The sequence below is a fragment of the Pleuronectes platessa genome, chromosome 3 (genome assembly GCF_947347685.1).
Source record: "Pleuronectes platessa chromosome 3, fPlePla1.1, whole genome shotgun sequence".
NCBI lineage: Eukaryota > Metazoa > Chordata > Actinopteri > Pleuronectiformes > Pleuronectidae > Pleuronectes > Pleuronectes platessa.
The window spans coordinates 27,991,594-28,279,951 of NC_070628.1; the positions used below are offsets into that span (position 1 = coordinate 27,991,594).

Below are 288,358 nucleotides of genomic sequence, written 5' to 3' on the forward strand. Positions count from 1 at the left end.
TAGCCTGAATTGCTAAGAGATGCTGTTTTTTCTAAAATGTTGGCTGTGGGGTAAAGTGAGACAAATGCTGTGGGGTAAAGTGAGACATTTAGCACAAGTTAAGTTTAGTCTTAAACATATTTTAGTGTAATATTACATTACATATGTTTTATTTTAATGTCATAAACATTGTAGAAAAGCCATGCCAAGAAACAACACCAGGAAGACAACCTGGGGCCAAACACCCCTCGCAGAGATGGAGAGTGCAGCCGCTGAGGTCATGCAAGGAAAGAAGTCCTTAAGAAAAGCTGGAAGGGATAGAAATATTGATAAGACAACCCTCAAAAGATTCATAAAGAAAAGGAGAAAGGGGAAGTAAAATCAGTAGCCTGGGGTGCAGTAGCTGAGGTATATCCCTGTCCCTGCCAATTGGACAGAGAAACAATGTGCAGGTAAGCTAGGGTGTGCAAGAGATCACATGAATCATAATAATCATAAATGTGCTTAATTGACCAATCCCCATGATTCTGTTACTAGTCCGATATTAGTTTTGGAATGTGTTGGATTTTAACTATTACAACATGTGTTGTTATGGTAGTTTTAAAGTGGAAAAAGTAAGTGGATCACTTTACCCCTGATTTCTCTGGTCTGTCTCACTTAACCCCTAAGCTGGGGTAAAGTGAGACACAGGACCACTTTTTTAAAAACAATCATATTTTCACTGCCCCTTTGTCCTGTGAGGCTCTCAAATGAAACTATATCTACCCACGACTCTTCACTTTTTGCATTTGTACACCACGTGTGACCAGTTAAACCAATGTAACCATGGCTAATGTTACTGCTCAACACTATATATCAATGACTGCATATATAGATGGAAGACACATCTCAGCTTCCTTTCACTCTGCAAAAATGAAGCCAAAGTATCCTGGATACAGGTGCTGCCATCCTGCACTGGTGATGTCATGTGTAGCCATTAGGAGGCCGTGCAGTAGAGACAGTTTTATGCTGCTACTGATACACCCTCACAACCAATGGTGAGCCGTCAATCACAATGTTTAAGCCTGTTTTAAAGCATCAAAAGACTAATTAAAACCAAAAAGAAACACAAGCACATGTATCAGTTATAATGACAGAAATCCCCATTGAAGTGTCATCCATGTCCCATTCACTAACATGGAGGATGCATGGTTTATAATAACTCATCAATTAATTTGTCATTGCTACAACCTCCATCTGTCAGACTTTTTTTTTATGTATAAATACTTTAGTCATTGACTTCCTTTTCCATTGTTTTACAAACTCTTTCTTCTAATCAATTGTTATTTTATTGATGTTCGGAGTCGACAACATATGTAGATTCTGGGGATGGAATTTTTTTCCCCGTATTTTTCCTTTTACGGTTCTCAATGATCAGACTCACTTAAACATTACTCTGTACATGTAGCCTGAAGCACATATATGATGCATTGCACACAGACTCACACACACACAGAGGCTGGTCTTAAGAACCTTCATGAACCAAATGGTTTGCAGCCATCCTAAAATGGGGGATGGGGATGACTTTTACATTAAGTGGCCTGTGAAAAGTATTTGGTGATAATAAACTGAAAAATGGAAATTCCCGCTCTGTGCCTCATCAGCCCAGCTTTGATTGTGGCTTTAATCTCCCTCTTAGTCTCAGGCCTCCAGCTAGTCAAAACAGCTCCAAGCATTTAAACATGCTCTTCTCACATCGAGTCAAGAGCGGCTCGGGGAAATGAACAAACACCGTCGGAGCAACTCAGGCAGAAACAAAAGAAAGGAGAAGTTCTAGTTGTCTTTGTTTTTCTGCTCTCCGAGCCACAACTCTTGTCGAACTTGCAGAAAAATACTACCCAACACATCAATGGCAATGCTGGTCACAGGGTTGGTAGTGGATGGGGGTCTGTTTCCTCTTATTTCGGTACCTTTATCTTTTGTCTTCCCCTCCCGACAAGAGAAGGAGGCCTGGAAAGGGGCATCATGTCGCCGTTGTTCGCTGAAGCAGCCACTACCAGGTGCTTTCCACTTCACAACAGCATTACACATCAATTATTCAGAGGCCCTGAAATAAAGCAGTTTGCTTCTTGTGTCTCCTAAGGAGGAAAGAGAGAATTGCAAATGAAAAGGCACAGAAGCGGTGACGATTCCAGCACTTGTGCAATTAAAAAGATCACTTTTAAAAGATTCAAATGAGGTGGGAAAAGTCAGAGACTCAGTGAGTATAGTCTCCTTGATTTTTTAGAAGTTGAGATGTAAGAAGTGGATTTGTCCTATTCAATGTTTTACTTATAATGTGCTCACGTGTCTCTAAATTAATAATGTCCTTCTTATCAATGCATCAGCTGGTGTTAAAGACACTATATTGAGCACTATCAGTACAATAGCCAATCTTTAATGATAATACAGAAATGCTGATAGAGTTTGAAACAGTGTGAGATAGAATGCTCTCTTGCTCTGTTCATCCAACTTGTGGGGATTGTGTTTGGGGTTCTGGTTGTTTGTTGTGTCTCCTCCTTCCCTTCTTGTTTCTCCATGTGCAGGTTGTCGGTGGCAGGGGGCGTGGCTGGTTCCTGTCTGCAGCGGACGAGGCATACCTGCTCCCAATTCATCTCATCATCCCCTCCATAAAAGCCTGGTCGTCTCACCACTTTGACGCCAGATTATTCCGTCTACTCCGGTAGCTGTTTCGCTGCAGTACTCTCGACCCTTGTGTCTTGTGGATGTTTACTTACCCTTGTGCTTTCCTTCAACCCAGAACCTTTGTGTGCCTTACCGCTCGGCTCCTCTTCCTCGTCTCATCCAGGATCTCCAAGCCAGCCAGCACCCTGCCGCTCCAGCCTGCATCTACCTCTCCTACAAATAAACTCTGTTCATTTACCTACGACAACTAGTTTGTGTCTCCTTTGGGGTCCAAACCTTAACTCAACCTTAACACAGCTATTGATGTTCCGTGCTCTGTTGGATTAAGATCTGCTGACCGTGGAGATCATTGGATGACGAGGATCACATAGTCATGTTCGTGGAACCAGTTTGAGATGCGTTTTCCTGCTGGAAGTATAGCCATCAGAAAATATGTGGTCTATGGCTATATTGGGATGCACATGGTCAGCAACAACATGCAGGTGGGCTGTGTCAGCCTAGAGTGGCTGACACAAGAGGGAGATGGATCCATGAATTCACACTGTTTTGCTAACAGACCAGTCAAACATCTGTATCTGTCCTTGCAGCTCAAATCACTGTGACCTTTGACCACTGTGACCATTCTCCTCTGACCCAGAACTGCCGCTCACTAAATGTTTGCTGTTTTTCGTGTCATTCTGTCTAGAGAATGTTGTGAGTGAAAATCCCAGGAGAACAACATTTCTGAGATTCTCAAAGCTGTCTGGCACAGCTTGTTTTCAGCAACAACTGACAGTATATCCAAGCTTACATGCCATGAGCTGCCACCACATCACTGTGTGATGAGATATTTGTATAAGCAAGCATGTATGGACCCTTTGTGTATTTTCCAACCTCAAAACCCTTTACTTACTGTAGTAAGCTAAATATTATGTTAATGAGTTATTTTTAGTGGGTTATCGGTTTACTTAAAGAAGCATTAAGGACCAAGTTAGAAACATAGCATTGGCATGTCACCTTATTGGCCATTTATAACATCTAACACCATTGCAAACAACACTATTTATCAAACCACGGGAGAAAAAATCTAAGGTGGACAATGGGTTTGTCACTCTCCTTTTAGCTCTGTCTTGGTCTCCGTCAGCTTCTATGGGGAATATATGGCTGTTTAGCTGCTGTTTAACAGCTTGTTGCTTACTCTTTATGTCAACTGTTTGGTGCAGAGAAAGAATTTATAACAGTGTGTTTAGCTGATCTGACCTTTTTTGCTGAAAACAGCTGCCTGCCGCCTTGTAATAATAATAATAGCTTTACTTTTATAGCTCGTATCCAAACAAGGGTACAAAGAGCTTTACAAAATCCATGGCAAAAAAATGAATGAATACAAATAGAAGGTATTCAATTTGGTTCAATTTTAAGCACCAAATCATAACATATAACCTCTAGAACCAGAGACAGTGTGGGCGGAGGGAAGATAGAGGGGGGGAGAGAGACCAGGGACAGTTGTGTAACCATCATATGTAGACTCTGTTAGACTGGTTGTTACATTGAAAATAATAATCTTCAGTTGTACCTTGCCGTCATCAGGTGTTTCGGCCTTTAATCATATTTAATAACATTAAACGGTTCAGTTTGCGCGTATGAAAACTAAATCCAACCCTAAAGTCAACCATAGATTTGAGGGAAACTGCAAAGTTGGGTCATGATAATGCTCTCGGAATTCCCCACTATTGATAATATTAATGGATGTGTCAAATTTACAGTGTATGTGCCAATTATTAACCGTTTTAAAGCAGAGGCGGTGGCGACCCTCAGATAAAATTTTCCTGTAGAGCCCTGTGAAGGTTTGGGCCAATCCTGTTATAGATCACAACATAACAGAATGATTATTTTTATTTACTAGCTTAATGTGGGGGCAGAACAACAAATCTGCAGAACTAAACAGTTTCTGTGCTCTTTTTCTTGATCTGTCCACAATTAACTTAACTCCCAGGAATCAATATTATAGAACAGCTTTTCTCACTACAAACAACTGAGGATGTCAACACTTTTTTCCTCTCTCAAACAAACATTTGTGATGTTGCAGATTTGCCTTTGAGGGATTTACAAAATGCTGTATAAATCATCATGCATCTACGGTAAGTCAACTGATATAGTACTCAAAATCTGAATTAGCAAAGAAAAAAAAGGTTATCTTGTCATTTCATTTATCACAAGGAATCTCCTATTAAATCATGTGAAAACATCCTTAAGCAATTTAAATGTCCATTGTGTAGGATTTAGGGGGAATCTATTACTCTGATACAATAAGTCTATTGTCACCTGAAACTGTGAATTGTGTTTTTGTTATAAATATGGGAATGGATCCTTTTCACATGGTGTCTGCCATGTTCCTACAATACAAAAAAACTAACACTGATTCTATAGGGGGCCTCTCATGTTTTATCATAGCCTCTGTAGGTTCACCTTTTTCCTAGAGAAACTTCATAAACATTGTCACACTGCCAACAATGACAAGTGAAAGAGTTCATAATGCCAAGGAGCAAAATATTTTCATATTGTCTAGAAGTTTTGCAGTTGTGCCACTCATCACTATATTATTTTATTTTTTTTAGAAACAGTTTGAGATTCCTCCTGTAAGTGTTTCCCTTTATATTGTGCACCATGACTTGTAATTAGCTTTTCATGATGGGGCACCTGAGAAACACGAGAAACACGTTCAATAACTACCAGGTGCACAGCTTATAACAAATACGAAAATATCATTTATCATGTATGAAGTATAAAGAAATTCACACAACCCTGAGTGCAATGTCAAATCCCAGAACACGCGCACAGGCTCATGAGCAAGAAAAAAAAAACTGATAAAACTTTAAACAGAAAAATCATGTATACCTGGGGAATTCGCACATTCACTGTATATCTATATAGATATACAATATAGAGTAGTATAGATACAGCCATATATACTATGCAAGGTTTGTATCAAATAATGGTGGGAACTGAATGTTAAAACTACATGATAATTATCAGGTTGACATTCCCCTTTAGTTTTTTAAGTGTGGAGTATTATTATTATTTTGTATTCTAATGTGTTTTCTCACCTTTTGTCCTCACTTTATCTGCACCTTTTCTATAGAGGCCGGACTTGGTAATATATAATCAAAAGTACGCAGCCATAAAATGGAATCTGGACACTATGAATAAGTAAAATCCCAGACAGAAACGGTCTCTTCTACATCCATCTGATAAATATGTATTTGCTTAGCATTGCTTTGCAAGCAGCTCCAGGATCAGCTGGCCATGTTGCTGTGCACATCATGGTACCAGGTTGCCTGTGTTAGCATCCGCATAGTATCAGTATTTATAAGATATAAGAACAGACATATCTGAGTGGCTGTTGGATGTCATGTGATATAACACTTGGGTTGGTATCTTATCAGGAGCTGCAGACTTCATGCTATAAGTGCAGATGCTCTGTGTATGACACATTTTTAACTTTTGTCACTGTGGAAACGTCAAGCTCGTCTTCTTTTGTAACAGGGTTACTGTATTAAGCTGAGTGAGTTGTGGGATAGTAAACATTACAGGTGTATTTGCCACAAAGATTGTTATAATTTGAATATCTGTGGTGGAGATGTAGCGATGTGACTTAATATGACCCCCTTCAAAAATATAGCTTTGTGCGCCATACCTTTCCACAGCATGTTGTGTGAAAGTACCACGACTTTTCAAGTTAACCACAGCTGGCGATAGAGATTTAATAATATTTCAGAATGCACTGTGTGTTCTCAGTCTTGCATTTAATATTTTTTCAGTATGGGAAAACATTTTGAACTTGAAAATAAAAATTGGAGCTGCAGGCATTATGCCATGTGTACATGGAATTTGAGTGATCAACAGGTTTAAGTTTGGTAATTGTAAAATGACTGGTTGTGTTCAACTCATTTGATTTGACAAATTTGAACAGGAAGGAGTTGTCTCTCAGTTTTTTGACTGACCGGATAATAAAGGAAGCAGGGAAGTAAACCAAGAGGTGTGGCACAACAGGAATGATAAAGGAAGGAGTTGAGAGAATGATGAAAGTTGTCTCCCTCTTCAACAGTCGCTGAGGCCCATTAACATTATATTTTCCATCAATCCTCAAAGCTACTCTCCCTTCTTGTCCCAAATGATCTGAGGTCTGCTTCACCACATCAAGGCAAGCGATCTCATTCGCTCAAGGACACTTCAGTAACGATCAAGCAAGTATTGCTGACAAATAGGTGCAAATCTGACTTGTCTGATTTCCTGATAGCACGCCGCCAGCTCCTTCACGACATACTTTTTATTTCCTTCATGCAATGTTAAAGTGTTGAACACATCACAGGACATGATTCTGAAATGGTGGCTAACTCATAAAATGTATCACACACACAAAAAAGAGCTATGATAAAGTTCAAAGCTTTGCCCCCGAGTTCCCCGCTCAAGCAGTGAAAACGTCCCTGAAGTATGGCTAAATAATGCATTCACAGAGAGAGAGACTGGTTACCTGAAATGCCCCACTCCGATTCAGCAAAGTTGGCGGCTGAGGAGATCCGCTGCCTACTGAGGACCCTGAGGTGTGAAGATGGATATGCTTATCCACTGATAGGGGAACAAACCTGCCACTGGCAAGTGCAGCTGTGACAGCGACAAGGCACTGACTCAGCCATTGGAAGATCCAGCAGCTGCCCGGACTGTCAGTCTCTATTTAGAATTAAAGCAGTAATCGATACAGCAACCATTCACCCTACCCCGAATGCTGTCTGTGACTAAACCGAGGGCTCCAGATCTACAGAGGCTGAATTTATGGTGTTGGAACAGCCCGCTTAAAAACTTTTATGAAGTCCTCACATCCACAGTCATCAACAGATTCACTGCACCGAGGCTTTGGTGTTGCAACAGTTAGTCACATAACACAATGCTGTGCTGGGGTGCATTTATCACCTGTGCTTCTCCTTGTAGAAAAATAATACAAAAGCAGTGCGAGTAATTAGGCTGCCAGATGTGATAGTGCAAAGAAGTAATTAGTGCTTGTCTGATCAAGTGATAAGTGAGCAAGGGAGAGATACAATGTGAAGTATTTAAGTGATCCTGGATAAGAAAAGAAGCTCTGTGTTCGGGGTCTTTACTCCAATGTTCACTGATTAAAAGGGACACAGTGTTTATTTAAGAATGCTTATAAGTGCCTATAAATCCATATGTCCAGTGTTGAGTTGAGTTCAGTAAACACAGCCTGGAAAAGCTGGTGACAGCGGATGGACTGAAACACTCCTTACCTCATTTGGCTGTCTCGGTTCTTTCAAAACGCTCTTCACTACATCCAATTAGTTGACTTTATCAATCAGCTGGAGATGAAAGCAGCATTTGCATTCTGCGGAGCTGGTCTGAACAAGCATGCAGTGTGAAATGAAAGTCCTCTAAAGGATGTCGCCTCCGCTCGCACTCAGAGCAAACGTGTCCACATCCAAATCACAATCTACCTTGTCTTTCACAGCAGCCATTTTGATATTCAGCTGTAGGTAACCCCAGTATTGTTAAACACATTCATTCGGCCCGAGCACCCGGCCTAATGATATCTACACAGAAATAATGAATTAAAATCACAGCGCCCCCTGGTGGCAACAGGAAATGTCTTGTTTTTGGAACATCTTACACTTGGAAGTATTCCTCCTCATCACTGACTGAAACCATGTCAAACTGTGTCAAAAGCGTTTCAAGACATTGATAATGGCATACGATTACTGTGACTTTTCGTCAAAGGCCATATTACGGGCTTGGCGTCAGAGTTCATCAATTCACCGAGGTTAAATGCTGTAAGCTCAGTGTTCATGCTTCAGTCACCCTCAAAATACATTTGTGTAACAACAGCACCCCGTTATAGATATTTATATGGTTTTAAGGAATGGAAGTGACAAAATAATTGACTAGCGCCCCGTAAAGAGAAGCCTCGGCACTAAGATTGTCCGACATGTACAAAAATCGATAGGGACATTTGTCTTTTCATGACAAACAAATAAGTCTGATGAACTTGTCCTTTGGTTTTCATTAGATCAACTTCAACTTCTGTGAATGTCCTCTCAACAAGATAGAGATATAAACTACCTCGGTATATATGATTTCATCATACAGTGTGACCATGGCATGGAGTGACATTTTGATGATTTGCCAAAAAAGAGGGATTTATTATAACTCCTCTGTGCATTGTTCTTTCAGCCTCAAACCTCATTCACACATTCACAGTCCAGCCCTGATCAGATCCATATCAATATTGACTCATCATTACAGCGCCACCTGCTGGCTACAGGAAGTGACATGTTTTAAACTTTGAGAACTGCTTTTGGCTGCTTTACAATATACAGCTCAAATGAGCTGTATATATAAAAGAACACTTCAAAGGATTCATAAAGCAACTAATTCTTTGTTGTCAGTTTGCTTTAATGTCACAGTGTCATTGATGTTAGAATCCTTTGATGTCTTAGATGCAAAGATGACAGATTTAAAGGATCTGAAGAGAGAAAAGAGTGTTTTTGACCTGAACAGATCTATTAGTCTAGTATAGTGATACCAATAGCACCACCTACTGCCAAAAGGAGGTAAGCATCGTTTTAAAACTAAATTCGATTTAGATAAAGTTTTCACTACGGGGTCTAACTTGATGGGGTGGACCGTAATGCGTGAATAGTGAGCGTGGTCCAGCGGTGCATGAAAGACGCAGGAAGTGAAGGGTTTATCTTTGCCGCAGTGCGCAAAACGCAATGAAAATTAGATCAACTTCAACTTCTGTGAATGTCATCTCAAAAAGATGGAGATATAAACTACCTCGTTATATATATTTTCATCATACAGCGTGACCATGGCATGGCGTGACATTTTGATGATTCGCCAAAAAAGAGGGATTTATTATAACTCCTCTGTGCATTGTTCTTTCAGCCTCAAACCTCATTCGCACATTCACAGTCCCGCCCTGATCAAATCCATTTCAATATTGAGTCATCAATACAGCACCACCTGCTGGTTACAGGAAGTGACATTTTTAAACTTTGATAACTGCTCTTGGCTGCTTTACAATATACAGCTCAAATGAGCTGTATATAAAATAACATCTTCAAAGGATTCATAAAGCAAATAATTCTTTGTTGTCAGTTTTCTATAATGTCCCAGTGTCATTGATGTTAGAATCCTTTGATTTCTTAGATGCAAAGATGACAGATTTATAGGATCTGAAGAGAGAAAAGAATGTTTTTGACCTGAACAGATCTATTAGTCGCAGGAAGTGAAGCGTTTATCCTTGCCGCAGTGCGCAAAACGCATGCAATGCGGAGACTTGCGCTTGGTCATTGATCGCTCTCTCCACTAGCCTCACCAGGCTTAAAAATACGCGTGCTCCGGCCTGTCAGTACTACAACGTAGCCCTAGTTAAAATTGTTTCCACATACAACAAAACCCCCATTAATGTTAGTAGTAACAGTTGTATTTACCAACATTATAATTCAAAATGGCTGCCCGGAAAAGGTCAATTGCTTTATATGGAGCATGTGGGCTCATGATGGAAGTCATAAACACTGTAGCTGGGTTTCAGTTCAGGGGCCCCATACACAGCTGCATCCTTTCATATGCTGTGAATGTTAATTGAAAGGACAGCTATTTTCTAAAATGTGTACTGTTAGCTGTTCTGTTGAATATGCTACATTTAAAATCAATTCTTCTATTGGGTTTACCTTGCTTTTTGGCTGCTTTTGGCTGCCAACACAGTTTGTCACAGAAGCGCAATGAATCATGGAGTAGGTTGGGCCGGGAAAGATCCACCTGTGTGAGCCTCCGTCGCTCGGACGTGGAAGGACACATTTGTCAGCTGCATTTGGAGGGGCCTTCGAAATGGTACAGTCTAATCACATCACTATGTCTTCAAAAGCAGCCTCCGATAAGGAGACACAGCTTGTGTGCTTCGTGGCTTAATAACAAGTTGTAAAGCTAGCGGTCTGGTAAGGTAATGCAGGAAATGCTCAGGTGTAATGATAGAGGACAAAGATATCAATATTTTCCTCAGTCATGTTTTAAAATTGCAGAAAAAAAAAAAATCAGCAAACCCATTACTTCCTCTGAAGTCTGGGGTTTCAGAAAATTCCAAGCTCTGATGTTTTGAAGTCCACAAGAGGGGGCTGGTAATATGGAATCAGTGGGTTGGTGGACACTTGGACGACACCACACAAGCAGTTTGGAGGCATTTCCTGTAGTTTTTTCTGTTGTTTTTATATGTCTTAAGCATTTCCTTCAATTGGTTTGGATTCTGCTGCCACACTGTTTACCCCAGAAACTCCTAACGTCTTTGATGGACTCAAACACTTTATCCACCCCTCAATAGTGGTGAGTAGATAATGAGTGAATTTTTATTTCTGGGTGAACTATCCCTTTAAGTGCTCTAAAACCAATAGATGAAAGACAGTCAACTACTTTGAAGAGGTGGTCATGTTTATTTTTTGTGCCTTTCATTGTTAATAAGAAACACGTGATTAGTGCATCTTTGAAGTCAAAATACACCTCCTGACATAATAATGCAAGGGAAACATGTAGATGCAAGCTGATACATCTTTACTTCTAATGTAGCCTCTCAGTAATTCTAAGATTTGTTAGAATTCATTCAACGCTACAGGGCATCAAACATTCTCAAGTCTTTTTAATACAGATTTTTAGAAGAAGCTTTTTGGACATCAAAAAAGAAAGTTAGTGTCTCATATGCGAAGGGTAATTAGGTCCCTAAAAGTGCCCGGGAATTGGCTGCTCTATCTTTTCAATGCCTTGAAGGCAGCAGAAACCTTCTGTTTCTGACCAGTGTCCACTTACAGCCTTGATCTCTCCATCTCAACTTCAGTGTCACACAGGAAATTAAAGCTTTTTTGGTCTCTCAGCTGTGGCTGATGTACACACAGAGTAACTCTCATTCACACAAAACTCAGAAAGACATGACACATTACACCAGTAAACTTCATTAATCACCGTCTACAGCTAATTAGAGGCTCATTCAGATATCCAATGTTACCAGATGTAGCAAAGTTGCCATGATTTATTTCCACATATTAACCAGCTCCGTTGTCTTTCAATGTCAACAGCTAATGGAGACACTATTAACTTTTTATAAAGCTGATTTTAAAGCTGTAGAACATATGTATATATATATATGAATAATAGCAAACAAAAACAGAAAGTAAGAAAAAAGCAGATAAAATATGAGAATAAAACAGTACCCCAGTACTCAGATTTGACTTAATAGAATGTAGCGCCAAACAGAAAAGTTTGAAGACATGGGGATTGGAAGTTGAGGCAGAAGCAAATATTTTGTTTTCATTAATTTGGGTTAATATGCTTTGTAGCACAAAAATGCATATATTTATTTATAGATATTGACGTAGCACCTTTTAAATGTGATAGAGCAATGAGATAATTAAGAGCACAAAGAAAATGATTTGAGTAGTCCACCAAATGGCTTTTTCACTCTGTCAATGAGCTCATTATTTGGTCCTCTTCATCGAAGACCCTGGACAGTGAGTTGGGAGGAGTGAGGGATTTTAGACACAACTACCATTGTCATTATGCCCCTCGTGTGAACCTCACCTTATGTGTTTTAGTTTGAAATTTGAAATGATTCATATTTGCCAGTTACAATATTAACTTCCTGTTCTAGTTTGGTCTCACTAGTTAATTAGTCCTCAGAGTATTTGTAGACTTGTGTTTCCCCTCCTCAGTGATATTAGTTTACTGTGTCTGTCTTGTCTGTCTTCCAAGCATTTAGCATGCTTCCCTTTTTTATGTTTTTTTATAATATTTGGGATTTCTGCTCCTTCCCCTCTTGTTTTGTTTGCCTGTTTGGACTGCTCTCTCTGCTTTTTGACTCTTGTCTGTTCCAACACTCAGTAAGCCTTATCCTATTGTGTTTCACTTAAATCAGATTTATTCACTGTATGAGCTCTGACAGAACATCTACATTCGGATCCTGCCCCCTGTGTCTGCTCGCACCTGTTGTGACAAGTGTGCTATAATTCATGCCACAGTATAACAGAGGCTTTTTGCTGTTTAATTAAGGTAGGAGTTCATCTCACTGTAGTCTTAGCAGAAAGTATATAAAGGTCACTATGTAGAGGAAGCAAAAGTTGTGTTATTACAGACCATACAACACAACATGTTAAACCTATGAAATGACGATACCTCATTGTCCGATCTGGTCTGTGTGCAGTCTATCAACCTCAAAGCTGTGTACAAGGAAAGAAAAAGCTGTGATGATTATTTTCATCCACTACTGCTGAACTCTGTCCTCCACACTTAATCCTTCCTGTATCTAATGACTCCCAGAGCAACTTAACTAATTAGATTTGTACAGCAGTGAATGAAGCCGAGCCTGTATACAAGCATATGTCAATCTGTGACCTACTATCAAAGGAAAAGGGCAATTACAGTTGCGTGTCCAAGGACTCTCTATCATAGCCTGACCTTTTGGCTTGATGTACCAAGAAACCCACGAGAGACTCATCCAAATGTCACATGTTTCCTGACAGTGCTTGATTCCCCAGGCTTTGGTGTATTTCATGTGACCCCTGTCGGTATTGATTCACTATGTGTGAACTCCTGCAAGGGAAACCCTACAATTAGGGCACGCAGACTCTATGTGTTAGTGAGAAAGAGGAAACGTGTCTCTTCTATAGAACACCCTGGATTATTTAAGTGTATAAATTAATTTGACCACTCACCTCATAATTGTCACATCAAATCTTGAGTGGGTTTTGTTATCAGTTCATGAATATAAGTTGCCATTCCTGCTTTTTCAAGACAGTCGAATCTGGAAAACAACTATTTGTTCTCATAAATGGAGCACTGTTCAGTGAAGTGTTGGGTCAGAGGGTCCAGGTGGAGAAAAGCCCCTCAAGCCCCTCAGGTCCAGAACATCATAACATCATAACATCTTAATGTTTACTGCAATATGTATTGAAATACAACCAACTGTCAAATCCAAGAAAATATAGTGAAGTAAAATTTAACAAGATTTAACAGTACTTTGATAAAAAAAAAAAAAAAAATGCTCTTTTGTCATGTCAAGTAAAACAATTAAAAAAAACTCACTTTACAGTCTCAACCAATTCAATATATCTTAACAACTGAACAGCTCTCACACCTACTTTTCTCTTGCTTTGTTTTCATCTTTAATGTCACCCCCACTTATATTGTTCAGTACGAGTATTATTTCAAATATGGGCTTCAAGGGTATTTTCACACATCTGCTAACAATCGCCACAGTCTCGAAAAAAATCAGACATAGTGGTTGTGGTTGTGGTCGGTAGAATGAATATGTAAGAGTTCAATTTGGATTCAAAACTGTTTTCATGGCTACTTTTCTCTTTTTTCCTGAGCCACTACACCTGTGTCATAAAGGCTGGAAGAGCTCCAAAATAGACACGCTCCAATTTTTTAATTTTCCCAATGATTTAGAAGTTTGCGTTCAGATAAGACGGACAGAAGCCCCTGATCTAAAAAAATATCTGCTAAAACTTGTGATACCAACTGATCACAGATCAGTTGGTATCACAGACTTATTTGTTTGGGTCATTGGTTAATCTATATTGTAGATTGTGTCTTTAATGTTATTGGTGAATACAATTCCTACCCTATATTACTATTTTCTTCATCGTATCATTCATCATATGATATGATATGATGGAAACAAATTAATTAATGAATGAATATTGTCTAGGCCCTAATATAATTTGCCGGGGTTGTTTTTTTGTTGAGTTAGAGCTCAGTTTTGACAAATCAGGTCCTAAATCCCATCATCTGGGGATACTCTCCCACTCTCAAGCAGTTAAAGTCTTGTTTTGTTAAATTGTTCTACACTGTAGTGGTGTGGTAGTTCGAAAACTGTCATACAAATCTCTATGTTTAGCAATCCAATGTAATAGTTTTCTGACAAACTGTCCTATTCTCATACTGTCTTGTAGTTGATCAGGTACACAGACTTGTCCATGTTTGCAGTAGATATCACAGTCTGTGACCCCACCTCAATTTGCCTCAAATTTTCTGTTGCAGTACAGATAACATCGAGAAAATCTTAGATCCCTTAAACAGAATCATGCATAGCAATGCTTTGAACATACTGGCTGGAAGTCTACAGCTTGTGTACCTTACATCGTATGATGCAGACAAATTAATGTCTTTTTTTTTTTAACTCATGTTTTCCATTCAAAAGCAGAAAGGCTTATAAAGGAACGGGATATTCGGCGTACAGAAGTTGATTGTCAGAACATTTGGTCTCATCAAAAAGCTTTGAAAACACCTACATACGGCAGATGGATGTTCTTCTCTTACCTTCAGCGGTCCTAAGGGAGCCGAACAAATAAACCTTCATCTGAAATATACCCTCTGCACACGCATGTTGTCTTTATGAAATAATGCCCTGAAATAAATCAGCATTCTTCAAAGTTACTAAGCATAATTTACTCACCATATAGGAGACTTTGATCCGCACCTCTTTGAACCTCAACCTACTGAGTCATTGGTTTTCAAAGCACTTTGTTAACTGTGCCAGAAGCAGTATTGAAACATGGTTTGTAGCTCGGCTGAGAGACGTGTCTGTGGGTCGTCATGTGCATGTGGAGGCTTGAGCCCTTATGCAGCTGCTGCAGGTTTGATTCTGACCTAGGCCTTTGCTGCATGTCGTTCTCTGTCACGGCTCAGGCCGTTTCTGTTTTGTTTTTTCCTGTTCTCTATGTTCCCCTCCTTTTCTCCTCCTTCCCTGTGTGTGCATGTGAGAGAGTGTGTCTGTGTGTGTGTGTGTGTGTGTGTGTGTGTGTGTGTGTGTGTGTGTGTGTGTGTGTGTGTGTGTGGGCGCTGTCTCCACTCCTGGCACCTGGCCCGAGTACACCTGGTCTCAGTCACCTATCAGCAGCTCTCCAAGAACCTTTCACTCCACTCATCTGCAGATTGTTCAGTCCCCTCAGTGGTAAACTTTCTCTAAAAAGTTAAGTTGCCAGACCAGTGTGACTAAGCTGGCCCATTTCAAAGGTTCCTAAAACATGGAAGTAGTATATGAAGTAAACTCTGTTGTGACAGTCCAGCCTGTCCCAGTGGGATGCTTCGGGTGGTCCCTCCTTACTGAGCAGTGTCTGTTTTGGTCTCGGTCATGGTGAGATTTGTATTTTCCTCTTCTTGGTGGTCTGGAGACACCCTTTGCTCAGTGTCTTTACCAGATGTTGGTGGCAGCTTGAGGTTTTAAATCAGGCATTAGACCTTCGTGTTGAGAAACAAATTTACAGAAAAAGAGAAAAATATTCAACAACAACAACTTTTTAGGCTACAGTCCTGTCACAGTGTTTCTTTTTTATCATGATTGTCGTATACGGGTCTTTTGGTTAATTTGAATAGAAACAATGATTCATCCTTGGTTTTAGACTCATTATCACCTACAAACTCTTACATCACATGAAGTTATTGCCATAAAGTTATACAGACTATGCAATTCACAGCTGAGGTTCTTTAGTTTTTATGTCAGCGTGTGATATAATGTGAAAGTTTTTACATGCATAGAATCACATTATGAATCTCTCGGCTGCAGGAGGGAAGGAGGGCAGGGTCAGGTACAGATCAGCACCACTGGCTCCTGGCTGAATTAAATGTCCTGCTCACGGACACTTCCTGTTTAAGGGAGGTCTTCAAGCACCAGGCCACCCTCATTGTTAAATAAATCCATATTTCATCGAGAAATATGTGAGATTCTGTATGTCTCAAAACATAAAATGCGCTCAGATCCTTTTTTGTGCAAAATACATCTCACTTGGATGTGGACGGATTTGAAAAATCTAATGTGATTGATTGTTAGAAGTGATTAATAATTTCCACTCCATTAGTAAGCCATGGTAATTGATGAATGGCAGCATCACAAGAGATCAGAAGTTTCATTCAGTTTCATTAAAATCTCATTACATTTCTGACTCTGAAATAACTCAGTCCTGGAATACAGGCCCTGTCTCTGTGTTGATCTGGGTTGCTTAGAGTTTTTCTTGGGTGACTGTCTGCTTGGACATGTTCCTTTCAGTGTCCAGAGGGCAGAGGACATGGCTGAGTACAAGACAATGGTTCCCAACTGCTTTAGCTTGTGACCTCTACATTAAAAGAAGACTGTAACATTGTGGGAAAATATTAATTAACTTTCATGAAAGATGAGACTAATACAACTCTCATGTTTTTGAAAAGAAATGTAACACTATACTTCCAGAGCTTTGGATGTGGCTGTAATCATGTGTTAATTCATAAATAAGGCTAAGTGTAAAAATGGAGTGCTGAAGAGAAATAATGCCCAGTACCTGTAGCTATATGCTAACTGGTGTCTGGCTGTTGCTTCAAATTTAGCATGTAGGAGAACCTTCTCATCTCATTCCAAACCGAAGCACTCGTTTTTCCAAACATAAAATATTAATCCTTTTTGGATGAATCTTTCTCATGAACTCAAAAGTTCAACCAGAGTGTGATTATTAACCCTATCTAATCCTTAGATTGAATCAACTGACTACCATTCACAGGCCTAAAGAGCTAAAGTGATCAACAGAACACAAAAAAATGAAATTGTAAGAAATCTGCATACATTTTTTTTTTCCGGTTGTATATTTTGTTAATGACCCTTGAACATCATGTGACCTAACCTCTAGGATAGGACCAAACCAGCATGGCCTTGTGGCTCTCACATTTTGAAATGAGCTGTAATGACTCCTGAGTTCTGACAAACTGAGACTATTTGGGTTAAATGTACATGTCTGCTATATATAACACATATGTAACTATATGGAATCTGGTATATATGGCTGCTTTTATTCCCTCCCACTCATTTTCTTATTTTTTACATGAGTTTGTGTGTGCTTGCTCTGCTACTGCAGTTGGAAATCAACAAAACTGTCTTTTTTCACACATTGATATGATCTGAAAAGTGTTGAAATTCAGGCCCATTCCCCGGAGTATTCCCTGGTGGGTAATTTACAGCCAGTCAAGTTGATAGACAAGGACACAACATGTTAGATCGCTAATGAATAAGCCCCCTGCATTTAAGCACACAAGCACACACTCTCAAAACACCTACTCATACTTTCAAACACACGCACACTCTCTCTCTCTCTTTCTCTGTCTCTCTCTCCCCCTCCCTCTCTCTCTCTCTCTCTCCCCCTATCTCCCTGAGTCTCAGGAAAACACATGCTTCCTGCTTTTATATCACCATTCCTTCTGCGCTCTGGGTCCATGATGGGCAGAGCACAGTATTCCAGCGCTCCCTCCCTCCCTCCCTCCCTCCCTCCCTCTCATGTGCCTCTAGGCGATGCCTTATTTTGCCCCTCAGGAATGGTGCAACTCCCTGCCAATTCCTCCCAATCCATCAGTGAGTGTTCTGCCCCCCTTGTTTTTTCCCCCCCATATACCGTCACACTGACCCGTTCTCCTCCGCTAGGAAAGAGCTGCTTCTGCTTCATTCTTCACATTACACTGAGCTTGGAATGAGGGGGAGAGACTGGCAGCCTGGATGTAGAAACTTGCACCACAGCCACAGAAGCAACAAATATGATGCAAGTGACCACTGGAGGCTGCTGGGTTCTGTGTGGAGGAGCTGTTTATCTGTAAATACAAGATTATTAGGATTAGTTCGATATCTGATTCAACATATATGGTTGCACTGCTCTTTGGTATGCTTATAAGGCATGTGAGGTTTATAATACACAATATTATTGAATACATAATACAAATAAGTCATGAATACTAAAATCAATAATAATAAAGTATCATCATCATTTCAGTGTAATCTTGGTAAAACAGGTGGCCTAGAAGTAGGCCTATGTAAACCTCTGCGGACTCATCACCCTGAGGAGGGGCAACCATATCCAACTGAAAGCCAAGTGCTTTAAACCCGCATGAAAATACTGTGGGGTGTACTTTCAAGAATTAATTTCCAAGTTTTGGATTTATGTGCCGTACATAAAGATGAAAACTTCTAACAGTGACAACTAGAGAAGATCAGCACCACGGACAGCGTCTCTCGCAGGCTCGCTCGCTCTCTTTCTCTCTCTCTCTCTCTCTCTCTCTCTCTCTCTCTCTCCCTCTCTCTCTCTCCGTCTCTCTCTCTCCCTCTCTTCCGGGCACACAGTCGGCAGCTGGCTGTGATGCAGCTCCTCCCTCCTGTGTGGTGGCTTTCCCGACCAAAGATCCTTGGACGTGAACAGTTTCGCTGAGGAGCACTTTTTCTCCCCTCCAAAACAACCGGACGGACAATCGAGGCACCACTGATTCCAAATCCAACTGAGAGAAGGGAGTTTAGGTGTCGGATAAGGTCTCTAACGGTCCTTCACTCCCCAAAATCTCTGTCAGCGATGGAGACTTGGGCTGGCTTCTTCCCAGGATTGCACTTATCTGTAGGTATCTGGGTGATGATAGCCGCTCTTACCCTGCAAAATGCCAAGGCGGAGATAACGTGCTCATCTTGCCCGTCGCCAGTTCAACTTCACCTGGAGAAATTACAGATGGGAATGCGCACTGACCCGACAGAGGAGCCAAGCGACTTAGAGTTGAAGGAACTCGGGGTTTCCGGACAAAATACTGGAGTGGACGACGAGGATGTCCCCATGTTCCCTCAACATGTCAGTTTGGATGGAGTAAGAACAAAGGGAGAAACACCAGGGCAGAGTGGAGAAAGTCATGGCGGCAGGGTTAATGACAGGGAGCCCGAGTTGGGTGAGGATGCTGCGCTCCGGAGAACGAGGAGAAGCGGTCCTGAGTTTGCCGAGTTCAGCGAGAGCAGGCGGACCGGCCGGACTGGCGTGGACGCGGGCGCACCGGACGATCGAGGCTCGTTGTTTGACGGACAGAAGCAGGGCAGGTCCGACTTCGGCTGGAACAGGAACGATGGGAGAGGAAATACCCGGCAGGATGAGCCCAAGATCGCCAGCAGCACTTTCGCTCTGACGGGGGACTCTGCGCACAACCACGCGGTGGTTTACTGGTCAGGACAGAACAGCAGCGTAAGTAAACCGTCGCTTATCAGAATTGTTCCTCTGCGTGTTTGGTTGCTCTCCACGACTCCGCGTTCTTAACCAACTCTTCCGCGAGATTGGGTTGTTTCGAGCAGCTGAGGGAACAAACTCCGTGACGCACGGAGCAGGGACTCTGCGCCGTGGCGTGCCGCTGAGTTGTGGTTCACTGTTAACAGGTGCACTGGAAGCTACAGATGCGCACCGACGCGCTGCTCTGTGTAAATGTCAGACTTTGTGTGGCGTTTGTGAATCGTATTAGCGGGCGACCTTTGGCTCTCGTATTACGCACGACATCTTCCCTCCCTGTTGGAGCATCTTTTGTCTCTTTATCCAAACCCATGTCACTTTCCCGTTCCAGTGGACGCTCCGTGCATTTTGAGTTCAATATTTAGTTAACCATGATTTATGGACTTGGTGTGAATGATATTTACGATTTATTTGCAGCGATTTGGAGATGTGCTAATGCATGATTCATTCCTCCCTACTGATGTGAGGTTTTCCTCCAAATTAATTGACTGGGGAAGGAGGGAGTCATAAAATATTGCTCAGTCTCTGATAAGCCCTTGACTTCTGTAGATTATAAATTTCTCCTCTGTCTGACTCCTCGTGCTTCCCTGGAATGTTTTAGTTGGCTGAACCCAGCACCTTATTGACTTTTTAGGAGCTATTTAATCTTTAAACATCGTAGGTGGCCGCCACTGGTGTGTGATACTGTTGTATTATAAAAAAGATGCATTACCACAGCCTTTCCAACGTGTTTGGAGGTTCAGTCTTTCCCCATCGGCATTATCCTCAGAGAGGGGATGCCTCCCTGAAATAATCGTGCCTAATGACATGGGCTCAGGGAAATGCTAGCGTAAACTGCAGAGATTGTGACAGCACTGACATAAAATATAAACTGAGGCAAAATATTTCCTTGAATGCTCAATGCTCCATTTAAGACACGTTGAAAGTATACATAATTTAATAGGTTCTCTCTGTGGATAGAGTAGGGCAACATGCAGTTTTTTTGAGTATCACAGCATCACTGCACAGGTCGAAGACAAGGGGAAACCTGCTGCTAAAGCATCTGTAAATCTTTGGAACATCAGTAAATAGCTCTCAGACACAGACCACATTCAGGCCCATTCTGCACGTGAATAGGATGGAAACCGTGCTCCTCTTACACAAAAGGGCCCTCATAGGAAGAGAATAATGAGAGAAAATGAATCAAAGTCATTTACACAACCATGTAAGCTCACAGGGAGCCGCTGGGCTCTCTTTGTGGTTTCACAAGCTTAATTTGTTGTTGTGGCTGCTCCACTCGCTTTATTCCATTTGAAAAAAATCCCACATATTCAGTCTTGTCTGAGCAGATTATGACATGGTGCATGAACTTGTTTTTTAACCTGCAGTGAAGACTGAGGCGCTGCGAGTGGAACATGCTTGTGTGTGCGTGCATGTGTGTGTAACTGCGTGAGTGTGCACTGGATGGAGAGGGTGAGTGGGGTATTGTGTGCCGCTGCCCCTCAGCTTTAAATCTTTAATAATTATCTTGACAACTGAGCCCTATATTTCTAATTCTTTTCTTCTTCCTCTGCAAAAATGAAGGAAATCAGGCATGGCCTGGAGATCGTCCTCCAGAGAGGAGATCTTCGACTTAATCTTCAGCTGCCGTTGGTGCTTGTTGTTGTGATGAATGGGCTGGAAGGGCGAGAGGTATGAGGGTGAAGTCCGCTAATTTAACTGCAGCAGTAGTTAAGTAAGAGTTAGAGTAAGTGGCTGGCTAACAGAATAACTAGCTGAATGGATGGATGACCATCTTGGCTCAGCTACCCTAATCTTATCTGCCTATTGTACACTTGGTGGGCTCCTTCACTTTCATCCGGCTGTGCTGAGACTGTCCTCGCCAGATAAATAAATACATTGCTTGTTTGGTTAGTGACTTACAAAAGAACTCATGAGACATGACCTATGTTACATTTGACCCATGTAATATTTGACAGCACATTAGCTGCGTGTTGTAATTAATGACTGTTGCCTCTATGAGGAAAAAGAGCCAGATACATCCTAGGAAGAAAGGCAGGATGGTTGGGTAAGGAAAGCCTCTGACAAGGATTCTGGACACCTCTGTTTCCACCCACATGTCTTACTAACAGTCAGGGTTGGCTTAAACCTTGATCAGGGGTTAACGTAGGCTGTGATGATCAGAGACCACTTTAACAGAAGCTTTAATTAATAATGAGTCAAGAGAGTTCATTCTCCATGCACTGTAGCCAGATGTTCCTTCCATCTGATGTCGTCCAGATACTGTCACCTGATGTCTCCACCCGAAATTTCAAAATACCACATTTTCCTGTATTCACTCATTGTGGTCGTTTGGTTGCTGGCCGCCAGGAATCAAGAGTTGACCCTGTCAGTCTGTTGTCTAGCGCTCTCTGTGTGCATGTCATTCCTAGTGGAGATTAATAGGCTACATGACCCCTGGCATCATGTTTCCTGCCAACTGTTTTGAATCTTTACCACAAACATTTTACGACTTTAATCAAACAATTTTGAGACAATGACCACAATCATAATAATAATAATAATTGCTGTTTCTGGTCGGTCAAATTTGGACTCTGAAGTACCCTTTGTGGCTAAGGTTGGTGAACCTGGAAATGGCAAAAAATTCATTTATTTTTTTATTTTAATTTAAGCAAAGAGATGAGGTAAAACACTTGAGTTTAGACTGGAATTCACTGGATGGAGGTAGCCATGTTCAGTTAGGGCTGGTTAAGCTGTGGTATATGCATGCACTCAGCAGTAGACAGGCATGCATTTTATGGTCCACCCACTCAGCATCCCAGCAGATTTGTCACTATTCGGCAATCTCGAGAGCTCTGGAACTTGATCGGCATTCAGTTGGCACAATTGTTTTTACAAGATGTAACAAGACCTTCCTATTAATAATGATGTATTGCCCTGCCTTTATAAAAGCTTTGAAATTAGGATGTCATTTTGCAAATGCTATTGTTAGCAGCGAGAAACATGCAGCAGTTAAATTATTGTCATATTTTATCATTCTTGTAGTTTAACCCTCTGTTGTTGTTTTTTTACCATGACCACAATTTTACCTAAATCCTGAACATAAATCAGCTCCATAAACTTGATTCAGTTGTTATTTTAGCTGTAATCATTATCAGTTCTTAACCTCCTGACCTTGGCCTTAGCCTCTGGTATCAAAAAAGTTGTGGGTGTCATCCCGTCTTCTACACAAAGCCAACATTGCTTTCTCTTAACTTTAAGCACATTTCCCCAAACTTGACCATGTATTTCTTTTTTTAACAGCCACTGTGAGTATTTACTGACATTAATCCCTGTGTTTAGGCTATTGTTAACATCTCATTTCCTTCCAGCTGTCTTCAGTTCTTTCTTTTCACTATGACCACTTTCTTTCCTCAATTAGTCCTATCCTTAAATAAATCATTTTAATTGACTTAAACTAAATGATAATCGTACAGGTGGTAGATTAGAAAAAGCTCATATGAATCATTTGTATTTATGCGTTTCAAACAAAGCAATGATGCGCAATATTGTTCAAAGGGTTACCAAGGAAACACTACCGTGTGACCTGCTTTGTCCTTTCGGCTGGAGGATTTGGAACATGACATTTTATTTCGGTGTAGAATGACTTATCTGGAGGGTCTGTCACGCTGATTGGATGGATGCCCACGTGCCCTCTTTCACTGACCTTTCGCCAAGAAAATGAATTCCTATCTGCTGAACCATTTCAGTTCATGTGGACCACATGCCTAAAATATAAATGTAAATTAATCTTGGTTGGTTTTCTGGTGTGTTTGTTGGTTGGCTGCCCTCAACACCAACCATAAATTCCCAACCTCTTTGGTCTGGAGACTTTCTGTCTTATTTCAGCCAGATTGGTCGACTGTGTCTTGTACTGCTAGAACCTCCGGGAGGGCTTGCTGCTGTGGTGGGATCCCTGGGGGGGGGATGGTGTGTCCTTTGAGGCGTGTACACAGGGCTAATACACTCTCACTGTCTACCTGTACCTGTCCAACTTGCTGTCTCTGCACCTGAAGCTCTCTCTCTCTCTCTCTCTCTCTCTCTCTCTCTCTCTCTCTCTCTCTCTCTCTCTCTCTCTCTCTCTCTCACTCTCTCTCTCTCTCTCTCTCTCTCTCTCTCTCTCTCTCTCTCTCTCTCTCTCTCTCTCTCTCTCTCTCTCTCTCTCTCCTTGTTTCAGTCTTTGTATGGATCTCAATGTCCCTGCCCTAGGCTTATGCAGGTTATGTTGAAATCTCAACCTTCGATAGTAAATGGGAATGTAGAGTCGGCAATATGTGGACTAACTGTGATTTATTATATTCATGGGCATAATTCCAGTGAAGCATCCCTACAGCAAAGGGACTTGTTCTTCCCTGAAGTAGTTTTGAGGCTGTGGAACCCCTCCACCCTCACCAGTCATGAACTTAATGGCATTGTGACTGACAGCTTGAATACAAAATGAATAGCTTGAGCACTGCCTCTTTAAGTGTGATCTTGAAACATTCATCTGGTAAAGGGAACCTTGAGATATCCTCCCAACAGCATAATGGCAATGAATATGCTCCTATAAGAAGATTGTGACCATGAATATCAGCATATTTAGTCGATAGCACAGGGCAGCTTTCCGGCTGACCACCACATTTTCCTTCCCTTGATGTTCTCTTCATGTACCATGGCACATCGCACTGTCTTTGTAGTTCTCCATTCATTGGGTGGGGGCAAAATTAGCATAAGACTGTGGGCTCTAATGTCTTGAGAACTCACACAGAGGCAGGTCAGCTGTATCTGGGTAGTCATCAATAGAGCTAACTGGGTGTGTTCCCAAATCCCCTCTGAGAACCGGTGGAACACATGCAGACTCTCATGAGCTGGAAAGGTCATGCAGCAGAAAAAACAGACACAGGTTCAGGCAGGAACCGGACCAATACAATATTCCCCCAAAAATTCCACGATGTTCATCAGGATAATTTATTGACTCCTTTATGAAAATTATCTGTAGTCCTATACAAACTGTTTAGTTGAATACTTTGTCAACCTGACTGGCTGGTTGTAGTAGTCATTATATGCCCCATCTCTAGTATAGAAAGACCCCAGAGACCCAGAAACACAGATAGAGCCGTGTGCAGCATCCCAACCATGGTCTTTGCAGAGAGGGGACGTTATTTAGTAAATAGCGGCAGGTCGTCCTCTTGAGCTTTTTCCATCAACCCGTCTCACCATTCAGCCTTAATTACTGATGGTTATACATTGTAAAGTTGTTTCTTTTTGTCTCTCTCCCACTACCTTGGTGGCCCTCTGCTCTGGAGGAAGATAGATGGGGAAAAAAACTAAACTGGGATATCATAAATAATGTAAACCTTCCAGCGGGCCTTATCTCCCTTATCCCTCAATCTCTCCTCCCCCACTCCTCCTCTAATTAGTGTCTACAAAGTTGTTTCCCTTCCCTTGTTGTTTTGCAGTGAAAGTATGATGTCATGGCATTAAGCCATGTGCCACTAAACATGAATGGAAAATCCGTCTTGACTGGCCTCCAGAGCTAAACTCTTGGCTGCAGTTACTGGACAGTTGGGTTCGGGCTGTGGCTTGCTCTTGACCTTCCGATATCACGCAGCGTGTTTTTAGAAGCATGTTATATCACTTCATGCTTGCACTCTATGGCCAAGCGAAGTGTCCATGTTTATGATGAGTCACATTATGTAGGCTTTAGGTCACATTTCATTTCTGGATACTTCCAATGTCTGCCAAAGCACTTTAAAAAGCAAAACATTTTGACCAGATAGGTTTTATGGGGGGAGAGGAGTACAGCCTTTGCCCTATTTCCTGGTTGGATTTCAAAGCATAGAAAATCTGACTCACACATACAGCTGTCAAGATCATCTAACCCATATGACTGCATTCACAAAATCCAGCTCTTATCCTAACGTAACTAGGTCAGCACATTTATAGGTTGCATTTTATAACTTCACTTAAAGGTCACTGGATGCACTTAGAAGTGTCGCATAATGTTAAAACTCTCCCTTGTGCTCAGCACATCAACGCCACCACATCAAGGAAGCTATTCAGGAAGCCATCCAATCAGGGTGCATTGCACCTGCTGCTGCAGCATGCCGCAGATCTCGGATCACATCAAGTCGTTAAAAGCTTTGAAGTTATGAGCATGCATGTAGCAGGAACCCAGGCAGTCAGATGAGGGGCTTTAAGGCAGCGTTCCCCAAATCTAATGGCCTCATTATGTTTCCTGTGTGATTGCCACGGTGGCTGAGGCCCCGATGGAAGCCACCTCGCTTCGACTTCAGAGAGTATAATCATACGCTTGGCCACGGATCCGGTTTGGCACAAGTGTGTTGACATTATCTGTGTGAGGGAAAGAGTGTGAGGTAGAGAGAAGTCTGTGTGAAAGTATATGTGCGTTAATTAGATTGGTACAACCAAGTGTCAGATTTAATTTGGTTTCAAATGCCTTTTCCCCATCTGGGAGAAACCAGGCGGCATATTTTTGTTCTGCTCTCTTGCTGTGCACAGTTTGAACTTCTATGGATTGACTTTAGGAATATCAAGCTTTGAGGTTTGTGCCTGTGGGACTTCCACGTCCCGGAGGCACAGTGCATCGTGACCCAAGATGCGTTTTTGTCCCGATCCAAGTGTGATAGCTTGTAATGGTGATGTCCCTTGCCATTTCCAGAACACGGGAAAGCTGGGGAGAGCGGCCAGGCGATGAGCACGTAATAATGTCAGACCACATTGAAGTGGTCTCACGCTGTGTCTCTCTCTCACTCTTTCTGTCTTTCTCTCTCTGCCTCAGCCTCTTTTTGCTTCAACTCTCTTCCTGACTCTCCTCCCTCCCACACATTAATATATATTCACAAGGTCACAAATTCACAAAATGTCCGTCATTCAGAGACATATTGCATAGATACGCAGACACACACACACCCTCAGTGATCCTCAGTATCTTGTCTCACTCTCGGTCGGAGTGAATGGTGTCGTGTCTGGAGGAGGTTGTCGTTGATTGAGACTAATGTTGACACATCACACCCCAGGACCTGCAGTCAATTAACACATTGTCTAATTAAAGTGATCTACTGGTTTATCTATGAGAGATTGAAAGTGGCTGTAAAATGGGTCCACGCTGCATTAATTTTACAATCAGGTCTGCTTCTTAATTTCCATTTGTATTTTAATGGTAATAACCTGCTTGAACATCCCCCCATTACTAAACAGATTGTGCAAGCATCTTTCTTCGATGCCAGCCGGAGATAGACGCTCCTGATTTTGGATTCCTATTTTCTGTTGATCCTGTCTCAAACAGCGTAAAATACTCCAGCAGCCGCATGTACGTGACTTCTGAATGTCCGTAGCATCTGGCGACGAACTCTGCTTAAAAAGAGCCCTGTAAATTAATCATCCTGTCATTTTCCTCCCGTCATATCATCTTTTTTTATTTACAAGTAATTTTCCTCTCGCCAAGGTTTGCACTTTATTTCTTTGAATGGAAACCACATTATATTTTTCTATCAAGCGCTAGGCGTAATAGTCTCTTACCCAGCTCCCATGCAGAGATGCTTTTAAATTTTAAATAATGCCGCAAGAGTTGTTTGGACTGCTTGATGGGTACGCTACTAATAGATGTCTGCCTCATAACATGTGGTCATGGACGACATTAATAATCCTGATGCCATTTTTTTTAGATTTGGTTTGCTGTGAGGTTGAAGCAGAAAGTAGAATGGCTTCTCATAATCCTGCTGTGGGTAATACCGTAATCTACACGGAGTACGATTTGCAAATGGGAATGTTTAGTTATTATCAATCCATTTGGTTTTTCAGTTAGTGCTGACACTACAGCACAATTCATGCTTTTGTGTTGAATCTTTGCTGTAGCTCCAGAGTAGCCTAGGTGTAGAAATATACCCTACGCAGAACCCTAGGTCGTACCCTGACCTGCATTTTCCCAAGAATGTGAATACATGGGGAGGTGACGCAGACTACAAGAGCTGTGCTTGGTCCGCTTGGTAGCATTGTATTTCCAGCAGACAGTATTTCTGCTTTGCCTCACTCAGTTTAGTGGTCGTACAGACCATCTCCTCCGACTTCTTTCTTTTTAGTAATTGCTTTTTAAAATCTCTTAGCTCCAACTCAAACATGATCCACTTTGTAACAGTCGCCATTGTTCTGAGGTAAACAGAGACGCTGGAAAATGTGTAAATAAGTGGTGAGTAACCGATGGCGTAGATTTGATGCTGAACCACCAATCGGCCCCGAGACTGTTGCCTTCAATTCCTCCCAATAACCCATTATATCCTGCAGGGCGTTCAGAAGGCGGTAAGTATCTCTGCCTATCAAAGATAACAGTTTTCCTTTCATAAAACGAATACAATATTATTGAACTTCAAATTCAAACAACAAGCTGAGAAATGTAACAACACATCAATAGAAGATGTCTTGTCCCCACAATCAATAACCAGAGAGTAAATGAAAGATTCAGCTATTAAGACTCTAGACTAGACACCCCTGACCTTGACACCATGTCTGGAGAAGACAATGCATTTGGGAGAATTTGGAGCAACCACCCTTCATGGATGAGAAAAAGTCCCAGGTTTAGTCCGATACGCAGTCGATTCTTAGCACTTCTCTCACCCTGAGTTAAACATTTCACCCCATGGGAATTCTGCCTTGATTGCACATATCCCTGAAATGACCAGACACTGGTTACAAGTAGGGATGCACCGATATGGAAATTCTTGGCCGATACCTATACTGATGATCAAAACAACAATCTAGCCGATACTGATGTTTGTTTATTTAGCTTTTTTGTTATTCATTCACCCTTTTGTGCCAGGAAAATAATTAAATAATTATTTAAGAAGCACTATTTTAAATTATTTCAGCCCTTTATCACTCTTATGTTTTAATGAGCACAAATTCAATATCCCTAAAAACCTTGAGGCAGGCCACACACCGAGCCTCCGGCAGCTTGGAGAGGAGGGCGACGGGGTGACTGCTCCCCCAGCCGCGGCACGTGCCCGGCGGTTTACTACAAATACCAATGAACATTGGCCAATGACATCGGTGAAAGTCAAGTTTATTACCGATGCGCCGATGTCAGTAAATGAGGCGAATGTCGGCCGCTACCGCTGTACGTACGATGTATCGGTTCACCACTAATTATCAGCTATTGCACCATTAGTTAAACTGGTTTTGTCAAAAGGAAAATATTTCTCAGACAACATATGACGATTATTCAATTAAATTCATCAAAAAAGACTCAGTCCAAATGTCCTTCTCCAACAATTGGATTTTGATGCCTTCAGCATCTACCGTCACTGCAGATAATGAAACAAAAAATCTAGATCATTAAATATAAATAGAGGTACAGATGCCCATTATCACCCGTACATTGGCACTTTTCAGAGAACTGCTCTCCTCAGCCATAAGACAAGGATTACTGCAATTCAGACAACTCAAACTGTCATAAAATCAGTGTGTATGCCCATGACATCTTGTTATATCTAACAAATCCCTCAACCTGCCTCCCGTCAGACCGCAATATGATTAACAGCTTTGGCAAGGTTTCCAGCTATTCCATTAACTGGTCTAAGTCTGAGATTCTGCCTCAAAGCCATTTTGACTGGGATGCTGAGGTTGGGGACCCGTCCTATAATCACACTACTCAATCAATTTTAACACCTCAGGATCCATGTTTCAACAAACCAGGATGATCTATTCAAACACAATTTTGCCTCATTAATACATTACATCAAAAGAGACCTGGAGAGATGGAATAAAAGCTCCCTGGTCTTTAATTGGCCACATTTCCATTGTCAAAATAAATGATTAATTTGCTGTGACCTCGGTTAATCTACCCCTGGACTGCTCCTTCTTCCTAATTTCAGTAGTCAATACATTTTAAAGTAAGGGCAAAAAGGCCCAGGATCCAAATCGCTACACTCATAAAACCAAAACATTATGGCAGGCTCACATTTTCCTCTCCCGCAGGCTCAGAATTTCCAACACTGAACCAATACATATTGTAGTTAAATATAAATCAGTTAAGACCGGGGGTGAAGTAGATTGAAGTTCTTGCTGGCACTGCTACCTCAACTTTCAGTGAATCCCTGAACACACACATTCTAATGCCTCCATTGAAAGAAAGTGGAAACACTTGATATCAGGTAGATCAAATTATTTATTAAAAAAGTAAATCATTGTGCCATAGAATACATTGTGAATTTAAAAAAAACACTCTCATAATCAATTTTTTTATGAATTGAAGAAGATTTGACAAATTCATTGAAATCAGGTCAATAGTTAATTTGAATTTTCAAAACATTGTTTTCAAAGATTTAAATTTTTTGACTGAAATGAGGTATGAAGACCAATCACATATATGTTAGTTATTGTTATCATTCGTCCTTGCTTCGTACCAATGACATCATTAAAGTTCGCGATTTTCGCGAGTCCAAAGTACAGCTGCAGGAACAATAAGTGAAACGCTCCATTCAAAGTACTATTTGTTCAGGAAGTAAAGATGCGCAGGTTATCCTGCCAGAGTCATAGAACAATATGTGGCAGCTTTGCAGCTTGTTTACTGTCCATGTTGTTGAAATGAAACTGAGCATCAGGAAAGGTCAGAACTTATTTTAATGTTCACTATGACTATTCTTGCGAAAAACCAATGCCTGTGAAAAACCTGCAGCGCTTGATATGAGCCAGTGAGCTGCAGCAGCTTCCCTCAGCAAGGGTTGAAAATCCACAGCACAGGTATGAGCTGTCCTTACATTAGCAGTATGTGTGTGTATTTTGTTGTTGGAAATGCAATAGTAAGAAACTGAATTGTCGATGGAATAAACGTCCATAAGTGCTTTTAACTGGACGAAACAATCATAAGTTGATTATTTTTTACATTAAAATCAAGGTTTTGAATATTATGATACAGAGAATAGTATTTCTGCCATTGTCCCGGTTTCATGTCCAAAAGTGACTGTCTACCAGATATTGATTGAGCACTGATATGCTTTATATGCATCTAACAGTTTTATCATCTGTCATAACTGGGACTCCCACTTAACTTAAGTCCCTGGGAATCTTAGTATTTCTGAAATTCTAACGCTTCTTATAATCAAATGCTCACATATGTGGCCAAGTCATTTTTTCACTGAGGTTGAGTCACTTTCTGGTGGACAATCCCTTTTTGGCCCGACCCCGGCACTGGTATTGTGTGAAGAAGCATAAAGAACCTGCTTACATATACCCCTGGTCAAGACCCACAGCTGATTCAAAGTAAACACAGTATAGACAACTCCCAGTGCTTGGTGGAAAGCAAATGGCACACTTAACCTCGAACTGTCTCTTACTACTCTCACTCAAATCTGCTCTAGCGTGATTTTACGTTTAGAATCAGTAAGGAATCCATCGGCTTTCCTGGATAGAGCCAGTGAGGAGTATCCAGCCTGGGCAACCTGTTCAGAGGCAGCTCTCTCATGACCTTTATCCTTATCACACCAACAAAAAAACGTCCTCAGCACTGTTAATTACCAGAAATGAAAGAGACCATTAAAGACATCCATTATATGTAGAACTGCAGACCTCTGTTAAGTCTCTGATCCCAAAAATGTAATATCACGTTGGGGATCATCTTCCAACATGATAATAACCGCACGAGCTTCGGGGACGACTGCGTTACACATCCCAGATCAGCTAGACTCCTGACAACCAACGTGTCATGTGTGGAGAGACCTGATAATGGTTGATAAGGTGATGCAACCAAGAGCAAATGTTTTTCCGTTTAAATTGCATATTGTTCCTTTCTTAAATAGTGGTTTATTATCAGAATCAGCTTTATTAGCCAGTTTGTGTACACATACAAGGAACGATACCAGTGCCGATATATAGAATTCGGAAACGGTACCCAGGCACTTAGGCACACGCTGACTTTGCTACTCTCTCTCTCTCTCTCTCTCTCTCTCTCTCTCTCTCTCTCTCTCTCTCTGACTCGGTTGACGTGATTTGTTTGAAAGGACGCCACAATATCAACACTGATTGTCACATAATGATCGATACCTTTCCTCTATGAGTCAAATCTTCCTTCAAAGCTGCGCATTCAGTCATAATTTAGCTCATCTCTCGCACTTACATGCACTCACCCACACAAACAGTGTGATTGGACACAATGTGAAAAACTCAGATTGGGTAAAAACAACAGACTTTATAAACTAAGTCAATGTAAGGAGAGCAGGAGGAGATGGTGGGGAGCTGACTCGGTTGGCAGTGTGCAGTGCAAATGATAGACACTGAGAGTAGCAGTAAATTACTGACACAGCTGCTAAAAACTGTAAAATGTTTTACTACTTAATGGTCCAAACATGTTTGAAAGACTCACTCAGCCAATGTCACGGTCCCTGGGTGTTTGCGCCATTGACTCACCATTGGTCTAACTCTGTGCTCTGATCAGAAATTAGCTCGGCTTGATCACGTTCCAGGGGCGAGTCACATATTCTTGCTGTCTCTTTCTCTTTATCTAACATATTCTCTGTCTTTCACCCTCATTCAAGTATACATTCTTTCTTTTTCAAGTGTGTGACTTTTGATAAAAATGAATAACACAGTCTTCCCTCTGAAATAAGAAGCTGTGACAGTAAATACAAAGGCTGCAATCTTGCTCAGTCAAACACATCCAGTAGCTTTTGCAACCACAGCTTTAGGTGGTCTAGACTGAGGTTGCTGTGTAACTGGAATGACTGAGTCAGTTTGCTGGCTTGTGGGCTTTTCTCTAGTTTAGCTAATGTTACAGTATGATTCGGTAAGTAGCTTACTATTATCACAATGCAGTCAGAAATTGCTGCGTCGGCTCGCTTTAAGCCAACATGGACGAGGAGTCCTGAGAGTGGTTCACTTTTCTGCTGATGAAAACTGTATGATAAAATGACAAAAATGTAGCTTTAGTAGAGATTTTTCTACATCAAAAATGATGTTTAACAAAATTAGATATAGACCTGTCCAGGGTTTCAGCTGGGATTGGCTCCAGCTCCCCCGCAGCCCTCAAAGTGGTATAGATGATGGAGGGATGGAGAAATGGTTATAAATGTATTAATATTAGTGTTGCAGCCGATTGCATTACAGACACCTCTTTTTCCTGGCCACTCTGTTGAAGAACAGTCAGCATATATCTGCCAAATGGTGTGTGATTCAGTACAGTGCCTTGTTTCAGCTGATAATTGCTTTCAAGGATCTCTGAGAGTTGGCACCTGCATCCAACAGACGACAAACTGTTGCCACCTGTAATCAAGTTTGTTTACCCAGTGCACAAAGGAAACGAGGCTTTCGCTTTCTGCTGCTCGTCGGCGTCCATCCGGTTTCAGATGAGAGGGGGGGGGGGGGCTCCCAATTGCTGCCAGGTATCACTGCAGAGAGCCGGGGGAGAGAGTCGACTGCAGTTGCCTCACGCTGTCACATTTGTGGTGATAAATGGCTGAGATGTGCGAAGTGGGTGTTTGTGTGTGTTAGTGTAGGGGTGTGTGTGCACTTATCTATGCTTACTTTATGTGTGTGTGTGACTGTGCAGAAATGCTGCTTTATGTGTTAATGTGTGTTGCTGCTGACAGCTGCGAGCTGCCAGTAACACATAACAACCTAATGAAACAGGCTGATTAAGACCTGTCAGTTTTGGATTATTTCACTGACAAAACAAGCTTCAGAGCATAAGATCATAAAGTTTGTATTTATTCATTCTACCCTAGTGGGTGTTTTGGTTTCCATCACCTAAATGAAAGTGAAGAAAAACATCACTGTTGCAAAAACATGCTATAAATGGATATATAATCAAACATAGAATAGCCATAATGAAAAAGACAGCACTGATGTCTCTTCTACTTTACATTAATCTCAACAGTGAAAAATAATCTGTCTTTTCTTGCTGCTGTAATGGAGTCATCCTCAAGTGGCCCCAGTTCGACCCTCGTCTCTTGTTTTTCCAATTACTCTCTTCTTTCATGCACTTTATTCACGCCGCCGAGGTTGCACTGAACACAAGGAGTATCAGACTTTTTACATGCCACAGCTTGAAAGTCTGTTTTTGCCTGCATCAACAGCACAGTGATTTTCTGCAGTGTGGCACGTCGTGCTGAGAGCAGCACATAAAAGCTGGCATCAATGAGGGCTTTTGTTGTTGTTTTTATGTGTGTTTTTTCTTTTTTTGTAAAGCTTTATCACTTTTTCTCCTGTAGAACTTGTAAAGAAGAGAACCCCTTGAACAGTCACTCATCGTACTTTACCATTTATGGACGGAAGGTTAATTTAGTCCAGCTAAACCTGGCAAACTCTTAGAACCTTTCTTTTCCCAAAGTAGAGGCTTAAACCTCCTAAATCCCAATAATTCTCAGTGCGGTTAGCCACAGTGCTGCCCCAGTCCTGTCACAGAGACTGATAGTGGGCCTTTACAATCAATGGTGCTCAGTATCAGTCCTGGTGTGTCATATACCCTCAGGCTACAGTGAAAATAAGGCGAATAACTATTCAGCCACAGTGAGACTTTTGGCCGCTCCACATCTTTGTGGTTTCGAGACAGTATAAACCTACATTTATCAATATATCTGACATGAACAATGTATCAACTGATGGGAACGTGACAGGGGTCAGTTGTGGGGCCGAAATCCAAGTGAAGGAACTAACACTCAACTCTGTACAGAGTTTTTTTTATAGTTTCTTTTTGTTTTGGTTCACAGCCCATTTTTAGTGGATGGTCCAATGTCACTGCCAGCCACAGGGAAAGGAGGTCTCCATCACCATTGACAGATTTCTGTCAGCTAGATCCCAGACAGCCCATGTATGAGAGGACTGAAGTCAAAAATATGATGTTACCGTTAGAGGACAAAACCCGAACGGGCTTCTCAGCACGTTAATCCTCTCGTTCGTCTCATGTCATGTTAACCCTATGTTATATCAGTAGGTGGCGGTAATTATCCCTTTCATTTAAACCTGAAACAACAGAAACGCGGCACAAACAGTTGATTTGAGTTTGTCAAATGATAAAAGGAAAATAATAATGTGTTGTGTTGGCTATGTGTTGGCTATATGTTGTTTCTTTGTAAATTCAATGAGGCACAATCCGTTAAAAAAGCTTTAGTGACGGCTCATTAGGTCAGTTGTGTTTGATTTATAATTTGCATTAACCAAGTGCAGGGGATTTGAAAATTATCAACTTACCATCTTGTTACTTGTTACTTGTTCTGTTCTGTCCATTGTGTTTATCTTATAAAGTAGAGTAAGAACCCAGATATTTATGGCAAACACCTGGATTCACTACTTAACAAATGCAGTGGTAATCTGGTGATTTGGCACAATTGTCCACTGCTTGTCTCCTACAAAATAAATGGGAGGCCATTCACTTCCATCCATCACGTCTGGTCCCTCAGCACCACAATGCCTGTTTAGTCTGTGTTGACCATTGCTCTCCCGTTAACAATGAATATGTAACTGTGTAATAATCAAAAGTAAGTCGGTTACATAAAATGAAATGAATTATGAATAATGCCCCATTTTCACTGTGTGGCCTGCCGAGACTCCGGCTGTATCAATTATCCTGAACGCGATGGATCCCGTTCCAGTTCCTGTCTGATTTTGACCAAGTCAGTGTAAAGACGTAATGGAATTTAAATGAGACCACTCAAATGGCAGCAATGACTTAATGTATGGAGAGTGCTCTGTGGCAACTTTATTTAATGAAATCTATTCAGTCCTGTGCTCTGAATGTATGACTCACCTTTTCATTTGTTCTGTCCATGTCGCTCCGCAGCGAGCTACTATATTCATGTATCTTTGCAGTCAGCTGGATGCTTATTGGCCTAATCTTCTCTGTTCTGAACACATGGACACGGAATCTGATATAATAACTGATGGATTATTAAAGCAGCAGACCTGGTTGTTTTCTTGGTCACAGCGTTTATCATCTGAAGACGATATCCCACAGATAAGTGCTGGGAATGCAGATAGGACAGCGGAGGCTGTGTATGATTATTAACATTCACCGAGGTAGGGCCACGAGTGAAGGCATCGCTACATCATCCCGACCAGTGAGATGGATGAGGGGAGCTGGTGCTGAGGGGAAAACTAGGCCTTGTTGGGAGCCCGCAGAGTATCATGCAGCTCTGGAGAAAACACAGCCCAGGTGATTATCATGTTGTGCCACTTAAATACAAATTAACATGCTTTTTCACAGCGAAGAGCAGCTTAATCAAGTGCCTGGGTGTGTGTGTGTGTGTGTGTGTGTGTGTGTGCATGTGTGTTTTCTGTCTGCCTGGTCCCACATGCCTCTTGTTTTATTTTTGTGCCTTCAGCACTTAAGCGCACCACATTTCCTGAAAACAGAGCGATAACAATAAGGCTGGTCATTTTTAATGCGGAAGAGGCTGCTTTTGTGTGTTCTCGTCAAACAAGTGTTCCCGTCAGTCCACCGCTGTGTTTCCCACCGGCGGCCTGGCACAGCATCCAGCCCGCAGCGAAGGAGGCTGGCTCTTCCTGCCATTCCCCTGGTCCCACATTTGCCGCCTGTCTGCCTGCTGGCTGCTCCTTAGGCAGTGCCTTTGTCCATCACTAGAGGGAGTGGGTAGCCTAAAGAATAATGAAGTGTAATACGAGCTGCAGGACTGGGGGACAGAGGGAGACGTGTTTTGTGCCCATGCAGCTTCAGTGCACACAGATGCATCCTGCTTACAGTATGCTGTGTATGCGAGTGCGACTGGACGGATGCCTCTGGACAAATGTCATGCTGTTTGGCACATGAGAAGACTGTGATTGTGATTGAACGTAATAAATACAGTGTTTACTACGTGTCTGTCTGCCCGTGTTTGTGTGTGATGAGGGTGAGCAGGAGGGAGGCTCACGCAGTCAGACCGACACACTCTGAGTGATAAAGAGACAGCCTTGGACTCACAAAGCAGCTAGTTTGTCGAATGCTAAATATTGCAGCGCATCTCCTGCAGCATCTCAAATCTGTTCCCTCCTCCGTTCCTCTGAAGTAGATCAGGCCGTGCTCGTCTCTCCCGGCTGCAGCCTGAGCCTGTTTGCTGCCCTTTCACAGCTCACTTGCCACACACGAAAATGTTTATGTGGCCCTAATTGAATTTAGAGCTACATGGTTTACCAGATAGAAAAGCATTTGTTGAGCAGGCTGCTACAAGAGAGATAATCCTGTTCGTGGAGATTCTTCGCTTCTGCGGCCTATCTCTGCATTTAAGGAGCTTTGGTTTTAGTCGATGCTTGGAGAGGGAATTTCACAATAGTGTCTCTCGGGGTGCAGTGGTCACGACTGTCGTTTCATTTATTTCCCTGAAAGAGAGAGGTGTGTCAGCTAACATTTTATCCCTGCTCATCATGTCGTTGTTGGTTAGTCCGTCCATCTGTCTGTGAATGTGTTTGCACAAAGCCAGCCCAGCCCACAACATCCCCACAGATGGATGTACAACTGGTCCTGATCTAGAGCTGCAGCCAGTGATTATCTTCAATAGTTATTAGATTTTTGGAGGAAATAATTCATGGAATAAATTTAAATTGTTTTGGATATATACAATGTAAGGAAACAATATGAAAAAGTACTTGTTTCAAATGTTTACTTGTTTTGTTTAGTCCAAAAGACAAAAAAAGCAGCAAATCCTCACAGAGAGATCATGATTATAGTTTCTGATTGATGAATGACTTAAAATTTGTATTAGCAGATTAATTTTCTGTGTTCAATCAAGAGCTTTTGATTTTAGTTGATCTGAAATAATAATTATTTACCAATTAAATTAGTCAAGTGGCAACCATTTTTAACACTTTTGTAATTTATCCACTTAAAATGGCAAACATTGTTTTCTACTTCTCAAAAGTTAGGATTAAGGGCTTTGCAGTATTTTCATTATAAATTGACTTCTTTGATGTTAAATGAAGAAATAGAAGATGTCACTTTTGGGTTCAGGAAATTGTAACGGTATTTCCATAATTTACAGACATTCTATGCTTCAACTTAATGATTAATGAAGTGAGAAATACAGTTTTTTGGTTGATTAGTTGCAGCCCTTCTTCTCAGGGCCACTTAACAAACTTTTTGCTACATTGGCAGACAAAGCGGCCACACAGGAGAAAAACGTTGTTGTGTAATTCCGACCTTGATCAGCGGGGCCCCAGATGTGGAATTTACCACTTGACTATCTCTGGGCTGTTATATTTTGAAATGTATATTTTAAGATCTCTGTGCTTTGCTTGTTAGCGCATGGCAAAGATTGACAGGGAAGGAGAGACAGGGAGGGGACGATGAGACTGAGGTCTGATTTGACATTCAAACACAATCATCACTCACTTGTGTCCCTGCAGCAATGAGCTCATCACATACAGTAGATTGCAGATGTATTGCTGTGGAAAGGTTGGCGTATGCAGAATAGTTGATGTTATCCCAACATACAGAAGTGCTGAATTCTATATATACAGTGATAAATGAATGCTCAGTTCCATCCACATGGATCAAAGCGGAGCAATAGTCAGCTGTGTCATATGTCCCTGTAGATATAGTGTCAATGCAATATGGGGGGGGGGGGGGGGGGGGTCTTTTAGTGGATTCCAGTGAGATTACTCCTCATGTCATTGCCATGCAAACCAAGACACACATGAACCGCCTCCACAACTTGACTAAGCTGATTTGTCAACAGGAGTTCAAAGGTCAGGGAAAGTGTGTTCACCCCCACCTGTCCACCTGCACCTGCAGCACTAGGGTACTAATTGAAGGGGAGGGGTCAAACCGATCACTCACACACACGGAGGGGAGAGTCTAGACCTAGTAGAGGTAAAGCAGTTTAATAAATGATTCTGTAAATTTGTGCAAGCACTGCAACCTAGTTGCGAATGGAAATTTGGAAAGATCTAAATTAAAATCTTCTCTGTTGTTCTGCTTGGTAATAGAGCAGTTTAATTTCTCAGCACATTTAGCGTGTAATTTCATTCTTTCCAACGATGGTAATATCCTCCAATGATCTGAATTGACAACAGCACATCCATAAAAATGTTCTGAGCAGGGACTAAATGAGGTTCAAACGCTGCCAAAACAAATGCACATCCTGGCATTTTTTGTCAAATTAACATGCAGTTAGTTGCCTATGAAAAATTCAGCAGTCATGATAGTTAAGATACAAATTCATTGTCTCTTTTCACTCCTGTGCATATACATGACACGCTGTGTCACACAAATCTATTAAAAGATCCTCAACATAATTGATATTTTCTTATCAGTAGGAAATCAAAGAGCCTTGATCCATAGCAGTCTATATTCCTGACATTGCTCGGGTGTGCAGCCTGATGGGTGGGGGTGCGGGGTGGTTAGGTACGGAAGCCATTGGAAAGAATCTGAATACATGGGAGTCTGGGGAGCGTCATTTTTTGCTCTGCTGCATCGAGTCATCATGGAGTGGGTAATTCAGCCGAGTGGAAAGAGTTCTATCAGGAGGCAGACAGAGAGCGGGACAACATGCCAAGCTCCCACTCATACTCAAACCTTAGATGCAACATTGAGATGAGATTATAGATAATTACAGCCGGATTGAGAGTGGAGGCACTCTAGAATCACTGCGAAGGCAATATAGTAATTTCCAGTACCTTTTGTTGTCTGCAGCATATAATAAACTCCATCTTCTTTATATGAAGTTTTCCATTTCTCTGTATATGGATGAAACATAATTTCCCCTGCAAGACTGAGCGTGTGTGAGCGTGTATGTGTGGTCGGCGTAGATAGCATGCTCCGTTTCTGTGTGATAGAGAGTGACTAGCAGTGTGGGTGGATTCACAATTTGGACCATATCTGCTCCTCGGGCTCTGATGCTCATGGTGGTGGCTGGGACTGAAATTGCTGAAAGAGCCCACTCCACATTTTTCTTTGCTTTTCCCCTGGGGCTGCCACAGTGGGAAAAAAAACGTCTCTCTCTGCTGTGTGGTGTGTTGCAGTACGATACAATTAAGACTCGGAGCAAGTGTGGAGAGTGAACGGCGAGCTCCATGCTGCTGACGCTGATCGCCGCGGCGGCCGGGTGTGAATAATCAGCATTAAGATGATGCGGCTATTGAGGCTAGTTAGCAGAAGACAGTGCTCAGCTGCGCCAGAGCCGCTGGGAAATGTGTTTATGTTGTTCCGGGCCTGTATCCCGCCCCCAACTCCAACAAGCAACAAAAACAAAACACTAATGCCTTTATTATCTCCTTTCAGTTTGCTTAAAGGTGTGTTTTTGTGTGTTGTATTTGAGGCTTTCCATTTCATGCTCCTGTATAGAGGGGTTTTGTGGGGTCTTAGGAAGTCTAAACAAGTCTGAATTTTAGGCCATGAAGAGTCTGAAGTATATTTAATTATATCATATTAGGTATTTAATACATTCAGGTACGTCTAAATTATTTTAAAATTCATTAAACGCAACTTTTGACGCACTTTAAAATTATAATATAATTTGAATGTATTGTTTTTTTTGTATACTATACCTACAGTTAACTGTTCAGTAGCAATGAGGGGTTGGCACATACAAATAACATGCATGAACAACGCGAGGTGACATGGTTGAATTACATCCAATACTCTGATGAGCATGAAACTCCACAGGTTGAATAGTCTGTATAAAAGGTTCAGATAGAATAAAGGGATAAAATCACAAGATGCATTTTCTGGAAGAAGTGTTGTTTTCCAAGGATACAGATATCAGGCCAATATGGAACTAATAACCGATAACCTACAACACCCTGGTCAGAATATATCTCAGTGCAATCTGCTCAGCTGTGGGAAAAACTATGGATCTCTACTATCTCTGCCTTTAGTTTGAAAGATAACGTTTTTGTTATGAGGCTTTATTCTCTATTTTGTTACCTCACTTTATCTTCAATTATGTGGAAGTGTCCGTATTGCCAGGACTCTTATATTCCTTCATATCTGTGGTGCTTAACATCCCCTCTGAATTCTTAAACGTCTTAAATGTAACTTGTTGAAACCAAACCATATTCATGTTTCACTACATTACAGCAGGAAACATTCTGCCTTTTTCTCCCCGTTATTTATGTGACAGCTTTTAAAATATGATGCATTGTTATTGATCCAAATCTCTACCTCTAATGCATTAAATTATATCTTCTAGTATATGGATACAACACGTGTTTTTCCTCAGGCTTGAGTCTTCATTGATAGTTTTTCATTAAATATATGCTGTGGTTTTCAATAAAATCCTACACTACAGGAACATTTTGGTTATAAGGAGGTTAGATATCTAATTCATACACACTGTGGCCAGGCAATGACAGTAAACAGTTAGAGTATCTATCGTGATTCTTCATTTACAGCTGTTCTTTAATAAGAGCATTTTTGTCTAGAATCTGCAAAACCTGATGCTTCAGGCTTATTTCAGTTGTCGCTAAAGACACAAGAAAGTTAGATCCTGCATACATTAGCTGCGGCTGTTTTAACTTTTCTATTAACAATGGATCAGATGGAAACAGTTGTTACTTGCAGTGTTGATCCTAGGAAGAGTAGTCTGTTCCCTGAGCTCCTTGGAGCATTGCTGTGCATTTCACATCATTATTTACCTTTTCCACTCGCCAGCTTCCCTTTTTTTCTTTCACTTTCACCACTCTCAATTCAGTTCAACTCAGGTGTACTTGCATAGGGCCAAATCATAACGTACATTATCTCAAGCCACTTTACATATAAGGTTGAGATCTGACGATATTATAGAGAAACTCAATAGATCCCACAATGAGCAGCGACTGGAGGAAACATCTAACAGAACCAGACTCAATATGGGCTCATCTCATCGACCTTGTTTCCAACATTCTCATCAGTCTCCTTCCAGATAGCTGAGGACAATAGTAAAGTGTTTAGCAGTCACTGGAGGTTATTCTGCTTTTACATACGAACTACGAGATATGAGTGCTTCTATCCCCACTGCCTCCTGGTATAATAACCTCCCAAACAGATAAGGATTTGGCTCAGTAATGCTATATGACTTTAATTTGCTTTATCCCCAGACACAAAAACAAAGGGCACTTTCAGTCATGGATTATATTCACTCTGTTCGAGGGCTGAACTATAATATGCAAAATTCAATAGTTCTTAGTGTCTTGGGCAATAACAGAGAGTGTGAATAAATGACATGAGATTAAGAGAAGACAGAGCATGATCAGGAGAGTGTGGTGTGTAAATAAGATTATTTATGCCTAATCTAGTCAACCAGCTAATGTCCACCATAACAACCAATTTCTGCCATGTGGACAGATTCCAAAAGGCCTAAACGGTGGCATATGTTTCTCCAAATGAAAGGCCTGTTAGAGCGTGTGAATTGGCGGCGCTCTCAGTGACTCCCCAGATGGATGGAGATTTCCCCAAGGACAAGAACTCAAACCGTCTCCTCAGCTCCTCCACCTCCTTCTCTCCTCCAAGGGTCCTTCTGTCCTTCTCCCTCTGTGACCTTCAGAGGATATTTCTTCCTCCACACCATGTGAACGATATTCCATTCCATCCGACGTAGAAAGGTGCCAGATGCACCATGGGGAATTTGACATTTCAAAATCAGTCTGTAGAGGTACATTTAGCTTTAGATCGGATCATTTCCCACCAGAGTGAGAAATCACCTCTTCCCTCAACAAGGACTTAGAAGAAATTACCTTTTTTTCAGAACACTGACATCAAACATGCAGTTGAATTGAATCCGCAGCCTTACCTCTGGCCCTTTGGGACAATGACTTCTTACCATCAAGACTGAGAATATATATCTCGCCAGGAGACAGGTTACTCAGCGATTAAAAACAAGGCATTTGTTGCCTATACTGTGGTCTAATATTAAACCCTGGGAGGTAAAACCATGGTTTATATTTGTTTCAGCACTGTGGGAAGCTATTTGAGAACGACTCCTGGTTTGGATTCATGGTCATCCACGTGCACTCACAAGTGATTTATTGACATACACAAACTAACAATGTAAATCTTGATTAGTAAACAGCCTGTGTGACGATGGTGTCTGGAACCTCCCAGTGTGGATGGCTGATGGCAGAGCTCCTCCGGCCATTTCTCTTTAGGTCTGGCAGCCCCGTGGCAGCCGTGGGCTGAGTCTCCGTAAATCCAGTGTGGATGAGGGAAGAATTTTGATCAATTAGAGTACTGCATTAAAAGGGTCAGGCACAGAGAAGATGGCTGCCATGCCTCCCTGGCACAGCTATGAAGCCAAGATTGAATGAGAATGTGAGCTCTGCTGCCATTTGATTTCCCCCTAGGATAAAATCTCAGTTTCAGTTTTGAACCAAAAATAACAGTACAATGAGTTTGAATATACATATATGTATATATATATAAAGGGGAAAATGAGCTGGTGGTAGAGGTATTTTCCCCCGACAAAAATGTTATTAATTCATTCAATTTCATTTTGCCTGAATGATACTTTATGTTCCGGCTTCGACCATCACTTTTAAGTATGTCAAATTTTCCATTTTGGTATAGCAAACTACAATATCCATGACCATCATGCTGGGTTAAAAGTGAAGTAAATTCAACATTTTATAAATGTTTAAAAAGCTGGAGCAGAAAAATATTTTTTAAAAAGATGTTTACACTTCAGTTTTTCTACCAAACGGATACAATGTGTCAACTTGTGAACTCTATAGGGGCTGCAGTGTAGATTTTTAGTTTTTCCAGTCTTTCATATTAAGCATAACATGAAAATATTTGTCTCTGTTAACTCGGCTAGAAAGTAAGATACAATATTCAAGAGGTTTAGTTAAAAAAGTTGCTACTAAATGTTTAATCAGGATCTTTAGCTTGTGCTCGATGTGAGGAGTAGCCTGACAATTGACCTGTCATGCCATTTGATTTCAATTTAATCATATGCTGTTTCTTCATTCTAATGGCAGAAGAAAGCTGTGTGCAGTGATACAGGTCTGCATCAGGCTATGCAACACACACAACCTTAGTTCAATCTTGACAGCTGAATATTTCTCCTAAAAATGCTTCTGGGGATTTTTTTCCTTATTTCTATCTTAACCTTTCGTACAGATTATTCATCAGTTTATATTGACTTCAGCATATATTGTCACATAAATTTTTCTGTGCCAACCACTCATTGCTACTGAACAGTATGCCATATGTAAAGTATACTCAGAGGATTTCTGGAGTTGGTCCACTCTGTGTTTGAAAGTAGTTCTTTGTCATGTTTGACCTGAGCATGTCCCCTGATGGGACATGATTGAACGAGTGATGGCAGGGATGAGTGGGGTCAGCTGTAATCTCCTTCCTTTGTTTTGCTGAAGTTACCCCAGGGTAGAGGACAGGTAGGAGCCAATGGGCCTCTCTGCTCATACGCCTCCTTTTTTCTGCCTCACCACAGAAAAAAGGAAAATATATGTTTCCGGTTATTTTGTGGTTGAAAGACACAGTTTTTCCTCCAACACTCAAAGACTCAAACAAACGGTTACATCACGGTCCAGAATGACCAAAAGAACCAAGTAAACATGTACTACTTTGATAGTAAAGACAATTGTGTCTCAGTATTGTACACAGCAATCCTACAGGGACTGATAACGTATCTTACAAAGAGCACGTTTCCATCAGAGTATCAAGTTAATCACTATGTAACCTAACAGGATGCGACGCAGAAATGCAGCCCCCGAGCCTGATGAAGGGGCCGCCATGTGGCTGAAGGTTTTATGGGAGGGGAGGAACCCAGCGGGAGGGAGAGAGCAGTAATTAACAGCTCTCTCGCCAAATGAAGCCCCTCTCGGAGTTTGTCTAATCAAAGTCGCACCCTCCCCCTCCTCTCTCCCCCGTGTTGTCTCTCTCTTCTCACTCGTTCAGTCGTCTGCTCAAGGTCTTTATCTTTATTTGTTCACTTTCACTTTTTAAAGGGCCAGGGCCGAATGAGGGATATGAGGCATCAGCTTTAATTAATAGCATCAATTTAACTAGGTGATTTGACAAGCTCTTATAGTTAGTTCTAACACATACTGTATATCTTAACATCTCCCAAAGTCCCACAACACGATTGCATAACTTTACATTGTGTAAGATGTTATTATTTTATACATTTTGTGATTACCATATTGAGTTGAAACACAGATATGGGCTGGGAATGGGGTTTACTTCAGGTGTCCAAGGCTGTGGAATATATAAATAGAAATATATATATAGATATACATGTTAGTATATGTATCTATAGTTATGCAGCTTCAAATTCGGCTACACGTATAACTTTCAACAAACAAAGCTATTGATTAAGCTAAGATGTCTGATAAAACATTTTTAGGTTTATTGCACAGGTTCACCGAACAATCAGTTTACCGTCGGGGTTTGGTTAGATTTTAGATGTATTCAGCCAAGTTTTTTTTTTTCTCCCTTGTTACATTCACAATTGACAAAACATTTTCCACAGTCTCAGGCTGAGTGTCAATGCCTCACGCTGCTCGAACCAAAGTGCTTTTCGGCTTGGCTAACAACTTCTGAAACTCCCTTAATAACACCAGAATTTGGGGCTTGTGTCTGACAATTTGTGTAACTCAGACAATCCATCAATCACACCCACTTCATGCAGCGATTCGCCAGGTGAGCGGAGGTGTGGGAGGAGTGCAGAGTTTGGACTCGAGCTCTCGTTTTCATTTTTCACACGACTGTAATGAGTCCCAGCATAACAGGATATTGATCCTGCATGTGAGGTGAGACTCTTCCTCAGGGTATTCCCATGTGTCTGATTCACAACTTGTTGAAATATAATAACTGTGGATAAGGTAATTAGTGTGGATAATGTTAACACAAAGTGATGAACAGGGTCTTGACATAGTGTTTCCAGGGTTATCGATTTATTTTTCAACACCACTGATGTTGTAGCCAACTTCACTGCATACTTTTTCGATTTTCTGTGTCCCCCTGCAAACCCCTCTGATGTCTTCTGTGCTTCTCGCAGTGCTTATCTTTACAGTTTAAGTTTTGGTTACATGCTTTAAGTTTTTTTTAAATTGCCTGGATCTTTTTAATTTGTGTTTTCTTAAGTTAGACGCATTCCCCTAGCGTGCCAGGTAGTGGAATGTGTGATGGTCTGTATGTATCAGTCTTTAAGGGTCAATATACTGTATGTCTAGTGAGTTATTGTACATTTAAATCAAAATCAGCCACTACACTCATGGAACAACTTGTATAAAGCTCTATGTGCATCACCATTTAATCACATTATAGTCACTTTATCATCAGATTTGGACCACCGACATGGAGCACAGTGGAAGTGTGATGTAGCCAGATGGAGGCTGCAGGAGCACGTTCCTTGAACACCATGCACTGTGAAGCATTCTGAGACGTTCATTGGAGTGTTAGAACCACCTAAAACCACGTGTACAGGGATTGAGGATGTCTACATTAAAGGTTCATTGTGTAGAATTTAGTGACGTCTAGTGGTGAAGTGTCATGTTGCAGTTGATTACCCCTCAGCTCACCCTCACTTTCCAAACATGAGGGAGAACCTGTTGTATATAAAAAAGGCTGCACACCGTTTTTCCACTACACTTTTTTGATGCATTTTAGGCCCTACCTCTTATTTGTTTTTTGATTTCTACCAAATTAAAAAAGGGCTTTTGCTATTTCGTAAGTGTTGCAACGTGTGAGCCCTAAATGTCATAATATGATTCATGTAAAAGATAGTTGCCATGATGAATATTCACATCTTCATTCCCGTCTTTGATTTAACAGAAGTGAAGGGAAGTGAAAGTAGAAGAAAACAGATAAACAATTTAATATTCTTTAATCCTTCTTAAATCCATTATCAAAATTCTTGACTGATCCAGAATTATGTTCCCTTCACAATGGAAATGAAAGATCGTATGGAAAGTTTGTTGCAATAGTTGCAGAATGTTTACCTTTTACTTTTTCTCTTCCTTCCGATAGAAACATACAGTATTGCTGAATTGTACGAGATGGAGGGTTTTGTAAGTCATCGCCACTTCCATGGCTTCATGTACATTTATTGTTGCAGGAAAGCTTTATTTAGTAGCATCAATATCTTTGTTTAACCTTGGGCAGTTCGCAGCATGTCTTGATGGATTTTAAGGTTATTCACTGAAGGTAGACTTCTGAAATCTCAACAAAACAGGAAATATTTTCTAAAAACTTTGGACCAATAGTGTTCCTTTACAACTTCACGGGCTTCTCTGCTGACTGGACACTGCGGATAGTGAAAATCTTACCTTTAAAATATGGAAGATGCTTTTTATAGCCAGGTGTCAATAGCCAATATTTATTTTTCACCATGTCAGGTATAGCCAATGTGTTCATAAAACCCATAAAATATGACAATACAAGGTCTAAAAATATATCAACATTAATTTGAGGAGCTGAACCTGTGTTGGCCCATTCATCAACCATCACCTCTTCCCCAATGCACTATAGGACGCTCTCTTTCAACAACCTCACCTGACTTCATTAAACATGTTGTCATAAAGGGCCCCATGGCAGCAGGCATTCAGAATGGCACCTGCTGTATGGTGCATAATAAGTGGCACATTGCAAACATTTGCAAAAGAACAAACAATAGGTTGTTGCGATGCAAAAAGGCTTTGTGTTCAAAGCTGTTTCAGATCAAACATCGACAAATGGAAATTACCATTAAACGACACAATACACACAATGTTAAAATCCCAGGCTGCGGCCAGGCAGAACCAGCAGTCCCCACACTGGAAGCCTCTCTTCTGATCCCGACACAGGAGTTTTTAAAGAATCACAATCCACTGGACAGGTACACCTCATTGATGACTGATCGGTTAACCAGGGTGGAGCTAGTGGAGACACAAGAGAAAAAACAGGGACACAGAACAGGGACACTACAGCCATAACAACTGTGAACTCTTATGTCTCTCTCAGATCCATGAATAGTAATCCTGGCTTTCCAAATAGCTGCTGTGTGCTAGACATTATGTTAAATCTTCTATACAATGACTGTGTTTCATCATCATAGTCCAAATACATTTGTTTGAATTTTCTTCTCGGTTTCCTCTCATCATACTGTGTATGATTTATGCACTGCCTCGCTTTGGGAACAGCTGAAATAACCACAGCATAATGTGTAAACAAAGCCTCTGTGCTAATTCATTAATTCTACATTGTGCTTATGGTGTTTTTTGTTTTCTCTGCCCAGCATCAGCTTAACTGCTCATGGCTGACTTGATCCACTGGCAGACTTGGCAATTCAGATTATTTTCTGAGTGTGCTTAGTTCTTTCAAGCAAAACGTCAAGAGGGGGGTTCACAATGCCTCTCTGCCTGGGTAATGTTACCGGATGAAGATGCACTTGACAGAACTTTTTAATGGGTAGAAAGTACAGGGATGTGAAGCTCAGCTCTTGCCCAGTCATGGCTGTGACTGTTACACTAAGAAGAACTAGTTATCAAGTCCACAAACAGTATCAGTATACAAGACTATTGTATGACAATCTCTTCCCATTTATAGTGAGGAGCCCAATTTTTAACCACATGTCTAGTTATTCTACAAAAGGTAATGCAAATAAGTATGCATGTACATCCTCTGCTAGAGAGCTCTGTATCAATACAAACAGCTTGTGATGTCCAGTCAGGTGCCTTTGTTTTGGAGGTTTGATCCCTGGCTCCGTCAGTTCGCATGTTGAAGTGTCCTTGGGCAAGACATGAACCTCAAATTGCCCTTGACAGCTTTGTGGTGTGTGAATGGGATGTCAGAAAGAGAAGGGCTGTATGAATGGGTGATCATGACTCGTAAAACGCTTTGATCACTAAGATTGTGGTCTTTAAAATTAGAAAAATGTGATCTACTAATGGATGCAACAAGTTGATAAATGAGGGAAGCCAATCATGATTAAATAGCTTTTCTTTGTTTAAAGTTAAGCAAATGGATGTAGGAAACATATTGGAAATATGTGTGTTATTTGTTATTGTTTCACGTATTAATTTGATGATCGGTCTCCTCTGTCTTCCATAGATACTTTTATGTTTTGGGTTCCCCTTTTTTACATTTACATTTTCTTTATCAATACGCTAACTTTTCCTTCTCAGCCAAACAACAACTTTTTGGCATATTTCCTCTTCTTAGAATTATTAGATACATATGCATTTCTGACCTTCCCCCTCAGGAGCTCTATAGTAGAAGTAAGGGAATGAAAAATCGGTTTCAGGATCTCCAAGTTTTGTGTGAAATTTGTATAACAATATTTACACTTTATTATGTTTACATTTTCCTGGCAAACTAAAATTCACCCCCAACATTTCATCTCTGAGTCTTTCTGGGCTGTTGAGACACATCTGAAACTGCTCTTTACTTCTTTACTTTAACAGTTGGAAAAATACAGCTGGACATTACTTGTGATGCAACCTGTCTACCTGTGCAGTCATGCACCCGCTAGACAACACCTTCTCCCCATTAAATACAAATGCAACTTTTTGTTTCTGCACAACATGGATGCAAATGTCAATATTATACACTTTTGGAGTGGCCTCTCAACATACTCCATAAATTAGACAGTGCATCCATGTTTCCCGATCTTCTCTTGCTCTACTGCGGGGTCAGTGTGTCACTTTCAATTTGCCATCCTCTCTAACCATTGGCCTATTTCTGCCTTGTTTCCCCCACTCACTGCCATGGCCCCCAGCATCGAACTGACCCAGCAACCCCCTGCAACACCTGGCCTGTGGCCCTCTGGGAGCTGGACAAGGGGTGAGACCTCAAACAAATATTAGAAAATAGCGCAAAGAACACGTTAAGTTTGAGAGAAATGGGGAGTTTTAGGAAAAGTACATTTTGCCTAAGACAATATTGCAAATATGTGCGAGAAACTGTTCTCTAAATGTGTATTTCCAACAGAAAATATGCATAAAGCAGAGGGGATTTTGTTTTTAAGACCAGTAAGTTATTCTAGCTTAGATGCTTTTCATCATCAAATCATGATTCTGGTCTGTTCTCCAATCTGTTACAGGCTTCATGCTGCTTTATTCATCGTGTGCATGGCACGCTTCAAGTGGATTTGTTGAGACTGTGTTTTCTTCTCTCAAAGACAAACACAACCACAGCAATACAAATGTAGAAATGCATTGTAGCGGATGGCTAATTCTAAAATTTGTATCCTAGAGCATTTTGGTACAGAGAGGGTTTGGTATCCTGATGGGTAATTTGCCTACTTAGCTCAGTCAGGTGCTGGATTTGTTTTAAGAACGCTGCTCTAAATGAGCCACTTGCAAAAGTGCAGGGTATCACGCCCCGGCCAGAAAAAAGACCTATCGCTCTGTGACTAGTTCCCTACCTTGAATCCTAACCTTGTCACCCTGTAATCTCTTCATGCCGTGTTCCAATTTTGTCATGTCAACCCCTTCCTCTCTCTTCATGCTTGCTTTCCGAGGAAGTTCACATGCTCGCTGAGAACTAATTTACACCGTGTGAGAAAGGTCATGTTTTTTTTCCAAAGCGGTTCGTTGACGCAGACTTGTTGTATTCACAATCAGAGCGGTGGGGGGGGGGGGAGAAGGGAGCCATTATGCTGTGAGATGTGAGAAGCGTCAGTACTTGGACAAGCCCCTTCGTTTAGCACGACCTTCCGCACGGCAATATCAGCGCTCGGCAGCACTCTGGGATATAAATGGGCAAGGGCACGCCGGGAATGAGCTCTCAGTACAGTCAGAGGGCATGTTATGTCACCAGATTAATTGACGAGACTAATTGATGATATGATGTAATGATGGCTGTCTTCCACGCCGGTTCATCACCTCTGGGTTGTGAGATGAGCAGTTGGGATGGAGAGCGTGCGCACCTACATCTCAGAGAGAGAGGAGATGAGTCTGTCACCCACAGCGGGCCTAAACGTATACTCACCGTTCATCGTCCAACAGTTTCTCTCATGTTTGCAGAGAGATGTTCTTCTGTGTGGCCATTACCTAATAAACCCACTGAAATCATGACTAACCAGCACATTATGGAGACTTTAAAGCAAAATTAAACCTCAGACAAGGAATTCCAGCTGTTTGTTCATTCCAAACAATAACCAAAGCCGGCTTCTGTTAAACATAGCACTTTGCCTTTGGCCTTTTTTTTGTCACGTCTTGTAATTTAATTAAATCTATAAACATTCAGTCACAAAATTCCCTCTCCACGCTTAAAGCCTCTCAGTCAACAATGCAAACTTGAGGCTTTGTGTGCTTAAAGCTTGAGGGCTTCTGTGGCAGCTTTTAATTTTTCTCTTTGTTATGTAGACCAAACAAAATGAATGCTCCTTAGAGAGCCTTGGCAGAGACAGGATGTGACACCCCGGGCCCTGAATCCTAATGACTTGGAAATAAATATATAATGTCATCACTTCATTAATTGCACGCGGATCCCGCAGTGAGAGTGTTTCCTCTCACATCATGTCACCCTGTCTGTATCTGCGTGGGGCCTAATGTGAGACTGAAGGCGCGGATCTGGGTGTGTACTACTTCTGGAAGAAAAAGTAACCCATAAAGTTAGTAGTTTCCTCACTTAAAATCGATTGTATTAGACTGTTGTATGGCTTCCATCACTTTATCATCAGTATAAATAATTGCAATACTGTTTGGAACATCAGAGGAAAATAAACGTAATCTTGGTCCTTATCACTGGGGATAAAGTATTTGAGCCAAAAGTCTATGTGGAACGCACACTGCCTATGAATTAAAGGGGACATATTATGCCCATTTCACCACAGTTGATATGGTTCCTTGGGGTCTTAATGAAATGTCTGTACAAAATTTTGGTCAAAATACCACAAGGATCATTTAAAACAGCACCCTTTTTACCCTGTCTAAAACAGCCCTCCTCAGATTGACCTGTTGTGAGTGCCCCACCCCCCCCCCCCCCTCTCACCGCCCCGCCCCCCCTCTCACCAACAACCCACCCCCCCTCTCACCGCCCCGCCCCCGACACACACACACACACACACACACACACACACACACACACACACACACACACACACACACACACACACAAAGACACAGACACACAGACACACACACACACACACACACAAAGACACAGACACACAGACACACACATCTTAAATCTCCCCTTAGCATATTTAAGGTTGTTAAAATCATTTTAAGTCACTGTCCTACACATATATTTCTGTATCTGTTTGTTGTGTTTCTTCATTGAAGCCTCCGAGTGCATTGTTTTCTATTAATAGGTGCTGCGTCTACCGTGGCGAAACACACACACACACACACACACAAGCTACGACTCCGAGAGCATTGTTCCTCCACTCCGGACCCGAAAATGGGATCTCTCCCCCCACCTCCCAGTCCGATGCTTCCCGGCCGGGGTTCCACATGCAATACTGCTGTAAATACGTTCACAAGCAGCCCTTCCAGAAAGTGCTGCAACTTTAAACACAAACTAACGGTTTGCCATGTAGACCGACTGTGACGTCAATTCTGGTCGTATTCCCATTCGACGCAGTCTATCGTATAGTTTCTTACATAGAGGAACCACCACAAATCGCGGGAGTTATTTTTTTCCAGAGTTTTTGGGACGGTAGACATACCCAAATTAACGTGTAGAAGCACTACAAAAGTGGATTTTTCATAATATGTCCCCTTTAATACTTGTCTCACATACTATATGTGATAGTTGTACACATCACATATGGATACTAAATAGCTTGATTTGGACTGTTTCCATTTTTTTGCCAGGGATGGACAGCCTTAAAATAGCCCAATTAGCATTCTTGGCTTGAAGGCGAGACAATGCTGGCACGTCTGTCCCTCAGTCTGGAAAAGGGCTCCTCCACTCTGAGGATACAGCCTGGGCCTCATGCTTCAACAGCACAGCAGACTGTGCACACACACACACACTCAGATAAAAGTGGCGATGTGAAGAATTCCTTCACGGAGGATTTGATTCAGCCTGATGCAGGGGTATTACACTTGAGGAACTTTGCCATTGTCATTTAGCTCAACTTGGTTTTCAGGTATTAAACTGTCTTATGAGAGAATCTGCACAATGTTGCTGTGATCCTCTAGACATAAATGATTGCAACATTAGCATGGATGAATTTAGTTCCAGTAGAGCAGGTTTTCATTTAGGCAGATTCACTCTAGCAATCAGCTGTGATGCTCTCATATTCCAACTGTGGAAAGTGGAAATGCCCTTGGAAAGATTTTATAAATACTTAGGTCCTGCAGAACTCCTGAAAGAGATAAGTCTGCAATTTTGTTTATATTTATTTGAGTTTTTCTAGCATGAAAGTCTAAATGCTGTTTCAAAATATGGTGATTAAACTTAATTGCCTCCTGATGAATACCAGTAAAATATTTCGCCCACTTTTATCTCTGCTTTGTTATCCACCACCTCCTGAAGGAAATGACCAGAGAACAATAGTCTTGAGCCAGAAAACTAAAACAAGGAGCTGAAAGATTCAAAAACGTACCATCAATCCTGAGTGGTGCAGCTTTGAATATTTTAAAAACAGAAAATACCAGAATCAGCCACTTAAATACCAAGAATGTACATTTATTTTATAAACAGTATGATTAAAACTGACTGAAGATCAATTAGGTTGTGGAAGGTTAAGTTTACCTGCGAATGAACTTGGTATCTCGTTGGGAGCAGGTGGTGGTGATGGTCGCGTGTCAAGTGCTTCAGCCATTGTGTTTATATCTGTGCATTCAAGTGATACTCAGAATGTCCCAGTCCTCGAGTTGTTAAGCACTTTTTCCATCGTCATTGTGTTTCACGTGCTATGTCGTCAGAATGTGGAAAAAACATCCACCCTGAAAACGTGGTGAGTGCTTAATTAACCCCCTTACACCCCTTTCTAATTTATGCATACTAATGAAGAGCAAAGCAAAAGGATCAGATGTAGCAGGCATGTAAATGATTGAAAATATGCACATTAATCATAAAAACACATGTATTGGCTAAACACTATGGTGTAAGGGGTTTGTGAGAGATGGACATGCAGTTCGCAAATGACCAAACTGATTATTTGTCAAGAGGACATAAGAGATGTTTAGAGCTGATTATAAAATTATGTAAATTAGTTTATAAGAGCTAACATCAGCAGCCCTGCAGCTCCTCTACCAAAAGTAATGCTGATTTACCAAATTGTTCTTCCGACTTGAGTTGGCATTCATGTGAATTTTTCCACTTTGGAACACATTATTCAGATTAATCCCACACCACATGAATGCACAATAAAACAGGAGGTTGTACTTTCCCCTCTGAGTAGCACTACTTTTGGGGCAGACTGGATGCAACAGATTTGAGTGGATGTTGTCAGTTGGACAATTTCGCCATCACCAGGTTTCCGGCATGTTCACCATCAAGAGCCAAAGCAAGTAACTATGCTTACCTAAGAGTTAAAACTGGTTGAGTGACAGAATGAAGTTGGATGCTGACCTCATACTGTTTCTTCCAGATTAATAAATAAACAGCTGATGATTTTAATTGTGGCTTTGTAGCTATAGCAAAATGTTACATATAGCCCCCTTTTTTTTCTGCCTTTTCCTTGGTCACTGAGTTTAACACAGAAATGTACTCCTGTATCAAATTAGAAGCCTAGGAACTTAAAAAACAATAATACAAGGGGAGGAAGCTCTGAAACAATTCAGAACCATCTACGTGAAAATTCACGGTGGAGAAACAAGTTTTAGGTTGACTGTTTCACAGGTAACTCACTTTATTATCCATACATCATCAGCCCAGTCTGCTAAGATGAGATCATTTAGCTCCATTCTTCCGGTCCTTTAATCTTTTCTTCTTCTTTGTTCGGTTTATTGGCCGGTGGCAGCCAACATCAAGGTGCATTACCGCTACCTACTGCGCCGGTGCACCATTTCTGGAGGTACTGCTTTGCCAGGTCGATGCGTGGACCCTTTAATGATTTGAGCAGCTAGATTTGTTTTATTGAGCTGGTTTGTTTTCAGCCTTATTGAAAATCCTTCAAAAATCATAACATACCATGAGATTTGCAAACCAGTAAAAAACAAAGAGTTCAAGGAATCTTGATAAATACATTAACCCTCAGCTTGACAGTGTATGCATACATCATTATCTTGAAGGATGTTTATTTGAATTTAATCAGCTTGTCCTTCATTAAGCCATGCCTTTGTTCCAAATGTTTGCTGTAATTAGTTCTTCAGGTGAACACACATCTTCAGGGTCATGCTTAATAACCACGGCAACTCTTCACATAGATGAAAAGTTTTTGAATAACTTTATGACTACTGTATATTTACTCTGAAGCCACATCTTACTCCAACTGGTCATTAGCGTATGCAAAATGCTGCATGTCGGCTGGCTCAAGGTTGAACCGATGTTTCATTGAGTTTTAGCAATCCAGCCAGTTAGCCAGTTAGTCAACCAAATACAATAGAGGAAAAATATGAAGTGTTGCTTTACAGATTTTTCATACTGCTCAATACATAATGCTAACTGGAGGATGAACAGGCTGCTGAGGCTGCCATTGATATCCCGGTGCACGCAGAAGAGCTGTGCCGACCCTGTTTGACCCTCTGGTCACCTCATTGAATTTAGGTATTTTTTCTCATCATGCATGGCAGGGCAATTGCACACAGAGGACTAACTATGAGCGTGATGGCTCCCTGGGCTGAATTCTCTTAAATTGAATTCCAGTGAATAATCACCCAGCAATATAATGAGCCATTACCCATTTCCTAGAATTGTCTAATTTGTCTTCTAAAACGCCCCATTAATGTGTCCGTAATGTCTTATACCATCAAATTTAAAATCATGCATGTGTCCCTTTGCACGGTCACATGACGCAGGTTCTTTAAGAAATGAATTGCAATAGATGTCCTCATAGCTTCAAGCCTCCATAAGCTCAGTAATTTTTTAAATAACATTAACATGGAGAATTTTCTTGGCAAGTATTTATGTTCGGTCCCAATGTTCAATGCCAATGCAGAAAAGCATTTAGCATGGTCTCCTAACCCTGTAAGGAATTATAAACATTAATATAGTAATAGTCATAGCCTACACAAATGCACATCGTGGGTTAGATGAGAAGATAAATATCACTAATCTCTGTATGTACTCTCACAACCACAGACAGAGAGTTTACAGGAGACTGAGTGAATAGCATAGCTCTTCAGTTTCTCGGTACTAATATCCATTTACCAGCACGCGAAAAAGCTCAGTTATTGACACGCTTGTTTAATCGGCATAAGAATGTGTTAAATTGTCCCAATTCATTGTGGCTGCATACAGCTACTTCCTCTTATTATCTGGTTACTACTAAGAGCAAAGAAATTATATACTAAATTCTTGTTTCAGACCAAATTAGATGTAACTTGCTTATATTTATTTATTTATTTTTATCACAGACACTTGCTGCTGGCTGTAGCGTAATAGACAGTTATAATAATAATAATTATAACTTTATTTATAAGGCACTTATCTAAACAAGATTACAAAGCGCTTCACAAAAATCCATGGCAAAATGAAGAATGAATTATAATAAAAGGTATTCAATTCAGTTTAATTTAATGGCCAAATCATAATTTAAAAAAGGTTAAGACGTTAAAATGTATAGAGAAACTCAACAGTTACCTTTGGCAACTGTGGAGATAAAAAAACTCCCTCATTAACTGGAAGAAACCTTCAGCAAAACCAGTCTCAGTGTGGGCGCCCATCTTCCTCGACCGGTTAGGGGGAGCTGAGAAAATTGGGGAAGAGAGGAGAGGTGGGTGGCAAAGAGCGGAGAGAAGAGAGAGAGAGAGAGATACAATAATAATAATCTTCAGTTTTACTTTGCTATCATCAGGTATTTCAGCCTTTAACCGAAATACCGTTAAAAGCTGAACCTGAGGCAGAACGTGAGGGTAAGCTGAGGCTAAAGGTACATCTTATGACACTACAATCTTTTATCTTAACTCTTTACCAAACATTTAAAATAATGTTTGACTTTAGCTTCAATGTTGAGTTTGAATTTGCCGAACCTGAAACGTTACTTTATTCACCAGACTAAAAGATACAAAATGCTGCCACTAACATTGATGTTGGGTTTGTGGAAAAAACATTTTTTATCCATGGTGTTGGTTAAAGCCCAAACTTGGTCAGTTGTAATCAAATAGCACCAGGTGCTAGTCGCTATTTCTCAGCTGCCAGATTTTGTGTTCAATTAATTTCCCGTTGTAGGTTCAGGTGTATGTTACCTTCTTTCTGTAAAGTGGTCATATATTCTATAGTGCAAAATCTTAATTGGTCCAGAAACAAGCATTTATGTCGAAGTCCTCCTTCTTTGAGTTGCCACAAAGTAAGATGAGCCCAGTTGAGTTTGATTATTTTACCATGAAAACTCTGATGCCAGGAGGGCTTTTTTTTTTTTACAAGCAACACAAGTCAATTTGCAGATGATGGGTCAATTGTTAATTTACTACAATTTGTGATCAGTCAGCTTTGGAGGTTTTTTTCGCGGATAATTTGTCTCTTCTGCTCAGTAATAATGATCATCCAAATTATAATAATATGATAAACAGTATATTCCTTAATTAAAAAAAAAGTGGATTTAATAAATGGCTCATATGTTAAGAATCTAACCGGCTATCAATGACACTTTGTATCCTCCTGCTGAAGTAGATCAACTCATTTAAAGCCCAACATACTGTGGATCCATGTATTGGACTGTCAGTGCCACAGGGCCATGGGCACAAACTGCTGGCTTTCATGAGGAAGACATTTTTCCTCTCTCACCTGTGAAAGAAAGAAAGAGAATGGAGAATGAAAACATCAAAACAGAGACAAATGCTTACTGAGAAAGATGGGGGACAGACAGGCACACAGAAAATCAGTCAAGACGACTCGCAGAACTTAAACAGGTTCACAAGTTCATGGGATCAAATGCAGTTCTTTACCTCAGACAGACAGAATCTTACAAAACTTACATTATATACTAATATTATAGAGGCAGATTTAATAGGAGATATCAGCTCCTAGCTATAATGAATCCAATATAATTACTTTGGTTGAACGTATGTCATTTGAAAAATCTATTTAGTTTCATACTGTTTATTGTGTCATTTGAACAAGTATTACTTCAGTTCCATAAAGAAAGGAGGAGATGAGTTTGCTAGAAAATGTCATAAAATCATATAGAAATAGAAAGCCATTATTTTCAATGTATCAGCCGAACACAACAAAATCAAAAACACTGAACTGGAGAGCAAAGAGCTGCCGCACTCGTGCTAGCTGCCATCTTTCCACCTGCTGTCCCAGGAAATCAGTTTCCATGAACTCTGACATATGACATTATTCTGTAAATTAAAACACTCATACATTTTTAAAAGCTCAGACTAACGCTGTCACATCCTGTCCTGCTGTTTAAGGTCATTCCAAGTGTATGTCTGTTCCGAATGTTCCACTCTGTCTGTGGTTTATGGAAATGCTTTCTTTTTTTTATTTATTTTTTTTTTTTTTTCCTTTTCTCTTCATTGTTTTTATTGCAGTTTTTTGTTTCCATTCAACAAACAAGCAATGTCTACAGAACTAGACACAAAACAAAACAAACACAAAACAAACATGACAGCTCTTACATGAAGGATGAACATATGGCATGATACAAGAGGTGGTGAATCTCACAGTACACGAATGTCGTTCAAGTCCACAGCAGTCCTTTTAATAGGGTGGAGGAAAGGTCCGGACCGATATAGTCCAAAAATGGGCGCCACACTCTGTAGAACTGATCTACACTGTGATGTATGACGTTGGTAAGATATTCCAAAGGGATCAGTTCAAAAATTATTTTGCGCCAACCACAGACAGAAGGGACCTTGTCACTGATCCACTGCAAAAGAATATTTTTCCTAGCTGCAAACGTCAAAATATTATACAATCTTTTGTTGACTGCTGTTTTCAAACAGTCACTTGGAAGACCTAGAATCAGGGATATGGGGTCCATTCCTATATTAATATGAAAAATTCTCTCTATTTCACTAATAACTTCAACCCAATAACTTTGAAGTTTATGACAAGACCAGAAACAATGAGTTAAAGTACCCACATGAGTTTTACACTTGAGACACAGAGGGGAGAGAGAGCGGTTGAAGAAATGCCTGCGGTGAGGGGAAATATGTAATCTGTGTAAAATCTTAAATTGTATTTCTCTTGTCCGAGTGCAAATTGAAATATTTTTTGCAAGAGACCAAATGGTATCCCACTTGTCTTCATCTATGGTCACAGACAACTCCCTCTCCCACACACCTCTGACCCCCTGCGCACCAGTAGTAGAAAAACCATTAAGTACATGGTAAAATGAGCTCAGAGACACTTTCAATTGTTGATGAAACAGAATCCTCTCAACAGCAGATATTTCAGGGTGATCAATAAGGGTTGTGCTATGAGTGACATAATGCCGTATTTGCAAAAAGCGAAAGAAATCTTGTTTGGACAATTTGTATTTGTTAGTCAGCTGTTCAAATGACATAAGCGTATCAACTGACAATAGGTCACTGAGGGAATTAATATTCTTATTAGACCATTGTCGAAAACCAGGGTCCGAAGAACCTGGGGGAAAAGCAGGATTATTAATTACTGGGGTGAAAATGGATGTTATATTTGATCTTCCCTCAAGACGGCGGACAAGCCGCCATGCTTTTAGAGTGTTGATTGTTACAGGGTTTGCACAGAAAGCTTTGATTTCTTTAAAAGTATTAAAAAATAATAGATCACTTAGTTTGCACTGAGATAATGCTGTCTCAATATCCAACCAGATTGAAGTTTTACCCTTAGCCCAGTCGTTTACAAATCTTAAATGGGCACAAAGTTGGTAAATTTTAATATTAGGTAAGTCCAGGCCACCCATCGAGCTTGGTAGATGTAATACTGCCATCTTAAGTTTGGGTCTACGCTTGTTCCAGATAAAAGAGCTGAGCCATCCATTTATATCCTTCAACACCCTTTTAGAGAACAAAACAGGAATCATTTGGATAGGATATAATAACCTAGGCAGCACATTCATTTTGACCAGGGCAATGCGTCCTAGCCAGGAAACAGGAAGTGACATCCATCGCTCTAGGTCCTGCTTAATTTTACAAAATAAGGGTGCAAAGTTGGCTTTATATAATTGATCAAAGGATGGTGTAATGAAGATTCCTAAGTATACAAACCCATTGGGAGACCATTTGAAAGGAAATGAAGGTACAGTAGTTGGTATTGTTGAAAGGGTACCAAGGGGCATAGCCTCTGATTTAGCCAGGTTGATCTTATAACCAGAAAAACAACTGAATCTGTCAATCACATCAATAAGACCTGGTACAGATGTTTCAGGTTCGGTCAGAAGAATTAGAACATCATCAGCGTATAAAGTTATTTTATGACACAGCTGTCCAATCTCTAAACTGCGTATTATGGGTGTCACCCTTATGGCCTCAGCCAGTGGCTCTATGGCCAAAGCGAATAAGAGGGGCGATAGAGGGCAGCCCTGCATCACCCCTCTGTGAGTATTGAAGTATTCAGACCTGAGTCCATTAGTCAAGACTGCTGCCTGTGGTCTAGTATAGATAATCTTGACCCATTTAATAAAGTTCTCCCCCAAACCAAATTTACCCAGTGTATACAGTAAGAAAGACCATTCAATTCGGTCGAATGCCTTCTCTGCATCGAGAGAAAGCACCAGACCACTAATAGACTCCTGCTTAAAAGCTATGATAGCATTCAACAAACGTCTAACATTGCTAGCTGAATTCCGACCCCCTACAAAACCTGTCTGATCTTCCTTTACCAGTATAGGCAAAAGATTTTCTAAACGAGAGGCCAAGATTTTAGAGAGCAGCTTCCTATCCACATTTAGGAGGGCTATGGGCCTGTAGGACCCGCAAGAGTCAGAACACTTCCCCTTCTTTAAAATTAAGGATTTATTGGCCTCCTTCAGTGTCTGTGGAAATTCTCCTGTACTGAAGGAGTGATTGAACATATCAAGAAGAGGATCTACAAGAATATTTTGGAACTGTTTATAAAATTCAGAAGCGAAGCCGTCAGGTCCTGGTGACTTTCCATTTTGTAATTTATTAATAGCTCCAAGCACTTCAGTTTTAGTTATGGAACTATTAAGGGCAGTCTTATGCTCTTCTGATAAATTTGGCAACGTCAATTGAGCAAAGAAATTGTCCATTAGTTGCTCTCCCTCTGGAGCTTGTTCGGAAGAGTATAGGTTTTTGTAAAAATTCTTAAAACAGTTATTTATCAGTTTATTTTCATATACCTTATGGCCATCTTTATCAGATACAGCTGCAATAGTTTGGGACTCTGCACGCTTCTTAACATAATAGGCCAGACATTTGCCTGCTTTATCTCCGTGCTCATAAAACCTCTGTCTAGTATATTTCAATTTCTTCTCTGCATCCCTGGTAAGAAGGCAATTTAGAGCTGTTCTGATTGCCGTGATTTCTTGCCATAATGGTGGTGATGGAGAGGCAATATATGCTTTTTCCTTATCCGTCAATTCACTCTCTAAAGATTTTTGTTTCTCCTGTCTTTGGCGCTTTTTTGTTGCAGAGTACGAAATAATTAAACCTCTGGCATAAGCTTTGCATGTTTCCCACAAGACGGAGGCATTGCTGGCCGATGAAGTGTTGATTTCCAGAAATGCTTTAAGTTCAGTGGAGAAGTTGGAAGTAAATTCCTCATCTTTAAGGATAATGGTATTAAGTCTCCAGTGACGAGACCGATGTAATGCTGTTTTGAGATTAAAGTCTATAGTAACTCTTGCGTGGTCGGAAATAATTATACTGGTTATGTCGCATGATAAAACTGAATATAAGTCAGTTCTTGGCAGAAAAAAATAATCAATCCTGGTTTGACACTTATGTGGGGCGGAGAAAAATGTATATTGTTTATCAGAGGGGTGGGTGCATCTCCAAGCATCAATAAGCCCAAACTCCTCACATAGAGCATGGAGCGTGTTGGCCTGAGGAGAGGGGGGCGCGTTACTATGTGGAAATTTGTCAATAAGCGGATTTAATATTAAATTAAAATCACCGCCAACAATAACAGTGGAATTAGAAAGGAATGGAGCTAAGTCCAAAAACATTTTGGTAAGGAAGGTGACTGGGTGGGCAGGTGGAAAGTACACGTTCATCATTACAATATTCTGACCCTGCAAAATTCCTTTGATTATCACATAGCGACCATTAACATCCCTAACACAGTCAGATACTATAAAAGGTAGGTTTTTCCTAATCAACACTGCTACTCCCCTACTTCTTGTTGTAAAGGATGAGAAAAATACTTGTCCGAATGGCCCTTGTTGCAACTTTAAATGCTCTGTGTCATCAAGATGCGTCTCCTGTAACATAGCAACATCTATATCATCCTTCTTTAGACATGTAATTATTTTTCTCCGCTTAATAGGGCTGTGGACACCCCGTACATTCCAGGTACATATTCGCAGCTTATTCATTATTGGTATTATTCATGTATCATACAAAGCATATTGAGCCAAGAGACCCACCAAACACCGGGTAAGAGAAAAGTAAGCAAATAAAGAAAGAAAGAACAAAGAGCTGTACAACAAAACATTCAAAAATAGAAATTTGGCAACGACCCTACTAAACATGTAGGTAAAAACCGTCCTTCTCCTGCCTGCGGCTGAGAGCCGACAGGTACGACATGCGCTTGACACGCGCCTACTCATAGACATAAACACACTACTGTCCGCCAAGAACACGGCGAAGTAGAACATTTCACCTGGTTGATTATAAGCAGTAGGAAAGGAAAGGGGCAAAGTCACACACGCCTGAATTTGGCAGATACTCACATATGACACAGTCCAGACGCAATGTTAAAGAAAGGGATATTCCGGTGGTTACAGAGATTTACGGCAGCGTTTCCACGAAAATCGCAGCTGCCTCCGGCGTGCCAAATCTCCTCACCACACCGTTGACAGACAGCCTCAGCGTGGCGGGGTATAGAAGGGCATACTCCACGTTCTTCCTCCTTAGACAGCCCTTCACCTCGTCAAAAGCCTTGCGTTTCCTGGCCACCGCCGCCGAGTAATCATTGAAGAAGGAAACTCTGATCCGGTCCGCTGGCTGGTTCGGCTCCGCACCAAGGCGCCGGGCTGCAGCCATCACTCGTTGTTTATCAGCGAAGTTGTGAAGTTTCATGATGATGGGTCTGGAGCGCTGGTTAGTGCCCGGCCTCGGTGCTAGGGAGCGGTGCGCGCGGTCCAACTTGATCTTCCCGGATTTAGTTGTGAGATTGAGATATGAGGGGAGCCATGTCTCCATGAAAGTGACCGGATCCTTTCCTTCCGTGCCTTCGGGCAGCCCAACCAGACGGAGGTTGCATCTTCGGCTGCGGTTCTCCAAATCATCTATGTGATCTGCCATGTCGGTTATTTGTTTCTCGAGTTTTGTCACTTTAGCCTGCAACACGTCCGTTGTGTCTTCCACGCCGGAGATCCGTGTCTCGGCATCACCGACCCGCGTTGCCAAAGCCTGGATCTGAGATGTTTGTTCGCGTATAGCAGCGAGCACAGTGTTAACTTTAACATCCAGTGACTTTGTAATGTTGTCAGTTATCTTACTCAAAGCCAGAAGAACACTTGGGTTAACAGCGCTCCCAGGCTCCTCGACCTCGGCAACCACCTCGTTAGCATCTTCGGGTTCATCCGCAGCAGGCTCCATTGCGTCGCTAGCATGCTCCTCAGAAGCAGTATTTTTCTTGGGTTTGGACCGAGGCATTCTCAGAAAATATTCATCCAGGCTCATAATAGACCTACTCCTACGCTCGCTTATAACGTTTCACCAGGTGAACATGTATTTTAGACGGATATTTCAGTGAACCTCACCGGAGCTCAACAGGCAGGTGTTCACACTACGACGCCATCTTGCCAACCGGAAATGCTTTCTAACTCAAACACATCTCTCTCTCTTGCTTGAGGTTTGGATTGACTTTCTCTTTACCAAAACCAAAACCAAAACTTTTATTGTACACATGTACAATAAAATGGATTGTAAATTAAATGAACCAGAGAATATCAGGTATTGCACGTATGCCTTGTTTTGACAGTCAACTGCAAGCAATATCATATGGGCATATCTGAAGGAGATAATCAAGTAGCACCATATGGGTGAAGTCTACAATGGAGAGGCCTTGAGTGAATCCAAACCCTTATCACAGTGACAGGAACTGCATCCAATCAGATCCCTTCAAACAAATTAAAGGTCACCACAAAGTCGTGTGACCACATACCTAAAGAAACATTTTATAATTCAATTTCATAATAAAAAAAACAATCGAAATACATGAGATTTTAAATCTAAATTTTATTCTAATCTAATGTTAAATAATAAATAAAATGGCTCACGATATTCCTGATCTTTTATTACAATCGATCCTTCATTTTGACTATCTATCTGTGAAGCACTTTGTAACCTTGTTTAGATAAGTGCTATAAAGGCATCTTTAATCTATGAGATGAAAAATAGTTGAAATAGGATTTATTTTTACCCTTTCTCCTCTTCTTCCATCTCCTTACATCTTCCATGACTCCTTCGCCTCTCTTTTAAATTTTCCCTCCTTAACTCTCTGTTTCCTGTCTTCCACTTCTTATCTCTTTCCTTTGCTCCTCTTTCAGCAGATATGTATACATTTTAATATCTACCAATTTGCTGAACTTCCATTAATTTCCACTTTTATTCAGAGTAATTGCAATAGCAAATAGTGATTGGTTTAATTAAAGTGGCCTTTTTATATGAGGTTTTCTTTTTCCTAAAATAAATTTGTTAAAAATGATGGTTTAAAAATTAGAAAAAGGGAATAAGTCTTGGTTAAATGATTGTTTTAACAATCTCAATCATCCATTCATTTCAGTTTATTATGAGCTAATGGTAGTTTGTATTTATATTTTATATTATGGGATATTGGCTGCTCACCTACAATTGCCTCTTCCTTTAGTTTGTAGTGAGGAACTATGCTTTGGTGTTTTATCTCTTTCATGACTTTCCCCCTCCAGTGTAGGTGATAGTCATTCGGATATATAGCTATTTTGTCGTCCGTTGGTCACTTGCAATAGAAACAGATTTTAGTTTGTAAACTCAATGACACTGAATTCAATAAAATGAAACAATACAATAGCAACTATGATAAGACAATAGAAATCTCCCATTAATGGTTTGGAGAGGTGGATACACCTCATTAGAGGGGAGTGAATATCTAGGAGAAGCAGAGAAACAGTTTAGAGAGTAAACTGACAAGACTTCTAGAGGAAAATGATAAAGCGATCAGATATGCTTACTAAAATATATCAAATCAAAAAAAGGATATATCACCTAGATAAGGAACAGCTTAAACTATGAACCAAAAACACAGAAAGTATTAGTCTGGACGTAACAGAGGCAAAGTGAAGTAGACAGTATGGGTAACATATTAATAAAACCCAACAATATTGAAATCAAATTTGAAGAAATATCATCCTGCAAATCTACAAATTAAACTAGTACCTGAGGCAGATTTGTCTGCCACCTTAAAAAAAAGAGAAATACCCGTGAAGTGATGGATTTAGAAATTAGTTCTCTGTGATGTTTAATTCTTTGCTATCTCAACTCTGATATGCAAACACTTTAATTGGGCTCTGGAGAATAGATGCAGATATTTGAACTCTGTAATTATAAAAATATTAATCAAAAGTAAAATAATTAGCACACTGTGTCTCATATTGCCCAATATCTGTCATAAATGTAGATATTAGGTGACTTCATTTCTTGCAAATAGTGACTTCTCAGTTTCTCATTCGGGACTTATTCTTAGTAGTGTCTGTAGACTGTGGCAGTGACTAGTTAAACGAGGATTTGCTGTGGACAACACGTCCTCTTTGAGGGTTGTTGAATTCTAATGATCTAACAGTTCTCTTGACTAATGTTAAACTTTACTTTGACGTGTATAGACTGAGAGAATATTCTCAAATACACCTTGATTTGTGCTTAAATGAGATCTACAGCGGGGGGGGGGGAAAGGTTAAACCTTCAGGTTTTATAACATCCTTCGGCAGCAATATAAAATTATTGAATATATATATATATATATATATATATATATGTACTTGTTTTTGTGTTTCTCTCCTCATTGGTTGGTTATTGTTGTTGTAGTTTTAATTGCGGCTTGATTATTTTTTTAATGGGTTATTATTTATTGATGTAAAGCCCTCTGTGATTTTGTATGTTTGAAACGTGCTGTACAAATCAACTTTAATTACATAACTTACTATACCACACCTCTCTAACTTCTCTAATGCGGTGGCAGGAAAGGCTTCTCTTAAGAGTATGCTGTAAAATGGTAGTGATGATGACGATCCACAATAACCTGTTGGTTGGTGTTTATTATGTCTGTTAGAAAGACTTTCCAGTGGTTTTTAATACCTTCTGCCATATCTGAAATCTGCTGTGTGACAGTTCTTAGAGACAAACCGACGCCTTGGAAACTATATTACTTTGTTTGGTCCTTAAAGCTCTTCACACATTATCCCTCTGAATGAGGTGTCAGCTTCTCGGCTATCAGCTCGCTCAACACAAAAATTCCTTGCATAACATTATCTCTGTCAGCGTGGTCTCATGGAAGCTGCTTGTTGAGAACTAAATTGATGAAGAGCATTTATGATCAAATCTCCCATTGAATTTTCACAATTAAATAAAATAGATTTTCAAATCTTCAATCTTACTGATATAAAGCCTCATTTTTAAATGTGTTACTCATCCCTTCTCCTTGTCTTATTGGTTATTCACTCTCTCTTCTCAGGAGACTAACTATATCTCAGCACCTCTGTGGGTAAAAATAACATGCAGAGCATTTTAGCATCTCAGCCTTGATCGGGTTTACGAGTGCTTAAACTGTCATGCTGTGTCAAAAGTGGTGCACGTGCAAGTTCTCATGGTGAGCCCCATTAAAGCCTATGCCATTAATTGATTTCTGAGATAAGGAAGCCCTCCTTCACAACTTGGATGATTCAATCCCTTATCTTGTTAGGAAGCTTTTAGAGGATGGAGAGGGTTTCTGGTACTGGGCACAGTGGACACCAACTAGCGTGTAATGGCTCATACCCAATAATGATCGTGGGAGGGGTGGTATTTAGTATTCTGCCTCAGCGACGTGAGAGGAAGCTGGGCATAAAGTGAGACAGTTGACGTGGCCGATAATCGCAGCATGAAACGAACCAATGTCTTGTTGCATTGTGAGCACTCAAGCCCTCTTCCACTCCAGCATTTATATATATGGGTTGTTGGTGAGGCTGAAATCATTATTTCATTAGCCAGATGAAATACTTTCACTCTCCAGGTGAGGACAATTATCGACCGGCTTTTTAAAGGGTTTCTAACCTACAGAAATTTTTTCCTTTTTCCTTCATACACAAGACGGTGCTGGCTATTACAAGTCCCAGCTTGAAATAATGTCCACGGACATCCAGCACTACATGGCAACGGGAGCTCAGATCAGACGCTGATGACTCACAGGACACAAGAATAAAGCAGGGGGGGGGGGCTCCATCTGGGTCTGTACTATTTGGATGCTCTCTTTTAGCTATCTCAGCAATTACTCGGGTCATTTAACATACAGTATGATGCTGTGTTCTATATGCTTCATTGTTGTGTAAAGTCATGCCCTTGTCGTGAACTATTGTACAAATGTCTTTTCTAAAGCTGTTGTAGTTAAAGTAGGCAAGATGTGCTCTATAAGTAGAAACACAATTGAAAAGAAGAGCATCTAAACATTTATCATATTATATAGAGATTAAAATCAGCCATACTATGTTTTATAATGATTCTAAATGTATTAAATATTTGATTATAAAAGATGAACTCTGTAACTGACTTTAGCCGTGCATCTGAAGAGCTACGTACTGTATCTCTGCTCAGAGTGGCACTCAAAATAAATTCACTTTGTCTGCATTCTGGACCAAGTTATTCCTAACAAAGTGGGATACATGTGTTACACTATCTTATCATCTGCCTCATGATATGTCATTGAGGGGGGCAGTTTCTCATGGGGTGTCGTGCACTATACAGTTTGTATGGAGGAGGTTTTGTATTCTGGTCAGTGGTGAACTTGACGGAGTTGAGGGCAGGAGAAGAGGGCACAGAGAAAAATGGCCACCATGATAAGTCTTCAGATATTTGTTCATATATTATAGTTAGATGGAAAAGCAGGCATCCCACAACCCACTTTGGATTCACAACATCAGCTGACTGAAAATAATTAAATAAATAGCTTGAAGCTCCCGCTGGAAAAGATGTGAGTTCAAAAGATAGACACAAAGAGTTTGCCATTTTCATCTTCCTCCGTGTGTTTTTGTGCAATCATGGGCAACATAATAATTCAGAAAACTGCTTGAAAAGGTAAGGGAAGATCACCGTCCTTTTTTCTAATATCTGTGTCTGTGATTAGACTGCTTTAATGAGCCGTTGTCTTTCAGTTGAGTTAATTACACACTGTTCTGCAGGTGTCTATTAAGAAAGTGTTGAGAAAATCTATGAAGTGTAAATCAGGAAAATCTTAGATCTGCACAGTGGTTCATTGCCTCAGCACCCACGTGCTCTTTTGTGCAGTTTGACTTGTAATGCAAATACAATCAGTGAATCAGCGGACTAAGTTGACTTGGTTGGGTGGAAGCAGAAGACATTGGACATCTGTACTTTACGTTTAAATGAGCAGATGAGAGGCAAAGTAGCTGAGACTACCATGTAATGGATCTGTTGTTATCACGAGTTTTATCATGTTGCGTGAAGTGGACACAATAAATCAGATGAAGACATTCACATGAATGAATAATGCTAAAGGTTTTGTGCCTGGTAATACTACTGGAAGCCGTAAGCAGATCTTTTGTAACAGCCGCATTAACTGATTTCATATTCATTAACATCCAGTTTAGACATCCAGAAAAGCTACATTTTGTGCTACAAATAATTTTGAATAGATGATACAAAAAATATAAAAGCTTAGTTCTATGGAGTTTATATTATGCCTCTGTGCCGGCAGCAGCCAGTGGCCAGAGGCACTATGCTTTCCCGATGTCCATCCATCTGCCCGTGCGTCCTGAAAATGTCTTGTTCATGTGAACACAATAACTCAAAACTGCTTAGAGCCTGAAAACTGATCAATCAGATCATCATTCATTACAGTTTCAGTCTCCTCACAATGATATTAAAACATGTCATCTGAATTTCCTCTCATCATGTAATTTCTAGCAGCTATAATCGTATGAGTGGTGCAGATGCTTCCACATGTCCACTTACTTTGCTCTTGTAAAAAAAAAATGCACTGAGCATCTGGGAACAGGTGCAACTGTGTGAATGCTCTCAGCATGTTTCCCGACATTTAAACATACAATTTGGCATTAAGCTGCCATGTCAGAGCAGTAGAAATGACCGGTGTTGTTAATACCCACATCAGTATGGACATAGTTAGCTTTATCCTGCTGAGAACATGGCAATGGAATGCCACAATGACAAGCTGCTGCTGTCCTCAGTAAGGAAATTAACTAATTGCAATGACTTTCACAGTCTCACAGCCTCTTGTCCATATGTCCATTTTGAAGTCTCCCTGTGGAGCCACAATATGTAACAGCAAATTACTTTGACTATTACAACTTGACGTCATGCTGGCACATGGCTTACTGACTTAGAGCAAGTGTAACTGATGAGAACTACGGCATGGTTTTAAATTGAATCCTTGACTGACTCACAGAGGGAGAGACAGAGGGAGAGATAGCTCTGCACAGCTTGGACAAAGGTGACAAAGGTGCATTTTTCTCTTTTAGGGATGCTTGCACAAGAGGTCATGCCAGGATGTTCATGGCCCATTTAGTCCTGAACACATCAGTTCCAATGTGCCATCTGTGTTTTTCTCTAGGAAGAGATGAAATCCCAGAAAGCACAGTAATGTGACAGGGGGAGAAATGTCCTGGCAAACTTTTGTGAGTGCAGAGCGGAACATAATTACATTCCAGACGTCCACTGGGAGTGACCAAACACACAACTCTAATGTCATCATGACTGGGTCCCTGCTGGGGCCAGTAGCAGGGTCAAAAAGCAGTTTGCAAAAAGCTCCTATATCTGTACAATACTGACAATAGTGACCATGCACTTAGTGTCCTTTGATAGGCCAAATACACATACTCACAGCATCTATTGCACTTCTGTCTGTCCTGAGACAGGGATCACGTGGGCTCTCTCTAAGGTTTCAAGGTTTTACTGCCATGTTCATTTTTTTGGGGGTAGTTTTTCCTCACTCTAGGCAAGGATCATGGACAGAGAATGTCACACCGTGTTAAGTCCTATGAGACAAATTTTGATTAGTGAATGTGGGCTATACAAATCAAATTTAATTGAATTTGATTGATACATGCTACCCAAATCACCATGGATAACTATGCTAGTTGTTTGGTTGGTTTACTGCTATTAGAAGTATTGCCATAAGTTCCCTTCAGACACTTGTGAATCCTATTGAATTTCCTTGATTGGAGTGAGGAAGAACTCCCCCCCCCCCCCCCCCCCCAAAAAAAAAAACCCCTCAACATTTTTGCTGAGAAAAAGACTGTAAAAACCTCACAAAGAGCTGCGGGTGAGGGATCACTCTCCAGTGCAATACATGTTGGACAAATGGACAAAAGTGCAATACATGTTGCGTGTAGCAGAGCACATCAACAAAGTAACAATATTTAAAACATTCATGACAGTGTCAACATAAATGGAGAGATGTATCAATGTATACATTATTAGTACAATAGAAAATGTCTGAAAGAGATGAAGGGAGCATCAATGATAATTGTAATGATAGAGGTATTATACAATAATAGTATTATATGTGAGGAGGCATATTGTATATCTAGGCAATCTAGTTGTAATCATAATTCATGATTAGCTGCCACCATGATGATCCTCGATCCACTGGTGATATCCTACTTGAGCTGCACTTCAGACCTTGGCTGATGGGCACCAATGGTGGAACAGTTATGGGAAACTGTGACGAATCTTCGCTGACGAAAACAGCAATTGATTAAAAAAGATATTTAAATTAATGCAATGAGCGCTGAAGAACCTTGTTTGGGGTGTTTCTCCTTCCAACCTTTTTTCATTAGAATGCAGAGCGGCAGGCCCAGGAAGTAAGACAGGGGACAATAAAGGAAGCAATAAGAAGGGGAAGCAGGAGTTTATGTTGAGGATAAGGAAATGACAAAAGTGATGTGGTGTCGGCTGAATCAGAATTGGGAGCAAAAGAAGCGAAGACGGAGGGAGATAAAGGCAGTCAAGGAGAAAAGCGAAGTCAGAAAGAAAGAGAAAGTTGTCACGAGTTGATGATAAAATGTATATCGCTATATTAGCCCTAGAAATAACTCAGCATGGCAGGAGAATTAAACAATCATTTCACTGGGTCTTTACAAAATGTAAAACAGGTGACGGCAGATATACCTGGTGTGTTTTTCCTCCGTAGTACTGTCATGGGAATTTCTCAATAGTCAAGCACAAGTCATTACAACGTCTTTCTGGAAGTTTATTCTACATCTGCAGATGGGCATCAATGTACAAGACCATGGAATGGATTTCATACAATGAGCAATGACATACAGGAAAAAGCAGCACTTTATACATCTCCAAGCCCCTCCTAGAGAGGAGACAAATGTTATTGATTTGTTTGGTGACCTCGTCAGTGAGGATGTCACATAACAGGTTTGAGTGCACCCCCTGACTTCTCAGGCAACATCTGTTATCTTTCGAAAACATCAAAGTACTTCCTCATATCAATCATTGCCCTAATAGTAAAATTTCTATCACAGTACAAAGTTGGAAAACAATGTGTTGCACCGTATTTCACCTGAATGTATGACTGCTCACAGAGATTCTCTTAAAAGGCTAGAAGCAACCAAGGAGAACAAAGGTCTTCCCCAATGTTTTTTATTGTGCTACCTCTAGGGCAGGCTATTGAGACCAATTTCATCACATTTGAGTGAAGAACAAACACTTTAGTTCTGTGACATTCTGCAGCTACATAGGGTGTGATGAGTGGGGACACCAAAGCCTATTCTGCCGATGTTATGCATTCTTTACTCTGCTGACGTTCAAGCCCAAGGCGGTGTTTAGTTGTTTCATTAAAATGGAACACAAATGGATAGCTGTGTAGCTTTTGCTTCATTAGACCCCAACTCCGCCTCTGCATTGCTACTCTGTGCTAAATATGCATTCCCCCCAGAAAATTAATTAGAGCATGTGAGATTACTCTTGTAGCAAATATATGAAAAATATGAATAAAGGATGTCAAAATGCATGAGAATGAGATTAATTACTCCCTCCTTTGACCTTAGTTTTCTCTTCACCTTTCCTCCGTGGGTGCTGAGATCACTGGAATTTTACTGTTATTTTGCACAAGTTGTACAAAATAAGAAAAGAGAACTTTGTCAGTCCTTATTACCTTCAAAATTTGTTCCCATATCCTGTGGAGTGCAAGGTGAAACATGCAAAAACACTCACTTGCACTTATGTTAACTTTAAAGCTGCACATATTGAGAATAGAGTATTAACTGCATGCAACCTGGCAAGTATCCTGGATGGACAATGTTAGCAGTTAGGTGATAATGATGATTGAACATTCAGGTATTGAACATCATGTTCTATTTAATTATATTTGTATAGTGCCTAATGATAATATACATTAACCCTAGGCACTTTACATTTTAAGGTCGAGAACTTATAAGTTATAGAGAATTAAACAGACATTAGAACAGTTCCCACAATGAGCAATCACTTTGGCGACTTGAGAGAAACAACTTCCTTCATTAACTGAAAGAATGCTCAAGCAGGACCAGACTCATTGTGGGCGGCCATCTGCCTCGACCGGATGGGTTGAGGGAGAAAATGGGGAAGAGAGAAGAGATGGGTGGAAAAGAGAAGAGATAGAGGAGAGAGAAATCAGGAGGACATACACATTCGTTCATCATGGACAGAAACACATCGTGTTTTATCAGAATCATTTTGCACGGAGATGTGCACACTGAGCCTGGTCGTAGAAGATCGGCTCATTTTTCACTACAGATGTCTGAGGTGGATCTGATGTCTATCCTCTGTTACTAGATTGATGTTGAAAAGGTTTTCATTGTTGTCTGTACAAAACTGTCTGTTACCTTTCATGAGTTGTCTGCAAAACAACACCCCTGACTGGAAACCGTTTCCATTGAGCTAAATATCATATTTCGTTTCATGCTGAAGAAGTATGGTCCCACCTATTCCTTGGTGTTACCCTCAGTGGCTCAATGAAAGTCAGCTTTTGTCGGTTAGAAACTAGATGCATGACTTTGAGTTAGTTTGAGGAGTTGAGTTTGTAGCTGATACTGAAATGCTTACGTGTTTTTCTTTCCCCTGCATAGTTGTTTTTTGGTGACATTCAGCAAATTTCTGTGAGGTCCCCCCTTTGAAAGAGTGTCAAAGGAGGGCATATGGTAGAGGCTGCTCAATATATTTGATTTAATGTGCTAGGACAGTGCAGAGTTAGAGGATACCCTCTGGTGGTTTGCAGAGGAGAACAGGAGGACTCGGCAACCAGCATGATAGAAACCTTTTATCAGAGGACAGAGGAAGGCAGAAATGTGCAAAAGAAGTTCAGAAAGATTGATAGGAAGCATTTGGTCAAGCCGTGAAACGGCTTAGCACTCAGACCCTGAGTAACATAAAACGAGCAAATGCGCCCAAAAAACAGAGCCACAGGGTGAGCAGCACCATAAAGGTTAATGAGCAGAGAGATCCGCTGCAGGAGGCCTGATGAGAGAGGAGAGGGGAAAGATGGCTGCATACAGAATGTATCGCTGTAAAATGACTGGGGAATTCGGCCCATTGCACCATTCTCTATTGATTTTCAAAAATATCGTCGGCTAAAGGGACAGCCTTATCACATTCAGCCAAACAAGGTTAACACGGGCAAACATAATCTCTAAAGAGAGTGATTTGAAAAGCAATATCAGCTTGGTTCAACAAAAAAGGTGAAAAAAAAGATTCAAAAATGCTATCTAAGACCTCCATTGACAATTTGCTCACACCATGTTGTTCATGAAGCAGCTTCTCAGACACGAACACACACAGATTACATTTCCTTGACAATGCGACATTCAAGCTAAATTCAATTTTGCAGTGCTTGAACACAGCATCAGTCACAAAGAGAGTTGTTTCAGACGTGTCTGTGGCGCAACTTAAACAACCTCATTCTGTTTTTCTCCTCTGTGCATGAACACATGATTTGGAAAATACAAGAAAGAAAGGAAGGAAAGAAATTCCGCAAAAAAAACACATCATGCCACCTGCCAAGATACACAACCTTTCTCACCCTCGCGCGAAGGTTTCCCAACAGAAGTAGTTGCCAGATTGCTGGAGCATGAAGCACTAACAGCTTTGCCCAAGGCTAACTTCAACCTTTTCCAGTGGAATGGAATAGAAGATGTCTGGTGAATTTTTCATTGTTTATAGTCTCATTTCATGAAAAGATTAAGAGTGAGTCTCTGGCTTGGTGAAACAAGTGAAAACCAGGGAAGCGAGAAGATCGTTTACTTCTCTGACAAAATGAACTTTTCTCTTAAGTGAAGCCATGTGTGATCTAAGGCCTAGATTGATTCAGTAGTAATGTATGATCCAGAGTAATTGCTCTTTACGCATATTAGGTTTTTCCTTGTGTTATTGACAATAAGAGAAGCTGCAGATAAAGAACCACCAGAAGAAATATGGTAAACATACATTAGCTATTGATCTGAAAAAGCTATATTGTCCGTAGAAAATGTATATGTGCTCACCGCAGCAAATTTGCATTTGAAATTGTTGAAATTCTAAACCATTTGAAGTTGCCGTCATATTGGAAGCTGAAATACCAATGCTTCAAAAATTCAATGAAGCTTTGCGTTAGTTCATACAGGACACGTAGCCATGTGTTCAGCTGTCATAAGCTGTCAGCTACTGATAGGTTTATGGGTGCTTGTCAGTCACCCACCAGTCACAGCCCATTCTTTCACCAAAGCGGTCCCTTTAAATATGACCTCATCCTCACTGATCCCTGCTCAGCTACACTGCCACTCACGCCCTGCTATTATACAAATGAATCTTTCCTGCTACGCCCACCGGGGGGGGGGGGGGGGGGGGGGGGGGGGTTCTGCATGTTCCCACTATTGTCCCTGTTTTATCTGAGCATGCTGCTTGGCTAATCCAGGGAACATCCAAAGAATGGAGCCATCCGCGCCAAGCGTAACTGTATTCCCGTTGTGCAATAAATGGATAATGACAAAGTGTTCCTGACTGAAGTTGTGAAAGTTTTCATTGAACTGAAGTGAGGCCAAATTATTATTTCAAATTAAAATGATAATGATAAATTATACTTTGCTGTATTTTTTCAACACAGCAAAGTCTTTCCTGAAAAAGTCCCGCCATTGTTGAAATCTCTTCAATGGTTCAATGGCTACACTGCCCCCCATGATTTCCTGAGGTACTGTATATGTATCGGTAAGCTTTCAGAAGAAATGCGAAACTCCAGACGAAATGAACGCAGAATACAGACAGACCGGTCCATTTGTCAACGTATATAGCCATCGTTGAGCCAAATTCCTGCCCTGTTTATTATGATTCTCCATCCAAAACATTTAGTTTTTTCAGTGTGATAAAATCAGTCATTATTCAGAGCCCTATTACGCCAATGATATAATTAAATATGAATGTCCTATTAACTGAGTCACACCATGCGTGGAAAGGTCACCAGTTATCAGTGGACTAATTGCAGGATGGAATAGCTCTAAGTGTACATCTGTTGACAGCCTGGGAGCCTGTAGCCTGGGTGTCTTTAATCTCCAGTAGTCTGACGGGAAGATGATCAATAAGACCGGTCAGCAAGACCAAGTGTTTGGATATCCCTTGAAGCTCTCCTGGGAGAGGTATAAGCTTGATGGACAATTCATCTGTGCACCCTCTGGCGATGATCAAGTTGATGTATTCCGCACTGGGCCTGACCTTTACTGGGGTTAACGAGAGACAGGAAAAAACTGCGCTGAATCTGAATTTAGAGAGATTTGAGCCCCTGTTGAATAACAACACATCCTCACTCCAATTTAGCCTGTTACCATATGAAAATGGAGCATTCATCAGGCATTTGCATCTGTTTTTAAGGCGATGAAGCTGCTTTTGAATCTCCACAAAGGCTCTGAGCTGCTATCATATTGTTGTGCACTTGTGGAATGGGCTCTAGCCATAATGATGTGGCGTATTCCTCTTGATGTTGTTGTTTTGGATGTTCTAGAGTCGCACCAAATGTTTGCATTGTGAGGCTCCCTGTCTGCCTGTCTCCCAAACGTGGAAGGCAGGTGTTTGACAGCTGATGGGTCGTACTCTGCTGAGAGCACCCAGCTCATCTCTCCTCTAATGAGCTACATGAGACGGACGGTTTCTTTATCCTTCATTTGACTTTACAACAAAAGTGACTGTCTTAACAAAACCGTTTCTGTGCTGACAGGATATGTTTACCTCTTAGAGGCAGTGGAGAGACAAGTTGCCTCTACAAGGTCTTTGAAAGTATCTTAATGATTTTCCTAAATTAATGTTTTGGCAGTTCCACTGTCTGGCTGCCTGTGCGCTATTATTGCACCTTTTAGTTGCTGTGTATTCAGTTTGGAGAATCAGTGGCATTTAGGTAGTGTGTGGGATATTGAGTGTAGATGTTGTAGAAACGTCAAATATTGATCGTCGCTGCTGCAGTCTGTGTCACTTTTGATAATGCCAGAACCCGAGAAATGCTGAGGGGTTATCAAGGTTTTGTTAAAGTGCAATAAAAAACCTATGCAGAGAAGTGCGGCCCATCATTAGAGCATGGTGGGCTTATACAGCAAGCAACAGATGATCACATATTGTCAGTGACAGCAAATGAAGCCAGCTCTAATCTTTACATTAAAATCGGATAAAAACAACACACAACACTGACAAGTAGTGTGACTAATCCTCACACATCCGCAGGCCGGAAAAAATGATGAGCACGATACTCAACTATGCATATGTGCAATAACACCCAGGGAGGATCTTCACTAAGAAGGTTTTTCAAAAAAATTGGTCTTTTGAATGATAATGTGACACACGGTTAGGGACGACCTTCAGATCCAGCCTTAGCAAATGACAATTACAGTATGTGTACGCTGAATGCCAAAAGGTATTATTTGCTTTAATTTACTTATAAAATTATTTCATTTAACATTAAATGGTAATGGATACAATAATGCTTTTCGCTATTCAGCCTGAAACAAGGTTAGAAAGCATATGGTTGTTATTGCAAAACTCACTCTCTTAGCTCTGACTTTGGTTTCTACCAACTCCTGAGGGACACATCTGGCTCTTGTGCTACTAAATGCTCCTCCATGTAACTGTCTTTTGTTTGGTGTTGGAGTTCTATAAAGCCCAGTGGAACTGCTGATTGTCATAATTGAGGATGATCCCTACGCTTGACCCCTGTGCACATTGCCACATTTTTACAGGGGGCCATTTGCATTTTATACCATAACAATATCCCTCAGTCCCTTTTTTAAGTTAACATGACTGAGTTAAGTTAACATGACTAAGAACTGTATGACTGCTGAACCCACAATGATGACAACTGTGTCAACTTGGGAAGACAATTGTTTCTCAGAACAGTACTTGCTTTGTTAAATACATATTTTAATGGTGATTGTTAATTTATGACTCTTTTTATTTATTATGTACTGCAGATAAATGTACTCGGTATACTGTGATACGTTACTGTCCAATACTGCTCTGCATGTGAGGAGCCAGCCTATAGACTACTCTGTAGTGTTCAGTTACAAGTTATTAATCATGAGCACACTTGTATCTGTTTACTTTATTACTTTTACAGTTTATTTGTTTATCATTATTCATTTGTATAATTCTTATCAGAGCTTTAAAATAAACAAAAAAACATATACAGCTGTTATTGCCAAACCACCAGTATCAGAAGCATCTTATTGAAGTTAAGACCAGTGCTATTGTGTAAGGAACATATTTGTATTGGAAGACTGTAATATGAAGGTGCAACAAAAACTAAATGCAAACCCAGCAGGAGGCGAGGGCAGGAAGGATCCCATTATCTTCTGTTTGTTACATCTCTGCTGCGATCTGTCGCAGCAAATCCTGCTGCTGCCTAAGTAGTTTGCTCAGAATCTAGTCTATTAATAACAAGAGGTCAAAAGAACAGGGGCACGGAGAGTTGGATGCAGAGTTCAGAAAACCATATGGTGCACTAAGCAGCAATGGAACCTGAGGAGACTCAGCCACAGCAGAAGATGATGGATTGTATCAAGCTACGGGCAGGGAACGGTAGAAATAAGTAATAGAAAAGAAAGTGGGGGTAGGAGGTGTTTATGTGGAGGGGTCACTCACCATTTCAGTCTTTTATTCCAAGAGGTGATGGAGCCTGTTATGTTGTTGATGGCATGAGGATTTGTACAAACTCTATCGCCTCCTGGCTCCGGTAGGTGTTTTAGTGGGATAGAGTTGAATTATCCATTTACTACCAGAGGGGCAGTTCATGACCTCTACCTCTCCCACTCCTCCGCTCCTCCATCAGAAGCCCACAGTGGCAGCCACGGTCAAGGTTAGCTCTGTGGCTACTCTGCATTTTCTGCACTGATGTGTGGTGGGTGAACTGAGCCAGGGATGTCTGCCAGACAGGTTTTGCCTGAATAAACTCCAGCACAGAGCTGGATTCAGGGCAGGCTTTCATAATGCAAGCAAAGGATCAAGATTTTTTTTTTCGTTGCCATGGTGCCTGCACATCTCTATGTACCAGCATATATCAGAAAGAGATTTTAAATTGAAAAAACGGGAAAAGGGATTCAGCGGGAGGGCTGTGGGATTTCAACAGGAACTAACAAGGCTAGAAATAGAGGTATTTTATCCGGCCAATAAAGCAGATAATAACACAGGGAAAAGTTGTGTTTTATGAGAGAACTCACAAATTAGTACCGATAATACTCTGAAATGTAGAATCACATTTGGAAAACAGTTCCCCTGCTGAAAAAATATTTAAAAATAGAAAATAGAAAAAAGTTACAGTAGTGTATTTTTACTACTGGGGATATAGCTTGTGTTATCAGAGACTGGCATTCTCGTACTTACTAATACGCTGCCGGCAGCTCAACTAGGTGGAATGTTGGGGGGCAAGGAGTTATAGGTGTCACTGTGGTATCACAGCCCTCAGTGCTTCTGTGAATGGCTGAGCTTTCTTGTTGTTGAAGCCCTGCCCCCTCTCCAACAGTGTATCTGGGTCCATTTGTGTGAACTCCTCTGTCTCTGCAGCAGCAAGCCACACCATCCACAGAAAACAGGATTGAAGCTGAAAGTGTATATACTGCACAGGGGTTGCCTCACTGACCTGGGTTTCAGTTTCCTGCCTTGGTCATGCACTCTAAAAACGCTGACGGTTTGTACGTGGGGGGGCAGGGTGGTGGTTATGTTTTGTCTGGTATACGTTGTGGTAAACTGTTTGCCAGTTGAACCCCTTTTTTTTTAGATTGTACGGATGCTGATTAAAAAATATTCTATCATTGTAACACTAACCAGCTGACTACGAGTTAATGGTTTTGACAAATGGCCAATAAAGTAAATCTGGTAACTCTGTAATTATGTTGCACTTTTCAAGTCCTTATGCGCTCTTTATGGTACAGTTTTGCCATGCTCCCATTCCTGCACACATTCACACAGTGGACCTGTGTGCAGCATTTGACGATCCGCCATCTATTATACAATGCCAGCACAGCCGTCAGAGGCCATCAGAGATGGCTGTGGGGGTTTAGTATCTTGCCCAAGGACACTTCAGCCTGACATTAGCATCCGGAATGGGGAGAGAAAATGCCAATCTTCTGGTTAGTGGGTGACCTGCTCTCCTGAACCACAGCTGCCCCTTCAGGCCAGCTATAGAATATAGAATAGAATACAAATACTGTGTGTATAGTTTCATAAGTCTTTAATGATGTTATTTGAGGGACAAAAATAAATCTCTTTAATAAAGGCTGTATCATGCAAATATATTCTTTTACATGACATCTCAATATATTGAGATGTCATGTAAAGGGTGATACTATGTGCATGATTTAAGTTTCATACAATCACTCAGCATGAGGATTCCAATGGTCTGTGCAACTGTCTTTAGGAAATCATTAATGTTAATATAAATCAGATGCTTCTTCTAGAAAAAATTTAACTAACACGCAGATAGAGCAGCAGCATTCAATTTAAAGAAATGCTTTTGATTTTATCAAATCATCAAATAGGCTTTTAGCATAAATGCAGGCTAGGCTGAACAGTCTTAAGCGATCAAAAGTACTATCAACAAGAAACTCTGAGAAAGGCTTCATAGTGTTATCAGTAACTAATCAGATGAAGTTCTATCTGCAATTATGCGTAAAAAATCCCCAAAGGCTCAAAAACTATTCCGTTTCAGCTTGGGAGCAGGCGCTGCTGCAGAAGCCCACACAATGTTTTTTAATTTCCAGCCACACAAATATGCTTTGTTCTGTCATTCTTATTTAGCCTCCTGGAGTTGCTCAGCAGCAAAATTAAGAAAAACCTTGTTGTAGTCACACAGTTCTCTGTTCCTCATCACCCCCCCTCCTCCTCCCCATCACCCCACACAGAAGAGAAAAGGTGTGTAGGTCCATCACTGCTACTCTCATTTAATCTGCCCTTTCTGATCAGAGTGCAACAGCTTGGAGATAGGGGCTTTGAAAAGATGTTGCTTGCCTGCAAGCACAGATGATCTGCCATTAGCGAGCAGAATGATTGATTTCTTAAAGTGGCTGTGTGGCACTGGAAAAGAAACATTTACCCCTCAGGCAGAGAAGCAGCATTAATAAAACATTACAGGGAATGAATCGCTAGCTCCTAGAATCCAGAGTTGTTTAATGACTGTTTTCCTCTCTCTCTCTCTCTCTTTGATATGCGGTCTGCCTAAAAGCTGTTCATTGAGATTTTCAACTCTGAAACTACGTAATTAGCATGAACCTCTGGGAGGAAAGGAGGTTCACTTGGCTAACTTTAACATTTAACTACCGTGATAGTTACAATTGTCAGTCAATGTCAGTGTGTATGTTGCTCATTTTCCAGCACGATCTCCTTTCTATGAAAAATACTTTTAATTCTAGACATTGGCACTGCCTATATCAAATGTTTCCATTACATCTGTAATGGTAGGAAATTACTGTCAGTTTGACACATTCATTCACAGCAAGGGGCTGATCTTTCAAACTGCGGTACGGTTTACCCGACCATGATTTGGAGTTAATTAACTGCAGTAATATTCCAGTAGTAATCTCTATTCATTGTCCAAGTGGCATCTCATTTCACTATGAGAAATGTTGTGCACGTTGATGTTTTTCTGTGAAATGGTCTGTTTTTCCACACTTGATGCGACTCTCTCTTTACTCATGTTTAGATATTTTTTTAGTGAATGAAAGTGATTCAATTATTCTTTTAACACTATTATTGGCTTTCCTAATTTATGATATTTAATCTGGATAATTTCTTAAATAATTTGTTCAGAAATATAAGCATGGTAAAATAGGGGGGGGGGGACTGTTTCATTCATCTATTTTCCACTTTTTATCCTGTAGTGTCGCAGCTGTAGGCCAAGCAAAGAAGCCCAGATGTCCTTATTCCCATAACACCTTGCATCTCTTCTTCTGAGATCCCAAACAATCTCCAATCAGATACGACATGTAATTCCTCCAATAGATTCTGGGGTCATCTCCTGGTTGGATGCAGCTGGGAATTGTTCAACAGAGAGGCATCCTGAATAGATGCAAACGTTTCACGATCTACCCCCTATTCCGAAGACAAGCCTTAAAGGAAGTTCTTTCATGATCCCACAACACACACTCCCATGTCCCCTCTCATACTCTTGTCAGAGTAAAGAATTTTTTCACTTGTCAATAACCATGTCAGATTTCACATTGGGGAAATGTATGTTTACCAGACTGTTAGAGTCTGCTTTCAAATACTATGAAAGGCATATTAAGGGTTCTCTGGTCCCCTCTTACAAAACTGGGAACCACCAGTCAGTCCATAGTTACTGTCCCTGATCTCTACACAGCAGAGCTGGGCCCAGTTGCTCATGGCCGAGATGATAGCGTCCCATATTGTTTCTTTGATCAGAGCCTGTCAAGGCCAATGCGGAAAGAGCCTGTGAGCTACCCTGACTCCAGAATGGAGTCCTGGTTTACATACTGCAGGTGAGGCCACTCTTTCTCAGAGAACAAATCAGGAGCAATTGCCTCTGACAACACAGTAACAGGGTAAAGGGGCTATGCAAACAATTCAACCAAGATGAGGTATCTGTGAAAGTGGAGGACAGAATCCTTATTTTCCTTGTTTTAATCCATCATATAATATTCTTTTCATTTGCATTCATGGGATGCCTAAATTTGTGTTGAGGGGTCAAGCCACAGTGAAGAAGATCACTACAGGTTGATCACAACATAATCAGTAAGTGCATTAGTTGAGGCTGGCAGGCTTTGATAGAGGGGATTTGAGCGAAGCCTGCCATAATATAATTTGGGCAGCATATGGCTTGGTGCCACCTCCATGCATTAAATAAAGTGCACTTGTGTGCTCACTGAGTGGGTTAACAAGGCACTCTCAATTGAAGGATCAACATGCCCCAGAGAGAACAAAGGCTCATTCATATCCAAGCCTTTCCAAAAAGTCATAAAACTTCTCAAAGGGGAAAAAGTAGGAATAAAACTCAGTATAATAATCCTCTCACAGTGTTGCACTCAAACGTAAAGGTAATGAAATGGTTGTACCTCATATGCTTCTACAGCACTATCCTGTCTTTAAAGTATTATTGGTGAAAGTCTGTTTGGGACAGACAAAAGAAACGTTTTAGCTCTCATGAGTGTTCCACGTATTTGCTACAAGGCATCGTGTCATTTTGTCCTTTACCGTAAAATAGTGGCAAAATACATTTTAGAGATTGCATAGTAATTGCATATGAATAATCAAGCCACAGTGTGAGACATCTCTTCACTACATCCTACAGTGGAGTAGACGAATCAAGCTTTTATTCAATCACTCCTGCACCCTCACGTCGGATTTCCCTTAGACCTTGATTATATCCTCTAAAAACTTGAAGACTGTTGCAGTGACGTATTTGCTTTGAGCTATCGGCATTATTTTCTCATACACATACACATCAGAATTGTAGGAAATAGAATAACTGAAATTGTAGGAAATAGGCCATTGTCTTGGTTTATACCATGTTTTAAGCCTAAAAGTCCGCTGATATCTTCCGATGAGGTGCTTTTAGGGACCTTCGGACATGCTAACGCCTGCTAGCTTAGCCACTTCTGGTTGACCTTTAGGCTTAAAACACGATATAAATGACCTTGTTACGAGTTGAATATGAATGTTGGGGCTTGCAGTCACTTGAATGACATCACACGAGCAGTATGGAAAAAAGTGTATTTGAACTATACAACTGTGAAGATTTCCCTCGTGTCTGAGCCTAATTTTTATGTTTAATTAAAATGTATGAAAGTTAACTATTTTGTTTTGTTAAATAGATGTCTTGAATTTGTATTCACGCAACTATAGTGACTAAGATGGGGGGGACACTGGCCCTTTTACAGGACTGGCATATTGAATATATAGTGCCCATGTCATAAAATGACTTGGTGTTAAAAGGGTTAAGGTTGCGAGGGTTCACCGACACAGCTCTGACTCCTTGACACTTTTTGCCTCCCACCCCCTGCTTCGACTTGACTGAAGAATTACTGTATTTGGTGCAATTTGATGGACTGCTGAACTGTGAATATGCTCCAGCCCCAGACAGCTGTCTAGCTCAGAGTGAAATGTGATGGATGGGTAGGAGAGCAAGGGGACATATGGAAATGACCCGGCATGAAAGGAAAGGGAAAATCTGTGCGCCTTTGTTTCACCAAATCCCCCAACCACACACAGGCAATTGCTCCTTTTCCTTTCACTGTTTCTGCCAGTAAGTCGACAGTGTCGGCTGCTTTATTTCAAATTAATCAATATCTGTGTGGCGGAATTTCTGGCACCTAATCCGGATTAAAATTCCTCCAGCAAATGTTAACGTTTCCCTTTGGAGGTCGCTAATATTGATCAAAAGAACTGAAGCCTGAACTCATTGGGATGCATTTATCACTCCTGTAGTGACATCCGCTGTCTCTACAAGCGACGTCAGGTCACAGAGGAAAGCTGGGTGGTACTGTGGTGACAACAGCGAAGGATCAGGATTGACAAAGTGGATCACCATCTCAGATAGAGTGGCAGCTAAGCATAATTTCCCAATAACTCACCATATTTGGCAACGCCTTAGTCAGCAGAAGGCTTGTGGGCCATCAATCCAATCGGAGGAGATTGATCCTGCTGAGTGTGTTCGCATGTGACTGTGGGAAAAAAAGAGAGGGAGAGATAGAGTAACAGGGAGGAGGAGGGAAAAAATAAAGCTTGCATCAGAGAGAAATGTGACTTCATATATAAGGTTGGCAGCTTTGTGTGCTTTCATTGGTCGTGCATGGGAGCAAACCAGCGTGTGCTTTGTTTGTTATGTGCAAAGAGAGCTGTGCTGGAGCTGGTGTTTGTTGGGGAGCCTTCAGCGTCTTCACATGCCAAGGTAGAGTGGAGGAGGTGACTGGAGGCTGCCGTGTGCTGGCTGTCTGAAAGGTCACTGACTGCTCCAGTCACTGACAGACTCCTCTAGCCGAGCAGACAGACTACTCCGAGATATACACCAACTCATTTACTCCAACAAATACAAATACTTCAAAGAGGTGCAGAAATTACATGTGAATATATTATGGTGGATAATGACCTTCACAGTGAAGACTTGCTGGTTTACAGAATTCACATTTATCAAAAGAATATAAAAACACGTTGAACCGTTCATGCGTAAAGAAATAGACAACCAAATGAACTCAGAGCTCAACAAACAACACAGCTCTTATCCTCACGCTCATGTTGCACTGTACTGACTGATTTGTTGCTATCGGCTGAAACCTGCTCTGCTCTAAATCTGATTTATGGCAAGCATAAACCTGAAGTGGGTGATGAATTACATTTTTTTAAAGCATAATAATACATCTTATTTACTATTCAAACCCACACATGAAGGATGTTTAAACAGGTTCACTCTATTATAATAGATTGTTTTTATTTATTGTGTATATAACTTTCAGTATATTTCCTTCAATTCATACCCAGAGCCTGTCTAATATCCCTGTGATGCGTGATCATCAATAAATTAAAAGGCTGTGGAAAATTCCACTGAGGGTTTTTCAATGGGCACCCTGCCATTTTAATCCATCAAGTGTATTATGGATTGTGGGATGTCTGCCCACCTGAAGCTGGTGGGTTTGAGGGTTTTTAGGGAATTACTAAAGAGTGGGCTGCTCCTACCTGCAAAGGTTGAAGCAAATTGAACATGTGCAAGTCCAAAGCAAGTCTCATGTCCTAACCTTTAAATTTCAAGCAAGTATGTGTTAAGTCAGGCAATACAAGTCATGTGCTCAGGTCAAGCAAGTCTCACATCAAATAATTTTGATAGCTACCTGTCTCCACGTATAAGTGACATGAATGACAGGATGGGGCCTTGTTTTGTTTGGACCTCCGGACCTTACTGTTTCCTCCAAAGTCAAGCAAAAGGTGTGAAAAGTCCTTTGGACCAAGTCTTTGTCCAACCGAGGTGGTCTTGGTCTGGATCCAACTGAACCATGGTTTAGTTGGTTTGCAGAGTGAAATCACTTTATTAGATGGTTCAGACAATCAGACTAATGCAGGAATTGAGACGGTATTGAACAGTAAAAGACGAAAAAGAAGCAGAAAGCCTTGCTGGTCTCTAGAAACAGAGTTTACCAGGCATAGTTATTTACAGTCTTCACCTTGGACATTGTGTTTGTATAACAAGGATGTTCATCGAACAACATCAGGCTCACACTCGTCTACAGGCCAATGAATCCTCCCCCCCACCTCTGTCACCTACTGTGGAATATATAGCATGCAAAAATATGTGGACATCAACACACTGTTCATGACACTCTTGTGTCAGTTGGACAAACATGGAGGTGACCATATTAATAATGGCCCATTCTGATTTCCATACATTTCTAGAACTTAACTGCAGGGATTTGTCTTGTTCTCTGTCAATCCCAAAGTTGTTCTATTGGAATGAAGATTTATCTATAGCATTATTATGTTGTATAGTACACGATGTAAAGAGCCCTAAAATGACACAAGTGTGCATCCTTTGAAGGTTGATACAGCCAGGAGCAAATCCATTTAACACTTAACAAGTAAGAACTTGTAACAATTTTAAATTGACAACGAGTTGCCAGGTCTATTGTCTCAAAAGATCAAATGTCAATCCGTGCTGCACATCCTCTGTGAACCTCGGGGATGTAATTTAAGTTTCTTTGGTCCGGATATGAACCTATTCTCAGTCACACTGTGTTCAGATTCAATATCTGACGGTTTTCACTCTGGTGCTGGTAAATATAATCAGGAGGTTGTGGAATGTTTTGTTCAATTAACTGTTGCCATTGGACTGAAAAGGCAATATAGAGATGCTCATGTGCCATACCAGTAAACACCACCTTGATACATGATATGACACACTGGCTGAGTTACTGAAATATGTGATTCATTTATTCTACACAGAAATCACGAAGTGAATGAATAGAGAGAAAACAAATACCTACATTTTCTGGAATATATAAAAAGCTGGTGAGATGTGATTACAAATGCACTCAGCAGCATTGCAGAGTCAAGCTGTTCAAGCATAGTGGCAAGTAGCAAAAAATGAGAGCCCAAATGAATCATTGATTTTCGGGGGAATAGCACTTGTTTCAGTTCAATGACAGACATAACACTTTTCCAAAAATAATGTAAGTTTAAAAATGTGCATTTCTTAGCTGTCATGGTCCAGTAGCTTTGCTTGATTGATTTTCATAATGAACATAAATTCCTGCCTCCTGGGATTCACATGAAAACAAGCAGTGCTTCCCGTGTCCTCTATATGCAGACATGAGGATTCTGAGGGTTTCTTTCCTCCTCCTCTTTATTAAATGTTTTGTTTGTTTTCTCTTCAAGACAAAGCTCTCCCTTGTTTACCATAATCCATTAAAACCCCTTTGGACTGAAAACCAGTAACTGAGAACTTATTTTTTAGTAGTTGAACATAAAACAGACAAACGCATGGCAATATTTCTTTTTTCTCAAATATGAAATCGGTGTTTTGCGGCAGAGCTTGTCAAATGGCAAATCATCAAATATTAATGGTGTCTTTATATATAGAAGTCCTTTGTCCCAGTCACTGTTCATACATCTGTCAGCGTGTCTGTGTCTGTGGTCTGCAAGGAGCTGTGTCCACCCTCAAGCTGTACGAACAAACTTCAGGTCCCTTTCTAAACATCAATGACTTGCAACTTTGCAAAGTCACTGTTTGGTCAAAACAACTTGCAAAGTCCAAACCACATCGATTTAAAGGCCAGTTTGTGATTCTGTGAAACAAAAACCACTATGTTTTGAATGCTGCTTTTTGTTGCTGCCATGGTTTGTTATTGTGATGTGACCCAGCTGCGTGGACTCCCACATATCCTCCACACCCTCACCCACTTCCATTATCTAGCTCAAGGGAAGGCTGAGTGCTACATTTTAGCTCAGCTCTTTTTTCAAATTGGACTGAATCATGAACAAATCTCGCTGCTGTCACCTGTCAGGTGATGTTACCAAGCTTTGTGTTAATCCCAGAAAAGCCAAACCTTGTTCGTCCTTTTTCACAAAACTAAGAGCTATCAACAACACAAGAGACACACTAATGTTGTTTGCTTATGGACAATTTGGTTTCTTATTGATGAAATGAGCAGCTTTCATTTCAATGTATGAGCTTTGCTCGAATGCCCCAACATCAATGCATTCATGACGTCTACCTACACATCAAGCACCTGGGAAACCGAGTTTTTAAATCAATGTGGTTAGACTTCAGGTCTTTGCAAACCAAGTCTGTATTTTTCATATCTGTTTTTTAAATCCATCATCCAATAAAAACCGTCATGCAAGAAGCTGCTCAAAGAAATTGAAGGATGGTAAACATGTTTCAGAGTCAGCGTGTGACATGGGATTGTATTTATTATAACTACTATAATTACTCCCAATCAATATTGACATACATAGCAGTGCACTGTGGTATTTGTAGGGAGCCCATTTCAAATTAGTTCACCGTTCTCAAAAAACAAGTTAATAAAGCACAGATCACAACACTACCAAAACATTATTTCAAAAGCTGTCAGGATTGAAATTAGCCATTTCTTGTAAACAAAATTTGATTACAAATATATTTGAGGGGCACTTAAGGTCAACTTGTACCCAAGCAACAAGACTTTTGTCAGGGACTGTATAACATCACCTTGTGAAGCTAATATCTTTTAGCAGCTCTTTCGCTTTACATGGAGCGAGTTTAGCAGTCATTTGAAGTACTGTTTCAATCCTTTTCAATGCCTCATTGAACTTAGGGGAGCTGCAGAGAGTTTGTAAAGAAAGAATAATTGTGCTTTTCTTCTCGACAAGCAACTCCTCTCACATCTACATCACAATCACCTGCCTGACAATTTGTCCAAAGTAAATTACAGTAAGAACAAAGGAGAAAGTGAATTCCAAACGACATAGTACAAAAATTGTTGACATTTACACAATCTATGTCCATTCTATGATCATGTGAAGTACAATTTCTTTGAGTAATCTAATTACACTTGTTTGCATAGTAAACGTATCACAAACATCAAAGAAATCAACACATGATTGTACCTGTTGAAGAAGTAGTGCTCCTGCACTTAACAAGGAGAACATGTTTTTGTTTGAAAATAATATTCTTTACACCGGTTATCGGTTATTGGTAAATTGTCCCTATACTGTCACTTCTCACCAACTGCATCATCACTTTATCCATTTTAGTTCTGGCAGCTAAAAAGGGGCTTATGAATACATATTGCTCTGCTAGGAACTATATTCATTGAAATCCAAGCAAAGCACTGCCTGTTGTCTATATTCAAGTCTGTACCCTGTTAAACAGGACTGAATTCTATGTGTAATTGACCACCCATAACCCATCGCCATGTTCAGCTGAGGTGCCAGATTTAATTGAGAAGCGATGTCTGCTTTTGGATTGGTCAGCTCAACTCTAGCGCTCCTCAGAGTCTGGCGAGAGTCAAAGTCAATGAAAGCCCTGAACTTTCTAACAGCATGAAAGAAATGAAAGCAGGTTGATAGAGATATGGGCCAGGAAAATGGGCAAGAGGGGAAAGTCAAGGAAGAGTAAAGAGACGGCAAAGAGGACGGTGAGAGCGATGGAACACCGGGTAGACATGCCCCTATTCAACTGCCAGCCGGTCTCTATGTTGCTGAATTACACCGGCTCTAAGAGGCACGGAGAGTTCCTTCTCTGTGAGAGTTAGGGCCTATAATCCTCGGAGTTGATAATAAGAGCTCAACCTCAATGATACATCAGGCCAATGAAGAACCTTAACAGCAAAGGCATCATTCTTCATTGCAAAACCCTGACACTTTTATTACCTCGCTTTTCTGAGGGCCGCTATTTATAGCATAGTATAGATACAAAGGGAACAGCAGCCAAGTGAGGCAGCTGAAGAGTATAATACTATAGTTCCACTTTTAACATTCAGATTTGGCTCTGTGGAAAAGAGGAGCGTGCAAAGTGCGTGCTGGCTCTTTGTTTATAAAAGAAAAGCAATATCAAGCTAAGTTGGTGTTTTCACAGTCATGAATAAAAATTGATGCACATGCACAAGCCATACATCTTAGTTTGCATTCAAAGGACCCGCTGTGCTGCTGATCAAATAGATACTCTGCCTCTAAAATATTCATCTTGAGCTCCCTCCGTCTCTTTTCTTCCTGTACAACAACAACATGAGAAGTAGAACAAGGATGCTCTGCAAGGTGCTGTTTCTTGGACATTTTCCCCATCTCAGTGGCTTAAGAAATGAGAGATGCATTGTCAGCATCAACGGAGCAACTGACTGAAAGAATAAAAGTGCTTCTCTTTGTAACTATCATGACAACCCTCCACTATCTCCCTGGCACGAGGAACATAAGGGAAAACACAAAAGCAGGCCCCATTCGAGTCTGTTAATGAGACCTAATGGTCCTTATTCTCTTTGTCTATAGAAAATCCTTTACTTTCTTTCTGAATTCAAGGCAACAAAGTAGATTATGTACCGGTAGCAACCAGAGGAACGGAGTGATCTTTTAGTTTCCATGCCGAGAACAAAGAAGTGAGGTCAGACTGGAGGACTCTGCAGTCTGCTGATTGTGACCTGCTTAAAGAGGACGGACAATTTTAAGAAGTTACCAACCAAACAAAGGGAAAAATTAAAGGACTTGGGATTTTCTTTTACAGCAAGGATCAATAACGACCTGAGGAAAAAACTCTTATCCGATTGGTATGTTGCATAGTTGATCAAATGTTTTCCTAATATAATATTACAGAATAATTTGTACAGTTATTTGTCAGTTTCATGATTTGACACATTCCGTGTGAATATTTGACACAGAAATACATGTGTTCTTCTTCTTTGGTGCTCACCACAACCTTAAAGGGAAAAAAAACTGTATGGTGTCTGATTTAGACTATAATCCAATTTTTGTTAATACACTAATATACCCTCTTAAACATGACTTAGATATGCATATCAAAATTATCCTCATGTCTATGTGTTATCATTATAGACAGGAGTCAGTCACTTAGCATAGTTTAGCATTAACTGAGCACATGAAATCATTGTGCCCGCACGCTGGTTGCCTTGAATTTATCAGTGAAAATGGAGGTATATCTGTGCGAGCATGAAACGTGTGAATTGAAGTGAAACAAGTGTGAAGACTATACTGTAAATCAAGCACACTGCTATATTACAAGCATTTTACTTTCACTTGAAACACAGTGTATGCGTGTGTGTGTGTGTGTGTGTGTGCTGAACCAGTTTTATTGCTATAGCGCTGGATTTTCTTTGTGCGGCTGACGCCTCTCTCCCCTTGTTTTCACTGATAAGCAACTCATGTCTCATGTTGTTGTTATTCTCACAAAACTTCATTATAGATTGTGATCAATTTTCATCTTTTGGGCACACTCTGCATCACACGAACACAGAAATCTGGTTGCTTGCAATCCATTTTGATAAGTTTGCTCTTTTTTATCAGCAGCGGTGGGAGACAGAATGGAATGGTCACATGGGCTCATCTTGTCTCAGCTTCTATGTTCAGTTGAATAACTAAGTGAAAAGTGTAATGGTCAAAATTAGACCATGAACCAATCCAATCAGGCTTTTATCTCCTTTTCTCCAAGGCTACTGGATGACCTTTTCTTCCTGTAATTGGTTTATGGAAAGTCTCTCACAGCTGCACTGAAGCTTGGCTCGATAAGTAAAGGCTGTTTCAAATGTCTGTTTTAAATTTTTACTGTGAAAAAGAACTGGTATTGCAATGATAAAACACAACTTATTTTCTATAACCTGTAAAAAACATTGTCCATTCAAATTCATCGAGGCTAATTGATTGTTCAGCTGTACAATAATCCCTGTCAGAATTACTTGTCTTGGGGAGAAATTTCAGAAGTTGTTTTATCTTGAGCTCAATAGTAATGTATTTTTTTCATAAATCACCTTGAGGGGACAAATTGTTCTTTTTTGGCAAGTCCGGATTATTGATCAGGAAATCAACAATCTCCTTCACATCCACAGGCCAGGTATGACGACACAGCAGCTCGAGAGGGGTCCCTTTCCCGGGTGTTACAACAAATATCTGGGTTGAATAATGATGCCATGTAATTCCACAATGACCCACCGTTTCTACTGCTTTCGAACAGTTCTGCAATTCATTCAGGAAAGGGATTCACCAGAAGTTGGGTGGTTAAAGTTTCATTTTCTTAATACATGCAATTGTTAGTTAATTAATAGTTCAACTCTGCAAGTTAAGCACAGCACAATTTGCTCAGTGCAGAGCTGTGATTGTTACATGCTCTTATAATTTACTGTACTTATTATTGTCATCATTTATAAGAACAGTTTCTTTCAGCCGCTCATGCTGGAAGAGAAGCAAATAGAGAAAAGTTTAGAATCTGATGACCCTTACCATCTCCTTGTAACCCTTCATTGTATAACCATTATTTTTTTAAATTGCAAAGGTCTCATTATATAGGGCGGTGCATCCTGTGGCAACTCATTACTAGATCATTAAATCCTGAGCAAACCACTTACTTCTATAAGCAGGGTTTTGTTTGGGGTCCTGCACAACAGAGCCGACTCTCTGAAATGACTCACTTAAAATGCTTTGGCTGTGAAGACGCTGGACGCCAGGCATGTCAGAATGAATCAAGCCATGCAACAAATGGCACCAACGGTTTGGTTTCCCCTGTTATGTGGTTGGCACAAACTGATGTCCCCTGCCCGCGACCCGCGATGGCACCACATGATGAGTTGAGACGTGCAGACTTTCTGAAGACAGAGACGCAGCGCGGTCTCATAGGAACTTCTCCGCAGTAACAGTTTTTTGCTTTCTGTGGAACTATGCAGTTTGATGGGCCAATTTCACAAAAAATGGACTGAGCTCTTTCTTCCCCTTCATTGCTTCTCTAGAATACAATTTCGAAGTCCAGGAGTCAGTCTGCAAAACACAATCATAAAGCAGAACATTTTTGAATTTTCACATGCATCTGCAGAAGCTGGCAATTCTAATTTCCCTGCCTGAACTCAGAATTTAGTTATGACAGTGAATCCTATGGTGTCATACTACTAAAGTCATCTGCACTTTAATGGATTTTTTTTATTTTTGTTTTGCTTTAATAGTGGTATGGCTCTAGGTCCTGGGGAGTGAAATATATTTAGAACTGTTGTGAGGATTGCCATGACATACAGAAAATATATCAGTGCAGCCCAGAGAGGAAAGCTCATCGACTTTGGTGCTTTTGTAATTACCACATTTTCTGTGTCATTGTTGTTTTCAGTAAGATATCACTCAACAAAATTGGCTGCAATGCAATGAAATACTTGTCCACGAAAGGTTGACATGTAATTCTTTGCAAGCTCTTCCCTTTGTTTTCTTTTTGAACATCAACAATAAACGCTACCATCAGGCGGAACTCAACTTGTTTTTTACTGATTTATTATAAGATTGTAGAAATTAATTCCTTCTGAGCATCAATACTTGGGCATTGACATAATGACAAAGTTAGCATGCTGATGTTAGCATTATGGTCAACGCACAGCCTCCTAGAGCTGCTAACATGTCAGTCCTCTGAGGATGTTCATAATTAACCATTAACTGACGATAAGTGTGGCAATAGACGATGCCAGAGACAAAACCTTGCTTTTCAGCATCTTTCTTACTTACACGGAGCAAACATAAATTCAAAACTAAACTTAAAGGTTGAGTGTGTCGTTTGTGGTGACATTTAGTGGTGAAGTTGCATGTTACAGCAAAATACCGCTCAGCCCACCCCTACCCTAAATATAAGAGAGAACCTGTGGTAACCTTCAGTTTTCATAAAAACTCAATAGGTGTTTAGCTTGTCCAGTGTGGATACAAAATCGACATCATCTGTTGAGAACAAAATGACATAACAACGGTCAATTGGAACCAAAATCATCTGAAAATGAACTATTCTGAAAATGAATGAGAACAAATTGAAATCACAGGCTGATCAAACCTGTGTGAATTTCATTAAAGCAACTCATAATGTAACTCAGTAGTGTGCATGGCAGGTCAGGGGAACGAGAGGGCCTGTCAATGGAATCAATGCCTTATTAATCAAGGAACCGCCTACACACTCTGACCACATGAGGCTGGGCATTTACCTGCACCAGGAGGAACCCAGGGTCCACAGCACCAGCGTGAGGTTTGACCACCTCATGCTACCAGTAGTGACAAGAACACTAGCAGAACTCAAAACTAGAAAAGAATCCGCAATTGTCTGTCACTTTCTTTGCACCGAAGCAGGTGCAATTGATTCACTTGTGCCTCCTGGAAAGATTGATATCCCTAACTGACCTGGTATTATACTGTGATGATTAAGAGTTAATTTTTTTGGAGCAGTCTATACTGTATACATATATATAACTACATATATATATTTATCCTAATGTTATATCTGCTGGTAAATTAGCTCCGCAATATAATATTATTATATAATTACATATTATTTATGCTTTTTTCTTCTCTTCGTATCACCACAGCCATTGTTGGCTAACAGTTAATGGTTGGGTCAAGAATATTGGCTGACAGACAAGAGAATTGCAAATGGAACACCCTCACTATGCACTCTGAGTTATGTTTCTCCCCAAATTTGAAGTTTCAGTGACAGAACAAAGACAAGCTAAAAGTTTGCTTTTATCCATCTCATGTTTGCCAAGTTCCTTCACTGTTAATAAAGACTATCTGCGTGATTCCCCCAGTGCGGTCGATAGGGTGGACGGAATAACGGTAATGGATGGTACACCAAGGTTGCATCACTACCACTTTCTGGTGTCAGCTAACCCAGCATCGTCACAGCAGATGTCAGTGTAAGCAGCCACCAAGGCCATCAGCGGACTGGCCCTTGTCAAACCAAGCCAATGGTTCAAGCATTTGATGGATAACATAATGTCCCTGAAAGGACAACCCAGCGCACTTGTTATGCTTTTACTGTGTGTGCGGTTTCTATCCAGATACACCTGCATTAGCTCAGGATATATATTATAGACTGAGCAGTTCTTTAAAGTATAACCCCCCCTCCCCCCCAACCAATCAGCATGTGCCATCCAGAAGCAGGAGACCGTCAGAGCTAGGGAGAAACGCAATTAAGGTTTAAGACGGATCCTGGCGTTAATCAGCTGTCCTGCTGCCTCCGAGTCGTGTCACCTCTGAGAAGATTTGCAATGACATGCGAGTACGCCTGCAGTGAAGGTTCTCTGCCTCACTTCTCCTCGTCTCCAGCTGACACCAGGGTGGGAAACATTACCACAGCTCAGAGACAGAGTGAGAGAGAAAAAGAGATATAACATGAAGATGAAAATGACAGACTCCAACTAATTCCTGTCGCTAGTTCGTTGCTGAATAATGAGCAGTATGTCCCTCTAATCAGAAATGATGTGCCTGTAGTAATACAAGGAGGAGGGAAAAAAGCTTATTCAGACTTGCTGTGCTGGAAGATGACTCTGATTAGATTAATAGTAGCTCATGCTGGAGGATGCGTTTAGACCTTGAGCTGTCAGGCACATCAGTATTTTTGAGAGTCAAAGCCAACAGTCATCATTGTGACTACAGTACAGTGTCTCTTTCTGTCTTTAATAACAGGTAGACAGGTAGAAATGTTCTTATTTGCACATGAGCTGTGGCTTGTGACAACTCCCAACTTAAATCTGACTCCATCTCTCACACTCTCTCCCATGTCTCCTTACACTTTATTCAATTACATTTTTACACCATTTTTTTACCAAAGGAAAAAAAGGCACAATATTTCCCACCTGTCAGGTGTCACCTGACCACCTGGTTTCTTTAGGCTAAAGTTGCATGATGTTACCATCAAGATACAACTTTTCAACTGAAACTTTAATATGAAAAATACCTCTTCATGTAAAATGTACAGTACAACAAGGTAATAGATAGCTACATAGCTTACTTTATTGATATTGAGTGGAATTAAATTGTCACAACAACAATAAACACAAGGTAAACAATACAGTTAAAATAAAATAATTGTTTGCCTTTTGAGAGAAAGCAGTAAAAGCCTTTATATTTGTTTTTTGGTAAAAAAAATGTTATATTCTTTTATATATATTGTATGTAATTACACAAGGTGCACTGAAAGTCCAAACACACACTTATATTGTGACATTATGATAAGGTTAAAAAGAAGTGGCATTACTGGTGGGCAAAGAATGGTGGTAATAATATATACTGATAAAATGATGATCATAATAATGATAATTACAATAATAATAATAACAATAATTGCAATAATAATAATAATAAGTATATTATAGTAACAATAATAAACATGTCATAAACATAAAGTAATAGAAAATTAATAATAACAATTATAATGATGATAAGCACAGCAGCAATATAACAAGGGGAATAGCAGTAAAAATAAAGTAGGAATAGTGTAGTATGACCAGCATGTAAGATGAATAGACATATAGGCTATACATAATTACATACATACATACATACATAGAAGTATAATATATAATATCAATATTGTGTACACTATCAGATCGTTGATATGATTTTTAGAAATGTATTATTCTTTATTTTACATTGTAAATTGTTGAAAATCTTGAAACTATGTTGTTTGCTAATTAACAAGTTTTACTGAAAAAAAAATTCTTAAATATTTTATGTTAAAAAACCCTATAATTTTAACAAGACCATACATATGGTGTTATTGCCAAACATATCCGTAAAATGGAACATATGACAAATTAGCACTGTTTCTGATAATGAAAAGGCCATTTTACTTTTATCACATATTTTACTTGTTAATACTTAATTATTGAACATATGTTTTGTACTTGTAACTGTATATATTTCCTCATTTATTCGTTATGTTATATTTAAATGGTGTATTTCTTATTGCACTTTTGTATCTGTGAAAGGTGCTGTACAAATGCAATTTTTTATTTACTCTTTCATTCTAACCTCTCGAATGTGATTGCTTTAAGGGATCTGATGTCAGATGGTAGTGATAATGATACTCACAGCTGGTTCTTGTTCTTTGTATGGCTTATTGGCATGTGGCAACCAATATCAAGGTGCATTACTGCCATCTACTGTGCTGGTGCATCGCCCCTGAAGGCACTGCAATACCAATATCAATAACAACTTGCTTAAACAAATCCTCACCTCCTCATACACTATATACAGACTCAAGGACAGACACACCCCTGACCTACAGCAAATTGCCTCGATTTTAAAGTTTGTTTTGTGCCAGAATTGTATATTAACCTTCATAATACAGCACATGTGCACTGTATGTGCTAAAATCTGATACAACATAAACTAATCTGAATGCAGAGAACAAGGTAACAAACGTTAGAAAAGGATAAATGAAACATGCAACTGATGTCACTTTTAGTATACTTCAAATTTAAAGGTTACACTATACAATATTTTATTTGTGACATTCTCCGCTTTTTCCGTGCCACAGTCCATTTTGCTACAGGAGGTATCATTTGCTTTCAGTAGCCACAGTCCTGTTTTTCTAATTAGTGAAGATGCAGGGCTGCATTCTTATAATAACAGCTCCCGCAGAGAAAATAAATCTCTTTGAAAATCTCAAAAATTGGCACTGTGGGCTCCCACTGAATTTACCCTACATGGAGAGAATTATAAGACATACAAAAACTGATATGTAGAACAAAGATACACAGAATGCTTTGTAACATATTTTATTTTTACAAAATGGTTTATGAGATTGTTGGATGTGTTTTAATTTATTTTGTGATGTGAAGCGAGTCTGTGTCTGTGTGTCAGTGAAGTTGCACAGCTTCCATTTCTTCCTATCTGCCTCCGTGTTACAATGTGTGTTGGAGGAAAGGCAGGGAGTCCACAAAGGCTTTGTCTTTATTGCTCTCTTGCTTGCACTTTGATAAGCTCTCACCCCCAGTGCAGGCTCCGCCGCTCGCCAGATAGTCTTTGCTTCGCTTGACTTCCTCTTGAGCCGGCCCGGGAGACAGATGCACCATGGGACAGAGAAATGAAGAGATGGGAGGTCACAGTGGCTGGTGTCCTGCTTGACATTGAAATGACAAAAATAGCCCCATGTAAATGACGGCTATTATTAACAATGTGAAATGTTTCCCCTCATTAACAAGCGATGGAATTTTTTCGCCGTGTTTATTGAAGACAATGTTGAATTCCTTTTCAGTCTGCACATATTTTTAGAGTTAGTTAAGCCCTAATTAGGTGTTGGAATGAGGCTGGCGTCTTACCTTACACTTGTGAAACAAACAACATCCTGACTGTGCTCCAAGAAAGATGAAATCATTGCCAAGAAATTTGAATCTGAAGGACTGACACTGCTGTTTCTTTATTCCTTTATGTTTTTATGTAGCATCAGGCAGGAAATGAACATCATTCAAATTGCTACAGTGTGTAACACCCATTTGCTCAGAATGCCTATTATGTTTTGAATATAGATAAAGACTTCATTGCAGAGCAGCAAAGAGTTGGGCAGCAAGCCAGAGTATGTTCTGTCTTTCAGCTTCACCTGTGCCAGAATATCCCTGCTTTTGACAAATTATGAATCCTCTCTGAAGATGTGCTCAGCGGGTTTACTCCACTCTTTCAGAAACTGCGGATCCAAAATGGCTCAAGCGTTTGAGAACATTCGCAGCAGCTTTACAGACAGTTGTCTTGGTAACGGTAGTGTTTCTATCTAAAGCTGAAAAAGTTGGGGTAGGATTTAGTCTCCTAATGTGAAATGGCTGCACCTAAAAACAGTTTTTGAGTTAAAGGGGCAGCACATAGCGTAATATGACAGGTTTATCTCGGCCTGCTGGAAAGGTTATTCTTCCCACTGTCTCCACATCCAACTGCTGTGATAAAGAAGACAGGCTCACAATCTCATTCCTGCCATACAGGCTTCTTGATTGGTTTATCAATTGACCTTCCCCTCACCTTGCAGCGTCATATTGATCCCCCAGCTCTTTTCTAAATTCCATGCCACTTCCTCAGGTAGAAACGTATGTTGTACCAGTCAAGGATAGAGCAATCAAATAAAGAGCTTCTGCTCCAAAAAGGTATAAGACACTCTAAAAGTTTGACTCAAAGACAAAAGGATTTAAGAACCTTTGGTAAACAAAACAGATTAAAGTAAGTCCCTTCTGCAAAAACAAATGTGTATTTGCTTATTGTTAATTCAGTTGGACGTTTGAGGTTCTCAGTGCAGGGTGATTTGTGCAGAGTTTGACCCAATAAGGCTGTTTTTTCACACTCATCGGCTGTGGAGGGAAACATTTCTCACTGCTCAATGTTGGTTTTACTGTACGTGTGTACGTTTGAGTTGCAACCGGTCGTGGTCCAAATGTATTAATTTGAATGTGATATGGAAAGACATCGAGGCTGTAGGGCACAAATCCTAGGAACGTTTGAAGGGTATTGTTTTCAGCCCTCTCTGTGTTTATTGATGACAACTCAACAACACATTGATGGTGGGGATATTATTTGGGAAGATATGCCCAATCTCCAGATGATTCACTCAAAATATTATATTTATCAGGAATGTACTCCTCAGTATATATCATACAATCATCAATGAAGTCAGAAATTTACATCAAATATAGATCACAATGCTTTTTTCTCGGATATCTCTGCATCCTGTAGGAAAATAAGACACAACCTTGTATAAATAAAAAAAATAAAAAGTGATTTAAATTAAAGTTACATTAACTGATTAATTATTTGGGGCAGCAGAAAGAAGAAATTGTAAACACAGCATGTATAAAATTCCATCAACTTTAAATGTGTTTGTTTGGATGTATGAGGAAATCATACATATGATCCACATTCAGTCACAAATGGGCCTCTCCAACTCACAATATCCTCACTGTAGTTCAACATCCACAACCATGAATTACTATCATTTAGCATCTGCGTGAGGATACTACTCAAAGTTTATGCTTGTTTAATTTAAAGGGTCAAAACTAAGTGGTGGGTGAAAAAGAGAGGAGGAAAACAAAACAAGGCCGACAAGTAGTAGTAAAAGAAGATGGGAGACAGGGAGAGAATATGAGAAACATCTGAACGAATAAAGACAAGAGGTAAGAAAAACCAAAGGAGAACAGTGTGAGACGAAGAAGAAGGCGACAAGCCCAGATGAAGAGAAATAAAAAGGGCTTTAGTTTGGAGGAATTCTCAGGGTGGTTAAGGTAATGGTGGGGTGAGATGTGGCTGGCAAGGGAAAAGGGGAACAAGGCATGACTGATGGAATAAATGAGGGAGAGGACTTCACTTCAAGGGGAGGATGGGAGCGAAATCGAAGAAGGGGGGAAGTAATTCACATAGGGGGAGATGGAGACAGAACGCGTGAGAGGGAGCATGAAGGAGCAGAGTGACAGGAAGAGAGTGACAGCGGAGGAGAAAGAGGGAGCTGAGAGGGAGCGCTGGGACTGATGTCCAGAAGGGGTTGAGTGCTGCAGTCTCCTCGCCTGTTTGGCCTTCATGGGACTCTAACACAAACAACCACAGCATACCCTGGTGGACACACATACGCAACTCTTTGAACATCTTAATTCTCTTCCTTCCAACCAGCGACGGCCTTCATCTGAAGGGTTGCATGTATTTAATTTGCATGTGATGCTGGTGAGTTAACATTCAGAGCGGTGACTTGTGAACACAATTTTGTTCTTGTATTTTCATTGTGGTTTGAGGCAGACATATCCATTCAAGGCTAAAGGGAATTATTTCCCCTTGGAGCCTGTGTTGACATGTACATAATGTCTGTGCACGGTACATGCACACATGGTGACGATGCTGGGCATGTTGCCCTTAAGTGCACAGCACGATGGAAACGGAAAAGCATTTAAACATTGTCTGTCACAGTCAGACACTTATGCGTTTCACCTAGCTCCAGTTCTCCGAGTGCAATCCTTTTCTTATTCTTAAAGTCATCACATCATTTAAAGCTAACATGGAGACTTGACATTATCATATCCGTGGAACACCATGTACCGATGGCTCAAGGCATAGAATGAGATGTGGAACATGGCGGTCACACAGACTCCATAAAAGTGCTAAAAAACTTTCTTTCTTTCTTTGGAAATCCAGTCCTTGATTCAATCATTACACATGATGCAATTCTAGCTTTACATTCTTAGCGCAACTATACTGTAGTATTTCCCTATAATAACCAAGACTTTGGCAGCCCAGCCTGAACACATTGACCCTTCTGTTAGAGCTGGATAGGCTAGTGGCATCACTAGGATTAATTCTGCCACACTGATGGGCTGGAGAGACGTCATTAAAGCTCTAACCTTCCTCTGCCGGTGAACAGAACTGCCTGCAACAATAGGCAGATAGTTCCTAAAAGCTGATGATAGAGCGATCGTCAGCTTGTGTTGTCAGTAACTGTACACTGGGGTACACCTTTGACAGATCACCAGCGAATCAAAGGGGCCAACATACAGAGACTAACAACCATTTACATTCACAGTCATACACAGATATCAATCTAGAGTCCCAAAACACACCTAACCCCAATCTACATGTCTTTGGACTGAGACTGGAGGAAACCAAGTATCTGGAGAAAATGAATGCAGACTCCTCACAGAAACACCCGGGCCTGAACTACTGTGCTGCCCCCTCCATCAACTCGTGAGACAAAACATCTGGCACTGTGGCTTGTATGATGTCACACTGTCCAGCAAGTGTCAGGGACCAAGCAGCCAAAAGACAAACAAGCACAGGATTACTTAAAAATAGGATGGGGGAGGAGGGGGGGGGGGGGGGGGGGGGTGAAAGAATAGACTGAAAAATGGCTTAAAAAGTAGAGCCATCCTTGATCTAGTGTATGTAATATTGAATGGTACAGCTTTATTTTTCTAAGATTAAAGGTCATCTGCCTCTGTTGTTCTATTACAGTGCCTTGCATAAGTATTCACCCCCTTTGGACTTTTCTACATTTTGTCATGGTATAACCACAGATTAAAATTTATTTCATCGTGAGTTTATGTAATGGACCAACACAAAATAGTGCATCATTTGGAAGTGGGGGGAAATATTACAATTATTTACAAATAAAAATCTGAAAAGTGTTGAGTGCATATGTATTCACCCCCTTTACTGTGAGACCCCTAACAAAGATCTGGTGCGACCAATTGCATTCACAAGTCACATTTGCAAGTCACATAATTAGTAAATAGGGTCCACCTGTCTGCAATTTAATCTCAGTATAAATACACCTGTTCTGTGACGGACTCAGAGTTTGTTGGAGATCATTACTGAACAAACAGCATCATGAAGACCAAGGAGCTCACCAAACAGGTCAGGGATAAAGTTGTGGAGAAATATGAAGCAGGGTTAGGTTATAAAAAAATATCCAGAGCTTTGAACATCTCTCTGAGCACCATAAAATCCATCATAAGAAAATGGAAAGAATATGGCACAACCGCAAACCTACCAAGAGGAGGCCGTCCACCCAAACTGAAGAGTCGGACAAGGAGAAAATTAATCAGAGAAGCAACCAGGAGGCCCATGGTTACTCTGGAGGAGTTGCAGAGATCCACAGCTGAGGTGGGAGAATCTGTCCACAGGACAACTATTAGTCGTCTACTCCACAAATCTGGCCTTTATGGAAGAGTGGCAAGAAGAAAGCCATTGTTGAAAGGGATCCATAAAAAATCCCGTTTGGAGTTTGCCAGAAGCCATGTGGGAGACACAGCAAACATGTGGAAGAAGGTGCTCTGGTCAGATGAGACCAAAATTGAACTTTTTGGCCTCAATGCAAAACGCTATGTGTGGCGAAAACCCAACACTGCCCATCACCCTGAGCACACCATCCCAACAGTGAAACATGGTGGTGGTAGCATCATGCTGTGGGGATGCTTCTCTTCAGCAGGTACAGGGAAACTGGTCAGAATAGAGGGAAAGATGGATGGAGCCAAATACAGGGAAATCCTTGAAGAAAATCTGATGCAGTCTGCAAAAGACTTGAGACTGGGGCGGAGGTTCATCTTCCAGCAGGACAATGACCCTAAACATACAGCCAGAGCTACAAAGGAATGGTTTGGATTAAAGAATGTTAATGTCTTAAAATGGCCCAGTCAAAGCCCAGACCTCAATCCAATAGAGAATCTATGGCAAGACTTGAAGATTGCGGTTCACAGACGGTCTCCATCCAATCTGACTGAGCTTCATCTTTTTTGCCAAGAAGAATGGACAAACCTTTCCATCTCTAGATGTGCAAAGCTGGTAGAGACATACCCCAAAAGACTTGCAGCTGTAATTGCAGCGAAAGGGGGTTCTACCAAGTATTGACACAGGGGGGTGAATACTTATGCACCCAACAGATGTCAACATTTTTGTTCTCATTATTGTTTGTGTCACAATAAAATTTATTTTGCACCTCCAAAGTACTATGCATGTTTTGTTGATCAAACGGGAAAAAGTTTATTTAAGTCTATTTGAATTCCAGTTAGTAACAGTACATAATGGGAAAAAGTCCAAGGGGGTGAATACTTATGCAAGGCACTGTACAGAGTGCTTTATTTGCTGTACAGCACCTTTGGACAAAAGTGGGTTTGCGAGGGGGCCGTGATCCCCCTCACCCCCTTGGGGGGTGTGAAGTAATGAAATGGGTAAGAGAAGTTCAGCATTAGATGGTGATAACTCACCCTGATGTTGGTTGACACCTGCCAATAAACCAAAGTAGAAGAAGAAAGGAAGAAGAAGCAGTGAACCAGGGACCCTATAGTTTAAGAGGAAGTTTGAAGAGGAAGAGGAGGTCACAGTAGATGGTCGTAATGCACCTTGATGTCGGTTGCCAACTGCCTATTAATCGAACAAAGAAGAAGAAGAAAGAAAACAAAGGCAGTAGACCACAGCCGAGCCCTGTACGTCAGATGCACATTATTGTTGTCACCCGCTTTATTACAGCCCTCCATTTGTTTCTATTTACGATCCATTCAATCATTGGAAATCATCACATAGTGTGTTTATCCACTTACCCTTAAGTGAACAGCTTAATTTTCCTGTGCAGTCATGCCTGTTTGTGTAAAAGGTTTCAGGTTTTTTTGGGCCTGCCTTTGCATCAACTGGTGGCACTTGTCATCCCAAGTTGACGTTTTATCCCATAAACAGCTCTTTCCAATTGACAAAGTAATTGCTCAGCTGTTGACATGCTACAGAGAGGCGGAGAAGCTTAATCACTTCTAGATAATGATCAGTTCCAGCTGCCATTTTGTTGTCGACTATCCTGACTCGTGTTTGCAGACTAATAAAAGCTTGTTTTTCGTTCTGTGTGCGAGACTGTCAATACTGGACTAGCAAGACATTTTGCAATCAAAGGTACAGAGAGCTCTTTCGTTCTGAATAGAGTGTAGAAAGTGGACAACTTTGAAACAGTCTGAGCTAAAATACAAAAGTATCTGAGGAGATGTATTGGAGAAGATTATTGTGCTTCTTGATTAGGATTCAACTTCAGAATCTTTTGTTTCACTTTGATCAGTCACTTTGATGCCGCCTTTGAATTGTGTCAAATGAATTATGAAGCAGGATTAATTGATTTAAATTCTACAAACAAGGCGCTTTTTAAAGCAGATTAATCTAGTCAGTCCTTGATTCACTGTGTTTCATTTTGTTCACTGCAATAGCTTTCTTTGAAAACTTTTCGGTTAAATCATTTTGGTGGAATGCAACATTTCAATCCTCAACACAATGTGTGTATATATATATATATACATGTCATACGCTAGTATTATGGCTTTGCTATACTGTGTAGTGCTTGATGTCAAAGGTGACGACTCTTTAAGGTCATGATCACAATGAAACTTTAGCAGGCTGTGTGCTGAACCGGTATTTAAAGTGTTGGCGGTTTGATTCCGTCTTAAGGACAGGTCGGACATTTAGTTATTCAATTAATGTTTTCACAAAAGTTGGGTAACTGCTGAGGCAACAAGGTTAATGCAAGCGCACTGTGACTGACATTTGTATTCAATAATTGCAAGTCAAACGGAGATTGAGAGGGGAGAGTTTACTTGAAATAGACAACCTGTCAAACTTTTTTCCCTTAAGCGTGCAGCAGTCTGTCAATTACCGCCACTGTCTGTTGCACAAAGATCACAGACAGCTGTGACCACACATTTAAATAAACAGTGAGAGTATCTGACAAAGGCTTTTCATTCAGTTTTCTGGCTTGATGAATCAAAAGTCAGTTTTAAGGTCAGTTGAAAAGGCACATTTCTAGATTTTCTTACAAAATTAGAAAGGACAAAAGTAGATTCTGTTTTTTGTATTGTTGAATTTGTGTCTCAGAATGTAAAGTGGGGATGAGATGACTTGTTTTTATGACACACACACACACACACACTCACACATTATTACTACAGCAACATGCAAAAGGGCTCTTGAAAAGAAATATGCATCTAAATACACACACGAGCCAGTTTTTATATGTGGTGTAGCCACAGGGCAAGAATCCACTTTCTTGTTATTCAACATTACTCTCCCCACTCGCTCTTTATTTCTCGCCTGCATGGCCTGACCCATACTGTACGCTAACAGTCTTAGTAGGAGAATACCATGGGTATGTGGCACATGTTCCCACAAGAGCCATCAGAGGGTCCCTGGTGTGCGGCTGGGCTTCACAGGGCTTGTGGGGATAGTGAGGCTCACTGAGGTTGAAAGGTCCTGAAAATCCCTGGGCCTTAGAGCTTCAGGAGGACATGAGAGGTTGAGCATGGCAGGACACTGGTTCCTTTCCAATATATGCAGGGACTTGGTTTCTCCTAATTCAGCCATAATCGCCGATGGGTATGTACAGTCAAGGCCAAACCTCCTGCATCCCTTTTTAGTGAAGTGACTGAAGGCAAGCTTGTCCTTATTTTTTTAAGCTGGTATAGGCTTTTCTGCAGAGAGGGACATGCTAAAGAGGGACATGGATGCTGATGAGGAAGAGCAGCAGTGATTTAGGCAGTGAAAGAGAACCGTACAGTTTACAACACACAAACTGATGAATGCAAATAGGAACTATTATGTAAAAGGAAGTTTTGTCTCTGTGAGCTCAGGTCAAAAATGTGTGATGAATGCTGAATAATGGCATAAGTGCCAAAGTCACTCTTTTTTTGTAGTTTCATATTGGCTTGACAATTATTTTTCACATTGCTAGGCCAGTCGTGGATCTTACTAGATCTCACTTGGATTGCCCCCCTCATCCCAGTGTGTCGGAATTGTGGTGGACTGGTGGTTCCTCTTTTTCTGCCAGGCACCTCAGTGAAACCCACTTCACTAAGTTGATCCTCAAGCTTTTCCCAGATTAGTCAACAGGTTCATTGGGATGAAGGTGCTAGGGCCAATTTAGTGAAGTAAAAGTAGAAACTGGCTTTAAAGTGTACTTGAGTAGAACTACAGTTTAAAAAAATGTATGCAAAGTAATTGTATGTTTACTTGTGTGTGTTACTTGTTTGGTTTTACTACCTACCCCTGGCAACAGAGTTGTGATCGTCCACTCTGGAATGGCGTATCACATCTGTTTTGCCGGACTTGGCCTTCATGTTTAGTTATTTGCTTGGAGGACTTTCACAGTTCTTATCAAAGTGCCCGCCTGCTGATTATCTCTCCAGAAGAGCAGAGACCAAAGCTTAGAACACGGAGACCGTTGGATCAAGCTGCTCCACTGGCAGCGTGCTCCGTCAAGAGAAACACTAAGTTACAAAGTGGCCTACGACTGGTTATAGTGCTAATTATAAAACAAGCTACCTCCCAGCATGCTATTGAAAAAGTACTTTTTCTTACTGTTGTCGGGGTATCTTATTATTTCTTCACCCAGAGCTCATGACCATAGGTGAAGGTGGAAAAGATGGGAGCTGGCTGAGTAAACGGTATTGAGTACCGTTCTGATGCAACACCAGTCCATATGCTGCTCAACTCAACCTCACTTATGAACAAAAACCCAAGATACTCAATCTCTTTAACTATTAAACATTACATTCTGGTGCTACGCATGGGTCATGAGGAGCAATTCATTAAATATATATTTTGATGTTTGATCTAAGCTCACTGTATCAGTATATCTCATGGAAATATATTTTGTAATGGTTTGATTCCCTCTCTTTTCAGGTGATCCTGATTCTAACGAAGCTGTACGACTTTCATATTGGCAGCGTCACTGAGAGCACTCTTTGGAGGTGAGTATAAAGGAAATGATATTCATTAAATATTTGCAACTAAGTGCCTTTGAGTGCGTTAGTAGTGGTCAGGATGACAAAGAGTATAATAAGCCTTGCACGATGATCCTCGGATTTGCTTGATGTTTCTGTTATTGATAGTTTAACATATTTTCGAGAGACTGACAACAGACCGACAGCCTCCGACAAAATGCTGCCTATTTTTTTCCCTACACATTCATTCGCTTGTAGCTTTAAGCCACCAGTGTCATTCCTCACCTGTCTGCAGATACTGTATCCTGCACTCACTCATTTCTCTGGTGCCGTGATCAATATGATCAGGTGTCATACATGGTCAGACAGGGCACGCATAATGGGGACAGCTATTCTCCATCCTCTTCTTCTGGTGTATTATCTGATGTTCCTCGCTTCCTTACCCCTCCTAGGAACAAAACACAAACACACACACCTCTTAAGCAACAAGCTTGTAGAGTATAAAAAAAAATGGAAAACACATCCATAATGAGTTGAAACTGCATGTAACCCATTTTAAAATCTGAATTGACTGTTTAACACAAATACACATATTCCTATGTAAGACTTTACAGCACTTTACTAAGCTATTTGACAAGGTTTCTCAGTGAGACCAAGGACATTATGGCAACAGGTTCCTTGAGGTAATTGACCATGCTCCAAAATATACCCCCAATACGATCATCCAGTCATAATTTAGCAACTGTAACTAAGGACAGTAGGTCTGTCAGGCTTTGCATTTGTCCAGATCTTGAAGTGTAATGCATGGGGCACTGTCCGTAACTCTGCATCTAAAGAGACCAAAAAAGGCAAAAGTGGGAGCAATTCATTATATGTGGATTTTATCTGCTTTAATCTCCTGCAATTGTTATCATGCCTAAGTCGTTTTCAACCTACCTTAGTTACCCTAACCCGGCATTGCTTCAAGGCTAAGCAAATCATTAACTAACCACAATAGTGTATAGAGTTACACGTTAAGTTGATACCAAGCCTTTAGAACTGGAACACTATTTTGGAGTCAGCCAGTTCAGTTCATGTCCGAAAGCAGTTTATAAGGTTATGTTAGAATGTGATAACACCCAGATGATTTGTATTAATACTAGAACTAAACTGATAGTGTTTCTTTCCACACTGATAAAATCAGCTGCTAAGGACACTTTATTTTTTTTCTTAACAGTCAGTTATGTGGGTTTGCAGCTGTATATATCCCTATGTGGTAATATTGTTAAAACATTGTATCTTAAGTGATAGTCTACAGAGTGTCCTCTCATGTTTAAATTAATAGGAAATGAAAGACAATAGAGAGTAGTCCTGCGGACAGGAGTAGTTGAGGAATGCAGTTGTTTACTTCCCAAGGACATCCGACCCCATTTGAGCAACAGTTACTGGTTCAATCCCTAACAGCTCTATTTGAAAGGGGGGAACAGTAGTGGAGACCGGGGCTTTAGGTTTGTACTCTGGCTATGTTTTCACCACCAGAGGATACGACTTTAAGGTCAGTTCTTGGTTTTATGCATCTCTTTGGTCTGACATTATATCCTGTCTGGGGAAAGCACTTTCTAAACCTCTCTTTTTTTAAATCTTGCCCTAGTCTCTTACTGATGCTAATGCTACTCTTGTCTTTGACTTTTGCCATTTTCTTGCTTTAGAATGTAGCACAGTATATTATAATGGCTATCTTGAGACCTGTACTGAAGTTGAATAGAAAGTCAGACACACCATCACGACTATGTGGGTCCAATCTAAATCTCCATGGCAGAGTTTTTGCGCAAACTTGGAGCTGCGGTTTCAGCAGTATATTATGAGATCAGCTAACACATTTGCCCTGGCCCGCAAGCTGTGGCATCCACCAGTCTTACTTGAAAAATAAAAGGTCAGCAGCAAGTGGTTTAATTTTCATATAAAAGTAGCCCACAAAATCTCAAAACACTAGAGGCAACTTGGACTTGCCAGAGCGAGTATATTTAACGAGGAGAATGTCAAGGCTTTCTTTGACAATCAGGAGGAGGTGTTAGGCAAACAGACCTTTGTGTCAGAAAGCTGGAATACGCTTGGAATATATGTAATCAGATGACCCCAGAACCACTGCAGCACTTTGAAATCCTTCCACCAACCCATTCTTACCAGGCCCCAGCAATAACACAGCCCTAAGAAAGCCTCTTAAGAGAGACTCAGGTCTCTAAATTCTGACAACAAGCCCAACAGACCTGAGACCTGTTTTGAGATTTGTTTGAGTGCATGACAAGTTTCATTTGAAACTTAGTTTGAAATGATTTGTCGAGTTGTTGTATAAATAATTTCATGGCCTTGATTCTTTTTTTTTTCTTTACTTGAATTTAATCTTGAATTTAAATCTGGAAAATAATCTAAATAATTTTAGAAAATAACCCAAAACCCAACAATGAATATGCTGTTGTTCTGTTTGCTGCAAAGTCCAGTATTACGTATACCACCAAGTGTGACAACTTACTTGCTGATGGGGTGAAGTGTGACAAGATTCATTGGTCTCCTATATTATATCTGTATGCCATTTTAACTTTGAGATTCTTGAGTCGACAGCCCTGTTAAAGCACAAAACATTTGCACTTTTCAACTTTGCTTACTCTGCCCAGCTTGAAGTGGTAGTTTGACAGTGATGAGAGGTGGCAAAGCTACTACTAACCATTTTTGACATTCAGACAGCCACTTTATAATTTGGACCCTGGGGTGAAAAAACCTAGCAGTGTTTTGGTGTTTGAATAAGTGCAAAGAAAATGGAGTCCCCTGATGTCCTGCAGTAAAACAGGGAAGAACTCCTTTGGCAGCAGACAATATGGATCATTAAATAAGCTGAATACACTTCTTTAATTATTGATTAACAGATAGCCTCTGCAATCTTTATCTCTAAACTGCATGCATGCAAGACAGGCACAAACAATCATTTCATACATCGTACCAACGTTTTAATCCTTAAAATTAAATTTACATTTATGAGCTGAGGTGGTTTGGGCATCTGGTAAGGATGCCCACTGGGCGCCTTCCTTGGGAGGTGTTTCAGGCACGTCCAGTGGGGAGGAGACCTCGGGAAGACCCAGGACTAGGTGGAGAGATTATATCTCAACACTGGCCTGGGAACGCCTCGGGATCCCCCCGTCAGAGTTGGTCAATGTGGCCCGGGAAAGGGAAGTCTGGGGCCCCCTGCTTGAGCTGCTCCCCCCGCGACCCGACCCCGGATAAGCGGACGAAAATGAGATGAGAATGAGATGAGATTTATGATCCAAGTTCATATAAATCAGTTCTTGAGTGCTTGGGTTTAAGTTTTGTTTGCTTTCTTTAGCCACACCAGTTCACAAAAACACTTATTATTTCAGTGTCTTTGTTTAACTCTTATCATTATTTATTTTATTCCAAGAACATGCCCATCTTGTTTTTCACAGTTACAAATCTTTTCCCCACATGTGTTTACTTAAACTTTTCATGATCAAAGTGCTGTACAATAAAGTACTTGACAATGAATGTACCATGAGCTCATAACAGGATCTTACAGTGTGTAAAAGTTGAAATCTGTAAACTTTCGTCATCCCTAAAGTCCCTGTTGCATAAATGCCCCCAGACATGCGTCCTCTTTCACAACCACCACAGATGGCAGCGAGATGACACACTGTAGCCTGGAGGTGAGGTGAAAGCATCATAATGCTAACTGAATGGAGCTGGAACAAACCTTTTCAAGGAGAAACTTGGGTTTTTCACAACACAATGTGTATTTATCAGGAGCCAAGTTGCATTCCCCTCTTAATACGTTATAACTTCTACATGTATAGGTTTGGTCTTGTTAAAAGATACATACAGCCTCCGAGGTTTAGGTTTTTGGTGCACATAATGGCGAGTAAAAACCAAGACAGGTAGATGCTGAGAATAATATTTAATGTGAATGAATAGGCTTACAGATGTGTCTGTCAGGGCACAAAACAGAAGCACATGGTTAGACTGAAGAGAATAGATGAACTGATCAACACTAAATACATGTAGGGGGCAGGGATAATCAGACTCAGGTGAAACACATCAGGGTGTGGGCCAAATCGGTGTAAACTACACAAAGACAGGAAGTGAAATAACAAATAAAAAGACACATTAGGTAAGAAACGTAAAAATAAAACAGAGCTCAAACTAAAGTTTGAAGGTCACTTACACCACATGTTTTGCCTAATAGAGACTATAGTAGTGAATTGTCTAGTCACATCAGCTGCTTATAGTACAAAAACATCTGCTCTTTGCAGGAGCTCAGAAAGTACTATATATAAGCCGTGATATGGGTACTATGTTTAAATAATAAAGGAGCTCAAACACTGAGATATTTCTGTTCATGATGGGGTTCAAATACTTGCAATAATACATGGTAAATGGTTTTGTATTTGTATAGTACTTTTCTAGTCTTGATGACCACTCAAAGCGCTTTACAGTACAGTTTTACATTCACCCATTCACACACACATTCATACAGTGCCTCAATTGCAGCACGTTGTTATTATATGGGGGGCCATTCAGGGTTCAGCATCTTGCCCAAGCCACTTTGGCATGCAGATGGGTCAGACTGGGGATCAAACCGCTGACCTTCAGGTTGGAGGACGACCACTCTACCCCTCAGCCACAGCCGCTACATGTCCCTCAAGTGGTAAAATTTATAGAATGCAGGTTATATGTGCGACTAATCAACTTGCTAATATTAAGGTTATCGTCTGCGTCACGAAGACACAGGCCACTTTTTTATCAATCTAACAGGCACATTTAAAAATTGCAATAAATCAACTCTCTGTTCAAAAGGGTTGAACTTCCATGACCTCCATAGCAAGCATGTCACATTTCTGCCGATGAATTAGCAAGTGAGTGAAGCATCTGAGGCCACTCCTCTAATGCAATCACCTAATTTGTCAATGCTCTGCCTGAGCTAACACTGTGCTCCAATAGTGGCAGACTGCACGGGATGGTGAGTCATTCTGGGTAACACTGCACTGTCACTGGTACTATCACTGTTTGACCACTGCTACAGAGATTTTACAGGACTGGCACCTAACTAACTCTGTTGTTTGAAATTGTAGATCCCCACATCAGAATGTGTAACTAGAAGAACAGAGAGAGAGAGAGAGAGAGAGAGAGAGAGAGAGAGAGAGAGAGAGAGAGAGAGAGAGAGAGAGAGAGAGAGAGAGAGAGAGAGAGAGAGAGAGAGAGAGAGAGAGAGAGAGAGAGAGAGAGAGAGAGAGAGAGAGAGAGAGATTTGTAATGGAGTGAGTCTGGAGGTGACCTCCAGTCAGATATTTATTAAAGGCAGTTCAAGCAGTAAGCTCCCTTTAGGAACAAAACAATGGTAAATGGTTTGTAGTCTCACTGACAACTTAAAGCACTTTACAGTACAGTTTGTCATTCACCCATTCACACAGGGCATCTATTAGCAGGTCTATTGTTTCTATGAGGTGCCATTAGGGGTTTAGCATCTTGCCCAAAGTTATTTCAGCATGCAGATTGGGAAGACTGGGATCGAACTGCCAACCTTCTGGTTGCAGGACAACAGCTCTACCCCTTAGCCACGTTATTACCACAAATTGTGTTTTCAGAAATATTAGTGCTGTAATTAGATGATTAGGCTTCGGCAAACACGATTCTGTAACCAGTTATTTAATGTACAAAAAAGCTAAAAGGATGCAGTTCAGATATTATTGAAAGCAGCAATTAGTGTAAAATACAGGGAGAGTGAGTATCTATGCAAAACAAAGACTGAATATAAAGATGACAACATGACAGTTCCCCAAAAGTGAAGCCAAAACTTCTTGAACCTCTGGTGACCCCCTGGTGGCTGGCTGCAGTATAGAACATGAACCCCACCCACTCCCTGTTAGCAGATGGGACATTGAGATTTAGAATATATTACAAGATGGTGAATATCCCTTGTGCTTCTGAAGGTATTCTGCACAATTTAAGTTACCAATTACCAGTAGATGTTATCAGGTGTTAGTGGCCACAAGCAGATGTCAGGGACATAACTTCAAGTGTTTGGGCTTTTGAATCAATGACACGGGCTGAACTTGAGGGTACGCTGAGACTAAAGGTAATTCTGATTGGCTACTGGCTGTATTGCAGTACCAGGAAAGTCATGTGGCTTGCTCAGTAGATCAGAAATCCTTACCTCTATGCCTTTTTAAACTGAACACCTACTGTCGTACTGCGTTTGATGTTTTGGATGGCAAGGCATTGGTAGCATTTATTTTTGTTTCTATTGTTGCTGCAAGGCATTTGAATAGGTGGTTGTGTCTTGATATAGACCTCGCTGAAAAAAAAAAATGTTTCTACCCCTCCCCCCAAAGATGTTTTCTGCCATTTTGATAGCTCGTATAAGACTGACGTCATGATTGCAGCTGAGATCGGCTGAATATATTTCAGGATGGTGTATCGTCAAGACTTTAATACAATTGGCTCCACACCACAATTGATACTGTTCCGTATCGGGCTCTAATTTATGTCAGTAGCGCAAGATGTTAGCTCCCTTGCACAGGATATTTTGGCTAGAGTTTTGTATAATGAGAGGATGTTAAGCCATGTTTACTGTCTTTATATACTGCCACAGACACAAAGTATTTAATTTAAGCTAAGCCAGCAATATCGAAAGCATGTCTGACCTGCTCAACAGTATTTTTTGTTTGCAAAATATTGATGATTTGAATCATATAAACCCTGACACTCATCAGATTTAAATACACCATGCAGTGAAACTCTGTAGGGGAGACATAATGAGGTGAAGCGACTTATCCATGGTGTGAGAACATAGACATCTCTATGGTGGGAGATCAGCAGTATTGGCAGCACTCCCAGCTCCGTCACTCACCCACAAAACCTTCACTGAGAGGAGCAGCTGTCCACCCTGGCCTGACTTTCCAATTTACAGGACGTTAAGGAGAATTTGAGATAGGAATGGTAGAAGTAGATGAAGTTGAAGGAAGGTGATTTGATAAAGGGGTCAAAATAGAGAGATAAAAGGCAAACTAGCATACTACCACACATCACTGAGCAGTCCTGAGCAGCCCGACTGTCTCACATCGGCTCGGGTCCATGATTTTGTCTCTCTGTTGCTGGCTAATTGAGATCACAGCTCTGATAGGGTTTGACGAAGAGCAGTGAGAGAAAATCTGCATCACTGGACGGGGGAAACGTCCCGACTAGCAGCTTGAACACCAGCTTTTTTTCCTCTCAAAGGTCAAACCGTTGGCAGCATGTCAAACTATTGCCTAGTCAGTCTGTCAATTTTAATGAACATCATGACCTTAAACAATGAAAGCTGATCAGTCAGTCTGTGCATAATTTCCAAAGGAGCCTTCATATGTGCTTGGCAGAGGGAAAAGAAATGAAGGCAAGCTATTCATTGTTGACGCTAAATCAACTCAGCACAGAAATTCGTCTTCAAAGTTGCTCAGCCTCTCTCATCTGGCCTCTGGAGTATTGTCCCTCTGTGGATGAAAATGTATCAAATTTGACAAGCCTTGTACTCATTTGCAGGTATTCAGACGTGGGTAAATTAAAGCCAACTGCACAGTCAGGTTGTTTATCCCTCACTGTACATTTCGACGTATTCTAAACAAAACAAGACCAGCTGCTGTTTTCTCTGCTTAATGTGGTGAGATATTGAAGTTGTGCTCACAGCATGTTACTGAATCACTTCGCTAGGAATGTTGGGAATAAGAAGATTTTGATTTATTTTTCGTTGCACTGCTATTTGAAGTGGCAAAAGTCCAGTCCATATCTTTTTATTTTATGTTTCAACAACTATTTAGTTATGAAATTGGTTCAGTGCTCGAAAAAACTCGGAATCCTCAAACTAAAGTGAATGCAATGAGCCCTCTAGTGTCACTCACAGAATATGTGGCGATTAGTACAGGATCTCCACTCACTGGCAGCCTATAGTCCACTAGGTTGTGACGAGCAGTGTTACTTCCGAATTAAAAGCCAGTTTCAAGACACGATGTTTAAAGGAGTAACAGGCTGAAATGAAGTCATTAAATGCTGATGTCGTGGGAAGTTTTAAATTAAGTCATGCAACTTAACTTCAATACAAATTAACATCTTTATTAAATATGCTTTAGCTGACATTTTATGTGAGTGTAGCATCTTCGGTACATTTAACATGCATGCTGTGACAACGGGTAATATGTGTAATTCAAAGCCTGCAACCCAGGGGCGGATCCAGGGGTGGGGCCAGGGGGCGCTAGCCCTTTGCTTAATGGCCCTGTCCTGTCAGTAGCCTTCAAAACATAGCAATTTACACACATAACTAACATTACATGTGACAATCCTTTTTAGCCTTCTTGAAAGGAGCCATTTTCAATTTTACTTACACTCAAAGAATGAGTTAAATAAGCACCTTACTGAATCATGGAGGTTGGATGTTATCCCATCTGTGTCAATTATGATTTATAGCCACCACTGCTGCAGCCACATCTATAGGACCCATTGTAGATAAACTCATCTGGTAATCCCATATTTGAGACCTTATAACAGCATAAACTAAATATGTTTTACCCTGCTAGTGGTGGGGCACTACCATGGGAGTATCAGTATGTTGATCCCTATCAGTATGTTGATCCCTGTGCTAACAAAATCACACTCCCCTCAATTGTACCTCAACTAATCATCAAAAAGCTTGGTATTAAACATTATACCTATTTATAATGTTAAATCATCATTTTAAACAAAGGGCACAGAGCAAACACATATTTATCTCCAAGCTCCATGCTATATGAACGGCAGCAGCACAAACAGCAGGGCTGTCATGTGAGCTGTCCAGGTGCAGCAGACCTCTATTAGTTGAAGTGCACCACTGCATAGAAAAGGGTGAATTTGCATTAAGAGGAGCTGGTTATGTGACCAATGTTGCCAGACTGAGGAGTTTTCAGCCCAGCTCATTCTCATCGGAAGGTTACGTAAAAAGGTTCAGGGCATTTTGTGACAGTCTGGGCTACTTTTTGTATCACGTGGTAGTTTTTTCCTCAGTGAAAAGTTTGGCTATAATTAAATGAATCACCCTCTTCTTGGATTAGTATTGTGAGATGGACAGGGAGAGTTCAACAAGCTCTGCATGCAGTGACTGATATAAAAGACAAAACCAAATGACATTTAAGTTGATCACAACTCGGTAATAGGGATTGAGGCTGTGACCGGGTCACTTTGTATCAGTCAAATCTGACAATGCTGCATGCTGGACAAGTAGTGGACTTGAATGTGTCTTGTAGGCGGCCTCACAGCTGCTTCATAAACAGTGTCACTGTCCAAATACTTAATACAACTGACAGTTTTAATTGCAGATTTGTAATAGATGTGAATTTAAGAACTTTATAGTCTATACTGCCTAACTGTCTCTGTCCGCACAGGAAATACTGTACCTCTCTGTTTAACTAATATTATCTTTTCTCTGGTGTCTGAGATAAATCAAAATGAATGCAAATGAACAACTTTGCCCCAGTGGACCTCTAAATGATAACACCATATCACCAATAAACACACGGTAAATGTCTGTCTTTTTCATTGTATCCTGCAGGGAACTTTGCTGTAGTCCAAGTCAGTTCTCTGCTCTGTCGCTTAGGCACATTTTAACACAAGAGGATCAGCATTTGAGTCTAATTATTTTGATTTAATTGGTCTCATTCACGCCTTCAGCAAATTACCACTGATCTGATAAAAAAAAAAAAAGCATTCTCCTCACTCTTTTTGTCCCTTATTAACATGCTGATTGCAGTTGTAATGATGTTTGGTAGGAAGAAATGTTCATAATGAGGATAACTGCCTGAAATTAGTGTCACAGAAAATGACAGTAATTATGAAGTATAAGGCAACAGTCAGACAAGTTCTGGGAAGACTTTTGTGCTGCACTAAATTTAGTTAAAGGTGATCTTCAACAATTTTACACCCAATAGTCAGTTTAGGCTACTAGGAGAGAACATCACATTCTGAGTAAAACTAAAAGTAACTCTTGAGGAGGCCATCAATTCTATAACACAAAATATGAAAAACAAATTGTTGATCTGGTTTCACATTTCTTCTTTTTTTCCTCTAAAAATTATAATAAAATCATTTTGAACATCTATAATAATATCTGTATGTTAAATTAATGAATGCTCGATAGTTTTTTGAGAAAAAAGGGGGAAAAAATAATATGTAATTTTTTTACAATCAAATCTGATCTGACTGACAAAATCCTGAGTGTAGATATAGTCAATAATGATCCATACCATTGGTAACATGGGAAAAAGGGATATATGTCCAGATAAATCAGAGGAAGAACTAACATATATTGAAATCAATGAATTCTAGAAGAACAATTACATACAACTCATTATCGTTTTTATTACCATATAACACATAAGTTTAGTTTTTGATAATAACTAATCTCTGTTAAAACACAATTTCTAAAGAAAAAGGGAAATAACGTCAGATCTGCAGCAGCAAAGCATTTTGAGAGGGCCATCTTAGTTTGAGAGGATTCCCTTGCCTACATACAGGGGACCATCACAAAGAGAGAGTGAGAGGAAGTGGAGATGGCTCACCTGGGGCTGACTCCATCCCGGAGTGACATCCTCTCAAATTGCATCATTTTGCTGAGCATGCTCACAGGCTGTGATATTTCACAGGTCAGTGCCTATAATAAGGGGCCGGCTCTCTCAGAGAGACCCACCTGATGTCTGTGACCTTTGCAATTGGACTTGGGTATATTCCTCAAAACGTCATCGACCTGGTCTCCCCCGAACTTTTTAAAAGCACGTCTGTGGCAGCACTGAGGGGAGGACAACATGACCGACACAGCCGCTGGCTCTCCTCAAACACTGCATATGGGAGAAAATATTGAAAAGGGAAATGAATATTAACTTTTTGTAAAAACAGTTATGTTTACCATATCTGTACGTATTTTTTTTTTTATTATTTTTTTATTTGAGATAAATCAACTAGACATTGTTGGCCAATTTGCCAAGTCATCTGATTTCAGCAATTACTTTGAATAAAATGTGAATTACAACTACAGAACGAGAAGCTAGAAGGAGGAAGATTTCCAGATGGATACACAAATTATTTAAGGTAACAACTTATCACTGATATTAATATTGTTATTAGACAATTAACACAGGGGTCACAGAAATTAAACTGGGATTTTTCTTCATGTAATTGGGCCCTTAAGCTATTGAATAAAACTGGGGTACTTTCAGTTTTAAATTCAGATAAGTGCCCCCTGTGACTGTTATACTATAATAAATGGTAAATGGTCTGTATTTATATTGCACTTTTCTAGTCTTGATGACCACTCAAAGCGCTTTACTGTACAGGTTATATTTATAAAAGGCTCCATTCCTCTTATATTTTTTAATTATTTCAAAGATTGGAGTGGATACATTCAAGTAAGGTTCAAGTAATATATTTTATTTATACAGTCTAGTGCACTCCGTAGTTTACATATATTACTTTATACACATTACTAATCAGAGTCATACCCACCTACTAAGACACCTCTGCACTGATTGAACCACATTTTTTCTCTTAATCAGCTGGACTGTGAGGGGACCTTAAGCTAAATGCACTTTTTCTAGTCGAATCCACCACTCAAAGTACTCAACACAACAGTACAAGTTACAGACACATCCAGTGTTTGTAATGGCCAGGCCTTTTCTATCCAACTCACATTCACACACTCCCATGGGCAATTTGGGGTTCAGAATTGTGGACACTTCAGGGACATGTCGGAAAACAGGCTGAGATCAGACCACCGACCTCCCTGTTAATGGAAGACCCGCTCTCCCTCAACATCAATTCCTGCCTTGACGCTGACACTGGGGCTCCAACGGTGTCAATTAACGTCGGCATTGGGGGTAAATCATGTGTTTCAAAAAATCGGCATGAACTTCACTTCCTGTATGTCTAGTTGTGTTATCATCCAATTACAGTGCTACTCTCAGTCAGTGCTTTGCATGTTAGCATCCAATACATGCACCTCACAAGGATCACAAACCATCCACAAAAAGCCATTAACACACAGAAATGGTCAGAAAAGAACTCGGTCGACTGGGTAAGTCATTAGCAGCCGTCAACCTGGATCAACACAAAGCCAGTGCATTTGCAGCTATGACTGTGCATATCATATATTTTGTGGTAATATAATATAAATGACAGCACTGAATTATAGGCAGCCCGAAATAACATCCCGTATATCACATGCAAACTAATTTCACGGGAATTACTGCCACCTTTTTGTTTTCCCTTCTTGCCTTACCTTCGAGTTAACACATAAATCAAGCTCACGGTTATTAAAGAGGTCATTTAGTCTGGTCCTTTCTCACGCTATTCAAATTCTTACCTTTTTAATTACACACTCTCAGGCTTTTTTCTCATATCCTGAATTACAGTTCATACTCATTTTCTCTCTGTCATAACAGCAATTGGTGGATTTCATCAGGAAGCTTTTAGTCTCGAGGCAAACAGGCATTTCATGAAAATGCAATTCAAGGGCTTCTCCCCTGCTTCACTAATCAACTATATGTCCCATCAGCCGTACAGCGATTAGCACAGACTGTTCTTAATGTTTAAGAATAAACTAAATGTGTCGCCCATCCACATCACTTTCATTACTCTTACTTTAAATCTAAACAAAAACCTGTCGTCTTAATGGATTCGGAAGCAAACAGAGGAGTATGAGAGCACCCAGTGGATGTAAGTCAAAATTTCCTATGTTTGTCGACAGCAGTGGGTAGCCTGAGAGCTCTGACTCCACGGCTTATCTGAGATGACACAAATATTTCCAAGGAGGACAGCATTCTGACATCAGTCCCCTGAAGCGTCGTGCTGGACCGTGGTGGCTGGTGATGTGGCTGGTGGCACGGGGGCGCCATAGCTAGGTGCACGTTTTGTTTTTTGCCCATTCCAGCTGCCCGCTGCCTGCACAAGTCAACGCTGAGGACACAGGCTCAGATCTGCAACGATTATGGATGGGCTGCTGCCAGCGCTGAGAGACGCTGCCAGGACTGTGGACGTGTGAACTGCAGCAAGAGTGGGTTGCAGCACAGGAAGAAAGTTTAGTAAAGGTTGGAAAGGAAAGTTTATTATTAATTTCCCCCCTCCTTCCCCTTACTTAGCCCAGTAAAACTTCACTTTCACATGTCTGAGTTATAGGTTCCACATGATTGACTCCGGAGCTGCTTATCAGAGAGAAGAAAGGTACCAGATATAGGCACCGCAGGGTCGTGAAGGATAGCTCCCACTCACCCTCCTCGAGAGCGGTGCCTCCTTCTCTTTGGAAATGGCAGCGAAAGGTGTATTTACCCTTGTGCTCAGCAACAGGAGGCGCACTGGCGAATGAGCACGCGATCAAACAAAAGACATTTAGAGTGTGCTCAGACTTCTTACACTCCTGCCTGGCTTTTATCACTCCTCCTTTACCAGGTCTCCACTAGGGACACAGCTGGTGTTCGACTAAACACTTGCATTTGTGAGGCGTTCATCCCCGGCAAGCAGGGCTGACAGTAAAGGGGAGAATGATTTAAAATGTGGATTCTGCAGGGTGCATGATGAGCATAAATCCAAAGGAGTTATGGCAGATATAAATCAAAAGTTTGTTTGTAACCTTCATATATTTTGAAACAGTCAAAACAAGTATTCAAAGAGGTCCCTGTAGTCACTGAGGAGCGGATTAAAAAGGGAACTTTTATATTTTTGAGTGTGTGCCTTAGCAGTTACAACTATTTTATAAAGAGAGCCTTTTTTTGGGGTGTAATTTAGTGAGTTAAGAGACATTAACCTATTTCCAAATACCATGGGATGAATACGTTCAAGGAAACGATGTGTGAAAGCACAGCTGACCCCCTGTCTGAGCTCCACACCTCTAGCAATCTCCCTGTAGATCTGTACTGACGGAAAGTGGGACAATGGTTGAGCTTCAGCTCAGGGGAAATGTGAACTTTACGGATGGTGGTGGTTGCATTGCAGTGATAATTGTTTTTCGATTCAAACTTACACAACAAAGTTAATTTTACATTCCTATTTATCTTTTCTGAGAACATTTTATTTTTCAGTCATTTTCATTTTCTTCCACAACATCCAGTAAATCTACATCCATTCCTTATTTTCCCAAATGAACATCAAAGCATGCACTGTTCCCCAGTGCCTACATAACAATGAGATAATTGTGTCCATTTGTCTTGATACACAGACACCAGGGCTGCGTCCACTTAGTCACAAATCTTCGTATAACCGAGACTCGATACTTTACCACTCTTTTCTGTAGAGAGCAGTAAAGTGAGATTTCACTGCTAATAGGGATCATTTCCCTTAAACACAGACGAGTCACACAGGAGTTTATCTATATTATCGTTTATAGTTGGCTTGCTGGCAAAAATTCTCGCTTAACAGTAAAAAGGTGAATACACTGAGTCTTTACAACATAGAGCAGATGGATTATTTACGGTATTTAAATGTTGATATTTTGATTAAATAAGTTAGGTCAAGCCATTCAGAGGGAAGTAAAAGCTCCTAATTAGTGCATTTACAAAACTAACGAGTCATCTCAATTTGTCCATTTATGTTCCATTTGACACAGACATTTAATTTATCTTATCCACTCATCTAAGGATGGTAGAGGAGACAAATCAATTTTATATTCAACTGGTTTTAAAAAAAAGTTTTTTAAAAACTGCAATTAAATTATTTGATTAACACTTTGATTTGTTTGTTTAATCAGTGAAATATTTCACTGGCTTTCTCGTTTGCAGATTTGAGAGTTTCATATATTAACAAGTAAGCCACTTTTTCAGGTATCAGTTTTGTACACACTCTAAGCAGCTAGTGAACCACTTAAACTGTTAAAATTATTGATGTGGTTTAGCTACTTTTTATTAAAAGAGTAAACATACTTTTAATCTACCACCTTTCCCAAGTGTCTTCAGAAGCGAAGACACCCCCCCGTTCCCTTGTTAAGCACGGGATTCCATCTCTTCTTGACCTCGGCATGTCACTTATTATCACTAACAACACTCTGGAGACCTTGGTGGAGCGCAGAGTCTAACCTACAGCCCCTGTGGTGGGCTGCCACTCTTCACAAAGACAGTCGGTTATAATCTAACCGTAGAATGTGCTGTTTTTCAGGCCTTGTCATGGCATTAATAATGAATGGAACTCATTTCTGGGTGTTCTCTGCCCGCCAGACTTGTGCAGTTAAAAGAAACACATGGGGCTTCTTCCCTCCGAAGCCAGCACTCTGGCTTAGATTTGAATCACACACTGTAGAGTAGCATCTGTGATGGTCTGAAAGGGAAGCTGCTAGTTGGATTACCTAAGACTGGACAGAGCAGAAGAGGGGAAAAAAAGGTTTGGTGAGATGACTAAATCATGAGATGATACAGGTCAGGTCAGCAGTCGACATTGTGGTGGATGTGAGAAGTGCATTCATCCTTTGTAACCTAAAATAGTCTTTCTAGACCTCATGAAAAAGTCATCATGTCTGGGAGGATTTTTTTTAAAGATTTATTCTTTATTTAAAGATTAATTCTGTAAGAGAAGCATTCAGGACTGTAGCGAGCAGGGACAGACAGGAAGCGAAGATATTTGCTGTCAAGGTTGAATGGAGAACGCGAGCTGTGAGTGGGATACACAGCACATGTTGTCACTGAGAGCGATCTTTGAATGTCAGCACTTCTGTCCCACTCCGGCTGTTCCTTTAAGGTATTTCCTCAACACTGCATTTGTCAGACACGGTGCTATGATGCGGTCAGGGCTATATTTGGTAAGGCCTGATGGCAACATGGGCTACTGTGAGGATTTTTTTTCACAATTTTTATATCACCTCCCGCTCTGCTCTTTCTGTTTTGCTTGTGGTTTTGCAAGGATCACACTCCAGCACGTGGTTGTTATGTGAAATCTACTGTTCTGCGCTGCAGGACCGTCTCCGACTCTCAGGGCTTTTTATCAGCGGCAGCGTGGATTCCACTGCAGTTGGCAAACACATTTCCTGCTCTCTGTTTCTTTCACACATGGGTTGCTTTTATATTTCCCGTACGCTGTGTGCCGCTAACACAGACACAAACATTAACACGCGCACACAGACAGATATGCACATGAACACATTTTTTCTAAATCGGCTGTAAGAAAGAAAGACTTTACAGTGCTCAGTCTTTCGAGGTTCCATTATTTTTGTCCATGCTTCAGCGTACTCTGCTCTTGTGTGTGTTGCAGCGGCAACAAATCACGCAGCCGCAGAAACACCTACACGGATACACTATCTTCCGATCGCAATGTGGCAATTCTCCAAAGTCATTTTCAATTATGCTTCAGTGAATTCTGCATTAGAGGAAAGATTTGCAGCAGTTGCCTTACGTGAAAACATGGAAAGATGCAAGTGTGTGTGTTTGTGTGTGTGTGCGCTTGTGTGTGTACTCGTGCCACCTTTCAGTATGTCGTTGGTCTGCAAGTTTTTACAAGAGTGCAGCTGAGGGTAGGGTGTATATTCCGCAGATACACTTCATGGCAGCTTGTGCATTATGACTCCCCTGGCTGAGATATATTGTACCTGCTGATGGTCGCTGTGATTATTAAATACTGCAGGAAGTCTGCTGCCTCTGCTCCCCACAATCAGATCGCATGTAATATCACCATTTTTGATTCACCAGGCACACAGCAAATATCAGAATGGGTTTTCATTGTCCTGAAGCTTTTCATTTCTGTCTCTTGACTCAAAACAATTCCATTAGCTGATGAAATCTGATATGCAGCTCTGTGTTTGGCACGTGAGACAGCGATATCAGAGACTCCTCTCTGCACTTTTGTGTTTTTAATGAATTCATTTTGAAGATCACATCAGCCGGCTGGACCATATATGTAAATAAATATTAGTTTATAAAACTCGAATGATTCAGCCACTAGTGGGAAGCCTTGTCCAAATTGAATAAATCTGGCCCATGACCTTTTGTCCACAATTGTAGTGGTAACCATTCACAAATAGATACTTGCTCCTTTTCAGTATTAGTTTGGATGTAATGAAACAGTTTCAGGCTTAAGGTGTGTCCCCTGTGTAATTTAACCTGTAGGTTTTGGCTGGGCTAACACACCAGGATAGGCAGCTGGTGTTGAGACAGCCGGGGCTCAACCGAATGTGAGAAGCATCATGGTCTCAAGCTGTTCCAACCGCTGTCACAGGGTGTGTATGTGTGGCACAGGAAAGGATGGGAGACTTCTCTGAATGCCGACAATGTGGTGGATAAGGAGTTTAGTTCCAGCATAGATTTAAAAATGTGTACGTCGTTCGAGATTTCCATATCTCTTTAACTGTGTGGTTTTTCATGAATGTGACTCTAATACATTTTATATGATGCCGCTTATTCCCTTTTAGGAAGTGTAACACATATAGAAACAGTATATATTCACCACTAATAATATTCCTATGCTACCATAGTGACAATTAAACAACTTAATAATAACTGAACACCCAAGACATCAATCACTCCCCGAGCTTAACCCACTGAGCCTTTTAAATGTTTCTGCTCCTGGTGATTTCATCTATCCGATAAAAGATACAAGAAACATCAGAGTCATTTGAAAAATCTTTAAATGAAGAAAATATATACATATATATAAATATATACTACTCAAGTATAAGTCAATGTATTGCACATTAGTAGTGGTAAATAAATATAAAATTATGTTTTGTGGTTTTGTGCGCCCACTCCCCTTTTCACTGTTTGTCATTTTAGAGTGTATTCTTGATACAAACACACAACAGCTATGCCATAAATTATACCTTTATGATGCTGGTAATATTTTTTCCTTTTTTTACATTATTAAAAAAGGTTTAAATCCTGTAATGACCTTTATTGTTCACTGCAGTTTTTAACAGTTCAAACAGTGGCAGGGTGAAAAGTCTTTGCTCATAGTGATCATCTGCGAGATCTGAGCAGGAGCGAGCCTGGTGTCGCTGACTGAAGGTAAAGTCAACAGCTGATGGGTTACCTAGCTGGCAGACAGGTCCAGTGTTGAGCTGTGTAGCCACAGAGCAGAGCAGGAGCGTAATCCGGAGGGAACAGGCGAAACTCGTGGTCGAAGACAGAAGGCTGAGGTAATATCCAGGGCAGAGACGAGGCAGGCAGGTCGGCAACAGGTGATCAGTCCGGGGAAAGAACGCTGGAAAGTCAGGCATGACACAAGAACAATCTGGCACTGAAGCAGAGACAGGAGCAGGCTTAAATGCAGCCAGGGCTGTCACAGGTGTGGAGAGTTGGCCTGATGAGGAGGTGTGGCTGACTGGCAGAGTGGAGCAGAGACAGGTGAGTGGAAAAATACTGGCAGACAGGAGATGAGCAGACTGTGACAGAACCCCCCCCTCAAGGGACGGCTCTCGACGTCCCAAGACAAATGGACCAAACCGGGTGGGAGGCGGGGGCCCGGAGGAGGGCTAATACTCGTCCGAGATTCCAGCGTCCATCTCCTCCTCCATGGTCCCGGGGATAGTGTCGTCGTCTTCCTCAGAGTAGGAGGGACCCGCCCTGTCCTCGGCGTCGTCGCTGTCGTTCGGGGACTCCGTCGGAGGATGTGGTCTGGGAGGTGGCCTGGTTCTGGACGTCTGGGTGAGGTTGCGTCGATGGAAGTCCCTGATGAGGGTGTGGTCCACGATGTTCCTCCCAGGGACCCAGGACCTTTCTTCAGGACCGTAACCCTCCCAGTCCACCAAGTACTGGAATCCCCTCCCACGTCGGTGAGACTGCAGGATGCGACGGACAGTGTAGGAGGGACCTCCATCGATGAGGCGAGGAGGCGGTGGAGGCGGCGCGGCAGGGACCAGGGCGCTTTCTTGGACCGGTTTAACTCTGGAGACGTGAAACGTGGGATGAACCCGCATGGATCTAGGGAGTTTTAGCCTCACTGCCACCGGGTTGACGATCTCCTGGATCTCGAACGGGCCGATGAAGCGAGGAGACAGTTTCTTGGATTCCACCCGGAGGGGAATGTCACGGGTGGAGAGCCAAACCTTCTGACCCGGCTGGTAGTCCGGGGCCTTGGAGCGGTGGCGATTGGATGCCGCGGTGTAGCGGTCAGCGGCCCGGAGTAGAGCTGCCCTGGCTCGGGTCCAAGTCCTTCGACAACGGCGGATGAAGCTCTGGACAGAGGGGCAGGATGCTTCTTTCTCCAGTGCCGGAAAAAGCGGTGGCTGGAACCCATAGGTGCACTCAAAGGGGGAGAGACCGGTGGCGGAACTGGTCAAAGTGTTGTGGGCATATTCTACCCATAGAAGTTGTTCGGACCAGGAAGTAGGGTCTTGGGATGTCATGCAGCGGAGTGCCGTTTCCATCTCCTGATTCTTGCGTTCGGTCTGGCCGTTGGACTGGGGGTGGTACCCTGAGGACAGGCTGACGGTGGCTCCCAGGAGCGAGCAGAACTCCCTCCAGAACACTGAGGCGAACTGGGGACCCGGATCAGAGACCACGTCCACCGGGATGCCATGGAGACGGATGACGTGGAGAAGGAGTAGTTTAGCCGTCTCCTTGGCAGATGGAAGTTTGGGCAGGGGCACGAAATGTGCCATCTTGCTGAACCGATCTACCACCGTCAGGATAGTAGTGTTGCCGCTGGACGGTGGTAGACCGGTGACAAAGTCCAAAGAAATGTGTGACCAGGGACGATGAGGCACAGGCAGAGGATGTAGAAGACCGGCAGGGGCATTGTGAGCCGGCTTGTGCTGGTTGCAGGTGGGACAGGCATTGACAAAATCCTGAATGTCCTCATCCAGTGACGTCCACCAGAACCGGCGCTGTACGACGTCCTTGGTCCGTTGGATCTCTGGATGACAGGTAAGTTGAGTGCTGTGGGCCCATTGTAGAACCTCGGACCGGAGGTCAGGCGGGACGAACAGACAGTTGGGAGGGCAAGCACTGGGTCCGGGCTGGTCTTGGGCGGCGGCCCTGACCCTCTCCTCTATCTCCCAGGTGAGTGTGGCCACCAGACGGGAAGAAGGCAGGATAGTGTCTGGGTCGGTCCTGTCCCCCTCCTCTTCCAAGAACCGACGGGACAGGGCGTCGGGCTTGACGTTGCGGGACCCCGGTCGATAGGAGAGGGAAAAGTTGAAGCGGGTCAGGAAGAGTGCCCATCGAGCCTGGCGGGAGTTCAGTCTCTTAGCGGACTGGAGGTACTCAAGGTTTTTATGGTCAGTCCATACCAGAAACGGCAGTTTAGTCCCCTCGAGCCAGTGTCGCCACTCTTCCAAAGCCAACTTGACGGCGAGGATATCTCGGTTCCCAATGTCATAATTCCTCTCTGCCGGGGTCAAACGTCAGGAATAGAAGGCGCAGGGGTGCAACTTCTGGTCGGAGGCCGCTCTCTGGGACAAGACGGCCCCCACTCCTAAGTCGGAAGCGTCCACCTCGACCACGAACTGCCGTTCAGGGTCTGGCATTTGGAGGATGGGGGCCGAGGTGAATCGTGTCTTCAGGGCCTGAAAAGAGTCATTGGCGGCCGTGGACCAGAGAAAGGGCACCTTGGAGGAGGTAAGAGCTGTGAGGGGGGCCGCCACCGAACTGTAGCCCCTGATGAACCTCCGGTAGAAGTTGGCGAAGCCCAGGAAACGTTGAAGCTGCTTGCGGGAATCGGGGGCTGGCCAAGTGGTGACGGCAGAAACCTTGGCTGAATCCATCTCCATGGTCCCTCGCCCTACGACGTACCCCAGGAAGGGGACAGACGAGGCGTGAAACTCACACTTTTCGGCCTTGATGAACAGGGAGTTTTCCAGGACACGTTGGAGGACCTTCTGGACATGATGCACATGTTCCTCTCTGGAGCGGGAGAAGATCAGAATATCATCCAGGTACACGAAGACGAACCTGTTGAGCATGTCCCTGAGCACGTCATTAATCAGAGCCTGGAAGACCGCAGGTGCGTTGGTGAGGCCGAAGGGCATCACCAGGTACTCGTAGTGACCGGTGGGGGTATTGAACGCCGTCTTCCACTCGTCCCCCTCGCGGATCCGGACCAGGTGATAGGCGTTGTGCAGGTCAAGCTTGGTGAATATGGTGGCCCCCTCTAGGAGCTCGAAAGCTGAGGAGATGAGAGGCAGGGGGTACCGGTTCTTGAGGGTAATGTCATTTAATCCACGATAATCAATGCAGGGGCGGAGTGTCTTGTCTTTTTTCTCCACGAAGAAAAAACCCGCTCCAGCCGGAGATGAGGAAGGGCGGATGATGCCCGCCGCTAGACCGTCATTGATATATGTCTCCATCGCCCTCCTCTCAGGAACGGACAGGGAATACAGGCGTCCTCTGGGCGGCGTGGTCCCGGGTTGGAGGTTGATGGCGCAGTCATAGGGCCGATGTGGGGGAAGGGAGGTTGCCTTGGCCTTACTGAAGACCTCCCTGAAGTCCAGATACTCAGGCGGGACCCCAGCACATCGGTCGAAGAACTGGTCCCGGCAGAAGATCGTGGTGGGGCGGCTTGCTTGAGGCAGACCTGGTGACAGGAAGGACTCCACCCCAGGATCGCCCCTGTGGTCCAATCAAGGTGTGGATTGTGACGTTGGAGCCATGGGAACCCCAGAAGGAGAGGATGACGAGGAGAGTGCAGGATGTGAAACTGGAGTCTTTCATGGTGGTTCCCAGAGATTAACATCCGTATAGGCGCTGTCAGGTGGGTAACAGTTCCCAGAAGTCGGCCATCCAGCGCGTTCGTGGAGACTGGAGCTGGCAGGGGAATCCGACCGACACCCAGCTGCAGAGCTAGGTTAGAATCCATAATGTTGGCATCAGAGCCAGAGTCAATGAGGGTGGCGAGGGTCTGGGATCCCTCAGGCAGTAGCAGGCGGACCTGGCACAGGGATCGTGAGCTGGAGGAGGAGCTAGATGTATGACTCACCAGGAACTCCTTCCTTCCTGGTGAGCCCGACCCTTTAGCGGACACCCGGAAGCCACTGGTGACGGTGCGGGCTGGCGTCGTCCTGTGAGCCCCTGATGTCTCTCCCGCTGTCTCGCTTGAATGCGACGGTCGATGCGGGACGCCAGCTCGATGATGCCGTCGAGAGTGGAGGGAAGTTCGTACGAAATCAGTTCGTCCTTAATGTAGTCAGCAAGCCCCATCAGGAATGCGTCGCACTGGGCAGCCTGGTTCCACTCGCTGGAGCTAGCCTGGGTGCGGAAGTGAATGGAGTAATCGACCACTGAACGAGACCCTTGGTTCAGACCCAGAAGCCCTCCTGAGGCGTCCGGACCTCGAGAAGCTTCTCTGAACACTTTGCGGAGCTCAGCGGCGAAGGCTTGGAAAGAAGAGCACGCTGGAGTGCGACGCTCCCACTCGGCCGTTCCCCACAGCCGAGCGCGCCCCGTCAGATGATTCACAGTGAACGCCACCCTGGCGTCTTCAGAAGCGAAGGTGTGGGGCTGGAGGGCGAACAGGATGGAACAGTTTGTGAGGAACGGGCGGCAGCCCTCCGCTTCCCCGGCGTAGCGTTCAGGAACCCCCACACGAGGCTCCGAGACGAAAGCAGAGGCAGAGGCAGCCGGGGCTGGTGGAGGCTGAACTGGTTCTGGAGGCAGAGGGACAGCTTGAGCAAAAGCTGAGGCGAGCTGTTGGACCTACGAGGCTAGCGAGGTAAACGCCTGCTCCTGTTTAGTCACCGCCAGTTGAACCTCTGCTGAGTTTGAAAGCAGCAGCGCCCCGTGGTGCTGGAGCATCGCCTCTACATTCTCCAGGCGATCCATCGGCGTGTGTGCTGGGTCCATGTCTGGCCAGATTGTACTGTCACGGATATGGTGAGGACCCAAACGCAGCACAAGCAGACTAAATACCAGTCGGTAATGACCTTTATTGTTCACTGCAGTTTTTAACAGTTCAAACAGTGGCAGGGTGAAAAGTCTTTGCTCATAGTGATCATCTGCGAGATCTGAGCAGGAGCGAGCCTGGTGTCGCTGACTGAAGGTAAAGTCAACAGCTGATGGGTTACCTAGCTGGCAGACAGGTCCAGTGTTGAGCTGTGTAGCCACAGAGCAGAGCAGGAGCGTGACCCGGAGGGAATGGGTGAAACTCGTGGTCGAAGACAGAAGGCTGAGGTAATATCCAGGGCAGAGATGAGGCAGGCAGGTCGGCAACAGGTGATCAGTCCGGGGAAAGAACGCTGGAAAGTCAGGCATGACACAAGAACAATCTGGCACTGAAGCAGAGACAGGAGCAGGCTTAAATGCAGCCAGGGCTGTCACAGGTGTGGAGAGTTGGCCTGATGAGGAGGTGTGGCTGACTGGCAGAGTGGAGCAGAGACAGGTGAGTGGAAAAATACTGGCAGACAGGAGATGAGCAGACTGTGACAACAACCAATCATAGCAACATAGTATGTGACGTATGTAAAGCGTCGCATAGTTGTTGTCAACAGAACTCAAATGCACGCACGCTGGAAGTAGAAAAGAAGATCAGTAAAAACGATTTTGCCGGGGTTGTAAAAATAATTTAAGGATACACGGAGAGCTTACCAACACGATCAGCATTTTGAGAGAAACAGTTAATGTAACAACCCCCCCCCCGAACATGACGCAGAGTTTCTCTACTGATGGAACACGGCTCTTTATTGTTCACTTCATCGTAGCCGTAAATGCACCGTAAAACTGGAATGACATTAAGTATACTGTGGCGTGCACTCAGGGGTGTGTCCTCTCACCCAGTGGGTTGATGGGTAATGTTAGAGGCTTTAGCTATATATACTTCCCGTATGGGGAACATGTGGTGTTCTGAATAAACGACAGTAAACAGTACCTGCGTCTCTGCCTTTCCTTGTCTTGCCACATTGGTGACCCCGTTTTTTGGACATGTTCGAGGTAGAGGAGGATAGTGTCCCTTCCTCATCGGGGGAAGACGTATTTTCTTCCCCGGCGCCCGTGGACCGTGTCTCCACAACGACCATGGCGCCGCAGCTTCCGCGACCGACCAGCTCCGCGACCGACCAGCTCCGCGGAGCACGTTAAACTGCCGGAATTTTGGCAGAACGACCCCGCGCCGTGATTTCTGCACGTCGAGGCTCTTTTCCATCTGCGAGGAGTAACGGCAGACGACTCCAGGTATTTTTTGGTGGTCGCGGCTTTGGACCAGCAATCTACCCGGCGCGTGATGAGCATTTGTCGCACCTTAGGCAGGTTTTCCAGCGCCTTGATGGACATGGTCTCATTGTCAACACAGCCAAGTGCCAGTTTGGGCTGTCTGTCATAGACTTTTTGGGCCATCGCATTTCGTCGCAGGGTGCGGTTCCTTTGCCCTCGAAGGTGCATGCAGTTGCGGATTTTCCCCGTCCAGTCTCGGTCAGGTCGCTACAGGAGTTTTTGGGCATGGTAAACTTTTACAATCGTTTCTTGCCTCGTGCGGCCCAACTCCTGCAACCATTGTATGGTGCTTTGAAGCTTAAGAAAGCCAAGGACCAGGTTGACTGGACCCCTGTGAGGATCCAGGCTTTTGAGGGGGCTAAGGCTGCCCTGGCTAACGCGGCGCTTCTGGAGCACCCCGCGTCTCGGGCGCCCATCGCCCTCACGACCGATGCTTCGGATGTGGCTGTCGGTGCAGTTGTTGAACAGCGTGTTGCGGGTGCGTGGCAGCCCCTTGCATTTTTTAGCCGCGGTTTGCGAGACAGTGAGTGAAAATACAGCGTGTTTGACCGGGAACTGTTAGCGTTGTACCTGGCTACGCGTCATTTCCGTTTCCTGCTGGAAGGCCGCCCTTTCACAGCCTATGTTGACCACAAACCATTGACGTTTGCTATGGCGAAGGTGACAGAGCCATGGTCTGCTCGCCAGCAGCGCCATCTAGCGGCGATTTCCGAATTCACAACGGACATCCAACATGTGGCGGGTAAAGCGAACCCGGTGGCAGACTGCCTGTCGCGGGTGCTGGTGTGCCCTGTGCATCTTGGGGTTGATTTTTCAGCACTGGCTGCCGATCAACCTGGGGACCCGGGTATCGTTGCACTGAGAGCTCAGAGTACCGGTCTGGAGCTGGAGGAGGCAGTGGTGCAAAATGGTGGGCCTGCCCTCCTTTGCGACGTCTCCACGGGCCGCCCCCGCCCGGTGGTGCCGGTTGCTTGGCACCGTCGGGTCTTTGATATGGTGCACTCTCTTTCTCATCCGGGTGTCCGGGCGTCGGTGAAGTTGGTGTCTTCGAAGTTTGTGTGGCCTGGCCTTCGCAAAGAGGTCAAAGAGTGGGCGGCCACATGTGTGGCGTGTCAGCGCGCAAAAGTTCACCAGCAGACTAGGGCGCCCCTCGAGCCGTTTTTGATTCCGGCCAAGCGTTTTGATCATGTGCATATCGACCTTGTGGGGCCTCTTCCCCCTTCCCAGGGTTTTACACATCTCCTTACCATGGTAGATCGGACCACTAGGTGGCCAGAGGCGGTTCCTCTGTCTTCCACGACATCTGCGGACGTGGCACGCGCTTTTCTTTCAGCTTGGGTCTCACGTTTTGGTGCACCGTATGATATCACCTCTGACAGAGGCCCGCAGTTCATTTCGGATCTCTGGTCGGCGCTAGCAAAGTCTCTGGGCACACAGGTTCACCGTACCACTGCCTACCACCCCCAGGCTAACGGCTTGTGTGAACGTTTTCACCGGTCGCTTAAGGCGTCATTGCGGGCTGCGCTCTCAGACGCGAACTGGTTGGATCGGTTGCCGTGGGTGATGCTCGGGTTGCGCTCGGCTCCTAAGGCTGACCTGGATGCCTCGCCTGCAGAGTTGGTGCTCGGTCAGCCGCTCCGCGTCCCAGGGGAGTTTCTGCCTCAGAGCTCGGCCCCCTTTCCGGTTCCTGTTGAGCGTCCTGCGTCACAGGCCGCTTGTGCACCGGTGCCCGTGCATCATTTTTCTCCTCGGTCTTTCGTGCCAACGGATCTCGCGACCACTCGGTTTGTTTTCGTGCGTCACGATGCTCACCGGTTTCCCCTCCAGCCCCCGTATGACGGCCCGTTTAGAGTGTTAGAGGCGGGTTCTAAAAGTTTCATTCTGGACATGGGCGGGCGAAGGGAGCGCGTTTCGTTAGACAGGCTTAAGCCAGCTCATCTGTTGGCCGGCGAAGAGGTGTTACCGGCCCGGGTTCCCCGTCGTGGTCGCCCCCCTTCTAAGACCCCTGTGTTGTTTTCTCCAGTTGTGCCTCCTGAGCCTGTGCCTGTAAATGATGTCCCTTCTGCCTGTTCCACCCCTGCGTTTGCGGACGGGGGTCGGCGTAGCCGCTATGGTCGCCTCGTTAAACCCCCTGAGAGGTACTGACTTTTGTCCCATTTTTTTTTTCTCCCTCTGGGTGTTCGGGGGGGGGGCTGTGTGGCGTGCACTCAGGGGTGTGTCCTCTCACCCAGTGGGTTGATGGGTAATGTTAGAGGCTTTAGCTATATATACTTCCCGTATGGGGAACATGTGGTGTTCTGAATAAACCACAGTAAACAGTACCTGCGTCTCTGCCTTTCCTTGTCTTGCCACAATACGATATTTTAATCCATAAAACCAAACACAAACGTTAAAACACAATAAACAAACAAATCACCACGAGACAAGTCTGATGCGTTAACGTGACAGCAACTCCCGTTCCGCACTACCTGCAGCAAAGTAAATGGGACCAGCTTCCTTACCTCGTTCCGCTGGCGAGGGGTGTTAAACTCTAGTTTTTGAGAAATGCCGCACAGCCGGCGTCCGGTCGCTGTTCCTGCTCCTATCCTTGTGCCGGCGCTGTACGGCAGGTGTCTTTTTGCACTGGTCCGCAAGCTAGGGATCTGGTGCGTCTATTAACATGGTCCGCTCCTTAAACTGCAGGTATTTATGCGAGGGGAGTCGCTACGTGTAAAACAAAATAAGCCCAACACAAAATAACAGAATAAAACAGTATGCATAAAGTGGCAGGTGTAGCAGTGAGTTACAGTAAAGGTGAATGCACGTACGAACAAGTTCTCCATTTAGGATTACAGCTCCACAACACATCAAACAAATCGTATCGCATTTGTCGGTCCTGTAAGAACTTAATAACACGGTTGGAACGCGACATTCCCGTGTCCCATCTTCTTCACGACCATCGGGGCCAGCTGATAGATTAAACTTTTTCCGAATCCTGTAGGAAGGACGGCAAAAACATCTTTGCGATCTACAAATGCCTTGATCGCGTTTCTCTGTTCCTCTTTCAAAATTAATGCGCTGTCGATGTCTTCTAAAACAGACTCAATGGCAGCATCTACACATCTCAGCTCTCCAGCGTCAGGCATGTTTGTGGAAAACAAAGTCAAGCGCTCGTTGATGACGTAATTGATTACGTTACCGTTGATCATCTGTCCATCATCGTATAAAGCCCGCCCTGACAATCTGATTGGTCCGGTCGATTTCGAACCGTGCATAATTTCTCCCCAACGGAGGGACTCCAGACCGAACTTCCCGACCTCAAATGTTGTGGGCAGGGCTAAGTTCGTCTGGCATCCAGGCTACAAACATACTCTATAACTGACAAATCACATATATGATGGTGATAAAACAGTTTCAGCATTAAAGGAGACTTAGAGGCAGAACAGATGTTTTGAAACGTTTAAGTTAACCTTGAAGTGGTCAATTAGTGTATGAAGAAATACAGCACATTATGATATAGTACATTTTTATGAAAATTTCCATATAAACTCTAAGAAATCTACAGGAAAGCCTTCTCTGACAAATTGAGGAACTCCTCAACTTTTAAGAAATTGTCAGCAATAGACAAATACACATGTAAGAAACAAAGTCGCTATATCGTGTATGATGGATATAACAGGTCTAATCAATTAAGCAAAATGTCTGATGGTGAAAATATCACCATTGTTTCACTTTGTGTGCTGCCAAACCTAATTGGAATTAATATGTAATTGGTTTTGTCTTCAGAATGTTGTCATATGTTCATAGAAAACACTGAACAACAGTATCATGACTGGCTTTGTTCCCTCTCCATTTCTTTTTTGCCTATGCTAATATGAAATTATTGGACAAAGAAGCTTGGACTGGATCCAATGTGCCAGAGTGAACTCCCCTTGCTTCAACAGTGAACCACGTGTTTATGACTGAATGCTGTCAATAGTCCTGGTTTAGTGTAATGGATTAAAGCACTTCATAATCCATTGACTGAATAAAGCAGCACAGGGACTGCAGGAAACTAAATGCTGAGACCAACCCATGCAGAGGCTCTGTGCCCGCTTTCCACTGCTCAGCCTCACAGAGAGGCTGGAACCTTCATCTTCATGCGTCACCCGAAATAGCATGGACACACTGCGGAGAGGTCACCAGTCGCTGCAGGGCCATCACGCAGACAAATACATTACAATCTAGACTGCGGGCAGTTCTGACCCAGTGAGCAGGGATCCTCACCAAGTCCACACATCTAGACGAAGAACTAGGAAAATTCAGTTAGGTTAGTCTATGATTTTAGAAACATTTAGGTTAAGTGTAAGCAGAGTTTCTGTGCTCATCTGAGACTCAGTTAATACCATGCACTCACAGCATTTAAGCTCTACAAGCAGCCACCCGTGATTTGCCCTGTTTTCTTGGTGTAGGCTTTTTTTTTTATTTGCAGCATGTTAAGATGACTACTCGAGGCTGGAAGGAACAAAAAAAAATCATCTTTCATCTCGAAATGTGATTCTCAAGGTTATCAACAGTAATGCAGTGCTCTGAGAACTAGGAATGACTCATTGTTGACATAGAAATGCAAATTTTCCATGTATTCTGTATTTTATTAGATAACAAATCAAAATTAGATTACTGGGTTATTGTATTAAAAGGCAGAGATTTATGTTGCTTATTCTATTTTATAAGAAAAGATATTCGATATACTGTACATTTATATAAATATATACATTGATATTTGCTCTCAGTGTCATTGCTCCTGTCACGGCCCGTCAATCAATCAATGCGAGCATAAAGGTCACAAGTCCTGGCTCTGTTGGAAGGCTGATTTGAATGTGAGGTTAAGTGTAGATGTTCAATCAAAGCATACAGGGTCTGCCCACCTCAACACATCTCACCATAAACTCCCCTAGGTGTTTTTTAAGATCATTCCTAATGACTGTGAAGGCCTGTTTCACATCAGCAGGATTCCTTTCAAACAATTCACTGACCAGCTGTGGCGTGAAACGTATATGTTTCTCATTGTTTCTCAGTATTTTCCACTAATTCTTTGCCCTCACTTAACTTGCATTTGCTGTGTTTTTATGTGAGGTCGATGGTTATGTAACTGAGATGTTTTTTGGAACAAATTGGTCCCAGTTTGAACACAGACAAATAAACGTCATATGACCCACAAATGACCTACTCAGTTCTCACTGAGAAGGTTTCAAACCAGCTGAGTTTCCTGGCTTTGGTGTGGGAGGACGACGGAACATCAGGAGCAAGCCCACACAAAGAGACCACCTCAACTCTTTAACCCAGGATCATCTTGTTCTTTCAACTCTGCACTGCTTGCACATAACTATATATTACTGAATGAGTTCAAAGCAGTGTAGTACAGAGGGAGACTTTCTATGCTCAGCAAACCCTTCGCTGGGTAAATTAAGGTTAATGGGAACATTTTCGGTATGCCCAAATGTGGTCTCTCCTACTTTGTCATCAGATTCCCTGACATTTGTTCTGGCGACAGTTCTCTTTAGTTCTTTTCTTGGTCACCCAAAGTTCCCTGGATTGTATTTAGAGAGGGGGCTGGGGTCGAGGACCTGTGGCTAGAGCAGAATTGGCTTTGTCATTGCCCTAAAGTATGTCCCTTGAGCAAAAGACTGCAAAAATTCAGACGATTGCAGTTGAAATGTCTGCAACGCATCCAGGCGTCAGTACCATGACCCCTCAGCACTGCATTGAACGCTTTGGTTCACCGGTGTTCAGAGTGTTTTTAAAGCACATCAGTCAGCGAGCGTTCAGTCTTCAGGCTTGATTTTGCCGCAGGGTCCCCTGCTCAGAAACCTTTTCCTCGCTGTCTCTCTCACTCTCCGAGCGTCCCCGTGTCTCGGTGCGACACTCTTTCTGACGACAGACAATTGAGCTGCTGCTGCTTCAGTTCGACTCCTACAACCACCTGATGATCCTCTCATCTCCAGAGCTGCCATGAATATTGATTGGATTTTGTTGTGTCTCTTTGCTGTATGGTACGCGTGATCATGCATTCACAAGGAGTTTTTGTTCAGTAGCGAGCAAGCCAACGTCAGCGCTACAGTCAGAAGCTGTAGATCGTTAACCTTTTGTTTTTTTGGAACAATATTGCTTAATATCTCTGTAATTCCTGTATATGCTTCCGGGCGACGGGCTTTGTTTGTGTAAGCTTGACAAACGAAGATGATTTGGTTGGAGTTTTCATCCCTTCTGTCTTTGAAGTGCATGGCTTTATTCTTCCTCCCTCCCCAGAGCATGGTCAACAGTGTTGTACACCAACGGTGAATTGTTCTGTCTTACTGGCAGCCATCTGGCAAAACTTCACAAACATCCCCTAATGCAATTTCTGTCTGCCTGTTTTTCCCCCAATCATTTTATGTTCCCACATTGCAATGCACTGCACAGCACTCCCTTGCTGGCTCTCCATGAAAAAAAAATGAAAAAAGGAAACCTCATCTCCACACCACTGTGTTAAACTAAATGGTTTTGTTTTATTTGAAGAGGAAGTAATATTTTGGAAACGTCACACAAATGTAACGTTAAGTCGGAGTAAAGAAGCAGCCTTTGCATGTTCCGCAATAGATCAAGTTCTTTCAATACTCCTAGAACACACTGAGCCAAGTCCATGGTCACAGACTGACTGAGAGACTGATGTAACTCCCTGAGTCGAATCTGCCTTTTACCTACTCTCATAAAATATTTCCACCTACTATCTTTCAACATTAGCCCGAAATAGCCAGTAATTCTACAAGTAAGCTCACAAACTGTTTGTCTCAACAGAAATGGAAACAGGTTTCTTTTTCGCAAATAAACTTACTGCAGTTTTTGGCTTCAAACTGAAAATTGAAGCAGTAGTTTCTTCCCTCCTACCCTCTTCAAATCCCCGCACAGAGCGACAGGTCAAAATGAGAGGTAGACAAACGTTTCATGGGACTAGAAACATGAACACGTCATTTAAGTGTGAGAGCGGTGAGTGAGGAGTGGACTCTCACATTGACCTTTGTTGCAATGACACACTGATTACAAGAGGGGGCTCATTTCTCTGCAGACATTCCTGAAAATGTGGTTATATAACTATTACCGCACAATTATAGTTCTTCCTTATAACCTTAGTTCCATGAATTCAGGTGGAGGTTTATCTGAAAGATCTGCATGTCCATCAGAGTAAGGCCATTCAACGAAACAGGGGATTGGTTCATTACCTCCTACATTCAGGGGTTAATTTCCAACCCTTTAATTGATGATCATCTATTAGCCTCACTGTTTGTTGCAAACAACACTAATTGCAGTGACCCTCTGTTCTGCAGAACTGGTGTAAGGCACAGTTGGGTTGCAGACTAATTGCATAATGTGAAATAGGACATTGTGCAAGCATGAGGACATTTAACTCTATATGTCTGGTTTCAGTGTAACTACTGAATATGAAGAAGTTTTGCTTTTAGAGAATGCTTCCTCGTGGCACAATGTGGCGGAACGTTGCATTTACAGTTTTATACTTTAGAACCAATTTGGAGTATTTCCATTTTATAACACCCTAAAATACCCTTACTCCACTATATTTAAGAAGAAATCTGGTAATTTATTATAAGCCAAAGCATTTATCTGACAGATGCTTGTAATCAGATTTAGATATTGAATTAGGAAAAAATATAATGATTTTATAAAATATTAAACATGGTTAAATATTAAACCAGTTACTTTCAGTAATTTTGGCTTGGTACTTTAATAGGTACTAAACATTAGGTAGCTGGTGCTCCTGTCAAACTTCGATGTCTGTGCGTTGTCTTCAGTTCGAAAGAAACTGATTTTAACTCTGTATTGGAGAAGCACAATTCTGAACCCCTCCCCGAGATTTCTGTTATTTAGTGACCTCTTCTTAATTTGTGAGCTCAACATATTGATCGACCCCTGGAGAACACACAGGGGGCTACTCATTCCAAAATAGTTTTTTCGGACAGCTGATTAAGACAGAATTGTAAGCAGCAAGTCCAGTATCTAACTTACACACAGCTGTGTTTTCTATCTCTTTGCTTTGAAATATATTTAAGTGTGACTATTCTTCAATGTCAATTTCCCATGGAGAAAACAGTCCAAAAAATCAGATGTGTCATTTTGATATCTCGCCTTATAAATGCTGCTCATTTTCATCTACTTATTGACCCCTTCTTGTGCAGGGTAAGAGTGTGTTTGAGGGCTAATGGTGGTCCACATCCAAGAGCTGACAGCTCACTGCTGTATGTGCAAGATATCACCACTTGTCAGTTGAGAAATCTAAGCATATGCATTACAGTGACTGGAAAGGCACACCTGGAAGAAGTGTTTGCCAATGTCATGCCAAAAACAACATATGTTATGTGTTATTAATGAAATCTCATCTCTTGGGGCTCTAGTGTCTCACTGAGACCAACACTTTAGATTAACGTCCCTGCTCCTAATCAGGATCATATTCCCCTCATCTTTAGTATGCAGCGGATATACTGCTTTCTGTCTCACTCATTATTGTACTTTTTAATCATAGCAACTACTGCGTTTCTCTGAGGTCTGCAGGAATGAATTTGATTGTGAAGAATCACTGCAAGTCCTCTGAATCACTGTTCCCAAGGAACAAGGGCACACTGCGAGGTCTGACAAAAAAAGGAAAGAATATATGGAAATGGATATCATCTTCACTTTCCTCATAACACCACAAAGTATGTGGCAAATCTAAATGGGAGTCATGCCTCTGTCATACATGGATGCTTCTGTCCCCATAGAGAGACAATTTTGAAAACCCAGGGCACAAGAATGCGGCTCTGACAGAAAAAAACGAGGAAAAACCAGCAGAGGCCTGTAAACGCTGTAATATTCTACTTGAAGGCGGATTTGGTAGTTACGAGTGATGATGGATTCATGTGGAGTTTCTGGGGACTGTGCTGGCTAACAGGCTCATTCCCACCGCTAAATTATTAAAGCCCAAGGGTTCAGGAACATCCACATGTTTTTGCACTCGTCATATTTTCTTTCATAGTAGTCACGGGGAGAGAATTAATTATTTACAGTGCCAGGTCCCCAGATATTTCCGAATGGTTCATTTTGCTGGCAGCTATAGATGATTGGTTAACCTTCTCTTGTTCTAATGCCACAGGTTTCCCTCCCACACAGAGTAACTGTGTACAGTATATACAGTACAATACTGGCCTCTCTCTGCTTCTTTCTTTGCCGGGTGTGATATTGCCTTGTTTTTCGTCACTATAAAATATTATTTGATATGTATAGCTCAATCCTTGGTTACTCATGAGAATGTAACAAAACTTTGAAAGGTTTTTCTACAACATTCTTTGCCTTTTTTTCACTGCTTTTTCTTTCCATTTGCTCCATTCAGATCCACTGACTATGGCTCCACATATGAACGAATGAACGACAAAGTCGGATCCAAGATTGTCCTGAGTTACCTCTACGTCTGTCCAACTAACAAGAGAAAGGTGAGATGTTATGTGAAAATGTTTGGATTTCATTCCATTTGCTTTACATTTCATGTTTCTATGTTCGTTCACCATGGTGGGAAAAAAAGGAAAACAGGCTTATTTAAAAGGTGGAAAATGTTACTCTGTCGTGGAGTGTGGTTTCTAAGCAGGAGGTGGTGGTGATGTTAGACTAGAGCTTCAGCCATTGATGTGTTTCCCAGACAACAGGTTATCATACACAGGCAATGCTTCATCTTAGAGCAGACTTGACAGTACATCAACGTTTACAATCATGGACAGCTAAAGCCTGATTAAGGCAATAGTCTGAATAAGACACTGCCATGTAAAAAGCTTTTTCTGATTATCTTCTCAATAAGGTAATTCTCAGAATAAGCATAATTGAAATGTAAAAAAAATGTGGATTGTTCTAATATTATTTGGATAAGTTAGACATGTATACACCTTGTTTGAGTTATAACATCCTATCGACGTCTTCCCAGCATTTTGCAACATTAACATGTGTGACAGTTGTGACATTGAACCCCCCCCCACCACACTCTTATTAAACGTTTGAATTGGTGGTTCTAGTTGTAGTGTTTGCACTTCCTAACTCGAGGTGTGCAGGCAATAAGGCAAAACTCTAGAAAATATAGTACCTGTTCACTGACTTTACTCCCAAGAAGACTTGACATTATGATGATTATATTTACTTTCTACATTATTACAATGGGATTGTCCACAGTACACTTCTGGCGTCTCAGAAGTAAACTTTGTAGCAGCCGAATACGATGCTGAAAGTGTTTTTTAGAAACCCTGTAAAGGTTTTGTTAAAACAGGGCAAAATTGATAAAGAGCAAAGAAATGATTTGCTTACAACCAATTGCCAGTGTCACTGATCTGCCTGACAACTATGTCAAATGAACGAATAGGACAAAACCAACACAAGGAAATAGACTAGATTATATAGACTAGACTGCCACAAAGCCTTTTCTTTATCAATATGATCCTAGTCCTGTACAATATGAAAAACATGACTTTAGTATTGAAACATATGAATTAATCTTGGTCTCATCAACTTCCCACTGCTAATTAAACAACAGTGTATGCATACGGAGAATGTGAAGTTCTGTTCATCCTCATCTGTTCCTCTGGTAAAGGCAGAGCAGTAGACATTGATTATATAGTTGTAGAAAGAGCTTGACATGACAATTAGAAGCAATTACTATTGCTACAGCAAGTCATTCAGTGAATATTACCATCGTGTCAACCATGCAAGAGTCTGAGTCAGTGTAGTGAGGGCAAAGGAAACTGGTATTTCAAAGACATCATGGACCATTAACATTATATAAAAAACGTGAAAATATAAACCTTATTCTTACAGTACAAGTGGATAAAGAACTAATATATGCTTTAGTAGGAACACATGTACGTCTGCTTATTATTCACATATCAATCATGTGGCAGCAGCCTAATGAACTAAATCATAAAGATACATGGCAGAGGTTTAGGTAAGGATCATGAATAAATGTACCCAACCTGCCATATGTCAAAAGTACTGGCTGCTGCTGCTGGTAGTCTGATGGTGTGGGGGATATTTCTTTGGAACACACTTAATATCAAACAGTCATGGTTTGAAGAATTCATTGTTGCTGAAAACGTTCATCTCTTTATAGAATCAGTTTACCATGTTCTCATGGCTAATTTCAGCAATATAATGCTCAATGTCAAAAAGTCACACTCTTTCTCAGAGTGGTTTCCTTGACATGACAACGACTTTAGTGAGCTTCAGTGTCCCCCCCTGTCACCAGATGTGACTCCAGTAGACCCTTAACGATGATCTGGCGTTTTGCAACATGATTGTGCAGCTGACAAATCTGCAGAAATAATGAGATGCAGTCACGTCAACACGGAGCAGAATCTCCAACATCTTGCAGAATTACAGCCACAAGGAACTGAGGCTGCTTATGGGAGTTAAGGGAGGAACGACCCAGTGTTACAGTGGTGTTCCCAGTAAATTGCTTGAGTGAGTGCAAATGATCCGGTGAGCAGTTAAACGACAACTGTATAACTTAGTATGGGTCTTCTTAATAGAAATATATCTTACAGATGAATCATTCACAAATTATAAAACGCACTCATGCTTAATTCAATACATTCAGAGATTTTATACAGCTGTATATGTTCTGTTACACCTAGTGCTTCGGTTTATAGTTGGTACTGTTGTCTAATGGAATCTAGCATTAGACAGAAACCACTGTAAGTACCACATCAATTTGTGGTCACTGCTGTATGGACTCCTTTGCTATGGTTCCCTAGCAGAGTATTAATATATTTAACTATTTATAACCTTGAATATCATCCAGTACTTGGACAATCATTAAAAGTTAAAAGCATCTATAGCTGCCAAACACAGCTCTTTTGTATCAAACTTAGATCATCTAAGGCACTTATTTTAAAGTTTAGTTAGTTACTAGATACACACAATCGATATGATAATAATATTAGGGCTGTGAAATGATTAAAATTTTTAATCAAATTAATCACAGGTTTCTATGGATTAATCATGATTAATCACATTACCGATTTTCTCGGAATATTTTTGTGAAAACAAGATTTATGACATTTAACTTTTCTTTTGGGCTGCAACTCAGCAGTTCTTCAGCAGTTATCATTGCTTTTCCATATGGAACATTAATATAATCTTCATCCTAAACAATATTCGGGCTCCTTAGCCATTGTGTGGTTGAATAAAACTTTTTTTTTTTTTAAATCAAACAGAAATTATTTGAGCTTCTTAGCCATAGGATGGTTGACGTTTTTTATATTTTTTGTCACACAACCATTAACCACACCATGATACAATCTAATGCCTCTAAAGGCCCTCTTAGCTACTCGGTCTTTAGCCAGTTGGTGAGGCAAACTAACTTGTTCAAATTCTCTGACAGTAAAGCTGACCGCTTCTTTTGCACAATGTGTCGGGCGAGTGAGTCTGGTTTGGCGCATTCCACTTGAACGCCCCTCGCCGAGCAACACATGCTTCGCGTTACGAACACGATCTTCCCGTCCAGAAGGTCCTCAGGTTCATCAGAATTATCCATGTTGTTTGTTTGTTTGAATGGCAGCTGCCGTCTGACTGCATTAGAGCGGCGATTTACGCCGGGTTCACACCGGACGCGGAAGCGACGCCGAAGCGTGGCGCATTACTAATAATATCACATACTTCTGCTGTTATCAGCCTGCAGTAAAAACGGCATTTAATCATTTTTTTCAAGCATATACTTACTTGTTGCTCCAACATTAACTGCAACAGCGTCCCAACATGTGCCCATTGGTGTTGTCTTTATACAACATATGCTGAGAATCAACAACTCAAGTTACTTCTCCACTTCAATGATTAATTTAATGTCATCCATGTTGAAGAACTTCTCCGCTGTTAGCTCCGGTAAATGTCGGGTGTCGAGGGTAAATTACGTATTCTCCACTCAAGCCTATGTGGAGAATACGTAGCCCCCCCCCCCCCCCCCTCTCTTTTTTATCTTTATGACTGCTTGTGTGGCTGTAGTGGATGGGCAGAGGAGGACATTAAATAATGTGGTTGGTAAAAGTGGTAAAATTAAAAGTCCAAGACAACAGAACGTGAATACAAAGTATGGGATGCATATTTGATCATTTATATCATATAAAATATGTCATCTATATCGTTTAAAATAATTTTTCAGTGTGTTTCCTGTCGCGATACGCTCGCGTCAAGCGGAAAAAATAGACTCGACGCCGAAACGATTGCTTCACGGCGCTAGGCAGCCGCGGCACAACGCTACGCTTCAGCCTCCGGTGTGTTCAGCGCTGCGGTTTAACATGGGAGTGGATGGGAGCCAGAGGATTGGCGCTGCGCTTACGCCTCGCTTCGGCGTCGCTTCCGCGTCCGGTGTGAACCCGGCGTAATGCAGAGGTGGCGGAATTGGAAGGTCCTTCTGCGCATGCGTTAAATGCGTTAAAAAAAAAAAACGAATTAATCCTGTAATTTAATCATTTAATCATTTTTCACAGCTCTAAATAATATATCATATAATTGAGAGGAAAATCACTTGTACATTCAAGGTACTGCAGGTCTACTCAACAGAGCAACTCAGTTAACATTTATAAATATAAGGTTTGTTGGAAATCAGCATCTTTTCAAACTGCCAGCATGGGCATGCATAACCCTGCATGTTCACAAGTGCTTCTTTGTTTCAGAGCATTTTGTCCACTTTATGTGCCAGGCACAGTCTGGAAGATTAATGTAAACACCTTGAATGACCTGATAACTCCTCAAAATGTATGTGCACGTTAACATTCGTCCTTGTGCCAGTTGCCTCCTGGATCAGACCTTCTCCCCTTTTATTTCTGAATGACCGCTGGTATAATAAGTTTGACACATCTTTGAAATAGCACATCTAAGATGGAGGAGCCTCTGTCTGGCATCGCTACATCACGAGAAAGGTACAGTCTCTACATCTGCCTCTGTGAGCAAGAGGAATTAACATAACAAGCCTACATGGAGCAATAGCAGCTAAATACTTGAAGAGCATTGCTAGAATAATAATGGTTGTATGATCCGCCTCTTGAGTCTAGATGATTCAGGTGCTGTTGGGAAATGTATCCCTGCAGCAGTGAGGCATTGTGCTCCCGTGGCTGCCAAGAATTGTACATCCTCACTGTGTCTATCGAGTAGGAAAGGATCCTGCTCCCTGCACCCTCAGGGACAAAGCAAATTACTCTACAAGATCAGGGTGGAGTGCATTCAACTAAAGCATTGTCATCAATATTTGATCCATTATATACATACATGTTATGACATGATGAAAGAGGACAATGCACTACACACAGCTGGGGTCTCTTTTCAGGAAGGCACAATCAAGGTTCTTCACCAGCACATTGTTTTTCCCCATAACATAAAAGTTTCCTCTTTTCTCTGAAAGCCACAGCTTTAAACCGGCTAACTGGTTTTAAATCCACGGCCTGTTTTGAAATAGCTCACCGAGCAACAGTAATGTGATTTAAAGCTTATTTTTTTGTTTTTTTTCATTGGTTCATGGCTCGACTGAGTCATACATACACAGCATTAAAATATGTTACCTCTACCTGAGCCTCCTCAGCCTCATCAACAGTGGCTGTCCTCATATAAAAGCACAACTAGTTGAGCATCCCAATTAAAACATACTCATACTACTCACTAATAATTATTTTTTTCAATGCCTGCAGGAGTGACCCTGCAAATTAGATTCTGTAATGAATTTAGTCCTATTTTTGAGGTAAATGCCCTGTGGTATCAGCAATAAGGAACGCACAGTAACATGGGAGAATAGACTTAAAGCGAGTAGGCTGGACGTGTTTTCTGTGAGAGCATAATACAATGTCGCCAACTGAGACTACTAACAAGAGTCAACAGTACCTGAGGCAGTCATTCAAATGTATGTTAGCTGCAGCTGCTGATGTCTTGATTCATTATTGGGCTTCGTCACCTCTCTTGTATTGGGAGATTTTCTTTAGGTCTTGTGTCAAGGAAGTGAAAACACATATGAACATATATGGTCACTATTCAAATGTAAAGCTTTGTAACCAGGAAAGATATTCCTCATTCTTTGGAGGGTGATGATGAACATAGGGGGCTTGCATCCACATTCAGACCTTGTATTTAGCTGATGATGAAAAAGTACTGCTCCAAGTTAATCGTATATAACAATAAATACTCTGGGTTTAGTTTTCTGAAGAGATACTGTGTATCACTAATAAACATAAAGAAGCAGCATCGTGTGCCCACTGAAAATAAAGTGAATATGCAGAGGTTGTAAAAATGTAAGTTTACATTAAATATTTAGACTTATCTTCCTCCAATACACATTTCACAAGCAGCAGGAAGAAGACTGAGGTTTGGATCTAGGAATCTTTTAAACTGCAGAACATCAACATAATTATGTGGTGAACAACAAGTCACGGCGATGTGACAATAGAGCTATGGACGGATGCTGAGGTGTTTTCCTTGACAAAAGTGTTTTGTTCAGGTGAAGCTGCCTGGTCCGACACATGTTCAATAGAACAAAAAAAAATCACTCACGGGATGTTATGGAGGTGCTCGGGGTTCATCAGCCTCACTTGATCAAAGCCAAGCCAAGGTTCTGATCCTGAATATGTGTAAATGGAACAGGAGTCAATGGATGGAGCTGCGATGGATTAGTGGTTAGAAAATAAGCACACCAAACTCGAAGCTCGCTGGTTCGAGGCCATGGACTGGCAAACATACCTGGACAGGTGGATGGACCAGACATGAATCTGTTCAAGTCTAATGGGACAGATGGACTTTCCCTATCCCACTGTCTAAGTGCCCCTGAGCATGGGACCTTACTCCCTTAACAACTGTTCCCTGGGTGCTTTCTCTTGATGCCAACTGCGCCATGGGGTCAGTCTGTGTGCTGCGTTCTCACGGACGTGTTCAAAGCAGAGGGTCAATTCCCTCAATGCATGAAAAGGAATATTTATCTAATGTTAAAAACACATGAACAATTTAGTTCTGATTTAGGTTACACCAAAATTCATTGAAGATTTGTATTATTGTTATTATTGCAGGCATGTTACTGTGTGGTCCTCACAGAAGAGTAGAAATCTCATGAGAATATTTCACCATAATGCTCGACCTCTGGCTCTGCCCATGGGCCCATTCTTTCTCTGCACCTTATCTCTGATCTAATTATTTCGATTTGCCATCCCGTAGATGGATGAAAGTTTGCCTGTATGCTGGCTACGTTCCTCTGTCCCTCCTTGCATCTGAGTGCTCTTATTTAGCATCTGCCTGTGTTCTACCGGATAAAAAGAGTCTGGGTGCCTAATCACTCACTGTAAGATATAATCGTCTGCTGCTCTTTGAGATATTTCTTTTCAACCCCAATAAAGGAATCGTTATATATCCACTGGGGCAACTCTGGAAGCATATGTAGATTTTTTTCTCCTACAATGTGCATGAAGTAAGTCGAAGCTGTGACCTTTAAAAATGTCGCATTATAGATATGAATGATAGTAATGACATTTAGCACAAAGCATCTAAAAAATGACACCTCACATGAATCATCTCGGCTATATTTTTATGTCTTTTTTTTCCTGAGCAACCTGCACTCAGGCCTGGAATGGTTTGATTGAATGGCTGTCTGATTTGGGTTAATTTAAAAAAAATCAAGGCACGCACACTGGAAACTCCAAAGAGGAAGCCAGGCAGAGGAAACATGATCGCTAAATGTGGGTGATTAAGTCCTGATCCATGGTTAATGAGCATATTTCAGCAACAACTCTCTGCTAAAACCTCCTGTCAAAGACAGACTAAGCCCAATTGATCCGGCACGACGTGATTCATTTGCTGCAGGGTGTCTCTTTCCCTGCGTCTCTGATCCATACCTCCACTTACCTCATGATCCGACAACTACCGGCTTCTATCTCTGTGCTGCACAGCTTAACACCAGGCCAATAAAACACAAAGGTTATCCTTCCAACCTCTATCGATTCAGTATTGTTACCCTCCTCGCTGGCCGGCTTCCTCACAAGAGCTGAGTGGATGCTGTGAGGAAAATCTTAATCACCCCTCTCTAATGCTATCGGTCACTGTGATTTTGGAATTGAGTAATTATTGTGTTGTTTTAGTAGGCAGGAGAGAAATTGGCCGCTGCTCCTCTTCCCGCCTCTGTTTTAGCTTAACATTGGCTGTGGGTTCTTTCTAATCGCAGAGGCGACAGACAGAAACTGGCTTGTTAAGATAATTCGAAAAGTTGGAGGAATATGTGGCTGTTTTCACACTTGCGTGGAAGCAATCGAGCTATGTGGATGTGTACATTCTGGGCCCCTTTCGCATTATTAAAAAGAGCACAATGTGAGCCGCACCAATCGAGGCTTGAGAAAGGATGAGCACTGCAGTTGAAGGTTACACTTACATGTGAAGCATAGAAAAGGGAAGATAACAATCTATGATCAGCACAAAGCTTGAATAGAGAGAATGAAACCGATACTTTAATATACCTCCTTGCTACCTCTCACAGAAACTCCTGACAGTTGTCTCAAAATACAGCAGGGTGAGATGTAATTTCTGAATCATAATAGACTCTGCTCCTACTTTAATATTATAGGAAATGATCACTGTTAAAAAATAAAAAAAATTACCTCTGACAAGCCCCAAAGATACTGGCAGAAATCAGGAAACCTTGGGATTGCAAAGTGACAGGTAATAAATGGCAAGTTCTTTGAGCCCCAGCCAATGAGAGATCCAGGTTGGAAATGTGCTGCCTCTTTATTGGTGCTTAATGAAAAACTATCTAATCACGATCAGGGAGGGTTTGCCGCTAAAAGCTCTGGAAAGAGCGTGAGCATTTTTGTCAGTGACAAATGTGTTACTGTTTTTCCAATTCAGACTGAATTGATGTGAGAAAACAGCCTCTTCGACCACATGTGAGGGCCACTAGCCACAGGACACGCACACCATTCCTGTAGAGGTGGGAGTGTTGTCGTTTAAGTAAGATTAAAGGCTACATTCTTCAGGATGCAAATTTAAATATATATATTCAGCCGCTTTCTTCCTATTACCAATGGAATAATGATAAAGTGTAATGTGAAGGAATGCACGCATAGTAAAGAACTAGTAAAGGATCATCTCAGAACTATGCCGTTTCCCTCTATTTATAAGCTATTTTTACTCATTATTTTTGGACTTTGGTCCAGAGACTGCTCTAATCAGCCTTTTCTCTATATTACCTTAATTTTACCTTCGAAGTGCAGACAGACGGTTGTACAATGATGAATATTTCAGCGACATGTTACATCAGCATTATTTACCATGTTTAGATATTTCCAGTTTTTATCTTACTTGCAACAAACTGTCTCTTGTACTGTTTGCACTTTTATCACTTTAGAGAACCTTATGCTGCTGTACTAAAAAATCTGTATGTTTACTTAGTATTAAGAAATGTCTTGTGTTGTCTGTTGTGCCTGTGCACTTTATATGTTTCATTGTGGGAGAGTGGGAAACGTCGTATCGATTCCTTGTATGTTTTGAACATGTTAAGAAATTTACAATAAAGCTACTTTATCTTTATCTTTATCTTTATTTTATCTTTATCTTTATCTTTATCTTTTATCTTTATCTTTATCTACTTTATCTCTTTACATCAAAAATATGTCCCCATTCCTGTGGAATGGACAATAAAGCTTTTCTGAGTTTGGTTCTGCCTCTGAAGGAACTAGGAGCAGGCTACATTGCAGTCTTCTGAGGAAAATCATAACCGAATCAGAGGAAGTGTCCCAAAATGATATATATTTTAACATTATGACAGAGGTGTCATGATTGTTGACCTCACTTGACCTTAATTTAATCTGACCTGAGGGCGTCAGATCACACAAGGCATTGACACAATGAATTAACAATATTTTGATGAATTTGTAACATATGTCAACATCTAGTTTGAATAATCCCATCAAATGAGTACATGGTGTACTGTATTAAGTGAGAATTTATTGTAAATTAAATGAGGCTACTAACAGCTTAACCAGGTAAATGTCTAAAACACTTTAACCTTTAAACATGAATAAATGTTTTCAGTAGCACTGACTAATTCAAAGAATACCACATCCTTAAAATATATTGCACACCTATTCAGACGCCTCTCCTTTAGTCAAGGGGGAGTTCATTTGATCATTTTATCTCCTTCCACAAAGACTCTAAATGTCATTAGCTGAAAGAAATATGCATCGTGGAATTTCTGGTCTTATTGAATTTGGTAATAACTGTGATAGCTCTGGCAGAAATATTCCAAGCATGAAATTGAAAGCTTCTACAACTGTGGCACTGTTAAATTTGAAATTAGAATTTTTGTTGGAGGGAGAAATGCCAAGAGATGACACGCTAAAGGACGGGCTGATAGAGAAAATATCGTCCTGTATATGCAGATTTATTCATGGCTGCTTAATCCTGTGTTTGTACAGCCCTTAATTGTCACTAAGCTCTATCACCTTTCTGTTATATATCAGGACACATGGTTTTACGGTTTTCCAGCCCACCTGTGTGCTTCGGGGGCACTCTTTGGTTTACACACTTTGTCACTGTTTGTTTCTGTGAACAGGCCTCATCTCTTTTTGGAGAGTTATGATAAACATGCCTCCACCACAGAGAGCACAGACAGAGCCATGGCTACAGAGTGGCAGTCATGAAATGAAGCTGGAAACATAGCAGAGTCGTTTGCCAAGCATTATTCTGACGTGTGCCAAAAGCCACGACTGTTCTGCTGACACCACTCCTGCCTCGAACGTCTTTCTTCTACCTCCTCGCATCTTCCTATCTTTCCACCTCATTACTCAAAACCCGCTCTTCGAATTTCTTCTTCTCTCATCACGAAATACTCACACCGACTTGCCTCACGTGTGTGCACCCTCTCCTCCTCTTCCCCTCTTGTATTTCTTCTCCCTGCTCTCAGATTATGGTGTTGACAGATCCGGAGTTTGAGAGCAGCGTACTCATCAGCTCTGATGAGGGAGCCAGCTACCAGAAGTACCGTCTCACGTTCTACGTCCTCAGCCTTTTATTCCACCCAACTGAAGAGGACTGGGCCTTGGCCTACAGTCACGACCAGAAGGTACGTTTTTTTAGCTTGATCTCATTTCCTTCACTGTTCTTACTGCAATTAGCTGCATGTCCATAGAGTCATCTCTAGCTTTGTGTCACTCAATAGAACCTGCAGTTGTATTCATTCTAGATGATAGCTGATGGTAAGGCTAATCTTCAATATGAGATTTGTTGAAACGTTGAAATTCTAAAAGAGTGCTCTGATAGTGCTCTTATTATATTTGATTAAAAACCTTTGTTATCTGCTATAAACATAATATTACAGTCGCCATTGTTCTACATCACAGCCCAATGGATAATAAGGCCATGGTCCTTCTATTACGGCCATTTAGCTTTTTTGACCTTCAGAAAAAGCTGCAGTTATATTTCATTACTGGGTGTTATCTGTATTAAGTTTATATATATATATATATCTGAAGCAGAGGTTTATACTATATTCGCCAAAAAGATCAGTCACTTGAAGTGAATCTCAGACTCACATTTTCTTCTTCTTCCTAATGGTGTCACCTTCCCTGGGGTCTGTTGCACCGTGTGAGGCTCTGCACACCAGGGCCGGGTCTAGGCAGGGGCAAGAGGGGGCCTGGCCCCCTCAAATAAATGTTGTGCCCCCTCAAACTAAATAGGGTTAGGGTTAGGGTTAGGCACAATGCCCCCTCAAGATTTGTGGCTGCCCCCTCATACATGCCTGTCTAGTGCATACCCTCCTCACACAGTGCTCTGAGATTGTTCCCAGCACATCTCTGCCATTAAGGTCAATGGAGCCGACCTGTGAGCCAGCGATTGCCCTTGTCGTCGACAAAGCTTTGGAAAGGTGGTCACTGTGTGTACGGATGAGTTACAGGATCTACCAATGATTACATTTATAAATCTATTTTATTCAGTTTAAATGATTTGCATTTACCTTCCAAATCATATTTCAACACAATAAACATTTGATCCCAGAAAAGAAAAGTCACATGGATTCAAACTTTCATTTGGGCTCTGCTCCACTTGCTGCAGCATTAAAACTCAGCATGTAAATTCTGCTGCTGCTGTTTCAGACTGCGAGACGAACTGTTAAGACGAAGACGGTGGCAAAGTTCAACAAGTCCAGACCTCTGTGAAGTGTGGGTCGGAATGAAGTTGAAAGAGGGAGCTGTCTGCCGTCAGCCAAGGTTGTGGGCAAAACGTAAAATTATTCTGATGGATTGCCGGTTGTAAAAACCACTCATCAGTCACCGCTGTTGCATTATTCCAAAACACTCTCACTCCCTAAAGTTAATTAAAAACAGCCCTCAGCAGCTTACATTATCTATAAGAAATTACACCGTATACAAAATATGAGGTGTGCCCCCCTCACCCATGAAATAAACTCGCAAGATCAATGGCGGTAACAGCTATTGATCTCACTGATTAAATCCATCTCAGTCATGAGGGCGGGATATACATCAAGCAGCGGGGCCGAAAGTTCATGAAGGCTGAGGCAACGGAGACGTGGATTTGGCAGCTCCACATTAACGAGGCAGCCGGGGTCAGCGCGTGCTCTGATCACGGGTATTATGAGGATGTGACTAATGACACTCTAATTTGTGTCATCATCGGGACAAAAGGCTCGGGCACCATTACAACCTGTGCTCGAGTCCTATTCGCACACCGCAACCACCTCCCCGGGGCGGTGGAGGCAAACACACAACAACAAATGTTCTTCATCTAGTCCATTAAAAGAGGTAAACCAGATATTGGACCCTTAATTCAACCTGATTTCCCTTGCAGCCATGACGCTTCATCTCCACCGTGGCGCCGGCCGAGAGAAGGCTTTAATATGCTCATTTTCAGCCCGCGACTGGCTAACAGTTTTCAGACTGGGTCACTCGGAATTGAATCAGCTGCTAGTTGGTGCTTATCCGTGGCTAAGTGCAGCCCCGGGGACTTAACTTGGAGGCAGGAGTGAAACCCTTTAGTGAGACATCAGCATCCATGTCAGGATAAATGGGCTGGAGTGGAGTGTTTGTTCTTGAGTTCTTCTTTTATGACTTACAGAAAATTAACATTCAGGTCGTTCTCCTCCTCGAGTAAGTAAATGAAGACGTTAGATTTAGACCTCTTAGTGACCTTTCCAGGCTCTTATCTCTTGACTGTGAGGGGTTTGTGGAGACAATTAGTCATTGATGTGGTCCCAAGTTGGATTCTGAGAATAAGGCCAGTGTTGCCGCTGCCAACTGAGTGAATTATGTAAACAGTCTGATACAGGCGAACAGCAGAGAGAAGAGTTGTCTTATTGTATTCCCTGTAAACTGCCTGAGCTCCCAGTAGACGGGGCATTAGGGCATCTTGCCTAAAACAATTTGTATCTAAAAAAATTTTGACAAAAACCAAGACAAGAACATGCTGTTTTTTCTAATTCCCTCCCTTATTCATGAGAGACCCTTTTGCACTTTAGCTGATGTGAAAACTATAATATTTCTGATGCTTTGTTGGCAGATATTAAGTAGCGTCTGAGGGATGCTGCAGGGAAATACATTTCTCCTAAATCAAAAAAGAGAACGATAAACATTCATTTAATTTGCCGCAGAACTGAGGGGATTAGAAAACAGAAGGTTTCTATCAAGGCAATAAATATTGAGATACGTCTCCCTACGCCTCAGCAAACATGAGACAAAAGGCCATGGCTCTCTAATGGACTCTGCAGTGATTAACTCGACCAATAATTGTGTCAGAGACAAGAGTACAGGACGGGACACTGTAGTCAAACAAGGTTCAGCCATTAGCGGATGTGATTTTCTCACCAATGACGGAATATTATCTTTTTTGTTTATACAATTTGTCATAATTCATTTTGATCTTTTCTACATTGTTATTATTATGATTAGCCTATTCCTGTGTCCATTGTGTTATCATTAAAAACGTTTTCAGTATTGGTCTTTAATAAAGTGAGTCGACGTCTGAGAGAGTAAAAGAAGAAAAGCCAAAATGTGTTACATTTTTGTCCTTAATAAGAGTCAAGTTCCAAAGACACCAATTCCCATAATGCAGCTAAGGGGTAAATGGATGATGCTTTTCTAACATCAATCCTTCCAGCCTGCTGGTGGCAGAAGATCAAAAGTCATGTGACGGCTAAAGTCAGTAGGATTCATCCTGTGGGGATCACGATATCGCTTCTAGACATCTATACTAAATTCCATGACAGTGCATCCAGTAGTTTAAAAGATAATAATAATGGCAATTTCATGGTAGCACTCTGGCAATACCATGGCAGTCATCAAAGTAATTGTATCTCATCCTCTGGGAGCATGAACGCCTGTACAAACTTTCATGAAAATCCATAAAGTAGTTTTAATATTTCTGCCATGTCATATTCTTTATGTTTTTAATGATTTGGTGTCAGCTATTCCAACAACAAATCAATGACTGACATATTTTTGTTTATACTTAAGTTCTAAAAATGTGCCTGTCAAATATCTGTTGCAATTTCTCAGCACCCCGCCTTTCAGTGGCCTGCCACACATAGACTCACACAGTGTCTGCTGCAGTCCGACCAGCCTGCAGAAATACCAGCGCAGCACTGAAGTTCCAAATCCTTGCATTTCCTTTGAACTCCAAGCAACAAATAACCAAACCGGCACATGCGCGAAAGAGTGTATATATTAACACTTTCAAGGTTCAGCTCTAACCTTATTAAGAGTCATCCTCATGGAAATGGAAAGCGTATTCATTCTGCACTGCAACTGCATTACCCTAAGATGGCACACAGCAAACCCCCGGTCCAGGCAAACATTTAATTTGTGTGTTTATATTTCCACTGGAGGGGCAGCAATCCATTAAGGCTGAGGCTGCTGTAGCAGGGAGCTGCTGTCTCAGTGGCTATCACAGCGATATTGCTGTGTCTGAACTGGAACACATGGGACTCAACCAAAGCTCTGATCTAGCATCTCAGTACAAACAGAGGGATTAATGTCATTAGTGAGGTGATGGATGGCTCCAAACGGAGCAGTGCTATTATAATAGATCATAACAAAATGAACAGGGAACATGGGAGTTCATTCTAGACAGCACAGAAAGTATGCTTAGAATTGGGAGGACTTTTTTTTTTAAGTATTCTGTTTGTGAACACTGTCAAACAGAGTAAAACAAAATAAAAGCATAATTTTGATAAAAGTTGCAAGCAGCACAAAAGGGCCCTTCACCTTGTTGATGTCAGGGGCTGCTGCAGATGCTGTGTTGCTGACGCAGACATGATTCAGAACCGTTATGATTTTTGGAGTCTGCACAAATGGAGCTCACTGTACTGTTGTGTGAGTGTGAATAAAATATAATCAGCTCCCTGGTGGTGAGTAGAAATAATATAAGAATAATGCTTTGTTAGTGGAGAACAAGATGCTGAGTAACATTTCATTTAGTGTGACAACTGAATGAGTAGAAAGATACAAATATCTAACTATATCAGAAATCAAGAAATCTATTTTAGTGCTGAATGATAAATGATCTTTACGTGCACAATAAACACAGTGCAAAGGCTGCCAGAAACAGAATTAAGAAGAAATAATGATTTAATTTGATGATGGTACCAAAACCTGGTATTAAACAGGCCACAAGTTTAAAGACAAGGTCTTGTATTTATTGGCTCCACACATTGCATCCTCTTCACCTGCTGTCTATCATATACACGTTAACACACAAACACCCACACACGAAATAACATTTCCTGTTACCTGACAATGTGGGGTGGAGTCACAGAGTATGTATGCAAACGAACTGTTCTGGTCTTAGATTTTTGGGGATCCGCAAAGCGGACACAGAAAGGAACTTGGGTTGGGTAAAGATAAGTGGTTTATTATGGAGCTGGGGCAGGCAGGTAAGAGTCTGTCTGAAGATGAGCAGAAGATACTGTGAGATTGAGATGAGGCAGGCGGGTTGACTCCTCCTGACAATCCTGAGGTACTGGAAAAAACAGCATGAACAAAGTTCAAGAGAATCAAACAAACACCTTCTCTTCTTTAGCTCCACACATTGCATTATCTTCTCACCTGCTGTCTGTCATACACTCACACACACACACACACACGCACACGCACACACACACACACACACACACACACACACACACACACACGGACACACGGACACACACACACACACACACACACACACACACACACACACACACACACACACACACACACACACACACACACACACACACACACACACACACACACACACACACACACACACACACACACAGACAGGGAAGGCGGAGACCAGGAGGGGATCACAGAAAACAGGGAAACACTAAAGTTACGACAAAAGCCGTGACACTAACAGTGGCACCAAAACCAAACCAATTGACAAAAACTCAGGAGATTCACAGTCTTAATAGTTATCATATAATATTTATGAAATATCGAAATAAGTTGAGTGGTAAAATTTACGTGTGCAGCCTATAACTTCCTGATGTCATTAGATGTTCCCGTGATTATAAATACAATATTGTGTAAAATTGGCACAGCACTTTGGGGACAATTTGTCATGCAGATGTCTGCAGGCCAAGATTCCTTATGATGTGAGGTTTGACACAGATTTGACCAGATACAGGCCGGACAGTTTCCATCCAAGAACTTATTCTTTCTGTACTGGCCGTTCAAGAAAAACAAAAAAATCCTCTGCAAGTCAACATTGTCAACACTTTGAGATGAAACGGACAAAATTTGAGTTTAATTGGATTGATCCATTTTCCCAAGTTCTTCAAAGTGCAGTAATTATTGTCATCGTCTTTAGGGTGTGGCTCTACCCTAAGTCTAACCTGAGTAAACCTTACAGATGTGCCGCCTGAATTTCAAACATCTAGGGCAATGTGAAAGGGGAAGCCTCTGAGTTTTGTGCCAGGGGAAGTATTTAAGCCAGTTTGCCCCACACACATAGTGGATTCATATACAAAGATTTGTGAGTTTGCGTGCAGCATGTGTAGCCTCTCAAAAGTGTCCAAGGAAATAAAAAGCCTTTGAAATAAAATAGTGTCCTTATGATAACTTAGTAATATAAACTTGTAAAAGAGTTTGATGGAAGGAGGATGTCACCAGGTCAAGAGTGGCTTGATGATCAGGAAATGTTTGATTGTGGTTTTGTTGCTTATGATGAGACAGTGGAATTAACTCTGATATCAAAGGGAAATTATGGATACAGTGAAGTAGTGGTGCCGACATGGTGAGGAGAGGCAGACCGAACAGATGGACTAACTTGTTCTGATGGAATAGAAGATATGTATCGTCACTCTGTTGTCAAAACAGCAGATGGGGGTCTGCTGCCAAGCCGACAGAGGAGTGTGTCAACAGTACTGAGATGAAGAAACTTTTCTGTACTCGTTGGCCCTCAGTTAAGATTATGCTCTAGTCTCTAAATGTAGCATTTCATGGATGGAATGTCACGACTGAATTGCTCTGTGTGCTTTTCTTCTCAATAGGATTTTATTTTTGTCTGTCCTATGTCTCAATACTAAAAACATTTAAAGTGAAGGCCTCTGGTTTTTGGGCCAGGGGGAGCAATCTAGCTATTTGCATAGCATTTTCATGCAGTATTTCCTTTCATACTATTTTATACAATCCACCCAACTATGTACTTTTCGTGCACTTTTCCCACCTCCAACCTACTTAAAACTTGTATTTTAATTAAGTTCATCATTATTTTCTCATCACGTTTTAGATTTTTATACAAAATATTAGTACTTTTTATACTTTTAATATTTTCAAAAGCAAGTACTTGCTTAAACTCGATTTAACTTTTACTTTTACTTGAGTACATTTTTGAATGAGTAAAATTAGAACGTCCTCCACTACTGCTGGTTATAGCTCGGTGCTGTCTGGATTGTAAGACATCTGTGTTATTCTGACAGTATAGCCTGACAGTAACTGACAGTAACCATGGAACAAAAACATCCCATCCTCTCATTAGGCTACATCGCTGTATATCTGGACACATTTCCTGCTCCATCCACTAGATTACGCTCATTTGCTATATGCTTGGAGAAGGTGTAATTCCTTAGTGCAATTTCCTCATGGGATCTGGTGTAAGTTGTTCTCTTCCTTCAGAGATAAAGCTTCAGAGGCTTCTTTCTTCTTCTTTGTTTGTTTTATTGGCAGTGCAACCAATGTCAAGGGGCATTACCGCCAACTACTGTGTCTTCTTCTTCTTCTTCTTCCTTCCTAATGAAGTATTCGTCTTCTTCTTACTTATTAGTCTACTCTACTCTTTTCTTTGCCCTTGATAAACTATCTGTGTCCTTTTAAGATGTTCTGAATTCACTGGCGGAAAAAGTAGGCTTTGATAATTCCACATCCATGGTAACCTTTTTCTTGTCACTAATGTGCCCCGTGCTCTCTTTTGTTTCCCTCTCGGTTTAAGCCCATTAGTCCAATTTTAGTTGTTCATGAAAGACAAACATATTTGTCAGGGGCTAGGGATGGAGAAAGGAGCCTGAAGGTGAGGGGGGCTATTAGCAGCCATGTGTGCGTGAAGTAGAGAGGAAGGTGGGGAAGTGAGAACAGAGGGGAGGAAATGAACCATTAAATGACAGCAAATGAAGATTGATGGATCATGCTTGAATTATTGTTGAATATCTAATATCTATCTCTTATAGAGGCTCCGCTGACATTCTCTGTTGGTGGCGCAGCAGATTAATAGATATCAGTTGGTGTGTTGGCTTGTTTATCAGTTTTCAAACTGGCCTGCGGTGTACTCCCTCATCGTTGGCCCCAGCTGTAGCCAAGCCAAGCCTTAATATGACACACTAATCAGTAGAATCAAACCAATTCCTTTTTATCACATCAACGGAGGTAAGAGGCAGCACTTTAATGGTTTTTAATATTTCTGCTCTGAGGGGGATGATTTGTATTTATTAATATTATTCACTCCCTCTGTGCCTGTGGTGACTGGCGGTAGAACGGAGGTAAGGTCTTCTCCAAGCTGTTCTCTCACTGCGAGGAGTCAAGGTGTATGTTTTTGGTTTACAAGCCATCATGACATTTATTTTAGTCAACAGCATCCCACAAGTGAGCCTGTCAGAGTGTGGAAACGCGGGGCTGAGAGGGCACCAAACATCATTTACTAAACCTTGACCGGAAAGGTCTTGTCCATCTTGAGAAGCAGCTCTGCAGGATCCAGGACCATAGAAATCTTAAAAAATAAGGGCTTTTGGTCTGAGTAAATATTTGCTCCTGAAAGACATCTGTTACCTACATTTGCTGCTCAGGTGTAATGCTAAAACACTAATATCAATACACACAAGCAAAAACCTTTCAAGTTAAGATTGTTTTATTAGCTTGCTGCTTTTCCTTGTAGCTGATACATTAATGCAGTGGTGTCTTAGTGGCTGGGTAAAATGTAGCTTCTACATCTTCTACATCTGTACTGTAGTTACTGTCTTAAACTTTTAAGATGAAATAAGATGAGATAAATCTGTATTGATCCACACTGGCAAATTCAATTGTTACAGCAGCAGGCAAGTCAGAGTCTGTACATAATATACACTGTTCACTGTAGAAGTGGTTTCTATAGAAATGTCATGAAGTGAAGTGCAGTGACACAGGATGATTGCTCGAGCAAGTAGAACACCCGTAACATTATGTGATGTGTAGGGGACTCTAATGTGCAAGATTATATTTTCTGTTATTAGAAAAGTGCAATTTATATAAGTAGAGGGACATGAGAAAAAACACTGCGGTATTTTATTTTCCATTCCGGATGGGGTTATAGAGTCTGAGGGCAGCGGGAATGAAGGACCTGCGGAAGCGTACTTTCCTGCACTGTGGGTGCAACTGTGTGCTGCTGAAAGAACTGCTCAGGGCCCCACAGTGTCATGTAGGGGGAGAGAGGTGTCGTCCATGATGGACTTCAGCTTCGCTAACAACCTCCTCTCACCCTCTTCCTTAGTGAAATCCAGAGGGCAGTCCAAGACTGAGCTGGCTCTGCTAACCAGTTTATTTTCTCTTTTTCTGTCTCTCTCTGTGCATCAGCACCCCCAGCAGACAATGGGAGTAAAACACTGCAGAAGCCACCACAGTGTCATTAAAAGTCCTGAACCGTGTCCTGCATGACTTTAACTTGTAATGCAAGAAGTATATCTTGTGATGATATCTTGTCACTATTTTCAGGCCAGCACAGTGTGGCGTGACGATACATACATACTGTTATTTCAGAAGAGGTTACTCCATCTTCTTAGTGTGTGCATTTGACATCATGTCCATCTTAACTCTTTCATTAACTCTGTCTGGAGATGCTGCTTCCTCAGCTGCTTAGAGTTATTTTCGGTATAATAGTTGGCAGTTATTTCTTGTTCACAAAGTTTGATAAGTAACATATTGTAGTTATGTGGGCCTAATTTGCAAAGAAGCTCAGATTCCGCAAGGTTCCTCTTGTCTGATGCAGTATCAGGAATCAAGTCTCTTTATGTATGAACACAGATTACGTGGAGGACTGTAACATGATGTAATGGGACTATTATTTGGTATTAGGTAAATATTAGAGCTGTGAAAAATAACGCGTTAACGCGTTATGATTAAATTACAGGATTAATTCGTTTTTTTTTTTTAATGCATTTAACGCATGCGCAGAAGGACCTTCCAATTCCGCCGCCTCTGCACTAGTCGCCGCTCTAATGCAGTCACGCCGGGTTCACACCGGACGCGGAAGCGACGCCGAAGCGAGGCGTAAGCGCAGCGCCAATCCTCTGGCTCCCATCCACTCCCATGTTAAACCGCAGCGCTGAACACACCGGCTGAAGCGTAGCGTTGTGCCGCGGCTGCCTAGCGCCGTGAAGCGATCGTTTCGGCGTCGAGTCTATTTTTTCCGCTTGACGCGAGCGTATCGCGACAGGAAACACACTGAAAAATGATTTTAAACGATATAGATGACATATTTTATGATATAAATGATCAAATATGCATCCCATACTTTGTATTCACGTTCTGTTGTCTTGGAGTTTTAATTTTACCACTTTTACCAACCACATTATTAAATGTCCCCCTCTGCCCATCCACTACAGCCACACAAGCAGTCATAAAGATAAAAAAGAGAGGGGGGGGGGGCTACGTATTCTCCACATAGGCTTGAGTGGAGAATACGAAATTTACCCTCGACACCCGACATTTACCGGAGCTAACAGCGGAGAAGTTCTTCAACATGGATGACATTAAATTAATCATTGAAGTGGAGAAGTAACTTGAGTTGTTGATTCTCAGCATATGTTGTATAAAGACAACACCAAAAAAGACACATGTTGGGACGCTGTTGCAGTTAATGTTGGAGCAACAAGTAAGTATATGCTCGAAAAAAATGATTAAATGCCGTTTTTACTGCAGGCTGATAACAGCAGAAGTATGTGATATTATTAGTAATGTGCGGCGCTTCGGCGTCGCTACCGCGTCCGGTGTGACCAGCCAAGCGCCGGCGCGCCAGGGATTAGCGCTTACGCCACGCTTCGGCGTCGCTTCCGCGTCCGGTGTGAACCCGGCGTCAGACGGCAGCTGCCATTCAAACAAACAAACAACATGGATAATTCTGATGAACCTGAGGACCTTCTGGACGGGAAGATCGTGTTCCAAAAAAACAAAGATCGAACATTCAGTAAAACCAAGGTGATATGCACACTCTGCGAGAAGACGTTATCGTTTCACCGTAGCAATACCCGCCTAACCACCGCAACGCGAAGCATGTGTTGGTCGGCGAGGGGCGTTCAAGTGGAATGCGCCAAACCAGACTCACTCGCCGGACACATTGTGCAAAAGAAGCGGTCAGCTTTACTGTCAGAGAATTTGAACAAGTTAGTTTGCCTCACCAACTGGCTAAAGACCGAGTAGCTAAGAGGGCCTTTAGAGGCATTAGATTGTATCATGGTGTTTTCAAAGTTTTATTCAACCACACAATGGCTAAGGAGCCCGAATTCTGTTTAGGATGAAGATTATATTAATGTTCCATATGGAAAAGCAATGATAACTGCTGAAGAACTGCTGAGTTGAATCACAAAAGAAAAGTTAAATGTCATAAATCTTGTTTTCACAAAAATATTCCGAAAAAATCGGTAATGTGATTAATCATGATTAATCCATAGAAACCTGTGATTAATTTGATTAAACATTTTAATCATTTCACAGCCCTAGTAAATATATATACCCAGATGTGAATACTATACAATTTATATCAGTGTATAGGCACCACTACACCTCTGGTTATTGTTAAGGTAAATAATATAAGCAGAACAAAGCACTCCGGAGAAGGCAAAGTTGTAAATGGATTTAATAACATGAAAGGTTAATAAGTCCAAACCGTTATTGTTGAGAGAAGGGTCAGGCGGATGTTTGGGGCGGGGTCAGAATCAGCAGAAGTGGATAAAATGGACATGGTGGCGAGCAGACAGATGAATCTGAAGCACGGGTTAACTAGTAGCATTGGTCTTGGTACTTCCGCACAAAGTGTCTGAGGGATGGCCTACTGCTTAAATACTGCAGGCAGCTGAGTGGTTGTCATCAAAAAGGAACGGAAAAACTCCAGATAACAGGAAAAAGACAAATGTCCACTTACAATAACTAATAACAGCAATATTTGTTTAATCCATGGTTTGATGTTCCTCTCCAACAAACGTAAGCAGAAACACTGAACTGATCTTAAGGGACTAAGAGTCATCAGAGCAACACTAATAGTTATTTTCTCTTCCAGGTAACATAAAAGCAAATGTTTCTGTTGACTTAAGCTAATTATGTAATATGAATAATTCAACGTGTTCCAAAAGCCTAATGACTTCCGTTCATTCAGTTTAAGTGGTGGTTTAGATTTTGCTGATGTTTGTGTAGCCCCTGCCAGAGACCCACCTCTTTGACTTGTTACTACTTTTCTACTTGCTTGCATTATGCAACAACATCAAAGAGAAAGAATGTTCCATTGTATCTTTTTTCCTTTTAATGCTTTTTTTTCAGTGTTACTATAGTTTGGTCAATCTGGAACAAAAGCCAATTGTGTTTGTTAACCTTTTGTACTATGTTTTTTTAGTTAACCAGGTTCCTTTGGGACATGACCCGTGTATTACCAGGCCAAGGCATGTATTTTAGGAAAACATTAGTAATTTACTAATTGGATGTGAAATCATAGGGAGTATTCCATTATAAAAAATGCTGTTGCACAAATACAGAGGAGAGGATCAAAGATTTATGGTTCAAAAGTGCTGTGTTACCAGAAAAAAAATCTCCATGCAATTTCCATCTCCTCCCAAGCCCATATAGTCTCAACCCCATTTCCCCTTTTCCTTTCACAATCCCCTTAATGATTGCAACAGGCCTCGGAGCCCATAAATCTGAACAGTAGGGAAACTAAGTGTCTCATCATTATGCAGCCTCCACCTATCTGCTCAAAGAGCATCCACGTAAGGCCCCCAGGACAGCGGCAGAACTTGTTCAAATCCAATCTCATTTCAGTGAGCTCTTCATCAGTTTTCCTTCCACTCCTGCATCTAATGACATCCCCATGCCATACTGTTGTCTTATGTGTAATGGGGATGAGCTGATTTACTCTTCCACTTGACTAATGGTGATGACCGATTTAGGTTGACAGAGTCATTTTCAGTTGAGGTAATGTTGTTGGTGGAACTTGTTCCCTGATGAAGTTACGAAGTCTTCCAGGAGATTTTTTTTGTTGAGCAGCTATCACCTTGGCATGATTAGAGTTCAAGTCTACATCTGTTCAGGTCTGTAAATAGACCAATCCACAAAACGTTACATGACAACATTGATCTAAATAAGTCACAACTCAGTCCATCAACAGATGTTCAATACTGGTTGGTGCTCTACAGAACCCACAGAGATGACACCTTGGTTCATTGCCTCTGCCATATGTTCCTCCATATAGAGTATAAGGTAACCAGGAGCTGTATTTCTTTTGAAAGAATACAACACACAAATGTAGCAGTTGGAATATGGATTGTGCATATTTATTTATATTTTAACGCCACTTCAGTGCAGAATTAATAAAATGGGGAAAAACTATAACAAACCCTATCAACACTTTTCTTGAAGAAAGAAAATGTGTTTGTCTTCGACTTGAATGGAATTCATGTTCAACACAAAGAAGTGATGACAGCAGGGGTGGGGTATAGAAAGACTGCCGTCCATCTAGTCGGCAGTTTCTACTTCCCGCAGTGTGAGTGAGCTCAAAAGAATGGCTGATCCTGCTGGGTGCAAAACTGTTCTATGGCTCTCTGTTGTAACCCTCAATATATCAGACATATGTGTTACAGACATACCAATAATATGTTATATTTCCATGCTACAAACTAATATACATATGTCTTTAGAAACATAATTAGTGTCTTATGAAAACATTTGAGTCAAAGGATTAGGGTGCTTTTCAAAGACATGGAAAAACAACAAAATAACATATTAAAGATATTAAAAGTAGCACACAAACAATTATTAAAGTTCATTCAAAAGATAATAAAATAATGGAAAGTGTTTTAAAGGCATAGAATAATTCAAACATTTAAAATCAAACAATAAGAACACAAGAAAACAAAGACAACAACAATGAAGTTTAACATTATATAAAGTTCAAATGACTTGACAGTTAGATCAGAACTCAATATTAAAAATTATGTTATAGAAGAATAAATAGAAGAAACATAGCCAGACACAAACGTTGCCCACATGAATCATTCTTACCATGTTTTAGGTCACGTTACCTGAACCATGGCTAAAGTCAGAAAACATATATTGTTAATATGTGGCCTATTGTTTTAAGTACAGTATGCGTAGTATGAAGTAAAAATGTTTGTCTTTTCTGCTACGACTGAATGGATTAGAGTCTCTACAGTAGTGGTGCATCCTTAAACACACAACCAACAGTGCTGGCCTGGACCTGGCTACTGTATGCAGTGCAGCTGTAGGAGCACAGACAGATGTGATGACAAGAAAAAAAACATGACATCGACAGTGGGGCCTGGTGAGAACAGATGATTTGACATTTGGCCAAAGAGAGACAAAGTGAGTGCTGAGTATCGTTGGGAGAGAAGGCCTGTTGCTGTGAAGAAAACCAGTAACCCTAAGAAGCACCACATGGAAATCGAGGTAGTGTTAAAATGTTGAAAAATAGGAATTATATTATAATATGTGAAATGATATTGAGCCAACTACAAAAGGAAGTGATGTTAGATTAAGTAGCATCGCCAAACAATGGGACATTGCTGCATTGGTTACAGATGTGGTTCAGCCTCACTCAAGTCGAAGTGAACTTAACTAGCAGTTATATTGGCTAACCTTGTATGTTTCTTTATTTTAGAATGTGACACATCCTATCGATGCTAAAGCATGGCCAACATATTGAATGTGACTAAATCACGACAATATTCAGTATTTGCTGGTTAGGTTTGAAGGTCTCCATTTACTCCTCAAAGAAGCATGCATATTTATATATATATATATGTGTGTGTATGTGTGTGTGTGTGTGTGTGTGTGTGTGTGTTTGTGAATTCAAAACTGGACGGTGAAGTAAACAGATGTTTCACAGGCAGCAGTATATTTTCTCTCCTCTATTTTCTGTTCCTATATTTTTTTTTCTTTGAAGGGATTTACAGAACCAGGTAGATAAACTGTCCAAGTCTATAATTGTCTTCGCTTTTAGAGTGGGTATTAGGAGTCAGCAGAGTGATCTTGGGAAACAGGGAGAAGTTCTGTTAAGGAAAATGGGCACATTACTTTAGTTGCTCAGGTTGTGACTTGAAGAGGCTCGTGGGATAACTAAAACATGCTGTGCTGCTGCCGGAAACTGCCATTCTTTTCCATCACTGATCCCGCACACATAAGCTTAACAAACACACATGCTCAAGCAAGCTCTTTTTACTCAAAGAACCAAACACAAATAACCAAATGATAAAAAAATTATTCTAATACCTGCATACATACTCAAACAAAGTAGGGATATTCTTCACTATACAATCCCATGGGAAGTCAACAGCCCACCTAAAACAGGAGGAACCAGCAGAACTGCCTCTCTGATCAACCTGCACAGTCCCTTCAGTCCTTCAGTATGCAAACACTGTTCGACTTAATCCACCCTAATGATGCAAATTTATGCTGTTAATTATTTCCAGCAGAAACATATCCCGGCTAAATGTTTTAAGAAATGCAATGGGGACATCCGGCTCTATAAAGTATTCTGGGAAAAATGGAGAAGACATTATTCAGGATTATATTTTTCCTCTTTCTTTCATTCTTTTTTTCATTTGCATTAGCTCCAAAAAGACATTTGCATTTTCATTTTGTAACATGCCTAATGTGGGTGATATTGTTGTCTGTGGCTATAGATTCTGGTATTGAAGAGACCCCTTTAGATAAGCTCTTTTAATTCAAACCGTATTTAATAGAAAGCAGTGAGTCTACATCCCTGAGTGCTTTGCTTTCAGGATCATTTTCTGTCATTGTAATCTTCAGCTGACACCCTTTTGCCTACTAAATATGATTCCTCATTTAAACCTCCGATATATTATATATACAGACTCTCAATAGATGTTTTAAAGTCATACACAGTAAATCAGTTTGCTGGGGGAGGTTTGAAGATGGGCCACTATCTTTTGTTTCCCTTTCTCTGTTACAGTCTTTTATTTGGCAGTGCTAGAATTTAAAAAAGAATGCAATTGCATTCCTGGACATAAGGTTAGTAATTTATATTATTCCGTTTGTGTCATGGATTCATTACAATCATAGCAGTAATTCCCAAATTGTAAATAATAATAACAACCAATAACTGAAGCATATAAGTTAAAAACGGGTTTTTGTTACTTCTGCATTTAAACCCACTGGGGTTGACATTATCTAAAATACTTTTAAGCGGTTCCATGAGCTGCAGCTACAAGCTATGAGATAATCAGCAACCAAGCATGCAAACTGACATAAGCAATGTACCTTTACTCGTGGGTGTCTGGTAGCTTCTTCAGCAAACCAAGTGCAACACAAGACACAAAACCTTTTGTCTGGGTTGGTAGACAGGCGTTAGAATACCATGGCGGTCTACAAGCCGTTAATTTTGCTCTAATTAAAGGCAAAAAGCCAAATAAACCTCCCTCCAAATTCAGCAGAACCAACAAAGACAAGCCTGAACTCTGAAGTGGGGAAGGGGGGTGGTTTTAACCCCGAGACGCAGTCAAAGGAGACAGACATGTGTCCCACAAGGATGAGGGATGGTGAACAGTAGCATGGCACAACTCAAGATTCAGATTGGCTCATTACATCTGTCCATTATCTGTGGATGGTAATCCTGCATTAGGAGCTACTGGCAGGTGCCCTGACAGAAGGTCACAATCTGACACACTGACCTGAGGTATTTCATAAAACTTGAGCACATGGTGAACCAGGAGATCCAAGTTTGTGTTAGAGTCAACATATTTTCTGTTTTTCTGCAGTATACCCATTCAAATATATATAAAATTAAGTGTTTTATCATGTCACAGAGGACATAGGCTAGGGAAATAGTAAATTGAGATCTATTGTTAAATGGGATATTACATTCATGTTCTTCTTGGATGGGAATGAGATGGAAGGTGTTGCGGAGGTATAATTGACAAAAACAATGGCCTGGGGGAGAGTCTCAAAAGTTGATTCAATGAGGGGGAGTGGAGTGTTTGTTTGTAATGGATATGTCTTTCAAACCATGGAAATCGATATAGGGCTATAGCATGTGATCTGTCTTCTTAACAAAAAAGCAACACACTCTTGGTGAAGAAGTGGGTCCAATCAAACCAGCAGAGAAGGAATCATGGATGCAGGTTCCATAGCCTCTCTTTCAGGCTATAGTCGGCTTTTAAGGGAGCTAGTGGGCAAGTGAGTACCATGGAGCAAATCAATAGTGCAATCATAAGTTCCATGTGAAGGCACATACTGCTCACAAAAACTTAAGCCAGGTCATTAAACAGTGAGGGAACAGATGACGAAAGAAAAGATGGCTGACGTATGGGGACTGCATATTTAGGACTAGTACCACTACAGCAGATGGAAACTGGCTCCAACCAAAAACTGAACATGTAGACTGATTGGATAACTTTACCCTAGTTTGTCCTAAAGCAGCAGGAGCATTTGGTGGGGGAATGACCAGTGACTTAATTGATCCACAACGATGGCCTGAGAGAATGAGACTTAAAGGGGCTGTGTGATGGGTGATGTGGGCCAACAGCTTATCATCCAAGGCATTAACATATTTGCGAGCGGACAGTACTTCAAGGAAGATGCCAACGTGAGTTATGAGGACGAATCAATGAAATTGCTATCAGCTTCAGAACCCGCCAGAACCGGAGGAGAAATTGATCCATTGTGCCAGAAAAGGGTGGCATTGAACTGAATGCCTGAGGGAATTGCTGATGTGGTGGTACGAGTCATTAGGACCTCCCCATTTGTGAGCCTAATACTTTAGCCAAAGAGGACAGGAAGAGAATGGCCATCAAAGTCACAAGGAATCAACTACTTAATGAATAGCACTGTCGTCTGTCCAACTAATGCGCCCTGAGTGGCAAGAGCTTGGCAGAAGGAGTCTGTGTCAGCTGAGTCCATATCTTGCAAGTCATTGTTTTGTTTCGTAGACCCAACAGCAGATAAAATGATCACAGGATTTGGAGGAAGCTAGTTGTACAGGGATGATGATGAGAGTTTGGACAATGGAGAGGGGCATACAGGCTATGGGCTTTTGGAATGGCAAAGTCTGGCAAGTGGCTGGACTGTTTGCCTTGGTATGGCACAAGAGTGGTTTTACAGGGAGATAGATGATGTGGCTGGAGAAATGGCACCGGCCTCCATTTAACAGGCAATACAACCTCGCGATGAGTGGAAAAAGAGCTGGGTTGCTTGAGATGAGCTTGATGTTGTAATTACAGAAAGGGTATTGAGCCAAGAGCCAGGTGAGCTGCGTCCACAGCACAAACAAAGAACACATACACTTGCACACTAACAGAAGGAGACACAGGGGAAAACAGGGAAAACAAAATGAAGAAAACAAATGTATGTCACCGCAGAACAAAACACATGACAGTTCAAAAATGTATACGAATCAGGGGCGCAATACGTGACACAAAATTGGAGTCCCTAAGTCCCTTTCACAAACCAAACCATTATTTTAAATCAATCAGTGTGTCTATTTGAACAGATATACTTTTAGCCCCTTCCTGGACCAAACTAAACGATTGTGTGAGCTTGAGCCAAAAAGGCTGCTCAGCTGCTGCAGTGCATTTCTCAACCCTATGACTCTCCAGATGGCAGGTATCTTTAGTGCTCAGTTCCCTTGTCCTGAGCTGCAACAGCTCTGCCGCGCTCCATCAGACTGCTGCAGCGGACCTGCCCTCCTAGGGCACTTTTAATGGACTTTAATTTGAAACACATGATCAGGACCATTCATACAGTACACTTGCTAGCACAATACAGAACAGGGCCACTTTTATTGGCCTTAGGAATTTACAGCATAAATATTGCTAAGTGGAAAGAAATGATTGCCTGAAGGCCCAGGTTGAAGAGTGCAAGTCTTTATTATATTTAGCTTACAAAGAACTGACTTATGCATATGAGGAACTATAGTACATGGTAGGCTAAATTTGAAAGGATTGTGGGAATTTCAATGTGATAGATATACTGTAGGTAGCTGGTTTTCTAAGCACATACTGTTACAGTGCTTGGTCAGCTTATCAAAATTGCCTTCATGTGTTATGTACCTTTAAGGCAAAAAGATAAAGTAACAAGAAATCACAGAGGGAACCCAGAAAAGAGGGGGGCAGTGTGTATGTATGCAGAAAGCTGGAGGGTATCCATTTATTAGACTTGACTGAGTAAACATTAGTGTTTGACACTAATAGCGGATACTATTTCAACTTGTTTAATGTCTACTGGTTGAAGGGGTTGCAGTTCCTGCTGCAACATGCTTTTTAATTCAAGATATACTTTTTTAGTCTGAAGGTTTGTTCTTGACACAGAAGTAAGTAGGTAAGAACTGCACACTGTGTGATTAAGATTAAAGCACAACTACAACTGTTTGTCCAATAATCACAACATCCTCTGGTCTGCATGTCAAGGTGTCCTCGGGAAAAATACTGTGCCACTGGTGAGCGAGCATATGTGGGATCGAGTGCCAATGAATGTGTGGGTGAATGTGTGAATGTGACCTGCTGGTAAAGCCCTTTTGGTGGTCGATAAGGCAAGCGGTATATAAATGCAGTTAATTTACCATTTAATGGACTACGCCACATCAGTGTACAGGATCAGTTTAATAGCATGGACGCCACAAGATCAGTAACTGTATTCTAAGTAGAATAATTACATTGTTCGTGCAGAGAACTTAATATCTTGCATATTATTAAAGTGAACATGTAAATGATTTTCTTGAAAGTTCATAGTTAGGTTAAGAAAAGTATGAAAATAATTTATTGCAATCATTCTATCTCACTTATTTATTTTATTTTCCCGAGATTTAATCTGCATCCTCCAGCCAATTTGGCTCATAACATTCTTCACAGACGCTGATGAAGACCATTATAAACGATCGAATGTAGGGGTATAACTATTAAGTGAACCTTGATTTAGGATTATGTTGTCAAAAGCAAAAGTGGCTTTTGATGAATAAGACATAATTATCTACTGATCATTTAGTAGTTTATTAATTGATTTATCATTTGTCTCTAACAATGCCAGCAAATAATCTTTCCTTCAATTTCCCATCCATTGTGACATCTTTAAATGTCATGAATTATCTGACCAATTGTCCAAAAGATTTTTAGTTGACGAATGTGAAATAAGTGGAGTTCTCAAGCAAGAGATTAAACAACTAATCACCAGAAGGATTGGCTCTTACAGCTCTAACGTTAACGTTCACATGTTGCTCGATGGTAAAACAGACAGGAAATCCATGTGCTGTGAAATATCTACTTGAATGGACAGTTGTTGTTTTCTTCATAGATACAAATTGCAGACAACAAGAATGTTACAATTTGTTCTCATGGCTTCTCATTCAGATAATTCTAGACTGCGGAGTTGCATAGCCCTTTCCTTTGTCTTCCTCCATAGGAGTTTTCCCAGTGCTGTGTCTTTTGCAGGCCTCATAAATTGTGGTGTATAAGACCAGTCCTCATCTTCCCTTGCATACTGTATATGCCAAGGCGATGCCAACAGGAGCTGTTAGATTTACGTGGAGGATTTATGGGAGGGGTTAATTAGGAGTTGTAAAAGTGACTTATGGTAATTGTGTGTGACACAGGGTTCTTTAATGCACTTATCATTTCCATGACTTCCAAGCACTTGATTCTTTTCACAGAACATGTATGTGTTGATAGAGCCGTTTGTGCTTTGATGTTAATGTGCAAAGCTTTTCTTGGTGGCAGAATGTGGCCGCTTAAATGTTTCTGAAGAAGGTGAGCTAAATGAAAAAGGAAAAAGCTATGCTTTGCTCTTAGTTACCGCAGTGAGTTAAAGCAAAGATGCTGTTTAGCTCTGCACACATTATCCCAACGATGGGGTGGAAGCCGCGATGAAACTGGAATAAATTTGAAGGAAGGAGAGAATGTCAGTCAGAAGAAGTTCTCTTGAGCTTTTCTCCTTTTTTATTGCCTTCTAGTTAAGTGGTTTTTATTATGTTGGAGCACAGGGGGTGTTTTTCCTTTTTCTTTTAAGGAATAAGTAGTTATAATTTTTTCAACTTTCAACTTATTGATTCAACTTCACTGTTGACAGGAGCAGTTATCTTCACTTTTCAAATTATTGCCACCAATTTCAGTTACTTTTAATTAATCCATCCTTATTTTTCAGACGTCGAGATTGTTCTGTGACTTGGGGGAAAAAAGAGATGTGGCCAGTGATTCATAACTCCTCCCCAATTTACCAAAACCCAAACCAAACAACAACATTTTATCTATGTCATGCACATTCCTCGGCTAGCTTCAGACCTCACTGAGCCAAGATGTGGAAAGCCAGCCTATGAACTGATGTTATCTCACTTAGTTCATGTCCTCCTTACTCCTAAGTGTCTCACCGATTAAGTTTATCTATAGAATTTCTTTCACCTTTGCACATTTAAGTAACCTTCCTGCATGATACTTTATTTTATTTAAGTCAAATCAACTGCCAGTTGATCAGAAGAACAGTGCATCAAATTTTGTTATTATTTTAAATAGGTCTTTAAATAAATGTTTCTAGATTGTGCATTGTATAACTAGCATCATTTTCTCATAACAAACTTCAGCATAGAACTTGAGGAACCAGTGCCGGTTCCAACACCAACCCATCAGAAATATGCTGACTGTGCTCGCACACACACGACTGTAGACAAGGCAACTGGTAGTGCAGTTGTGTATATAGGAGTAGAGAACAGAGATCGGAAATTCTCGTCTTTATGATCTGAGACAGATTACCTATTTAATTATATAAATTTGCTCATATAGGAGCTGATGCAAAGTCATCACGCTACATGAGATTCTTACCCTTACTAAAAGGAAATAGTCCCTGGGGTAACTGCTGATGTTGTAGATCGACTATCTCCAGTGGCAGATATTGTCTCTGGAAATTAATGCTGCTGTTAATTTTTTTAATCAATTCCGTTTGCATCTCTGATGAAACTTAATCACACTTGCTTTAGACATTTGCATAAATTAAACACATTGCAAGCAATCACAAGAGGTCATGGTAAACATATGGTACTTTTGTGCATTCAATGAACACTCCCTGTCATTCTACACAATATTAAGGTCTGGATTGTAAATCTGATCCTTAAAATAACATTGCTGCTTTTGGTTTGAAGTGTTACAAAGAAAGGATTTGGATTGGAGAATTGGAGAATGTTTCCACTTTCCCTCCCCACTGCCTCAAACTAAATCCCAACTTCCATTGTAGACTGCTGGAGGAGACACACTGTCCATACAGAAGATTATTTGTGGGCACGTGATCAGAATCTCTGCGGAAGCGGGCGGGAGTAGCGTGCTGCATCCAGTAATGGTTGGAATACTCTGTGGGAACATGCTGTTGAGGACCAAAAGAAAAAGTCCAGCACAGGAATCCTGCCATTAATTGGTTGCACAGGTCCAGCACATTTTATCACCTGCTGTGAGAGTAATGCTTTGTCTCTATCTCTCCGCTTTTTCACTGCACACTTTTTTGATGGTTCACAGTAAGAGTTTGGCAGAGCCAAGATTATGATCATGGCCAGTTCTCTCTGTGACAACCAGTAGATTTGGTAGCTGTCTCAAAGCTTACTAATGGCCTGTGCTAGTCAGCTGTGTGTGTGTGTGTGTGTGTGTGTGTGTGTGTATGTATGTATATGTGTGTGTTTGTGTGTGTGTGTGTGTGTGTATGTATATGTGTGTGTTTGTGTGTGTGTGTGTGTGTGTGTGTGTGAGTAACATGGGTGTTCCTTAAACATTGAAAACCAATGTCACTCTGTCTACCGCACCGCCACTGCTGCAAACACTTTTTTCCTTGCGGATTTCAAATGTGGAAAGCCACTGTAGTGCAGTCATTTATCTTTTATTCTGATTCATATTTTATCTTGAGCAAATGTGCTCTCATACCATAAATAGCTGGATAGTAACAGCAGATGAGATAATGTGCATTTCCCTCAAGGATGAAAGAAAAAAAGAGATTAATATTTCATTCGCTATAAGTAAACTCTTATTTTAGATTAATCATTTCTCATCTAAGTTCCAAATGTGTTTGATGTACCTTACTTCCCTGTGTGGATGTGTTTCCTTTAAAGTAAAAGTTAAGGCGACAAGATGAAAAACCTAATGCAGACCAATACATAAACCATGGGATTTATTTCCTATACATATAAAATCCAATATCCCCGCATAAATCCTAAGCTAAGAGTAGTGGAACAAAACCTGTTTATTATGCCTGCCTGCCCGCAGCACAACTTAAATTGTTAGATGGCTAAATGTGATAAAACCAGAGCTGCCTGGAATGAATTTCTTATGAGACATGGCCCTCGAAGACCTTAACTCTGATCTAAACCGCAGAGTGAGACATTCGTTTCGGCTTTGACACACCTCATATGTAAACAGTGCCAGGGTATGTTTCCCTGTGTGTTGATTAACATGAATTATTCCTGAGATAAGGAAGCTTGCTCTTATATGCCCTCAAGCTGTGGTGCTGAACCCTGCATGGATCAATTGGTTATCCTGCCAAATGTTGAAGAACTGCTATTCACATGTAGCTTTGGTCTTTTCACAAATTTCTTGATTTGGTTGTGTTCAATTTATCAGTCTTCTTAGCATCCTGTTATGAAAGCACTCGCACGGCCACGTTGGAGGTTTCAACTGAAATTCACTTTGAACCGTGTGACATGGTGTGTAGCTGAACTTTATTCTTGTACATCTACGTTGCTTTGCTTGAGAACATGTGAGAGAAGTTAAGATAAGCTCACCTTCAGTGAGGGCACAAGTCAATCGAATGGCCTCGATGCAAAATAACATCAAAACAGATTTAATTGAAAATAAAACAAACTGGACTGAAGTGTTGAAATTATATAATAATGTGAGGATGGCACATGGGGAAAACCTTATATAAGTGGAGAATAAAAAAGATTGTGTCCATTCCACAATCCTGGTGTTGAAAATTACTTTTATGTCTGTATTGACTTGAGATCATGATGTTATGATCAATAAGTTAATTATACCGGTTGTTTACTGTGACTCCTGACTGGACTAATGTGACAGAGCAGTAATCTGACGATCATTTAAGGATTCAGCTTTGGATCATGTCACGGGAATTTTAAAGCTCTTTTATTTTTATATATTTACGTGGGTGTGTCCAGGTGCCACGATGAGGTTTTGTCAATTTAAATGTTTCCTACTAAACTAGATAAGTTAGGAAGCTTTGAAGCTCCTTTCTTAATCATTTAGAGAATTCGAACAGCTCTTTGATCCTTTGACTTTGTTCAGTATAATGCTGCTCCATGTCGAGTATTAGCCTGAGACATGCAGCTAAACCCTTCAACAATAATCCATTAGCCAACACCATGGCCAATGTTTATTACATTCATTCTGCATTCATTCCTACTGAAAGTATAAAAATACCATACTTAAAGTTATGATAACATTACCATTAGAATAAACAAAAAATATTACGTTTATATTAGATTACTCAACCCTGAAGCTACAGGAGCACCACCATTAAATTGGCAGCTGAGAGATTTTGGTTGGAGGCACTTGGAAGGTTTTACGATTCTCAAGCTTTCATTGTGCAGTACGCTGGCACAGATCTTTGAATACAAACAATAAAAAGTAATTAGTTAATTTCTCTTTCTTTCACAGCGCTCTTTAGTGCAATTATTGTACATTTAGTCACAGATTAAAATGTGAAAGTTCACCTATTGTTTAGTTCATGTCCATTTCATGATTGAAAAAAGGTCCTTGCTGATGAAAGCAATACCACAAAAGTGTGACAGTGATTTTCTTCATCACAGCAATGACCAGAACTACCTGCACAATGATGCACCAGTCAGAGCAGCGCAAATGTTTTCCAAAGCCTTCACCGGTGTAAAAAGACGAGTTTAACAAACCTGCTCTCTGCAATTCCTCTGTCACCATTTAAGCTCTCGTCCTTTGTCATCTCCCGCGGCTGTCACTGACTCCATTGGTGGCGTGGCAGCTGGCTAGCCGTGCTTTTGATTTATTGAAGTGAGTGGGAAACTATGAAGCTTACTTTGTGACAGCTCAGAGGCTTTGGAATTTAAGATGTCATTGTACTGACGAATGGTGAGAGGGGAGACTGAGCCTGCCCGCTGGCATCATATGTCAATGTCCAAAGTGATGAGGGACCCTGCTTGTTGCCCTGATACACCAACACAAAGTATCCGGTGGGGAACATTTTTCCCGTTTGACTGAGATGGGGAGAATTAGAAATCAAATTGCCTGTTTAAAAGGTGCCTATGGGTCCTGTATGTTAGACGGTTCAACTTCGTAAAGGTTCCAACCAATATTTGCCTCAAGAATAAACTTCATCCATGCCTTAATAGGGCACACAGAGATGCTTTGGTTTTCGTCATTGTTTATCTTTGTCAAGTGCTCCAAAATAATCACATGGCTTTCAAGTGCTGATAATGTGACGGGATATTCACGATTCAGCCTTTTGTATGGTGGCCCTGAGAGCTCAACGAACAGCAACTTAAGAAGACACATGCAAGTTGACAAAACCCAAGCAAAGTAAGAAAACATCTTCATCAATTTCACAACACAACACGTTACAGAAACGCGCAGCAAATAGACAAACGCGCTGCAGTTAGAGAAACGCGCTGCAAATAGAGGAGAAACCACAACGGAAGTGTTTCCAGAGGACAGCTAAAAGTTATGGACACTGCTGCCACAGGAGACACAAAAACACCCAATACACCATTCAAATTCAGGTCTACACAAGGATCGGCCTGGTACCGGGTACACACACACACACACACACTCGCCCGCTCCTGGTATTTCATGATGGCCTGATACGGTGATGATTTAAAAAATGAACATGACGTTCACTCACGTTCATCGTTACGTTCACGTTAATAATATGAAAACTGATTCGTTAAGTTCAGCGTTTGCGAAACATATGCACAACACTGTATTGTACAGCCACTGCTCTGGAGCTCCATGCGGGTCCAGAGCCGCGGGTGACAGACCCCTGTGTGGAACCAAATTTGTATGATGTATTGGACGTTTTCGTGTGTCCTGTGGCAGCAGTGTCCATCACTTTTAGCTGTCCTCTGGAAATACTTCCGATGTAGTTTCTCCTCTATTTGCAGCACGTTTCTCTATTTGCAGCGCGTTTCTCTACTTGCAGCGCGTTTCTCTATTTGCAGCGCGTTTCTGTAATGTGTTGTGTTGTGTTGTGAAATTGATGAAGATGTTTCCTTACTTTGCTTGTGTTTTGTCAACTTGCATGTGTTTTTTTAAGTTGCTGTTCATTGAGCTCTCAGGGCCACCGTACTTTAGACATCCATATGTGAAATCCACAGAACGAAATCAAAAACTGGTTATTCCTGCAGCCTGCACATGTATGGTGCAACTTTTCAGATCATTGCTAATGTACTACGATTTTTAAATGGAAAGTACACCACCAGACATAGATAGATCTCCCCTTGCGGAGCTGACAAATACATTTACAAACAAGTGACAAATGTGTATCCTTCTATCAGATTAAGTGTCAGATTTGCTGTGATAAAAGGCAACAATTAGGAACATCAGCATATACTCAACCGGGGCCACCGCGAGGAAACAACACTGCAGAGATACAGCGAAATGTAAGGCTGCTGTTTCTGTGACATCAATCAATACAGTGTTGGGAAATGCACCTGGGTTATTAATTGTTTGCCAGAGCATCAGAAAATGTAATTAGTACATCGAAATTGGGCCACTGGCTCCCTGTTGTACAATTCCACGTCAGCACAGCTATTTATCATCAGTTGCATTCATGGAGGCTCATTCTGTAGGACCTTGGTTCTGATTGGGTGCTGAGCAAACAGTCATTTCTAATACTACAGCGGTCCAACACCTAACTGAATAAAAGTGAAGTATCTGCTGATCAAGCTAAAAGGGCCCAACATTAATGTCATACATATTTCAGGTTTCATATACTATACTTAGAAAGTGCTTCCTCTGAACCGAACGCTGCCATTTGTAACAGGCGAGGCCAATAGAGACGCCCGTGACAATATGTTAGCTTGAATGGCCAGTGGGTAATGATGATAGCCTTTCAGCACTATGTCAGCCTGTATCTCCCGACTAACCTCCACCCAGGAATTATGTGGCCATTCCCCAAGCTCACCCGTCTCCATTCAAACTTTTAAATCAGCCATTTTAATTAAAGGCCGAACCAGTGTGGAAACATGCATTCATCTCTCTTACAAGTCTAACAAGGATTCATTTCCACTCTGATATATTTGCAGTTATACAGCTCGATGGACTTTGGAAGAAAATGGCAGCTCATCCACGAACGTGTGACGCCAAACAGATTCTACTGGTGAGTCAGTCCTTTTTTTTAATCTTCTCTTAAAAAAAAATATCTGCTCCATTTCTCCTCCAAAAGTTCAGTTGACTCGTAAATGCAGAAACCGTTGCTCGTGTTCCGCGCGGCCGAGCAAGTGATATTGATGGCTTGGAACAAGGTGTGTGACTGACTGGTGATGCTACTAAAATTCTGCACATCCTCTACCCCTTGATACGAGCAGGCAGAGATTAATCTCCTCCTCAGATCGCACTTAACATTCAGCGTCCGAGGGCATGTTGCATTCCACTTCATTTCTCACACAGGCCCCGCTCAAATCAATCGTATTGCACATAAACACTAGATTATTACTTTTGCATCAGCAGTGGAAGGAGAGGTTGGTGGTTTTCTACAGATGCAAACGTACAGATACAGATACAAAAGTGCACACACAGAATGAGGAACTATGACTAATGAGGGATCCAGGACATCCCTGTCACTTCATATCCAGTTACGTCTGCTGCACCCCCCCCCCCCAACTAGCCCCAACCCCCCCAGCAGTGTACCTACAATCTGAAAGTGCAAACTCATCAAAAAACGTAGGCTTGGATGTAGTCCAGCTCATCGCTCCTCTCCATCTCTCTGAGGTAACTGGGGTTGGCACCCGGGATTGCCCGTCAGCTACACCCGCCCTACCTCGCATTAATCCTGGGCTGCTTCCGTGCCGTTGTGGTATGATCCTAAATAATGAGCACAATCTAATAGCTGGCTTTGCCCTTCACCTCCAAAGCCCCTTCAAGGACATCCTATCACTGGTTTTGGCCTCTAGCAATAACTAGGCTTCATCAACCTCCCAGGGACAGGAAAAATCCTCACAATGGAAAAGCTGAGTGTAATCCACAAGCAGCAAAATGAGCAGGATTTTAACAGTTGATCGACTCGTACAAGGGAAGTGTGCTGACCCTGCACCATCCGTTCAATTTGTTTTGTTTAAAACTTGTCAAGAGGTGCTGGTGTAACTGATATCGATAATGTGGCATTTAGAATATGGAAGAAAAAAAAACTTTCCTTTAATCTCCTTATTAACTTTAAGAAAGCACCTGGAACTGGAAGAAAATCACTCTCCCTTTCTATCCCCTCTTCTTCTGCTCCACAGTTGCTCTTTGGTCTTTTTTCCCACTTCACATGCCTTTCTATTCATCATCATTATTTGTATGTATTCTCCCATGGTCTGTCATTCTCTCCAAGGTCTGTCTCGGGCCTAGACAAGGAGCCAGATCTGGTCCACATGGAGGCTCACACACCAGATGGAAGTGAGTGTCTCCTACACACACATGCACATCACAGAGAAGTAATCAACAGGTCTCTATAGGAGTGAAATTCTCCCGGAGTACAGAAGTCGTCCCCAGGGAAACGGCACTGCTCCATCAATAAACCCGGTGGATGATTCTTGATTAATATGGACTTTCTTCTCCTCCCTTTCACTCGCTGAATGTCAGCTGCATATCTCGCTCCAAGGTCTTCCATAGGTGACAAAGGTGAAACTGTTTATGCCAGCCTGTGATGTTGGAGTAGGAGATATAAGCTGAGCTACAAGCTTGGTTTTTTCTCATATAACCACTGCATGATTGACAGGCAGAGATGATTGTGATGATAGTGGTATCTACCCAAACGAATAAGGATAAGGTTCAACAAAGAGAGTTCAATTAGTTGGAGAAAATGTCAGACTGAATGGATGAGTAGAAGACAAGCCGACATCCAGCGAATTCACAGTCTTAACCCTTTGATACACAAGCTATGCAAACCCCTTCTAAGGCACAACATGGGTCTAAAATGACCCGTATTGACTTACAATGTTATTTCATGCACGGTTGAGTGTTTCTTTGCTATGTTTTTGGAAATCAATTTATTTCATCATTTAATATTCAAAGTATTCATTAAATATCTTGTTTTTGATTACCATTAATCATTATTTTCATTTTATCTTTCTGAATTTATGAACAAAAATATTTTTTTTTAATTGTAAATATCTTAGCAATAAATTTATTTCATCATTCAGATTTCCAGGACTTCCTCAATTAACTTGTTTTTGCTCATCACAAATTCTTATTTTTATTTGTCCTTTTTTTTAAACTTTTTTAATAAAAATCATTTTCCTATCACTACCCTTCTAAGGGAAAACATGGGTCAAATGTGACCCGTATTCATTTCACATGATATTTCATGCATGGCTGTGCTTCTTTGCTGTATATTTTAAAATCAATTTATTTAATCATTTAATATTACAAAGTATTCATTAACATATCTTGTTTTTTCATTTTATCTGTCTTAATTTTTGAACTAAAATAGTTTTTGTATTACTACATCAAGTTTACACGCATTGGTCAAAAATGACCCATGTATGGAAGTGTGAATTTGATAGGAACCTTTGATTTATAAATGTTTGTAGTTAGGAACATGTTTACTGTGGACAACTTTTCACATGCCACACTTGTCAGAACTACTTGTCAGAACTAAACGGGCTGCTTTTGCACATCTGATTCATGTAAGTCTGATTTTACAATTGTTTTCCTGGAATTCTGAATGATGAAATAAATGTATTGCAAAGATATTTACAATTAAAACTCCATCGAAAATTTGCTCGAGAGCACACAACCTGAATCTGGGATTGTGGTTCAGTATTCAGTATAGTTTCCATAGGAAATCGCTGGAGAGACCTGCAGACGGCAGGGAGTATGAGATAAACTGGCCATTTCCAAGTGTGCTCCCATTGTAGCAAACGGTAAACTCAAAAAATGTAATAACTGCCAAAGGAGCTTTTGCAAGGTTCTGAATACTTTGCGAGAGTTAGTATTCTCTGTTTTGTTTTTTTTAAATGTACAAACTTGTTTTCACTTTTTCAATATGGATTATTGTGTTGAGGTGTTGGCAGAAAAGGCAGTTTTAGAAATTTAAAACTAAATCTATAAAATAAAGTGTGCAAAAAGTGAATAGGTCTTAAACCCCTATAATTCTAGTAGGGAACATACATTGTTGGATTGAACAGAGAAGACTTGAAATGGCTTGAAAACATTTCAAGCCATAAACCTCTCATGCATCCCATGTGTCTTCCTTTGTGACAGATGTGCAGTATGTCACATGCAGAGCTCAGATGTGCACGGAGGCCAACAGGAACTACCCGTTCCTTGAATACATCGACATCAGCTCTTTGGTGGTCCAGGACGACTACATATTCATACAGGTGAGGTTCAACCGCATGCACAACACGGTGCTTGATAGATTATACTATGCAAACATTTATTAAGTAACAATACTGAGTCAGATTTATATTATATCCTGGGGAGGATTCAACCTATTTTGTATGAAATGTGGGTGAGGATTTAATCAATGTCAGGACTTATGTTGCAGAGTCATACTTTTCTGAGCCATCTTAAGATACTTCTGAGCCATTAAGGGACATAAGCAGTAGCTATGAACAGCTTCAAATCATTCTAGTTAACATATCAATGTATATATATTAATACAACAGGCTGCTTCAATGTAGTTGAATGGAGTCCCATGGAGCTGTAGCCCCACAATGTTCATGGGGTAAGAAAAAAGGCAAATTTCTTTAGGATTTTAGTAGATCTAGTTATAGATCTAGTGAGATTTCCATCACACACAGCTGTTGCTACTACTTTTAACATGACTGCCACTGAATCAGGTTCCAAGCAATATCTCTGTTATAAAAAACTTAGCTTACCAAAAAAAGAAAAATGTAAAAAATGTTTTATAATGTTTGCTCTAACCTAAGATGAACACTTGAGTTTTTTTTTTTAGTAAAGCCAGGAGTGCTTTTAATTATCATCTTAGCAACTTCCCAGTGTCTCATATTAATCATGATTTGTAAGACAGAAAAATCTGAAATGGTAATGTCCTGATGCAATTTATGGGTTGTATTTCAATTTTCTCTGCAGCCTTAATAATATTTACTTTGACATTGTGTTAATTAGGTTTAATATACATTTAAAAGTTAACAGGGATCGTCAGAATAATTACACAACTAGTTCACGACAACACCAATTTCATTCTAGTGTACCTTGAGAAACTGTTATGGTGCTCGATGTCTGTTAAAGGTGCAGCACCCATGTTTGAGTGGGGAGTATGCAGTTATGTTTTCTGTTTATCTCTTCATCATTTCAAAATGTGTTTTCTTGCAAAGGCAAATATGGTAAAACACTGACTACAAATACCTTCACTGTTTTCACAACAGGCTACTCCTAAACTGGTAATGGACAGAGTTGCATGGTCTGACTAGATGTGATTAACTGAAACAGACATGCACTGAAATCCTGTATGTATGTGTGAATGCAAATGTCCAAGATCCTCCAAACTTTCTCACTTTACACTTGGGGGCCAGGTGGAGAAGGTCCAGACGTGCTGATGTGAGAACAGAGCACCTGATACCCCGCTTGATTCACGCCAGCGATGATGCTTCAATCACGTGATAGACGCAAAACCGGAAAAAAATAAAAGACAAAGGTGTCAAGAGCTGACGCCAAGGTTGATGTGCTGTCAACAAAGTCACATGATCCGTTGTGGAATTAATAAGTTACAGCCTGCCTCTGTCTGCTGCACCACCCCTTGCCTGAATCCTGCATATTATTTGTTGTTGTTGTGAACGCATCTGAGCAAAGAACCCACTGCTGCCTTGTGGATGTGTGAAAGACAAACTGTGGAGAAAGCCTGGACCCAATTTTCTAAAGATCTTCCACAAGACATGTCTCAAAACGGCTTTAGTAATCGTTATTTATAAAAATCAACTTCAACTTTGTCCCCTCAACTCTCTACAACACCAAGCATCGTGATCTGACATCAGTCTTTGCTAAACCAAATCACTGAGCTTTGTCACAAATGTACCAGTATGAGATAAAATATAGCAATAATAAGTTAAGGTCGTCACATAAATTAATTCTACATTTAATAATATTTTCTGTTATAGTAGATTTTAAAATGTTCTCCTCTAGGTGCTTGATGCCATCTACAGTCACGTCCTTCCTTCGAAAGCCTCACTGCCCTTGGCAGTACATTAGATTAAGAAATAGAGTTGTTCTCCAAAGATCCTTCAATCCTGTTTGACCTCTCTGAAGTCTTTCAACTAAACTCACAAGCACCCAACCTAAACCTCCCCCTCAATTCGAGAACATCCACATGTTAACACATATGCGTTACAGGCGAAAGATTCTGAAAGGGGGGGGAGAGAAATCAATCATACCAATTCCTTTTAAAGTTCAAACCGCCTCTGGTTACCTCCTCATCGATCTTCTGCTCCTTCACTCAATTATATGTGGGTCTGTTCCGCAGTGCCTACTGCTAGGCCTCTGTATTTCCCCCCTGAGCTTGATTTCTCTCTTCCGAGTCATTCAGAGAACTTATGAGATCAGTGAAAGCGTCCGTCCTGTCATACAACATTAATGGTGATATTGCTTCTCTTTGGTAGAGAGACAAGTTTGATTTGAAGGTTTTCCTCAAAAGGATTTTATTACTGAAATGGGAGAACTGTGGCTTATGAAGTTGCATTATCACTAGGCTAGTGTGTGTGTGTGTGTGTGTGTGTGTGTGTGTGTGTGGTTGTGCTAGGCTTCCATAGCCCCGAGGCTAATGACAATTCTTCAGCAGTCCCCCTTCCCTGTGTTTTCTTGCTGCATAAGCTAACAACCAACAGCATAGAGTGTTTGCAAAGGGTCCAGATCATTAAGGATGACTTTTTTTCCTCAACAGCAGATGAGGCTCTGTTAGGCAACATAAAGATTTCTCTTGACAGAGAGTAATGAGACTATTGATTGCCCTACGAGATATTTACCAAAGTCCACTTGGAAACCAAGTGCATCGACACCTGAGGAGGGCAGGATCCTCTGAATGCAGGAGGAAGGCCCAGGGCAAATAAAAAAGTAAAAAAATATAAAGTAAAAACTATCTAAGGGCACCTTGAAAAGCAGCAGGACAAAGAGAGGTGGATTGATGTGCACTTTCACCTGCAGATCTCCATCACAGCCGTGCTAAGAGACACTGTGGAAATATAAAGTCGCCAAAAGCATTTGGAATTTAACCCAGAGCTCCAGATAATAGTGGGGTAGAAACACTGCAGTATAAGCAATTAATTGTACTTGATGTGTTCTTTGTGTAGGTTCCGACATTGGGTCGAGCCAACTATTATGTGTCCTACAAGAGAGATTCGTTTATACAAATTAAACTGCCAAAATATTCCCTGCCTAAGGTAAGTTGCAGCAAAATTAGCTTGACGAGTACTTTGAATTATCATGTCTTTTGTTAATACATTTTTTACATTTTATGACTCACACACATTTTGATTTCAAAAGGCTGTGAATTCAATTGTTCAAACATTTTCATCGAGTCAAACACATTTGAATTTGATACTGTCGTGGGAAAAATGCTATGTAGGCTGGTTGAAAACAATAAATCAGGTCCTGGGCATGTCAACAGCTCTTTTTTGTAGAGTTTGTTTTTCCTCAAAAGATGGAAAACTTCTAAAGTCATACTTCTAGTAGAACGACATTCAGAGCGAGCCCCGGAGTAAGCTATACCTTACCGTATATCACCAACCATTTATATTCGCGCCACAGCAGTGATCTCATGACCAGTCCCACAGGGTGAGCATGTTCTAATCTGTCACCTCCCCACCTCCAGTCATAACTCCTCTTCATCTCTCCCCGCTCATTGATAGGATTTACACATTGTCAGCACTGATGAGAAGCAGGTATTTGCGGCGGTGCAGGAGTGGAACCAGAACGACACCTACAACCTCTACCTGTCGGACACCAGAGGGATCTACTTCACCTTGGCCATGGAAAATGTTAAAACCACGAAGGGTATCGGAGGGAACCAGATGCTGGACCTGTATGAGGTAGGTACTTGCTGAAATTAGTTACCCTGCAGGGATGAATACACTGAAGTTTTCATCGGCTGAATCTATGGGAAGTTACAGGGACTAGTACTCCCTCACTGCCTCATAAGATGTGCAGTAAAGTACAGATACATATACTGTATGTACCAAACACAAACAGGGGAGCAAAAGTTTTATTTGTTCTTTGTAAGCTTGTGTTTAATTACGCAATAAATTCAGATTTTTATGTCCCATTGCACAAAATGAAAATGTAGTGCATTACTTGGGCTGTTAATCAATACCAGTTACCCAACATTTAGTTTCATGCGGCAACATTATCTGGCTTCTGTAACTCTGCAATATAACCCTGTTTGGAACTAGGACGCTACAACCTCACATTTTCGAAACCCACCTCTGATCAGAATATGAGCCAAATATTTGCCTGTAAATAAGAAACCCTGACACGGATTTGGAGCCTGCTTGTTTCCAAAGTTGAATGTCAGGTATTTGAAAAGGTTCCACAAAACTTTACCTTGGGCATCAAACAGGCAGACCAAGTTATTATCAAGCTCCACAATGGGAGGTGGACAATAAAGACTTTGGGGTTTTGTGATCCATTTAAGGGATTTAGGTCAGGGTATTTACAATGTTTAGATGTAATTATTGTTAACTATTGTCATTCCTTAATATAATGAATAAAATGCAAAAATATGATCCAATAATTTTTTTCTGATGCTGTTAAAGGTTTGTTTTGACAACTAACAGTCAAACAAAAAATGTCACACTTATCAGTTATTACTGAAAAAATATAGCTCCAACTTAATAAAAATAAGGACTGATTCTTGTTCGTATTGTATTTCCTTCTCGGGCAGAAGCAGCGAATCACAGCATTTCATATGAATATAAACCGTGTCTTTTACCTGGTGTTTCTGTGGAATGTCTCCTCTAGTTAGCTGGACCCGAAACTTATTTTTGTTTCTTTATTATTTATTAGCATTACTAGCATTCAAATAGAATTCTCAAATATATGATGATCTGCTGGTGATCAAATCTGATCTGACCTTCAGGTATTATTTCATACTACTTGATTTGGTTTAACACTCTTCAGTCACATCATTAGGACAGTGGGTATAGGGCTCCCTTTGCTCTCAGCCAGTTCACTGGGTTCCAGATGGTGGACATTTTGGAGATTCTTCTCCATGTTGACATGACTACATCTCAACATCTCAGCTGCCAAGCTCCTTATCTATCAAAGGTGTTCTCTTGGATTGAGGTCTGGTTAGTAAAGGATAGCACTGAATTTCACTGAACTCACTGTCATGGTCAGGAAACCAGTTTGAGGGCAAACCTTGTCTGACAGTTGTTTGGTTGTGTGTTGATGTTTTAACAGACCTTTAATTCTTGAATCGAAGTTGATATAAGCAATATGGGAATTAACCAAACCATTAAAGTTTTGGGTCCTCAAATCAGAAGAATGAGCTGGAAACACTAAAACGCTCTGTAGCGCTGAAGGGAACTGCTGAGTCTGGCGATGATATTCAATTTAATATTCATATTGACACTACTAGCCCCATCCATATGATTTAGAGTTAACATTGACTAAGCATGTGTGAGTCATATATTTGTCCATAATACAACAGGTATTGTTGTTGCTTTACATGCAGAACTGCTGTAGAGTCTGTGTTACAGGAGGTGGTTGTGTATCTTCTTGACAGCAGACACACAGTATAAAGAGCATGCTTAATGGGGCTCACTGCCTTGCACCTCTGGACTTGTAATGACCTTGTTAGCTTACTGGCTAGATATTGTATGTGTTCGCATTAGCATTCATGGCAGGGAGGTAGAATTCCCTCCTTCTCCACTCCCTGGTGAACCCAGTTTATCACACCCACACTGGCAGGTGTGACTGAGAGAGTGAAAGAAGTGAGATATTGGCCAGCAGCAGTGGCACTGGTGAGGTAATTAACAGTGCCATTACTTCTTCTGCACAGCACGGTGTGTGTGTGTGTGTGTGGGTGGCTGTGTGCAGCTCCTGTTACCATGCCACAGTAGTTAAGGCATTTCAGCATGCAGTATGAGATGATAAGGCAATTTAATTGCATTTGTCATATGGTCACAGCTCTGTTCTTGATCTGAGGCTGAACAACAGCCAGATGATACACTGTTGCGTCTGATCCACCCGACCCATTACACACGGGAAGATGGAACTCATCCCATTTATTGCTGTTAGACCCTGACAAACTGCACTTCACAGACCTAATGTTCCAAAGACAAGGCACGGCTCAAGGCAGACGAGAGGGGAATCAGCAAAGTACGAGAAAGTTGTTTTGTTCTTCCACTTAGTTGTCATGTATGTTCCCAGAAGGCCACTGGTCCCTTTGTGCCCCCCCAAAAATGAATAGTGCTATTCCCACTCAGAAAATTTGACAACTATTTTCTAAATTCGTGGGGATTATTTCAGTTGTTAATCACATTGTATGAGGGCAATTTCTGTAATCACACGCCTTTGTTGTAGAAGCTAATTTTCTGTTGACATCAGGGCTCTACATCACCCACTTAACTTTCCCTCAGTCTGAGAGTTGATTTAGCAGGTGGCTGTCTGACAATTATCCCTCTGATTGTCTTGAATTCACTGTATCAACACTTATTTCCCTCTCTCTCATCTCACCGTCGACAGCTCTGACTGATTGACTGAATGATGATCTTGATGATGCTCATGACGATTTGTCCCTCCATGTTTATGTTTTACTGCAAGAAATCCTGAATCCACAGAGCTGTGTTTTAATAATTAACCCATTTAATATATTGTGGAATGTAAAATTGCTTCACATAAAATAATTGGCAATCCCCTGCGGATCCATAAAGACACTCTATACCTTCTATGAATTGCAGCCTTTATAGATAGATTGACAGCAATGTTTTAATTCATTGCATTTTTCAAATGAGTGCATGTGGTATTATTCTCCCATGGGATCATTTCCTTTTGTCATGGAAATCATAGGTTTTTAAATTAGAAGATGGTTTATGGTGATTGTATAGATGCTGGCAAACTTTATTCTGATGTATAAATCTACTTAATTCGCACTTCGCACAGCTCCACTCCCCCTTTTTTTTTTTTAAACGTCGGCTCTTCAGGCTGGTTTTACGGTCTCCAAATGTTGCTTGCATAATAATTTCAATTATTTATAGCATTTTTCAGGAAAATAACTGCATACACAGCACCAAACAGATGACAGTGTTAAAAGCACCACATTTGCCATGTTTTTCTGCTGCTGTGTTTTTGTTGGAGGTGACGGATGCTTGCCATGTCAGTACTTCTTTAAGGCAGACTGTACATTACAAGGACAAGACGACCAGGACTAGCTACATAGCATGCTAACTTAATTAGAACCAGGGGTGTAGTGGGGAATAAACCAACATAAACAGAGTTTACATACCTTTTTAAATACAAAATAGCGTTTATGCACCTTTTTAAAGTGGTTTACTTACTTGTTACTGTCCAGGTTTTAAAAGTTTGAGTTAAATTCAACAAAATTGTTTACTGAGCATTAAATGACAGTCCTGATCACAACCTCCCCTTGCCCCCGCCCCTTCTCACCATTGCTTGGCACCCGTCCCATGCTCTCTTCTCTCTCGCTGCTTGCAAACTCTCAAAGTCCAGTCTCTCTTACAAACTGACTGAGTTTCTGTGGTCCCCTCTATGCTGCATGAACGGTTCCATGTGATAAAGCAGTTCATCAGAATGGGAGAAAATAAGGACTTTCCCCTTTTAACAGAGGGAATTCTGCAACGATCCGATAGGCCTGTTGTTTCTAGCGCCAGTGATGATATTAAAGATTTCGTGCAGATGTATTTAAACGCACAGTCACAGGGAGACAAAATTACAGGGATAACAATATAGGTAGCCAATGGTCAATGATGGTCGCTTGTTTTTCATTAAGTAAGATTAACAACATGTCTGTGTACATTGTGATGAGCTCAGTCAGGCTTAGTGTTTAAGACTTTGTTTCTAGCCACATTGCTCTAAGCTAAATATCTAAATCGTAATTACATATAAACTTAATTTCCAATGATGCTGACTGAACATTTTTACAACGAATGTATGGTGTTATGTCTTTGTATTACATATGTATTAGCAGGGTTTTACTGTTGTCTCTTAATATGTTAATAAAATGCACAAATATTCATTTTTAAAGTAACTAGCCACTAATGTCAGATAGAAAATAATAGCGGAGTTAAAAGGACAACGTTTGCCTTTGAGATTTAACGGATTAGATATTTAAATAGAATGAAATTGCAGTTATGTAGCCCCTAAAATGTGTATACAGTAATTGAGTACATGTACTTAATTACATTCAATCATTATTTACCACACACCAGTACAAATAAATAATAACAATAATAATCATAAAATGCTAACTCGTTGTTCTACACATGATGTGATTTAAGTTGTTCTAGTCTCTTAGTCTCTATATAGTCTCATACACTCCTGATCAAAATCTTAAGACCAGTTAAAAAATTGCATGAGTTGCATTTTGCACTGTTGGATCTTAGGAAGGTTCTAAGTAGAGCTTCAAATGCAAAAAGAAGAAATGGGAACAAGAGACCAAAAGTTGTGAGCAGGCAATTTATTGAAAACAACAATTTAACTTAAATAGGCTGTTCATCAGCTGATCAAAAGTTTAAGACCACAGCCTTTAAAAGCCAAAATCTGTGCAAAAATTTGGATTCCATGTCATTTCCTGTCAAGTAATCACACTGTGAAGATCTCTTGATGGCAAAGGCAAAAAAGCTCACCGTCTTTGAACGTGGTAGGATTGTTGAACTGCATAAACAAGGCCTCTCACAACGTGCCATCGCTGCTGAGGTTGGACGCAGTGAGACAGTCATTTTGCATTTCTTAAAAGATCCTCAGGGTTATGGAACAAAAAAATCAAGTGTTAGACCCAAAAAAATCTCACCGGCGCTGAGCCGGAGGATCCGAATGGCTGTCCGTCAAGACACGTGACGATCCTCGTCCCAAATTAAGGCCATTACTGGTGCTGACTGCAGCCCAATAACCATCAGACGGCATCTGCGAAGGAAGGGCTTCAAAAACAAGAAACGTCTTCAAAGGCCACGTCTCCTTCAACGCCACAAAATTGCCCGTTTAGACTTTGCAAGGGAGCACCAAACATGGGACATTCAAAGGTGGAAGAAAGTTTTATTCTCTGACGAGAAAAAATGTAACCTTGATGGTCCTGATGGCTTCCAACGTTACTGGCATGACAAGGAGATGCCACCTGAGATGTTTTCTACGCGGCACAGTGGAGGGGGCGCCATCATGATCTGGGGTGCTTTTTCCTTCAATGGAACAATGGAGCTCCAGGTTGTGCAGGGGCGTCAAACAGCAGCTGGCTATGTGGAGATGTTGCAGCGGGCATCCCTCATGACTGAGGGCTCGTCTGTGTGGTAACAACTGGGTTTTTCAGCAGGACAACGCTCCAATTCACAATGCCCGTCTGACCAAGACTTTTTTCCAGGAGAATAACATCACTCTTTTGGACCATCCTGCGTGTTCCCCTGATCTTAATCCAATTGAGAACATTTGGGGATGGATGGCAAGGGAAGTTTACAAAAATGGACTTCAGTTCCAGACAGTGGATGCCCTTCGTGAAGCCATCTTCACCACTTGGCGCAACATTCGCATTAGCCTTTTGGAAACACTTGCATCAAGCATGCCAAAATGAATTTTTGAAGTGATCAACAATAATGGTGGAGCTACTCATTACTGAGTCAGTTTTTGACACTTTAATTTCTGTTTTAGGAGTTTTTTGTTTTTTTTTGCTGTGGTCTTAAACTTTTGATCAGCTGATGAACAGCCTACTTCAGTTAAATTGTTGTTTTCAATAAATTGCCTGCTCACAACTTTTGGGCTTTTGTTCCCATTTCTTCTTTTTGCATTTTGAAACTCTACTTAGAACCTTCCTAAGATTCAACAGTGCAAAATGCAAATTCATGCAATTTTTTAACTGGTCTTAAGATTTTGATCAGGAGTGTATATGGGTGACTGGCCTGAGTAGAAAAAATGATAAAATATACAACTACCTGTGAACCCTCTCAACCATTGAACAGTTAAGGTGTGCCAAAGCCTATTTGAACACTACACATAAAAAAGGTTTTAAAAGATTTAATTATATTGACAGTGGTCAGAAAATTAAAAAAATGCTAAAATGCTTAATGTATAGCACTTTCAAAATACTATGTTAAACTTTATTTATTGACAATAGCCTACAGACAATAAACCATTCAAATATTTTGTCTGCAACTTATCCAGGGGAGTACATTTATTTCAACATATACATGTTATTAAAAAAAGCTACCAGCTGCAAAATACATTTTAAGTTAAGGCTGCTGGGGTGAGTATTTACTGGATTTGCTTTTTGGTTACTGCTGAGTTGGTAAGAAAATTTAACTTCCATAACTATTTACTATGTGGAATACCATCTACTGAAGCCACCACAATTTCAATCAGAAGCATTCCCAAGTTTATATTCCAGATCTGTCTGAATGCAGATCACATGTTTTTTGACCTGTATTTCATTTTCAATCAGTCTCCTGTCCATCAAACAGTACATTCAGTGCAGAAAACAATAGCGCTGCTTGTTATCAGAATCAAATATTAACTTTCAAATGTCTGCTTGTTCATGTTTTTTTTTTGTAGTTCTAAAATGTAATTTTAGAACCCCTTACTGATATATTAGCCAAAACAACGTTTAAGGATCTCTAGTTACAGCTCTGTATATATGGTTGCTGTCATTTTAAATTAAATGTCTTTGGGTTTTGGGCTATTGTACAGACTAAAGCAAATTGAAGCTGTCACCTAAGGCTCCAGGAACTTGTTATCAACTTTGAAAAGAACAGCAACAAGAGTGCTCCGGGTTCCCCTCACTCTAACTCATGCTCTGCAAAGCTAACAAATAAAATGGTATGAAAACTTCCAGACATCCAAAAACCCTTAAATAATACAAATACAAATACCCCATTATTTAAACCAGCTGGATTCCTACAAAATAACCTGGTAGAAATAGGAATAATTGACATAAAAGACTTAACTGACATGCCTTTTTTTTACATTCATTTGAATTACATTCCCCTTTATTTATCTACTCATTATATATAAATTGACCTGACATAAGCCTACCTGAGATTGACTATCATGACTTATCTGGTAGGATGCTGCTGTGATGCTATTTATGAGTCGTTCAAAGTCTGTCATGGGGTGGGGTCAACTTGATCGACATCAGATCAACATGTCTCTCTCTCCTCTGTGTGTGTGTGTAAGTGTGTTTGTGTGTGCATGTTGGCTCATGCATACATGTTGAGGAGGTGGAGGCCATAAATAATTACTGCAGTGATGGACAGGTCCGGTTGGATACAGATGGGGGGACCCTCGTTAGCCGCATCCATCCTGGGCCCAAAGTTCCTACAACAGTGTCAAATGTGCTCCCTATTAGTGCCACTTATACAGACATGTTCCTTCAGGGAGGGAAACACATCCAACTGGAGCCCTCCACTATGGCAACCATTTGCTATGACTGTCCTTTGCATTGCATATCGCGCTTTGCTTTGGTTGAGGAACATGTCGAATCCCTGGCAGACAACTTGCCGGGAAATAGTTGGAAAAGTGTGAGTCTGTATGAGTGTAATGGTGTGTTCAGTCTGACTGTGAGAGAACAGGTAATATGTCACTTGTCAACAATAAACATTTGTGTACTACCTGGATGGCTGAAACAGGGAGGGATACACAATAATTACAAACCACACTGTGTACAACTATGCAGCCGACTCTGCTGCTGGTGTTTGCCAGACTGTCAGACACAGCAAAACACAGATAAGCACACCATTTGCATTTAACTTGCGTTGTGAAAATTGCTGCCTCAATACACAAAATGCCCTTTCTAATGGTATGCTTTTTCATCCGCAACTGAGAACTGAACTGTTATGGAGCATTACAAAGATATAAAATAGCCACTTGCACACTTGCATTAAGGGAGAAAAGATAAAACCCAATTTTCATGTGTCTACATCCGTCAGGTGGCAGGAATTAAAGGCATGCTAATCGCTAACAAGAGGCAAGACAACCAGGTTAAGACCTACATCACCTACAACAAGGGCAGGGACTGGAGGCTGCTGCAGGCCCCTGCTGCTGACCTGGATGGAAACGACATCCACTGTATTCTGGTAAGATACTGTGTTTGTACTATAGCTTCAAAGACTGTGTGGTTATGTCAAATATAGATGTTGAAGCTTCAGGGAGGATGTGGACTTGAATAATAAAAGAAGATTTAAGTTACACTTTTCAGGTGATAACTTGTTGATCTTCAAAAATTAAGATAAGAAATAAAATAAGAAAAATAAGATATAAAATAAGATTTGATTGATTGAATTTGATCGATATTTCAGAAGTATTTTTGTAGTCAGTAGGTTTAGTTTTAGTCATTAAAATAAATAAATCAGGAGGGTAAGCAGGCTCCTGCATCGACAATGTTTTTTTTGTGAAAAAAACTAAATTGGATTATTCCTTAAAATGTCCCCGTCTTTAATTTATCCTGTCAGTCAGAAATCGATCCAGCGGCCATTCTTCCACGTCTGTGTGTCTTTTATCAGGGGAATCTGCTGAAATGTTGAAGAAAATGTTTAACCAACAAGGCCATACCAGGCTATATCAGGTGTTTGACAACCTGACAACCCATCAATTGCCAGATGCCGGAAGTTGCCACAAATAAGCAAATACTTGTACAAAAATATACAAAAAATATTTAATAATGCACTTATATCTTTACCTGTCCGTACCTTTTATAACACATAGTCGTTTGATCATTGCTGCATTTCACATTAGGCAAAACCATAATTGTATTAATATTAATAATAATAATAATAAATATTCTGGCAAACCCTAATAAAAGTGCTTCTGGAATGGCATGCTCATGGAAGTTCATGTTGGATTTGAGGTACATAATGTTCCAGACTTACAGCATGTGTTGATGACACCTCCTCCCTCATTAGAGAGCCTCCCTGCAACTAAAACTAACTAGGAGGAATTATGTTTGAGACATTACCAGGACTTCATGCTGCTGAGGACGTGATTTTCAGGGCCCTCCGTTATGGCTTACAGGTTCCCTGCGAGTGAGCATTCATTTGACATTTTAATTACTGCCCTAGACTCGTTTTGGTTTCCCTGTTCAGTCCCACTGCCCTCGATGTCCTTGCACCAGTGACATGCTGTCTGCTGCAAAGATGAAAGCAGACTTTTTTTTTCAGCTCCGAACAGATGTAATTGTCTTCTGTTGTGTGCGTGCCCTGGAGACTTGGCGTCATACTTGAATGCAAATTTCATCGCTCTTTGTATTAATGACAGATTAAGTGCAATTAGCAAAACGTATGAGGCACAGTTGATTCTCTTTGGGAGACTAATATAACTTTTCTTAAAATGTCTCTTTATGTACAACAATTTTGTTTTGACTGTCATTTTCAAATGATTATTTTCCTCTGCTGTTACTTGGTACTTTTCATGTGAACTAAATATGTCTTTCCTTCAAATGAGCATTCACCTCTATTGTTTTATTTTTCTTTTTCAGCCTTTCTGTTCACTTCATCTACAGCTGCAAACTTCAGAAAACCCTTACTTGTCAGGAACCATCTCCACTAAGAGCTCGGCACCAGGGATCATAGTTGCCGCTGGTGAGATGAAACACAGAAACGTATTTTCCACTTTTTTTCATTGGAAAAGCCTCAAATTGCTATCTGCAAATCATGGTGGTTGAATATTTTTAAATTATGAGTTACTGCGGGAGTGATGTTAATCAATCAATCACTGAACCATCTTCTGCCCTTAACTCTCAGTAAAAAGGTTGAAAAGGAAGATAAAAAATACCTATTAACAGGGGAAAATATGTAGAAACCTCAGAGAGAGCCACATGTGAGGGATCCCTCTCCCAGGGTGGACACAAGTGCAGTAGATGTTGAATGTAACACACATCTACAAAATACATATATTCACGACATTGATGAGAATAGACAGTGTTGAACATAAATGTGAGATGTATGTTGAGTGTTAAGTATATATACATAAGAAAATATCTGAAAGAGATGAAGGGAGCAGTAGTGACAATTGTATCAATCGAGGTATTTCCAATAATAGTAGCATATGTGAGTAGGCATATTGTTAATTTAATCTCTAGTTGGGTAATTTTGTGTGAATCCTAATCCATGACCATATGCCACCACGATCCCGATCCATCAAGATCTGTTATCTACGATGCATGATCCATTAAGTGGCCACTGAAGCAATCCCTGATTTGCAAAGATGAAGCACAGGGACTCCAGGGAAGAGGTGAAGTCAGTAACATCACTTGGATGAGACATCAATGTGATGAAGATGGAGAGGTGGGAAGAGAAACTCCATGTGCCATTTGTCTCCCACCAATCCAAGCCGATATCAGCGCAACTAAGAGCTGCTTCAAGACAGGCCAGAACCAGTCCAAAGTAAAAGCTTTATCCAAAAAGAAAAGTGTTAAGCCAACTCTTAAAGACCGTGTAAAGCAATTACAAATGTATTTTCTAAACATGCTACTGCTTTATGAAATATTTCAAATTAATTACACGTGTATCATTATAAATAATAGTGTTGTGTTTAATTGCCAGTTCAAAGTTTCCTTTCATCCTGGTATACTTAAACTCATCACCTGCATGTGGGCTTCCGTACAGGTGCTAGTGTGTGGTGCTAGCTCTGCCGCTATTCATCTACGATAGGCACAGAATGGCTTGGCTCGGTCTCCCTCTCTGACTGTCATCCAAATCAGGAACCAAGGAATGCTGTAAAACGGTCATGGTTCTCATTCTTTTCACGTGTTTTCAGTAGTCACTTACTAACACGTACAGCATGTTAAGAGACAGCTGACTGGTTTTGGTTCACAAAGTCTTTAAATGTAGAGAGGGTGTCTGCCTCCTGAAGTGTAACTCCTAGTACAGGAGAAATGTGATCTGTTATCCTGGTTCTTATCAGGACACATGCTGCAGCATCATCTTAATAGACTTAAATTACATAATAAGGAATTATTAAATATTTCTGAATCTTTTTGAGACAGGACTTGCCTGATTTGTTAATGTTTGTGAAAAAGGGAGGTCTTCAAATAAGTTTTGAATGAGAATCAAATGACAAATATGCATCAAAATTAACTCCCAGTTTTGCAGGAAGCAGGGGAAAGCCATCCAGAATGGCTGTATCAGTAGATAATGTGGTGTTTAGGGCCAAGCGCTAGAACATCTGTTGTATCTCTGTTAAATAGGCAAAAGTTGCAGGTCATCTAGTTAGTAGTTGTAGTAGTTAGTTGAATACTTTGTTCTGTTTTAATTGATAAGTAGATCTTGGTGTCATCCACATACCAGTGAAAGGGTTTACTGAAAGTGTTTCTTAATTGAAGCATGTGTGACGTAAATAAAATTGGGTTGAGTACAGAACCCTAATTCCTGCCACAGCAGACGTGTTGCAGATTAAATATCCACCTAATTAGATGATAATGTCTTTGCCTGCAAGAGCTTCAAAAGACCTGAGGCAAAAAAGGAGACATGAGTTAAGAGCGAATAGATGTGTTAGCAGCAGTGGTCCTGTCAGCAAACAAGACAATCCTGTATGTGTGATGGTGAGATCATTCATGTGTAAGTTTGTGTTTGTCTCTGGATCTGTTTGTTTTGTCTTTGGTGGGTGAGGATGCTGAATAAACCTACAGCACATCCCTGCTGCCATGCTTGCACAGTCTGTGTGTGTGTGTGTGTGTGTGTGTGTGTGTGTTTGTGCTCATCACTGGCCGAGCCGTTGCCCGCACCGCCTTTTAATACGTCAGCTGGTGCAGGAATCAACTCACCAACATGACAAACACCATCCAGATCAAACACAAGCCTATTTGGGGAAGCCGCCGCCAAGATAGTCGAGCAGGTCGACACAAGAAGCTGGTTCAGTAGCTTCGCGCTCGAAGGAGACTCTGTGTTGCTACACTGAAAACTGCTGAGGCAAAGAAGGCGCCCGCCCTCCTCCACTTCTCGTATTATGTTGCCTGAATAATGCAGACATGCATAGGAATCAACCCCAGGGTTTTCTTTGTATTATTCACATGAATCGAGATAAAGAAAGCCGATCTGGGAATTAAGCCAATGGAATAAATTCATCACAAACGTGGTGTGATTGGCAGCATGTGTTTAAAAAACATGCGGCCACTTTATCTGCTTGATCTCACTGTGCTTTTCTTTTTTTTACACTTATTCTGTTGACATTCCCCCTACAGGGAACATCGGAGCCGAGCTGTCTTACAACAACGTTGGCATGTTCGTATCTTCTGATGCTGGCAATAGCTGGAGACAGGTGAGCTTCAAACCAAGATCAAGCCAACTGATAGACGGCTACAACCTTTTTAAACATTTATGTAACAGAAGCTGTGAAGCACCAAACTACTACGTTTCCACTTCAGAAAGGCAGTTTGCATAAAGGCCTGCGCATGCCTCTGCGTTTTCAGAGTTACGTAAAGATACGCAAGCACAAGAACCTCTTGCGTACCCCTTCTTGCGTCGCCCAATTTTGTAACTACACTAAAAAGCTACGCAAGCCTCACGCAAGGCTGTGATTGGTCCGCTAACTACATCCTTTCCGGAGTCACATTTCCGGTTTCATGACCCATAATACCGGCAGAACACCAAGGAAGATTTAGAAGAAAGAATGTGGACCAAATAGAAGAGCGTTTGGCAGAAAGTATGACCACTTGTATAACCCGTCATTGACGAAATACAAGGACGCTCAGATCGCCTGCAATTCCTGGAAGGAGATCTCAGCTAACGTCGGTTTGCAGGTCGACGAGTGTACGAAGCTGTGGAGGAAGATCAGGGACAAATTTGTCCGCCAGAAAAAGGCTATGAGGAGCAGCAGTGGCGATGTAAATAAACAGTCGACAACGACTGCCACACACAAAGAAGGCGTCTCTAAGGTCGTCTACGACAAAAAACGTTACTCCACCCAGTGTTCTGGCGGTGAATTGCTTTGCAACATGCTCAACCCTTGGAGAACCTTAAATTAAAACGATTCTGTCAACACAGCCGCAGTTGCAGAAGCATGCGTCGGCCTTAAGGCCTGTTTCATACTAGACGACTTGCTGTTGTGTGATCGAGAGTCTCGCCGTCAATGTGAATTTCCACTCTAAGACTGAGTGGCTACAGGTGTCCATGAGCTTTCAGCAGAAGATGAATTAATCATGAAAACACACCCGAGAATAAACACTGTGAACCGGACTGATCCTCACCATGATCATAGTGTGACACATCAGGCTGGAGGAGGTGAAACGCTTCAGTAAACCTCAGTTGTAAAGACTAAAGAGCGGCTCGGGCCAAATTTATACGTCCAAACCCGAAAGACATTCACTTTTTTCTGCCCAACCAGATCCTAGTTCCTTGGGCACCTCACCAATACATGAACCTTCACCTAACCCCCCGCTCTGATTGGCTGGAGCTGGCTGGATTTGTTGCCAACTCTAGCCAGATTTCCAGCAGTTTGTAAATCAAATCTGGGTCTTGATGCATCAAGAACCTTTCCAATCGCCTTCACACATGGACATTGAACAGTTGTCACAGAGTGATATGCCACTGCCGGCTGAGTGCTGATGGGGGGCTTTGTCAGTGGCTCATTAGGCTAAACATTTTGTAGTCTGAACTTGGCTTAGGTTGTAAGTGTGTAAATGCAATCTTGAGCTTAAACTCTGAGTAGCATCCCACACAGTAAAATGCATATAATAATGTAATCTATAATGTAGCTATGTGAGGATACACTGTTAATTTTGTGAAAATGTATTTGCTTGTATCAGGATTCCTTGTAAATGTTGGCGATAATAGTTTCTGGTGTTTTCAAATACTTTAAGGGTCAATCATATGTCTGTTTAGATTTTTGAGGAGGAGCACAACGTGTGGTTCATGGATAGAGGAGGGGCCCTTGTCGCTGTGAAGCAGCCGTCCGTGCCAACCAGACACTTGTGGTACGTCTATTCTTTCTTAAATTGCATTCGAGTTTCTAAAAACTATGTTAATGTTTACTCCACTGATTCCAGCACTATGATCCAAAAAAATTGAACATGTTTATATTATATATGTGGCACTCGATCCATTTAGTGATGCACTTTGACTGTGGCTCTTGAGAAAAAACTCGTAGGCAATCTAAATTGAGAGATATTTTTTCCAGCCACTTATCATTAACAGCCAGCAGTCTGAGCAGCCCCCCCCCCCCAACACGCAAACACACATACACACTCCTACCCACCCCCCACCCCCCTTTTAGTGTATTAATTAACATGTTGCCCTCTTCTTGCCAAATCGGGTGCCTACGTTTTGCCTCAGTGCAGGCTAATCCAACTGAGACCAGATCTGTTCTCCAGTTGCTTTTGCAACCATTTTGAAATTAGTTTTAGAGCCAGTGAAGTGTATCCTGCTGTTTTTTGTCTCCCAACCAATTTAAGAACGATGGTAGAGAAAGTGTGTGTGGGGGGGGGAGACAGATAGAAAGAACCCTGTGTTTCTCCACAGGCACTGTACAAGCAGCTATGAAACAGAGCTGCTTTTCCAGTGTTCAGTTAAACACTTCCCCGGCCTGAATCTCATAATAGGTTCATGTCAAAGCTTTTTCCGTTTGAAGTGCTTTTAGCAAAATTAAGGCAATGGGGGGTTTTAAGGGCAATGGGGGAAGGTTTTTTTTCTTCCATGCATGGGGCTTAGTAGTGTTTCAACCCATGTCACATTCAGGTACTCCTAGTTGTTCCCATATCAGCACAAACGTTGATACGCTGTCAGAATCAATAGAGCCCACGCTTCACTGATGAAAGCTGTCCAATTTTTTGCTATCTCCTTCTCCCTCTGCAGTTTTGTAGTCAAACATGAAACAGTTCTATTCTGGTCTTCTTCTTTTTTCACCCTGGTGTAAACTTTACCCAGGGCCCATGACGTTGCTTTTTCTCCTCTTTGACACCAACACATTTCCTGTCTTCATAAACTCTGAAGTCAGTTTTGTGCATCTCTGCTTTCATAACCAAACACAGTGTTTCTTAAATGCCCCTTTTGATGTGCAGCCTTTTGATATTTACCCAAAGCTACAGTGCTAATTGCACAGAATCTCTGAGACTCGTCTGCCGAGACAAGCCTGTCATTCTGATCTCGACCTAAATCATCCCCTCTGACCAGCTTTTAATACAGAGGGTCTGCTTTCGTGTTGTCGTTATTGCTGGATTTGTGAAGGGAATGTCTTCTGACACACATCCACAGGGTCAGCTTTGACGAGGGGCGGCAGTGGACCCAACATAGCTTCTCCTCTGTGCCGCTGTTTGTGGATGGAGTCTTGGTGGAGGCTGGGGCCGAGAACCAAATCATGACGTAAGTCCAGAAAAGGTTAAATGGTGTCAATTTCAATTACAGTGGGTATTCTGGGCTGATTGAAAGATGATTGGTGCTTTCTCTATGTAGCAGAGGGCTACATGGAAAGGGAACTTTAAAAGAAGGAATTTTTTTTTTAACTCTTTATTAGGTCACATTTCTGAGGAGCAAGTAATTTCTGACAAGTATTTCCACACAAAGCTGTTGACAGGATGTATTGTATGATAACTGAGTTGGCTAAACACCATCTGAGAGAAAAAGGCACAAGCTCTGACCCGAGACTGTACAGGGACCACCCGCTGATGAAGCAAGACAGATCCAATGTAGTAGTGTGCTCAGCTAAAAATAATAAACATTTGGTCAGAAAGTCACACAAACCAGACAGTGAGGTCACTATAGCCTGTATACCAATCAAATGCTCATCCTTCCTGTTGTAGTATTTTGCACACTTCCATCTATAATGTGATATCAGTGGGAGAGGAGTTAGTCACCTTTTTAGTGGTTTCCCTGCATTTTAAAAACTTGCATATATGCATTGCGATGAAAATACAAGTTTTGAATCAGTGACCACTGCTGAATTTTATCCACATGGGAACATGTACGGACTTAATTAAATAAATATCAGGATAGTTTATAACTTTTTAACGTCGCAATAATTATTTGGAAATAGGTTGGAAATAGATTACCGGTAATCCTGTTTCCCAGGACTGAACACCTATTGGTAACCACTGGTGTAGAAAATGTGGCTTAGAGCTGTTGGCCCGTTTCCAAACAGTTTGAACCATAGACTGTAAATAAAGATGCCTCCATTGACCGTATTTGGAGTCATGTAGCCTCAGTGCTGTTGATTCATAGTAATCCACTCTAATTGTGTTATTTGCCTGTGTAGTTTCTTTGGACACTTCAGCCACCGATCTGAATGGCAGCTCATCAAGATAGACTACAAGTCCATCTTCAGCAAGAAATGCACGGAGGAGGACTATCAGACATGGCACCTGCACAACCAGGTGAAAATAACAAGCATTTCACACATGCATCTGAAAAAAAGTTCTTTCCATAAAGGGACATGTCATTAACAGTAATCCTGGTGTAAATTGTGACTATAGGGTGAGCCATGTGTGATGGGACAAAAACAGATTTACATGAAGCGCAGGCCTGGAAACTACTGCATGCTGGGAAAAGACTACTCCAGAATCCTCTCAGCTGAGTCCTGTATTTGCCGAGCTCATGATTTTGAATGGTAAGATGAACACTGTCTTTGTACTGTAGCCCTTTTCTTCACAGTCATTAAGCGGGATTATGTTTCTCTAATTTGTCTGCAAAAAAACGTCATTGACAGCAGTTTGCCCTGTAACGCTGCCACACATGTCGAAGTACCACTTTAAATAGAATGTGTGTCATTTGTATCATAAGTTAACATTTTTATTATTTTCTACTGGGCATTTAACATATCTGCATTGTTTGTTATAGCATGAATGTGACTCAACTGGACATTTAATTGAATTCTAGGCCCAATTATAAGCCTCAGACTTCTTGAGACGCAATGTAGCCATTTGTTTATTTCAAGTGCATCCATTCAACCACCATTTAATGCCTCGTTCAGTCCACTTAAATATGCCCTTTATGGTTGGTATAACCTTCCTGCTTTAGCTTAGAGCTGTTAGTCTCTACTTTTAGTCCACTGTGTTCTTACACACCTCCTACACCTAATGGTTTCCACAATTGTGACTAAATGAGTGGATGAAGATCAAGTTCAAACTAGCTTTACAAATATGTGCCCTTTCAGATGGGGAAAACTACAGATGTGTTTTTCTCATTAGAACAATGACCTGGTTTCTTTCAAAGCAGCTCTGACATAATTCATGATAGAGATGCGCACTACCATTTGATAAAAGAAAACAGCGTCAGGGAAAAACAAAATGTTTCAGATGGGGGATTTATTCCTGACAGTAAGTGGGGTGTGTCACCTTCTGTCATCTGTGCCATATCTGAAACCCACATACGAGGCAAGAGAGGAGTTCTTCACAGACACTATTTCCACTGTTCCTCTTGGAGGTCTATATTTTTGCCGTTAAAGTGAGATCAATTGCATATGCTATTAATGCGTCTCATCAATTTGCTCCGTACTTGTGCGTTTTCCAATAATCTGATAAGTTTGGTTCCGTTTTACAGAATTTGCTCATTAGGTCTGTGTCTGTAGTGTCGAGTCTGCTGTGCTTGTAATTCTGTTGAGACGAGATGGGGGGAGGGAGGATGTAGATAGTTTCAATTTGTATGCAAATCCTAGAAGAGTGTATTTTGTTGTTTTGAATGACAGGGAACAGAAAAAAAGCACCCTAACATACAGCAGTTATGTAAATAGGGATTTCCTGATTCCAGTCAGATTTCTGCCTCTATGCCTTCCTTAATGTCTTTCTGCAGGGACTTATTAGGTGCATTCTTAAAATTATAAAGTGAAGATTTAAAAAAAACTATCAATGCAGAAAGAAGATCAGATCCTTAACCTAATTTGAGGTGTGAAGAGCCTGTCTGCAATATGATCTGCTCAAGTGCATACTTATTAGACTAATGTGAAATGACTAAGCTATGCATGGCTGACACCTGCTTGCAAATAATATAATTTGGGCATTATGTTTTATATAAAGTGCTTATGCATCAAAAATGAACGCTTAAGAATTAACCATTATGGCTGTTTAAAAAGTTATTCAAATTCAGGGCCTCTGGGCATTCTGCAAAGTGAGAGTATGCATGTTCACATCACTCTGGACTATGTCACGACAATATTTCTACCACCACAACAGAGATTGTTGACATTGTTGATTTTTCAGGTAAAGTAGTTACACCATATTGGTGGGTCGTAAACAAATCCCTGAAGTTTTCACCAGACATGTCATTCGACTTGGAAAGTGAGCTATTCAAACATTTTATGGCTGACTAATCTGAAAAAGACTGATTAAAGCTGGACACTCACCAGACTAACAACCTAAAAAGCTACAAATAACCCATAATCCAACATTGTGTAAGATATTGCAGTTACATGGTACTGTGTAATGTAATGTTGTAATGAACAAATACATTATTGTCTTGTGCTCAATTTTTAAACCTTAGTTTTTATAAAGACATTTAAAAGTCTTATAACAAAATGGGAGAGAAATTTTTTTGGTATTTCATTTGTTTTCTGTATTGTAAAAATCCTGAGCTGATGCACCAGAGTCTTACTATGAGACCTGTAGTACTACTTTTTGTGTGGGAACCGGTCGCAACCATAAGCCTGAGCTAGTTCAGTGTCAACAGCGTTTCTAGTGATAGTGGATCCTTAACTGTTGCCCACTGACAGAATCGGGGGACTTGGAGCTCTCAAATAATGTGTTATTTGTCAAGTATGTGTAAAGCTTGAGTCTAAATCAAACAAAACATTGTGCTACCAAGAATAAAGTGTCCCACTGGTGGAACACTGTAGATTAAATGTTAAACTACTGTTAAATCCATCTGCTGATCTTGACCTATCGAAAAAAATATACCTGTGGATCGTGATGTTTTCATGAAACATTATGTGGTTAGTTACCATAGAAGCATATGATTATCATTGAATAAGGAAGTGAAGAGGGATTCGTAACATGTACGTTTTGCTCTTGTTGTCTTCCATATATAAAAAAGGAAGGTATAGACATTTTTCAGGATTCCTTGAAAAGCACAATTTGATTTGTGTTTACATATACATTACTATATGTTTCCTCAGTCCAGACAAAATATACTAAATAAGGATTGCTTTCTAACCAAGAGTAGGTTGAAAAGATCAATACCAGTGTTGTGTCCTTGCCGTAAGTAAAAGGTTTGTATTTATATAGAGATGGTCAAGTGTGGATGACCACTGAAAGCGCTTTACACTTCGGTTTGCCATTCACCCAATTACACACACATTTATTCAGTGCATCTATGCGGGCAGCACTTTTTTTGTATGAGGGGCACTGCAGGGTTCAGCTAGCCTGGATGCCAGACGAATTTAGCCCCGCCCACAACATTTTTGGTCGGGCAGTTCGGTCTGGAGTCGCTCCATTGGGAAAAAATTATGGGGCGTGTTTCAACTGACCAGGAAGTAAAATTCCTCTTCGCTCAATTGGACAGACCTACAACCAATCAGAGCAACGTAGTATGCGATGTATGCTAAGCAACGCATTGTGAGTTATTTACTGGGTTCACACCGGACGCTTCAGCGCAGCGCCAAGCCTTAAATAACAGCTGGCTCCCATCCACTCCCATGTTAAAACTTTGTGCCGGTCACACCGGAGGCTGAAGCACCGCGAGGCAGCCTTGGCGCAGCGCGGTGCTTCAGCCTCCGGTGTGACCGGCACAAAGCCGTGCAGCGATCTACTGGATCAACGGGTGATATTATTAGCGCTGCCCGGCGGTTCAGCGTCGCTTCAGCGTCCGTTGTGAACAGCCAAGCGCCGGGGCGATAGGGATTAGCGCGGTGCTCTGGCGTCGCCTCCACGTTCTGTGTTCCTCTTTCAAAATGAATGCGCTGTCGATGTCTTCTAAAACAGACTCAATGGCAGCATCTACACATCTCAGCTCACCAGCGGCAGGCATGTTTGTTGAAAACGAATTCAACCCAAGGGCACTTTGGTGACGTGGTTGATTACGTCACCGTTGATCATCTGTCAATCATCGTATAAAGCCCGCCCTGACAATCTGATTGGCCCGGTCCGGCCATAATTTTTTCCCAATGGAGCGACTCCAGACCGAACTGCCCGACCAAAAATGTTGTGGGCGGGGCTAAGTTCGTCTGGCATCCAGGCTAGGGTTCAGCATCTAAAGTTTTTAAATTTACACATGATATCTGACCAAATACAAGTTCGCCTAGTCATTGTCTACAGGGTCTCTGCTGGTTGTAATCTCATGGTGTCAAGACTCTAGGAAGTGCCTGGGCCTGTCTACAACTGAACTCTCAGTAAAATCATTACCCATCAATTTCATGTCTCTGTTTTGGCACAGATTACACACTTTACATACAATGTGTTAATTACCAGCAGTTACAGGTGTTGGTATTGTCAGGCTGTTAACCTAGGACGGAGTGAGGCTAGATGTTTTCCTCTGTGTCATCTTTTAGCTAAAATAAGCTCATCACATGCTGGATCTAGTGCCTCTAACCACAGTATACAGACAGGACAGGTATCTTCTAATTCATGGTAAGGTGAAATCCCAAAATATAAAATTGGATTCACTATATACACGCTATTTGTTATTTATTTTGTAAATTAAGATATTGAAACATGAATTAAAATGTTATAAATGACCTATCATCCTGTTGTTGTTTATAATACTTAATGGTTTCATAGTAACTAAGACACATCACCAATCAAAAGAGCAACTAGGTAATGATGTCATGAAGCCGTGATCCCAGCTCTGCTTTCACATTTAGCTTCAGCACTGTGTTACATGATGCCAATTGTAAGATGTGCTCTCGGCTGTTTTGTCCCAAAATGGACTCCATTCTGACCTTTTACCTCATTGGCCTGATGCGTCGGTGCAACCAATCAGTCTTGACAGCTTGTTAATGGTATAGTTCACACTGTTGTAATCACAGAATCAAACTGGACTGATCAGCCACAGGCCTGTTAGTTTTGTTTATTTGTTCTGCCCTGGTAATTAATGGATTAATCAATGTCACAGCCATTATCAGAATGGGCACTTGCTTACCTTGCTTTATTGGATGTAAATCATGTTCTGATTGGAAACACTAGGGAGAGGCAAGCGAGAGTTAGTCATCCTCATGTATGGTGAAGAGAATAAAACCCTCCAGGGTGTGTTTCTATACACAATGCTTCATACTGCTGTGGCAACAGTGGCCTTAATCGATACATATCAGCCATTTGTTTGAGTGCCAGACTGGCCCCTAGTCACCTGTTATACAGAGACATGGATGTGGGACACACTGTATGACACCATGTCCCTCTTCGCATGCTGATATTGATCGAGTGCTGTTTGCTTGTGCTTTGTTGTCTGACAGTGACTACGGATACGAGCGGCGCGGGGATGGGAACTGCCGGCCTGCATTCTGGTTCAATCCCTCTACTGTGTCCAGAAGCTGCAGTCAGGGCCAAAACTACTTCAACAGCACAGGGTGAGGACTTGTTGGTTAATGGACAATTCATATTCATAACAGCATCATGTTATATACTGGTCATTCAGGTGGTTTATATCAAACTGGCACAAACATTTGGTTTGGAGGATTTGTTTTGAATGCTCAATCAGTTTTTTTCTTTTTTTTTCACAAAACTACTGTGACTAACATTGTTGGACTGTGAGTTTGTGGCCTATCCCAGGGACTTTATTGAAATCATGTAAATTTACTGTATTCATCTCAACCACTGAAAGAGGTTCACAATACAAGTCACTTTCACTCATTCACACACACAGTCATATGAGTCTACCCATACTTGCAGTGTCTTTTCGCACAGGCAAATTTCGTACACTGTCAACACAACCGTCAGAATGTTTTGCCCAAGGACACTTTAGGCTGCAAACTGGATGAGCTGGGGATTGAACCACTGACCTTCTGGTTATTGGATGACCCTGCTCCCTCCTGAGCCACAAATGTGTTGTGTCATGTTTGCTAACTTTGGATTAATATAAGCCACTAAAACATCCTCTTTTTTTCTCTTTCTTTTAGACAAGATGTTGAATATTCCATGTACGTTTGAAGATCTTCTGCACAATATAAGTTACCAACTACCACTAGATGTTAGCAGGTGTTAGCGGCCACCAGCAGCTGTTAGTGACATTACTTCAGATGTGCCTCATCAGGGTTTTGATCAATGATACAGGCCAAACTTAAGGCTACGCTGAGGTTAAAGGTAAATCTGAATGGCTACTGGCTGTATCGCAGTACTATTAAAGCCATGTGGCCTGCTCAGTAGATCTTAATTTTTGGAAAGATTGTCCATCCATTAGCTATGCCACTTAACCCCTGAGGGGCAGAGAAAGGTAGCTTCAACCAATTTTTAGTCTCCATTAAATCAACCTGCCTGCCTTTGGAATATGGAGAGTATTGCTTCCACCTTTGGCGTAAACTGCTTCCATGTGGTGAGATAGAGGAGTCATGAGGCCATGATGAAACTTTACTTGAAGATATTGTAGTAATGTTTATTTTTCCGTTGACCTATTTCACAAATGATTACATGATAGATGTGGGACCAAAAGTCATGTTCTTTGCAATGGATAGGGATTATTTCCTGACGCTGGTCATTCAATTAGAAAATCCATACTTTCTTTACACATTGCCATCCATTCACTTAACTGAACTTGACATAATCTGCTACATTACAACAACAACTGTATACCTGGTTTGGTTTAGACGTTGGTAATAACTTGGGTGCAATGTCTTACTTTCTATTATATTACATTGGTGTTTCTTGTGCGAGCAAGATTTGCCCTCTGTGTTTGTTCTGTAGAATCCCCAGGAGACCAATTCCTTGCAAAGTTTAATCACAGTGCGAGTGCTTTATTCACCACTGCTGTGATTAAGCTTTGCAAGGTGTCCGAGCCACTGACGTGGTTTATGTGGTCAGTCGTCAACCAGTCTGTTTTTGCACAGGCTATTTTGACACACCAGATGCACCGACACCATTCTGCTGAGTTCAACTAAATTGTTCACGAGCCACAAGCTCATGCATGTGGGTCATGACTCTGTAGACTAACGTGGATTTAACAAGTAAAAAATTCAACAGAATTAAATTAAAGAAAATCTGAATTCTTACTTGTGCTTTTCCAAAGGTATCGTAAGGTGGTGCTGAACAACTGCACTAAAGGAGTGAAGGAAATGTACACAGCAAGAAAGCAGCAGTGTCCAAATAGACCTCCTAAAGGATTGATGGTGACCACCAGAGACGGCAAACTCACGGCCAACCTGGGAACCAACATCACCTTCCTGGTGCATCTGGATGAGGTTAGAACACACAAAACATGGCACCTCCTCTAAGCTAGGCCCGTTTTCCTAAGGCACTGATTTATTAAATGGATTTTTACATTAAGTAGGGTTAATTATTTGTTGGTCACCTGGGACCAGAACAACTTTATGACACCATAGCTTGCAATTTAGAATAGCCAATACCTTGTCAAGCAGATCACTAGAGTTTACTTACAATTGTGTTTTAAGACATGCTGAATGTTTTGTGCAGTATTCACACTCTTCATAGCTCTGTTTCAGTCTTCCCCATCTTCTCAGTGAAATATTTGGTTCTGTATCTGGTGTACACACCACAATGCTTTGCCCCTTAGATCCAGGGTAAAATCACAGAGGCAGGTTATAATTGGCTGCGGGTTTATCAATATCACTGTCAGATTTCACACTTATCCTATGTAATAGTGAAACTTAAAAAAAATTCTCAGAATACATGGATGTGCTCATAAAGCAAATACAAATATATTTTGATATATCATGCACAATTTCAGACCTCTGTACTTGCCTCATTAGCTGTAGTATTTATGTGTGTGTTTTGCGTGCGTTACTGGTTTCCGCTATATAGAGCATTACGGAGAGCAGAGTGAGCGCAAGTGCAAATTGAAATTGAATGCCATGGAATTGAAGGTGTTAGTGGAAGAGGCAAACAAACATGTTGTTGAGCTACAGCAAAGAAATATTTATATAATACAAAGAAACGCAATATTGGAAAGTATCTGCGAGAAAGTAAATGCTGTGGGTAAAACAAAAAGAACAAAAGAAAAAATAGCTCATAATAAAACAGGTGGTGGGGGGCGGGTGGAAGACGTGCCTCTGACCAATTTTGCGCACCAGGTGAGGTTCACTCTCTGTGGCCCAAGCGCTCAGGCGTGACACTCAGACCATTGTAGAACACACAGGGCGCCACACCACGCAGCGGGTCAGCGCTTTATCTGGACGATGGTCAGTGCCCTGGCAAGAGAGGGATTATTTTTACTTCTGTCGATCCAAACATGCGAACTCGAGCAGAAAAAAACTCTTCCGTCCGTCTTCTTCCTGCCGTCTCCTCCTCACCGCAATGACTGCAGCCATCTGTGCGTAACACTGTGCCGATTTGCACCTATCTTTCAAACGTACTAAATATAGACGCAGTCACAATCACCGCAATTATTTTCATGCTTTTTAAATCACAGTGAGTGTGCTTAATTAAATTATTTCCATTTACTCCTCCCAATGTTTTGTGCACTCAGGTAGAAATGCCCGATAATGCATATTCATTAAGGAAACCCTACTAAATGGACAGCGCGTGTTATTTGCACGCAATCCTCAGTGTCCACCCTTAGTAGATCAGCTTGCATGTATTTTTGCTGGTGAAATCAAGTTTGCACACTTTTTTACCAAACCTTTAGTAGATCAGGCCCTGAGTGTACCAATCAAAGTGTCACCGATGTCAGTTTACTGAACCCTGAAGCACACATGCTTAAGGACTGTCTGGTGATCTGTAGGAGAGTGACTTAGTGCCAAGACTCTCAAAGTTTAATAGAGTCAAATTGTTGCAGCTCACCCACAGTCTGTCAGAGTTCTGAGCCAGAGGCAGAAATAAAATACCTGACCAGAGACCCTGTTAGTGAGTGAGAGGCGTTCTGTCCAGAGCTGGACTGTCTGGTCACTAGGATACTGCCTCGCATTTTTCTGAGACAGAATATGGTCCATCAGAATGAACTGCAAGCTTTTGGGGCTTTAGCAATAGTGTTTTCCCCTGGGGTGTTGTCCAGGCCCGGTTGTCATATTACTGTGTGATGAGTTGAGGAATGGAAGCCTGTTTCTTTCATTAAGAGGGGGATTGTCTGGTGGAAAGCAAGTGGGGGGATGGAGGAATGGAGTTGTGGTGCTCAGTAATGTTATAAAAGAATGATGCAGTAAAGAATCCTTGTGGCATCCACCCTCTTTGAGGAAATTCTCAAGATGAATTCAAAGTTTAATTTATATTCATGAAGCCTGCAACAGGGGGAAGGCAAGCAGCCTTAAATATTTAATGGGTAAAGAGACTGGCACACATCCACATTTAAAAGCAAGGAGGAAATCTAAGTAAAATGGACCCATGCTTTGGTATTTGATAAGACCAAAACGACCACATGGTACAGTGGCTGTTTTTTAACTGTTCAGGAAAAGGGTTATGCAACACAGTAATTACAGCTACAAATGAGCTCTTTAAAAGTGACTCACTTTTCACTAAGCATTTGGCAGAGAAGCGATTGGCTTGTGCCTAAATGACATCGACCAAATCTCAAACAATCCATGAAGAATTTAACACTTCCATTTCTGGCATCAAAGGAAAACGACAGAGGGAGTTTGAGACACTTGCACATTCACTCTACTTTCTCTCTGCCACTTTACACAGTGTTGTGTTTGCAGAGTACAGTGTATGCATGAGTGAGGGTGGTTGAAAGATAATTCATAGATGAAGGTCTTAAATGCATGAGGCTGATTAACTGCATGATGACATTGTACAATTACCTGCTGTGACCAAAAAGAAGGTTGTACAGCATACAAACAAATGCAGCCATAACAAAATAAGCACCTATACAACAAGTACTGTAGTTTATCCTGTGCAGTTACACAAAAATCCCGAATGGATGGATAACTAAAATAATTAAAATATAAGGACAATGTGAAGATTCTTTTACACCAGGTGGAAGGGTTCATTACTCTGTATATCGGTGAAGGGCCTCCCATCACAGCTTGCGGGCACCCTGGAGACACATACTAATGCCAGGTGTGAACTGACGTACTTAGCGCTGCGCACCTCTCTCCACCTCTCTCTAATACCTGGTCTGGACAGGGCCATAGGCGCCTTCAGCCCATTCATCACATGAAGCTTATTGCGACTGATTCATTTTTAAACTGAGGAGGATGCAACAGATCATAGGGTGACATCTAAGCCATTTTCAGTCTTGACTTCTGGGGAAACTCCAGAGAATAGGGTCCGGACTTTCTCCGGAGTTTGCCTTTCACACATGAACATTGCAGCAGGATGTTCTCTGCTCAGACGTGGTCACAACTGCAGCCAATCCTCAGGAGAGTTCAGACGAGGGATGGTGCTGTCTGCAGAGGCTTCCTGCCTCATATTAACATAAAATATTAATTCGGCTGCGGAGATCACGCATCTTTGTTTACTGTACATCACATCACACAGCATCAGCTCATATCAACATAAAATGTCTTCTAGCCATGTGGCTCTGCTTTTTTATCATTAATACAGTTGTATTCTATTAGTTGTTTCTTTTTTGCATTTTTGCATTAGTTGTTAGAAATACATCATTAACCCTCTCCCCTACTTGCTCGTGGCAAATCCTGCAGAGGATCTCCTGCTGTGTTCGCTCCTCGACTCTTCCGGAGTTTCTGCAGACTAAGGGGCCAAAAGGAGACAGTTGGCAGAAACTCCCGAGGCTCTCACTCGGACATTTGTGTTCACACATACAGCCCCTGCAGAGGAAGTTCAGCAGATCTCAGGAGTTTAGTGCATGTTTGAAATCAGCTCTAGTGAGCACTGACTTCCTGCCTGTGGATAATCTGGCTTCCCTCTTGGTTCAGGGATGTCATGAGTCAGATTAGACTGTTTCTCTGGCAGAGCTGAAGTGACTCAAGCTTTGCCATCTCAGCGCTTAAGTTGGAGAATAGATCCTGGAAACAGCATGCCTCATTTTAGTTGTTCATCAGAGAGATACTTCTGTTCTCCGCAAAAAACTGGGGATATTCAACAATTTATATTTTGGGGTTTTCTGGTATCTTTTTAATTGTGCCCTTAAGGCTTTAAAATTGTATTTATTCATAACTTTTGAAATGTAGTATTTTAGTATTTAGTATTTTAGTGTTATATTAGTGGCATAATGTGAATTTGTGGTCCCTTCCAGAAAGTGTCTCCAGTTCAATCATAAGCAAGTTCAACAAGTTCAAAGACTTGAACACTGTGTCCTTCTTGGTTAACAGACGCTCCTTGTGATCTCCCTAATAATTGTTTGCCGGTTGGAACTTTCATGAGCTACTTACGTTTAGCACTCCAGTCACATTTAAGGGAAAATGTTCTCCAGTTGCTCTTGTCATCTTTTTGTGAAACATATTTCTGCTCAAGTGGAAAAGCTCTGTGGAATCTCCTGCCAATGTACATTGTGATCAAACATGACAGCCACGACTACTGAGGATTCCCAAATGAAATATTAACTGCAGAGTTCATTTTCAAACTCTGCCACATGATAATAAATGGATTTGTACAGACTCATTTGGATATATGTAGAAATTAGTCAGCATTTAGTTTAAAACCCTTTAACTTATATGTCCCTTTTTTGTGTCAAATAACTATTCCATTATTTGACTTTTGGGGCCATAAGGACCAACCAATTGCCAGAGGATGCTCAGTGAATCCTTAGAGCTAAAGGGGGCTGCAGTTTGATGTGATAATTTATTCATCCATCCATTGATCCATTGTTGCTGCAGAAATATTGAGCAACACGCTTATTTAACTCTATTTCGCAGACACAGTTTGATTAGTTTCTCTCGGCCATGGTGTCTTACAACAATAGGATGCTCTAAACCATGAAAACAATACTGTGTTCATTGACAAACTATTACAGTACCTGCATTTAATATTGACCATGAATGCAAAAGTGAAAGATGAGCTCTGTTCTGTCTGCTGGAGAAATAACCAGGCTGACATTCCAGAATTATTCACAGCTACAGTGATTTTCGTTGTTGTTGTTGTTGTCCCCATCACACTGACATTGTGGGTTCAGGTTTGACACGCAAGTCTACAGACGCCAGCCTTGTGTAACCAAACCCTTGTCAGCCGGTACAACTGTGCTTTCATTGCACAAGTGACACTGACGTCCCGAGTCTCAAGGCTCCAGCCACAATACACTTGGATCTGCTCAGCCCGCAGAGATACACGCACACAAAGATTGACATTAAGAGACAGGTCAGCCTCAGTCTCATGCAGATGAGTGAACTCCATTGTGGCTGATACAGAGAGCAAGCGGGACACAGAATGGGCCGCACATAGAGCTGAGTAACATTGGTGCCACCGAGCCCAGGTCTTGTTTGCGTGCCAACTCATTACAGCTCTTAACAATGGCAGCCTTGACAAACCCTGTTCTTAGCTGTTCTCTATTGTCTCCAGCCAATCACAGAAATCATTCTCCAGGCAAAGTGGCATGAAATATCCCCAAAAGCCTCAAACAAACCTTCTGTGTTTTCACACTTGGAGGCACACAAAGACGGGACTCAGGTAGAGAGGGATGGAAGGAGTGAGAGGAAAGGAAAGAGAAACAAAACAATTGGTTTATTTATTATGTTTGATTGTGCATTCTGGTGGAGCTGGCATGCTAATGCAGTGTTACAAATGAAGATCCCACCAGCCTTGCTCTACGGTGTGCCAAGGGGAGTCTGGGAGTTTGCTTTCATGGGCCCGATGAGGGGGGGTGAGCTCAAATTTGGGCGCTGTGGCAGCTGGAGCCACCGACACTCGGGCTGAGTGCTGATCCTCGGATAGCACCAGATGTGATTCCCTGAAGAAGCGCAGCAGGCAGCTGAAGACTTATACACCACGCAAAGGCAAACATGGTGGGATACACAGATGCACATGTGCACACTCTCTCTGACATGCATCCAGAATATACACAGAATGGCAACATCTAGATAATTAGTAATCAAAGCTGAAACTTTTTTTCATAATTACTTCACTCCTGCAGGGGTTCAGAGCTTGAGCTATAAGTTCTATTTTAATTGAATTCATGTTTACCAAGTAGATGGATATTTTCCAACTTTGTGCAAAACAAAGCGCATTATTGGCAGTTAATTTTCTACTACATTTGTCAGATTTAACTTTGGTAGCCACCAGAAGAATTTTTACTATCACACTGGAAGAGGAATAGTTGAAGGAACAACTGTAATTATCTAACTGTGTTATTATAACTGAGTACTATCATTATATATTCTAAATATATATACTTGATCAATAAGCAAAATGATGACAGGTTATTGTCTAAATAAAGTAAAATCACACTGTAAAACTACATTTATGCATTTCATGGATGTTTCAAGTACTATACTTCTAAAACACTGACTTCTCAGTGATCCATCACTGCCAATTCAGTCTTACTGTAGAGGAAAATCTGTGTCTCGCTTGGAGTTATGACCCTCTACTTGTATCAGTGTAAAAGGAACTAGTGAAAGTAGAAGTAACAGTAGTCGAATTAATCCATCACATTTACAGTGTGTGATAAAAACGTCTTTTTACCTTGAATCACTGTGCAAGAGCTTTACGAGTTTCACTGTAATTGTTGTCCACTGTGTAAAAAGCATTTTCAGATTTTTTTTACAATGCACTAACTTTTGGGAAGGATAATAATAAACAATGTCAGTGTTTATCAGCTATCATGAAACATTGAAGTGTTCAAAGTTTCATTTTGGAAGCTGAATGTGAGCGGTTATTGCTCCCAACAAGCCCCATGAATCAGAGAGTGGGATTTCAGTATTTGGGTAAAGATTCATTATGAGGGTAGAGGTCACAGAGATTCACAATGTCCCGCTTAAATCTACAGTGTTTAACCAGCCACGGCCTTAAGCATTATGGTTTTAGGTTGGCGGTCCGTCCATCCCACTCTCGTGAACTGGACCGACGTGATGGCATTTCTTCTTTTTGTTACTTGAACCCGAGAGTGAACTGTATACATTTTGGTGGACAAAGGTCAACTTATTGTGACATCAAAGTAATCTTTTTTTCCGTTACTCAAAATGAAACATTTGTAAAGGAAGGGAGCATCGTCACCATTTCCCCAGCAACTTGACTGGTTGGCCGAGGCGTACAACCTCTGCCCCGGTAACCACTCGGTGAAGTTCAACGTCCTGAAAGGGACTTCAAAGCTGTCAACAAGTTTAAACTTACTGGTTCTGACTGTTTGGTGGTGATTTCCTGAGGCCAAGATTAGATTTAATCAAGCTTTTTAACCACTTATCTGTATTTTTTTCATTGAGGATGACACCTCCTCCAAATGCAAGGCTGTGTTGTCGGGATCACGAGATTGAAAATTTCCAACTTTCCCACTAGGGGGAAATAGTTTGGTCACTTATGCACAATAAAATGTGCCATAACAGTAGTAACACTAATACACAAACTAACACATGCTCCAGGAAAACATTAGTGAAGCTCATGAGTATACTTTGAGCCAAAATTTATTAAATAAATCAATTAATAAATAATGAGCTAACCATATTAATGCAGATAAAATAGTCGAATTGACTTGAAATGAATAAAAACAGTGAAGCCAAAGAGATGTATACAGCATGTGTCCGTACGAGTTCTTTTGAAAACAGCAGCTGCCTCTTGCAGGCAAATGCCACATGTTAAACCTCTGAATAGCTCTGTGGAGAGTTTCAGCACTCAGCACAAAGGTTGATCCTTCTTATGGTTTTTAAGTGATGATGTTTCTCTTAGAAAAGCATATTACTTCACCCTCTTTAACAGTAATGTTACAGTAATAATACTTCATATATTAATAATTTGGGTGGTGTGTATTGATATATGGAGTCCTGAGTATTAATATGTGTGGTTCTGGTAATTAATATGTGGCCTGGATTAAATGTATGCCTTGCAACTTTTCTCTGAAGACTTTCAGAGAAAAACTCATTCTCCTTTTTCGTTGATATGATTGTTCAGCACTGAAACCCATCTGAGTTCCACCAACTCCTTTTCTTCTCCTACTTACACACTGCATCACATTCTTTCTTTCTTTCCTTTCTTTCATGCTCCTTGTCACCAAAACTGCTGGTTATGTTAACATGCAATCACAATGTGAGTGTCAGCGAGTGATTGAGAAAGAAACAAGGTTTGTGATATCACAGGTCACACTGATGTAACCTCAGTCCATAATGTTCTGTAGCTGAATGGAGCTCTGCTGTGCTGTGTTTCAGGGTGATTCTTTACGGACCAACATCCAGCTGGATTTCGGTGACGGCACAGCCGTGTCGTATTCCAACCTCAGCTGGACTGAGGAGGGAATCAAGCACGTCTACAAGTCTGCTGGAATATTCCGTGTAACAGCGCTGGCAGAGAATACGCTGGGTTTTGACACCACAACGCTCTTCCTGCATATCACATGTAAGGGCCCTCACCATAAACACCATGGTGCCATTGGTTTTGTAAAGGGCTTCATTTCTCACTGGGGATTATTCGGAAGATGTTCCCATCACTGTGTTGTTGTATCGCCCTGGGTTTCTCCTCTCAGGCTTCATACAGGCGGCTGGGGGACTGTTTCCAGTCGAAAACGAACAAGTGCAAAAACTACTTGGGGAAAGACAAAGAATCCGCCAACTTTGTTTTATATTGTATATATTATATATGAAATAATGATAAAATATGTTTTATATTATATATTTTATTTATAGAGTCTAGATATTATGCTTAAAGAGGCTTTTAAATGAACACCAGAATGTACTGTACCTAAGTGTAAATTACAAAAATGCAGTTTCAAAACCAAAATCCAAAGTGTCCTATGCACAGGATGGTGTAATTCAGTTGATAAACACATCTTTTGGGAGAAAGGTCATTACTAACTTGTCTCTGTTAGATATCAGTGTGGGCAGAGGCAGACACGGTGAAGTGGGCCTTCTGGGCCACTGCAGCTAATTGCAGGTTACCTGAGGAAAGGACTCCAGCACAATGGATTATTTTAAAATAGAGCAGATTTTACACAGCACCTTACATAACAAATTACAAGATCACCTTTTTTTCCTAGCTCGACTCAGTGGCAATAAGTTCCTTTCAGTGTTGACTGGTCTCTTCTTCTGTTTAGTTAGTCTTTCATTCATTTCATTGTTCAATCCGTTTTAATTCAACATCTTACCATCAGGATGTGTCAGCCAGTGTGTTCCGGATTTATAACTTTCTGACAGTGATCATTTATCTGCATTTATTCCAAAGTGTGTGAGTTTCTCTACAGTGATTTCTCTCTGCTGAGCGTTTTTTAGAACCAAACGACTGACTCTCATTGACACACATAAGCGCACAAGCACACACACACACACACATGCACACACATGCACACACACACACACACACGCACACACACACACACACACACACCAAGCCTCTCAAACTGAGGATAAAGATTAGTTCTGGTTAAAGAGGATGAGAACTAACCGAAGCCCTGGCGAGACGAGCATGCCCAGACCACAGCATGACACCAGGCTTTCGCTGCAGTTTTTCTATGAAAGTAGTGAATTACATCTAAAACTTCATCCCTGAGATTAGTGTAAAGCAACCTAGACCCCTGTCAGGTCCTGTTAGGTTCTTAGAGGGGATGTTTTCAAGCATTACCCAGAAGGTATCATGTCAAAAATGACAGCGTTGACATATTTTCTGTGTCAGAATGGAACTTTTTTAAGGTGAAATCACCATAGTTACAGAGCCAACAGCAAAATGTTATCATCAGGGAGTTTTACTGTGACCACTTCATACTGTCAGACGTTGTCAGAATATCGTTTGATCATCTGTCACTTTGAATTACTCAAGACAACTTTTTGGCGATCATTTCCCAGGAACTCATTTGCTGCTGGGTGCGCCCATAAATCTAACGTGTTTACAAATAAGTGGTCAGGATAGATTGGAATAACTATGATCTACAGTCTCACAAAATCTACATGTATATGCTACTAAAATGTCAAAAGCAATGTGATCTTGCCAGGATTACAGTTTTTATGATGACAATGAAATGTGTTCATGATGGACGTATCTTCAAAAGGATCAATTTATCTCTTTTCTCGACAATATCTGCTGATACACCCAAAGCACTATTAGCATTTCCATTGTTTCAGGCAACCCTGAGCAGAAGTAGCCTGGATGCCAGACGAACTTAGCCCCGCCCACAACATTTTTGGTCGGGCAGTTCGGTCTGGAGTCGCTCCATTGGGAAAAAATTATGGGGCGTGTTTCAACTGACCAGGAAGTAAAATTCCTCTTCGCTCAATTGGATAGACCTACAACCAATCAGAGCAACGTAGTATGTGACGTATGCTAAGCAACGCATTGTGAGTTATTTACTGGGTTCACACCGGACGCTTCAGCGCAGCGCCAAGCCTTAAATAACAGCTGGCTCCCATCCACTCCCATGTTAAAACTTTGTGCCGGTCACACCGGAGGCTGAAGCACCGCGAGGCAGCCTTGGCGCAGCGCGGTGCTTCAGCCTCCGGTGTGACCGGCACAAAGCCGTGCAGCGATCTACTGGATCAACGGGTGATATTATTAGCGCTGCCCGGTGGTTCAGCGTCGCTTCAGTGTCCGTTGTGAACAGCCAAGCGCCGGGGCGATAGGGATTAGCGCTGTGCTTTGGCGTCGCCTCCACGTTCTGTGTTCCTCTTTCAAAATGAATGCGCTGTCGATATCTTCTAAAACAGACTCGATGGCAGCATCTACACATCTCAGCTCGCCAGCGGCAGGCATGTTTGTTGAAAACGAATTCAACCCGAGGGCACTGTGATGACGTGGTTGATTACGTTACCGTTGATCATCTGTCAATCATCGTATAAAGCCCGCCCTGACAATCTGATTGGCCCGGTCGGCCAATAATTTTTTCCCAATGGAGCGACTCCAGACCGAACTGCCCGACCAAATCTGTTGTGGGCGGGGCTAAGTTCGTCTGGCATCCAGGCTAGAGCAGAAGGTCAGGGAACAGACTATGGCCATGGCTGATATTGAAAAAGACAGCAGTGACTTGACTTGACTTGCCTGGTTTTAGATCTTGCTAATAATATTTAATTTAAGTGAGTATCGTGCATATAAGATGGCTGTTTGGAGAAAGGGTTGAGCTATAGTAGCTGGGAAATGTCCTCTTTTTCAAAAACAGCACCCATAAATCGTCTGTGCTGCGGTTGATCATGACCCATAGTTCAGTTTTATTGTTAAGCCAGCCAGAGTGGCTGTAGTAATTATGGCAGGAGCAAAGTAGCAATTAGTATAAAGAGCAAAAAGTCCACATTAGGGGGAGGTTGGGATAGATGGATAAACACAATGCAAAACCGCTGTTTATTTTCTGTGTGAAACAGTCAGCGTTGTTTCTTCCTTCCACATCCTCAATCACATTTCTTTTTTTCCATTGAAGCTATGACAACAAATATCCAGCTATCTTAAGGGTAACTTACCTTAATCCGGTCCAGTCAAGAAGAAACTACTCCATCAGCAGACGGGGACACTATTTTAGGAGATGCTCCAGTGGGTCATGGCACAGGAGGGACAAAGCACCTATAAGGGACAGTTCACCGAAAAATGAAAATCCACTTGTATTGGTTTTGGCTGCAATGCTGTTTTCCCCTGAAACTCCAAAAGTGTCTTGTGGACTCATATACTTCCAACCCTCCATCGGCCTAGTGGTGAGTAGATGCTGTTACAGCAGACAGGAAAAAAAAAATGAGAAAGTCGATCATGTGAGGATTATTTTCTCTCCACTATATAAGAACAATGCCCATTTACAGTCATTATTAGTAGTAATAAATGTACCATTACATCTCGGAATCTGTGACCAAGAAAAGAATCACATGAACAAAGCAGTCTTTCATCTCCTGTAATCACAGCATGCACACTGTTAAAAGGCTCACCATATGGTGTATTTCTTACCTATGAGGCAATCTCAGTACACCTGCCAGCATGAGGTTCGGACGCTGTAATTGGACGTCTGTCTGACTCATTTTCCATTTATTGTATTCTAAAACAAAACAGACATTAAAGTGGAACAATTCTGTTACAGTATGATTAAGAGTTAGTTTTTGAGCAGCTTTTGATACATTTTTTATGTATTTGCTCCAATTCAGTTTTATATAACCTACTTTTTTTGGCCAATGAAGATAATATTCATCAAAATGGTCGTACAGTAAGAGGTCATATAATTTAGAATTTCCAAATCTATCCATCATTTCATGTCAACATACTCTTGGCAAGAACTCTTTTCCCCCTCAGGGTAAATCTTTTCTAAGAGTTTATACTGTTTTGATCCATCCATCCATCCATTTTCCTTTATCCACTTTGGATCCATCCACCCATCCATTTTCTCTATCCATTTATCCTTTTCATGGGGAATAAGGCGCGGACGGGAGATGGATCCTTCCCCTTGAATGCAGGTAGACAACCTGGACAGGTCACTAGTTTATCACTGGGCGAAGACACATATACACTTTTGGAATATTTTTTTATTTCTCCCAAGGTGCAGGTCTTGGACTGAGGGAGAAAACCATTTGAATGTGATGATGTTTGTTTCTCTCCCTCGGACAATCGTTACACTCCTTGTACTTCCACAAGTCTCAAGCGAGTCTCATAGCAAGTCGCCATGCACATGACCGTGAATCCTTTGTTGTGTTTCTTTTCTTGAACTCTTTTAGGTCCAGTGGAACATGTTCAACTCCTTGCTCCCTTTGTGGTCATACGAAACAAGGAGGTGAACATCACAGCTGTGGTGTTACCCAGTCACCCACGTACCGTCACCTACTTCTGGTGGCTGGGCAACAATACAGAGGTAAATCTTCCAAGACATGACCCATTAATATACATTTTAGTATTCATTTATATTGCTTGATATGTCCGATTTTCGATATTTTATTATATTTGTAAGTTTTGGTATAAATTTGAAATGTTCTGCAGCTAGCCTGAAGGAATTTGTATGAACAGGATAACTAAAATCATAATGCAATTACATTTGGTAAAAAATCACCCACACTTAAATGTTTCTGTAGTTGCTCCTTTTGTGTTTAGCCACACTAGTGTTGTTACAATAACATTTCAGCAAAAATGTCAGGGTCACAAGCATTCAATAGATTTGTATGAAAATTTACAGACAGGAGTTTGTACATACATTCATGGTCCTCAGAGGATCCTCCAAGAATAATGGCGACACCTTTAGCACCAACCTGAGGTGGACATTTCAGTTTTTCAAGTATCCTGAGAAATGCTTGCTAGACTGTCTTAAAGTTGGTGCAAATATTCAAGGTACTCAGGGATGAATCATACAGCATTTGTGGATGGTCTGACTAATAGAGATCAACATTTGCACTCATCAAGTGGAATATATCATCCTTAATATGAACACCCTACATATTTTGGTAAATTAGTAATGTTTTCAAATATAACACTTAACTAAGATGGTACAGATGGTAAACAGGGTAATGTTAACCATCGAACCTTACACACAAGACAATGACAAAACAATGTTGTACCTAATTTTTTACTTTTGTAATGTCATCAAAGTCAAAAGTTGAAGTTGCTCGTTGGCCAATGCTATACACCAAAAGTCGTGGTAGATTACATTAAAGTTTGAGCATTGTTACCATAGATAAAATGCTTGCCTTTCCACTATAGTAAAACCCATATGAGCATTATAAAATATCCACCTAACAATGATAAACAAATCTTTTCCTCTTATACCTTTCACAACCTTTTATTTTGTCAAAATACTTGGGCTAATGATACCTATTTTTTTTTTAAAGCTATATCCATATGTGTACTAAGTAAGGCACGGTGTAGTGTAGAGCAGCTGTGCCGTGTGCAGTGTAACAGGATTTCTTAACCTCTTAGTTGTGTGCTTGCAGCCAGTGATAACGTTGGACGGGAGTATCTCACACACCTTCACGAATGAGGGAATGCACACCATCACAGTCCAAGTGGCTGCAGCCAACACCATACTGCAGGATACCAAGACCATAGCAGTCAAAGGTCACTACTTGTTTTCTTATTGTGTCCAAGTCTGTAATAGTAACAACTTTCCAGCTTTTAATGTGTCAAATAAATGTCAGTTTCCTTAAAAGCAGTTAAGTACTTTGCAATTCATAGTTTTTAGTCAGCGTTATTCTGCCTATTCTCTGGGTTCTTTTCTGAAATTAATCTGCTGCTTGAGTAAAATACATCACATTATTGTTCAAACCTCTAAAGAATATCTCTTCATTTGAAATGTAGTAATCCGGCAGCAAGTGTCTGTATAATGCAATGATTTATGACCGGCGGATGGGATGGCATAAAGCTGAGACATTTTTCTAATTATCTCGAAGTGCATCTGGTACATTTAGCCAAAGGGAAGTGCAGGGATATGTGAAGCCCTCTTCTTTTCATCAAGTGTTAACTACCTGAAACTCAGCTTGAGCAAAATGACACTTGGCACAGCTCCATGAGAATAATGCCCAGAGAGCCGAGTGAATTAATGGTTGATCCCCCCCCCCCCCCCCTCCCCGACTCTCCTCGACAGAATTCTTCAAATCTCTACTTTTATCTTTCTCACCTAATCTGGACGAGTTCAACCCCGACATACATGAGTGGAGACAGGATGTGGGGAGAGTAATTAAGAAGGCTCTGCTTCAAGTGAGTGATTTTCATTTTCTCTGTCCTTCCATCTCTCCTCCTTCCTTCTACCCCTCTGTCTCTCTGTCTTCTTTCTTAACTGTCTTGTCATCGCCCACTCTCTCTCTCCCCCTACTATTATTCAATTATTTCCTATAACCCTATTGCCTTTGCTGCCCACCACCCCAGGCTCATTGCTGTGGCAAGATAACACCCTCGGGCGACTCTGTGATTCATCATCAGACAGGTGTGAAGACGGCTCTGCTTCCCTTGTCTCCCAGGAAGGCTTCATTAGCACCGATTCCTTCATTTTCAAAGTCACAGTTAAAATTATCCTCAAAACTAAAACCATTAATTTTGACAATACCTGTTGCTTAGTCTAGTGTATGTATGTATGTGTGTGTGTGTGTGTGTGTGTGTGTGTGTGTGTGTGTGCACGTGTTTGCACACTTGAAAGTAGGAGGGCTGGAAGTGCTCTTAGTGTGTGTGGGAAGCACGCACATTATTTAAAGGGCTACCCATCTCCTCATTCACCGCTCTTGAATAGCGGACTGAATTTGGTGGTTCTGTGCTTTTGGCCATCATATTGGCCATATTGAGAGTCAGAGCGGCAGGTGGATGCTTTTGGAAGAAGAATGAAGTGGTTGAAGGGGATCTCATGAGTAACCTGAATAACCCAGACTGAGGCCCCCGTTTTTTCTGAGCCAATTGGTTTACCTTTTCCTGGGCATATCATTTAAAGTCAAATATTTTGACAAATAAGTTTTTTTTTACTTCTAAGTTCATGACAGACATATTGCTCCATCAATAAGCAAAGTAACAAGTAGGGAGTAGATTATTTAGACAGAATCAATATTAACAACCCTGTAGACACACTGCTGGTTTGTTTATGTGTGAACTGAACTGACTCAACTGAAGGTGTATATTTCACTCTGAAATGCACCACCAGGGTTATTGATGTGCTCTCGAGCCATTAAAGGCCTGTGCACTTCGCTAATCACACAAGTCAAAGAGAATTGTGTTTGAGAACACAAGGATTTTATGAGTATTAGTAACATCACAGTTAAGCTCTTGTATTATGTTTAAGTGCCAAAGATTTTCATTGTGAGACAGGCCTACAGTATATTCTTTATGTGAGTGGGATGTTGTAGCATTATACATTTAGGTCCTGCAAATTTTATCTTTTCAAGTGCCTTTATTTCTTATTTTGTCTCAGGGCTGCATTGTTTAGCAGCAGTTAGCTTATTCCTATTTCTGTGTCAATTTACAGCAGGCAAAAATCAAGACTAGATAACTAATCAGACAGGGCGAGCAAGTGCCCTGAGGCCCTAGAGCTCCATGGAGCTCAAAGGCTCCAGGTTCACATTGTGGAAAATTAGTTTTTGATAACTTGATAAATCACTAATTTGTTTGTTAATACTGCATGCACAAAATACACCCAAAATAATAAGGCTGAACAATGTTGTAGATTTTAAATCGCTTAACACAGTCATTTCAGTTTTTTTTAACATGATGCAAAGTAAAGGCTGTTATTAAGAAACTACAGGAAAAGTCGAACTTCAGTAAAGACAAACCAATGACAGGCGTTAATCTACCTTCGACCTTGTTCAAATAAAACAGAGGAAAATATTAATTAATAACAGTGATGGATTATTGTCCCTTAAAACAATATTTGTAGGCTCATCATACAAATATTTATTATATTATTTGCTAAAACACATACCACTGTTAATCAGAAGTCATTAGGGTCCAGCTGACTAAATTAAATCAATTCATTATCTTGCGGAGTTGCAGTCTTTTTCTCACAAATCTTCCCTTTTGTTCTCCCCTGGACGTTCAGGGCTGCAGTGGAGGGACAGTGACACAAAGCCTCTAAAACACTAAACTTTAAATGAGTATTTGAAAAGAACCAGGGCTGTGGAGTCTTGTCCTCCATCACTTCTGCTGAAATTGATTTGAGAATGGATTGATTTAAGGTCAGTATGAAAAGAGGAGTGATAACAGTAAGCACATGGGCACCTGACTATTTATAGTGTAGGATTAAGTGGCAGCTCGCGGTGAAGTTTGCACATAGCAACCAGCTGAGTACCCCTCACCTTCACCTCCCAAGCATGGAAAAGAATCACAATGGCCTTCACAAAACTTAAAATTGTGAAGGGTCCTCTCCAGGGCCAGTGGTTGGTTTGTCCATGCCGGGCTGCTGTAGAAACATGGTGGCAGAAAAATGAAAACACACAGCGGTCCTTTGAGTCTTACTTAAAAATACTCTCATCAAACATAGAATACAAATCCGTTCTAAATGAATTCACAGGTCATGATATGCTGAGAAATAGATTCAGATTCTTGATTGCACCGCAGCTTGAAAATGAGTCCTTTTCTTATCAATGACACTTGAATGTACACAGAATTGAAGAAAGAAAGACTCTCTACCTTAGCTGAATGATTTTGTTTCCCTCTCACACCTAGTTATTTAATAATAATAATAATAATAATAATAATAATAATAATAAGGCTTTAGACAAGAAATGCAACTCAAAGTGCTTTACATGCAATATAGATGAAAATAAAAAACATTTCAACAAAAATACAAACATTTTCAAATGTGATTCATAGAAAAGAACACAAGTAAGATAAGAACATGTTAAAATGACAGTTAAAAGAAAAGGGCATAAAAAAAAGATATGTAATAGTACAAGCCTGCAGGCAAGTGCAAGATCTTAATGGCTGAAGTAAAGATACATGTTTTAAGTTTTCTTTTAAATATATATAAATAGATTCTCTGTGCAATCTGTTCCAAACCTTTGGGAACATTGTTATGTAACTCAGTCCTCAACCAATCAGAGCCTTGTATGTAAGGAGGAGAACCTTAAAGTCAATCCTGTGTGTAGCAGGTGACCAGTGCAGAGCAGCTGGAACTGGATGAATGAGTTCTCTCCTCTTGGTTCTGGTTAACAGCCGAGCTGCAGAGTTCTGGATGAGCTGGAGTCTCGATTGTTTTCTTTGTGAAGCCTGTAAAAAGTGCATTACAGTAATCAAGACGATTAGAAAGGAAAGCATGAATCAGCTTTTCAGCTTCTTTCTGATCTATAAATGGAGATAAGAATAATTACTATTATTTTACAGGGAAAGCTGCATTGTAATTATGGAATGGAATAGCTTATTAAAATGGTGTCACATCCGTTATGTGTTTTGTTATTATATTACACGTGTGTAAGATTGCTTATTTGTCATTTTTGTTTGTTTGCATCTTTTCTCATTATCCTGTTAGCTTTTAGCACCTCTTGATATCAGTTTGTCATAAGCTGTAGATCTGTTTATGAGGTGGGAGCCGACTCAAAGTTCATTGAAAAACTCCTGCTCGACACGGAGGCCAGTCCACAGCTGATGGTCTTTTCAGCATAGTAAACAACTCCCCAGCAATAAAACAGGAGATGAGAGAGGGAACGACTTGCAATTAAAGTTAAGGTCCATTTAACTGAGGTGCGGTGTGTATTGTCCCATAGTCGAATCTTTCAAATCATGACTTTGCACTCTTCACCTATAGGCTCATTTCAGTGCCTTTTGTCTCTTTGTTCTGAATGCAGACTCAGTAATGGAGGTTATTTCTTTGCACTCCTAGAGTCAGCCATCTCCCTCTCACATCGCAATAACGCTTCATAGCTCAAACTCGTGCAGTTTACAGCGTTCATACTTCCACGTAGCTTCCCTCAGAGGTTCAAACAAACTATGAGGCTAGCATCTCCACATTGCTTTCCCAAAGGCACCGATACAATTTATTTGGTAAATCATGCACAGTAATGTGATATTTTCATCTTTTCACTCAGTTAAACAATCGTGATGTTGATAATTAACTCTCAGATGACTGAACGCACATTAGATTATCCTTCCAGTAGCTGAAACACAATCTGGATTTATTATTCTGGAGGTAATGATTGGTATTGGTTTGGTGGGTGAAGATCAGGGGTAGAGTCTGAAGTATCAGTAAAATAGGAGCACAGCTCGTGGGATGGGTCCACCAGTTTTGTCGTGACTGAAATATCTCAGTTATTAGATGCAATTACATGTACAGACATTCATACTCCTCAGAGGAATAATAGTAGTTTCCTCTCACTTTTCCCCTGAGAGCAACATGAGGCAGATTTTTCTGTTTTTTTAATAAAAACATCTTAATTTTTGGATTTAAGGTCTTTAGAGGATGAATCCTGCTGACTACCTTTCGAATTTAATTGAGTACCAGAAGCACGTTGCAAGTTGCTAAGCTATCATACATATACAGACATTAAAGATTATCAGAGTGATTATTGAGGAGATTTCAAGCAAGTGGTGTGACACTGGGTGGGCCTGATGATGGACAGTTGGTTCAACAGTTTGTTGCAGAAAAAAGTATTCTATTGCACGGATTGACATACAATTAGGTAAAGCATTTATTTTCCCTCTGAAATTATTAGTTATAATTGTGATACCTTAACTATTGTCATCATTAGTATGAAAATGTAACCAGCCAAACAGCCTACTACGTTCTCATCATCCTCAGCTGTACTTTAGGTTTAGTGCTAATTAAGAAATGTTAGCATGGTCATGTGATAATTTAAGATGCAGTCAAGCAGAACATTTTACCTATAGACATCAACATTCAAGCATCATTATTTTCTGTAGTAAATTGAGTGTTAGCACTTCATTATCCAGATGAAGTATAACCTAAAGATTATCATCTCTGCCTATCTTCTTCAAATAGTATTCCCTCAAATGAACTTGGAACAGGTAACTCACATAGCCTCACTTGTCTCAATCAGATTATTTTTTATCCAGCAGTAAATTTGCAGAGCATCATAGGGGAGCGTTCCAGTCAGCTTTGTAAACTAATGACTGACTGCGATGAGAACAAACATGGTCTGAGTGCATTGATTTTCTTTTTTCAGACCCCATTGCCTCTGCTGCCAACCTATTCACTCCATCTCCCCCACCACCACCACCCCTTCTCATTGCAAGTCATGCCCATGGCTATCATTTGTCCACTACTTTGGTACTCAAATAGCAATTCCTGTGCTTGATAATTGATGTGCTTTGGCTCTACCCACTCCATTGTCCACCCGGGCCACAGAGAAAAAAATAAAAATATCACAGGCTCTAAAAATGAAGAATGATCACCACACAGGCCCTGAGTCCTTTGCTTGTTTAAAAAAAAGACTATAGGCTTTTCTGAAAACAAAAACAGAAGCATTTGCTGTGCTTCCCCCTTGTTTATCAAAAGAAAAATGAGCTTTGAAAAATGAGATGAAGCCAGAAAACATTCACCAAGTGCTTTTTCTTTATTTGTTTCAAGTGAAAAACAGCTATTTGCCTGAAGGTAGTCCGGATTTTGACATTCAGTAGCAAGAATATTTCCATGCCTGCCTTCATTTAATACTTTACCTAAATTTGATGTTCAAGCTTCTTGTTTAAGGTTATTAATGGTGACTTGCTTTGTTTATGACTGAGCATGGTCCAACCTAAAGCATTAAAATCCTTTGTACTCGCATATGTAAGCCGCAATTCCTAATGTTGATTAACTAAATTTGATTTAGAGAAATTCTGCCATGAACTGACATTTTCTAGGTGCTAATGTGCAATTTTCCTTTTTACGAGAAGAGAAGCCGGCAGAGCATCAATTTAATGAGGCGTCATTCTCTCGGAGGACTCTATATATATCTCGACGTATGCCCCAAATTGCACAGTTATCCACACAGCAGTGCTCAATCCAATCCCAACCAACTACTGGAAGCAAAAACAACTAATCATTGCTCCCATGTTGTTTACTCAGTGGCTAGAACCTGTCTCACTTTCCATGGGTGGGGATGCCCTTCATGCTCTGCTTCAAATCACATTGCTGTGCAGCTATCGTGTTTAGCTGGGGCATTGCGGAGAGTAGCGCAGGCTTTATATAACACAGAAAATATGGATGTAGAATGTTGTATAAGCATCTGCAGAATGACAACAGAAGACTGAGGTGCTAAGGGAATCAGACTGCACATCCACCAGGCTTCTCTTCAAACCATCTTTATTTACAGTGCCTTGCATAAGTATTCACCCCCCTTGGACTTTTTCCCATTATGTACTGTTACTAACTGGAATTCAAATAGACTTAAATAAACTTTTTCCCGTTTGATCAACAAAACATGCATAGTACTTTGGAGGTGCAAAATAAATTTTATTGTGACACAAACAATAATGAGAACAAAAAAGTTGACATCTGTTGGGTGCATAAGTATTCACCCCCCTGTGTCAATACTTGGTAGAACCCCCTTTCGCTGCAATTACAGCTGCAAGTCTTTTGGGGTATGTCTCTACCAGCTTTGCACATCTAGAGATGGAAAGGTTTGTCCATTCTTCTTGGCAAAAAAGATGAAGCTCAGTCAGATTGGATGGAGACCGTCTGTGAACCGCAATCTTCAAGTCTTGCCATAGATTCTCTATTGGATTGAGGTCTGAGCTTTGACTGGGCCATTTTAAGACATTAACATTCTTTAATCCAAACCATTCCTTTGTAGCTCTGGCTGTATGTTTAGGGTCATTGTCCTGCTGGAAGATGAACCTCCGCCCCAGTCTCAAGTCTTTTGCAGACTGCATCAGATTTTCTTCAAGGATTTCCCTGTATTTGGCTCCATCCATCTTTCCCTCTATTCTGACCAGTTTCCCTGTACCTGCTGAAGAGAAGCATCCCCACAGCATGATGCTACCACCACCATGTTTCACTGTTGGGATGGTGTGCTCAGGGTGATGGGCAGTGTTGGGTTTTCGCCACACATAGCGTTTTGCATTGAGGCCAAAAAGTTCAATTTTGGTCTCATCTGACCAGAGCACCTTCTTCCACATGTTTGCTGTGTCTCCCACATGGCTTCTGGCAAACTCCAAACGGGATTTTTTATGGATCCCTTTCAACAATGGCTTTCTTCTTGCCACTCTTCCATAAAGGCCAGATTTGTGGAGTAGACGACTAAAAGTTGTCCTGTGGACAGATTCTCCCACCTCAGCTGTGGATCTCTGCAACTCCTCCAGAGTAACCATGGGCCTCCTGGTTGCTTCTCTGATTAATTTTCTCCTTGTCCGACTCTTCAGTTTGGGTGGACGGCCTCCTCTTGGTAGGTTTGCGGTTGTGCCATATTCTTTCCATTTTCTTATGATGGATTTTATGGTGCTCATAGAGATGATCAAAGCTCTGGATATTTTTTTATAACCTAACCCTGCTTCATATTTCTCCACACCTTTATCCCTGACCTGTTTGGTGAGCTCCTTGGTCTTCATGATGCTGTTTGTTGTTTGATCTCCAACAAACTCTGAGTCCGTCACAGAACAGGTGTATTTATACTGAGATTAAATTGCAGACAGGTGGACCCTATTTACTAATTATGTGACTTGCAAATGTGACTTGTGAATGCAATTGGTCGCACCAGATCTTTGTTAGGGGTTTCACAGTAAAGGGGGTGAATACATATGCACTCAACACTTTTCAGATTTTTATTTCTAAATAATTGTGAAATCCATGTAATATTTCCCTCCACTTCCAAATGATGCACTATTTTGTGTTGGTCCATTACATAAACTCACGATGAAATAAATTTTAATCTGTGGTTATACCATGACAAAATGTAGAAAAGTCCAAAGGGGGTGAATACTTATGCAAGGCACTGTATAACACAACGAGTACAATGACAAATGCAGCATCCTACACTTACTATTCAAGAAAGGATGTTTTCAGTTCATGCAGAGTGGGAAATGTAACCCTTACCTTCTCATAGGGAGTAACAATAAAGTATATTTTAAAATATTAGATATCTAGTTCAAGAGGCCAAAAACATGTCTTGTGAGGCCCCTGTGACCTTTGACCATCCAGGTCTAATCAGTTCCTCTAAGTGAGAATTTGTGCAAAATTTAAAGACGATTATTTCAAGGCTTTCTTAAGATAACAGTTTAACAAGGCAATAATGGATTTTGTGATGATGTGGTTTATGGACTTTTAGGCAACTATGCTCTATGGGGAACTATAACAAGGAATTGTCTGATGGCATTATCTCCTTTCCTGCTGTAAAGGATGGTCCAGTATCTGCTAAAGGAGATAAAATAGGAAGCATTGAAAGTCCACTCCTTCTTGCTTTTAGACAATTCAACCAGCTCTTATCATGTCTTCCATTCAGATACTCTATTCGACCACAGCCCTGGCGTTAATTCACCCAAGATTACCTGCAATCTCACCACTTAAATCAAATGGGAAGGTGGTATAGGCTTTATATGGCCAGTAGTCTGTATGCAAATGTGTGTGGCGCTAAAATGAAAAGGCCACCTACTCAACTGACGTCCAAAGACAAGCTGCACTTATCACATAAACTGGCTTGGTTCATTGTATCTGAAAATTGGAACAGACCAATGAAGAGACTCAGTCTGTTTTGCTTTGGTGTCTTTCTCTTCGTCTTCTTTTAATAATCAGACACAGCAAGTGGACTGCTGCTTCCAGTAAGATAAATACAACTCAGGTTCATTTCATATTTGGCTGATTTATTGTATTTACTGACACTTATCTCAAAGGATTTGGACTGTTTCATGTCTTTAAACAGTCGTTATCCACAACCAGATTACAGAGGCATAATCATAGTCATTCTTCCTGAACGTTACCACTTTAAAATACTGATGCATGAACTTGTAGTTGATTCAGTTTAACTGCAATAATCAACTTTTGCATGTCAAACCAGCCACAGGTAACGTGATGTAAGCATGATTACAATGTCAGTTTATTCTAACCACAGTTTGATCTTTTATAAACTAACACAAAAAGTTAGGAATGTTTTGATTTTTAACAAAAAGTATATTCCCTTTTCAGTTAAAACAGAATTACACATACATACACTCATAACCCATCAAGGATTGGAAGAAGGTATACGTAATTCGGCAACTTGAAAATCACCACTGACATGTGAACCATCTTTTTCTCTTTTTCTAGATTTAAGTGCTAGGTTTATGTGACCACTTAGCAACCATCGGGGACTTGGCAGGCAGGTAGCTGTATCTTGCGTGAGAGTTATGGTTATGGTATTTAACTGGAAGTGCAAGTGCTGAAAGGCGATGGACTGTGTGTCACAAAGGAAGCTTGCAGCCGAGTTGTGGACCAACTTAAAACGATTAGGACAGAAGTACAAAAGGAATGGAGGGGAGTCTTTGCAACAGATAATACCAATATTTTGGGCTAATTAGTATAGAACAATGCCGGAGCTGGCCAAATTCATATTAGATTATAATTCAAATGAGGGAAGTATTGATGTGGAGGAAATCTGTTATTTTGCAAATAAGTCACTGGATGTGTGTGTCAACTGGTACACATGTGATTTTTTTATTTGTGCGTCCAAAGTCATACATCTGTAATTCATGAAACTAATGGTATCCATCACCTGTCAGAGCGTGACCGCTAATGAAGCCTGTTTCTGCCTTGCTGCAGGTGTCCGACTTCCCGGAGGAGCAGCTCTTGGTAGCCGTGTTCCCGGGAGTTCCAACAGCTGCCGAGCTCTTCCTGTTACCTCACAAGAACCAATCAGAGGGCAAGAAAAAGAGTGAGGACGGGCTGGAGCAGGTGCGTGAGACTATGAGTTGATTCTGCGTGACAAATCATCAAAAAAGCTTTTAAAACACTTATTATTCTGTCTGTTTTAACAGGCGTCTGATGTTATTGTAAGTGCACTGAACCAAAACTTGGTGGAGTTCGAGCTCAAGCCTGGAGTGAGGGTGATTGTGTACAACACACAGTTAACGCTGGGTAAGAAACATTCGCTATCACAGCAATGACATTTATTTATCAACCATAATGTAACGTGCACGTGTAATTAATTTGCCTGTTTTTCATTTTCGAAATGCCAAGAAACAGAGCTGTGTTTTGACAACAATAATTTTTCTTCGGTCCACCGATTAAAATTCCTATCAGTCTGCCGCCATCCGAGGCAGCGGAACACAGGGGAGCATGGGAGGGGTTTGATTTTGAGTGGAGCTCCTTGAGACGAGGGATCTTTTATGCACGCCATCAAAAACTGAACATCTGTTCCATTTCTTTTACAGCCATCCAACCACAAAATGAGTGTTACACTGAGTATAATTATGTTGATTATTTAGTCCTTGAGAAAGAACACTGTACATTTTGAGGGCAGGAGCAGAATTGAGATTAGCTTCAGCAGTCGACAACAGATTTCAGTTCCTAACTCGTAGAGATGGCGAGGCGGGTATGACATTTAAGATCCTCCTGCCAAAAAACAAATTGCTGTTATAAGTACCAAATCAATGCTGGATTCATGGAGCCACATTGATTGTAAATAATGTGGCTGTTCGACAGTTTTTTACTGGCTCAGGCCGTGGCAGTCCTGAGCGACTTCAGTGCCCCATTGCTGGACAGATCTTACATTGTTTCCATTGCTCGACTGGTTTCATTAGACACAAAGTCTCTGGAGGCACACAGCCATGAGTTGTCTGTTTCTCAAAGTGTTTGGTATTATCGGTCTGGCGTGTGCAGCTCTGTGTGTTCTGTGGCTTGCTGCACTCTACTGACACTGGATGTGTATCCAGCTGGATCCCTCTTTATATTTCACCTCGAAGGAAAGGTATAAAGAGTCTTCAAGCTGCTTTGATAAAGGTCAGGCGCACACATGCCTCCATCTCTGAGCAGAACGGCTCGGCAGTAGCTTTAAAACTTACTCTGTAATTTCCCTGCAGTGACAGACATTAATGCACTCCTCATAATAATGAGGAGAATTCGAGTCAGATGCCTTGTGAGCAAAACCACAAGCTGTGACATTAATCGGACTAAGTGGCCGTTTGGTTGGGCTCTTTGTTTTTAGACAAATGTAAACGTATTTAACCATTTCAAATCCACTTGAAACATTCAAGCTACCTGATGGAGTCCCAATCTTTGACCAGCAGTACAAACTGTGATTTGAGCATCATCTCCTCATGCATATGTCCACATTTATATCCTGTGCATCCAAAAGGTGTTCAGACCCCTCCTTCTTTTTTTATCACATTTTATGTTGCATCATTTTATTTTGGACACGTGAATGTTAATGTTTAACATTTAACCTAACAACAGCGGAGCACATGTAACAACAACAGAATGTTGACTGGGCTCTCCTCCTGCCCCACAGCACCCTTGGTGGACTCCAGCCCCAGACACAGCAGCTCAGCGATGCTCATGCTCCTCTCGGTCGTGTTCCTGGGCCTAGCAGTGTTCCTCATCTACAAATTCAAGAGGTATCTTTATCTTTGCGATTACTTCCACCTGCTGCACATCGAGCACGGCCATATATCTATTACCATCTTCTCCATTATTGATGATACCAGATGAGCACAGTCTGTCCCAATCAATTACAGTCCTGTGTTAAAATGGTACTGGATGAGTCCCACTAAAGCATGTAGATGTACTTCTTGTTGGATTCCAGTGCGTGTGCTCGCCGCGCACTCCAGTCAGCGGTAAAAAGGACCATTAAATGGTTTAATATGCGCTTGCTGTTCCTTGCCCGATATTTGCTGAATAAATTATTCATACTTGAAATGATTCTCTTGAAAAGTCTGAGGGAAATGGAAAAGCTGTCATTAATTATGGATACACATTTTTCTCCCATTAGTCTGAAGAGGATGCATTTTTCAAAAAGCCTTACAGTTGACAAAACAAAGCAATTAATAACCAAAATGAATAGTAATTGGAAATAAATTGGTAAGTGACTAAATAAAGATGTATATTAGGTGTTGTAAATGCAGATGCCAATATTTCTGTAATTTGCCCATAAATTATTAACTGGGGTATAATTACAGAATAGTGCCCACACATTTTAAAGTTGGGACGCAACTATCAGCATCCAGCAACAGAAGAATTTCCTCTGAGTTTAATTGTGAAATGCATGAGTGTGTCTTTAACAAATGTTGGTCTTCTTAAAGTTACTTATTTCCGTGTGGTGAAAGCAAAATGTTAGTTATTTAACCCTGAGAAAGAAAGGATGCATTTCAGGGTCTCACATTGATCTGAGGCTCATTTGGCAATCTCTTCTTTTGCAAATCTTAAGAAAAATACCTTGGATCAACATATATGCTGAGGTGAACCAGGAGAAGGAGCAGGAGATGATTGGTTCAGTGGGCCAGGGCGACAGCACGCCAAAAATCACCCTGAGTGAGTTCCCCACTTCCAAAGAACTCATGGAGAAGGAACTGGATGCCAGGGTCAAAAGTAAGTGAAGCGATCCATAATGATAGCAAATTAGGTATAATCTAAATGTTTATCTGCTCTCATTACTATCAGTGGCATAGGCAGATCCTTGAAATTGATTTTGTTCTCCTGATGATTTCGGGTTTGTATTGGAGATAAAAGTCATCCTGCTGCATGTACAGAATAATTGTGTGCAAATTCAGTCCTCAGGCATATTTAAAATAATGAATTTGAATTATGGCTCAAATAGACAGTTTTTTTTTTTATCATTCATTGAAGAGGCAGAGGCAGACACAGAGTAGAGACACTGTTGGAAGAGATTTAACATAGTAAAGAATAGATTCCTGCAAGGCCTGCAGTGCTGAGGAATATGAATAATTAATAAAAGCAACATGTTTAAGAATGCAGCCTTGAGATTCCAAAGCCCAGCAGGAGCCTGAAGAGAGCAGCATTAATCACTTGTCTGTTTGGTCACAATAGGACTTATTTGGAAAGAATACTTCAGGCCACCATGAAAGCAAATAGGTTGTCAGTGGCCTACTGGGTAAATTCTGCCAACCCTCACCCTGTCTACTCTACAGTATTACCAACAGAAAACGGCACAGGTTGGCAAGTGCATTCCCTGGACTTGATTTTTTTTCTGTGATGGTTTAACCAAGCAGCCGAAGAGGCTCCTGCAGGCTCCCAGCATTAAATGGGTTTTGAAATTCAGAACTGGAGAGAAATTGAAAAATGTATACAATGAGCTGAGGTTTTGTATAGATTAGAAGCGAAGGTAATAATTATTTCTCTACTGAGAAGTTATTTATTAAGTAAAGTTGAATCATGAAATCCAATGAACATATTTCTACATCATGAGAAATAATGAATTCAATAAAAAAGCACTAGAAGAAGAGGATCACATTGAATTTGGTTATTATTTCCATTCAAAACTAAAAGTATCATGCTGGGGGTGTTTAACGAGATAAGCACTTTGGAGCAATATCTTGATGGGTCCGTTCCTGTTCTGTTGGCATGAATGTAAATCCTGAAAACAGCCACTGATCAAAAACTATATACAATGTGTAACAGTAACACTGGATGCAAACATGACTTAACAAGAGATATACGCTCAGCGGTTCTCAGGTAGATGTTTATCTACCAAAGGCCCGAGTGCTTGAAAGATAAGCCGACTGATCGATATGGAGTGACAGAAAAATACCCAAAATATGAATATATTGTTGAAGCCAAACAAAGGTCACATATAACCTGGATTCTAACTTTGAAACTGTGGATATCTTGCTCTTTGGCTTTAAGATTGTTGTTCAAACAAAGCAATCTGAAGATGTAATCGTGGTATTTGGGAAATTGACATTTTATAAATAAATGTTTTACTTGTGGTCCTAGAATGTTTATTATATTGAAGGGGTTCACAAGAGGCAAAAAAGACTGGTCAGTGCAGGAGATCTCCTGAGGGTTAGTCCTTAACATGGATGTCACTGGATACCACATTTATGCAACTCAGTGATGTTTTTCTTTAGACCCTCCAATTGGTTAAAAGGACATCTTCATTGAAATTCTTACTCCAGGCTTCCTGTCATAAATGTGCAGTATCCAATCCCAAGCTGCGATAACCCACATGACATTTTAAACACCTAATGACATCATCAGGGCAAATTTTTCAAACTTAGGATGCTTTTCTAGAGCCACTTCAAATATTACATAACTGGCCTCACAAGGTGAACAGAAATCTTTATCAGTAACCTCCCAAATCAGTGGTGTTTTCCTAAATGTACTCTATACATTGATCTCTGATTCAACTCATATACAACAAAGCTGCTCTCTCATGTCTCAGTGACATGAAGTTCATTAATCATGAATTTCACAACTGTCCTTCATTAAATTATAAGTTATCAAAGACAATTTTTTATAATGGGTCACTTAATTATGCCCATGCTTCTTGATGGCTTCAGAGCCTTTGATTATACAGCTCATTTGGAATTCAGTAATCAACGCAATGTGTCACTATCAAAGAGGCTGTTTGTTTTACAGCCATAAAGTGACAGCGCTGAACTAACCATCTTTGTTCTTGGCTTGTTCTTCTTCTTCTTTTGTTTCAGGGGGAGTTGGAAACGCCTGCGAGAGCACAAGGGAGATTCCAAACTGTACGAGCGTGTAAGGCCGGAGAACACGTTGGTCCATGTACAAAGCAAAGTATTACCGTGTCGGGGTTCTCTTTTTCTGTTTTGTAATTCAACACAGCCGATGTTAATAGTTTTCTAAGGGACCTCATTTATACAGACATGCATGGATGTCTCGTTCAACAACATCCATGCAGCAAATGTCAATTTCCTCAATGAGATTATTGTAATTACTGGCAAAACGTATTCAGTTTTGTGGATGTATAAGCTACAGAACGAAATTCATTTGCAGAGTGAAATATCTTTGATCGACACCTATGAAAGGATATGTACATTTCCTAAGAAGTTTGCCTTTAAAAATAATTTCTGCTTATATATAGTCTTCAGTCCAACAGAGAATATTATTGAAATGTACAATATTATCATCTGTTAAATGTATATATTATTACTTTCTACATGCTCATAGTCTGAGTACCATGGCAATGACAGGAGATGTTACGATGGTCCTTTTTTGAAAGTGTGGTAAAAAAGTCAAACATTACTTAAAGAAAATCAACTTTGTTTTGCTAAGGTCCTTGACTTGTGCATGTTCTTACTGAGGATACGGTTTCTGTGTTGTAGATAGGGCAAGTGTTGTAAATAGTTATTTTCTAAACATTCATCAAAAGAGCCCAGTCGGTTTTGCCTCGATTTCAGTTCTGCTCTTATTTTCTTCATTTACTGTTTGGCGGTATGTATCTAGTACAAAGCGTTTCTCTGTTAATACAGGTCCATGCAGCAGAGCTGTATTGGCATATTGCAGATTTAACTTCCTTCCATTTTGGTGGAAATTAAATGAAAAGGATCAATGTGAACATGATCATGTTCAATATGTTTATATTTTCATTAGACATATAGACTTATACTTATAGATATTCAAGCATATTACAACGATTACTTTAAAGTCTGGTGAAGTCATTGAGTCTGAACTATGTGAACCAAACATCATCTGCCATCAGCATCAGTGCATTACAGTTTTTCCATGAGTAATTGGCTGTTAGAGTTCTGTGGTTAGGCTTCAGAACAAAAGCTCAAATACAATGAAGACGTTATTATACTGTGGCTACCAGTGATCACATTCACAAGACTCACATGTTAGGAAAAAGGTCACAATAAAAAATGTGACATTATAATTGAAATTTACATCCTCTAAAATACCAGTAAGCCTAGTGTTGGGTTCTTGTACCTGCTGCCATTTGGGATTTGGTTTCTGTTCGGCAATAGGACCAATTTTACAAAGCTGATGCTCTTTTTCGAATCCTCTAATAATTTCTCTTTTTAGCCAATGAGTCGTCACTTTGGTCCAGACCTGTGACTTTATATAAAGATCAATAACAGGACAGCTCCCTGAAGTGAAGCCAAAACATCTTGATCGCCCCTCGATGGCTACAGTGCAGGTCATAAGCCCCACCCCATGCATGTTAGCAGATGGGTCACACAAAAGATAAATGTAGATACCAAATATGTTTTTCCAAAGATGTTTTTTGTCATTATAGGTTATTATTATCTATATATTCTATATTATCTATATATATATATTCAAGTGGTCCTGTTATTAATAAGTTTAGTTGTAATGCTTTGAATTCCTCGTGATAGCTTGAACCAGTGTCATGACTGGACCTCAATATCACAGCTGCACTCATTGATCCAAGATGGCAACGTCCATATTTAAGATATTTTGGCATACTTCATTGGAAAGAGGTGTAGACTTGCTGAGCGTCTTTGTGCACAGTCATTGATCCTGCTATAATATCTCAACACCATTTAGATGGATTTTGACCTGTACAGTATCCAAGGGACAAATTCAAACTTTGGATGATCCTGTGATACCACCTAGCACCACCTGTCAGGTCACAAAAGATGTCTTTGATTGAAATGTCTTGACAGTGACTGTAAGGACTGTCCTGAAAGTTTGTGCAGACATCTAACCTCTTCAAAACAAAGCTTTGTGACTTCCGCGATCCTTTCTTTGCTCGCTCGCTTGTCCAGTGCTTTGGTTTCCAATGAGCCTCAGGTGAAGTTTATGTGTTATGTGAACAGACAGTCTAAATACAGCTTTTGTCTATTATCTAGCAAGTGTTTGAAGAAACATTAGGCAATGTTATCAAAATTAGCAGCCGGCACTGGCCACTTTTTTTCCTCCATGGAAACGGCGTAATTGTCAGCAGCTAACAAAATATGATTACACGTCAAAATTTGAATAACAAGTTTTAGTTATTTATACACGTAGATACTTGTAAGACATTTAACTTCATTTTATTAAATCAAACCCTTGGTAGGCCTATTGGTATTTTAGAGGATCCTGCATTGTTGAATGTTATATTCAAATGACCATAGAATATAAAAAAAAAATCATGCTTCAAATTTGACAGCTCATTATTTTGTTCACAAATGAATATAACACTGGTTTGGAATAAGCTCTTTCTGTTTGCTCAGGTTCTTGGGGTATTTGCTTCATACATCTCATTGTGGCTTTCTACATTTTTGTTTGCTGCTGTGAGTGTCGTGATTATTTACAGTGCTCCATCCGCCACAGCTTTCACGCCGACTCACAAATATTCTCATTCAGTTGACAATATTGTCAACTGAATGAGAATAAGTAGAAAGACTGAAACGGTTTATGATAATGTCTGGCAGTGCACAAACAGAGCACATACAGGACAACTGAGATGGGCTGATATTTTTAACCCACTCTCCCTACGGCCATCAGGCCACTTCCACAGCAACACTTACTATTTTGCATTTAATTTAAAGTGAGGGAGTGGTGTCCTCCCAGCATGCACCTCTCCATCAGTGTTGGTTTCTCCAGTCCTACGAGGTGGAAGTCGACTTGTGTCGACCTCCTGGTATTAAAAATAATGGTAATCAGAGGAAGCTGGATAGTGGGACAGCCGCGCTGAACGGCATGCTGTGCAGAAACCTTCCCACAATGCTTTTTCAAAATGTAAGTCCACAGCAGTTGCAGGAGAAGCGAGTGGGCTGCCACATCACATATGCATTACCTCAAACAGAGTGCTCTCATCTCAAAGCAAACAGCCAAGCCAAGCCTTGTTACTGCAGGCAGACACACACTGAACATAGATTGTTTCATATCTTTGTTGTATTCAACACATGTCATAAGCAAAGGGTTGTTTACTTGGCTGGATGTTGCTTGGCTGGGGGCTTTGATGGTGTCACTTTGTTCTGATTCTTAATAGCAAAACAGGATTAGGGGGAACAGAAAATGAGATATAAAAAAGTTTGCACTGCCCACATCTCTAATCATACTTGTAGCGCATTTTCTTTCTTGCCTCATGGACCCTTTGGATTTGTGAAGAATGTATGATGACTACACTGGTTCATAACCAGGCCATAACACCGCGTAGAAGCTGTTGCCGGGTAAGAGTTTGGAGCTCCTTAAAAGTCTGTAAAGAAAGTAAAGAATGACGGCTGAAAATGTTGAGCTTTGGATCTGCACAGACAAATATGGAACTGTCACCAGTGAAAGAAACCTTAGTGTTTTGGGTAATTTCCTGGTGTTTACTTCCTAATTGTTCATCCAATCACCACCCTGGTCACTGGAAACGGCTAACTCATCTGATAACTCAAACGCCACCTTACACTGTTCGATCCAGACCTCTGAGGGAATCCATACTTGACAAATAAGAGATTCTTGTGTTTGTGATATTTCAGAAGGCAAAAGCATTGTAATGTTCTTCAGTGCACAAAAATCTACAATGCATGCATGATCTGTAATGTTCTATTTCATCTTTATTTCGATATTTCTACGGTAAAGAAACTGTCATTTTGAAATTGTTTCGAATAAATGTATTTTTGTACATCAACGCATTCATTCTCCGGGTGATGAAATTCTTCTGAAGTGAACGGGGCAGGGAAGATGATGTCCGCTGCAAATTACTCTGCCAGTACCAGTCTGCAGCACACAAGCACAAGGGGCACTGCTCCTGTCTTGCTGCCACACCAGCACATTGATCTCAGATTTCTCCCATCCACTGAAGTTACAGAAAGTAGTAACTGGAATGTTACCAGTTTGGGTTTGTTTGTATCTGTGTGTGTGTGTGTGTGGTTAGTTCCTTCAGCTTACCTTGCAGTCACACCAGATAAACAACCTGAATTAGATTATTGTGTTGTGTTATTTATCTGTAGCAGTTTGTCACAGTGGCTCTGGGAGCTCAATACATAAATACTCAATACTTAATTAATAAAATACATACAACATAAATACAATTACAAGTCAGAGCCGGATGCAAACGGTCTCTCCCACTTTAAACTATTTAACATGGCATAGTATGCTGTACACTAACTACATATATTATCTTGTTTATTGTAAAAAACAGGAGAAAAAGACACAGATTGCTAAACAGTGTTCCATTCAAATCCATTCTTATATCTTTTCACCCTGAAGTAACATGTTTAGGTTTGATGGCTACAAAAGAATCTTGCATACCAATGTCCACTCAGTCAAAAGCAAGATGATTGAAAGCAAGATATGCTGGATGACTTTTCTCTGGGGGGAGGACAGGATTGTCAGCACAGCTCCACCAGCCCCCGCTCTCTGCTACCACCCATCCTCGTGGGATTCCTTCCACTGGAGTATAGAAATACCCTGTCATTAAGTAAATACCACCCACAATTACAGTTTGCATCTCTTATTTTGCTATATTCTGTGGCCATGGTATGTTAGACTTAGACATGCAATGGAATTATTGGAGATAGTATTGCAAGATGGCAAAGCTGGCACAAACAAAAGGCATTTGTCTTTATTCACCAGGGAAGTCTGAGAGCAGAGTCATTATATTGTGGCTTGAATTAATCTCGGGCCCCTTTCTCTCCCTTTCACCTTGGGAGCCTGATACAATGGATTTCAGGGCTCTTAGAATCCTGAACACATACTCAAAACCTCGGTGCAGGTTACTGATAGACTTGTATGTCAGGTGGAGGACAGGGATACAGAGCAACAGGGGAGTGCAGGTTTAATGTGGCAAATACAGATAAAGGTTTAATTCCACAATTTATTCTGTATTGGTAAATTGTTACTACAGGACAGTAGAAAGGAAGTCAGGGAGAGACAAAGTAAAGATCGACATTTGGATTCAGCGTAGAACAGCATTCATTTGTTTTGGATTGTATTCTGCATTTTGTGACAGATTTTATGATGTTTCCACATCTGTGGCTCAATGTATTAACAAATACTATTAATGCATAGAATAAAATAAGGATTGCCAGAAAAGGATTCAGGTCAAACAACATGGATAATAAATAGATCCATTAGAATAAATTGTGAAAAGGAAGTAAAACCTACTTTTTGGCTGATCCACCGACCCTCACCTTTTATAGGCAATAGGCATTTAAAGAAAAGGGGTGCATCAGATCACAAAAGTCACGGTCTCTGATCAGATCATGGTTGGTATATCAGCAATAAAGGCAGACAAAAATACCGTATCTATTTCAAAGAACAATTATACCAAGACACTTTTGGAACATTCCAGTGTTTAAATAAAGTAAACTATTTTTAACCAACTTGTTAATTTGAGGTACTAAATGATCAGTAGTGAATTAAAAAGTCGTTTTTGTTGTGTCTTTGTTGTTTCACATCTTTCTTAAGGATCCCCCCCCCCACACACACACAAACACACACACACGAACAAAACCAAACAAATGAACACCTCCTATAAAACAATACGATATTTCTAAGTCCGGGCTCTGCTTTGTTCATTCATTATAGAGTTGTCTTCAGCTATGTGACCATTGAGAGGGAGCTACGTGCAGGTGCCTCTGTGCTACCACTGCAAAATGAGTTAATTGTGTGGGAACCACTGGTCTTATGTCCCAGTCCCTCCACAGATGTGGATGTTGCTTAAAATTAGTGGACATTCTAGATGCATTTCCAATAACAAATATATTTGTTGTGGCACAATGCCTACTAAAGTAATGGTTTCAGACCTTCTTCCGTCATCAGTCCTTAATGAGAAAGCCAGAATGCTCCCAAACATTTCACTAAATGATGTGGGAGGCTTTTCCAATTCTTCCACTCCTCCAGTAGCCATGGCTCTCACCACCGACTGCTTTAAATACACACACAAATGCTTTGGTTTAACACAATCTCTGCAATGAATATTACACAATTGTTGGACAGGGAGCGTGAAACTGTATTTTACACTAGTATGTAAACTTTGCAAATAATCTGCGGTTCACATGCATTCTGAAATGTGAGGGTCGATCTGCATGAATCACAGATAAACCTGTCATCCACTTTTCAGAGTCACACACTTTAATAATAATAATAATAATACATTTTATTTGGAGGCGCCTTTCAAGTCACCCAAGGTCACCTTACAATACAATAGTACAGGATAAAAGATAAAAACATTAAAGATAAAAACAACATTATAACAGAACATCAACATAAAAAATAGTGAAGTGCACAGGGGCCAGTTATAAAGAGTATGCCAGTTTGAACAGGTGAGTTTTGAGTTGAGACTTGAATGATGTGATGGAGTCTGATGTCTTATGTGTGGGGGGAGGGAGTTCCAGAGCCTGGGTGCTGAGCAGCTGAAGGCTCGGGCACCCATGGTACTGAGGCGTGACGTGGGGATGGTTAGCAGTCCAGAAGAGGATGAGCGGAGGGTGCGGGAGGGAGTGTATTCCTGAAGGAGGTCGTAGAGGTAAGTGGGGGCTAGATTGTTGAGAGCTTTATAGGTGAGGAGAAGGTTTTTGTAGTCTATGCGGTATTGTACAGGGGGCCACTGAAGTTGGATGAGTACAGGAGTGATGTGATCCGATGATTTGGTACAGGTGATGATCCGGGCGGCCGAGTTCTGAATGATTTGCAGTCTGTTGATGAGTTTGGTGGGGAGTCCGGTGAGGAGGGCATTGCAGTAGTCGATGCGGGATGTGATAAATGAGTGGACCAGGATTTTGGTGCTGGACTGGGTCAGTGATGGGCGGAGTATGGAGATGTTGCGGAGGTGGAAGAAGGCAGTCCGGGTGATGTTTTGAATATGGGGTGCAAATGAAAGGGTGCTGTCCAGAATGACGCCGAGGCTCTTGACTTTGGGGGAGAATGGTACAGGGAATCCGTCGACGATGATGGGTGGAGCTGGGGTGTGTTGGGATTTGGGGATGATGGATTTGGAGCCGATGAGCAGGGCCTCAGTTTTATTGCCGTTTAGCTTTAGGAAGTTCCTGCTCATCCAGCTCCGGATGTCATCAAGGCAGGTGATGAGGGAGGTAGGAGGGATAGCAGTGGTCGGTTTAGAGGAGATGTAGATCTCAGTGTCATCGGCGTAGCAGTGAAAATGGACCCCATGGTGACGGAGGATTGTGCCCAGGGGGAGGAGGTAAATGGTGAAAAGAAGGGGACCCAAGACTGACCCCTGGGGCACTCCGTGGGAAACACCCGAACACCCAGACTTGTGGTTCCTTAGTTGCACGAATTGTTGGCGGTCAGTGAGGTATGATGTGAACCAGGAGAGTGCAGTGCCAGTGAATCCAATGCCAGCCAGGCGGTCCAGGAGCAGAGGGTGCGAGATGGTATCAAATGCTGCGCTGAGGTCGAGGAGGATGAGAATTGTAAGGAGTCCGGAGTCAGCTGCAAGGAGGAGGTCGTTGGTGATTTTGACCAGGGCTGTTTCAGTGCTGTGTTTTGGACGGAAGCCGGATCGGAAGGGTTCATGGAGGTTGTTTGTGTCAAGGTGGGACTGTAATTGTGCGGCAACCACCCTTTCAAGTGTTTTGGAGATGAAGGGGAGGTTGGAGATGGGCCGGTAATGGTTAAGGACAGCTGGGTCAGCACCGAGTTTTTTCAGGATAGGTGTGATGGTTTGAGAGTGGGGGGTACAGTACCAGTGGTGAGGGAGGAGTTAATTATGTTGGTAATCATGGGGAAATGGATGGCAGACAGGCTTTGACAAGGGAGGTGGGAAGAGGATCGACAGGTGGTGGTTTTGGCTTTATGGATGAGTTCCGAGATGGTGTGTTCTGATACTGGGGTGAAGTCGGAGAGGGAGCTGATGAGAGGTTGGCCAGTGGTGATCATCCAGGGTGGATTGTTTGAGGAGGTGCAAGATAAGGCCAGTTGTTGGTGAATGGTGTTGATTTTAGAGCTGAAGAAGTCCAGGAAGGCAGTGCACTGATCAGTGGAGATGTCTGGAGGGAGGGTTTTAGGAGGCTGAAGTAAGTGTCTGACTGTTGAGAAGAGGACTCTGCTGTTGCCTGTACCAGTGTTGATTAGGTTGGAATAGTATGCAGATTTAGCAGTGGTGAGGGCTCTCTTGTAGTGATGAATGTGGTCCAAGTACATTTGGCTGTGTACCGTGAGTCCAGTCTTTTTGTAGAGTCGCTCCAGTCGACGGCCAGTGGCTTTGTGCTGGCGGAGCTCCGGTGTGAACCAGGGAGCAGTGTGAGTAAATGAGACTGAGCGACTTTTCAGGGGGGCCAGGGTGATGAGGGAAGAGGCGAGGCAGTTATTGTAGTGAGTTACAAGGTCAGCCAGGGAGAATGCTGGGGGAGGGCTGGGGTAAGAGCTGATAAGGTCGGAGAGATCTGTGGTGTCGATATTTTTTATGTTTCTGAAGGAGATGGTCCGTTGTTCTTTGGCTTTGTGTAGTTGGGTGTGAATGTCAAAAGTTGGGTGTGAATGTCAAAGTTGGGTGTGAATGTCAAACTTTTTGTTTATCACTATTTATTTTCGAGCTCTGTTTCTACGGTGGCCCTGAGAGCTCAACGAACAGCAACTTAAGAAAACTAAGAACTTGGAACTGAATTTGTATGATGTATTGGACGTTTTTGTGTCTCCTGTGGCAGCAGTGTCCATCACTTTTAGCTGTCCTCTGGAAACACTTCCGTTGTCGTTTCTCTTCCATTTGCAGCGCGTTTCTCTATTTGCAGCACGGTGCTGCGCGATTGTGTATTAGCTCCGCACTTTTTGTATTTGCTGCGCATTTCTGCAATGTGATGTGTTGTGAAATTGATGAAGATATTTTCTTACTTTGCTTGTGTTTTGTCAACTTGCATGTGTTTTCTTGACTTGCATTTGTTTTCTTAAGTAGCTGTTCGTTGAGCTCTCAGGGCCACCGTATGTTTCAGTATTACATTTTTTTTAACGTTTTAATTGTAATTGTGAAATCAAAGTATTTGTTGAAACATTAAAAGTATTACATGTCCAAGTAGCACAGTGTGTTTGTTTGATACTGACTTTGAGACCTGGTAAGAACATGGAGAATACCATTAAAGGTATTCTGCTGATTTCCATATCCACTCCCACCAAGCCACTAACTGCATAGAGCAGTCTGATTGTTTTGGGAGGTTACCTCTTCTTATTATTGTACCTCCAGAGGGAGGCTTTTCATCACATTTCATTATAGAGATTGTTGTTTTGCTCTGGTATTACAAATGCGTAAATGTCAATGTCAAACTCAAAACCATCAATAGTGAAGGAATATTTGAGGTTATGTGCTTGATGGCATGTCTCAACAGCAGCTGCTCCACAGTCAAAAGCCTTCCTCTGAGCTCTTCAGAGTCTCCCGGGTTTCTGTTTTTAAGTAAAACTGAGTTCATTTTCAAAATCAATTACAGATGTTACAGTTGACAAGCCTGTTTAACTGTCTCTCAAAAATGTGGACCGATCAATCAGGGCTGCAACAAAAGCTTATGAACTCTGTGTTTAAATCCATCTTATGTTCAAGTAGGTATAATCTGATTGATAAAAAACTGACTGAGAGTTTACAGGTTATTTGTAACATTTAACTGATCTTTGTTGAATATTTTAATGTTACACCAATATTCACCCAACAACTAGTTAACCACTACATGGTTAGGGTGTGGGTTAGCCAAACAGCCTGTAAATTCTGTAAATTAATTTGGACTATCCCCATAAATTGTAATTCCATTCCCCATAATCACCGCTTTAAATTACAGTTGAGTTATTAAACATGGAGCTGGTTACAGCAACTCAATCTGAAGGAAATCTATGACTTTGAGCTATTTCCTGAAACTGCGAAAAAATGATAGAGGGGACATCTATGTTGTTTTATCAGTGCAGGATTGATTCCACAAGCCATCGGGCAGGGCTCATGCATATTGAGCTTCTGTTTTGATAATAATCAATGTCTTAAATCTACCACCAAATCACATTTGGAGAGCAGGGGACATTACATAATCAGAGACACTTACTGAAATCAAAAGCTCTTTGCTTGTCCAGGAGCCCCACAAACACCAAGTCAGTGAGGCAGACTGCAGGGACGCTGACCTTTGGTAATGCTGTCACCAACAAGGCCAGTTTCATCAGCTATCACCAAAGCTGGGCTTCACAGAGAGAAAACCTTACCTCCCTCTGCACCAGTTACCATCTGAAGAACACAATGTGACTGTGCGCAATATTGGAAGGAGACAATGAGCTCTCGAGAGTGATCTTTGAAGATGTCAGGATCTTCCCCATGAGCTATTTCAAGTCTTCCAGGCCCACTCAAGGGTTTCCTGTTTTATTTAGAAAATTATTTTACTCACTTGTTTGCTGATGCTTTACTTCTTGCCATCTTTGTGAGATGCCCTGCTCCTAATGTGCTGTATCTGCAAATTGCTACCTCCACCTCTTGTACTCATTTGTTCCCTGTAATCTCCCTCATTCACACTCCATCAACTTGTTCAGCTCCCTTGGGTTACCTGCTTCTGCTCAGATCCCGCATGCCTCACTGTGTCTTTTGAGCTTTAGCTGTTTTGTTTCCTGTTCTGAATTCACCTTGCTGCCAGTTGGAGAAACTGCAAAACATCTCACCGGCACCCATCTGCCTTTGTGTGTGTGTGTCTTAGTAACAGACCTCTAATCTTCTGCTGAAATTCTTTATCACTACATTCACACAAAATGAAATGGGACCTCAGTCTAAACAGCCATGTGACCTCTGTTGGAATTCAGTGCAACCTTTATGCCGCTCTATATCAACATTCCTCATAATTTTGGGCAGGTGAGCAGGCGGGTCTCACAGCTGAGATGAAGGTAGTCAGTGGAGGGACATTGAGGATTTAAACCTCAAAGTACTTGGGTTGACACATATCTACAGGCAAAACCTGAGGGTTCATTTCGTAACCGGTCTGTGTTTGAAAGCAAATTGAGAGAAACACACGTGATCTGCTCACATTGGAGTTTGATACTGGCAAAATTTGAAAAGTTAATGTGAACAGCTACTTAAAAAAAATCGGATCTAAATTAAAATCAGAATTGAGCAGTAAGGCTTTATTTTCAGCCAGTCTCCCAGTTTGTTAGTGACCAGTGTGTCTCTCAGATAACTTGGCACTAGACTGGACCAGAGTCAGCTCTCTGCCTAGTTCTCAGTCTGTAATTGAGCAGCTATGCGTTGGATGCCTCAACTCAAAAACAGCTCATTCACTTTAATGGGGTCATGCATGGCTGGACTGCAATGCGGTTAAGTTGCTTTCCTCTGCTTGTGTAAACCTTGCAAACCCTGATTCTATGCTCTAGTCAGTGGCCTGGCTGACAGCTTCACCTGGTTCCAAATGTGTCAACACTATGCCTGACTTCCTGCCTGTATCACCAGTGTTCAGGCCATTAACTGAAGTCCCTCTGACTGTGCAAGATGTCCACCAGGTCAGGATACTGAGAAATAGAACCAATGCCGTTAACTTCCTGCTCTGTGTCCAGAAAAGCTATTGGCCACGTGATTGACCTCTGAAGAGGTCCTTTCGTCATTCCTCACTGAATTATCCTTTGCTTCTGCTCTGTTCTTTTGTGTTTCCATTATTCTCTTGAGTTTTGATTACCTGTGTTGCATCCTGTATGCATTCACTAGCCAGAGTTACTTGTTATCCTTATCAAAACCTGCCTGCCTTGGTATGTGTCTTCGTTTGGATCCTGAAATCATTAAACGTTTTTCCCCACCTGTGTTTTGGGCGACTGGACCGAGATTTGAAGAGGCTAAGAAAATAGCAATTGTAAGAGTTACTTTAAAACAACATATGGCACGGAAAGATTGTATTTATTTATCGTTTTTGATTCAATTTGGACAAAGAATATTCAACAAACTATTACTGACCAAAGAAAATGGCAAAAACATCTTTCAGCATCGGACAGCGCCCATGCAACCACATTTGATTAAACAAACACATTCAGATACAATAATAAAAAGTGCATTTATCCCATATGCACAACAAGACAACTATGCAGTTTAACGATAATGTTTCAGGAAAAGAAATGCGGCCACGAAATCAGTAAAGACCATACCCAAAGTGCAGCCACGACAAGACAGGCTCTTTACATATTTATTAACTTTCTTAAGTGGTCTTTGTTTATTATATTTACTATATATATATATATATAACCTACTTAAAATGCCTGAGGGGGCTTGACTGGGGCTGCATAGATTTGTGACATGGCTCCAGTCAACTTAACCCTGGTGTAGTGCCGTGCTTGTTCACTCTGCACTTGTCCTTGGAGTATCAGATGGGGATGAAGGGGGTGAGAATTAACTCAGTGAAAAAAAAAAAGTCCATATCCCTTGGTCTTTGGTAGGATGAACAACATCCACAGGAAATTATCATCACCGTCAGGGATGCATCTGTTGAAGGTGGCATTGTCCATGAACTTCTGGAGTTTGATAGACTGATAACTGGAGCTGCAGCTGTTGATATACAGGGAGAAAAGCAGGGGATACAGTACACAGCATTGGGGGGAAGCAGAGACATGTTTCATCAATTTCACAAGCTCCTTCTCTTTACACGTGACTTCAGACACAGTAAGCTGGTCCTGTCTTGCAGCAGGGCTGGATGATAGCAGCTTTTGAAGGCACAGCTTTTGAAGGCAGAGCTGTTGATGGCATCGTCTACAGATGAAATTGAAGATGAGGATCATGTGCAGCTGGAGTTCGGCTACTGAATTATAAAGGAAACCCTGACATTTTATGCACCATTTTACCAGTAGCTTACACAGGGTAATTAGGAGGTATTCTGGTCACTAACAGGACTTCAACAGTTCAGATTCCCAAGTACAAATCAAACATGCTTAAAGCAACACTGAATACATTTTTTGGCAGCACTATAAGCTGAAAACGTTCACATTCTATCACCATATACAGTTGATTCTGGTCAGCATGTGTGCCAAACCTTGACAATTTTTACACGTCCAGCAGACACAGGGCAAAATTGGTTTTCATTTAGATTCTCCTCCTCTAGTTTCTGTCCACTGTAGAAAAACCATCAGGCTTTTTAGCAGCAAAATGCTCCACCGTGTTCAGCAGCTGCTTGTTAACATTGTCTGCCTGCTGTTTCTTGGTGGGCAGGTAGCGTACAGTGTGGTTATTGGAGCATGTTTGCGTGAAACAGCTGCCTGATGTGGCTTGAAATGAGGTGAAGAGGAGAGAGCGGAGTTTTGGTCAGCTTTAAGGAAAAGATGCTAAACAGCTACACAGACCATTACACACAGACACTTGATACATTTTATAATATGAAAGACAACTAGTGCAGCTTTAAAAATAATCTCCATGTTTACAAGTAGCAAGACAATAGGAATCCTCAACAATGTTAACAAACCCACTGGCAGATGTTTTTTGTGAGTCGTAACATTCAAATCAGAAATACAATTGTTCCAGTACTTTGCCATACGTGTCTCCACCTCAAGCAGTGACTGTTACACTGAATCCTCTTTTGCTATTTTACGTTTAATCAGTGTTACCTGTAAATCCTCCTGACACCCTGTTAGATTTGAAATCCCTCAAAACACAGTGGAGCCAGCATCGTGTACTGGTAAGCTCTAAATGTCTTGTGACAGCAAGCCTCGTTTCACAAAATTTGCGTTTTTCAAGTGGCAGCCCCCAGAGAAGGATTCTGTGCTATAAATGGAAGGTCACACATGCAGGGATGGACGCAGAGAGAGATGAAGCAGTGATATCAGATGCACGCTGATGAGTCTAACATCAATATGATTGCTGTGTCTTGATAATAATTTAGATATTTGGATTAGCACCAACCTCTAAAATAACCCATTAAAAGATAAGTATAAGGGATACCGAGGCATGTTCTTAGTTTGATTACTTTAAATGGATTGAAACTTATTTAAAGTCTCTAATCAAAAAGTACTTCATAAAGCTGATTATCTATCTGACAGGGAAAAACACTTCACACTGTTGCCGTAGCCAGCGGATAACAGCCATCTCTTTACCTTTGACTGACATGTGAAGTATGATAATTTGGCTCCCATAAAAACAAGGGATGATGCACTAAGTGAAGCTGTCAGAAGGTGCGTCTCCTCTGTAACAAGAGTCAGAGTCCTGTCGCCACATCCTGACAGCTCTAAGACTCTTTGTTGAATTGTGATCCCCCGATGTATTGCGACAGCATCTGTGCTTTCATTTTCAATTTTACCATCTCCAAAGCCCCATATGGAGACTGTCTGAAGCTATTGTGTCACTTTGTATGCAGATCTCTCAGCTCTCTACACTGCGGCTTAGGTTCCATCCCTGCACCTTGTTGCTTGGATGCAGATCTATTAATAATTGATTATGAATCCTTTCTTTTACCAGAATGATAAAAGAAATTGTCTGTTTACTCTGTGTTTTTGACCAACTGGAGACAGTGCAGCAAGGTTTGTTTTTTCTAGTGTGAAATACACTGTAATCCCATTCAGCTGGCCCACTGGAGATAAAGACAGTAGGACGGCATGTCTAGAGGTTTATTTATGTTCCAATAAACTTTGAGCTTAGAGGTAGCAGCACAGTCGAGTAAAAGTTGAGTCTGGCTTCTTTGGGAGTGTGCGCCCCTGCAGAGTGAAGAAACCTTGAAGTGAGGTTACACCCACCTGCGTATACCTCTGCATAGCAATACATGAGAGACACCTGTCCAGTGATGTTTAGCACTGCATTTGTCACAAATGTCTTAATATTGCTGCGGGCATTTATGTTCCAAATGCACATTTCCACTACAAAGTTATTATGTAAACAATGAATAACCCAGGGTCCCAAGATCTCTCATGAAACTTTAGTGTAATCATAACCAAAGAAATCAAATACCGGGGATAAACCTGAAACTAAACAGTAATACATAGAAACTAACCATGTTACATTGATTCGGGGTGGTTTATACTGAAACAGCAGTTGACAAAACACAAAACTTTCTTATACTAATGTGTGAAAGGAGGTCACTGGTAGTAACAACCCCATAGTATTTGTAGTCCAACAATGTTTTTATTGTTTTTCAGCTCATTGTTTTGGTCCAACAAGTTCCCTGCGTTGTATTCAGCAGCCCTAACGCCTGAGCCACACTAAGTGCATGTGCAGCGCATGATGCTGTCTGTTGTTTACACAGGGAGGGTGTCTGTTGCATCCCTGCAGCAGAGATTCTACCTGAGCATTATGGCATAACTACAGAATTCCCTTGAATAAAAGTAGGGCTATGTGCTCTAATCTAAATGCCAGGACTGTACGGTGTGTGGCCAAGCATCTTCTGGTGCTGCAATAACAATAAAAACTGGATCCAGTCAACAGAAAGCCGATAGTGCTTTTACTTTGAAACGGGTGCGAATGGTTTCAAATATTTATGTTTAGACAGAAAGTCATCGAAACTATGGTGAAGGAAAAGTTTCACTAACTATTTAGCTGTGAACTGAATGTGCAGACAAACAAGAACAGACTAGACCACAAGTCTCAAAAAGAGCAGTGAGGCTCACACACAAAAGACGGGCCTGAGACGTGCAGCTCACACAGTGTGGCCGCTCTAACCTGATAACATGGCTGCCGAGGTGAAAAGAAAAACGTTCAGCTCACGCATCCAGTGTGGCCCTGACGCTAAAGCCCCGTTGTACAGTAACCTCACAGAACAAACATTAGACTGACATCCTGTAGGGGACCGGAAACATGGCTTCAAAGAAATGCTCATGTTCTTCTGTATCTGCTGCAACAAGTTTGAGCCGATTTCCACAACAGCTTGATAAGGCCACAAAATGTATGTTGTGGATTTAAGATTTAAGCATTACCTTGTGGTATGTCCTGAAAATGCTTGGGATAAAGAAAACTCCGAGCATCTGTATGACAATACTAAGAAAGTCAAAGAACTCAAAGTCTAGGAAGGATTTTTCTGGTGTTCTTACTTGAAATTAGATAGTCAGATGTTTTTACATTTTCACGTTGCAAGTCTTTAGCACTTAAGACATTGTAAGTGTAGTAAATTAACTGTGTAAGTTCCATTCACGCACACTCATGAATAACATATATCATTCATAAAATGCCTCTATATGCGCTGTATGAATACGGGCGCATCACACACGTTTCATATAATTTGATGTTTGGTATCTTGGGATGAGCCTGGGATGTTTTTACATTTTCACGTTGCAAGTCTTTAGCACTTAAGACATTGTAAGTGTAGTAAATTAACTGTGTAAGTTCCATTCACGCACACTCATGAATAACATATATCATTCATAAAATGCCTCTATATGCGCTGTATGAATACGGGCGCATCACACACGTTTCATATAATTTGATGTTTGGTATCTTGGGATGAGCCTGGGATCAAACATCTGACCTTCTGGTTAATGGGTGATCCTCTCTACCTCCTTTACCACAATATGTGACCTGTAGAATCATGATGTGTTTAGTTAGAATTCAAGTATATGCAAATCCGTTCAGGTTTCTTTGAGAACTTTCTTTCCCTCTTCATGAAAAAACAAGAATCAGGAAGTGATCGGAATGAGCTATGAAAATCATTCTGAACTTTTCAGAGTCAATTTTTACATTTCTTGGTAATAAGTTGAAACAATAACGAAACAAGGAGGAATGAATCAAAATAAATTGTGATTACAGGAGCCTGCAAATGGGATATCTAAAATGGAAATGTGTGGCAGCCACCTGCTCGAGTCAGTAAATGGAAAATGACAGCTGGTGTTTCCATTCCTTGATTGTGGATGTTATAAACTCCTTAGGATCGGGCCTATGTTGTCTGTTCACCTTGTGATTCATTCATTTCGGGTTTTTTTCTTTTTTCCAGAGGATGTTTATTTGCTTTTTGATGAAAATGATTTACATAAATAACAAACAGTGTGAGAAGAGTGCAGATGCTGTGTGCTGCAGAATTACATGAAAGAATAATGATGAAAGACATCAAGCCCTAATGAGGCATCTGGAATGGCATATAAAAACGCAACCTGGTGTATTCCTTCACTCCCTGGGAAATTGCTCCTTGTCCTTGATGCTTGTTACCTCACTGAAAGGATGGATGCTGTGATTTGTTTGCCAAATGGTTTTGTCTTGGTTCTCCATGACCTCAGTTTTTTTTCTGTCTTCTCCTTTGTTTGTCTCTCTCCCTTGTGTCTCTGTGTTGTTTGGGTGTTTGGGTGGGCGTGGCTTCTCTCTCTCTCTCTCTCTCTCTCTGCTAAGCTGCCCCCAAGTAGTCTCGCCTGCTTCTCATCTACCATCGACGCCAGGACTTAAAGGGATAGTTCAACCAAAAATTAAAATTCTCTCATTATCTACTTACCACTATGCCGATGGAGGGGCGGGTGAAATCCAATAACTCGAAACGCCATCATTTACGTTTTTAGCCTAAAGGTCCTCCTCTGGCACAGCGTTCACACTTGGATCACAGCGTATAATAAGACTAAAAACATGGAGTAAAAGACGCTGTTTCGAGTTGAATTTGAATTTCAAGGACATCACAGGAGCAGTTTGGAGAAAATGTATGTTTTTTTTTGTTGTTGTCCTTAAGTTTTAAGAATGGATCACTACTTTACTTTACTTCAACGCTTAGTTTCCCCCTGGAACTCCAAAAGTGTTTTGTGGAGTTTAACCACCCCTCCATCGGCATAGTGGTGTGTAGATAATAAGTTACTCTCTGGCTCAATTTGAGAATTTGCAACCTGAAACATTGAATCTCCTCTTCACATCCCGCAGCTACTCACCTGCCTGCCAGCTCTCCAGGCTTCGCTCCTCAGGAACTCGGACCCGAGTTGGGTCCAGCCTTTTGCCATATCATAACTTAGTCTTTGATTATTTCAAGTACAGAAAACTCAGAAGTCAGCACTGGACAAAGATGACTCACTGTGAAGAGACACTTTAATTTCTATCATGAAATACAATGGCAATGAGATTTGTTACACCCAAATACTCGAGGACCCACAGTGAGATTGTTTTTTACACAGCTGGCTGTATAGAACGAGGCACCAACAACAGTCTACAAGCGTGAATCAGAGCCGATTCCAGTTTTATAGTCTATGTTGGTTGTTTATGGTAACTAAAACTGACAGCAAGCAGCAGGGTCAGAGCTTCGCTGCAATTTGGCAAAGATTAAATATCAGTTTAAAGGTCAATTAAGCCTGATCTTCACTCTGACTCAGAACAAAACGTGTCTCACAGGAGCTTAGTAGGCAGTTGAATTAATTATCAAAAAGGTCTTGCAGCTAAAAAGGCTTCTAGGATGAAAGTGGTGTTTCACTGGACCGGCCAAAATCAGTCCATAGAACTCTGGTAATCGTTGAACTCTATTTGTATGAGTCCTAAGAAGCAATACTGTAGCTTAATCAAGGTAAGATACAGTATTGCTACTTGCGATGAAGTGAGTGGATGTTCAAGGTCCCCAAGGGATTATTCTTGCTGTGTTCATGCCCCCTGACCTGTCCTCCAGACCTACAATTAGCTAAAACGTTTCACTTTTTTTTATCATGTATCATTATGAGAAAGGCAGATTCCCATAAAGTATACTGCACTGCATATTAATGTAACCAATGTAATCAACCCTTGCCATGTTGTTTACAACTTGCACTGTGCACCATGTATTTTTCTACTCAGGCCTCACGGAATATATTGAAAACCAACAACATAACAATATATATCTACATGAAACAAGTAAAAAGCTTGTGCTGAACCCCAGATTTTTTTTTCTAGCACCAGAATGAGCCCAAAACTTGAATACAAGATGTCTCATAGTCAAATTTGCAACGGACACTCCCAGCCCTAAAAACATCCTTATCCTCTGTTTATGACTGAAACCAACTTTATCAGATTTTCTTAAAAAGATTTTATTTCGCAATCAACCAATTTTGAAAACTTCTGTTATGTTTTACTCCCTGCCTCTGGGTTTTCCAATTGTGCGTCTGTGTGACCTGTGTCTAATGAGTTAATTAGTTCCCACTTCATTAGTACAGCCTTGTGTTTCCACCTTTCAGTTGCCAGATCATTATGTTTTCTAACTCAGTCTATTTCCTCTTTATTCTCGTGTCTGCTTATTGTACCTGAGTTTTGGACTATAGCTTAATTTTGCACTTTGACTGCTTGCCCAAGCCTTGTTGGACTTGCTTGGCTGCCTTGATGTCTTTACCCCCTGCCTGAGACACCCTTTTGTGAATATTTCATTTTACATTGTGTAATGAATCAGTCAACTGTGTGTTCCCCATCTGCATGCCGAAGTTTCCTTGGGCAAAATACTGAACCCCTAAAATGGCCACTCATAGATGTTGAATGCACTAATTGTAAGTCGCTTTGAATAAAAGCGTCTGCCAAATGACATGTTATGTAATGTCCCAGGCATGAGTTGTTAATGTACACTCCTTTGGTCTGCACCTCAGCCTGCACTCCAGCTGACTGACTTCATGTCTACTCCTAGTGATGCTTTGATTTAAGAGATGTCAAAACCTGAAGCTTGGTAGCCGAGACCCCACAAAATCTCAGATTCCAGAGACTCATCTGCCCTGTGACCCGGGGTCTCTGCAGCCCAGCTCAATGATTGGTCGAAAGTTGCTTAACCCCTTAATGGCTCAATTAATTTCCAATTATATAAACAAATTATTATTTTTGTTTTTCGGCTGTCATACAGATGCTTAATTAATTGGAGAGTGTTAATTTCAATATAGCATATATAGTAGATATAAAATTAAGGTATGAGGCAAATTCGTGATATTAGGCATAATGGGGCATAACCTTAATTTAACAAATTTTCCAGTCTCTGGTATGTAGATTGATGCTGCTTTTGCTTGGAATTGAATAACAACATATGTTTCGGTACAATCATTGCTGTTCCATCATCACAGTATTTCAAATACAGCTTAATACCGCAAAATAACTTTGCTGCACAGTCCCAAGGGGCTAGTATGTATTTTCCACTCCGACCACTAGATGGCGGCAGAGTGCTTCCAATACCTTCGTTGATATGTGTAGTATTTGCACCATCAGGCACAATCGTCCCCTCGGCGGCATTAAGACGGGAATGGGGTTTGAGGCAAATTCGCGACATTCATCCACAAGGGGTTAACATCAAACACTGGAAAATTTACATTTTTTAACTTGGAGTAAACAATGTTTTGGGGCTACATGGGGCAGGATGAATAAGTTGTGAATTTAAACATGTAAGTATTAACTACATGCAGCAGTCAAAGCTGTGTGTAACTGGTGAGTAAGAGTACTTTAGCTCTGTTTTTTGGAAATATCTGTCTCTTTAGGTGCTCATGCTCCACTATGTTCACCAGCTAGTCACTTGCATTGGGTGCTGAGTAAGTCGGAAACAGTCGGATTTCAGAGCGTTTTAACCTCGCAGCACTGGCTGAAATGATACTTTGAGAGCAGTGAGGGGGAACTGAAGCAGTAAAGTTGTGGGCCGGGCAGATAATCAATGGACTGAAACTATCTATAAAGCTCTGTAAAGCCGAGGAGAGCTGCATCGTCGAGTGACGACGTCTTTCACAAATAAACTAGTACACATAAACATGTATTGCACAAATTGGCGAGGCTTCATAACCTGCTATGTCAGCTTTCATTTTGTCATCAATAATTACTTCTTTTATTTCACGTCCCCATAAATACCCCACCTTGTGAAACAAAGTGAAATTGATGTTGGGGATTTTTTTTAATTTTTTTTATTTAAAACGTGCTAAATGAAAATTAATTAGTCTTGTGAGTTATCACTGTGGCCGCACAGATAAGAAAGACACAGGGCCTGAATTGGTAATTTATGTCAGTGTTTGAACGATGCTGCTGGGTCAGCATACGCATTTCCATTTCATCAATAGGGTGCCTCCCATATTTTACAAGGTGATTTGTTCATTAAGATGAGAATGGGCTGCAGCTTTCAGGAGGTAAGTACCCACTTCAAAGCACCTGGAGACACATATCAAGATGAACAGCTGAGATAAACATAAAACTTGCCGAGCTATTTTAGTTGCACTAGGAGGGAGACGGCGCTGGAGAATAGCAGTCTGGTGCAATAATTTGTATGCCTACTACAGTGCCTTGCATAAGTATTCACCCCCCTTGGACTTTTTCCCATTATTTACTGTTACTAACTGGAATTCAAATAGACTTAAATAAACTTTTTCCCGTTTGATCAACAAAACATGCATAGTACTTTGGAGGTGCAAAATAAATTTTATTGTGACACAAACAATAATGAGAACAAAAAAGTTGACATCTGTTGGGTGCATAAGTATTCACCCCCCTGTGTCAATACTTGGTAGAACCCCCTTTCGCTGCAATTACAGCTGCAAGTCTTTTGGGGTATGTCTCTACCAGCTTTGCACATCTAGAGATGGAAAGGTTTGTCCATTCTTCTTGGCAAAAAAGATGAAGCTCAGTCAGATTGGATGGAGACCGTCTGTGAACCGCAATCTTCAAGTCTTGCCATAGATTCTCTATTGGATTGAGGTCTGGGCTTGGACTGGGCCATTTTAAGACATTAACATTCTTTAATCCAAACCATTCCTTTGTAGCTCTGGCCGTTTGTTTAGGGTCATTGTCCTGCTGGAAGATGAACCTCCGCCCCAGTCTCAAGTCTTTTGCAGACTGCATCAGATTTTCTTCAAGGATTTCCCTGTATTTGGCTCCATCCATCTTTCCCTCTATTCTGACCAGTTTCCCTGTACCTGCTGAAGAGAAGCATCCCCACAGCATGATGCTACCACCACCATGTTTCACTGTTGGGATGGTGTGCTCAGGGTGATGGGCAGTGTTGGGTTTTCGCCACACATAGCGTTTTGCATTGAGGCCAAAAAGTTCAATTTTGGTCTCATCTGACCAGAGCACCTTCTTCCACATGTTTGCTGTGTCTCCCACATGGCTTCTGGCAAACTCCAAACGGGATTTTTTATGGATCCCTTTCAACAATGGCTTTCTTCTTGCCACTCTTCCATAAAGGCCAGATTTGTGGAGTAGACGTCTAATAGTTGTCCTGTGGACAGATTCTCCCACCTCAGCTGTGGATCTCTGCAACTCCTCCAGAGTAACCATGGGCCTCCTGGTTGCTTCTCTGATTAATTTTCTCCTTGTCCGACTCTTCAATTTGGGTGGACGGCCTCCTCTTGGTAGGTTTGCGGTTGTGCCATATTCTTTCCATTTTCTTATGATGGATTTTATGGTGCTCACAGAGATGTTCAAAGCTCTGGATATTTTTTTATAACCTAACCCTGCTTCATATTTCTCCACAACTTTATCCCTGACCTGTTTGGTGAGCTCCTTGGTCTTCATGATGCTGTTTGTTCAGTAATGATCTCCAACAAACTCTGAGTCCGTCACAGAACAGGTGTATTTATACTGAGATTAAATTGCAGACAGGTGGACCCTATTTACTAATTATGTGACTTGCAAATGTGACTTGTGAATGCAATTGGTCGCACCAGATCTTTGTTAGGGGTTTCACAGTAAAGGGGGTGAATACATATGCACTCAACACTTTTCAGATTTTTATTTGTAAATAATTGTGAAATCCATGTAATATTTCCCCCCACTTCCAAATGATGCACTATTTTGTGTTGGTCCATTACATAAACTCACGATGAAATAAATTTTAATCTGTGGTTATACCATGACAAAATGTAGAAAAGTCCAAAGGGGGTGAATACTTATGCAAGGCACTGTACCTGCAGACTGCAAAACAGAGCTGGGGCTTTGAAGCTCCTTCACTCACACTTTCCCTCCACTTATGGGAATAGACAGAACATTTATTAAGTTCATTGTGGAAAAGTTCCGATTTCCAACCACCCTTACTGTTGTCCCATATTTATTCTTTCAATGACAAAGCTTCAAAGAGGATCTGTGGAGAAACTCAATGGATAATTTTGTCTGGCTCTTCCTCACTTTTTTGCCCGGTTTTGCTAAATGACTATAGATCCCTGGTCACTTCATCAACCTCTATTAACCTACCAGGAGAATTCCTAATGGGACTTGAATTACTCCCAATAACTCCAATGCATAGCAGGTCACTCTACTCTCAGGGCACTGCAAATTAAAAAATTCAATATCTACTCCTCTCTTGCAATTATTCCCCAAGTGCAGCAAGATTGCCGCAACAACAAAGAGAAAGGGAGAATATTAGTGTTCCCAGTAATTATCTTCATCATCATGAATTTTCTCCCAATCAGCATTTAATTATGTACTCACTCTAAGCTAATAATATGACTCTCGATGGTCGCATAAGGCAGTAAAATTGTGTCTGCAAGCAACACTATCAACAGATCACTGGAAGTCCATTTGTTTCCTGCAGAGCTGAGTGAGCACATCAGCATGTGTGAACACTTGTCTACTTTTAAAGCCGAGGGAAACTTTGGTTGTTTCTACAAACAGTGTGAATGTGCTAAGTGAACGATATTCTCAGCCTGATAATGGCACACTGGGTGAGATGTGGTGGCTCACATTTTCTGTGCACTCTGCTCAGGTCATGAGGGAATCAAATTTCTTTCCTTTTTTTCTAAAAATATTAGATTTTATCAAAGACCTTACAGAAAAAAAGGTAAGCTTGCATGTCAAAGTCAGGTAACCAGCTATGATACAGAGAAAATGACTCATACTCAACTCACTGTCTCATCCTATGCTTTACGACAATAAACTTGAATTGAGTGGAACTAACGTTCAATCTTTGCTTGAATAACATGACTTCTTAAATATCTAAATCCATTAGGTGCATACAACAATGGGACCTACAATCATTCATCTAAAATCTGAGTTAAGCAGTCTGGCATGCGATATTTAGTCTGGTGTTGGAGAAGTCATGTTGGTGATGAGGTAGCTTTGATCGTCGATTTGAGAACAGACAGTAAAACATATAATATAAGAAGCTCATCGTAGTCTGGCCATAAACAAATCAGGTCAAATTATAAAACCAGGTCCTATTATTCTGTCATATATTTACAATGTACCAAATTCTCTCTTTTTACAATCAACTACCTCAGTGTATGTGTTACAAGAGCAAGACCATGAGTCCATAAGACCCTCACACATGCAGTGTCCAAACTCTGAGGTCCATACCCGAGCAGCTGGGCTGGGTGCAACATGTATATTTGAATGCCAGCCTATGTCAAAACATTGAGAGTAGGGAATTGTGTGAATAGATGGAGCATTGAAATGTGTGCTCTAGTGAAAGGGAGCAATACATTAGGCAGTAGCCAGTGATTGTTTCACAGAGCGCGATGTAACAAGAAACTGAACATTAGGAAAGGATGTTCCTTTCCTTTTACATGAGGGGACTGGCAGAAAGAAGCTTCATGTTATAACTGATGAGTTCATGAGAGGAACCTGCTGGTGTTGTCTAACACATGACTCCTGCTTGTTTGAATGCAGTCTTATTTGAGCTTTGAACACGGGCTCCTCTCATAGATGTATTTTTCAGGGGGGGATTTCTAAGCCCTCCCTGGCCCCGTCTCTCTCCTCCCAGGGGACAGCATGGCTGGGCTCGGCGGTGCGACAGCTGGAGGTGAGCTGCGATACAACACTGCAGGAAGAGCGACAGCTTCAGGTAACTGAGAAACTCCGGGGTAGTGTTTGCTATCTGCAGCATTTTTTTTTTACGTAACACCAGACGTTTTAACTACAGTGGCAATTGGACAGAAAATAACTGGAATCTGCCGTGATCCTCGTTGTTGCTGTGAGTGCTCATGGTCACCGACAGCTGGACCTCACAGTTTGGGCTGTCAGATGATGCCTCTTTTTTCAAGGCTCATTTTGGCCTGGATCTACTTAGCATTGCTGCATTGGGGATTCGTGAGCTCCGATAAATGACTAACATCGTGTAATGAGCACATTTACATAAAATGTTGTCAGATTATAATAGGCCTGGACAGATTTGAATTCATTTTCACATTATCGTCAAGGTCTTTATTGTTTATGGTTCTGCCTATCATTAATCTGGGATTAAATGCTGTCCTCTGCAATTTACTTTGGAAAAGTGAGTTTAGGAAATGAGCAGCAATGTTGCTGACACAGACTCATTCTCTTAGCAGGTACCATTTAGACCCAATCTGTACAGCAGGAGTTAGAGAAGTTGGTGGAAGTTGTCCACCAATCGATCGCTTCTGGATTCTCCCTCAAGCAATGTATCCACTCTATAAAATATAGCTACTTGTCCTAAAGAATTCAAGACTTTTCTCCATAAAAGCAATTCTTTGAAAAAAACAAAATGAATACAAAGCAGGACACTATGATACAAACTTTTATTATTGGTGTTGGACTTTTTCTCTTTTGAGATCTTCAAAGTCATGATAATTATGAGGAAAACTGGATTAAAAAAAGGTTCCATCAAGCTAGACGGTGTTTGTTAGAACTAAACCCTTGTATGGTGTTCATGTTTTTGTCGCACAGCCAATGTTTGTGGGTCTGGTGGACCCACTGCATTATTGGGTCTTAAAATCAATACAGCTATAACAATTTATGTAAAAATACTTAACAGATGTTTTCTTCATCCTAATAGCAAGCAATATAGACAGCATATATGGTTAATATTTGTCATTTACCCCTGTTTAATCACATATATGAATAAAAGGGTTTTTCGTTTTTTTTGATAAAATGCAATTAAAGAAAAAAACAGCAGCTAGCTTGTCTTTCTGCCGCCGAGCTGGACATTATTCCTCGGAAAGTTCTCTGACAGTTTCTGCATCTCACAGGGATTCTGTGGAATCCCCTTTGGATTTGAAAACTCCAGCAAGGATAAGAACCCCAAATTATGAAAATAAATTGGTTTGGTCAATCTCATTCCACCTCTCTAAAAACACACTGTCCCTCCAAATTAGTGCAATCTAGAATGATTTTCTGGATGGAATCTGGGATGAAAAGTTCAAAAGTAGACTTGATGTCCTGTACATGAGTGACTACTATCTGTGTTGGCACTGGTTGCATCCTTATTACATTGGTAGCCATGCGGGTTGGCTCACTCCATTGGGCAAAAGACCATTCAACTTCTTTTGACCTCCATATTTCTCCACTTGCTGGCTGCTGATGGGTGGGTCCTGTGTTTGGCTGCAGACGGGCTTTTCTTGAAGCTGGCTGATTATCATTCTCATCCTCTTTTTTCAAACTCACTTTTAGACTCTGAATTGACAGAAATATGATCTTCATATTCTCAAAACTCTTCCTCTTCATTGTCTTCCAAAGCTTTTCACTCTTCAAAAATCATTTCTAAGGCCCTCTGAGCAGGGAATCTTTTCGCCATATGTTCATTGATTGTGATAAGGAGCCACATGTTCAAAGATATGTATTTGTTGTATCCAGCCCCAATTTGCAGCTTGGATATTGTGAGAAAATAATTAAGAATGTTTCCTGCTACTACAGATCCCCTGGAAATTAATGTTAATTTTAAATTATTTTATTCTTCATTATATAAATCTGAATTTCCTACAGACAATACTAAAATGGATGAATTTCTTCAGAATCTTTCAAATCCCGTCGTTGATACAAATACTGCCAGGCATCTCGACTCCCCACTCTCCCTTGAGGAAGTATTAAATGCAATTAAAGCTATGCAATCTAACAAAGCCCCTGGCCCTGACGGGTTTCCGATTGAATTTTTCAAAACATTTATTGCCCTCGAACGTGGATGTCGCCAAGGTTGTCCTTTATCACCTTTGCTTTTCGCCATCGCTATTGAGCCTCTGTCTATTTCATTAAGATCTTCCCCTTTATTCAAAGGAATCATCCGTAATGGAATCGAACATAAATTATCACTGTATGCGGATGATTTGTTACTGTACATAACTGATCCTACTCTTTCTATCCCTGCTGTTTTAAGTACTTTGGAGAACTTCAGCACCTTCTCAGGTTATAAATTGAATCTGGGGAAAAGTGAGTGTTTTCCCATTAATACTGCAGCATGTCACATTCAACAATCAGATTTACCTTTTCAACTTAGTCCATCAGGGTTTAAATACCTAGGTATTAATGTAACTCGCTCTTTATCCAGCTTTGCATCTGCTAATTTCACTCCTCTCACTGAAAAGATTTCATCAGATATTCAAAGATGGGGTAACCTCCCCCTTTCATTAATTGGCAAGATCAATGTTGTTAAAATGAATATTTTACCAAAATTTCTATTTTTATTCCAGTCGCTTCCTCTTTTTTTGCCAAAACATTTTTTTGACTCACTGGATAAGATGATACGTTCTTTTATTTGGGGTGGGAAACCACCTAGGCTTCGTAAATCTATTTTGCAGAGATGCAGACTTAGTGGAGGACTTGCATTACCTAATTTTCAAACTTACTATTGGGCTGCTCACATTCATAAACTTTGCTATTGGTTAAAATCTCCTGGATCCTCTTGGTGTAAATTAGAATTATCATCCTGTAGGGGGTCTTCTATACCTGCTCTACTTTATTCCTCTTTACCTACAAGACCGTCTTTATATACCGATAATCAAGTGGTTCTTAACACTCTCAAAATCTGGTATCAATTTAGACGGTACTTTAAATTTGTAGCTGCGTCTTCCCTAGGTCCTTTAAATAACAACCATTTATTTCCTCCATCACTTTTGGACTCGACATTTTCAGTGTGGTACAACAAGGGTATTACACAATTCAGATATTTATATGTAAATGGTGTCTTTGATAGTTTTGCAAATTTGTCATCTCGTTATGACCTCCCTGTTACTCACCTGTTTCGCTATTTTCAAACTCGCAACTTTGTGGCTAGGTGTTTTCCTAATTTCCCCTCTTTGCCTACAGAACACCAGTGGGAAACCATGCTATCATTTGTTCCTCATAACAGAGGAATCATTTCAAAGCTGTATGATATTATCTTAGCTTTTAGCGACCACTCTAATGCTAAACTTAAGTGTACATGGGAAAGGGAACTGGGAATACAAATACATGAGGAGTCCTGGGAGCAGGCCATAGAGAGGATACGATCTACCACTTCTTGTGCTCGTCTTGGACTTATTCAATTTAAGGTCCTATACAGGACACACTTTTCTAAGTCTAGACTGTCTGAACTGTATCCAGAAGTGGAAGACAAATGTGATAAATGTTATAGCTCTCCTTGTCACCTTAGCCACATGTTTTTTCTTTGTCCGGATCTGAAAGGTTTCTGGGCGGGTTACTTTACTATTATGTCCACTGTGCTTGGAGTAAACCTCCAACCTTGTCCTCTGATTGCTATATTTGGGATTCCTGACTCTTCACTTGTACTTAACCGTACACAAAAGGACATCATAGCTTTCACATCCTTATTAGCAAGGCGTTCCTTGTTGTTACACTGGAAATCTGCTAAATATCCTTCTATCTCCCAGTGGCTCAAAGACGTAATGTTTTTCTTAAAACTTGAGAAAATTAAATATACGTTGAGAGGATGTACAGTCAAATTTTTCCACAAATGGCAACCCTTTATTTCCTATTTCACTCATTTGAGGGTACTTCCCAACTGAATGTGTGCCTGTTACTGTTGTATCTTTTATTATTGCATCAATAACAAGTAATATGTGAGTTGATCATGAGGTGCTGAGTGTGGACGTGGGTGGGGGGGTTGTTCATTGTTTTTACACGGTACTCTGTACTAATTTAATTCAATCTGATTATCTTCTTCTATATTCATATGTGTTTATGTGTCCGTGTGCATATCCATGTGTTTAAAAGAAAAAAGGAAAGGAAATTGTATCTCTTTCATTGGAAGTATTGTAATGTATCTTTCTAATAAAAATATTTTGAAAAAAAAAAAGAATGTTTCCTGCAAGACAGAGGGTAAAATGTGCAGCAATGAGGAAGAAGAAGTGCTTAAAATGTTCAATTTCTACACTTTTCTTACCCCTGGGTCCAGTGGACCCGAACACCACATATGTAATGTAAATGTGTAGGGGGGATGTACCGTGTACGGTCATCGAAAATATGTTCGTTTATATGTTCATCACAGAAAATGAGCCAAGGCCATTGAGTTTGAGGTTGAAAAAATTATTAATCGCATACTTTTTTTTTTAGCAAACATTGAAAACGGGTCCCACAGACCCGAACACCACACAAGGGTTAAATATGTTGAGTGAAAAAGCTTTAATTAAATTACAGCCTAAGTGGTTTAATTGTTAAATAAACTACAGTGACATGGCATGGTCTGCTGTGCCACTGGTCCTACCCAAGTGCTTCTTTGGCCTTGGTCTGTATGTAGTTTAATCAAATTTGTATGGGGTTAAAACAGTATACCATTTGCTATACATGAAATATGAAAAAGACAATAGTTGTTGTTTAGTTGCAGTACCACAACTTATTCATCTTTTTTGGTTTTTACTTTCCTACAGTGAAATTGCGAGCCTTTCTTGGGCTCCGCTTGTTCAAACTGTGCTGCTCATGGATACCCACAGACTCATATTATGCCTTATAACTGCTTTCATCTAGAGATGTTTTTCAACTTCAAAAGGGCCGGATTCAAAGCTCATTAACAGTAACATGCAACAGCTACCACACTGCAGCTGTTTTGCTTTTGTCGACTTTGCTGCTCCAGATTCATGCAGAGAGTTGGGACTCTTTGGGAGCCTGAGCTGCTCCCTGTAAAATCCCTCGAAATAACATTTAATTTTCAGATTTTGCATAAAATACATCTGAGGTTGAAGGAAATGTCATCGGATTTGCAGGTAATTGGTCAGAAAAACTATTATTGTGAGTATTGGCCAAAATTTGAATTTAGACTAGATAAAAGGTTGTGGGGTCTATAAGGTTAGAATACATTCTCATGAGTTCATACTAGTCTGAATCTAATTTATTGCAATCCTTCTAATAGCTTCGCAAAATTGTCTGTCAATTTCATGAAGGTAATAGAAGAAAATTTAAGTAAAATCAGCTGATCACCAAATTCCTTTGTATTTATCAGGGAATAATAAACCAGCAACTGTGTATACAGCACAAGTTTGTCTACTATAGGTTTATCCAAGTGATCTGAGTGACGTGGCTGCATAGGTAAAAATCCTGTTCATTTTATGAATAGACATTTTAAATATCAACCATAATATAGTAACCATCCAAGATAGACTTACCAAAATCTACGACATTCTGAGACAATGTGTTGAATGCAGAAAGCAAGCTTAGTCAAGGAACAGTACAACAGTACCCACAATTGTCAGCAACGTCTCTGATTGGTGGAGCTTGCTGTTACCATGAAAATGTTTACCACAAAATTGAAAATCATGCCGGGTAGGATCTGTCACGATCTGCAATGACTGGATCATTCAGGGTAACTACCAAAGTGTTTTGAAATTCCTGCCAGAACCAGAGCCCTTCTAAATGTGGCTGGTCACGGTTTCCCTAGTTGGGGAGATACAGTATCAGTCTGGACCAAGAGAGATACCTTGGTTTCGAAGGTCGTGAACCATGGTGCTAAAATAATGTCACGTAGACCAAGAGAATCAATCAAATATAAAGAGGGATCGTTCCACAACAGTCAGAAAGTTTAATCCAAGTATGTAACAGTAGCTATAGAGCTGGACTACTGCAAAGGCATGCAACAAAACCATAATATATACAGAATTTCAAGAATAACATGAAAAAAATCGAATTAACGCGCTATTGTTAATTTAAATGGCAAGTTTGTAACATGGTGCACTTTGAAAGAGCACACCCCCATGTGTGCGTGTATGTATGTGTTTGTGTGTGTGTGTGTGTGTGTGTGTGGGCTTGCGTGTATGTGTGTGTGTGTGTGTGTGTGTGTGTGCGCGTGTGTGTGTGACACCCGGCTGAAAGGAGGATCAGAGGGATGAAGCAGATGTTTTTGTGCACGTGAAATCAACAGGGAGGCTAACCATCTGTGCAGACCGGATTCTTTCTCACACACAGCTCAGTGTTTCACAGGTTGAGTCAGACAGTTTACTCTGATGGGTCGACGAGGTGGCCCTGAGTGAAGGGACACACATCCACAGCATGCAAACCAATCACGGACAAGGACTTTAGTTTCCCTTAGTTTCCCTGCAATGAGTCAGACTGATTCAAGACCTGCTACACACAACTCAGCTAAGTCCCCAATACCGTTTCATATGATGACCAAAACATGCAGGAAATTAAATTAGTCCCTTTTTGTATATTTCAATTTGTGTACAAATTAAGCAACTATTGAATGATGTAAAACCTGATGATATGCTAATAGAGCTACTGCAACACAACAACTTTGTGCCAACACTCCTATGGCATTTGTTTAGCCTCAAAATGCGCACACGTAAAAATAACACGCTTGTGCATATTATACAAGTGTGAATAATAATATCTATGGAGCAGACAGGCACACACATTTCTGTTCTGGGCATTATAGAAGTGGCTGGCTCAATGCACCTTTTTTCTCTGTCATTCTCTCGACATATTCTTGATGAATCTGTCCCCAAGAAAGGGGGTTAGCAGTTTAGAGTCAGGTGGGGCTGGGCGGTTGGTGACGCTTCTAACAAAAAAAAGTGGTGTCATACATGTAGAAGACACCGACGAAGATGTCAAGAGAGCTTGTGGTGATAGGAGTCGAGAATATTACGTGATCTCTGCAGCAGTAAATACGTCACCCGCTGCCTCTGTCTGCTGCACCTGGCTGCTCCACCTCTCGCCTGAGTAATGCGGAGGAATTGTTGCTGTTGTGAATGTGTCTGTGCAGAGAATCTCTCACTGTATTTTGCATGTGTGAAAGGCAAACTCTGGTTAATTGTAACCAATTCTCTGGATTTGACCTGCAGGTCATGACTGAAAAAACGGCTTTACAGTACGCAAGGGCACGTTTTTACGTGAATCGATTTTGAGACTAAATAAACACCATGCAGATCCTGCCACCTTTTCATTTGGAGTGTGATGAGAATAGTTACTTTATACTCTAAACAAGTACTAGTCAGGCTGGCATGACCATATCTCATTCTTCACATGATGTTCTCCTTTCACTTTCTCTTATTTCTCCGACCTTTTCTTTGACTAATATTAGCCCTTATTCCTTCTGTCCCACTCTTCCTGTCATTTCTAATTCCTGATTTGATTATACATTTAATCTCCTTCATTTCCCATCACACGTCATAGTTATCCGCCATCTCATTTTCTTCAACACCAATAAGTCCCAAAATCCAGGAACTGCCCTCTTAATTAACTCCACCAATGTTTTTGATTGCCCTTAAGAACATGCCTGGATTTTCAAAATACTTGTTAATGCACTGCTGAATTAAGGTCCTATGTGCTTGATTTTACTTCCTCTATCCAAAGTAAAGGAAGTAGATCAGATGTCACTCAGTATAATTAAAAAATGATAACGCTGATGCTCTACATGCAGCTGTATACATTTTGAATGACTTCTACTGACTTAATTTTGTCACAATCTTTTGTCTTTTCCTAATTAACATCTTGCAATCAACCCTCACTTTTTTAGAGTCCATAGAGGGACAATAGAGAAAGGCTCAGTGGGGCTTAACATTTTATCAGCTACTCCTATGACCTTATTCTCTATTGTCCACCCTGAGCTCATTGTCTGTCCTGTTCCCTTCTCGTGGTCGTAATAGACTCTGAGCCAGATGATTCCCCTTTTGTTCCTTTACATTTTCCCAATATGTTAATGCTTGCTGTGTTCTTAAGACCAAAGGCATTTAATCAATTTCAACCAGCAAAGCTGCATGCAGGGTCATAGTTATAGCACCACGGCACAGTCTTTTAGCTTGATTTTGGATTGTATCCAATTTCTTAAATAAAGTTGCTGATGCTGAATCGTACAATACACATCTATTTTGAAGGTTCTACCTGATAATCAGAGCAGTCCATCAGTCTAAATGGGTTTTAAAGCAGATCTATTTGCTCCCCACTCTTGGTCCATAAACATCCAATCATATTCAATATTCTTTTACATTTCCTCTCAAAATCTTTGAACATGTATTTTTTCACGTGGGCAGCTCACTAAACCAAAGGAGGTGGCTAAAGGTGGAGCCTGCTTATCTACAGAGGGCAATAGACCAGGCCAGGAGCTTCAACAATAAGTGGGAAATGTTGTTTCTTTGTCTTAGGTTTTACTCAATGACTGTGATGTTTCCCCCTTTTGTTTTCAAATAGTCTGATCAGCCAGTACAGAGGCTATATCTCCCTCGCGTCTCATTTCTACAGGCAGTTAGTTGGCTCGATGGCTTCTTGTGTTACCAGTAGTTTTTAAATAGAGTTCTGTTTGCTCGACCTCTCTTATGACTTCAATCTCCGATTTTGCTTATTAATTCATTCATTTGTATTGTTCGCATTTTCTAGGTGAAATAAATCCCATTTGACTGACTTTTGCAAAGTACTGACGGCATGAAAGACTCATTTATTCAAAGTCACCCCATAGCATTAGTGATTTGCTGAGATTTTACTTACCCTCTGGAATATTTTACACACAATTGAAACTACATTTAATATTAATTAAGTTTTCTAATAATAGCTGTATAGATCCTGAGGGACTGTATCTTTTATAATGATGAGGACACAGCCCAACACATTGTTGCTTTCCCGCATACAAGGATTGAATTGACAGCAAACTCTACTTGACTATATGAGACAATTGAGTGGGGAACACAATAGAGGATTTAATGCTGCAAAGAATTCCAGGGGCAGCTACTCTATGCATGGAAATTGCATCTGTTCATTGATTTTGGGGCTGTCTTGAGTTCTTGCAAGGTTGAAAGTGAATCACAATGAATGAAGACCTCTGGTGTTGGCGACTCTGATAAATAGAGAATATTTTTTTTAAATCAATAAAGTTCTTTAAATGTGATTCAAACGTGTAATTGTGGTAGCTGAAGTGACAAACGCCCAACTCCAAAAGAATAGGGAGTGGAAACACTGATTGTCAAAAGTCATTTTCTCCAAAGGCATATCATAAACAGTTGTGTAGAGTACAAATTAAAACAGCACAACACCACAGCAATTTAGGACATTGCAGTTGAACCGCCGGAACCAATCACACAATAGTGTAGCCCTTGTTTCAATTTGCTGGCTGACTATAGCTTTAGTGATATCCTCCATACTGTTTTCCAATGGAAAGACTAAAAGCCAGTCTGTACACCTACCTGAAAGAAAGTAGGAATTTCACGTGAATCCAGTTGAGGTATCTGCACACTCCGTTCTTTAAGTCATTGATTCAACAAGATGTTTTAAACTTGAAATTCTGCTCAATGTCGACATGACATCATTTCTGTGCATTTGTCACCTGCACATTCATGTTGCTGATTCCTCATTGTTACTTTTCCATCTGCAGCCTCACTAGATCAGGCTCCGTCTTTCAGTCTTCAACTGTCCAGTGATGTTTTGTGTCCACTGCAGCCACATGAGTGTTTATCTGATTAACCGTAGCTTTTCCATGAGGGTTAGAAGATACTCAAAATGTTCCAATCAGCCACCTTCAGCTTAACAACCATCAATTGACAATATGTTCATGCACGTATGAGCTACATAAACACACACCATCATTTGATTTCATGAAGACCAAATTATGTTATTTTTTCCCAGTCTGAGTTTCCAGATGCGTTTATACTATGTTTGTGAGTGTGTTTGTGTGTGTGTGTGTGTGTGTGTGTGTGTGTGTGTGTGTGTGTGTGTGTGGTGGTGTGTGTCTGCATGTGTCAGAGAAACACAGAGAGAAAGCGAGGGAGCAGAGTCAGGAGGGGCTGGATGAAGCTATAAAGAAAAATGTTGACCCATGAAATAAATATCGTTCTTTAAGAGGTGAACAGCGTTGATAGTGTGGGGGTCACTACAAACAAGTCGATGGATTGACACAGAGAAGCTAAATCTAAGGTTTAACTGTTGCAGGTCAGAAAAGAGAGAGAGAGAGAGTCAGAGAGGTGCCTGAGCAGTGTCAGGATAGACTAAATTAACTAATTAATGTTTACAATATAATATATAATAAGTGCTGGATCCAAGGTTAGAGTCTAGGACTTAGCCAATCGCAAATAGATGATGTGATTTGTCCAATTGCCCATCCCTACTTTCCATTAGCTCTAACCAATCTGGCCAGTCTTCTCTGACATGTCTCATCAACAAGGTGTTTCCATCTGTAGAACTAATGCTCACAGGAAACCATGTGTTTCGCTCCATTCTGACTAAAAACTCTATAAACCGCTGTGTGTGAAAATAATCAAACCAGCAGATCTGCCTCATCATCATTCCAAAGTCAAACTCTCCGACTTCACTTGATGAGAGCATTAAGATCTACAAGCATCATACTGAAGTTGTGTGCAGCAGAGTCTTCAGGCTCATCAACTGGACACCCTGAGCCTCTCAAAAACCAGTGGTTTGTTAAGTTGGACCACTGACACCTTACTGGCTGACCCGACTATTTTTTACTGAGACAAGCCATGTTAACGTGAACCCTCCCCAAATTGTCCATCCTCTTCCCCTCTTATAACTTTCATAGTATCCCTTAAGTAATGCTAGTGCTAGTAACGAATAATCTCAGGTTCATTATATCATGTCACCACAACACTAAACCTGTCTGAGAGCCTCAGGTTTTGTATCCACATCCAGTGTTTTACAATACGTAATGCAACAGGGTTGGAAATGATTGGGAGAATCTTAGGAGCAAAATGACTGGGCATTGATCCAAGTCAATTAAGTCAGGAAGTGAGAAGGCGCACATATTCATGACGGTCCTTTGTTAGCCCAGAAACAGAAAAGGAAAGACAAAAACCCCAGTAATTGTTTTTGTGCAAAGATATACTTGTAAACAATGACAGTGTTGCAAATTGCTTACCATGACGTGCAGAGTACAATTCTTTTCTGCAAACAACCCATCACGGAGCCAGGAAATCACTGTCAAGACGAGACGTGTGAAGTGAAACTCTGCCATCCACTGGGTAGTTCAGAGGGGTTCAGTGGAGATTGATAGCAAGTACCGTTATAGATGTCCTGCAGAGGACCCATAAGGCCATTCCAGCAACTATCTGTTTCCCTGCTGTCAGGTGAAAATATTAAATTGTGGAGATTAATCTCTGCTGTCTGGAGCACTATAAGGTTTGGCTCGCCTGGTTTTGTAAGCACAGATACAAAAGCAACAAAAACAGCTTAGTGTCACTCATGATTTGCACTATTTTTTGAAGCCGTTATCTATTCACGGGTGTTTCTGTTCTTCCAGGAATGCCCTGCATCACTTTGTTGCATTGACATCAGCACTGCTGTTCACTGAGCAGCTCCACAAGAGCCCAATCAGGTTTCCAGTTTGGTAAAAATCAAACCAGCAACCACTGCTCGGAAAACTGTGTCACCATCATGTAAGTGCAGTCTTGGCTCATGAATCCAACTAAAACTGTTATGCATATATGGATTCTACATGCATGAAGGGGGGATTTTATGCAACTTCTACACCGCCCCAGTGCTACTGGCCAAAATCATATCGGAGTATTTTACATCATCGATAACTTTTTGTTTAGAACTGTAATTAAAATCCTTCTGCACACTCAATTTCTGAAAAAACGTGAGTCAGTCAAAATAAAGAGCTACCATAGGAAGCGGTCGTCTCATAATAAAACAGTTATTTGTGCAAGGAACTTTCTGTCTCAATCTTTTCACCATGCAACATCGAATTTAGTTTGGGTGTAATTATTGACAATGCTACTGTACATAGCAGAAGGGGCATCTCTTTTCAGAAATAGATAACTTTTGTAGGTTTGAAGGTTTTGTAACTCATTTTTTAATCGACTTTAATCGTTTCATAAACAATCTAATTCATATAGTATACTGCATTATAATGTTTTCATTGGTCATTGAGTCAGTTAAAGAGTTTTGATGGGCAGGTGCCTCTATGTTGCTCAAATATACAAAAGAAAAGATTAGAGTGGACAGTTATAGTGATGTGAGTATAAATCTTTGTCATTGGGGACCATTTTACATCATTTTTTAGGGGGTACACACTAATGGGGATTATCGATGATTATTGCTCCAATAAATGTCTCTGTCAATGTAAGAATTTGAATAAGAAACAATAATATGTAAGGGTTTGATCTTCCATTGACCTCTTGGAAAAATCACTAAAGAAGTGGAAGTGGAAGGAGAGTCAAAAAGGAGAAGAGCTTACTTTTAGCCCAGATCTGGCAAAAAGGAGCGGACAACACAAATGGCTTCATTCCGCATGGTATGTGGGCCAGATGAGGATAGAGTATGAGTAGTGGTCCGGACCTGGGTCAGCTAAAAAAATGCACTGTGGCACACATTAAAGCCAGTTCTAGTTTGTTTGATCCATTCTTGCTTGATATGTGCTATCACTATGGCTAGTTATTACTTGTAGCCCAGATCTGGCAAACAGGAGCGGACTGCAGAAGGGCCATAATTCCATTCGGTATTTGGGTTTCATGACAGTGTTCAGTGTGGACGTGGTACTGTGAACTGTAAAGTCGTTGTACAGTTGGGCTGGGGCTTATGTGGGGGAATGGGACTGTGCACTCCAGATAAACGTTGCAATTGCTCCACTGTGGGGTAAACTATACACCGTGCTAGTGGTGCCTTTGTGAGAGATACGATGCTCACTCTCATCCCTTGTTTGCCAGGTAGTGGAGACTGTGTTCAGGAGGAGCTTCACTGGTCATCACAGAGGATTTGCCAAGGAGTCGAAGATATGCAAGGGTGTGGTCCCTGTGATTCAACACTAGGTTTTTGCTTTTGTGTATGTGGATTCCCTGGATTAACTCAGGGATTATACCAAGTGAGATACTGTGATTGTGCGGTTGTTTGACATTATATCATTCGTAACTGAAATGGTTAAATCCTTACATTTCTGAGGCAATTAACGCTGGGTAGTTTTCCCTTATCCTCTCATGAGTTACTGAAGGGAGTGAGAGTCAAAGTCATGAACCTATCTTATTTACCTTGTTTTAAAAAAATATCCAAACAGCCTGAGCTGTAATTTGTGTTTACTACCAGTGACACATATTTGCATACCAAGCATTTTTATATTGGAATGATCATTAAGACCATGTTGCGCTGACTGTAGCAAGTGGTTAAGTGTTGCTGTGACTCAGAACAGCCTAACAGAGCTGCTAGCTGTAGTTTCTTTGTACTGTTTCCATGAGTTTCCAAAGGCCCTGAGAACATGTATATGTATACTTTCTGCAATGCCCTGATGTAGTTTCTGCTGGTCAGTGTTAATGTCTGTTCAGACTATCACAATGCAAAACTCTGATGCTAATCCTATTCACCCATAGCTGCCTGTGAAATGTGCAGTTCATTGCTTTACTGCAAAGTGCCACAGTGTAACAAACATTGCATTGATAGTGTGTGAGAAATGAAACCCCTGATGACGCAGAATCCCCCAAACTTTGATCTTACATCCATCTCCCCAGTCGTGCCCATGTTTAACTGCTAAGAAGACGGGATACAACTGTGCTATAAATGTGCTGGGTAATTGGTGCACCATTTTGTCACTGCATGAATAATTCATTTCTGGTTGTTGCTTTTCCAACTTGTAGTTACCTCGTCTAAAACGGTCCAAGGAGAGATTTATCACTTTGCCTGCTGTCAAATGAGAATATATTAAAGTGAGGTTTGAGCATCGCTTCTGAGATAAATGCCATATTTATAATGCCCTCGGAGAGATGATGGCAGCTGATAATTTGCCTTCTTGATATGTGTCCCCAGTGCTGACTTTGACTCTGGTTTGTTCAGAGATAGATGTACGGAAAAAGTCTACCAGCAGGGCACGGGTGATTGTAAATGAATAATGGGGGTGAAATCCGACCAAGACAGGAGGATGTATTGTTTAGGATCAGAACAGAGGAGGCAGGGTGCATTTAGTGACTCAACAAAAAAACAAAGAGAGGGTGCGGACATTTATTAAGTCATTTGTACCGTCATTTGTCACTGTTGTCTCACAGACGCAGGCTTCTTGTTCACCTAAAGGGCATGCAAGTTGAATTTGTGGTGACTAATGAACTGTAATAAAGCTGAAGTTTGTTGAGAGACAAGAACTTTTTGTTGTATTGTTGTGTTAAATGGAATTCATTAAAGTGGACAGGGCATCTATTTGCAGTGTTGTTTTCCTTGCAGCAGTGCCGTGCTGCAGTTTGTGAATTTCATAACCTTTAGACACAACCTAATGTGTCTTACGCTTCAGATATGTCAAAATGAGCGTCATTGACCTGTTTGTTTTTATCAGTGCTCTGGCAACATGGCCTTTTGTGTCCACTCATGACCAATCACAAGGTTCGGACTTTAAGACACATCTTTGCGTTTCTCTTGATACACTGACATTTAACCTATCACTCTGACAGACTGCTTTTTTCTCCCTGCCCTCTTCACTGCAGAAAACATCCACGTCAACTATTGTGCGAAACATTTTAAAGATTCAAAGCTGCACTCCGCCCTTTTCCCAAGTGAACCCGAAAGCAAATAGATTGCTCCTTTATCAGCCGCCTGTTTTCAGAGGATCCGAGGCAAACTCTGTGCAGTCAAATGCACACTCGTTAGACAGATATGAAGCTAGAGCAACTGACGTAGAGACAAATCTGAATACTACTTACAGCCTGCAAAGTTATATCAGTCATGGACCTTTGTCAGGTAATAATAGAAAAAGAATATAAACCATAAATTGTTGTTTTTACACTTTGGTCATTACAAAAACAAGTTATTTCTTAATTAGCTTTGGGTTGGTGGAATTTCTTCCCTTTGATAAGGCCAGGCTAGCTTTTCCGCCCTGGTTTGAGTCATTATGCCAAACTAAGCTAAGCTAATAAGACATCCCACCCATCTTAATATTGGGAGGTGTTGACTAACAGTTTATGTCAATAAAATTCTGTTTTCAAGTAGTAGGAAAATGTCAATGACTTTCTATTCTAAGTACAAATTAAGAAAATAGATAAATAATGCTCATAATATCTTATATTTTAAATAACATTCTAGTGTTAGATACGTTTTATGTTAGACAGTCTGGCTGACATTTTATTGAAACAATAATATAATGACGTGAATGTAAAGCTTGTGGAAATACTTGTTTTGAAGAAGTACTCCTACAGTATGGGAGACGTGGTTATTCACTTTGTTTGAAAAGTAGAATTAGAAGATTCCACAGTCTGACATTATATAAGGATATACATCAGCGATCAGGAGGATATCTCAGCTTACTGAATAACTGATGTCCATCACACAAGCCCCAGAAGAGTAACAACTGTTATTTATTTTTTTGTACAACTTAAACAAATAACAAAATGTGAGAATAAATGGCCTTTTAGATATATATACATAGAGAGTTTTGTTATTTTTGTGCAGAGCTAGCTTAATCTTACAATACAATGCTCAGCTGACTGCAGAGCTGGCTCCAGCTAGTGAATGCACAATAAAGAAAGTGGCATTATTCATATAAGTCTTGGCAAGAAAGTAAATAAGCATACCCCAACAATCTCCATTTCTTTAAGTGTAATATCAAGAAAACAGCCAGAATAATTTATAAGGACAGTAAGTCAGTAAGATTTCAAAACAAAAATGCAAAACAGCTCCACAGTCTATGCGGAAGGTTGCAGATCTTTCAAAAACCTTGACGCTGCTTCCTGATTACAACCCTTTACTTTTCCAACTTTGTATCAACAATTAATATTATTAATATTGTTTTTGATATCAAAGGCAAACTCAGTGTAGAAAGACGAGGCAGGCAGCAGCAGCAGCAGTGGCGGCGTGGACACACGCTGCGAGCCGCACCAGTTCAGCGAAGTATTCATCACGCACACGCCAGAGGTCCATCAAGTCCTCATTGCTGCTTGTTATGCCCTCACTGATCAAGTTGACTGTTTATGGCACCAGCCAATACAACCCTCAGGTGAGGGGGAAATGGCCCAGTGCTCCACCCATTAGACGGACGTTCTCCTGCAGGCCGCTAGCAATGAATTAAAATCACTTTATGCTTACGATCATGACATGCCGGTTTATTTGCAGAGTTTTCCTTTGGGATGATGAGTTACACTGGCAGACAGTTCAAAATGACCTCGCACATAAATCATATTATAGTGTAATGAGAAGTCATTATGAAACCCAGACACAACTCAGGCTGATAGAGTGGGGTTTATGGGTGAAGCTATTACATGGCACGCAATACCTTTGCTTTCAGCCACAGTGACAAGGAATATATTGGAATGTGTGAGTGTGAGAGAGAGAGCTGTGCGTGTGTTTCTGTCAGTCCGTCTGTTCCATGCTTCTCATGTATGTTGCTCTGACTGACTCTTGTTGCAAAGAACCTCATGTTTAGTCTGCCCTGTTTCTGCAGAGCTTAAGAAAAAAACAGTAGCTTTCCTTTTTTGCTGATGTGGAACAGGCCTCGTTGGCTCGCCTCCTACAACATTAATTAACACCATAGCTCATGATGGATGACCTCAGCTTTAGCTACCTAGCTCCCATTCATCATCAACACATTGGAGGATGGAACTCCAAATCTTTAATTTCACTCCTTTCTTTTGTTCTCACAGCAAAAGCAAAGTCTTGTCCCCCCCCCCTCATAATCACAATGTAAAGATGATCCACTGTCAAATTTCAACAAAAAGGTTGTTGCTTAATATTTATGTGGCTTATCAGAAGACATTTGATCTATTACTAGCTATAAATCAATCTTCCGCAACATTATAAATGTGGCTTTTTTATCACTGTTGAAAAATAGGCTCCGACAATTTTGACATGAAAAATAATGCAACATTTTATTAAACTTTTTCAAAAAGCTTTGAACAACATTTGTATACATCAACATTTACAAATCCTTCATAAGCTGTAACCAAATGTGTCTTTAAGGGGTAATAAGTCACTGCCAAACTGTTTACTATGGCAAACGCACATTTTTGGTACGGGCATCTTTTGATACGAATCATGGAGTCACTAGTGTAATTACTTAAAAGATGCCATTTGAATTTCATTCAAAGTCTTGGATAATTTGTAGTTCTGATGGAGAATATAAATACTTTTGTCATTTGATTGATGTGACATTAGTGTGAATGGTAGTTTGTCATGCCACTTCTCCTCCAGTGGTCACACTGCTGGGTGGTTACCCTGTATGATCCCTTAGAGTAAGTAACTGTGCAGTGATTCAACTAACTGGGTAACTGGTGGGTTTTTAAAGATAAAAAACAAACTTGTTAATGTGGCTTGTTGGTCATATTACTTCAAGACATATAGACTGATGAAAAAAAGAAAATCAATATTACCCCTCATTTTATGATGCATTATAGAGATCAATCAAACCACTGACTGTACAGCTTCCTAGTTTCCACTTTTAGATTTGAACACAATCTGTTGGATGTTGTAATGATGTGGCTGAAATCACAGTTAATACAGAATGAGTGGGCTTGCTGAGAAAAGACATGAAACAGCAAATTGAATGGCTTGTTGTTAGGATGTACTTCCACTACGACACACTGGTCAGAGGAGCACCATGGAAGTTGATAGCACATTTCCAAGCAACGCCGTTTCAGTTCTCAGTCAATAGCTACAAACAAACACACACCACTACCTCCAGTACAGTGTGCAAAATTAAAACCACAATTCGACTTTGACTACTTCACGAATATTTTTTATAATAATTGCTAATTAAAGAGATTGTGGTTATAACTCCGAATGACAGGCGCACTAAGAGGGCTGCTGATGAGACTGACAGTTCCAATAAATTATTGGATGGTCCAGCAGTACAGGGTTTGATAAGGTTCAAAACTAAAATGTGCCCCCCCCCACCCCCCAACATCATTAAGTAACAGAACTTACCATCTTGTATATTTCAAATTCCAGGAGCCGATTTCTGTCTGTAGCTCAGATATCTCGAAAACCATTCATGCCTGCACGAGTGTGGCATGTGTATTGTTGAAACGCTGAACAAGGGGACGGGCAGGGCTCTGTGGCAGTAGCAGCTGGGATTAATTCACGAAAGGGACCTTGTTGATAATGACACTGCATTCACAACAAAGGGCTCATTCACAACAGTGGCAAAGACAATTGATTCTCCAGTTCAGGTTCAGGGCACTGAGACAAGCTTCACTGAACTTTGAATAAACAGGTGAACAGCTCTTTGTGCAGCAGTGTAGTAGTGGCTTCAGGGGTTTGTGGACTGAGTCTGCCGCTCTTTACTTGCTGCAGGTCAGTGACTGCAGGCCACTTTTACAGTTTCAGAGACAAAGCTGTAACCACCGCTTAACCACAGATGAGCAAATGGCTCATTTCCAACAGGTATGATTAGAAGAGGTCCTGCATTAGTTAAAACAATCAGGTCTATGCCTCTGCCTTAAACATCGCACTGAGATCAGAGTTTCTAGCTCAAACTGGGATGCTACAATGGTTTCTTGCTTTGATGGTTGCTAGCCTGATTGCAGTGTCCATGTTGTGACCCGTTCTTTCTAACAGCAGCTCCAAAAGTGCTACTAAACACCCGGGGTAAAAAATCGTCGGCATTAAAAGTAACACATATGCAAAAGAAAAACATGACAGCCCAAAATTCAGAGAGCAGTCAGATTTAGAATATGGTTTCAAACTTTTGGACCCCACTGTATATCACTAATATATAGCCTGCATTATATCACTCTGCATTATCTACTCACACTTCAGTAGGGACAGACTGCACACGCTCTGGATCTGTGTGTGTGGAAGCAGCCTACTTGATCAACACAGAACCAAACAACTGTGTCATTTTTAACTTATAAACTTGTATGCACCATCTGCACCATTCCCTGAAAATAAACCTTAAGTGATGCATTCCTATACGTCTCAGATCCGGCAGCACAGACACCACACTGAGCAAAATGTCAGTTAATTCAGTCCCTGATTGACATTCTGGCACTCGGTTACACCAGGCCCAGCAGGGAGTCTGTTTTTATGTGTTGCTTTATAACAACTTTCACATAGATTCCACAAAAGGGTAATCTCACATTCATTTAGTATATCATTTTAAATGGTCTGGCTTTTTCATGTTATTCAGGTTAATTTATTTGCTGCAGAAAAACAGGAGGATATGAAAGTTCCACTGAGTAAGAGTTCTGGTGAAATACGCAGGAAGAGTCTTAATAAAGACTTAGCTTATCAGGGAAGCATATAGAGAACATACCATCATATTGACAGCTTGTCATTTATAATTTTAGCCTACCAGATGGCAGAGAGGAGTGTAGATATATGGAAAACATGAGGGCAGCCTTCTATGGAAGAACAAAAATGATCAATTTATGTGGTAATGAAATGCCCTGAATCCCAGTAACAACACCACTTTCTACCAGGACTAACTATGATGGACTGTAGCTTATCCGGGACATGGACTTCAGGATTGGTTCCATCAGCTAATGTTGCTAATTTGTTTTAGCTTAATATGTGCTCTTTTGTGTTTTACCAGGAAAATCTTTCATTAAACCTTTAATATATGCCTTGGTCATGACCACCAGTTAAAGGATATTCTATTCATCAAAAAATGAATTGCTGAGAATAAGGGACCCAGAAAAATCACCGCAATGTCATAAAAAGCGAAAAAATATATATAGTCTTCTTTGGAACTGTAACAAAAAGTGAGTCAATATATTGATGGCACTGAGAGGCTAGAGCTGTAAGTGTGAAATCTGAACCAGAACCCCACTCTGAAAACATATTGCACATTTAAAATGAATAGTGTCAATTACTTTAGACCATTTTAAACGTTTTTTTGCCTGTCTCTCCAAACCTGCCAAAGTTGTAAAAACTGCATCGCTGGAAGTGTCTGTTACAGTTGTCTCCAGGAATACATTTAGCCATTACGACACAAGCACACACCATGAGCAGCCCCGCTGTCATGGCTCATTCTATCAAACACAAATTCATCTTTTCAAAATTATATGGACATTTATTTGTTCTAGAGCAAATTCCCCTTTTATTAAGTGTAGGCTACTCATATCACTAGCTTGTCTCTAAGTTTTCTCTGCTGCTGGCCGTGGTTTCTGGCCAGGAGCAGGTTTATGTGTGTTGGCCGATCTCCAAGAGCTTCAGCCATTGTTGCTTTTGCAATTTAAGAGGTCGTAGTACAGACTGGAGGCTCTGGGCAGGTGATGAGAAAGGTCAGCCACACAGGGGCTGGCTGGATAACATGCATGTTAGCGTATTGAGATTTAACATTGATGTTGCTTTGCATTGGTTGAGAGAGAAAAGGAAAGGAAGGAAAAAGTGAGTGGAAGGAAAAGGTTTGATGCTGCATGTGCTAGATTGGTGAGTTCACAGTGGTAAATGCTAATGTTGCGATAACTAAATCATTCCTACAGCCACTATAACCATTATTACAAAAAAAGAGTTGTATAAGTGCTTTTATTCTCATTTAGTTTATATCTGCACTAACCCTAACCCTAACCCTTTTCTTATTGTATTAATATTAGATTTTATTCAAGCAAGTTATGAAATGATGCTCTGCTGCATTCCTTTACCTGTTGCAACACACTTTGAATGATCTTAGCTGTCTTATCATTCATGCATTATATTTTTGTTTGATATATGATCATTTGATTATGATTTCCCTATAAAATATGATATTATTAGTAGGGTACTATTAAAATGAAATGATGGCCCTGCTTTAAATTAATGTATCTGAGAGGAGTGCTCATGCCGTGGACTGAATATCTCTCTGTTTTAAAGTGCTGGGCTGTTGCCATGATTCAATGACAACTGACCCTCAAGAAAATGAAGTTGGGTCTTTTAATCACAGAGTTTGGATGGCACCTCTAATGATTACCTGTTACTTCTGCCAATCGGAGATGGATCGAGTTGGCACCCAGAGATGCTGAGGAAGTTTCATTCTCATATTTGCATTTCAAATCACAAAGGTGTATTAACTGCCAAGAAGTCAAGAGGGAAACAGATACATTAGGTGTTTGTGGTATGAGAATATATCCAGCCTAGAAGCGGATTGGAGCCCCGCATTATTAAATGCATTCAAACAAAAAAGGATTAAGACAAAAGTGGTGATTCCTGCTCATTCCTACATGGATTTTATTTGGCATATACATTCTAAAGATGATCCAGTACAGGGATGTATGTTAACTTATTCACAGATAGCCCTGGTGTTACTGAGGTTGGTTGTTTTGATAAAAAAAACAATCATGGTATGGTCCACTTTAACAATTAAGTGATAAGGAAATGATTCATTACAACAAAAATACCAAACCTGACAAATGTTGTCAGATACACATTGTCTTTGATACAGGGACATTACAACTGTATTAAAACGTCAATATATTCAAGTCATCAATTAAATTATCTTTAAACTCATTTCATCATTAATATACACATATATTTATATTTGATTTTAAAAAGTGTGTAAATCACTTAAAAGAGAAGTAAATATGAACAGGGGGAGCTCTGTGTATATGTGGCTTTGTGTGTTTGCGTGTCCACAAGGTTGTTTTTGGGTACATACTTTTTTCCCAGTTGAGGGACATTGCTTAATCAAAATCTGAGGTGACCAATGTTGACATGAAGATGATTGCTCATGCTTTTCTCATTTAGATTAATGTCAGGTCTGTCTAAATTAAACTCTTTTGAGCTGTTTCTCCAAACTGTTCAAAATGTAGCTCAGCTTTTAACTAGAAATCCAATATCACATCAATCTTTTCCACTCTGCACCTACGCTCGGCTGCATGTGGTTGGCAGAACGCTTGCTTTTGTCTGTGCCCATGTTCTTAGTTTTGAGCAGCCACACTGCCTGTGTATCTTGCATGTCTCAGATGCTGCTCTACTGGAGGCTGTGCCTGTTTTCACAGAGTTTTGCATGCGGTTGACAGCATAATAGACAGAGAACATTATATTTCACTACTCTCAATGTCTTTCTGTTGAATATGTCACAATCTTTTAACACTGAACAAAAGTTTTCTCTATTAACCCCTTAATGCCTGAATTAATTTCCAATTATATAAACAGATTATTATTTGTGTTTTTGGCTGTCATACAGATGCTAAATTAATTGGAGATGATTGTTAGTTTCAATATATCATATACAGTAGATATAAAATTAAAGTATGAGGCAAATTAGCGACATTAGGCATAATGGGGCATAACCTTAATTTAACACATTTTCCAGTCTCTGGTATGTAGATTGATGCTGCTTGTGCTTGAAATTGAATTACAACATATATTTCTGTATCACAGTATTTCAAATACAGCTTAATACCTCAAAATAACTTTAGTATGTATTTTCCACTCCGACCACTAGTTGGCAGAGTGCTTCCAATACCTTGCTTGGTATATGTAGTATTTGCACCATCAGGCACAATCGTCACCTCAGCGGCATTAAGACCGGAATGGGGTTTGAGGCAAATTCGCGACATTCGTCAATAAGAGGTTATGCATAAATCGCTCTGCAACATTAACCTGGTGGCAGCACCGCTCAGCTCATTTGGCTCTCACCGTGTCAGTCTCTTTGTATCAATCAGTGTCCGTGTCTCCCCTCCATGGGTGACTGTCCTGTGATGGAAATGGATCTGAACCACTCAATAAGTGCAGCCACAAAACACTGAAGGGTTAAAGTAGAACATATTGTATACAATTTATTTTATTGGCTTTATTTATTTTCTTCTTATCACAGTTAAGTCAGCCAAACGTGTCGTAGAACAAAGGTAACATATTTCTTATATATTGCATTTCTGGAAACCGTGAAACTTAAAAGTGATGAAAAGTCTCTGATCACACACCATGCAGGCTGTTGTCCAGTCAATCGATTGGTCCAGAGAAAGGGGTCCATGTCTGGACACATGGTCAGTCTGACACAAATAACATACATCATGTTTTTGTTTGGACAGGTTGAAGCCAAGAGGCCCGAACACTAGAGAGAGAGGATCTGTATCCATAGATCATTGCAAAAAATATGTGTTAAAATGATAACTGAAGCCCAAAATAACTTCTACAGTCTTCTCTGACACCTTTTTAAACCAGGGAGAGTTATTGAAATATCCTATTTTCACTGTTTTGGCTGTTGCAACAGAGAAGGATATTCTTATGGCACTTAACAAAGATGACATCAATGAAAAGATGGCAGAGGGCAGTGAGTCACTGCGCTGCCTACTTGTTTACTAGTCTGGTAACCATTACATCAACAAACAGCAGTTTGTTTGGTGCTTTGCATGAAAATGGTTGCGATGAACGGAGACAGACGATCAAAAGTATGCAGGGAGCAGGGAAGAAAAAAAACAGATTATAGATCCTAGTCACAAACCTTGGGAGCAACACGGGAGAACACTGGGACAACAATCTGGAAGGACAATCTGGCAGAGGACAAAGGGGAGCAGGTGCAGTATCTAAACAGGTCGAACTTGCAAGAACAGCAGGGAGAGGCAAGAAGGTAAGGCAGGGACCAGGTGAGGATGATCCAAGGGGCTGGAAGGAGCCAAACAATTAGAAGACAACCTGATTCGAGAGCTTGTGGTGATACAGGAGGACTCCAGTGTCAATGTGATGTAAAGGTGTGATCTAAAAAGTGGAGTGAATATGTAAGGTCCTGCCTCTTGCATGCAGCACCACTCCTCACCTTAAACACCTCTGACTTGGACCATCCCCGAATGCAATCTTCCTCTATGACGGACAAAATGTCTGGAACAAATCTTCTGTGCCAACACAAAGGCTGCACAGATTAATTGGTGAAAACTGATGAGAACTTATTGAGGAGGAGCATCAATGAATGATTGACTGAATGTTGCACATGAAGCTTAATGCACTACTGTGCTTTTAGCCTCCAGCCTTTTTGTCTCATTATCATAAAGGGGCTTGATAATTTAGCTCCTTGGGGTTCCTCCTCAGGCTTTACAAACAAAAACCACTTGGAGAAACGACCAATAAGGAATCTTATGATTATGAGACAAGATCTGGAGAAGTTGTGAGGATCTGTATTTGGAATGGATCAGAGCAAATGTCAACAGTGATATCTGTTGATCGTGTCACTGCAGAGATTCACCGACTCTTCTCAACATAAAAAGTAATGGTCGCACGGTGGCCATTTTCTAACTTGTACAACATGTTCTCATTTTGGTTTTATGGTTCTCATCACAAATGAATCCTGATATGTAATCATCATCAGTGTTGCCTCCACAGGTACCGCCTGCTGATGGAGTTAAACGAACAAGGTGTTAGCCAGAGCAAAAGCCAGTCTGCTCACTGAGGTATGGTGTGTTACTGCGCACCTGCTGATTTATGTCATATATTGTCAGTAATTACTAACTCGCAGCGCCGTAGAGTCTTGTTTCAGGTAATTTGGTGCGCTGCAGAGATAATTACAATCTCCTGTGAGTGTGAGAACAAAAGTCACTGTTGATAAGTTCAGTCAGGAAGACTTGTCGTGAAGTTCAAACTATTATTACACAAACTGTTCTGCAAACCGTTCTCATAAAGTAAGAAGCACAATTGAAACACCCACACATTAACATACAACATACTATAAACAACATTCAGGGTCATTTTTTATTTCATACCACTATCATATGCGGCAGCAGCAGGTACTTATGTACCACTCATCGATTCATCTATCATCGTAGAGATCTTCCGCATTTATCTTTTTCTCCTCTTGCAGGGAGCTGCACTAAAAGTGGCAGTAAACATGTGAAAGCTCATTCTTGAGGTGATAAAAAAACTGTTTTATTGGCAATACAGGAGGCAAGATGACAGTTTGTCTTTTTCTTTGATGAATATCTAAGGAGATCAAGATCTAAGAAAAAAAACCATCTCAATGCTTTGCCTATGAGACCGTATAAACAAAGAAGACACAAAGTTAAAATCGGTAACTGGTTTCAACGATGTGGCTGATCGGCATGCGAGGCATCAGATGAGAAAATATGTTTTTCTCCTCAACAACAATAGTAATGCATCACAGCCTTTTTTGTATGAGCCCTTGTTTTTCATGTATTTAGGAAAAATAATGGGAGTGTTTCCTCACTAACCAGCAAGTGACCTATATTCAGTTTGTGTAGCAGGCTTGAGCGACAGCAATAATGAGGAGCTGGGAAACAAAATGAAGCAACACATGAGTTTTGTGTTCGCTAGAGCGACCGTCAATCCACATAACCGCTTGTTTGCGGTGGCCATGCTTTCTCTGTTGTGTGATTAGTTGATTAATGAGAGACTGGTGACACGTTGAGAATGAAAAGCAGCAAAACACTCATGGACAATTTAGTCTTTTCCGTAATTGTTACAGAACATACAGTTTCATTGTATTTGCAAAGTTTAAAGCAAACACGGCCCAACAATAGAATAAAACAGAGGTAATAAACCAATAATAGGGATCATGAGGGCAAATATAATTTTCGCAAACATATTAACAAAAGTAGTTGTAAATGTTAATTGAGGGTAATCAACGGTTCAAGAGGCAAGAATTTAAAACAAAGAAACCATTATAACTTATATTCAACTCCCTTTTTCAAAATAAAGCACTGTTGACCTGCACTACACTGAGGTGGAGGTGTACATTTCAGAAAAAGATCTCTAAGTGTTGACACATGAAAGCTTAACTACACTATATGAATAGCTAGATATCACTTTATTGAGTCAAATGTAATGATAGACCAAACCATTGGAAAATTCATGTCCAAGAATCAGACAGGGGCATAACAAAAGAGCCAGATATATGTAGAACTGGTGATGAATTGTTGTCAGTAGCAAAAACGTTAAATACTGCATCTTTGGCAAGGCTGTTGCTTTAGGATGTAAACGTAAAACTCTAATGAACATTACCAAGATTGGTAGCTGTGCAAATACACTTCATTCTCACTGAGGTTTTCTTGTAATCTACCAATTCTGCTTAAATGCTCAGTTCTTCCAAATCGCACAAAGTTGAAGATGACATATGCAACCTAGGATATCTAAGGGGAGAAACTCTACATATTGATGATATAATAAATAAATGGGGTTGTGGAGGCATGGTATGAAAAGCAGTGTCCTTCTGCGTACAGCCCAGCAATGTGCTTTCTGGCAATACATTAAGTAACCACTGCGATGTTCATGCAGCAGGACCTGTGCTCTACCTACTCCATCCTGTTTCACTGTCCTGAGGAAAGTGGAAACGGTGTACTTCAGTTATATTGGCATGGTGCAGGACTCAAAGCAGTGTATAGGTTGAAATGTAGGCTTCAGGTGCAGCACCACCCCAGGGTCACTTGTCAAGGGGCAGAGCCATTTCTTGAACAAACATTCACAGCTATGTAGTTGTCTAGATATTTCACTAATAGACAGAAATGATGAACAGTTGTAGGAGAATGGAAATTTGAAGGTGTCGAGGAGTAAAAACTTAAAACGGTACCATGGAATGATCTGACCTTCCAGCTGTGATGGATGTGGTTGTGGTTGTTTACATAATCCAAAACACGACATGTGCTGATGGGAGGCCTGGAGGTAAGGAAGCCTCAGCATCTTCATTTGGAGTCCAGCTCCTGATCTATTACCATCTGAAGTCGTTTACATATCTCCACTCCCATCTCCTGTCACCTGTGGCGGTTTTTTAATATATGGTGGGAAATTGAAAACATGACCTGCAGTTTTTCACACATCAACATGAATGCAGCTTAAATT

The 288,358-nt window shown here is 41.0% G+C and overlaps 1 protein-coding gene across 1 annotated transcript; it reads left to right on the forward strand.

Moving 5' to 3' along the window:
- Positions 1 to 19,028: 19,028 nt before the first annotated feature.
- On the forward strand, positions 19,029 to 240,497 carry sorcs3a (sortilin related VPS10 domain containing receptor 3a). The gene is made up of 27 exons (XM_053419434.1): positions 19,029 to 19,676; positions 106,542 to 106,609; positions 140,102 to 140,201; positions 150,665 to 150,823; positions 177,706 to 177,779; positions 178,992 to 179,056; positions 180,866 to 180,984; positions 183,910 to 183,999; positions 184,468 to 184,647; positions 192,703 to 192,849; positions 194,247 to 194,349; positions 196,950 to 197,026; positions 198,589 to 198,680; positions 199,957 to 200,064; positions 200,954 to 201,071; positions 201,171 to 201,304; positions 206,075 to 206,188; positions 207,841 to 208,012; positions 215,972 to 216,158; positions 220,427 to 220,560; positions 221,630 to 221,753; positions 222,280 to 222,392; positions 231,835 to 231,966; positions 232,050 to 232,149; positions 233,522 to 233,627; positions 234,437 to 234,597; positions 236,676 to 240,497. Exons 1-27 carry the CDS (start codon positions 19,029 to 19,031, stop codon positions 236,732 to 236,734), a joined length of 3,684 nt encoding a protein of 1,227 aa, XP_053275409.1. The 3' UTR covers positions 236,735 to 240,497.
- The last annotated feature ends 47,861 nt before the right edge of the window (positions 240,498 to 288,358 follow it).

Coding starts and splice junctions, on each gene's coding strand:
- sorcs3a (XM_053419434.1), top strand. CDS start 19,029: ATGGAGACTTGGGCTGGCTTCTTCCCAGGATTGCACTTATCTGTAGGT. Junction 180,985..183,909: donor ACGACTACATATTCATACAG/GTGAGGTTCAAC, acceptor TTCTTTGTGTAG/GTTCCGACATTGGGTCGAGC. Junction 231,967..232,049: donor GTGAGGACGGGCTGGAGCAG/GTGCGTGAGACT, acceptor CTGTTTTAACAG/GCGTCTGATGTTATTGTAAG.